This window comes from Clarias gariepinus, chromosome 23 (assembly GCF_024256425.1).
Source record: "Clarias gariepinus isolate MV-2021 ecotype Netherlands chromosome 23, CGAR_prim_01v2, whole genome shotgun sequence".
Classification (NCBI taxonomy): Eukaryota; Metazoa; Chordata; class Actinopteri; order Siluriformes; family Clariidae; genus Clarias; species Clarias gariepinus.
The window spans coordinates 15,298,468-15,567,561 of record NC_071122.1 but is presented as its reverse complement, the minus strand read 5'-3'; the positions used below and the strand labels follow the sequence as shown (position 1 = coordinate 15,567,561).

Genomic DNA, 269,094 nt, shown 5'->3' with positions numbered 1-269,094 from the left:
TGTCACAAGGTTTATTTCCTCCAGAGTAGCATTAATTTCTCTCCCAGATCTTGTGTTGATGATGAGAGTCAGACCACCCTGTAAAGCCTTCTCAATCACATCCCAAAGATTCTAAATGAGGTTAAAGTCTGGAGTCTGTGGTGGCCAATCCACGTGTGAAAATGATGTTTTATGCCTTCTGAACCATTTTTTTCACAATCTGGCATTGTCATCTTGGAAAATGCCACTGCCATGAGGGGGAAAAAAAAATTGGATGAAAAAACCTGGTCTTTCAGTATATTCAGATACTGCAGCTGACACTTGATGTTGCTGAACCTAGACAAGAAGCAACTCCAGAACTCAGATCATAACACTGTGCCATCAGGAAAGAAAAAAAAATCCATTGATGAAAAAAACTGATGGTTCATTATATTCGGATACTCAGTTGACTTATTTTTGGGGCGCATAGTGTTGCTGAACCTACACTTGATCTAGGATCTGCTCACACGTACGGTAGGCATGATGGGTGCATCACTTCATTCGCCTCGCTTCTTACCTGGTGCACCCATCACTCTGGAACAGGATAACTCTGAATCACATGACCCTTTTCCAATGCTCCACAGTCCATTCTTTGTGCTCCCCAGCAAACTGAGGTCTTGTTTCCCATTAGCCTCACCGAGAAGTAGTTTTCTTAAGGCTACACAGCAGTTTAGTCCCAATCCCCTGAGTTCTTTTCGTTTTGTGCATGTGATAAAGCTTTTATTTTTACAAATAAATAGCCATGAGTTCTGCTTTTTTTTTTTTTTTTTTACAATTTGATTTCACCAAAAGTTAGGTTAAGTGATTTCCAATCATGGTAGTTCAAAATATTTTCTCCACTACTTTTTCTCCTTGAAGATGATAGTTCACCATAGTTCGCATCAGATAGATTTAGGTAACTTGTTGCCAGCTGAACTATATGAGTTTCTGCATGTTCTTACCTGTTTGCTTAGATAAATCCAGGTGGTGGCTTTTTTGGCTGGGCTGTTTAATTTAATCAAGGGGAATGCATTTTCCCAGGAAAAACTGTTCCCCATTCCCTGTGTTTCTAAATTTACAATTGGGAATGGATTTTCCTGATCCTTATGAAAATATAAACAAATATGTGTGTGAGGTGGCTGAAAGTCATTGCTCTGTGGATTTGATACTTACAAATGTACGTAGATTAATTACAACATAATGTTTTAATCATTATCAGGAAGTATGCAGCGTACAGTTGAGTTACTTTATAATTTATTATAAAGTATAACTTAAATATAATTATAATAAATCAATATCAAATCTATAATCACATATAGCTAATATATGTGACGTCTAAAAAAATATACAGAAAATCAATAAGACAATTGGTTATTTAGTACAAATTATTTGTTTAATTTAAGAAAACAATAAAATTAAAGAAAAACAACTAAAATTCTTGTTTGTGCACACAGCATTAGGTAGTGGGTGATATCATGATTTTAATTGGCGCGTGATTGGGGTAACATTGGGAAGACTGAATTTCATTAAAACACCTGTATGTAAACACCTGTAAGGGCATTGCCACATACACAATGCAAAAAGAACTCAAGGGATAGGGACTAAACAGCTGTGTAGCGTTAAAGAAAACCACCTATTAGTGAGGCAAATTGAGAAAAATGGCTTCAACTTGCTACGGAGCATAAAGAATAGACTGTGAAGCATTGGAGAAATTTCATGTGGACATTTCCAGATTTACCCTGTTCCAGACGGATGGACGCATCAGGGTAAGTAGGAAGGCGAATAAAGGGATCCACCCATCATTCCTAGTGCATATCATACACGCCTGAGCGTGTTACTAAGCGTGCTAGAAAATGAGTTCTTCTGCCAACTGCCAACTGTCCACTGCATCTGTACTGAATGTGTTACTGTATATTACCCAAATTACATTCCAGGTAAAGACAGGTAAACGTATCAGACATTTATTCAGGGCGTTTTTTTTTGTTTGTGATTAAAAAATAATAATGATAAGATGCTTGTAAGGTTTAAAATGACGTGCTGGCGACAACACCCGGCGTTTCACTTAGTAGGTTGCTGCAAAGACGTGTGACGTCGCCAAAACCTCTTCAGAAGTATTTGAAACATTGTGACAACATGCGGACAACGTTTAAATGCTGGTCACTCCTTTTGTGTGTTTCTATCTACAAAGTTACAAAAGTTCCGAGAAAAAAAACGTCTTGTAACGAACCTGTGTTTGGAGGGTGTGCGTGCGCGCGCGCGAGCCTGGTTGCCTAGGCGACACAACGCTTTCTCTTTAAGGCGTTTTTTTTTTTTTTTTTTACCGCGAGCTCTTCGCACGGCTGCTTAACCGAGCGGTGTATAAAATCCTCTCCAAGTTCTGGAAAGTTCTGGAAAGGTTTCATCACAACCTGAACAACAGTAAGACCGTGGCTCATTACAGTCAGGCGTGCAGGTAAACCCTTTTGTTCTTTCTTTTAAATATCCCAACAAAGGTGTAGGAGTTGGTGTAGGAGTCCACTTTTTACGTCCTGCTGTTTATTTCTGGATTTAGTTTCTGACAAATCAACATAAAAAAAAGAAAAACCGTAAAACCCAGAAAATCAAGGAATTGGTATTTTTTTGTGCAGGTTGCAGATGTGGTGTCTTTGAATTAATCAATCAATCAATCAATCAACCAATCTATCTATCTATCTATCTATCTATCTATCTATCTATCTATCTATCTATCTATCTATCCAGACAATTTTTAAAAATATATAGGCTACACATCAATTATATACAGTACACACACACACACACACACACACACACACACATATGTGTGTGTATACTGTATATAATTCATGTGTATATATTTTTTTTAATTGCATCGGGTATTTAAATTCATATTCATAATTGTTTAATGGTTCAGCATTTTATTATAAGCTAACCAGACAGGACACACGAGAAGATAAACTTTACAGGATATGTGAGAAAATTTGACAGTTGAATACATGCGACTACTCAGGCGGACCACTTGAGCATTGGTTACTGCCTGCCATGCAGAAGGCAGTTCACTTGCCACCTAATGCCCAAAATCCAGCCACTGGAAGCAGAAAATGTTTCCCAAGCCCGGATAAAATTTGAGGGTTTGCAAGTTTGCGAGTTGTTGTGGCAACCCCTCAACAGCAGCAGCCGAAAAACTAACAACAACAACAATGTCTGATAAAAATGTCACATTGTCATGGCTTTGGTTTCAGCACTTGTGATGTTGTGTGAAAGTTATTCCTTATGCTCCCGGTAAAACTTGAATATGTCTGTGCCATCAGGGAAGAAAAATATAAATGGTCATTCAGTACTTTCAGGTCATAACATAGTGTTGCTGAGCATAGACCTGACCATCTGGAGCGACCTCAGATCATAACACTGCTATAATTATCCAATGAAAGGCTCTCAACTGTTAGCTTAGTAAAATCCAGGTTGTGACTTTTTCTCAGCCGGACAGTGTATGAGTCTTGTTATATGTTTCATAAATGTAAATGATTTATGTCATCCATCTTTTGTACATTGCCTTTCTTTGCTTAGCAAAATATTGGGCCTAACTGTTTAAGTGCTTCACTTAATAGGAAAATATTCTGGGAACAAGATGGAACCTGGTGCCTCTGACATCTCACTGGATTGGATGAGAAGCAATAATGGTGTCCACAACTCTGAAGGCAAAGAAACACAACCTGAGCTAACTGGCCTATGCGCAAAGCCTATTCACACCGACTCATGCAATGCTGACTCCAGTTACACGGTCACCTGCACAGTTAGCATGGTGCTGGCTGTGCCGAGAGGTACAGGCAGTTTTTAAAATTCCGTTTATGATTCCCACCTCTGTATCATCCAGCACTAAAGCCTACTAATTTAGACATTATCGGATACATTTGTATTGGCTATTGCACCCAGTTGTGTTTAAAAAAAAAAGGTATTTTCTGGCATCTAGGTCAAGAAGATGTTCCAGTTATGGCTCCAGAGGCAGAGAGGCAACCCAAGAAAGTCCAGCCTAAATATACTGTAGAGCTACCCAAAGTGCAGACCTATTACCACATAGAGTACAATCTCCTGCCTGATGAAAGTGAGCCAATTAAAGTAGACCTGGTCATGTGTGGTTCGATGGCCAAGGTGTATATGGATAATGAGACAAAGGTAATTAACCAGATTTCGTTTCATTTTGATTTTGAACACTTACTTCATACACAGATTTACAAAGAAAAAAAAAAAGGTTTTGGATTGCCTTTAACGGATTGACAGGTTACATAAATGCTAATGGTTACTAACCTTAAAGTATGCTTGGAGAAACAGAGCAAATATTCATAGCAAAGCCATTCCTAGTTAGAAATAACAAAATTACAACTTATTTGACTGGCAGCACAGTGGCTTAGTGGTTAGCACTGTCACCTTGATGTGAGTGTGTGTGCCTTGCAATGGATTGACACCCTACCCCGGGTATACCCCGCCTCGTGCCCCAAGTTTCCTGGGATAGGCTCCAGGCCCCCTGCGTCGTGTATATAGAATGACGTGGTATAGATGAGTGAGTGAATGATTGAGTATACATAGGACAGTAAAAGCTGCACCCAAATTAATGCTTCTTAAAGGATAGCATTTTGTGCAAAGTTGAATTCAGACTTGACTGCTTCTAACACACCTTATACGTTATATATTTTGTGTCTCTGTAGGTGCTGAAGGCCTGGCAGGAGGGTGATCACCTTTGGCTGGGCTGGTCTCAGTCTGTGAAGCTCAATGTGACCAAGGAGCTGCTTATAAAGATGTCATCACATAACATAACCTTCCGAGTCTGGGACACCAAGGACAGAGTGTCTCCCAAAGCAAAATATGACAGACCCAAAGCCTTCAGATTGCCACAGGGAAGGAGAGTGGAGGATACAGACCAAAGAGGTGTGCTCACACTTCCAACAGATGTTTACTAAAGAGTCTCAAGTATGATTTACAACCCGTCTGTTTTTCTAAACAGGATATCCTGAATGTGTTACAAACTCCTCCAATGTTAATAAGCAACCTCTTACCAGAGGACCACTACACATAGATGATAAATCAATGCACTATGTACACTGCAGTTTAAACAGTTTAAAAGCATTTGTAGTGTAATGTAGCTTATCAACAGGCATAATAAACTAGAATATGGTTGTGATTACTGAGTGCTATTTAAGTGGTAATATATTTAAGAAAAATCTTCAGTTTTTTTTATTTCAATTGTTTACATGAGAAACTGACTGCATTGTGTAAATTGTGTGATTTTAGGTCCTAGTCTGGATGGTGAACCGGAAAGTGCAGGTAATTATCCCTCAATTCAGTGACTTCAGCTCTAAACCTATTGTTAATTTTGGGTGCTCTTTAATTAAAACTGTTTGATTATATGAAACCTCAGGAAATGGTAGGTTAATGTTTCTCTCCAAATGTTTCTGAGGTGGCGTAAAGGGTATGGTGTATAAGTTGCGAGCTCTTTATGAGAAGCAGAACCCAAAAACTTCAACTTCCAAGAAATACCAAGAGGACGTTACATTAAAAGACTTCAAAGGACCTTCAAGCCTCAAGTGTGGCACAGGTAAAAACATTTAGTATTATATTAAGTTGCACATTGCACATTTATAGACATTGCATCTACACATTCATGCATATTTGCACCCTGCCCGGACACTTCTATTTAAATTCTATATTTTATTCCTCATTCTATTCCATAATTTATTTCTTATTGATAAACCTTTTTTTAAGGTCATTGGCGATCATACAGGCATTTCACTGCATATTGCACTGTGTATGATTGTGTATGTGACAAATAAAATTTAAATTTGATAAGTGGCTAAAAACTAGCCTACAGTGGCAGGCCATGATTTTTTTTAATAAACTTTATAGACGATCCCAAACGGTCCACTATGGAGGCAAGTGAAGTCCGTGAGAGACCTCTATCATCTGCTGTTCCAATTACTGATGGATTACAGGCACAAGAGGCAGCATTTTCAACACAAAGGTTTAACAATGCACTTACTTTTTACCTGTTTATGACTTAGCACAGTTAATTAATTTTGAACATAATAATCTGCATAACTCTCCCGTCTTAAAACAAATGTGCAGAATATTGGGTCAGCTACATAATGCGCAAGTTAAAGAGTCCAAATGTGCACTTAACTCAGCTGTGCTTAATCTTCAGCCAAAACATTTTATTGGTGCTAAAAAGTGTCTTGCCTGGGTAAAAAAAAGTGAATTTTCAGATAGGATCATATAACACTAGCCTATTTTTCATAATGGTTCTTATCTCCCGATCCATGCCTCATCTTTTGTAAACATGCATACACATTTATATTTTTATTAGATAAAAAGAAATGCATTTGCTAAATACAATTTCATGTTTTTTATGTAGTGTCCATAACTTTAAACAAATCTTTCAATGATCTCAATTGTCATTTAGATGAAAATTGGCCAATTTAGATTTCACATGAAAAAACTAACTCTAAAAAAAGCATATTATTCTAAAATGCAAAATTGTTAGGATATTGCACCTTTGACACTAAACAATTATTATTGTTTGAAGCGAGACAGTATAATGCTGAAAATGGCACATATAAATTAATCTTTTTTTTTTCCACAATATATTTATTTGCATTTGTTTTAAATACAAAAGCATACATTTAAATAAAGAAGAATAATAAAAAATTTAAAATAAAATAAAAAAAAAAAAAAGGAAGAGAGAAAAAAAAAACATACATAACAGAACCTTACAGATCAGCAAAACATGGAAAGGAAAAAAAAAAAAGAAAAAAAAAAAAAAAGAGAAAAAAAACCCCCCACATCTCAACTACTTTCCATACACCAGCATACACAGCATAAATTAATCTCTTAAAAACGGCTGAAGTTTGAAATTTTTAGGGAAGAAAGATTGGTCACCATGTTGCATAAACTTCAGAAGTAGCTTCTTTGGCACACATTTTCTGTATTTTATATACAAAAAAAAATTAAATCAGCATCAATACTGTGTTTTGGCCATTGGTATGTTGACCTTAAACATTGCTTTGTAAATCTGTATGTTGTGGTATTATACTGTTATTAGGAATCCTGAAGAAAAATCTTCCAGTCACAAAACATTTAAAGAAACATGCTTTATAACTTATATATTTTAGTTATAGAGGAAAGCAGAATCCCGAAACTTCTGATACAAGAAGCATCAGGTCTGAAGCCACTGTGGATCAAGAAAAGGACACAATATTATCGAAGTTAGCACAAAAACGATCATTAGATCACCATCTGAAAAGCCTCAGGGACACCACAACAATCTGTATGTACATCTATTTAAAAAATAAGTTATAAACAACATGATAATTACTCTGGTTACATTTAAATGTGTAACTATTTATAAGGTTTAAACTATGGAATTTAAAACATTTGAACATCATTTACCTCTAAAACGCTTCAAATGCTGTTCTCCAATTGGACAGCTATAAACATTCAATTTTTGCATCCTTTTTTCAGCTTCTACAAAAAGTGGCACACTGAGGGAGAGCAGCTTGGTGCTGTCCAAGAAGAAACATGCTCCTAAAACTGTTCAGGAGAGAGCAGCGGAGGAGGACTTGCGCAAAAATGGAATCGCCTCAGCTGAACTCAAGGCTATATATTTTCTTGCAGGTACTCAGTAAAGTCAAGTTTGTGAGGTATAGGCAATAAACACTCAGAGACTGGCCATATAGCGCAAGTTAGGCTTTTCTTCAGCCAGAGGTTTGATGAGCTGCATTCGTCACTGCTGTGTACTTCAGCCATGTGTTTCCCGTCAGCAAGCGGGATGTTTATGTAACGCGGTGCGAGAGCATTTGGGGGTTTCTCTTCTGCTCTTCATGTGCACTGTAGGGGTGGATCTGGGAGAATGGCCGTCCTGCAGAGCCCAAGTTTCTGAAGCCTCTAATTGGCTATGGAACGGCACCAGTTTAAGCCAGCCAACTCCTTTCCTCTGCTTTTGATGTGTCCCATTCTGAGCCACAGCAGGAGCCTCTGATGAAAGCTTTAACTTGGGAAACAGTTCAGCTTTACTCCTATAAAGTGAAGCCAGACAAATCCCATGGAGATACTTTCACTGTTGGGCTGAGAAGGATAGAGGCTATTAGAAAACACTTTATTATTTTGACATTGTACAATTTGCTAAGTAAAATTACTTAAAAAGTAATTAAAATAGGACAAATCATAAGATTTAATGAGGTTTGGGAAACGCAATGTATAGTGTGTATATTAATGCTCAGAAAACTTTAGCAAATTTATTTAATCAAATCAACAAAGGCTGATTTTTTTATCCAATTTTATGAATAATGCCAGTAATAAATAGTGGCAAAATTTTGCAAACAATTTTAAGGTGACTTAGTCAGCTTCTGCATATTACCTTCAATGCCATTTCTTGCCCATCCTTAACTAATTTTTACTGATCCAGGTGAAATGTCACTGGTAGATTGCTTGATGATCCGCTGTGCAAGAGTGATTAAGAGCTTGTGCAGCATCACGCTAGATAAGCCAATTCTGTCTGAAGAACTTAAGTCAGAGCTCAACCCACTGATCATCACAATCTTGTCAGTATCTTCTCTCCCATCTACTCCTGTTCCCTTTTATGAGCTTGAGGTACGAGACTTTCTCTTTAATTACTTATGTTTCTGTGTTTTGCTCTCCCAAAATCTGGCATAGATTTAAAGTTCAAATCAGTAGGTAATATCTTGGAAAGTTTTTTTCTTATTTTGGCGGGTCAATAAAGTTCTTGCTTAGAAGCTTCTATAGAGGGCATATAGCAGGGATTGTGTTTAAAATATTTAATATATATTTATTTTTAATTATGTTTGCATTTACAGCAAAAATGCGTGCCTGTTTACTGCCAATACAAGTTCCTCAACATGCCTACCCACAGGACCAAAGGACTGAGTCATGGACCCAACATATTCTTTAAAGACATTAATGTGATCTTCACTGGACTTCTTAACTCTGAAGAGCTGCTTGAGTTCTTTAGTGGCCCACCATTAGAGATTGAGGTTCATGACCGTGATAGAAAAGCAAAAGAACCGCATTCTAGTCCATCAATTTTTGGCACAGAGGCCACTGATGACAAATTAAGCAGCACAGATTTAGTCCCCACCAAACAAACAACCTACAGCCCATTTAGGGAAACGGGAAAACTCTGTGACCCATATGGTATTGCCAAGCTAAATTTTTCTGATCTTCTTAGAGGGCAGGGTTGTTTGAAATTCAACCTACCTATAAGAGGTTCCCATCCAGTGCAGTTGCTGGTCACTGACAAGTATAAACAAGGGGAAAATGAACCAGAGACAGCAGGTGCTCTGGATGTCCAGGACAAGGTTATGCCAAATGGTCATTATCTCAAGGCGAACTCCGAGCTCAAGGTGCAGGTCGAAATAGCACACCCCCCCAACGCTGACCCCGACAAATGTGAACGGCATTGTCCATTTGGCCGCATTATTTACATCTTCAAATACAACAATATTGCTTTTCTGGAAAAACTGAAGTCTGAAATTTTAAGAATCAATACAGCTGCGTTTCAAAAGCATCACTATGATAAGGAAACGGACCAAATGTTCTTACAGGATCATGTGATGGATGCTACAGAAAGAGACAACAAAGATTTGAATGCTTTAACAGGGTTTTACTTACTGGATCAAGCTCTACACATTTTTATTCTGGAAGGACTGAAGGATGAAGCCATCAAAACGCTCTGGGAAACAGCCCCTGTAGAGTAAGATACTGCAAAGTTACAGTGCTTGAAGTGGAAAAATGTGCTAGGCATGTAATGGGTACCAAAGTCACCAGTTTTAGCAAATTTGTTTTTGTAATCTTTGCTTTTTTCTTACATAAAAAAGACACGAATGATTTGGCATAAATTTTTTTTACTTATAATAATATTCAAAGACCTAGAATGTTTAGCTCATTTAAAACGGGTGCATTGGTGACTTGTGCAATGCAAACCCTTGTGTCACTACTACAACAAAACTTTCACAAATGCACTTTCTATACATATTTTGTAGTGGTTAGCACTGTGGACTTGCACCTCTATGGTCCAGGTTCGAGTACCGCCTCTGGGTGTGTCTCCCTGGAGTTTGCATGTTCTCCCTGTGCTTGGTGGGTTTCCTCCGGGTACTCCGGTTTACTCCCATAGCCCAAAGACCTGCAGATTAGGCTAACTGGTATTCCCAGATTGCTCGTAGTGTGTGTATGTATGTGGCTTAAGTCGCCTTGTGCCTTAAGTCTCTTGGGATAGCAGTATTATCTTTCTGTCACTCAGAGTCTATACCTGGTTATCCTGTATACAATCTGGAGCCAGTGATCAGACAGCCATTCTGATTTTGTGGCTAGTTGTATACAAGGAACAAATAAAAAATATATATAAATATGGTACCCCAAAATACTGAAGTGTAAATACTGGCCCACTTCAAGCAATGCTAGGATCAAATAAATCTTCTTAGATGCTGTTCTTTTGTACAGTTGCTAGAATCATTAATTGTTTTTTTACAGGTTGGCTGAAGATGTAGAGAAGCATGTCACAGTTCTTTATAACTCAGGTTTACGCTTCTCAAAAAGGCTTTATGACACTCTGGATGTTGGGTTGAGTCCAATTCATCTCCACAAACCACTAGAGACCATCATGAAACAACCCCTGGTGTACATCAGAGACTCAGTTCCTGACTCATGCCTACAAGCCATGTTACGGTACTGTTCAAAACACATACACTAGCTATATTTTTTAGTCATCTGAGTCATTTTGAAATGGACAATGTGGAGTGCACAGTTGGACTTAGATTGAGGATGTTTGGAATATGACATCTACAGTATATATACTTATTAGTCATGACATTAACACAGGTTATGTGAATAGCACTGATAATCTTGTAACAAATGGCAAAAGGCAATGCATACATTATACATGAATGTAGAGATTTAAATATAGCCAACAACATACATTTGAAAGGAATGCTTACAAAGTAGCACTTAAATATAAATGAAAAACATAATTGTAAATCATTTTTACACACTCATGAAAATAATTCCAATATGGGAAACATTTACAGATTAATTATCTATATAATTTTGTTTCATTTTATCTTCTTGGTTTAGAATAAACCACCTCTGCCAAGTAAGTAAACTTGAAGAAGTGGTAAAAAGCAGCCTGTTCCCATCGGCTGAAATGGTTCGTAGTTTGAGGAATGAGTTTGGAATTATTCCTAGCAGAGGAGTGGAGAAATTAATGCCAGACAGCGGTGAGGCAAAGGTTGTTGTGCATTCTCATCTGTCGCATAAAAGAAAATACACACCCCTCGACAGCTTCAATAAAAATTATCTGGCTTGGAAACACAGTCAAGCAAATCAAGAGCTTTACACAAAACACTTTATACAGGTATGACCAATTAGGCATAACATTATAATGCAGAAGAGGTGTTAAATAAAGGATGAATGCATGCAATTTATTGCCTAAAATTTCAGGCCAACATTGAGGACATCCAAAGAGCAACAAGTGATTTACAGACGCTAAAGCCAAAAGTGTTTGTAGCTGAAGTTGATGATGGTCAGTTGGCCCACAACTACAGTATTCAGACATTTAACTCCACCAGTCTGGCTAAGGAGCTCCTGCGTAAGGAAATGGCAAAGGTCAGAAAGGGATAGTGAACATAAAAAAGATGCTTGATAGTTTTGGGTATCTTTTCTGGTTTTGGAGGTTTAAAATAAAGGTCCAAAATAACTTTTTAATTACAGTACAACTGGGAATACTAGAAATATGCTATGAAACGGTCAGATGGTCAGATCTTACTGCATCTGTTCTAGGTTCCATCTCGCAGGTTCACCTATAGCCAGCATTACCACTCCCTCTCAGTCGACCCTGTTGATATAGAGGATGAGCGCAAGGCCTTGGAGGCCAGGTCCAGAGCTGCATGGCGTACCTGGAAAGGCTTCATCTGCCACGATGTCAGGAACAGCATGGAATCCAACCAACACCCCCAACAGCCAGATGAGGCTCGGGTGGACGAGCTCAGAAAGGTGCTGTCACAGTCATGCATGTTCACTGTTAGCCCTCATGAGTTTCAGGTTCCATCCTCATCATGTTCCATCTCTGAAAAGCAGTTGTGTTTTATGGGCATTCCAGAGTGCTTGTGCAAGAATAGAGAGGTTGTAATACTGCTTTGGTACCACTCTGCCTCTGTTCTTAAGTGGTATTTGGTTGCCTATAATGTGACATGGCTAATGCAGATTGATGGATAGCTGCAAAGGATTTAACCAGATGACATGGCGGACGCTTATCTTCTACCTTCAGCTTTATCTGATCCACTGAATGTGTGATTTATTGACCCCAAATTAACATACACCAACTGCACAAATATGTTTCAGAGAATTAATGTCAGAGGAAAGTCTTACAATATTCTTGAGTGCGGGAGTATTTAAAATGTTTCCTTCAGCCGCAAAAATTCCTTACAAATGTCTGGAGAAATAACTGCCATGACTAAATGATGACATTTACCTTTAACTGACTAGTCGAGATATCATAACAGATTGTGAAAAGTCTGTAAAACCCATCTGTGTCATTTTCTAGACACCTCACGTTACTGCCCCAGTATCCACTATTGAGTAAGTTTTTTAAATACCGTCTGCCCTACAGGACAATCTTATTTATTGATTCCTCTTAAAGTCTTTTTGCCTATTTTCATCTCAGAGTTTTTAATTGCCTCCGCTGCTTGCTCTTTTTGAAATCATACACATTTCCATATTTTTTTTATTCGGTAAAGCAGCTTTGCGACAATGACCACTGTTAAAAGCGCTATACAAATAAAATAAAATTGACAAAACTTCATGTACTTCAATACAAATCCACTTTGTAATATGTAAAGCTTTTGCACTTTGTGAATATTTGCCCTCCATGAACAGCCCTGGAAAGAGAACATTCTTCATGAGAACATACTTAAGCCAGTTTTGAACAGAACCACATGGCCTTGGAGCAAACGGCACGAGGACTTCGAGCTTTACAGGAAACCACCTGCTGTTTTTAGTCCAGCTCCCCCAATTACTATTCACCTCGCAGGTACAAATCTCACCACACTTATAAAAATTAGAAAATTGATTTTTAATACATTAGATACCTGATGTTTCGTCCTCCTCTAGGAGAAGTACTTCGTCAGGAACAGCTTCAAGCGGCACATGCGCAGTATGTCAGATGGCGGAATAAAATCTTGCCTGAAAAAGAGTCTGCAAGTTGCGGTCGAGTCCCAGAATTCAAGTGCCATACGCGAAGAGTAGGCCTAGACAAACTACATGACATTTTGAAAGACAAGCCTATGAAGCTATCTCTGAGAGCATGGACAGGATCATTGGTACAGGCTTATGTCGTCAATATATGATGTTTAATCTTGTTTATTTTTGTATAAAGGTTTTAGAGAAGCTTGAAAAAGGCAAATACATGTATACAAAAATATAATTAATATACAATACAATATAATTTACTGTATATTTATATAGTTTGCTTTATTACACCAATAACGGGCTTCCCGGAACTTGTACATCAGAAACAGACTTATAAAACCACTGTGTCTTTTCAGCCTGTGCCATACACTGACCCCCACAAGGAGGAAAAACTGGAGCTCAGTCATTTGCCAGACAAACGCACAAAAGCAAAACGCGACAGTGAACATAGCAAGCCACAGTTTAGGTGAGTAAAGACTGACTTGGGACTTCTAGTTTAAATCACTCCCTTCCAGATGACGTGACGAAAAACTCAGTTATAAATAAATAAGTTTGATCTGCTCAAACGGGAAAAAACTCGCAATTAACATTTTTTTTTTAAAAACAGACGTTACTGGAGGTCACACTCCTTTCAGCACAAGAGAACTGCATCGCCTTTTACAGACGAAGAAAAAAGTTTGTACGTCTTTCAAAGACCCCTGAATCCCACCATGAAGTACACAGATTTGGCTGACATCCAGCACATGCACAATGTCGTAGAAACAAGGACCATTAACGGTCTTGATGTTCACATTAAGTAAAAAAGCTGGTACTGTACGGTGTATTATAAAGCTTGATGGTTTCTGACATTATATAATGTAGATCCCTGTCAAATGAAAAGAAAAAAAAAAACAAAAAAAAAAACCCAACAATGTTGTCAGAGTGATTTTTTATTACTAGTTACGAAGTTATGTATTGTAAAATAAGATCAGTATTTACAATGATACATTTTAATACGATCGAAGCCATAGATTGGATGTACACTTCAATTACCACTCAATCTTTTAGTGGTAAACTGAGTAAAGGCTGTGAGTAGGACAATCGTACAGTACAGACTAGTACAGATCAGTCTAAAGATGTACCACATCAGTATGTTCTTTCGAGAGGGTGGGAGCAGATATACGACCGCTTCTCCAGGACTTCCTGAGCAATCTTCTTAATGTTGGCGTCATTGTTCTCAGGGGAATCTGGAATGGATGCACCTTAATCACTTACAAAAATCAATCCATTCTGCAAAAGTAACTGAAGGTGTCTGAGGCAGCTGCAACAATTCATTTAGATCCAACTGGAAGACTTGCAATGATATAACACGCATCATGCCTGGTCTCAGGCTGTACTCACTTTTTTGTAGCTGAGTCATCCAGTAGTTGTTTTTGAAGAAAGCGTCCTTACAGAAGGTGTTTGCGAGCAGGACCTATATCAGTAAAAAATAAATAAATAAATAAAAAAATTTCCTGTGTAAACTAACATTAGCACAAGTTTGCTTGTGCATGTTTAATCATAATGACCAAAAAATAAATATGTAGATTATATCTGTTTTAATAACGTTTATTATTAATGTAACTGCAATTGTATTCGTTTTTTTTTTAACTCTTTGCCTCCTTTCATTTCATTTTTGGCTTGAGGTGTACATAACACACTTCACACAAGTGGCCACTTTTAGCACAAGCGAATGAGGGCGTGGTGGGAACCGATTTTTCCAGAGTGGAATGCCTTTGCTTTTGGCAGGGTAACATTAGTGATTTCATCTTGAACTCTGTACAGAGTCATACCGGCTTGTTAACTAGCTGGCTGGCTGACTTCAAATGATGGTTGAGCTATGCCAGCTGTCACTTACAGACATCGCAGTTAGGTTTCATGAAACCTAACAGCTTATATTTCTCAGTATATTTCTGGCGGTTTTAAAAAGGATTTCTCCTCTTACAAAGCGTATATGATGGGCCCTTTGACTCTCTGACCCTCTAAACCAGCCTCACTATCATAACCACTAAATCTGGGTTCATGTTTTTTAAACTCAAAAATGTCAAAATGTACAGACTTAATGTTCATACATGATGTGACCTGTGTATTTGTTGTCCACTTACTGAACATAAAAATACAAATAAAAATTTAACCAGTTTAGTTCCTTCCTGCTTGTATGCTTTTTAGCTTTAGTTGCTACAGAGCTGCTGTCGGTCTTTCCACTTTGTGCTGCACTGACAAACCATCTGACAGAAAGACTCACACAACAGAGAGAAACATGAATGACAAGACTTGTTCTTGGTTTGTAGAGAATTGAGAAATCATTGTTTTCTGCTGTTCCCTGATTACACTTGTTTGAATGACAAAATAAAGAGAATTACTAAAAATCCTTAGCCTGGACTGCAGCACACATATTCACAAAGTTTCTTAAGCTTAAATGTTGCTCCTAGCGATGAAATTCTAAATAGTTTTTTTTTTTTAACTTAGAATTTCTCCTTAAATTTAGGACCAAATCTTAGTAAAGATAAAAATGATTCACGAAACATCTCAGTCCTAAAAACAGCTCCTAAGTTAAAAGTTAATTGTTAAAAGTAGAAAGGGTCACTTTTAAGAGGCTTAAGAGTTTCTATAGCAGAAGACAAAATGGCGGAAAGAAATATTCTTCAAACACTGCACGTAAAGCTAAAAGTAAAAAAACGTAAAGCTAAAACACTGCTATTCTGTCCAGTCTGGTTTTCTTGTTCTTTTACTTCCTTCCATCTCTCTTGGATTGTTGACTACACACAGTACTATCTCAAAGTGCAACTTAAATAAACTGTCCTGTCAATTGGTAAAAGCTGAGCCATTTTGCTCCCATCAATCTAAATGGATTACAAGTAAGAACTTAAGTACATTAACTACTGTGTGAAAATTGGTTGCTTCAAAAAGTAGACACATTAACATTTGGCTGTTAAATTACCTTTTTTTTTTCTTCTTCCTAATTTTTAGTAGTATCCAATTCCTTCACTAGGGGGCTCCCACATTTAGGCTTCTACTACCACTTAGTCGGGAGGGCTGAAGACCATCACGTGTTTCCTCCAAACCACACCTCCTCACTAAGATAAAGGTTTTTGTACTTTCCTTCCTTAATGTTGCGCTGAGAAGTTTCCTAAATCACTTTTAGTCTAGGACTCCCAGCTAGGACTGTTTAAGCTAAGATAGGAGCTCTCTGAGAGAATTCTAAGAAGCTTTCTAAATACTGTTGAATACTGTAGTGAATCTGTTTTTAAGCTGGGGTTTTTGGTCTTTGTCTCAGAGGCTGTTGGAGAAATGATTGAAACGCTGTTCAGTTTAAATGCAATCAGTTTTGTGGTCGAGAGGCCGATGGTTTATAGTGAATTATTTACCTCATGTTGGTGGTTGCGAAGGCCGATGCTGATGGAGCGGCTGGCACGGGACAGCACTGCCGTCATCGCGTATAAGTTAATCAGTGTGTCAGCGACTCTTTTCAGCACCAGTTGCTCATCTACTATAGTCTAAAACACAGAATGGTACGGTATAAAAAAAAACGACTTGAGAAATGTTCACTGTGTAAGGAAAAAGTAATTTGTTGCTATAGGATTATCAGCATGGGACTGTTAAATTAAAGGAGTGAGTCAGTTCCCACGTCCATAGCACATGCATTGCAGAGCTCTTTGAACTTGACATAGTCCATGCACAGTGCAGATGTGAGTTTTGGAGTAAGATTTATTACGTAAAATGTTTCCTTCGCATGTAAAGAAAGAGAAACAGTGTTTAAATCAACAAGAGGAACAGCATCCGGAAACCTCATGTCTCTTTGTGACTGGAGTCCTACAGTAATTACAATAGCATGGACTAAATAAGAATTGAAAAGGAGAGCTTGGGACAGCTGTCTCACACATGAGGCCACACATTACCTCAGTGCAGCAGGAAATAGGGGAATAACAAGGCAGTCCCAACAGTACTCAACAGGCCCATACTAATTATACTGCACATCCTTATGGCAACCAGCAACACTAGGAAATTTTAAACCAATAAATTATTTTCTCTGGGGTAGTATTTGAAAAATCTGCAGAGGAAATGATCACATAGTAATACTACAAAAGGGAAGGAGAAAGTGAGGCTAGGAAGAAGGAATTCATTTGCAGTGAATTTTCTGGAGCTGCAACGTTAGCATGATCCAATAAATCCGTATGAACTTTTCTTGATCTTTTAATAGATGGAATTTACCTTTCCGTATCTGTAGAGCAGGCTTTCGACAGTGGTGCCGAACAAGGCTACGTTCTGCTCAAACATCTTGGCACTCTCCTGTGGGAGACAGAAGCACATCATCTTTTACTCTAATGTGAAACAAACTATAAATAAAATAGATAACTCACAGTGTGTCACATCTAATCGGTTTCACTCACGAATCGAGGAATAGTTGATGAGGTGTTGATAAATTTTGGGTAACATTACAGCTCTGACACTCAGCAATTTTTTTTACCCTCTACAATTTTCATGTACAAAAAAAATGCTTATTGTGACTAAATTCTTACCAAATAAAAACAATGCAGACATATTTATGTCTAATTTTATCTTCAACATGGGCTGCATGACTACCTTGACTTTAGGTTTATTCAAATGTATGTAAAGTGCAAAAAAATAAAATAATGATTAAACTGCTGTCCTTCATGAGTACTACTCTGATTAAAACATGTGAGGTGTCTATTCTTTGCAGAATTTATTCCTGTTTGTTCTCAACAAACCTCAACAAAGTCGTTCTGCACGTTAACTAAAATGCCTCACCTGTTTTACAATTGCACTTTTGACCTTATAGAACACATTTATAGATCACTGATTTTTTTATGGTCATGCTATCCAGTGTTTTATGATCATGTAAGGTTTAAGGAAGCCAAACATCAATATTGTCCAGTGGCATTAAAACAACTTTGGGCTCTGTCTCATCTGAGATGGACAGTTAGACACTGGAAACATGTTTTGTGATGCGACGAGTCAATATTTCAAACAGCTTTTGGAAAAAACAGCTTTCATGTTCTTCTGGCTCAAAAGGACCAACCAAGCTGTTATCAGCATCAGGTCCAAAAGGCAGCATCAATCATGGTATAGGGTGTGCCAGCTATATACACCATATCTGTGAGGACACCATCAATGCTTGGTCATTTTGGAGCAAAATATACAGCCATTCAAGCACCATTTTACCAGAGATATCCCTGTATTTTCTAGCGTGACAACACCTGTTTGGATTATTCATGCATGGCTGATAATGTGTTAGATCAGCCTGCCTGCTCCTATTGAGAATGTTTGGTGTAAAATATGGCAACAATTGCAAAGCTGAAGACCTGCATAAGGGAAGAATGGTGCGGTGAAACTCTTGCTAGCTAAACTTGACAAACTGGTGACCAAATGCTTAAAAGTATTATTAACAGAAATGGTGGCGTTACACATTGCTTTATGAGTCTCTTAAAACAGGTTTACATGTATGCAAGGTCACATGACACTTTAGTTTTCTCCAAAAATAGATTTAATTTTACCCTATTTCTAAATTATTCGTAAACGACTAGTGTGAAGCAGTTCGAAGATTCAGTCTGTCCAAGCCCCTCCTTTCCGTGAGCCCTCACTGCTGTTATTGGTCAGATGGCGCAGTCCTTTATGATTGGTCTACCGCTACAGCATGTGCTGGAAAACGAAATGCCCATTACCATAACTGAATAACAGCTCTGGAGACCCAGCAATACATAGAGAAAATGGCCTCGATTTTACCCTATTAATTAGAGCCTGAGTCTGACGATGAAACAGTTAAATTTTAGCCACTCAGTCTTCGTAAATTCTTCCTTCGGAAGGGCATATAAAACAAATTTACTTTCACAGCGCAGGATACAGTGTCTTCTTGATATGATGTAACGTTAATCCACGTGGGAATTGTATTGTTTGTGGGCGGGCAAATTGTTCGCGACGTAGAACGTGGGCAGACATTATGCAAATATATTACTTAGTGACATGGATCCGTAATAGAAACAAATTTGAATTGCTAACGACTCGTTTAGGCGAATGTGTGCCGACTTTTTTTTTATAGACAAAAACTTCATTTATCGTGCACTGTCTGCGTCACAACTTTGCAAATAGTTTATGTTCACATACAGCTACATGACGCACTGGATGAAAGATCATATTTAAAAAATGCATAATAGGGGCAAATTCATATTTAATACTTAATTTACTACCGAAGATTTATTATTATGGACCTTTGCGTAAAGCACTAAATTTACATACCGTCAAACTGGGGTGAACTACTCCGTCCTTTCCGGTAAGGCCAAAGTCAGCGGGCCTACCCAAAGAATCCTTCAGCTTTTTTCCCAAAATCTCAAACACCACACCAACATTTCCTTTTTTCATCTCCCTATAACACAGTCACACAAGCAGTTTACCTTTCTGCATTCTTTAACTGTGACAAGGCACCAGAAATATTTAGTTTATTCATACTTGATTTTTCCTGTTAGGATTTTGCCTGCATACTGCATTCCAGTTAGAGCAATGTACATCCTTAGAATCTCATTGGTTCCCTACAAGAAAAAGGAGAGAGGGAAAAAAAAAAAAAAAAAAAGAGAAGGCAGTGTGTTGATATCAGGCTTCATGTGCCCTCTAGTGGTCAAGACATAAAAACAGTTGTCAAAGACCTCAAATATGGGCAGGAAATAGTGTGTAGAACATGGAAAAGGTGGTTTCATTGTGATGTGGTTAAAAAATGGCTGACACATTAGAGATTACAGAAAAACAAGGATGTCATTGGTAACAATACCCAGACAAATTATTTCAAATTATGTCAATAATGCTTGTTAAACCACAATATATGCAAAAAAATTGGGACAGGACCAATTGGTAGAACATGACTTTGTTCAAAAATACCTCAAAGATCTGCAAAATGCGACAGTCCCTGAGGTAGCGCTCAAATGAGTAGTTTTTGGTATATCCCACTCCTCCCAAAACTTGCAATGCCTCGCTCACACACACCCAGCAACCCTCAGAGCTGAACACCTGGAGAGAGAGAGAGAGAGAGACAGAGAAGAGAGAGAGAGAGAGAGAGAGAGAGAGACAGAGAAGAGAGAGAGACAGAGAAAGAAGCACACAAATAAGAAATGACATGCTCTATTATTCATTCTGGAGAACTTAAATTCTTAATTTCCTAACTCATATTAATAGGGCTGTCCCCGAATAGTCGAAGATTCGATGCATCGATTTGCGGAGCCTGATTCGACCACCGATCTCACAGTCGAATCTTCGCGGGTGAAACGAGCATCATACCATTTCGGCAATGTGGGGGTGCTCAATGTCTAATTGCACAGAGAACTACTGGTTTTGTATGGTTATATTAAGTTATATACAGCCTTTAATTATGATAATGCAGTAAAAACAAAAGTGAAAAGAAGCGTTCAATAAATATTTTTAGCGTGTTTGTGAATAAATCCAACCACCCCTGTGACAGATTTAATTTTCACTTTCCCTGATCCATGATGAGATGAGGACCATCTTGACGGCAGGGATTAGGCTACATAATGTCTGGATTAAGAAAATCTAAAGTGTGGATGCACTTTGAAATCGTAAAAGGTGATCCAAAAAAAGTAAAATGTAAGTTGTGCCAACAGCTCATGTCGTACCACTCATCGACAACAAACATGGCTTTCCACTTAAAACGGGTAAGTTTCTTACTAATAAAGACGGTTCACTCTTTCATATATAATGGCGCTTTTCATTTACGAATAGTAATATCATACGTTGGGATTTAAAATATGTTCGTAATTTTTTAGATCCACCCACAGTATCAGACTGACGACGGCTGTTCATCCAGCAGCAGTACCGGAGCTGCGCCAAAACTAATTAAAAGAAAGCTAGATTTGAGGCCGCCATTGTCCGAGAAAAGGAAAAGAGATATCACGGACAAAATTGCAGAGTTTATTGCGCTTGACATGAGGCCAGTGAATGTTGTGGATGGTGACGGTTTTAAAGAATTAATGCGCACACTTGAGCCAGGATACACAGTTCCCAAAAGAGAGACGGTTATGCATTCGGTGGATGCGAAATACGCGTCCATACGTGCGGAGGTTTACATGTTAATAAACAATTGCAAAGCAGTCAGCCTCACCACAGATATTTGGACCTCGCTGCAAATGGAGGCATATCTTACAGTTACAGCCCACTTTATAACTGAAGCCTGGCGACTGGAAAATTTTGTGTTAGCAACAAAAAAAATTGAGGAAAGTCATACAGCAGAACATATTTCACAAACACTGAAAGAAGTCATTTCTGATTGGGACATTCCAGGTACTAAGATCGTTTCTGTTGTCCATGACAATGCAACGAATTTGGTTGCATGCACCAATCAAATGGCCCAAGACCCATCGTGGGGAACTGTACAGGGAGTCCGTTGTGCGGGGCATACACTGCAATTGTGCATTAACAGTGCATTAAAGAAAGACCCCGTGTGTCGCACTGTTGCTGCTGCAAGGCGCCTTGTTTCACACTTCAAAAAAAGTGCAAAGGCCATCACAGCACTTGCAGAAAAACAAAGAGAACTGAATGTTGCAGAGCATAAACTTATACAAGATGTTGCCACTCGATGGAATTCTGTCTATTTTATGCTCGATCGCTTGTTAGAACAAAGGGGTGCAGTTTCAGCTGTGCTGAAGGATTCAACTGTCAGCAAACGGTCCGACCGCGATCTAGAGCTCACAACATCCCAGTGGAGAATGGCAGAGGACATAGTCAATGTTCTCAAGCCAATGATCAAACTGACAGAGCTTTTGTCACAAGATATGAACACATCTCTGTCTGCCACTGTTCCGATGCTTATGAACATTAAGAAACGACACTTGGTGGTACATGAAGACGACAGCGCTGTTACTAAGACCCTCAAGATTACCCTGACCGAGGAGATTGACAGACGATGGGAGCTTAAAGGCCGTCTTTTGGAGAGCAGTATTTATATCAGCGCTGCAATTCTTGACCCACGTTTTAAGAAGCTTTCTTTTTTCACTGATGATGAGCAAAGGAATGAGGCATATACTGCGGTGGAAAATCTGGCTGAGAGTTTATCTGCCAGGCCTGTACAGGAGGTAGGTGATGACAGTGAATTGGTGGAGGAGCCTGATACTGCAGCAGGCCCTTCAAGACAAGAAAAAGAGAAAGACCAAGTGATGTCGATGCTGTTGTCCAGTGATGAAGAGGAGCAACAGCCAGAGGACAGTGAGATGAAGGCTTATTTAAAGGACACTACAAAAAGCAGTACAGGACCACTGGAATGGTGGCTTAAGAACGAGGAGAGATACCCAAAGCTGTCCATGGCCGCAAAGAGATTCCACAGCATCCCATCTACTTCCACACCATCAGAAAGAATTTTCTCCAAGGCTAGATTTATTATCAGTAAAACCAGGAGCGCACTGCTGCCGGCCAACGTTGACAAGTTGGTTTTCCTCGCACACAATTTGAAAAGACTCAAACGCACACAAGCAGAGTGAAAGACTGGATTTTTTTCGATCGGGTAGGGTACAATTGTTTTCAAACATTTCAGCCGTTTACTAATTTTAATTGGCTGTGAACATGTTTAGCTAAATAGCTGCCAGTTTGCGTTTATTGTTGTTTCGGCAGTTAAAAAGAAAGCGTTCACAATTCTGGCTAAACTTCCGTTGTTCTAATAATTTATTTCGTTTTATTTTATTTATTGATCATTCAGGGTTACCTAATTTAACTGTGGTTTGTGTTTTTATTTTATATATATATATATATGTGTTCCCCTGCACTTTGGCATTTTGCACACATTTGTTATGCTCCCTGTGACTTGATTCTGAGTTTATTTTTTTTATTATTAGAAATGTATAATCTGTTCTAATTTAATTCTTTAAATTAATGTTTTTTTGTGTCAATGTTGCGCTGCACTGAAAGCATGTTGGCACAGGCAATTTTGCCGATTTAATTTAATTTCGCAAAATGTGAAATGCAAATCCTTTTTTTAAAGGTTTATTTATCAAAATGTTCTTTTATTATTTGTCTGATGTTCTGTATTTCGATCGCGGCTTTAGAATATTTTGAGAAAACCTAAATGAGTTCGTTGTTGCTGTGTGCAGTGCAAAAAATAAAAATAGTTTTACCCTCCTGCTGACTATAGTGTCGTGCCCTCCCAACCCATTCACACAAACACATAGGCCTAGATGATTCGACTATCGGTCGACTATAGAAAGATTCGAAAATTCTGATTCGACTATGAAAATTCATAGTTGGGGACAGCCCTACATATTAATCACTGTGCAGACAATCTCACCATAGCTCTTCTTAAATTTTATCTTCTTTATGCCACCTGTTTTTTGGCATGGTTTCTACTTCTGGTGCTTTTGACATAATAAAACTGCTCCTTCTCAGGAGTGTGTGCATGTCTACAAATATTTGTAAAACCTCTTGTCTCTGTCATATTTGGGCTATAAAAGGAGTTCCTGGGAGACCAGCGTTTCAGATGTAAAGCGGGCAGTCCAAAAATGTCTCCGGCGTACTAAGAAAACTTTCTACCTAAATGGTATACAAGCACTAGTGAAATGCTGTGCATCAGTGTAGTTGAAGATTATATAGAGAAATAAAGGTCATTTTTATTCTGCACAACCAAAATTCCTGGTTTCATTTGATCACCAATTGTAATAACCCACAGATAGGAAAAAAACCTAAAAGGCACCCATCTGGGTGGTTAAAAAATATGCCCAAACAAACCTTACCTTCACCATTGCTGCCTCTACAGAGCAGTCAGGAACTCCAGGCCGGTCCATCAATCCAGCTGTCAGATACGCCATGCTCTCCATGACAAATACATTCTGGGCCATGATGGCAAACTTCTCCTGTAGCAAAAAAAAATAAATAAATAAAGTAAAAAAAAAGTTTAATACTAACTAATTAACTAGAGGACATTAGCCTACAGAGACTATGACCAACATACCTGAATCATTCCAAACTCAGCAAGTTTCTTGGTGAACTGTTTTCGGGTGCCTGCATACTCTGCAGCCATCTCTGAAAGACAAAGTGAAGCTTATTTTTTATGAACCAGTCTGTTTGATGAGAAAACATTTAGGCCTTTTTCTCTGACATCCTTATACCGATCAGCTTCTTGATCACTCCTGCACATGCACCTCCCATGCTGAACCTCCCACTATTCAGGATGTTCATAGCAATCTGCAGAGACACAAAGACATGATACTGTAGCATGCTAAACACAACAATGCAACATTAAAAGATTACAGCTAAACATTACGACCCAATTTGGTTTAAATACTGCTAAAATCTTTTCTGTATGGTGTTCTGTAATCACCTTAAATCCACCACCAACCTCACCAATCACATTCTCTATGGGTACTTTCGTATTTTCAAATGCCACCTCACATGCTAAAAAAAAGACAAAAAAAACCAACAACATTAGTCTTATAATAGTATGAGACTAATAATATAATATTTTATATAAGATGAATCAAAATTGTGTGTTAAAGGCCATATGTATTTTTAGTTAAAAAATACATATGTTGTATGTAGTAGTACAATTTTGTGCTGGCAGATAATAAAATGCGAACTAACTGTTAGAGCCTCTGATTCCCAGCTTGTCCTCCGGTTTTCCGCTTGTCACCCCATCAAACGCTTTCTCCACAATGAAGGCTGTTATCTTGTCTTTCTTTTGCCCATCCTTATCTAACACCTCTGTTCTTGCAAATACAGTCATGATGTCTGCAATACCGCCATTGGAAATCCAGATCTTAAGAAATGGCACATTTTACAATTCACAAATAGAATTTTATTAGCAAAGGCATGCTTATCTGGTTAAATTCTTCATAAAACTAAGAAAACATGATAAAAAGTAATGAAAGTCTCTCTCAGCTAAAATGTTTTTCATAAAAACTGCAGGTAACAATTCATTCACAACATAATAAATATTACTACAATCTAAAAATAAAATAAAAAAAAAGTAGAGCTCACAGCTACATTGTGATGACATTAAAATAGTCATAATAGTTAAAAGCAGAACATTTCATACAGACATAATGAGATAAGAACTTATAGGATTGGAAATAAAAACTGTGTGGCCATAAGAAAAACAATGATAAAAAAAAAAAATCATTTTGCTAAGGACCATTAAGAGTAGAATTTGGAGGGATGGAAAATAGGGCATTCGTGGCACAGTGGCAGGTTTCTTGCCGGCCATGCAGAAGGCACGGGTTCAATTCCCAGCTTAACCCCTAAATCCCAGCCACTCGATGTAGTGCGCATCACAAAGGTCGTCCGGCGCAAAAAAAAAAAACTTTTTCCTTCAAGTATGGAGACATTTGGGACACCCTGTACTACTGCTTGCAGACATCTTGAAAATAGCTAGGAACAATTTAGTATTAAAAGGTACCTTAGAGCCATTAAGCAGAAAATGTTTTCCATCTTCTGACAGAGTAGCACGAGTCTGAATAGAAGCAGCATCACTTCCGCTGAAACAAAGAAGGCATTATAACACATCGCTTTTTTTTGGTTTAGACAGTGTAAAATGAGTTTGCATGTCCAATAAATGTACAATCTAGTGGTAATGGCATCAGACCTGCCTGGCTCAGTCAGACAGAAAGCTGCTATGTGCTCTCCTGAGGCTAATCGAGGCAAGTATTTGGCCTTCTGCTCCTCAGTTCCAGCCAGCAGTATTCCCTAAAACAACAGGTTTCATTTTGAATTGTCAACAGTTTCACCCCACCAAAACCCAGGTGACCCCAGATATCCTCCATTCTTATTCATTATCATGTGCCGGCCAAAGGTTTCACTGTAAACAAATCAATTTGGAACATCTTATGGAGATGTGTCCCTTGCATAGGGCTAGTACCACACTACAGTACATATATCAGCCCAAACACTGACGACCTCCTTTATGTGACGAGTGATTTACATGCTATTGCTGTTGCTATTTGACAGATACAAGCTAATAATACTCAGAGTTGCTCACCTTGCATGATGCACATTTCTAAAATTGTGCAATCTTTGGGCAGTGTGCTCATTCCCATAACCATGAGCATTTTCAGTTTCCCTGCTATCAATCAAGATGCTGCTTTACTGCAAATAAGCGAATTTATTATTTTATTTTGAATTTTAAAAATTCTACAGTTACTGTGTACATGTGGAAAAGGTGTGTCTATAATGTATAGAAACTTTTCTACTAAGGGATATATTGCAAAGATTATAATTTGATAATGTCTGTACATAATTTACGTGCTGAGAAAAAGAAGAACATTTTCTCTCCCATTTACAATAGAAGTGTTTATTAAAATTCACTAGGTAGGAGCCTATATTATAACATCACATGGTATCACCCTAGAGGTGTGATGTTCTCTTGCCTACATTTTTGAGGCCATATGTCATCCCATCCTGCCATAACCTATATATATATATATATATATATATATATATATATATATATATAGTAAAATATATAATAATTATAATAATATAATAAATACACATACACCAGAAAAACTTCATGTACCTTTAAGCCAATGGCCTGATGTGCTGCAAGTGTGACAGCAATAGCTCCATCAAGGGATGTGATCTCTCCTAACCGAGCGTACATGGTGTTGGAGAGACCGAGGCCACCTGTAAAGAAGCACACAATATTTAGACAGCACTCAAAACCATAAACAGCATTTCTGTGTCATAGCACCATGCACAAGAAGTATTTTATTAAGTCTTTAAATGTCAGGTTGGTCACACCATACTCCTCTGGCACCTGGATTCCAAAGAGCCCCAGCGATTTCAGTCCATCCAGAGTTTCAGGAGGGATTTTTGCTTCCTCATCAATTCTCTTAGAATCAACTTAAAAGAGATTTTTATATATTAAGCAGTGCTTCACTTATTTGGTTTACAAGAACAGCCATTTATTCAGCACTGTTCCTCACTCACCATCCTCCCTGAAAAACTTCTCCACTGGAGCGACAAACTGTTTAATCTCTTCTAATTCTTCATTGCTGATTTCTGGGTAAGGAAAGACTTCATTCTAAAAAAAAAAAAAAAAAAAAACACAGATTGGCAAAACATTTGTACCCCAAATAAGTTGCACAAAAAAACTGTCACTGTAACTTGTCACAATATAGAATGTTTATAGGGAGGCCACCATTGACAAGAGCAGTGTACACAGATGGATGAACCTTAAAGAAGAAGAAACCAGCATTAAAGACAAACTATGCAGTGGGAGACCATCAGTGACATTTTTCAAAAGGGAGATTTTCAAAGATGATTTGAGTTCAACCATGATGTAAATGCATGGCTTGTGATGAACACTGTTGAGTAGTAAATCTGTATGGAGAATTTTCCCCACTTTTGCATTACCTTTGGTCCTCTCCTTGCCTTTTAAAGCGTTTGAGTGACACTGCTGCTGCAGAACAGCCATATAATAAAAGTGAAAAAACAAACAAACAAACAAACAAAGAAAAACAAACAATGCTAAAACTACTTTGGTATTTAACTTCCTCAGTGTAAATGTTGGACACCACACTTGCAAAATGGCAGTGAAAAGATTTTTTAAAGTCTAATATTGCAAAAATGATCTTAAATAACTTAAATACATGTTAACAGGGAGAATTAAAGCAAAGCTGACTGCATGTCATTATTACTGTATCACTGCATGTGTGTTAGTTTTGAGGTTTCTAACTCTCCACTCCCTCTATATGTTCATCATTACTGTATAAAATAATCCATGTAATAACAGCACATTATTCTCAGTGGCCAAACATTAAGCTCAGTTACTTGCACCTACACGTGTGGAATTATATTCTCTCTCTCTCTCTCTCACACACACACATACACACACACCTTGTTGACTTTCCCTAGGAACAGATCCTTGGCGTACGCTAAACTCCGCGAGCTCGCCTGCACGCAGCGGTGAGGTGGGTAGAATCGCGTGCACAGCTCTTCGCCGGCTCGTGCTGAGAGTAACGTCCTTCCGAGTTTAGCTGTTTTAGACAAAGCGAGAACTCTGTTAAGGTTCATTGTTGCGTACAAATCTTTCTGTCTCTCTCTCTCTTGCTCTCTCTCTCTAAAAAAGGCACCTCCAAAACGCAGCTGTAACTAGTCGAACCTTTGCCCTATATTTTGTCGCACAGAGATGACATCATATATTTTCGCGGAACGTGCAATTCTTGTCGCTAGAGGGCAGTATTTGTTAAGTGGAGAAATAGACGGTTTAAACGATGAGTGAGTGAAATACAGTGCTACCTCGGTATAGTAATGTGTAATAAAATTTTTGCATATAAAAACGATTAAAACATTTAGAGAAGACATGTAAATAAATGAAAATATGAATTAAATAGACATTAAACTTCACTTAACCTTCTACCATCTGCTTTTTTTGTGAAACTGAAAGTGGCTCCTTTTTCTTCTTGCTAATGTCCTTGATAAAATTTTTAATACCAATGTTGCTATGTCTTCACTAAATCACAAAAAAAATCCACAAAAAAGTAAACTTGCCCCGCTTGGTTTTCCACCCCTCAACCCCATCGAGCGCCTTTGGGATGAACTGGAACGGAGATTGCGAGCCAGGCCTTCTCATCCAACATCAGGCCTTCTCATCCAACCTCATAAATGCTCTACAGAATCAATGGCCACAAATTCCCACAGAAACATTACAGCAATTTGTGGACAGGCCTCCAAGAAAAGTGGAAGCTGTTATAGCTGCAATAAGGGGGACCAACTCTATATTGAATATATGTATTTGGATACAATGTCACTGTAGGTCTGGCCAAATACTTTTGTCCATATGGTGTACATTCATTCATTCATGATCTATACCGCCCTATTCCGTGTACAGGGTCACAGGGTCCTGGAGCTTATCCCAGGAGACTTAGGGCACAAGGTGGAGTACAACCTGGACAGGGTGCCAATTCATCACAGAGCACACACACATTATGGTCAATTTTGGAACACCAATTAATCTAATTTGTCTTTGGATGCACACAAACAGACCCGAGGCGGAAATCAAACCATCGGCCCTGAAGGTGCAAGGCGGCAGTGCTAACCACTAAGCCAAGAGAAATACAATAGAATTATAAACCTTTGCAATATACAAAAAACATCTATGCTGTACAACTTAGAAAAAGTAAACAAGATGCCATTAGAACCAAGTACAGTATATTTCATTACAATATCAGCATTGTTGTTATTCCTTTGCTTATCTCACAAACCGCTTATTTAGTGTTTACACAGGATTATAAACAATTTCCTAAACAACAGGCTTAAAGGGATTTTTTGGAAAGACAGTATGTGACAATTGTTAAAAGCGCTATACAAATAAAATTGAATTGATTTGAATTATAGAGGACCTGGAGCTTACTCTAGAGAACTCAAGGTATGAAGAAAAACCTGGAAGTAGTGCCAACATATTGCCAGGCATAAGCACACACTCACAAACCCAATCAGCCTATCCCACATGTTATTAGACTGTGGGGAATCTGTAGTACCCAGAGGAAACACAAGCACAGGGGGATCAAGCATCCTCTACGCACACAGAACAGAATCAGGGAGTTGAGGTCATAGTCCCACAGGGTCTAAGCAAATTAACAGTCAAAAATGAGGTTTTCTGTGGAAAGAACAAAAGTTGTAGTGAAGTAGGTAATGCCATCACAGGTGCACATATATTGAGGCATTTTAACAATCAGGTAATCAGATTTTCATTTTTTAGTTCATATATACTGTACCTTTTTTTCTGAGAATGAACCAGAGAGAAAATTCAGACACCATTATGTATGTGCATGTGTGTGTTTCTCTCCCTGCAGACCGGTAAGCATATTAAGGTGTGATAGACACATCAAGCTAATTTCCCCTCCATTTTAAACATTCACATTTGTTTTTCTCTTTTTTTAGTATAGGGTATCCAAAAATAATACCCTATACAAACTCTCCTTTACCCACTGTAGCTTATCGGTCATTTGCCTTGCTCACACCGGTCTGCTTTCAAGATGTTGCATCACCATATAACTGTATAGTCTATTACAAAAGTTACATAACATTACAAGTTTATTACAACAGTTATATTATATGTCTATTATAACAGTATCTGGGTGGTAGAGCTGCATTGACATTACATAGAACATTCAGTACAGTGGAAAATACCATCTATATGCATACAGTTTGGAATGTAACATAAAAAGATTCATAGTATGTAATTAACATTTTCATGTGGACCTTGCTTATACTGTAGATGGCCTTTCCATATAATTGTACTTGTAGTTGTACAGTTAATGTCTGTAATTTTATCATGCCCAGTCAGCAGTTAACAGAAAGGGACCACTGCTTTTAAGATGTTGTTTTATTCATTATTGGACCATGGCATGCTATGAGACAGCAGTATCTGTTGTGCTGAGTAAATGAGCCGCATCTGCATTACTAGTGGTGTACACTCTCTGAAGAAAAACTTGCACAGGGAGAACATGCAAACTCTGTGTGGCAACACTGGTAACCACTAAGCCACGCACTGCCTGACTGTGAAACCAATACCACAATTTACAGAACGTCAAGCTGAAGTTGATTTAGTTATGGCCAAAATCCAGACAGTTTACACAGAAGGTGACATTTCCCTCCCACTTAGTAAATTTAGTTTTCTGCTCTCTAAGGTCACACCAAAATAAGATGTTAAAACGCTGTTTCCTGCCGTAGTCTGTAGCTTTCAATCAATACTGTTTGTTTCTCTATTTTTCTGCATTACTGAGATAATGCCTGAGATAATCAGTCAGAATATAACTGTTTTGATGGGCTCTTTAACAGATCCCTCTCTTGCTCTGACCATTTGAGTGTTTAGACAGACAGGAACTGTGGAAATATTCACTGTCTGACTATTTGTTATAAATGAGACAGCCATAACATGACCACTATAACTACAGCAAACTGGTGACATGATCATGGGCATCTAAGGCTCTAATGTTATGGCTGATTAGTGTATGAGAAAGAGAAACAATCATGTTCAAGCATGTAATATAATGATTTTCTGTATTGCTCCCAACTGTAGCGGAAATTGACTTTTGTGAATTATTCAATGAATTAATTTAATAAAAGAACACCAGCAGCCCAAAGAACAATTTTCACAGGTTTTACAAAGAATTGAGATGGGGTGAATGGTATGGGTATTAGGGCACTTTATGTATATGCTTCCTTAGCTCTCCCCCTTTTTATGAGACTTGATGTAAATGGACTAACAATCACAAATTAAAATGATAAAATATAATTTGCTGTCCATTACACGCCTAAAGTCTGGAGCCCACAGACCACCTCAAGAAATGCAGAACTTCTTTTCTGTGCATGCCATCCCAGGCCATTCCTGCAGCTGTCTACAGTTCCTGGATGTCATGGAGTGTTTTCCCTTTAGCAGTTAAAGAAGTATGTCCAACTGGATTCAGGTTAAGTGATTGACTTGCCTATTGCAGAACACTCCACTTATAGGCCTCAAAAAATATTGGGTTGCTTTTGAAGTACATTACATCATCAATAAATAAATGGGAACCACTTCTATTGGCATTAAATGAGGCGGTATATTTCTGATTATGAGCAGTTATTGTCTTGTATTCCCATCATTTTGATGCATGTTGATATTTAAGTTCTTTGAACCATTGAAGGTTATCAGTAAGTTGCATTGGTAAACCTCCTGGATTATTATATTATATTTTGATTTGACTAACTGTTGTGAAGTGTTTATTTTCACAAGGGAAAAAAGATTTCTGTAATATATTACAGTTATTTTCTGTTCCTGAGCTGAAAACAGCGCATTGTTTCTTTTAAGCTTTCTCCCTAATAGGCTTGTCTGATTTTGGAGCCCGATGATGCTTAACTGGGATGTATGAGATTGTAAGCTCTTTTTTCTGCCTTGCAACCTCAGCTCCCTGGGATAGGCACCCCCCAACACCACCCCACACACACACACAGGATATGCGATAAAAAAATTAATAAATGGATGTTTTAAATGTAAATGCCACACTCTAGACCTTTTATCTGTTTTCTTGTATGTAAAACAATAAGGGAATAAAACACAAAGGAACATGGAACATGAAAGCAGCAAATCGTTAAGTTGTTTTTGGTCCTTTAAAATAGAAGTGTACCATATAAAAAGATTCTGTAATTTGCACATTGTTTACTGTTGCATCCGGTTATGTATGAAGTCATTGGGATGGAAAGGCCAATTATTTCTTGCGACTAGATGACAAGTCAAAATATTTGCATTTGAAAAAAATAGTGTTTATTAATGTGTTAAACCAAACATATTTCAAATAATCAAACATATTGCAATATATATTTGTGTGCCCTGTTAGACTGACTAAAAAAAAACAGTAATGTAATTATGAGTGCCTCTTGGAGTCCCTGCTCAAGCAGTTTGTCACATCTCATATTCATCATGCATTCAGTATATTGCTGGATGTTATTATGTTGATTAGTGTTAGTGCAGACACAATTAAACATGTAATAATACAGGACAAAAATGCTGTTGGTGACACACTGACACAGCAGATACGTAGCACTGACAACTTACAGTATTATGGACCCTGGTTTGATCCTGTGATCATAATACTGTCTTGTGGATTTTTTTATGCCTGTTCTTTTGGGTTTCCTCTCACCCCCCCAAGGGCATTCTGGGGGGTAGACTAGCTACAATACATTAAATTGTTCCTAGCTGAATGTGTGTGTACAAAGTATAATCCTGCCGAACACCCAGTGTTCTCAGACAGTGGATACACTGGATATGCCGTGACCTTTACCAGAATAATGCACTGGAATTAATGCAGATGAATTAATTAATTTAGCAGTGAATAATGTTGCTGGTGTACAGATGAAAAATTAAACAACAGGGAAATCACATATTACATATATACATAACATTCTTTTGGATTGCTATGAATATTTCATAATTAACACTTGCTTTGTGGTTATTATACAGTAAATAACATTCCTCTTCGGAGAATTGCTAATAAGGCTTTTTTAAAGGCGGACATTGTGAGTGAGGCATGATAAGGTAATGTATAGGATATATAATGTATAATGTATAATGTATACTCACCTATTTATAAATCTTCGAATCAATTCAGTGGGGGGAATCTTAGAATTTAGAAGTAGTTTGGCATGATTGACAGCCTGTGTGTTGTTTGAAATGCTTGAATTTAAAACATTTTAAATGCTTAAATGCTGCTGAATTTGTCATTTGTCACTCAGGAACTACACCGTAAAATGTAATTTAAGCTTTGCAGCTATTTAAAATACTTTAAATTATTTCTAAGACCTCATTACGTCACAAATACCGAGCAATTGAGTAAACGTCAGTTTTACTTGAGTGAGCAGAGATGGACTCTTACTTAACGATGGTGTAAAGTATTTAGAGCAGCCAACTGAGCAAAAAACAAAGCTCATTTTCCAAAAGTCATTTAGCTGAGGCTGTTGTGAAACCCTGATGCAATACAAAGGCAACGTTCTTTTATGCCCTTACAACTAAAACTTGTGAAAATGCTTAGATGCTGCAAACAGCACCAGTCTAACAGAACTATGCAATTTATAACAACTGTTTTCATATAAACCACATACAGTTGAGGGTTTACATAACCTACAGTAGGTGTATGGAAATGTTTGTCTTTAATTATATGCTTCAAACATGATCAATGGTGTTGTACATACCATATATATATTTTTTATATTCATAGTTTTTCTTTACATGTGTAGTAGCTTATAATGAAATGACAATAAAACCATCAAACCATTGTAAAATGTCATGTTTTTGTGCTGAAGTCAGCCTAAATGGTCAAATCTAATGGGTTTCTATTGTCATAGCTTTATATACCTAGTATAATAATGTACAGTGGAAAGAGATTTTCCAGCACCATGGTGCAAAACATAATAGTACACAGAACTGCAGGTGCAAATACGGTATAAAACAATGAAACAGATGCAGGACAATAAATACTTGTAAAAGAACAATAATTCACATGCGTCATTTTGTCTTTGTTTTTGTATTTAAACTTGTCCCAGACTTCAGTTCTCATCATCCACATCATCACAGCCATGTTGTCCTAATTATATTCACATGCACCTTGTTAAGTTGATTAGCTTGTTTATATTTAGCGTAGGTTTCAGTAGGTTCTTTGTCTTCGCTGGCCAGTTTACTTTTGTTTTCCAAGTTAGTTGCACCGCTAATGTTACCTTGTTTTCTTTGCCATAGTTGTGATTAGCATTGGTATTAGACTTCCTAGACAGAGTTCCTAGCCATAGTCTTTTCAGTCGTTTTCAGGTTCCTGTTTGTATTCAGCATTTGTGTTTTTTTTATTTTATTTTTTTTTTATTTTAGATTCCCACTTCACTATAATAAGTCACTGTCTGCATTTTCATCCTGCCTCTCCTTCACGAGTGACAAGAGGACAACAAATAGACAGGACAGTAGATACACAGAACAATACACATAACTTGGGGAGTAAGTTTTAAACTGTTGGTACGAGGATAGAAGCAAATAGGTTCCCATAATGTGTCTAATGCTTTAAAGCTTTGTAAAGTGGGGTATGCAGTGGTGGGTTTACTGTTGCACTAGCCCAGGAGAGCATTAGGAGACAACAGAGTGGTGAGTAGTCAGACTGACTCAGGGAAGAAGCTGTTTGGAGTCTGTTGGTAGTGGTGACACAAATGCTCCTGTACCTCTGCCAGATGGTAAGAGGGTGAATCCACAATTCACTGTTTTTATATGAGCTTTTCAATTATAATTTTTTTTCTATTCATACAATCTGCTGCAGAGACCTGCATTTGATGATATCACAGTTCCTGTACCACACAACGAGATAGCTGGGTCAGGATGCAATCTGGCTTAGTAGGAAGCTCAGAAGGATCTGCTGGACCTACTTGGCTAGACAAGTCATGTAAAGGGTATGTTGTGTCTAGGAGTAGTCCTCAGACATGTGCACATTAAAGAACTTGGAGCTTTTTACTTTTTCCACAGTTTTTCAATTTATGTGCAGTCAAGAGTGGTCTACTCAGGTCCTTCTGAAGTCAACAGTCATCTCTTCAGTAGTATCAACATTAGGAGATGGATATTTGTCCCATTCTGCAAACTGGTTTATCTCGTCTCTGTCTGCAACTTATTACTGTTTCTGACGTTCCATGGCTGTAGTGTCATCAGCAAACTTGATCACATGATTGGAACTGTGCGTACTACACTCCTTGGACATGTGGAGTTGCTCATCCTAATAGATTGGGATATCCAGTTTTTCAAATTAAGCAGGCTAAGTGCAATCAGTTGTACTCCTTCTAAATGATGATTCTAGTGTAGGTTTTACTGAACTACAATTTTTTTTTTTACATGATGTAGTAAGGTTAGAACTTTCAACAGCCAGAACAAATAAAGCCATAGCCTTAACCATTGAGGCATGGAAAGCTGTTGCAGATGGCTTAACAGAAAAACATCAAGATGGTAGATGGTAATTTGGAGGGACCACTGGGGGGTGGGGGCGTGTGGACGTTTGGAGGGGTTCGGAGGATCAGATTGTATACAAGCAATAAAAAAAATTATCCCCCCCAAAAAATTAAGCAGGCTAAGCATTCCAATTACCATTTGTCCAGGGGTGGAGAAAGAGAAGGATGTAGCAGATATTGTGTCATCTGTATGGTAGTTCCACATTGGTGGTAGGACTGCTCTTTATATGTTTCATGACTAGCCACTTGAAGCACTTCATGATGAAAGATGTGGATACAGGCCAGTAGCCATTCTTGAAGAACACAGATGATTTCTTTAGAACGTGTATGGTGGTGGCTGCACACATGGACAACTGCTTCCCTCAGATAAATGTCAAAATGTTTGTGAGGATATCTGCAAGTCGAGCAGCAGATTCCCTGAGCACCCAGGGCAATATGTTGTCTAACTTTAAGTTACTGATAGCCTTGTAGAATTTGCTTATTGACTCCCTTGCATCATATGGAATGTAAACTGTGAAAATGTCCTCAGTGGTAAACTCTTTGGGTAGGTAGAATAACTGGAACTTCACAGTCATGAACTTAACCAGAGACGAACTTTAGACCACAACAAACATTTCTGCACCATTTGTTATTTGTGTAAACCATTAGAATTTTCACACTCTAGCTGAATGGCTGCATCCACAGTAGAATGCTGAAAACATGGCTGTCCCTCACTTCATGCATCGTAGTTAGCTGTGGTCTACGGAAGTTTAGTTCACTGTCAAGGGATTTTCAATAGTTTATGGGCCTATGCCTCAACACCACCTACTTCACTTACGGTGAAGACTTCTACAAACAAAAATGTGGCTGTACCACAAGTTCTCCATTGTCACCTATTGTGGCTAACCCATACATGTAGGAAGTGGAGAAGAAAGCATTCTTCCCAGGGACTACTCCGACCCATCAGTTCAGATATGTAGATGACATCTGGGTTTCACAAATATACAGGTATACTGTATATATAACAGGTCGGCACAAATATAATTGACACGAATATCAGGTTCACCAGAGAAGACACCAAGGACAACAGGCTGGCCTTCCTGGACTGTGCAGTTTTCATAGTAAAGGATGGAAAACACACAGACAAAAAATAGGTGTCATCAGGACACTGTACCACAAGGCAGAGGAACATCCACACCAATTAAGCTAAAAACAAGGAATAAAAGCATCTGAAGTCTCAAGGCCTGCAGATATCCTAAGTTGGCCTTCAACAAAATAGCTTCCAGGTTAAACAGAAGGATAACAGGGCTTAGTCACAACTGGTCTCCTAGTTTTCATGCAGTCCTTTCATCCAACCCCAGGAAGATCAAGACCTCTTGACAGGTCCACCAGAAAAGCCACACTTAACGACTCCCCTTACTCTCTCTGGTTGTAACACCTTAACAACTTTCCCTAATCTCTCTCTATTGCTGTTTTCTTCTTAACAGCGTTCTCCCTCCTACTTTGGACATCTTTTTTTTTAGTTTATGGTAGCATCCAAATGTCATATTTCAGTAAGTGTCCATTTCTTATGTTACAGTTGACCAGTTTAATACTATATCCAGAAAAAAATATTAATGAAGCAAAAAAATAATAATAATACAAACACTCCATATACATGGTCCTGAAGAGGTGGCGGCATTTTACTCTGCTGTCATCTAGGACCATCTGGTAGTGTTTATGTTCTATATAAAAAAAGAGATGCTTTCTCAGTAAAATACATTCCAGCCTTTGAATTGGTAATATTATTCCTATAACATATCTTAAATAAACAACTGAATCCTAATTGTAATAAACAATTTCCTGAACTACAGGCTTAAATGGATTTTTTTGAAAGATCGTGTGTTTAGCAAAACCATTTGTGACGTGTTTAGGTTAGATTTACCTTAGGAAAATATGCAGATCTGGGAGACTTATGGATAAGTATTATGGTAAACTGGTATGTTTAGATGCTGTCCTCCCCACTCTCATTGATCACTCAGGTTTGTTTACGGTAAGGTGATTGGTTGCTTAACATCTCAGGGAGCCCTCATGTCTGTGTTTCCTTCTGTTCTCTCTTTTACGTATGCCTTTATAGTTAGTCCTGCTGGAGTCCCTGCTTGCACTCTGCACTAAATATACATTCACATTTTATATTGTTTGACTGTGACCATACCTAACTGTTCTCTCTCCTTCTCTTCTGCTCTCTCCACTTCTCTCTCTCTCTCTCCATCACTCTTTCCCTCTCCCCATCTCTCTGTTGAGCTATACATGTCGCTCCTGAACTGCCAGTGATCCAGACCCCCTGTCTGAAGCTGTCTGACTCGTCCTGGTGTCCTGCTTCTGGTTGGAGATCTCGTCGCATGGATGCCCCGTGTGGTCTGCCTGGGATGAGTGTGGTGACTGGGGACGGTTCCACTTTTCCATGAAGACGGTCCTGATTCTCTGAGGACTTGTGACTTCAGTCACTCGATAGTTGAAGACTGGAGTTTCCTATAGTCTAGCTGAGCCTCCAGTAACGAAATGGACTCCATTTTAACTTAAACACATATCCTGTTATACTGAACTTCCAGTCTCACACAGTATGATCCAGAACACCCCTGCTATCCATTTTCACCCAGATGAGGATGGGTTCCCTGTTGAGTCTGGTTCCTCTCAAGGTTTCTTCCTATTACCACCTCAGGGAGTTTTTCCTTGACACTGTCGCCGTCGTCCTCGGCTTGCTCATCAGTGACAATCTTATAATTTTGATTCATACACATTCACATTTCATACAAACTTAAATAATTCTTTTGATTGTGTAAAAAGTGTGTGCTTTGCGACAATGTCAATTGTTAAAAACGCTATACAAATAAAATGGAATTAAATTGAATTTAGTTTCTTGTATAACCTGAAAAGTACCATAGGCCTGAATTTCTTAATTTTGCAAAGTCTCTATCATGACATCATCAATGCTTTGTACAGCGTAGTTGAACACTGAGGTAGCAGCTGTGGAAGAAAGAAGCTATAAATAGAGCTGCAGTCAATTTGCCACATCATCCATCTAGCCTGTGGTTTTAAACATCAGAGCAGACTGGAAGCACACAAAAGACCTGCAACCGATCTTATTTCTTGGCAGATAAAAAACTTTGACTGTTGTCATGGTGGTAGTGCATGTTAATTAGCAGGACTGGAATGGTAAATATAGCCATGCGTGCACGTCTGAGGTTCACCTCTTTGTGTCCAGGGTCCAGCACACATTCTTATCATATTGCTGTCTATTTAGGAGCACATTTGTGCAACATTTGTACATAGAAACTATTATTAAATGAGCAATCTATTATTAAATGAGCAATCTTTAAAGTTGTTTACAGCCTGTCTGTGAGGCGTGTTGTAATTGAAACAACCCAGGATCATAACACTGCCTCCAGAGGCTGGAACAATGGGTGCTATATCTTGCAATCCAACCCTGACACGCCCATTGCAAGGGTATAATATCAATCTGGACTTATCAGACATGACTCTTTTCCATTGCTCTAAAGTCCAATTTTTTTGCTCTCTAACAAGTTTTTTTTCTAATTAGCCCCACTACCAAGTAACTTTATTATGGCCACACAGATGTTTAGACCCAATTCTGAGAGTTCTCATCACATGGTCTGTTTATGGGAATGCTCTTACTTTCAATATTAAACATAGCTATGGTTTTTCTGTTAAATTCTTGCCATGCAACTTCACCAAAACTTTGTGATCTCCATTCATGATTTTGTTCTGACCACATTACTTCCATAAAGTGGGAGTTGGGTTAGCACTATCCTTCCAGGTTTTAGAATGTGTTGAAGGGTTCTTTACCCAGTTACAGTCATTTTAATTCTCCTTAGTTGTTGTCCTTGCTTTATGTAGCTCAGTAATTTGACACTTTTGAAATGGTGACTTTTTTGGGCCAGGCAGTGTATATTAAGTAGGACGGCAGGAGCATAAACAAGATGTATTTAAAGTAAGAGTGATTTAAAATTAGTGATTATTTTAACCCTTATGTTTAGAGTCCCTGTGACCTTCGATGCTCTGCATTGTTGTACTTTCATGCAAACTGTGCATTGTTTGTACTCTGGCTTTGTAATTTGCTCTGGGTAATACTATAGTGATGTGTTAAAAAATATGACGGCGTTATTTAACTATATTATAATCTACTTTGTTATCGGTGCTCTGCGATATACATTGTAGTGATACTGTATATTTTACTCTATTTTTTTGGAACATAACTGAATCAGGAGTAAGGTTCTGGACTTTAAATCTATTTATCTGCAAAATTAAAATGTAACCCATTTCATTTTAATTCCACTGTGTGGGTAAATGCGTCACTCTGTTAAGATGATGTGACGTTGCAGGAGCATCAAAGACAATTCACTTGGGATTGAGTTACAGACTGAATTGGTTATACCATTCTCCTATGACATGTAATTTTCCAAAAACTAGAGTTAATCATTACACTCACTGTGTGTAAAGAAAACAAAAACAAAGATTTTACCGCTGTTTTTGTGAGGTAAACATGCTTCTTACATCGTGTGATTTTTTACACTAGATAAGGTAAGAAACTTGTGTAAAACTTTCAATGGCAAAAATGTATTTATAAAGCACTGGAAAATAGTGTTCCAAGTACTGGAAATGGTGTTTGGTCTGTTTTCCAAAATTCATCTGCTGTGAAATTGTTGCAACACACAAAGACCTTCTACACAGTTGTGTGTGGGGATAATTTTGGGAAGAACCACATAATACAGGTGTGTGTCTCAGGGTCAGGTGTCTACATACATATGGGTTAGAAGTGCATTTAAAAGTAGAGACATTTCATAAACTTCATCTATGCTTAAAAGCATCTTCGTACATATGTGACAAACAAATCAACAAGTTATCAATCTGATAGTATATTTTTATTTTGTGATATCACATGGTCACAGTTATAGACTTACATCTATAAGGTCTCATAATCTACTTAGAAACAGAATACATATCAACATGAATATTGTCCTGTCTTGATCTGATAACTAGGCCTGAATGAGCTACATTGTACGTGTGTGTGTGATTTGTGATGGAATGCAGTGTGCGTCAGACTAAATGTAAATTCAACTCGTAAGACCTACAGAGGATCCAATGCCAAATCAATTATGTTTGGTAGTATACAGTAAGTGGGTAAATAACTCTCTTTGCAGAGATAAAATGTACCCCAGAAATGATGGTAGACAAATTAAAAGTAATAATAATACACACACTCCGTACAAACATTAGCCCTATAGCCTTAACCCTTCAATTTTTGAGATGCTCATAAGCCTTTTTTCAAAATATGCAGTGACATTTTTTGTCAGACACACGCATACACAAGTGCAATGTCTTTTTTTTTTTTTTTTTTTTAACAATGAGTAAAACTAACATGCTAATGTGCAGCAAATTGGTGTAAAATGTGAGAGCAAGCCAAAAAGAAAAAAAATCATTAACAGAACATAAGAGAATAAGCAGAATAAAACAAGTAAATTTCCTACATTTATGGAAGATGACAGTTCAATAGTGAAAATGCATGCAGTGGGATGTGTAAATGTCCTGTACTGCACACGATTAAAGCACAGTAGATATTTCTTGCATTTAAATAAAAAAAGACCAATTAAAAGAGGAAAAAAGGATTTGAGAAAACAAACAAAAATATAGACATTTGCTTTTTTAAATTTTTTTTTATCTTACTTTGTCCCAGAAATCAATTTATTTCAGGATGCTCTAATTTCCTGTAGAGGTATAATCTGTTTATATATATATATATATATATATATATATATATATATATATATATATATTAGTGTATATATATATATATATATATATATATATATATATATATAATTGGTACATGGCTTGATAAACATCATCTATGCAAAAACAGAAAAGGTCCATCTGAGATTTAATTGTTACTCTTCTACATGAATCACAAACCCGAACCTGGATGTGACAGCAGCATTCAAGGAAAATTAACATCATAATCATTAATAATAATAATAATAATAATAATAATAATAATAATATAGAAAGTGATTAGTGATTTGCTTTAACCACTTCTCACATTGATAAACCACCTTTAATGATACAGTATATGATAAATATATTTAAATTGTATTAGGATTATAGAACATCTTTACAGTAGCTAAGAAACTTAATCTGCTTTTAAAGCCTCGATACACAGTGTGTACTTTATAGCTGGAATACAGCTCGTTCGATTCATTGCGTCTATAGTTGAATATCTTCTGGTACAAAATATGACAAAATGACTTCCATAGGAACACAGTCGCGTGAAGAGAAGTTTACGTACTTTTAATGTCACTTAAATTTCAACAACAGTCAAAGGTAACACTGATATTTCTGGGAATATACAATATTTAGAGAATATCCTTACAGTATAATGTTACATGCAAGAGTACTTCAGTTGACATTCCTCACTGCAAGTCGCTAGAACAGAGAAAGGAGGGAGAGCAGCAATGCAGAATTAAAGATAAGGAGAAGGTTAAAGGAAAAAAAAAATCTGTCACTAGATTGTTCATTTACAAAACTAAAACATACATATTGCACATATGATTAAAAAACGAAAAAAAAAACAAACAACAACAACAACAAGACAAACTAAAGAAAAAAAAGGATGGGACAAACAGAAAAACGTGCTAAGCGAATCTCTTCACTGCTGATACTCGTCTCGGATAGAACTTCTATCATAGCTGCTGTACATAAGTGAACACTTACAAAAAAGGAGACAAGTGCAATTTAGAGCTTTCATATCTGAACAAAGATCACGTTAGTCAGATCATAACTTTACCATCTTTCTATACACAGCAAATTCAGCAGAAAGAAGTAAAAAAAAGAAAAAAAGAAAAAGTAAAAAAAAAAAATATTTGAAGACGTGTGTGGAAAAATATGATTTCAACCTCATTTCTTAATCTACTGATAAGGTTATACTCTCATCTCCTGGCATAGACTACTTCATACAATACTTAGCTGGATTCGTGAGCAAATGAAAGGCATTCATCAAAAAGCATAGAGGGAAAAAAACAAAAAACAAAAACAAAAGCCTGTTTCGGGTTACGCTGCATGCAGAACCACAGACAGCAGAAGGGGCACACACTCACTCAGCCCGCTGAGAACACAAATAGCACAGCAAGAACCCAGGAGAGCGCTCTCGAAATATGTGGAAAGAGTTAAGTCTCTTTGAAATGTAGCCTCCCTCCTTAAAATCAGTCTCCTAGAGCAAAGCATGTTTTTTTTATTTGTTTGTTTTGTTTTTTACCCCAAAATACCCCGTTGGTCAAATCTGATTGATCATTATCATCTTTAAATGTACAGGTACATCATATCTTTTCTTTTTTTATTCATCCCTAAAAAAATAGCTAAAAAAATAAAACCATGGTGCACTAAGTGGCCAAGACCGATGAGTCTCGGCCTAAGGAGGATTCCTGCATTAACTAGCTCCTTCCTCCTGCTCTTCTGCCTCCTGAGTGTTCAGGGATGAGCAGATGAGTGCGGTAAACACAGTTCTGCCGGAACAGAAGATTCTCTTCAGTGTTTGTTCGGGAATCTTCCAGAGTTTTGCTTCGAAGGCAACCAGAGGAGTTTCAGGTCACTCGCCTAATCGAAAGTGTTGGACCGAGTTGTATAACAGTGAAACTAGATCTTCTACTTCAAGAGTGTAATACGTACTGAGATTCTTTTTATATCTCACACCTCGGACGAGTTTTGCTCTTTAACAGTAATATTGATCGGCGATATTATTTTACAAAATAGTATATGCACGACATACACAAAGCATTTCTTACTAACTCAGTAACTGCTTTTTGAATAATTGGCACATTAAAGACTGCTATACTATATCACAGAGAACTGTGGTCTACAGCTACATTTAAATACTGGAACACGTACGTCGTTGTGAGTGACTTTATACATGGCTAGACTGTTGACCGTTGGTATTTAAACTCTCCACTTCTAGGCATTATCATTCTACTGAAAACTGGTTCTGCTAACTTGCAAGCAGGGTATTTTATAGTGCTCCGTAAGCAATTAATTACACGATAAAACAGTAGCTATGGTCTTTGTGCATGCTCGGCATTGCCATATATCATGAAAGCCGGACAGACGTCCAGATGGGAAGTTAAAAAATGAAGAAGAATGATTTAACCATAATGAGAAGAAGAAAAAAAAAAAGCAGTTGAAAGGTGATGTGCAGGAAATGTGGAAATGAAGGTGGGAAACCCACAGGGTCTAGCAGCCCTCTGAAAGCCTGGAAGAGAAAGCCAGTGCTACACAGTGTGCGTCCCCTTTCGCTTCCGAGAAGAAGGGGATCTAAATGAAATGAAAATGAGTCACAATGCCTTTTTTTTCTTTCTTTTTTTCATTTTTTTTTCTTCTCTTTTTATTCCCCATGGTTCCTGGGCCACAGTCGTCCACATGCCAGCTTTAGAGCAAATCTGCCAAGGTGCCTCTGGAAAGTCAGTCCCAGTCCCAGTCTCAGTCCCTCACACCACAGTGCTGATGCCGCTGTGTTTGGGCTTCGCGCTGCCTGGGCCGGCTGCTGGGGGCGGGCCCTGGCTGTGGTGGTGCTGTAGGTGGGAAGGGTGGGACGGATGCTGAGCGTGTGGCCCGTGGGTGTGCGGTGCATGTGAATGGCCATGGGAGGAAGAAGCGGCTGCGGAAGAGGGGTGGTACTGGATGTGTGCGGGTGGGTGGTAGTGGTGATGGTGGTGGTACGGAGGAGGGTTCTGTTGAACGTGGCAGTACTGAGCGTGGTGTGGCGGATGCGTTTCGCTTAGGTTTGTTACCTCGCGAGCTGTGTGGTGCAGGTTGGACGGATGCGGCGTGTGAGAGATCAGTGTGGGGTGGGATGGATGAGGGGGCTGCGGGGGCAGGGTTGGTGACTTGGCGCCCCGCTTGGTGCCGAACAATGAGCCAAGCAGTGAGGATGAGCTGGGCATTGAGTGCTGGCGTGAGGGGCAGTCACGACTGGAGGCAGCACGGCGCCTCATGTGCGGGCTGCTAATGATGGAGCCCTGTAGACAAAACCCACCCACACACACAAACACACACATACACACACATACACACACCATGTAAGAGAAGACAAAGCAGCTCTACCACAAAACACTGTACATCACTAATAAATATACAGCAGGGGGACAGACTGCTGTGCTGAAAGGCTGCAACAGCGCGGGACTGATTCATCGAACTTACTAACCAATACTAATTAGTTATTTGCGTCTATTTTGTGGTTCCCTGGATATGAGAAAGATAAGAGATTAATCATCTGATTGTTCAATTTTCCTTTCATTTATACCGATACTGATATTTATACTGGTACCAACATGATCTGGGTATGACTATGTAATTGTAAATAACAGGACAATTCTTACAAGTTAAACATGTTTCATGTCCCAATGCATGCGATATTCTGAGACTGGTCATGGGAACTCAAACAGCTTTCCAGTTCTAGGTGTAATATAGATGAAATAATTTAAACTAAAGAATCAATTCATAAATGCATTTCCATGATCACTTTGTTTGTTAGTGTGTCATATTGTGCAGCACAACAGACAGAACATTCAGAGAACACAGCACTGGACATAAAAAGACCTCATCTGTCATTGTCACATAGTAGAAAAGAGAAGATACTGAATGGTCATGCATGCCATGCAAAAGCTGAGACAGGCAGTGAATCCTAAAAACGATCAAGAGTTAACGATATTATATTATCTTTGTGCGTCTCGGGCAAATAGAATGTATTTTTTAGAATGTTTTCATCTTATTAATCAATCATTCTCGGGCATGAATAATCCTAGTTATATTTCAACTCTGGCAGGACGTTGGCTTGTTTCCATGTTCTCCCCATGCTTGGTGGGTTCCTCCTTGCTCTAGTCCAAAGACATTTGGTGAAGGCTGATTTATGTTTCCGGTGGTGTATAATTGGGCATGTGCTAGTGTGTGCTTGTGCCCAGGAAATGTTTCGGCCCCACATCCAGGGTATACTCGGCTTGTGCCTCTAGTTCTCAGGGATAGACTCCAAGGCCCATGGCCCTACACAGGATAAGAGTTATAAACAACATTGTTGTTGTTGTTGGTCTTTTAGCTGCTCCCAGCAAGGGGTTGCTACAGCGGACCATCTGATCCGCATACGAGCTTAGCACAGGTTTTTACACCGGGTACCACTTTCTGACACAACCCTCCCATTTTATCCGGGTTTGGGACCGGCACTGGGATAAGCGTTATAGATAATAGATGGACGTATATTCTTACTCTTAAGGAGTTAATAGGACTGAATAGGAAAAGATGTACACAGTCAAGGCTGGAATGGAAGTGGGAGAGCCAAGTTCAGTAAACATAACGGCCACACGTAATCTACAGTATATGGCAAACCATTTAATAGAAGACGCAAACAGGACTGCTGAGACACACATTGGAACTACCATGCTGACTGTATAACACTGCCAGGCCAAAACTATTTTGTACACTACAATATTTTGTTTAACTGTTTTAAGTTTGTTTACATCTTGGTGGCTTGGTGTGAAAATGATTCCACATGGTCCAATTTAACGATTTAAGTTCTGGACTATGCTCTCGCTCTAATGCATTTATGTAATTTAGTTTGTTCAGGTCATCAGCTGACTTCATTTTATTGCCACATAATGTTGCTAAGGCTAGACCTGACCAACTGAAGCAACCCCCAACCCCAACACTGCGTCCAGAGGCTTGTGCATTGGGCACTGGGCATGATTCATGCATTTGACTAATGTTTATGTGTTTTTGTCAAAGCTAAAGATAAATCTTTAGACTTTTTTTTTTTGGCCAGGCAGAGTAGTTGACAGCAGTAAAATAAATTCAAACCTTACTAAAAACAGCATACACATCATAATGGGAATTGGCCTATTGGTATCCAGTAATCATAAAAATCTATAAAAACATAGATTATTGGAGACCATTATTAAAATTCCCATTATGATTTTTATTTCAGCTGGAAAAGTAAAGGAGAAACTTTGAATGGAACATCTACATTCGTGGCAAATAGCTCATGCAGTGTGAGTGAGGTTGAACACAGTCATCACGAACACACACACAACTGAAAGAACCAATAAATGGGTATAAAGAAAACTAAAAGTGAGAACAAAGTTGAAGTTTCAGAGACAAAGTGTCACTAAGGAGGAGCTCTTGCTCACGGCAGGCGGGAGGGGTGAGGCCTTACATTGTGGTACTTACATCCATATTGCTGTCTAGAGATCCTGCACTGCTGCGGCGGCCTCGTTTGCCTGAGCAGGACATGCCATAGATCAGAGCACGCTTCACACATCACAACACAGCACAGCACAGCACAATGGGGAGGAAACCGAGCAGCATCTAGCCTGCTTAACTGCAGGGGCACTAATGGGTACATGGCAAGACACGAGTTGCCTCAGGTGTACTCATTTTGGGGGAATGGGATTGGTGTCATTGGGCAGAAGTGTTCTGGGAATGAGCAGAAGCAAAGGATGGAAGATTTTTTGTTTTGTTTTGTTTTAGGAGGGTTGAGCACTTTTCTAAGTTAGCATAACTAGATCTGGCATGTTTTAGTTCGCATAATATATATGGCAACCAATTCTAACCATCAAACATTATAACGAGACCAACTTACCTAGCAGTACTATAGGATAAAGGGCTACAAAGTAACAGTGGGAAAAAAATATACATGTATGTAAGAATGATCTCACTTGATCCATTTTTGTTATATAAAAAGTGGTCCAAACACAGCTGAAAGTGTTATAATTGAATTGTAGCTTAACATTAATCTTAGTATTTGATACAAAAAAAGGTTTCTTGTAATAAAACCTACAGTAGTGCTGTCAATCGATTAAAAATTTGAATCTAGTTAATCACAGTCATAGGATGTGATTAATCACTAATAATCACGATGTTAAAATACTCAGATTTACTTGACTCATAAACATGCAATGTTGGAAATAAGTATAAAGAATAAATGTATGGAAAAACTGATTAAAGGAAACAGATTATGCAGTTTTCTATTATCTCAAACATTAACATTTTACAAAATCTCTCAAACTATAAAGCAATCATATTGTTAGCCCTGTCTGCTTCCATAGCGGTGACCATGTACGTTATCTCCTTTTTAACTCGGCTAGCACATGCTTCGGCAAGATGTCTTTCTTATCTTTTTAAAATGCCCAGAGTGAATGAGTGCAGTTGCCATTTGTCATTGATTAGACGTGCTGGTACACCGAGGACGTTATGGGTATTTCTGATGTTCAGTGGTCTTCAATAAGTGCCAACTGCCTCATTGTCTTACATTCAATATATTCTTGTAAAAATAGTTCCCCTTGAAGGTAACGCAAACTTTTTTTTCTCCCCCATTTAGACACCTGGTAAAATGTCCCCACGGGTTTAAAATTACACACGGGTATCCGCACTGCAAATTGGGAAGCCATTAGGGTCAAACTTTGTTATACGAGTGATTAAATTGCATAAAAAAAGTAATGTGTTAAAATTTCTATGCATGCGTAACACGTTAATATTGACAGCCCTAATAGGAACACAATGTTATCACAAACACACTAACGGTGTTATGCATCCTTGTCTCTGGCGCACTAGATACTGTTTAAAGATGTCTACTGTAACACACACACACACACACACACACACACACACACACACACACACACACACACAGACACAGGTACCTGGTTATATTGTCTCAGTTCATTTCTCACTCACAGTGTGGCCATATTATCACCTGGCTGTGCTAATAGAAAAGCCCTGGGTAGCTGTTTACAGCTTCCTAGTTTCTCCTGTGCAGTCACTATATTGCAATCATGCAGCTTAAAACCAAGCACAGAGAATATCAGTTACTTAGTTTGCTTTATTTACCTTTTTATTGAACCCTTTAAGCTCTATTGATCTTCTGTGTTGATTAAAATGTCAGTATGCTCAGCCAGCAACTGCCCACCTTGGGCATAAAGTTCATTCAACTAAATTAAAAACTGGCTTGATAGTTTCTTAATAAAGGCAGTTCATCATGAGGAGTGCAACATTGTGGAAACAAATGTTTTTCGATGAAAGACGATTTTAACGATTTTTAAGTCCCGGATTTGCAGAACTCAGGAACTGAGAATGCATTTCCAGCAGAGAAAGCATGATTTAACAGGGAAACCTTAGATTGTGGCCCGTTTTAGGTCTCATTTCCAAGCTTATGATTTTAATTAAAGTAATGGCAATGTAAACGCCAAGCAGTGAAGGTTTTGCTTTTTCAGTGTTGCTTCACACAGTCCTCATGTATCCACCACGGTCACTGCCTGGAATATCGGCAGCACCTCTCTGGCGTGGAATTCTCTATATACAACCATCAGCCATAATGTTAAAAACCTATCATTAATACCATCTAAGTTTTGGGTTCACTTTGTGGGGTGCCGCTTGCTCCTTGTGGCATGGTTCCACAAGACCTCTGAGGGGATGCTGTGGCACCAGGACACTGGTAGCGAATCCTTTGGGTGCGGTGGGTCACAGCGTGTGGCCTTTACGTATCGCACCTGTTTCTGGAGCATCCCATGTGTGCCTGAGCGGAGTGGGATCTGGGGAGTTTGGGGCCTGTATTGGTGGCCTTGGGGTCTTTGCATGTTGGGCCCTAGGCTCTGCAGGCTGTGGTACACTGGGTGTTCTGGTGCCTTTCTGTCATGACCTCCATTAGTAATATGTGGCCTTTTTGTGGGATCAGAGCAGATAGGCTGGCCTTTACTTCCAACAGGCTAGGGTGAGCCTTTGGTTTCCATGAGTCTGTCTCCGGTTTACTGGTATATAGTTGATAACCAATGTTAATGCGCTAATGTTATGTAGTATTAATGTCATGGCTAATCTGTGTGTGCTCACATAACAAGGCAAAATAAACACCAATTTGAACTACTTATTTCACAGTTGCTGATAACCACTTCTGTTAATGGCAAAGTTTCCTAAATTGGAAACCCAAACTCATTTAGAAACTGTGAAGTTCTTATTTAGACTTGTTCCGAAACTTTTTGTTCCTCAAAGCTCATAGGTTCTGCTCGCTAAAATGGTGGTGACCTTAAATTATTACCTGCATCTGAAAGGTCCCGTAAGGAGCTGCTGAGGGCGCTTCTCTTCAGACCCTCCCCAATGGTGTAGCTGTCATCCAGACTGGCTCGGCTCAGGTTGCCGTTACCGGTCTCCTTTTTCAGACCAGGGGTCTGCGAGATACTAGGCCGCACCACACCTTTCTGCTTTTCCAGCTCAGCTGCAGAGAACACGCATACACAGACATCAAATGTTTTGTTTATTTTATTTTTTAAACTACCTAAAATCCTTCAGTACTACCAGAAAACCTCTGCATCCAAGTAATGACTATCTAGTAAAAAAATCAAACAGACCAAAATAAACCCTGAGCAGCAGGATATAGTGTAATTCTGAAGCCATTACATTGGCACACAGACATTAAAAGATAACAGCTATAAAGTTACAGAAAAAAAGAAAGATAGTTCAGATGTCTTGCTGGGGTTAATCTAATGAGACGACTTAGTAATGAGGTTTTAAAAGAAGGCTGCTCACACTCGATCCTGTATTTCTCCATCTCCTGCACCTCGGCGATGGACTCCCGCAGGTCGTCTGTAAACTTCTTGCGGTCCTGCGGGTTGGGTGCGTTAAAGTTGATCAGCACTTTGATATCGGCGCCGGGGATGGCTGATGTGAGCCGCACACCGTTGGGATAAACTGGTAAAGAAAAGGGCGAGATCAATTACCGAGCCCTGATGATTACACAGACTTATTCCACACGTTTCCTAATGCTGCAAAAACTTCAGCTTAAAATTGTTTTTTTTAAACAAGCCTTTTCTTAAACAGGAACATTATTATGAAAAAGGTAATAAAATTAACTGCCATTGATGAATGGTTGAAACATTTTCCACATTTCCACACTAATTATTCACACCAAAATACTAGGATTTGTTTTTCTATGGAATATCATGCAACACCTGCAAGACTCATTAATGCAAATGTAGCAGGGTCTACATTCACCTCTGACAGTCCTTTAGAATTTAATTAGTGATAAAACCCTTCCCATACCGATCACCTTTCATTGCACTGCAGGGAAGGTTTTGCTTTTCAGTGCAACACATTGTCCAAAGGTCACTAATGAAAAACAATACCATTTGTGTATTGCATTTCACATTTAGGCTCTGCCGTCACTGCTTTTCAATTAGAAGTTCATAAAATAGTGATCCCTTTATAGCTACAGTACCAGCTATAAGCCATTAAGTCAAGTATCTAAATATGTGTATTAATGTTAGTTCTGTCAATCGATTAAATTTTTTATCTAGTTAATTAATAATAGTAATAGTCTGGGATTAATCACAATTTCATAATACCGAGATTTACTTGTACTGTATTATGACAACATTGTAACATGCAATGTTATAACAAAGAAATGTATACCAAATAGGTAGAGGAAACAGATTATGCAGTTTTATTATATCTCAAACAAATATAACAAATGTTAAAAAGTTTAAATCTCTCGAATAGGGGCGTGGCAACCCACTTATGGCGGGGCTTGAACCCAGATCCTCAGATGCAAAAAGCAATAGCCTAGAGCCTTAGCTGCCTGAGCCCCCACTCCCACATTTAATATCTAATGTATTCTTGTAAAAATAGCTCCCCTATAGTTTTATGCAAACTTCTATCATCTTTAAGCTTTTTATAATGACACTTGATGTTCAGCACATGTAGTGATGTTTCTTCATTCATCTTATTATCCACATTTTAAAATTGCATTACCACACAGCCGGATAACTGCGTTGCGATTGTGGGAAGCCATTGGGGTCAAATTTGGTCATGCCTTAACGCATATTGACAGCCCTAAATAATATACTGTACATACCAATTATAACTTTTATTTAATACTGCTATAAAAATAAAAAATTGAAAGTGGCATCTGCTACAGTAGCAACTTGAGGAAAAACACTTTTTTTTTTAAGCCAATGCTGTATGTTTTTTATATATGTAGTTATATACATCATCGTTTTTTATATATGTAGTTATATACAGCATACATCTCTCAAATAAAGAGACCAACATCAAATGTCAAGTAACATAATAAGCAAAAAATGTATATACTTTTTAAAATATTTCGTATAATTATGTGCTATAAGCTTCTTGGATTAGAAAATATTGACGCAAATGAATTTCTTTTAGGCTGGTAATGACAGATCCTCAGGTGAAGGGTAAAGAAAAAGCAAGGAGGAGAAAAGACACTTACACTGGTTTTCGAAGAGAAGCACCTGCATGCCATACAGAGAGAAGGACTGCCTGAAACTGTATGTGACAGAGTTTTTCTTCTTCTGGAAAATCTTGGTGACCTGAAGAAAAAGTGTACAAAATACTTTAGGACCAAATCTGCTACAATCTCAGAGTTCATACCAGTCCGTCAACGACACATTAAACCAGTACATCCATTTGATTGGGTGGCTAGAAACGTGACTGGAAGAACAGAATCTAATACATGAGCGAACATGAGCCAGCCTGCGTACGGCTAGAGTTATTCTGATCAGTAGTGGAGAGAAGAAGTCTGGCCTTCCCATCCAGAGGCAGAAGCAAACGTTCTTAGATCTGTCCCAATTAAAAGCTGCAGGACATTGTACTTTCGCTTGTGCCATTGTGACAGCTTGTTCAGGCTGTTCTTACCACCAGAAGGTCATTAAAGAGGAAGATCTCTCTCTGGTGAAGGCCGAGTTTCTGTGGCTTGTTGGGATCTGGAACCTCAAACAGCCGGCAGTAACACACTAGTCTGCGATGTGGTAAGGACAGCACCTATAAAAGAGAAATACACAGCCCATGTTTACCACTATGTCAAAGGAATATATTTAACCATAGTCAATATTTATGACATCATGCTCAGGGTGGGCAAAGGGCAAATAGTTGATTAGCAGATGTGGAAATTCGAACTTGTGCTTTAGATGTTAATTCCAAAACTCAACCTCAAAGGATAAAAAGATACAATAGTAGCAGGCTTGAAGCTTTGATCTATGATGTGAAAGATAAACCCCCAGGGTACCTAAAATGAGTCATTTTTAAAAAAATATTTGGCTGCTTCATACTATATTCTTTGCCCGAGACATGAGGAAATCTATATTTTCTCATTCCACAGAAGTCAGAGAACTACTACAAAATTTGATATTTTAAATATACTCATCAAGTTGAATTACTTAAGTAAGTGATGTTAATTATTTTAGGTTACATTAGAGAAAATACTATTTAAAGCAAAAATGTATTTCATTTTTAAACAATTGCCTGAAAAGTGCACTAAGTGGAATAATTATGATACATTTTCTATTACTTCGGCTAAAAAGAACAAAGTAGTGAAATCAGCAATTTTCTTTACTACAGTATAAGCGATACAGGTGTAGTCTTCTTTTAGACAACACTTGTGGTTTGAAACTTATAAAAGTGTTTACTTTATGTACAATACTTTGTGATTCTAAAACATTACTTCACAGCAAAATCCGGAAGAGTGAACTGATCTGGATCTGATCTGGTTTTAAGTATAATTGAAAAAACTAGAGTGTAAAAACAATGTGGAGGTAATATTTCGCAACTGCTGCTATTTTTTTTTTTACATTACATGCATTGAAATGTCATTGCAAAGGATTATGCCCTTTTCTTAATGTTTATAAAAATATTTTTTCACAGTGAAGCAAAGTCAAATCTTTTACCTATGATGTCTCATTACAGTAATAAAACAGCACTGGTTAAAGTAGCAAATGACCTTGTACAGGCCTCTAGATCACAGTAATAAATGACTTGTTCATGCCCCAAAACCAAATTATAGATACCAACTTAACAACGTGAATCTAGTAGGCAATGTAGCTTGCAAAACAAAACATCGAGAAGTCAGAAGCAATTCAGAATGACTTGGAAGCAGTTACTAAGGAGACTAAGTGTTGTTTAAAATGATGTCATCAGATGTGTTTTCTTGCTAAAAGTGTTTCTGTGAATGTGAGTTTTGGCACTGGCATCCAGTAAGTAATTTCCCCATTGCAGTCTGGGAGTAGGGTGGGACCACGGCAGACAGAGGTTCTGATGTCACATGCAAAAGGTCAATAGGATCCAATGTAAAAACTTTTTTCCTTGCTACTGTAAATTTCAACACATAGATGACAAAAATTGGTTTAACCACCATTTAACAACAACAACAAGTCAAAAATACATACACATCCAAGGCCATGGTGGAGTGAGCCAATCTGAAAAACAAACAGAACTTAGAGTTAGATTATTAAGACATAAAGCAAAGGTTAGGGAGTAAATAGATAAATAGATTTTTATTCCTATGTCTCGGGATTTTAACAAATCGTTCTGCTGTCTACCTGGTGTGTGTAAGCTCTCTGTATGGCTGAGATCACCGCTGGAGGTGATGAAGAGCAATCCTGCCGAGTATGGCCTAATTAAGCAACAAGGGCTAGGGACATCCCCATGTTTTGCTCCACATACGCTCTACACTTTCGGTAAGGCTGATGGGACTCATGGTGGTAAGCAGACATACAGTAAGGGATGGCATTGCAGGTCGGGTTACTGTATGTGTGCAATTCTCATTAGAATACTGTTTTAAAGCAGTTGTGGCAGAAGCTGAACTGTGTTTGGATTCCTAGGTGCAGCTTAGTTCCCAAGAGATAAAAATCTAAATAAATGAAAATTTACCCTAGACTGGGCAAGGATTCAATCTTGAAGCTCTCTCATTTATTTTATTTTTCTTTGCTACTTATGCCATCCATTACGCAAAATAATTTGTCTCAGACCCGAATAAAGAGGAAACTTTATGAGAATAAGCTTGCAGTACACAGAACTGACATACTAATACAACAAATAAAAAAGTTAATTTTCTTTCATAATTTAATTTAAGAAGTGAAACTCTTATATATTCAAGACTCATTAAACATAAAGTGAAATATTTCAAGCCTATTTTATTTTGATGATTACAGATTAAAGCAACAGGATTTTGAAATTTTCCTTCTCCAGCTGAACTTTCCCACAGTACCAAAACTACCACTAACTAGTTAGCTGAGCTTGATATTACTGTGCTTGATTTGCCAGTCAACTCGACTTACCTGAACCCCATAGAAAATCTATGGGATGATGTTAAGAGGAACATGAGAAACCCCAAACTTAACAATGAAAACAAGCTGAAGGCTGCTATCAAAGCAACCTGGCCCTCAATAAGACTGATCGCCTCCACGCCATGCCGCATTGATGCAGTAATTCATGGAGCCTCAACGTTATGATATTTCTTTTTTTTTTTTAAAGATAAATCTGTAGACAGTCCTCTGTTATGACCACCTTAAGTATAAATGATGTGACTTTATAGAGACTGTACTGCACTGCCCACTCTGCCTCCACAAATATGAAGTAAAATGAGAAAAAAGCTTTTACGTTCTAAAGTGCTGCTTTTACTGTAAGGCCTGACCTGCCTTAGAATCTATAATGAACAGTGACGAGCAGCTCCAGATAGAAGGAAAGGATAGCAGATGTGGTGATAACGTGACTCACTGGCTTCTTCCCAACGATGAGCTTCTCCACTTTTTGCACTTGGGACACATGGTCTTCATTCGTTTTCAGCTCCCGTTTCCTGATCCGCTCGTAAATACCGATCAGCATCTCACGAGGGATGTCTTCACCATCATCAACCCCTGCCACATAAGTTGAATTTTACAACATTTATCTTGTAGTCCGGTACAACTTAAAATAAATATTCAGTACTTTTATTTAAATTTGTTTTTTAAAACTCAAATGCTTTCCTTTTCCTATGCTCTCCTCTAATATAATCAACTTTGTCTGTGCATTTTGAATTTAAACTCAAATCAAAGTGAGTGCTTAATTTTCTCTTAATTTATTTCTCTTCAATTTATTTGTGATGATCTCTCGATCTCATAAAAAAACATTTTATGAAAAAAAATGATTGAGGACAAAATTATTAGTTTTCATATGCCTCAACCCTAACCTTCAAGGTGTGTGAATATTTGTAATTTAAAATGTAATATAGTAAGTCCCCTACATATGAACATTTGAGTTACAAACTTTCAAAGATATGAACTTGCGTTCATGCATTGTAATTGTAATTTTGGTTAATACAAGAGACTTTCTTTTGGAATTTCTAAACGAAGGTCTGCATACATACTGTAAAAGCTCCATCACAAAAACAGAAAGAGATTCACGTAATGTAGCACTAGCCACTAGTGCACCATGGGGAGGAATCAAAGGCTTGTACGGATTCACTTAATACAGAGATAAAATTCATACCTCGTAGATTTTTCACAAAGTCCTCCAGCTTCATCTTCCTTTCTGGTTTTACATTAGGGCTGTACATGTCTGTGTTGAGTAGGATGATGGCAAACGCCAGGATGAAGATCGTGTCTGGGTTGCGGAACTGTCTCACGACGCTGGGGTTGCAGATGCAGTAACGCTGGCTAAACAGACATAAGCAGTTTCCAAAATGAAAAACTCAAAACAAGACACACCAGAAGCCGGAATGCTGTGTTGTATTAAAGGTAATATCTTGTAACGTCGTCTGATTACCGGGGGGTTGGGGGGGTCGATTGTACTGATGGCTCAGTGGTTAGCACTGTCGCCTAGCACCTCAAGAGTCCGGGTACGATTCAGAGGTCAGGGTCTGTGTGCATGGAGTTTGCATGTTCACGCTTGGTGGGTTTCTTACGGATACTCCAGTTTCCTCCCCCAGTTTCCTCCCACATACAGATTAGACTACTTGCCGATGGATTGGTACCCTATCCAGGGTGTACCCTGCCTCATGATAAGGATGATAAGCCTATGATTTCCCACAGCAGCATTACTCCAAACAATGACAAGACCAAAAGTGCTTCTCTGTTCAGTAAGCGGGTGCTCTGATTTTGTAGCTCTTGATCACTCAGTTAAAACCCCTTTCTCAGGAATAGTCGTATATAATTAGTGTGAAATGTATTGCACTTTGGTTCTGGCAAAGTTTGTCTAGGACTGCAGACTATAATTCAGAGCAATCTCATTGATTCTCACCAGGCAGAAAATTTTCCAGCCAGAGATTATTATTTGTTCTCTTAAAGTCAGAAAAATCCTTTATGCTTCAATGTGAGAAAAAATTTAATAAGGGCAAGGCAACAACAACAACAACAAAATATCAATCAATATCAATATAAAAATAAGACAGCTCTTTGACCACATTTCTGAAAGGGATGTTTGACAGCAAAGGGATTATAAACAAGCCTCTTCTAAATCTGTCGCAACTACTCGACAGCTTGTATTAAGCTGATTTCGTGCAAGTTGAGGGGATGGAGGGGTTTTCACCTGTAAGCTTCGATAAGCCGCTCCACTTTCTGTGCTTCCCCTTGAACCCGGATATGAGCCTGGAACTTTCTCAGGGCTTCATCCAGCTCCATGCTAGAGAAGTCCATCTCGTCCACCACACAGCTGCACGAAGAAAAATACACAGACGCATCACAGATCAGTGTAAGAAACCACCAAAAACATACCACTCCCTTACACCTGGCACTGGAACACACTTAAACCTGTTATTATGTGAATTGTAATATGACCTATTTATCAACAGTCAGTGAACTGTTATAAAATTAACTGACGGTGGAGCCCATGGCACCTACTGTATTTGGTCGCATTTTTACAACCGTGGTAAAACCTTAGGTCAATATTCACACACACACATTCACACACTACGGGCAATTTGGGAATCCCAATGAGTCTAATCTGCATGTCTTTGAACTGTAAAAGAAACTATAATAAGATTATACGATTGATAAGATATTATGAGATAGGATAAGATAATATAAAATTCACTCCATACTTTTAGATATTTATTTATAAGAAATTTTGAAAATTATTTATTATTGCGGTTCCGCTTCACAATTCTGTGCCACTTTGTGTTAGTGAAATCCCAATAAAATACATGGTGGTGGTTGTAACATGACAAAATATGGAAATGTTCAAGGGGTATAAATACTTTTGCAAGGGTCCTTTTGGGAAATCCTATTTTTATTTTATTTTCATCTGGACATATCTTTTTGCTCAAAGCAGTATGAACTTTTGGGGTTTGTTACAGGTTGCTGCACTGAGCTCTTCACCCGAGACAACTTCCATTTTCCTGAGAAATTTCCCTTGGGTCCTGGGAATCACTGTCAAGCGCTTCACCTTCACCATGGGTTAAAAAAATCCATCTTCTACCACTATCAATAAACTCCTGAAAATATTCTGGTTATTTTGGACAGACTTTAATCCATCAATCTTTAAAAAAAAAAAAAAAAAAAACCTCCATTACCAGCATAAAAATAGAGATCCTAACATACAGTAGGAGTTCCTTAAAAAGACTTCTACGTACATAATGAAATTTTATTTTCACAAACGGGACAATGATTTATTCTGTCTTCATATACTGTATACATCATTTCAGCAGATTCTAGTGAGATGGGGAAACTCCTTCTGTCTTTGGCTATATCTACAAATAAAAAAAACAAAAAAAACAATAATACAAAACAGTAATTGTGGCACACACAGTGAAAAATGAGCATGGTGAATTTCTCATTAGGGACCATCTGGAGAATTGATTTATTTGTACCGAACAGAGAAGTTGTACTTGGACGTTTGGTATATTAAAAATAAATCATGTCTGCCTCATGTGCACCGCCCACAGCAGTCACATAACAGTAATATTTTGATAGACACATTATGAGGCAAAGCATATTTCATTTAAACAGATTGAAGTTTTTATTTTGTTTTATGAATAAGAACTGCAAGAGCTGTACAGCAGTGGGAACAGATGTCTAGGAATAAAATGAGTTAAACGTCTCAAAAAAAAAAAAAAGGCAAATAAATAATACTTAAAATGTACAAGGCAAAAATAAAAGACCTGTGTGTTCCTTTAGTGGGTCAGAAGACGCATACGTAATGCGAGTGTTGGGATGGAACATGTACAGTAGGGATCGGGGACAGAGAAAGAGTTAAATTTGCTTTTGTCTGCACAAAGTGAACTCACTCCAGGACATCTCGGTTGAACTGCTTCTGTCTGTTGCCCAGGAACTCTCCGATCATCTGCCGACTTAACCCCTTCCTTTGTAACAAGAAGTGAGCCACACCCACGGGGGTGTCCGGAACAAACCCTCGCTCGATCAGATACTGGATACCTTTTTCCGGCTTTCTGTAAACAATAAAGGGAGGGGAAGATGTGAGAGATCAGACAGTGTACGTGTGGATTAAAAGACATTGGGCTTTCAGAGAACGACAAAGACCAATGAGTATGGGTTGTGTGCTCAGAAACCCTGATTAAAAAGGACTTCATAGAGAGCAATCAAATCCACAATAAGCTACAATTAAAGACTTTAAAGGTAGCTTTTAAGTAATCCAGCGCGCATGATTCAGACAAATCAGCAATCTAGACAGTATACATTTTCATCTTGTGTCGAACACTTTAAGAAACCTGTTAATTTGAGGTTTAGCTTTGATCTTCTCTTCATCAGAGAAGCAGATGGACAGCTGCAGTGTCTTCAGATAGTGTCTGGGTTGACTGCTTGCTATGTCACTTACTAATCCGAACAGGTCCAACCATCTACGGATATAAACTGCACTTGTCTTTGCCACGCTCCTCACATGGCGTTAATTAAACAGAGGCCTCAGTGACAATCACAGTGCACACATACGTGAAAAAAAGAAAAAAAAAGAAAAAAAGAAAAACCTACCCTACTGCTGAATTAATACACGAGCTGTGAACCTTTATAATTGGTTCTCAGAAATCTCATGGCACTGTGGGTTAAAGATCAAGATGATAATTTAAAAAAAATCACCACTTTATACCAAAGCATGAGAGTATTCATTCACAGCTATCACTCTGGTGTGATACCTGCTAATGAAGAGAAAAAATTCTCACATACATTACATTCATTCCCAGCATGCATTAGTTGAGGTAAGAGTGCAGGGTCAGCCATGATACGACACCTCTGGAGAAGATCGGATTAAGGGCCTTGCTTAAGGGCCTGCTCCAACCTGGTGGAGCTGGGGCTTGAGCCGCCAACCTTCAGATCAGTAACTCAGTGCTTTAACCCTCTTAAGCTACCACCTCTGAAAGACCGGCTATTTCTATAATCTCTCTTTTTTGTCGTTGCTCAGTCTCAAAAGATGATAAACTCTTTAACGGATTCAGCACGTACTTGTTAAAGAGGTTGAGGCCAATGCGGTAGTGACGCTTGCGGATGACGTCATTGCTGAAGGCTGGTGAGTCCCAGCTGTTACGCGTCTCCTTGTGGTACGTCTGCTTGCTGAGAGTCTGTTCACGTAGACTGTCCCGTGATGACGACTCTGAACTGCAGTTGATTGTGTCATTAGAGTTCGAAGTGCTGTTTACGCTGTCGTTGTCACCGTCTGAGAAATCAGACTCCGATTTGCTCTGCCTGTTGGCTGTGCCATTGATGGCCAGGTGGCTCTCTATCTGCCTTGATCGATGCCGGGGAACATCATCATCTCTTCGAGAGATGGAAGGATGGGAGGGATGGGAGGAATGAGAGGGGTGTCGCTTGGGGCTGCCCTGCTGGCTAGGCCCCCCCCTTTCATAGGCATTCTGCCGTTTTAGGGAACTGCGCTCAGAACGATCACTCAGCTCCACCGAACTGTCGCTGGGGGGTTCAATGGTGAGCAAAGGGAGGTGGTCCATTCTAAGCCTCTGCTCCTGGCGCTCCAGAGAGGGTGTGCTGTGACAGCTAGTGTCTGTATCACCCTTGTCTTCTTTGTGGACCCAATAGTCCTGCGAGGAGTTTAGTGCACGCAGCTGCAGTTCTGGATCCAAGGACGTTCTGTCCACTACAGACTGCGAGAGTGGCAACGGGGGGGACAATTCCTCCTCATCAATATAGAGGGTTACGTCACTATATGACGCTGTCATTTCATCAAGCTTTCGCCGGTCGCCACTGTGTGAGGGTATGACCTGATACGCGATATCCCGATCCAGGTCACTATGACCGCGTTGCCCTTCATCTTGCCCATCATCCCCATGCAAGCTGCGACAGTTCAATGCATCGTCAATCGATTCAGCCAGCGACTTCACCTGCCTCGAGAAGGCATCTTCCAGCTCGGTGATGGCATCCGTGAAGTCGCTTTGTCCCGCCTGTGACTTAACGCTGACGGGTACCATGTCGCCATGCTCCGATTGTGCCAGCTTAGAGCCATCGTCGCTCAAGGAGAGCTGCTTGCCCTCGAAGTAGGAGCTGTGGACTTTCTCAGGTCCTTCGAAGGAAAATTGCATCCTCATATTGGAAAGGACGATGCGCCTGGACATGCGGTTCTCAGACATAGAACTCCTGAGGCGCTCGAAATTCTTGTTCATCTGATACTGACGGAAAGCTGTCTGGATGGTCCGGGCCGCATGTCGAGTTATGAAACGTCCCCCGTACTTCCGCTCCAGCATCTCCACCTGCCAACATAAACCACATAGAGCAGGATTAGAACATGCTGCGTTGTCAGCTTCTTCTGAAAGCTCTTATTGTAACTACTACACATATTATATCCTACTGACTTAACTAAAGCAACTAAAACATGGTTCAAGTCTACAGTCCTGCTAAGGCTTAGGAGAAAATCCACTCCCTCAGGGTGAACCACAGGCAGGAATAACCTAATTTTTTCATCCATTGTAACCTCATACACTTCTGTAGTATGCATCCTGTCTTTTGAATTGATCAAATTCTAAATGATTTCCATAGCAGGTGCTGAGTTATGTGTGTTATATAGACGTATGTCCCTCAGCAGGACCCCTTCCTGCTCTTATGATTGCCTAAGGGTATATCGCACCAAACGTAACACGGTGCCCTTAGACTGTATGGAAACTCTACCTCTGGGCCATTTGTACTAAATGACTAAAGTGATATCTTTTTTCCCTGTCGAATGGCATTATGGTTATAGTGATTCAGCCCATTAAAAGAAATCTGGACTCTATAGTGGGATAAGAAATAGTTTGCCCTTCAAACAACAGGGAAATCCTTCTCGGATTCATATGATATTTGATATATAAATTGCTTTTAATGGGCGGAGCAGGAATAAGGAATTTCTATTAAAATAATGACATGCTCTATGCAAAACACATAAAGGGAATTCGTCTCATGGTCAACAATTTTGGTGGATTTCAGTACAGATGATTGCATCACATCTGCTTGACAGGTGACAATACCCAACACAGTGAACAGTTTAACAAGGGAGAAGAATACTGTTTTTCCAGGCTGTTTAGTTACTGTTTCAAAGTTTTATATATAATTATAAAGAGACAAGCTTATTATATGAAAAAGCATGATTGAAATAGATTAACTTCACATTCCAACGATTTAGATTCAATTTTCATCTGTGCATTTACATTTAAAATACATGCACTATTTATAAATCTCTGTACATTTTTTTTTTTAATTAGGAGGAACGTTCGAGTCAGAACTGGACTTTTGATTTTGCAGTAAAAACGTCCTTTATTCCTCTATATAATCCCCTGAAACACTATCCTAGTGTTTTCCGAGCACTTAAATTCCATCATGGTAGAAAGTGTTCTCAGGATGCCACAGCTTCACATCTGGAATACTGACCTCCCAGAGACTTCTTTAATGGCCCAAACATGAGGACGAGGCTCAAAGCAAGTTTAGGACTATATGTAGGATGTGGCAATAATTCCAAACCGACTGTGTAATGTGCAAGTGGCGTTCATGAACGATTATGTGAACAGTTCCCACAGACAGATGTGTTTCTTCTGCAAGTTGGCAATAAATTATTCGCCTATCATCACCGTCATCATCATCATCGGTTTTTACGCCTTCATTCACAGGAAATTTCATTACAAATCCAAGTTTTACATGTACGCCTCTTGTAGTTTAAGCTCATTCATCCATGTAATTTTAGTAACCACTTTATCCTGGTGAGGGTCACAGTGACTCCAGAGCAATTAGCTAATCTCGTTTGTGTCCTACTGACTGATCGCCGTTCATTCAGTATTAACACACTCTGGGGAAACTATTCCTCAATCATTCTCGCCTGAAATCCTTTAAAAATCAATAAACGCAAGTAATTCATCCAACCATACTCATGTAAAGGCTCACCATGTCATACAGTACTACATGAGCAATCAAGAGCAAGAATAAACCATTAAGACTCAAAACAGGAGAAGGAGAAAACCTGTTTGTCCTGGAGATCGGTGGAGAGCTCATAGCTCTCGGACAGCGAGCGCGAGCGTTTGATGGCCTCCTCCTCAGCCTGTTTGCGGAGGATAGATTGTGAGTGTTGGAGTTTGGAGCGACGTGGGCGCTGTCGGACCTCGTGTGCATAAAGCGCCGGTGCCTCGAAGTGCTCGGTGCTGATGATGGAGCTGCGCGTCACCGGCCCACGAGAGTATCCGCTTTCCAGAGACGCACCTGCGTCACAGCCTGCACCATCACCCTCCACACTGCAGAGACAAAAAGAGTATTTTCGTCAATTACCCAGATAAACATCTCTGTATCTGATGTATATGAACCAACTATTTCTGCTCAATATCCTGCTTTTAGAGGCAACGTACAGTATTTTATAATACTAAACAGACAGCTTAAGCTTTCATAGAGAAAAAGTTTTGATTTTACAAGGCTAAATTTGCCTTGATTTTTTTTCCTATCCTATTTAAAATAGGCTCAATCTGGAACCATCAGGTCACATGACATGTTCCATTGCAACAAAACTCGATCGTTATGGTCCTAACAAACTGAAGCCGTTTTTTTCTGATTCGTCTCATTGCCATGTGGTTTTCTTATGGCCACATAGTTGTTGGTTCTTACTGTTGATTTTTTAAACATGCCACTTTACCAAGTGACCTCCGTTTATGATTTTTTTTCCGACCACAATTCTTCCACAAAGTTGATGGTTCAATACTATCCCTCCAGGCATTTATAATGTGTTGAAGGGTTCTTAACCCAGGGAGGTTTTTTGTTTTTGGCCAGGTGGTGTACTGTATATACACATATCTTACATATGTTATTATAATTACATCTCCTCTTGTTTACCTTTCTCTAATAAATCTATCTTAATGAAGCAATTTTTTGTAAGTGAAATCTTTCTTGTCCACCAAAATTCTTATAAATCTTAAGAATCTTAAGAAGGTCAGTAAAATGGTTGGGCCAGACAAAGCAAGGCAAAATGACAAAGTGCCACTTGATTAAAACCTCACTTAGATGATTACAGTTCAGGAAATTATAGTTTAATAAAATTATAATCACACAACATCTCTCACTCTCTCACTTTCTCTCTCTCTCTCTCTCTCTCTCTCTCTCTCTCTCTCTCACTCACGTACACACACACGTGACAGATCTGCCAAATAAAGAGTGCTTACACAGCAGTGACACAGCTTTTAGAAAACCAGCTCATAATTGTCATTAAAAAAGTGCAATAAAAGCTGTTTGAGGCGACTATTAGACAAAACTCTTGATTTAGAAACAGTGCAGCTCTCTCATATAAACACACACTTCCACTTGCACATTTACTCCACCACTGAGATTCAGCTGAGAGTCAAAGTACATCTGAAATCTGTTACAAAATGGCTTTTAATGCTTAAATCGTTTAATTTTAAAGAGATGAAACATTCAAAAAGTGAAAAATTAAGTGAAAAACTCCTTTTTTTGTTGTTGCATAGAATCTGTAACAACTGGAAAAACCGACACTATTTCACACTAACTGAGTTCTCCGTATCCACTCAGTGGCAGTAGATTAAATTCAGATTAACAGAGCCTCCTTCAATTAAATGAATTAGCGGGCAGCCAAGTGTACAAGGCTGTCCAGATAAACACAATGATTACAAAGAGCACACACAAGACATTAAGTTCAACTTTACTCACCTTAACTAACTTTGCTTAACTTAATATTATTAAATATTAAACTGTAGTTTACTGAGACCATCCATCCATCTATATACCTCTGTAGTCCAGCTAGGGACCGTAGACCAAAGGGACCAATGGTGACCATTGTATTTGTTCCTAGTTAACGATAATGGTGGGCCCTCCGGTTAACAATCACACACTCATTGACACACTATGGTTAATTTGAGAAGGCCAGTTATCCTAATCTGCATGTTTTTGGATTGTGGGAGGAAACCGGTGTACCTGGGAGAAACCCACCAAGCATGGGACAACATGCAAACTTCATGCACAAAGAACCAGGGGGGGAATCGAACCCAGACTCACTCACTGTGTCGCCAGTTTATTGAATTTTATATTACTATGCCTTGGAAATGTTTTCTGTGTCATGATTTTTTTTTTTAAAGCTAAGGACACGTAGAAAGTACAGATGATCATGTGGTTTAAAATACAAGCCTGTATCATTGTTAACTTAAATTTCATGCGACAAAAAAAAACCCCACACCTTCCATGCATTCATGATGTAACCCAGGTCTACTTTGGAAACACGGGTCACAAGGGGGTATCAAAATGTTTTAAAATAGAATTCGCTATTGACGGTCTGGCATCTGGGGACGAATTCCCAACGCACAATGCCGTTAATGTTGAAAAAGAAGAAGAGCATGCAATTGATCAAGCTGCGGACCTGCTCCACATTTTTCGGCGATAGGGATGATGGGCTCTTCCGCTGTGAAGACTGCTGCTTTGTCTCAGGGTTATACCCATACACCCAAGTTTTATCACCTGTAATGTTCCACGACATGAAGGACGGGTCATCCACGTCGTGCTGGCGGAGTTCTTGGCAGACTTTAACGCAACGTTCCACTTGCTCCTGGGTCAGCAGCCTGGGGACAAACTTGGCAGCTAAACGGAGCATGCTCAAATCACACGTGATGATTGGCTGGATGACACACCAACAATGGCGGAAGTTGCAGAAGTTGCCGAATGGTTTAGGGGTTGAGCTGGTTAAAGGTATTTCTGATCTCTTGTCGTCTTCCATTGAAGTTCTACTGCTCTTGAAGAGTGCGTACCATCCAAACTTGCTGTAAACCTGCTGGATCATGTCAAATGTCTCCGTGGCAGATTTGCCCAGTTTGCACAGAATTTCACGCTCTTTGTTCTAACTTTCTGTCCATGATGAAGTAGCAGACGTGGTACCGCACATGGTCAGAAAAGCACCAGATGCCCAACTCCCGATATACACAGGATGATGTCTTTTGGCACCCTGACTTCTGAAGGTCGGTGCTCCCTGTGACTGTTCTTTCAGCCTTGTGCTGCCATCTTTTGGCGTGTAACAAAACTAGTATAAGAACCTTTTGATACCAGCTCGTATACCCTGAATAAGATTTGTAGGAGTCCATAATACACAATTACGCACACACATTAACATGCTCATTAACACCTTGGATAAAATCCACACATACACAGATTATGCACATTTTTCCAACAGTTTCCCGAGCTTGAGCTGCTAAGGCAAAATGGAAAGATCCCCACGATTATTTTGTTAACACATAACTAGTAGACATCGTTTGTAAAAACACACTTTTTTTTTTTTTTAAATTAACATCACTGGTCTCAAGCTGAGGCAGCATGATTACACATTAGCAATTGTGACCATGTAATGCCCAAATTCTTTGCTTTTACAGCTCGACATGATCACGAGAAGCTTCTGCTTTTCACACCCATGCAGAGTGATCCTGGCCTCTGATTATTCACACCAGACAGATGTTTTCAGAAGTGACTCAGCTAAATCATAACCTCAACAGCTCAGTTGTTCATGGTGACTTCACTGTTCACTGGCTGATCAGGCTGCATCATAAAGCTCGATTACACACGGGTTAATTTGTGATGATCGTGACGACACATAATCATTCACTGAATTACATCCTATAAGAACATAAAAACATAGAGATCAGACACATCCATCTCTGTTCAGGGCTCCATGGAACCGGAATGACTCAAGAGCTTCCAACTGATGTTTGATGCGTTCAGAATGCACCGGATGCACATTTTGAAATGAGGAGTAAAATGAGATTTTCATTTAGTTTTGAGGTCTCCTGTCTTTCCGAGGACAGATCTTTTATTCAGAGCAAGAGTAACACTGTCTTCAAAGCCAGCGTCCTGAACCATGATGAATGACTGAGTTAAGAGGTTCTGTAAGACAGATGCTTCGGCGGAAAAAGAATCACTGAAGGCCAAACGTACCACTAGGTTTCAACGAGCTGTCCTGTGATTTTATAATGTTGAGCTACTGTTTTCATTTTACACACCAACGAGCAACACAGCTCTCATTTTAATTTTAGGCTCTATATTAGTTTACGTGCTCATGAACATAGCAGCAAATTGAACATAATGAATCAGAGGCTCTTTTTTTTGCTGGGCAAAGGAATGCGTTCACAATTCTGTGCACAATCGTTCATCATAAATTATTGGAAAAGCAATATTACCCAGCAAGAGCAACTACACGGTCATATTTTACCCACTAAATGGCATGCTGGTAACACTCACCAATTTGTGCTACTTTCCCGTGATGTTGCAGTGCCCCTCAGAAATAAACATGATTTTAATCATGACCACAATTAACACTAGAATAGTATTTAAGTGTTCTCACTATCCCACACTTATAACAACCACCTCTGCAACCAAGTATGAAGCATAAGTGAGACAAGACATATACTGTATTACTTACTTGCACTAGCAAGAATGCAAGCACTGGTATCTCTAATGCATCTCAGATCACTTAAAAGTGTACAGCTTTGGCCAAAAGTCTGCTGCGACAGTGTTTCTGGTGATTTGGTTTCGGCAGGTGTTACTATGGTTTACTAAAGTATAATCACAAGCATTTCATAAGTGATACAGGCTTCAATGAAGTTCAATCCCTGTACCTTTTGCAGACCTGCCCATGATGTTTTTTTCCTGGAGAAAAGCGTCCTTTTTGCTGCCCCTCTTGAGATGTACTGTATGAAGGTGAGCGTTACTGCTAGTAGTACAGTACCTCGGGCCACGGCTGTATTATTCTCTCTTTCCTTGCCTCTGCCTTTTATATAATGCAAAGTGTGTAGATGATTTGCCATTTTACAAGATCTAGTAGTTAACGCAAAGCCTTTCTTCCCCTATATCAACCCTCAATGTCAAGTTGAGCAAACGTCTGTCAAAGTGATGCATGCAAAAAGAAAACTGTCGGTCACATTAATTAATGCTACTTGCGGAGAATTCAAGAGGGCATTCAAACGTCTGCTCTGAATCTCAGCGGTGCTTTTCAGCACAGCAGCGCTATAAAGCAGCGGTCAGACCAAAAATCTAATCATAAATTGCTTTGTGAAAATGTCAGTGCTCTCACAACACGCAAGAGGAATTTGCTTCCAATAGAGATTCATTTAACTTCATGCAAAGTTCATCTAGGTGACCTTAAACCTATAAATATTGGAAATGTTAGCTGGTACTCCAAAAGTGGACAGTACATTTTACTCCTTTCTTCTGTAAAAAATAAAGTAAAATCGAAAGGTAATAAACACCAGGCTTTAAAAGCAAAAAGCATTACTCGCCTTTACTGTACTGTATGTAGCGAATGTTGTCTCTTCTGTAAAATGCAGTTTTATAGTTGTAACTTTTCTGATGCATTTTGATGATCTGTTTCGCTGAGTTTACAGGATTTTCCTTCCAAAAGAGGTTTATGTGCTTTGCACTGAAACATACAGTATTACAACACACCAGATCTAATCCTGCTTTTAAACTGGACAATTCAATCCTTTATACACCCAAAACTACAATGAAATGCTTACTATACAGTATATAATAAAAAATAAAACAAATGCTCATGTATTAGGAAACACGCTGATGCAGTGATACATTTAGTAAGTTTTTAGCAAAGTGTTTTATAGGCTGATCTAAGTTTAGCTCGTAATTAACTGTCTGACGCAGGTACAGATGGCAAGCCTAACAAGTCTGGATAATGAAAGCTCATTTACATTTCGGTCCCTAAATCACACCACGCATTAACACTCCAGACCTTCACATGTTGTCCAGATATTTCCTTGGGCTTGAAAGCTTGACCCTTGCTATCTGAAATACAGCTTCTTTATCTGTATGAAATATACAGCCTGACAGTATCCGTTACCATTAAAATTCCTGGGTCAGCATCTGCAGCTAGGGGAGCAGATCAGAAGTGGCCTCATCTAATCTAGCTCATCAGACATTAAGTCAGAAAGAGAGACTGCAAGGTTTACATAAATAGTGTTAACATTCTGGCTGGAAGATTGTGATTTCAGATTCCATAAAGTCTGGGCCCTTGAGCAAAGACATAGAGACTGCACCTTCTTTTACATGTATTTACTTGACTGATGCTTTCATCCATAGCAAATTAAGCAGAATAGTCTAAGTTGAAGGGCTTTGATTAGTGGTGCACAGATTTGTCCCTCAACATTCACATATGACTAGATTGTGCAAGTCTAAACTCTTGTTTTTATCTTTATCTTAAAAAATAAAGAATATGATGGTGGAAAATAATTAATGTCAAAAAGTATTTCTCTACCAGCATCACCATTAGCTTTAAAAACATACAGTATGTTGGGACAGTCAACAATGGTACGTATACCACGGTTATAATGTTGATCTGCCCGTTTAACAAATACACTTTATTTACTAGTTTAAATTGATATCAAAGTCACTAGAGCTATGACATCTAGCATGCATCTAGCAGACGCTACACTTGCTTTAGAGAGGCCCAAGTGGGATGTTAACAACATCTACTGAACGAAGAAATGGAAAAAGGTAAGTGGTATGTTACTCTAGGACAACCTGTATATGTACTGTAGTGTCCACTATGAAATAGACTGCGGCAAAGAGATACCCTCCCCTGTGGCTGAAATGCGTCTTGAAGTAAAGAACAAAAACATTTTTTGAAACAAACCGCAGTGTCAAACATATTCCCTAAGCCTCCAGCAACATAAAGGCAACTGACACTGAATGTTACAAAGGAGATACCAGTACAAGCTTATGATATGTGTTTAAAAAGAGGGAAAGGGTTTGTGTAAGATTACATCACAGCTCACATAAATATACTGTACATTTCATAGAAGAGATAATATATATATATATACTAATATGACATGTCTTAGGGTGAATATACTAGCAGCTGTAATGTATCTGAGAAAACTCTACCCCTTACCCTCATCCCTAGATGAAAGTCTAGTTGTCGAGTTTATAATAACTCAAGATACTTAAACTTCAACAGAAACAGTTACAACAATCAATCACATACCAATCCGATCATGGACAGAGTAAAAAAGAATCATCATAATAGTGACAACTGTTCTGTTTGGTTTGGGGAATACAGCGAAAAAAAAATAGATGATCGAGCCATCCAGTCAATTAGAAAAGAAGCAATTCCAACATCTCCTGGCCATCAGCCTTAACGTCTTCATCGGAATAAGAAATCACCTGAAGTCAAGGACCTAGATTTGAAAAATCCCTGTAGGACCGGTCAATAAGGAGGTCAAATGTTACTGTATGTTTGCGACAGGTTTTGTCCTGATGCCACTGACCAGAGTGTATTTCTGTGGATATCAATGGGGTGAAGAGGGTTATAGGGACAAAGTTCCACTGAAAATAAACTGTAATTCATGCAGTCATGTGCATGGCACTGCCAGCCTCACCCTGGAAGTCCACCTGCAGGGACTACTTTGATAAAGAACTTTTAGGTTTGTAGATATGGTACATCATGGAAAACCCTTTTCAGACATTAAAGAAGCATCCAAATTCAAATTGTTCAGATATTTTAAAACAAACATGCAAGCTCGCTTAAATTCAATCTTAAGATCAACCTTTGGTCTTAGGAGATGATGGCCATGCGGGCAGTCGAGGCCATTGGGTCGAATCTGGTTCGTACTGTACAGTACATTAGAGCTGACGTCCATCATGGTCACTGATATTCAGTTGATGCAAAGCAATGAAGGTGAGGGAGCCATCACATGAAGAAAACTGAATTAAAAAGATCTTCTCATTTCTTCCAAAAGAAAATCTTTAACAATTGGCTTTGATGAATGACAGGCATTGGCAATTGAGAAAAGGCTTTATGACATCTATTCTAATGCTGGCTATCTTTTTGACACCTGGCGTGTTTTAAAGAACTTTTCAAAGAAACTTCTGTGTCAGTGCAGTGAGCTGCAGTCATTTATAAAAAGTGGGAACAAATTATAAGCACCGTCAACCCTGGTTGGCGGGAACCTATGGTGGTGGTGGTCTATTTTGAATCCTGTTTAAAATTTACACCAAGGACATTGAGACCTAGTTCTAGATTGTGCCCACTGATTGCTCGAAGGAAATAGTTGAAACCATCTTTTCCAGCAACATTTAAATTTGAAAGCCTTATATGCAACCCAGGTCTCTGGCGTCACATTCTGAGATGATCTGGAGAAAATCAAACACTGGCTGTAGAAGGTTTTCACAGTCTTTTTTCACAGTCTGACCCAAAAATGTTTGTCTTTGTCCAAACTGGGATGCGTATAAACTGGGATTTTCCATTGAAGCTTTGCATTTCAATAAAAATGTAAACAGACTACAAAGTTTCAATAGGAAAGGAGAGGCTTAATATGGAGTAAGGCATACAAAAAGTCGAAAAGGGGATGTTACTCATAGTTTTCTGATAGCCTGACCTATGGGTATGTCCAGAACTTGTCTAAAGAAGCCATAAAATATTGGGGCGACCGATATTTAAGATGAATTCACTGTGGAGACTCTTGTTGTTCCACCATCGCTGTCAAACGGTGTCAAAATATTCACCCAACACTAATAGCACTACCATAAACAAGCCTTCAAAATTACCTTCTAGTGGCTTCTTATAACTGTTTAGTCTCGTGTATTCAGTCTGCTTTAATAAAAATGCAAAGTAGTATACAGTTGAACCTCGGATTGCGAGTAACACAGTTTGTGAGTGTTCCGCAGGACGGTAAATTTTTTTTAAAACATTTTGACGAATAAGTCTTGGTACAGAGTACCGAGTATCATGTATCACGCATGCACTTCTAGTTTTGATGACGTGCATCACGTGATCACAACTGAGCCAACGTTTTTTTTTCTCTCTTGCGCTGCGGAATTGTGGGTAATCGTCTCCCCTGCTGCGTCTTAGTGCACGTCTCTTACTGATATAATCAACATCCGTGCACGCGTGTACTGTTTACTATAACACTCTGATTATAACATATATAACACACGTGCGCGCATGTAAAGCCAAAGAAAGTCTCGTTAGAGAGGTTAAAGATCAATTTTCTCTCTCCCTCTCTGTGTCAGCCTGCACTTATTTTTTTGATAAAACAGTCTTTCCGTTAATGTGTGTGTGTGTGTGTATGTATATTTATATATATGTAGTTTAAATATGTATATATGTGTTTTATATATATAAAACCAATCAAAACATTTCAATAAGACACATAAATGAAGTAAAATACAAAACAAATAGACTTTAAACCTCACTTAATTTATGATTCCTCTTGGCACCGGCTACTTTTAAAACGAAACTGAAAGTGGCTCCGTTTTTTTCTGCTTGCTGTGCTCCTTGCTAACTTTCTTGGGACCCATGGTGCTATTTCTTTCTAAATCTTGCGCACACACACACACACACACACACACACACACACACACACACACACACACACACAAAAGTAAATTCGCTTTGTTTAGCTTTCCATAGTTGGAAAAACTTTCACAGTGCCGGAAGTATGCACGGGCGTAAGTACAGTATGCGCGAGTGGCCAGGTCGCTCTTACGCTGAAAATGCTTCGTATTCTGAGGCAAATTAATTTCAAAATTTTAGTCACTCACTCACTCTCACTCATCATCTATACACCTTTATCCTGTATTCAGGGTCGCGATCGGCCTGGAGACTTAGGACAGGGATACACCCTGGCTGGAGTGCCAATCCATCACAGTGCGCACATACACACACTCACACACTCATGCACAACAGGTAATCTGGGGACGCCAATTAGCCTAATCTGCATTTAATTTCTTAAAAAAAAAATTAAACGTTATCTTGAATCTTAACAGTCTGTAATAACAGAATTATTACCAGAAGAAGGTTCTCTGAGGCTGGTTGGTCTTCTGATTCCGAAACATATGTAATTGGTTTCTTGATGGTTTTTCTTTGTTTATCTGAATTTTCACACATTTGTGTGAGCTTTTAGAAAATGACAAAAAATAACTTGTGCTTTTGCCCAATGAACTGGCTGACATCTCATTTTTGTCTTTAAACAGGCTATCTGGTCACACTATCATGCAGGATGTGGCTGGCCTGCCAGATCTAATGTTACAGAGTGTGAATTCATCAGCCTACATCAGACACCTAGCTACTGTAGTGAAATAAGGCGGACCCTTACTCTATGTTCTCTATGCAAAAATCGGTACTCAAGGATTTAATTCTTTTGGCAAATGACTGTTTTTACCATGTCAAAACATGTATCAGCAGCTCTTTAATGGAGGAATAAATAAGCGTGGGGTGTGTATGTGTGGGCATGCACAACAATAGTAATTCTACCATGCTGGAGATTAGAGGTCAAAACAGTAGGCAGACTTTGTTGGTGCAAGACGTGGTGGAGGGAAATTAAAGTGTCCACATCCCACAAGTCCCATATGAGAAAATTCCATGACACTCCTTCTCATTAGCTGTTGTGCATGGTGTATTCTTACTAGTCAGCGTGAGGGTATGACAGGAAGAGCTGCAGCCCAGTGAAAAGCATAGCATGCAGGCTGAATGCCTCTGAAATCCTCTGCCACAGTCTGAAAGCTAACAGAGTTCAAATAAAGCCTTTCAGCAGCATGGCCAAGCTTAACCTGCATTTAGCTCCAAGTGCATTTTGCTGAGAACTAAACAAAGCGCTAGTCACGACTATGAACCCCAAACACGGTGTCTTACGATAATTACTAACCAACTCTCCCCAACCCCCCACCCCATAAAGGTTACACACGACAGGTCCAATGTGATAAACTCTGAATCTGTGGGATTTTCCTGTAATTTGCGATAATGACAGAGAAGCAGTTTAAATACGATTAAAGAGTAAGCAACTCCAGGAAAGATGAAATTGTAGTGTTACGTAAACACCAATATGGTCTTATGCAAATTTGAGAATTCGCACGGAAAAACTATTACATATCGATGCTTTTCATGACTTCATTAAATTCATAAGACGCCAACGACTGCAATGCAACCAACGACTACAATATAACTTTTCTTGTTTGTCTCAACATTCATTGGAATTTTACATGGGATGGAGGTTGTTAATACTAAAATACTCCACCAAAACCTATTTGGCATGCCAGTAAAGCATATGTTTACAGGGCACAGAGGTTAAAACTACCTTATAATTAAACATAAAATGGGTATCAAGGAGAAGCAAACTGTCAAGCATCCAACCTTTCAAAGAAAACAACTTTCCTATCGCACTTTCTGTTTTTTTAATACATGCACATTAGGTACTGTACTGTACATTATATACGAGCCCCCTTACCCAGAGTAACGTACACCCCCCCCCGAACATACACGCTAAAAGCTTACCAGCTGTTCGGCTCCAGTTCCAGCTCCAGCAGAGACTGGCTTCTGTCAGACGCACACTGCAAACACCACATGTTGCTTTCCGATCCCTACAAATAGCAGCATCGCTTCGACCCATGGCTGTCCATCTCCTTGACAAGCAAATCCTATTTGTCATAAGCAAAGTCTTACACTCTTCATCCAGCTTCTGTGAACTCCATGGTCACTAAATCCCTGGTTTTCTTCTCTTGCTCTGTGGACAGCGAGGAGGGGGTAGAACCGTGTGCGTGCCAGTGAATGTGGCTAAAAGGGGAGGGAATTCTTTCGTCCAGCAGTCTAATTAGATGGCAGGAATATAAATGAGTCTAGCCCAAGAGGAGTGTTTAGCTTGGTCCTGTACAGCCCAGTCTGTATACAAGAGTGATGGTACAGTAGTTTGTCATCTGCAGACTAGTACAAGCAGAGTGCAAAAACTTAAAAGAGATGATGGCTTAAAGAGTGGGAAGCCCCTTTGGACCAGAAGAGGAAGTGGGGCTAATAATAGCCAGATTGCAGGATGGATTCAGGCTGTTAGAGAAGTTAAGAAGTGGAGGAAGCCTTTATCCCTCCCTCTCTATCTTTCAATCTTCTCTGTATCTCTCTTGAAGGCTTCAGCTGCTGTTCCTAGGGGCCAGAGCGAGTCTTGGCAGTAATTTGAGCCCTGCATGTGTGACAGACGTGCTCCAGACGGCAGGGCCCGCTGGAGAGATGCAGCCAAACATGGCCGTCACTATTCACCCCTCACGCCACAGTTTACATGAATGGGTTCTCTTAAAGGGCCATACTGTATGTCACACTCGAGAGCAATCGTTGCACTATAGAACCGACGCAAAACCGTGCTCTACCTGACTCCGGACTTCTGAGACCTTACAATTGGACCTTCTTTTAAATAAACAGTCAATTACAATAGTGTATACATATTAAAGAAAACTTTTAAATGCTCACTGTGACTTTGAAGCTTCAGGAAGGCAGGGCTAAGTTGGTTCGCGGAGCAAAAAAGCTAAAAACACACCCGCCATATTTATAACCAAGACCTTGAATAACATCGCTATAATCTGCGGCCCTACAGTACGTCTTCCCTCCTCCCATTTCCTTACATAAAGCGGGTTTACACGTTTCCTCCTGCTGACATCATCTAAACAATGGGTGTTGCAGGAGGGGAGTCCAGATGCTATCACCCACCACGCGGTGAGAAACGCATAGTTCTGGGATGAAACAAAGAATCAATCTTTAATGGGGAAATTAGAACAATGTACCCCTCAGGAGGTCTACTGAGACTCGACCGATCAAAGTTAGAAAAAGGCATAATGGCAGCCGAGGCTCCGGCAGCATCCAGCTGTATGTGGAGGCAGTAACTGGGAGAGGTGATGTGTGGCTGTAATTACTGGACTTTTTCAGTCACTCCCAAGGGCGAAGCCTTTTGTCCAGATCTCATACTCCCTGAAGTCTAAGATGAGAAAACACATCGGAGTGACAAGATGGTCAACTGAGACGGTTACATTTGTGGGTTCGGTCTATTTTGTACACATCCGCTCATTCTGGACATGAGGAAAGGGTTGGGAACGGAAGGAATCTACCTATTATCTTTCCGATTTATTAGCTAAAAAACAGAAGAAATTAAATCAACCTGAGCGGTCAAAGAAAATCAGATTAATTGTTGCGATTCTTTTACAGAATCAATAAAACTCCGGCAATTCCAAACAGATGCATTCAGACTAAACGTTACAGGGTGTGTGGGTTAATAATGAGGGTATGTTGAACACATTTATGTGTTTTGCCAAACCAAGACTGAATGTGTGGGCAGGCAGGAGAGAAGATTCCTCTGTATGTGAATTCTTTTACTCGATGCGAGTCATCATCTCAATCTTTTAATGCTGAAGGTTTTGCATAAGCGCTCCATAACATGTCGCTCTGTTTAAAGCTGTGTATATCATATTCTTGAGTCATTCATAGATCTTGAGTAATTTACTTAGTCTATATTAACAGAAAGTTCTTTGTTCTTCCTTTTACAAAACTTTACATCCCTCCTCACTAAGATATGGAAATGCTCCAAAGTTGATTAAAATCTGTCTCTCTCCAAGGTTTCTAAAATCTCCATCTGTCAGACACTCATCTGTTCCCCAGTGAAGGACAAAGTAGGACAGAGTTCCTATCCCTCTCGTTCTACTGATATCTTCCGGACACCTGTTTTTTTTAGTTTTTTTTTGAGAGAGAGAGAGGGCAACGCCTCTTACTTTCAACCTTGCAATCGCAGCAGCTGTCATTTACTACATCTTTCGATCTGACAGTGTTGCCTGGACAGAGAGACAGAACGCGGCATGCCATAGACCCGGGGGAGATGTTGGTGCCAATGTGTCTGCTGTCATTTCAGTACCAATCTCTCGGCATTCTGCTTTCCAATCTCGACTGGAGCTCTCAAGAGTAAGAGCAAGTTCAGCACATGTTTCAGCTTATGTTGAAAATTTTCAAATGGCTAGGAAGCTTCAACATAAGCTAAAACATTGAGCACCCCGAAACCCCCCCCCCCCCACACACACACACACAAACACACACCCCACCCTCGCCCCCCGAAATGCTCTTGAGATCATGCCAAGTCTTAATCTCTAATTTTAGTAGCGATGATAAAATAGCAGCACTGAACTACAGCAAAGGAATAAATCTTATGATGATTGAAACAATAACCCATTTGCTTTCATTTTATTCCTAAGGTTGAAGCCAATAATGCAGATGGTAACGAAAGTGCAATCTGAAGGACTACAAAACAATAACAGCTACGAAGAGCAGAAATTATGGTAATTACCATTCTCAGGCACTAAAGTGCGTTTATAGTAAACCTGATTTTTTTTGGGGTGATCACACAGGCTTCCACATCACTCATGTTGGCATATTTAGGCCTGCTGCATACAGTCTAATTAATAAAGAGGCTCTCAGTTTAATATTACAGCATGCAACTGATTACTTAACTCTTTCTTGTTGTTGGGCAGAATATGATATTTCCAACTGCTTATGGAAAAAGCCTGTTTTTCTATTCAAACCTTGCTTTTGTGGCCTGGGTACGGAAAAATTTTGCCCTGAAAGTGGGCGTGGCCATACATGTTATTCACCAGAGCCAGTCAATGCGATTGTTTACAGAGTATGCGGAAGACACAGAAACGACCGTAATGCACTTCCAAGCCGCCAATGGATGGATAGTGTTATGTGCCAGATGCTGATCAGTTTAGTTCTAGCCGCCTAAGTGAACACTCAGACACCTCTGAATTTACCAGAGATGGCATCAAGAAGCTGCAAGCATTCTCCAGATACATTCTGCTTCGCATGTGGCCAGTTCATCACGACAAGAGTGTAACAGTACTCTGTGACAGCATCTGCTAAAATGTGTGAAACCTACAAGGCACATCTCAGCATACCGGACGCTGCTACCAAGCAATGTACCGTATAATTAAAACATGATGGAAGGCCATGTTGTTTTATTTAGAACGGATGTACGTAGATTAAAGTACAAAGATTAATTTCTTAATGTCACTATCCAGATCACAAAAGCTTTTAAAGGGGATAATGGCCATTTTCTATACTTTTACATCAAAAGCAATTAGGAAATAACACGTACTACCCAGTAATGTAATGAGTGTTAGATAGTGCTATCGTTCACTAAGTGCACCCCGCTCTTCCAGGTTTTGTGCATTTAACAGTCAGTGCTGAAATAATTAAAAGTCTAATTAATCCTAGCAATACTCTCCGCAAACACAATTTTCATTCAGAAACGCAAAACATCATAAACAGTGCATAAAAAAAGCCGCTGCCAGTTTTATGAAGTCATAAAGGGTGTTTCTTAATACGCAAGATCTTGCCCCAAAGACTCTCATTCACATGCAAAATGAGATGTTAAATGTTAAGCACCTGTTACATGCAAGCTCTACTGTTGTGCACTGTAGCACAATAATCTAGATACAAGTGGCAGCACGGTGGCGTAGTGGTTAGAACTGTCACCCTTGCACCTCCAGTGTCCGGGTTCGATTCCCACCTCTGGTTCTGTGTGCATAGAGTTTGCATGTTGCTTGGAGGGTTTCCTCCAGGTACTCTGATTCCCTCCCACAATCCAAAGACATGTGTTCCCAAATTGCCTGTAGTGTGTGAATGTTAACTGGAGATTCTACCAGGTGGTAAATGGGAATACAATGGTCACCATTGGCCTCCATGGCCCCAATTTGAACTACAGAGGTTCCTAGATGGATGAATGGTAGATACCACTTATTAAGTTGTGGTATCTTGACTTGACACTAGTGTTCCCTGGTTCCTCAATGACTTTATACTTAGAATACGTATAAAGTACCCAAGCTTGTGTTTCAGGCCTGAACCAACAGGTCTTTTTTGTAAAGCTACTGTGTTTTGTCACTCATCTGGGGGTCTGATAAGCCGACGAAAGCTCTTAGAAGAGTGCCAATATTTCTCAAAATGACATTGATAGACAGATGGTTTTTACATATTTTAAACAACCTGCTGCCTTCTCCATTGCTTAGCAAGGGCGCAGATACAATAATGTAATGATCATCTGAAATGGGTTTAAAAAACGTTTGTCATGCTCTGTTAAGAAAGCCATTAGACAGGGTCTATTAACTATATACCAACCATCAGACAATCAAAAAGAGAATTAAGAATTATTCAGTGTTAGTACCCTTCCTCTTCGGTCAATAGGCTTGTAGAATAATTTATAGAAAGCAGAAGAAGCAGTACTTTGTAAACATGTCAGATAAGAGGCCAACTCATTCTTGCTCAGCTCAGGCTGTAAATCTCCAAAGCTCCTGTTTAGCAGCTCAGCAGCAAGTACTGACAGTGGCTGTGTCTGAAACAGGGCATTGACGACCAAGAGCATAAACACCACCACAGGGGCTCATCAGATACCGACAGTCAAACCAACATACTGGATTAGCTCAAAGCGGGAGGGCAGGGAACGACTTGGCCAATTACTGTACTCCAGTCCAGTTCATGTCAATCCAGTCCAACAAGGAACCCGACACTCATCTTTGTTCAGATACGAGATATTTCAGTGTCTCCTTCCAGTTTGCTTCCATCATCTGACAGCCTGGAACTGCATGTGCTGTATCTCATTACTGAAAAAGACAGGAAGTCTGGAAACTTATCTTCCGAGCCCCTCGGAGACGTCAAAGCCGTTGCTGAATGCTACTCAGCATTTTAACTTGACCATGACGTGTTAACTTTCCAAGAGCTACTGCAGAAGCCTTGGCCTTGTTGGGTCTTCGGGGAACATTCAAGAAACCACAAAGCCAAAGAACTTTTTCTAGTGAAGGAAACATATGTCGGGCAACAACAGAGGCAAATAACGAGTGTGGAAGCATTTATGTTCTATAACCTGCTCTGATTAATTCAGTAATTTGTTAAGAACACGAGTGGAAATGAGGCTTGTTTATCTACACCTCCTTTATATTTATCTCACAGGTCTTGGCCGCAAGCACTTGAAAGGAGCGCAGCAGCGATGTGACAGCTCCAGCATGGATGAGTTAGTGCTAGTGAACACACACTGTCGTTTATAGTCCCCACATGGTCTCCCCTGCACAAAGTGACCCCTGACATCCAGTCTAAACAGAAAGACATGGATGTGCCCAAGTTTCTTCCAAGCCGACAGGGACTGTGCACGCTGCAGCCATTCACCGTTTAGCTGTCTCAACAGAGTTTTGCAGCAGGGTGGAAGAGGCAAAAGGTTGCCACGTTTTAAAGACAGATGGACGGAGAAAAAGGATTGGAAGCCGAGAAGAGAGAGAAGGATGTGCAGAATCCTGGTGAGAAACATTAGTCTCAAACCAGGTGCTTTGAAAACGTGAGATTTGGGCAAATGGCACAGAAAATCTCTTTCGTACAGGCGGATCAAGAACCTAATTAAAACAGATGGGTAGTTCTATAGATATGAATGAATATATTTAGTGTACGCTGCTTATTTGCCACTCACGGGTTTGCGTTCATCTGTTGATTTAAGCATTCGTATTTAAATAAATAAATTTAAAAAATCTTGATGCTAAATGTGTATCTCTAATATAATCTTAATAAACGCTACAAATTGTTATATTTTGTACCTGCTTAAACAGATATGGGAAAACTAGTAGGCAGGTTTAAGCCCCAGAAACACCCGGTTGCCACTGCTGGGCCCTTATCCCTATGCAAAATCACTTCACTGTCCCAAAAAACCAATGAGAAATGAAGAAGGTTGGGTGTCGGGTTGGCAACCTTACCCAGAGAAAAATACCCCTGCTATAGGAATCTCAAAATACGCCACCTGATGTGCACAGGAGGAACAAACAAAAAAAATATACAGAGATGACGAACCAAACCTTTTCTCAAACTATCTTTGTATTAAGGGCAATGAGTCAAAAACAAACAAACAAACAAACAAACAAACCAAAAAAAGTATTTCTCACGTGCTAGTATTGACAACACATGATTCGACAAAGACGAAAAAAGAAAATGTCAATATCTTCTTGTAAACCATCCACAATGCAAAAAAACTGAAATTTGTGCTCTGTTAATGGGGTCCAATTAACGAATTGGGGCAAAAATTACTATTGGATCATTTTTGACAGTCAAATCGGGGTCTATTGTATTGTATACAATATACGTGTAGAAATAAATTAAAAAACGCATCGTCCCCGTCCTTTATATCAGTAGCGGGACCTGGTAACAGGGTGTGGTTTCGGCAGTGTCTCATTCGCAGCTGGCAGCTTTCTGACATGCAGAGGGAATTCGAGATACAAAAAGACCCATTATGTAATGTGTATTTCAGCTGCATAGCATTAATGAAGTGCATGGTTTTGCTCTAAAAATGATGCTACCACTGTGTAGTTCCATTTAAGTTCACTCATGGGGAAGAGACAGGAAAAAATATCACTTTAGTTGCCGTAGCTGAAGTTAGTCATTGATGTTATATTGCTGCTTCTGATTCATAACTGGGACTACCCGACATAACACAAATCAACACACGGAAAAAGGCAGCTGAGCTGAAACGAGCAAAGTCAAACGTAAACTAATCACAGAAGCTATAACTCAAGAGATCCCACATCCTCTCTCAGGGCTCTCTGAGGCAGCAGCAAATTGAATAGGTAGGAAAATCTTTGAAATAAGCAATACAATTCAGAATAGACAAGCTATATAAACAGATGAGAGTATAAAATGAGCCGGGAACCTACCACTGAAATGATGAAATCTTATGAAGTCCAAAAGCAGCGTTTATACAGCGGTGTATACTGGCACCTAAAGCGAGTGTGCATGATGCTCAGGTCTCTCCCTGGATACTGTTTTGCCCCTGCCCCTCCTCTCCTCAGCCCCTTGCCCTATGGCAAGGCTCACACTGAGCACACATAATATGGCTGTTGTATGAAGCCAAGCCCATGTACACCTTGCCAATTGAGGGCACAGTTTGTCTTGGCACGCTGTATAACAGCTACCTTTCTGCTGCCCGGACTGCTCTGGGGATTTTTTTTTTTTTTAAAGCAATGCCAAAGACAGAATGCCCTGTGCAAGTGTGTGTGTGTGTGTGTGTGTGTGTGTGTTACAGGAAGGGAGTGGAGACTGTACCTCAGCTAACTTCCTTTGGTGATTTTGGGCTAATTGTAGAAAGCAGATAGAATCTAAAAATCGGTTGTGGTTTTATAATGACGCATGGAAATAGGCTGTCGCTGCATCATTATGACCTATGACTTGGAAAATACCACTGCACTGACTGGCTCTCTGCAATCACAGTAATATTTAAACCTCCAAAAAAAAAAAAAAAAAAAAACCCCAGACAATTAGATTTCCATATATAGTGGTAATAAATTACATCGCCCTCTTGATCACATAAGTCCTTGAAAATTGATGAGATATCAGTTTGACTTTTCATAAGCAAGGAAGGGAGTCCAAACTTCCTCCTGCTTGATTAATCATTCTCTGTTGTGTACAGTATAATTATAATCATTTTCATTGGACCACTGGCTCAGAGACCAGACAACAGCGTTTCATAATCATGTCTTAGGTTTTCAAGTTATAAGTTCATTCACTCTGGAACAATTCCAGACAGAAGATCAGTTGTTATAGTTTACACGCACATGTGGTTTTCAATATGAAAAAGTTCTCCAGTAAAACTTTGGCAAGATCTCATAAAAGTTTCAAAACCCTGAGGGACTCATACTTTGGTGTCTTGAAAACTGTGCTGAAAAACATGAATTAAATTCTTCTTCCATGTTCCTAGGATTCAAACCAATAGTAGACAATGTAACCAATCCTAACTCAGAAGGAGAGATTTCTTATTCGCACACACACTTACTAACAGTTTTTCAGTTGCTTTTTATTATTTCGAAAATCATAATTATTTATAAATTATTTAATTGTCCATCCATCCATCTATCTAATATAGGAACCTCTGTTGCCTGTACACAACAACAAGCAATTTGGGAATACCAATCAATCTAATTTGCATGTCTTTGGCCTGTGGGAGGAAACCCGACAGGCACAGGGATGAGAATCAGCTAAATACTGTGCTAAAAGTGGGATGAAAGCACAACAAATTGAGTCATATTCTAGTCTAACCAATCATACTGTAGATGAGACTAAATTCTTCTAGTCAATCATACCGTAAGAGCCAGGACTTCTTAACCTTACACAGAGGCTTGCTAATAGCTTTGTATTTTTTATTTACATTAACATTTAGGCATTTGGCAGATGCTCTTATCCAGAGCGACTTACTTTTTTTTTTTTTTTTTTTTCCATTACACATCTGAGCAGTTGAGGGTTAAGGGCCTTGCTTAAGGGCCCAACAGTGGCAACTTGGTGGTTGTGGGGTTTGAACCTGGGATCTTTCGAACCGTAGGCCAATGCCTTAACCACTGAGCTACCCCTGACCCATTTTATGGTTTTAATTTTTCTGTACTTTACTTTACTAAGAAATAGAAAAAAAAAGAGGGACTAGATACTTCTTAAATTGGCCAGAATATACCTTGACTCATTTAAAGCCATTGGGGGCTCAGTGGTAGATTTCTCGCCCGGGTTCAATTCCCATCCAAAGCCCATCCGTCAGGAAGGCCATCCGCCGTAAAACCTGTGGCCAGTAGTATACAGACCTTATATATGGAAAGTATGTTTAAACATCCTTTATTAATTGAAGGACTGATTTTATTACAAGTTTTTTTTTTTATATCCCCAAACAAAACAGGCTGTACTGTATACGTTTGTCCATTCTTTTAAATCCTGCCAATAAATCTGTTGTTGACTTGAGATTATAATAGAGTAGATCGAGAGACAAACAATGCCAAGTACAAGCTGCCAGGAGACAAATGCTGAACATTAAATCTTATTCCTCCCAAGTTTGACTGACAGGAGGAATTGGAATTCCAAGGTCAGTGCAATGGAGAGTAATGACTATTTGTATCTAAGGTTCAGCTCATGAATTTCAATTGGAATCATTGCATTGTTGTTTCACCGCTGCTGCATGTATAAAAATAATGCATTATGGAAATCCAATGTCAAACTCACCATTGTTATGCAAGATCGTGTTCCAGAAACATTGGAAATAATTGTGTGGAGATAGAAAATGAAGTATAAATTGGGGTTCTATAATGTCAAGATGCTTCAATCTTTTTTTTTTTAATGAAAAATGTACTTCCCATAAACAACTGATTGGTTTCACTGCAAAACGAGATTGAGTGCCTTTCGCTCAATTTGCCAAATTATTGTTCCTTGTGCATGCAAAATTTTCTACAACAATTTTTTGGGGGAGGTCACTATACCCTTCCTTGGCAAGCTTTAATCCTACAGTTTATGGAAAAAAAAAAGACAAAGGACGACCAGGTTTTAATAGCAAAATGCGCTTCTGCGTTGACTTTGGTTACATATTCAGTAAAGCATAAATATTGGCTGACTTTTGGATGACAGTTACCCAGCAGGCATGGACTACTTTGGCACGGTGATGATGTAAGCTTCCAAAGTAAATTTAAAACTGGTACATAAAAGCAAAAATAAAAATAAAAATAAAAATGTCTTTGGGGGAAAAAAATCTTCCTTGATAGTGTCTAGGGACTTTATTGTGGTCAATTACCTTTTCCTGTTTTACTGGGGTATAAAAATGAGGGAAAATACTTTTGTCTATCCTTTAAAATGGATAAAACCAAAAAGCACTCAACTCAAATTAGAAAAAAAGCCTGTTGCTACAAGAAAAGTCCTTTTCAGGACCTAATAAAGAAGATTGCAAAGCATGGTATTATATTAAAACTGGAAAGTTTAGTTGAATATTTATTGGTTCAAACTGAACAATGAACCATAAACATAAGGTTTTTAAACAAGTTTAACAAAAGACACCCGACTTTTGACCAAGATAGTGTACAAATCCCAGTGTCCGAACTTTCCTAAGCAACATTAGACTTACAACTGAAATCCAGTGTTTTGGTCAGATAAGACAAAAAAAAAAAAAGACCATTTATCTATATAAAAATAATAAAAGCCACAGCTGACACCAGATAACAGAGTAAATTACAGTGGTGGATCTTTGATGCTTTGGGGTTGTTTTAGTACCAGTGGTCCAGGGCCTCTCAATAAGGATCTCAATAAGATGAAAATGTTCTGCATGGAAGAGCGGTCCAAGATCTCTTTTCAAACAGTCTTTAACATTTTAAATAATACTAAAACAATCCAAGTGCCGTCTTTCTCATTAGTGGAGACTCAACTACAGTAAGTACTGAAATTTGGATTGGTGTGCGCTTTATTATGGACATTTTTGTTACTGAAGATTTTAATTTATTTAGTTCCAAAGATCAGTTTGACAATAAAAGCATTAGACTTGCACATTTGGTTAAGCGCTTCATTTTCCTGAAGGGTGCCAATCATGCTGGGGTTGACTCTACAGTACCTAACATCTCTGTCTGCATCGCCATTAATCAGTATAAACAAAGTGATGCTATGCAACATCCAATGAAAATCTCTAACAAGCACCACCCATGTTTTTTCCACAAATGTTAAAGCAATTTGCTCATAAGAACCAGCCATAATGGTATTTGTAAACATTATTTGAGCGGCACATAAGGGAGTCATCAGCTTTAACATTTACAAGGGGCAGTGAGTGGAGCCGACGTGTAATCTGAGCATTCCAGCACACACACATGTAACACATAACAGTTTAGTTGAAGCAGACGTTTAATGTGTTGTTTTAATGTCAAGAACCCTTCTACTAAAGTGCATCAACACAACAACTGCATAAACACTGTCTCTTTATTTGCGCAGAAGCATTTAAAGGTCTGGATACTCTACGAGGGATCGCTTTAGAGAATGTGTCATTGTTCACTTCTGTCTCCTCTAGAAATGGATTATAGAAAATTAGACAATCTTTCTACAGTAGGTAGAAAAGAAAGAATAAATCTAGTTGTTAGACTTTTGGGCAGGGGTTGCCACAGCGGACCATCCCATCCGCACACACAGCTTGGCACAGGTTATGCCCTTCCTGGTGCAACACTCCCATTTTATCTGGGCTTGAGACCAGCACTGCATCCATTGGCTGGGGTTTGGGCATTGGATGAGAATTGAACCAGGGCCTTCTTCATGGCAGGCGAGAAACCTACCACTGAGCCACCAATCCCCACAAAGAATTCATCTAATAGTTGCGGAAAGGTAAACTAAGGGTTAACCCTGGGAGTAATTTCTCTTTATTCTGATTTATTTTTGTAGCAAAGTCAGCCGGGGAAAACACCCGCAGAAAGCTGAATACATTTCAGATTTTGTAAGAAATGCAGAGTTAAGAGATTTTGGTGAGATTAGGAAAACCATGTGACTCACAAAACTGAACCAAGATAAAAACATAGGCACAGATCAGTTAAACAAAACACTGTAATTTCCTTGTGTTTAAAGATCAGTGTTTTAATCCCTGAGAAAAATACGCATTGCCTTGAGGATTCCCAGGTAAATCGTACATTTGGGCATTTGGGAGACGCTCTTATTCCGTGCCATTTACAAAAGTGCCAACATATGTAGGTCAAGTACCATACGCTACAAAGACGTGGTAACCAAAGAAGTTCATTTCCTGACCATCCGCGTGTAAAACGTTGATAATAAAACGCAGTTTGAACGCTTTCCGGGAGTAAAAAAATAACAAATTAAAAACGTGAACACCACCTGGTACTATTAAAAAGCAAGTCATGCTAAAAGAACAAGCTAATTACAGACTGTAAGATGAGAATAGCAATATTTTGATTAGGCACGTTACTGGCTTAGCAGTACTCGAGTCTGAAAAAAAGACACTACATGGTCATTTATGTACAGTAGTTTCAAATAAATGTATTTGTTTTTATACAGGATTATAAAAGAAAAGACAGGAATGTACTGTAATGCTGGTTGGAACGTGCTTGCAATTTCAACATGCACAGGAGATTTAAAAGGGAAAAAAATAAAAAAAATGTAAAAAAATCAGCCCTGTTTGAAGACTGTGACATTTAAAGTGTGACGCGCTGAAGGTCATCCATCTCATTCTGTAATGCTCTTTGCCATTGCGTGAACTGGAGTACTGTCAGCTTGTCAGTGTAGATTAGATGAACACGATTTGGTAGTGGTTGGAAAATACAGACTGTGTGTGTGTGTGTGTGTGAGATTAGGAATTTTTACAAGCTGGTAATGATTTCCAGCATGTTTCTGTCACGTTGAGTACATTCAAGCACACACAAGCCACAGTGAACCTTTATCAAGCATGGGATTACACTTGTTCCATGCACATACTGGAATTTTAACCAATACTGATACTAAGTTATCAAGTGGGCCTGGTACGGGATAGGCGGTATAGAGAATAAATGAATGAGTGTGATACCAAGTGAAAACATTAATTAATCAATTGTTTCCCTAATTTAGTTGTATCCAATTACTCCCCGTCACTAGGGGGCATCCCACATTGTTTCCTTCGAACCGAATCTTTTCAGACAGATTGCTCACGCACCCTTTGAGGGTGGTATAACACACTCGGAGGACGCTATCCGCTCCTTTCGCTTGCGTGAGACGCCCCTGACTGGCTGTAGAGCCGTGATTAATGTGGGAGCACTAAGTACCTCTCATCCCTCCCCTCTAGCAGAGCTCGGCCAATCAGCTCTCTCTAGACCTCCGGCTGCGAGAGGTTACAGCATCACCCGGGAATCGAACTCGCGATCTCCGGATGATAGGGCGAGCACTTTACCACTGCGCCACTTGGAGCCAAGTGAAACATAACAAAATTAATCAAACCACACACACCTTTTGTCTATCCACACGTATATACATGAACTTTATCAGCTATAAATATTAGTTGCAAGCAATGATGAGCAGGGCCAAGCTCCCTATGCCATCGCCTCCCGGGTGAACCACACAACCTTTTAAAGGAGACATACTAATAACATTATGACATGCTGATTTTCGTTTTTTCTTTGAGCATGATAAAAAAAAAATAAAAAAAAATGTCCCAGATGCGGAAAAAAAAGAAAAGGCCCTTGACACACAATGACACTGGCACTTTCAGACACCAGCACTATCATAGCAATGACGATGATGCAATAGCTATGACATCATCGTGCGATATCATCGTGCTTGGGTCCTAATAAATCATATGGAATACCTGTACAGGTATATTGGGATTAAAAGTCGAGATGTAACTTTTATGTTATTGTTGTGAGTCAATACGCTGCAAACTGCAGTAAATAGATGGGACCCATAGATCACCGCCTTTATCCGATAACCAATCCCAATCCCAAACCAAGCTATTTAGGCAATATACAGTAGGGGCTGATATCCAATATCAACATTGGATTGTTGCACCCCTTTAGATCAGATAGTGATGTTTGGAAAATAATCTGTTTCAAAGTATGAAAGATACCCAAATAGGTGAATTAATTAAATAGACAGATAAATAACTAATTCGATAAACAAATGAGTGAATGAATGAATGAATATATCTGGAATTTGGTTTTATGAAGCTGTTTTTGTAACCTTTAAATGAGGCACAGGCACATTAAACTACAGTCTTTCTTCATATCATTACATCAGTACAGTTCCAGGAAGATGTGCAACAGTGGCCAAGGACACACACACACACACACACACACACACACACACACACACACACGACTTCACTCAGCATTCTGCTGAAAGACGACAGGGTGGTGACTGCTGCTCTGCGGATCAAACCCAAACAAGCACCAATCATCCTTGTTTTTATCACAAACGCATCAAATTTTAACATTACGAACTTTTGAGGAATGTTGGTATTCTTTGCATTATTATTGACCAATTCTGCAATCGCTGCTCTGTTCCAAATGCTAGAACACGTGTATAGTTACTTTATTTGCCAAAAGGGTACGATACACAGATTTTAACCCAATTTAAAGCTTTCTATGTATAATGTTGTATGTAAAGTCCTGAATAATCTGCCTACTGTTTTCATACTGTATCCATATCTGTTAAGCCGGATTATCTGTCCAATCCAAATACCATATTTAGTTACATCCCTAGTGCAACGGCATCAATTCTACAACACAATCCATTAGCTCAGTTCAGTTATATTTAAGCGTTCGTATTGTCTAGTCTTCCCGGCCAAGTATCTGTGTACTCCGTTACAAGCATAGCTCACTCTAATGCTTTATGTATAGAGAGAGCTTTTGGACCTGTCTCACTACTTTAGGTCTGTGTTACACTGTCAAGTTTAGTTTACTCTAACAAATAGTACAGGCTAAAACAATAGATTGTTTAAATCGTCCTGTCTGACTCATGTTGGCGTCACGCTTCTGGTTTAAAATCTCATTGCATGGAGGCCCCTCCCCCATATGGTCTGCTTGGGATGCATGTGGACGGTTCCACTTGAACATCAAGATGGTCTCGGACTCTGATAAATTGTGACTGCAGTCGCTCAATAGTTCAGGACTGAATTTTTTACAAACCGTTTTGTACCTGAGCCTTCAATAGTGAAACTGGACTCCATATCAACTTAAATACCTCTGCTGTTATATTGAACTTCCAGCCACCTAACACACAGTATGACTGCTGATCACTCCCTGCGATCACCGTTATCATCCAAATGTCTCAGGCTTGCAGGGGCCAGAAAGAGCAGATAGTTTGCCATTCCGGCTTGGATAGAGTATGATTGGGTTGATGAGTGGGTTTATGGCATAAATAAAGAGGCTTCACTGAAGACATCATAACGATAAAAGCATGGGACAAAAATAGCTCACACCAACAAAAAAACACCATTAAACCATAGTAATCTAGTCATACAGGTGGTACCTCGGCAAAGAGTCGCCATGCCTTAAGAATCTTCGTGCAACCGAACCGAACCGAACCGAGGGCCGGCTAAGTTGCATGTACGTCCGGAGGCTGTTTAAAACTTGTTTGCGTCAGTGGAAAACTAAGCAAGTTTACATTACTTATTTTTTTCTTTGCATTTTGTGCAAGATTTAGTGAAGACATAGCACCATGGGTCCCAAGTATATAAGCAAGGACGGTAGCAAGAAGAAAAGGGAAGAAAAGTTTAACATCTATTTATTTATACGTACCTTATTGACATATCTTTTTTAAATGCCTTGATTGTTTTTGTATTTCAAATATATAATCTTAGTGTTAATAGTGAAATTGTTAATACTTTTGTTTGGCTGCATTTACATTATTTCCTATGAGAAAATGCGTTTCGCAATACAAAATTACGTCTTAAGAACTCGCCTCCATGATGGCTTAAATTAATATGCAGAGGAACCGCTGTACTGTATATCACAAAAACATGCATTTCCTATGTCCTTCTTACTTTCTGTCCCTAACTCTGAGATTGAGCTGAAGGTCTGACCGAGTTCTGTCCTTCTCTGGATATTTCCTTGTCCGAATGACTCAGCAGATTTAAGAAGACAACCCTGTCTTTCTGAATCCTAATGCTACGTTTCCAAACCACTGACTCAGACCACTGACCAGAATACTAACTACGGGACAGTGCTGCAGTGTCTCCTTATCTCAGCTCAAGCAAGCACAAGCTCATTTAAATTCACCAAAAGTCTCCTGAAGTCATCTCTACGAGTAAAAACACTCAGTATCTGTTTTCTGCCTTGAGAAGCCAAATGAATTGGCAATGGATACGATCTTCTTACAGACTGGCTCTGTTAGGTTCTGAACTGCCTTTGTTAGGGACACTGCATTACACCAAGCGCGACATCATTTTAATTAGCTTCACATTATAACATTACCTGCCTATTAACCAATTACACAAACACAACAGCAGCTTATGCCATATACATACAGTAGGTTTTTTTTTCTTGTGCTGTATATGTATATACAGATACATAAAGATCTCTTGATGCTTCAAATGTGTGACTGGAGAATTAAATGTGTTCATATATCAGAAAGATTTTGTATACACACAGAACATTATTTAAAATGCTGCTAAAACCAATGCTATTTGCAGTGCTTATAAATGTAATTTAACGTTAAATACCACTGAGCTGATTCGACATTTATTATACTGCAAAAAACTACATATGGTGTTTTCTCTACTGAACTCTAGCTCTACCTTACAGTTTAATAATATAAGACTCAATATAAGACTCCATGAGTTTAAATTGCCATTTGCTGAGCGTGTTTGTAGAAAATTAATAGTCAAACTGGTCTCAATATCCACCAGCATTATTACCTCCAATCCAGCACCAATCCCCAATTTAATAAAGAATACTTAAGCAACATCACACTCAAGGTCGTGCTGTTTTACTGCCATAGGCACGAGGGCCCAGGCTGAGTACCGAAGATATCGCAGCATATATTCAGCACAGCAGTACAAACTCGACTGTGATACTGCTTTTGTTCGACAAGGATCATTTAATATCAAGAGACTAATGCCAACCGTGACCGGTGGAGCTGGCGACTCACAGTTAGTGTAAATAATAAAGGTGGAAGTAATTCCGAACTATGCAACAAAAGGTCAGGAGAATAAACCATCCGGAGATCGCGAGTTCGATTCCCGGGTGATGCTGTAACCTCTCGCAGCCGGATGTCTAGAAAGAGCTGATTGGCCGAGCTCTCTAAGAGGAGAGAGGTGCTTAGTGCTTCCAAATTAATCACGGCTCTACAGCCAATCAGGGGCGTCTGTGAGCTCATGCAACCAGAAGGAGCGGACAGCGCTGTCCTCCGAGTGTGTTACGCCGCCCCCAACGCAGTGTCTGAGCGAGTAGTTCGAAAGTTGTCTGAAGGTTGAAGTTTGTTTGGCGTCACGTCGTTCGGAGGAGACATGTGATACATGTAGTCTTCGGCCATCCTGACTGAGAGGTAGTAGTAGCCTTAATGTGGAGCGCCCTAGTGACATGGAGGAATTATTGTTACCTGCTGTTTTTTCTTGCTGAAGGTGCTTCCCTGACTAGGTTTGAATGTAGGTTTTGGCAGGCAGCTGCTCTCCCCTCTTTCCAGTACTCTGGATCGTACCAACCTACTTATACCCATGCTGGCATACGACAGAAAGGTTCTTAGATCACCTTGTCAGTGATGCATATATTAAGGAATCTGTTATGTTCTATATCACCCCTCGTGGAATCCCTTTAGTCCCATCAGGTTAACCAAGTTAGCTAATCTAACGTCAATATCTGTGTATTATATGATATCAGATAGAATTCTATCCCAGACAATAAATATTGATATTCAGATCATCATGTATAATGACTGCTATCACATTGTGTATGTTCCTTAACTTTAAGCATAATTTCTAATAATCCTAAGCAGCACTGTGGAAAGCTTTTGCGCACAGTCTGGTATATTGACAAACACATACAGTACAGCGATCTGCATCATAAGCTTTGGCTAACCACAAATTTGCCCTCAAACCAGCCACCCTGTCTCAACCCCTGAGTCTCATTCGTTTTTGCATTAACAGAGCCACTTTATTTTTTCCTTTACATAGCAAAAAAATAAATAAAAAATTAAGTGAGAGACTGGTAAGGCTGGACAATGTGGTCCTATGGGTGAGTAAACTAAGACTGCCCTAAAATATCTGTGATGAGTCATGCCAGGTCAGATGACTTGGGGAATGTGTGCCTGAGACTGCCCCTCGACCGAACACACACACACACACACACACACACACACACACACAGTGTGCATGGAATAAGAATAAGCAAGAAATGACTTAAAAGTATGTGGTGGAAGGAATGATAAGTTCCTCATTATCCAAAATAGAAACCTGTAATATGCAGGGCGGATTGGGTCATATTAAATTCCCGGTCATGCAACATGAGCTTCTGAGGAACACAAGCACAGAAAGTGGGTACCACCTTGGAGCAACGCGTACTCACATATTAGCAGAACACCAAGTAGACCGCACACCATAAAACTTTGACGGTAATGTTGAGCCATCCCCAGCAGGAGCGAGGCTGCTGAAAACAGTAACACAAGTGGCTCTCGAGATGCATAAACACTGAGGATTTGATTACTCCTGCATTAACCACTAGCAAGCAGCTTACTGCCGTATAATCGTCCACTGACCGAAAATCCCACCACACAAGGACACACCAAGGAAGCCAAATCAGCAGCACTGACCCACCAGAGGAGCCCTTCTCATCAGCCAGAATGCAAAACACATTATACAAGGACACAAGGACGCTCTAGAAACTGACCCGAAAGACAAGTTAGGCAGAGATATTAATGGAAAGAAAAATGTGGTTCAAAAATACTCCACTGCTATAAACTGCATTCAGCGTGCAGGGGAATTTCGCCCCAAGACAGTACTCTTAAGAGAGGAGAAAGGATAATGATACACAGACTGGTTCAGCTGCATATCCTCAGAAAGTTCTTTAGCTTAGTAAGCAGACTGCTGTCTACCTGCTCTGCATCAGGATGACATCAGACAGTAACAGAGAGGAAGCGAGAGAGACGGTAAGCGCTGGATGCCTGCTGCAGTACTCGCGATCCGCTAGTTGCCTGCTTGCTGCAGAGTCACAACACATACACATGCACAAACAAACACACACTTTAAATACCTACCTCACATGTCATGCTCACACCGGCTTCTATGAACACCATGTGAGGTGTAGGAACCACGAGATAAACCGTTCTGCGCAGAATATCCTTCTTCAGCAGGAGACAGACAGACAGACAGACAGAGATGGGAGGGGGGAATGGGGGGCAGGACAGACAGGCTTAGCTGTGACCATAACCAAAAACAGAGGAGCTGCTTGCAATCCAACCGGCAGCTCTGTAAGCTTCACCTAGAGTGACGTAGGTGCTGTGTTAAGTCCGCTCCTCCTTCCCTTCCTCCCTCTATTCTCATGACTCGGAGACTTCAGCCCCTCCCCTTGTCTCGCTTCCCCTCCTCGATGTTTCCCTCTAAATCTCTTTTAAATACTTTCAGAGAGTGTGTCCGTGTGTTCGAATGCCCTCTGTCTAAAATGCAGTATTACAATTAAGACGAAAAGGGAAATTAAATGAAAAGGTGAGACAGCAGAAAGGGGAAAGTCAGAGTAGACAGGTCATGTCGACTTTCAGGTAAGTGTGATGGAGGGAAATTAATGATCTATGACTGGATGGCTTTCATGAGTTAAGACTAATCGAAAATGGTGACAGAACACTTCTACTGTTTAAACCAACGTCTATGTATGAGGTATTGAACTGCTGACCAGGAGGTGCCTGGATCGAGCCCTGACGCATCCAATAATGAACCCCTGAGCGAGGTCCTTCACCCCCAAAATAAAGTATTATCTGGAGGCCTCCAGGTGGCGCAGTGGTAAAGTGCTCGCCCTATCATCCGGAGATCATAAGGTCTAGAGAGCTGATTGGCCGAGCTCTCTCAGAGAAAAGGGGTGAGAGGTATATCAGCCAATCAGGGGCGTCTGGCAACCCTACCGCGTAAGTAACAGAAACGACGGATATATCCAGTGTGGGGTGGCAGATGTGCCAGAAGGCATGTAGATGGACCCATTCACCCATCTTTCAGGTTTACACACTGTATTGCTGTGCCCATTTTCTCATTTCAGGACCGAAAGGTTTGGGAGCAAATATGGACAAACGTAAGTAGTTATTTGAGAATCAGGGACACAGGAATAAATTACCTGTTTCTAACCCAATCATTATTCCAATTACTGTGACAAGTTTGGTCGAGCCGTGGTAGGCATGTCACGGGTGAGGGAATTATGGCAGACATTTCATGAATAAAATATTTAACAAAGCCTGGGAAGATTGAGTGTATGACTACCCTGATTTTCCAGCTAAACCAAATTACATTTATACAGCATCCGCTTTTCTGTACATGGGATTCAGGAGATTCAAATACCAGTACGAATGAAACAAGACTTCCAAAGCCATGCACTCATTGTTTGGGAGGTTTTCTCAAGGGCCCTTTTAGGGGTTAATGCTTCCAGTTTGCCCAACACGTATCATCTTAGAATGGCGTGGTTGTAAGGTTTTTGCACACAGTACGAACGTTACAGACAGAACTCTCCCTGATTCAATTATTAACATCACAGAAACAGTGCCAGAACATCATTTTAGACTGGCTCCCGGGGGTGATGCAGTATCCCTGACGCAGTTATTATGGTCGCTGGTCATTATTGCTGTGACAGGAATATAGATCCGGACAGCCTTATTCCAATAGCAGCAATGAGCCAACCTGTGCAACTCTTACACACATCATGGGTATGAGGCAACCCTTGGACAACACTGTGACTATAAATAGAGAATGTGATGTTAAATGCACCAGCAGTTCATACTGGTCAAGACAGGTTTTATTTCGAATGCCCACACAGACTAAATATTAGAAGACTCATTATAAATTATATAAATAAAGACTACTTAGATACATAATAGTGTGTATACACTGATTTAAAGGTCCACATTACCATACACATTGTACAGGTATAGGAAACCAAACTTTGACCTGGCAGGAGAGATATGTGCCAATGCTTCAGCTGAGGAGCAAGATGGCAGAGTAAATCCATACTAATACTACAGTGGTGGTTCTTCGTGTTATTGAGGGTGTGACCGCATCTGGCAGTTTACTGGAATTGTTTAGTAGCTGCACAGCATCTGGTGACCCGCTGAATCTAGCTTTCTCTGTAGCTCTCGACTTACTGTCTGCCGGAACCTTAAGCAGCGTGTGTGTGTTAAATGTTTTATTGCAGAACATTTGTATGTATTTTAATTAATAAATTGTTGTCCTCCTGTTGTCCTATGTGAGGGTCATATTCAGGTCATCATAGTGACCTTGGTACTAGGCTTGAAGCATTACAATCCCCATTAAATCGGATAACGAACCATGCAGTTCAAACGATTAAAACATTCATTCAGATGTCTCCAAAACCAGAAGCTGTATTACCGTCACATCATTCAGCAGCCATGATCAGATGGCCTCGACCTCTCGGTGTACAGAGAACAGTGATTTTGTAACTTAGCAGAAGTGAGAACCTACACTACAGTATGTTTACTGTCCTAAATAAATGTATTTATTAGTGCTAACAATATTCATGTATTAACACATGTGATTAATCTAGAAACGTTAATTCATTACTATTTTTTGATATGACCAAGTTTGACCCCTATGGCTTCCCATAATCTGAAAGCCGTTACCTGGCTGTGTGTGATAACGGCTCGTTTAATGCAGATACTATGATGATTGAGGAAACATTACCAGGTGTACTGAAACACAAGTTTCATGATAAAAAGCTTCTAAATCGATGTTTCAATGGAAACTATATTTACAAGCATACATTAAATGTAATACATGGGAGTGGTGGCTCAGGTGGCTAAGGCTCTATGTTATTGATTTTCAGATCTGAGGATCTGGGCTCAAGCCCCGCATTCAGTGGGTTGCTACACCTCATACTATCCAGCCAATGCATGCAGTGGCGTTGCCATTTGAGAGATTTTTATTTATCATTTTGTTAAGTGTTAACCGGTTTGTCATGCATTTCTTTATTCCAACATAGCACGTTTATAATACAAATACAGTGAAACCTTGGATTACGAGTAACTCGGTTTACGAGTGTTCCGCAAGACGAGCAAAGATTTTTAATCGATTTTGACGAGCATTGTCTTGATTTACGAGCACCGAGTATCTTGTATCACGCACGTGCGTCTTGATTTGATGACAAGTGACGTGATCACAACTGAGCCAACGGTTTTTCTCTCTCTTGCGCTGCGGGTATTTATCTCCCCTGCTGGGTCTTAGTGCTCGTCTCTTACTGGTATAATTAACATCCGTGTGTGTGTGAAACAGAGAGGGGGTGCTTCATTCACACACAACTGGCACGTCAAATGACCCGCACGCACACACATAACACACACTCAGCAGCGCAGGAGAGAGAAAAACACACACAGCGCCTGCGCGCATAAATGGAAACACTTATCTGTCGAGATTTATTTTTACTTTTTTTTTAAGGTAACGTGCAGGTTAATTTGTTTTATTTTTACTTTATATTTTGTGTTAATCATTTTTATGTATTTATTTTTTTGGGCTGTGGAACGAATTATATTAATTTCCATTATTTCTTATGGGAAAATGTTTTGATTTACGAGTGTTTTGGAATACGAGCCTGCTTCCGGAACGAATTATGCTCGTAATCCGAGGTTCCACTGTATGAGCATATAAAAATAAAAAATAAAAAAACTTAAAAATAAAAAAAATACTCAATTTTTTTGTGAAAAATGTAATTAGACTGCCCCTGACTGTGATTTATAAAAAAAAAACAATCATCTATTGACAGCACTAACAGATATGCAACTTAGACACGGCAATATCAGGAGGGATGCTGCAAAAAAAAAAAAAAGTCTAAAAAAAATAGCTTTATTCTTGTACACGAGAATTCAAAAATCACAAATATCTGGACATCACTTTAGATAGCATGCAATCAAACTCTAAATCACTAGTCATACATATGTTTTATAGCTAAGAGCTTCTGGTTCCCTAATCAGAATCCAAGACAGCTGAGTTTTTTTGGATTATGTAGTTTAAATTCAGGAGGTAAACCAGGCTATTCTTATATGCTGCTCCCAAATGCCCAATTCGTGAGTCATGTACTGAGCCATTCGTAATAAGTGAGGTCATCTAAAATATCACCTAATTAAGATGTGGGGTATGTAGAAGCCAGCAGAAATGCAGTCACATCTGTTTCACAGACGTTTCATTATAGAACAACAGATCATTAAGAGAATGTTATTGATTTTGTGGTTGTTTATGTTCTCCGATTCTTAGTCAATCAGATTCATCCAGTACTCACTGAACCACAGAAAGGGAAGTGGAAAATGTTGGTCCTCTGTGGGAATGCACACACACACAGCACACACACACAGGTTTTTACTATACTGTACTATTCTATAACTGTAGACAAATAATGCTACCCCTACACATACTAACTAAAGGGAAAATTTTCATTTATCTAGTATTTTCTGGTAAGGGAAATGGGATTTATTTTGTAAGCACCAGCCTGGGATGGCTGTGTATATTAACACACACACATTCACACGCACACATACAGTATTACAAGTTACCAGTCCCTCCTAACAAATAATAAAACAAGGACAGTGTGAAAGCTGTTGTGTCAATACATTGCAAAAAGAGCAACATACTGTAAGAAGTGTTCCTTGAAAGATACGTTATAATGTATAAGGGGCATTCAAGTCAAACCGGGACAGAACAGAACCCAGTTATGCAAGTAAAACTATACAGTATAATCCACACACTAATGTACTTATCCGAGTTTCACTAGCACTTGTATACCATCAAGGTACAAAGTTTTCTCAGTATTCCAGAGCCTTCAAACTGTCCATGGGGACGAGTGCAGTGGGCCCTGAGCCACCTCAGCCAGAATGGCCTTTACTGAAGTATGGCCTTTTTAAAACACTCGGAGCGTTTAAACGTTTCACTGCAGCTAAGAGTCTCATCACCATACTGTGCTTGAAGTCTTCTTTAAATGTCGATCTGTTTTATGTCTTCATGCACAAGGTATTTCATCACAAGTCCCTGTTTGAACACCCCCCATACTGTGGATCTGTAATTTCTATTTGTTATTTATTCTGTTTTTACAGATACTAACTTAAAGTTTTTAGAGATACAGATTGAGCATTTCTGGATCTCATAAAAGAAAAATAAATGGAAATATACATTAATACTATTTTTAAAACAAAGAAACTGTTTTGCCATTGCACAATGATGCATACAATTATTATAGGGCAAAAGTGTTGTTGAAATAGAGGCGGCACTAGAAAGAGTACAGTATGTAGAATCGTGTTAAATTAATGGTTATCTGGAAAAAAATAAGATAAGCAATGCTTTTCTCCCCTTTTCTTTTCTTCAAGAGGAAAATTGACATTATCTACAATAGTTTCTACACAAGACTTTTTTTATTGGATAAACTCGCCTAGTTGTCCAGAGTTGTCCCAGTTGCAATAATAAAGTCTGTGCCAACATACTCATACAGTACCAAAGATTCACAACGTACAATACTTAGTCATCCATCCTTCCAAGAACCTCTGTAGTCCAGCTGGGAACTGTGGAAGCCAACGGTGATCACTGTATTCCATTTTTTTTTATGACTGTGGTAAGACCTCCGGTCAACATTTACACAAAACGGGCAATAAGGAACGGCAATTAGCCCAATTTGCATGTCCTTGGACTGTGGGAGGAAACTGAAGAACTTGGAGGAAATCTACCAAACACTGAGAGAACGTGCAAACTCTATGCACACCGACCCAGAGGTGGGAATCGAACCCGGAACCTGAAGATTTCAAGTGACAGTGTTAACCACTACCGCACGGTGCCACCACAGTACTTACAGTAGTACTGTTACTCTGTCTTTCCTATTATACATCTGTCTACTGTGGTGATTCATAACCATAAGAAGTCATGCTCTTTTGAGTCATGTCTCTCTCAAGGTTTCATGTCATCTTACAGAATTATTCTGAATCTGAGTCACCTCCCTATCAGATCTCAGTACGGATCAAAATCAAAATCTGCATTTTTGTTTCTGTTCCAGTATTGATATGTTCATATAAATGTTAAATGCCATGCATTGTTATCTGAGCTTCAGCTAAAGAAATTTCCAAAAGAACTGTTTTCCACCGTAATCTGTAGAGGTTTTATCCCAAGAATATGTATTATCCGGGAAAGCGTGGCTGCTGGGAAGTCTGTACTCTCTCTATCTTGGCATGTTTATGATAAAAGAGAGGACTCGGCTCTCGGAGGGGTTGCTCTTCCACGCCAACATGAAATTCACTCTCGCTCGCAAATACCTCTCCTCTTCCGGGTGACTGGCTAAGCTGTGTGAAGTGTCTGAGACACTCTTGGGCACCTCGGATAAAAATGACACTCGCACACACTCCAGATAGGAATACGCGAGTGTGCAGTAGGACGGATTGAAGATTCATAGTGGAGGCTCTTGGCCATGGCTGTCAAACCAATAACCCACTACAAAGCAATTACCAGTTCTGTCATGATGCATTTTCCAGTGATCAGACAATGAGGCCTAATTTCACGCTCTTCTTTATACATCAGTCCTCAGTGATTCTCCGCTGTGTGATATTGTGCTACTTTACTGTCTTTTTTATGATCCACTTACTTGTAAAAAAAAATAATAATAATAAAATGCTGATTTAGTCAAATACTGTATCAACCTTACCAAAGGTGGTTTATCCTGTTAGAGGATGTGATGCATGTGCAAAGTGAGAAAGAGCAGTCTTTCATTGAGCAGCTAAATACTCACAATAAGACATTCCATGATCCTGATCATTTCCACACTTAGTGCTTTAGTGAGATGGGATGTCATATGCAGCATTCAGCCAGTAGGGGGCATCATTACACAACCAACACAACAAAGGAAGAGAAAATTCAGAAACATTTCAGTGAAACACCCTTATTTCTTTAGTCAAACAAAGAGAACCATTAATAATTACTGATAAATCAATTATTCTTCCTGTGCACTGAAATTCATATCTGGGGGAAAAATATAAAAATCAGACTTGCTTGTGCTTACAGCATATAAGCTTACTTATTGTATGCTGATGTTATACTGGCAAAGTCAACTTCACTTTTCCAACCATGTCATGCAGAGTGGGGAGCTCAGGGGAACTCATTAGAGTGAGTTGGCACGATTTGTGATGCGGGGTTATGCTTTTCAACATGAACTGGAAAAGCTGCAAAAAAATTAAGTAATCATAAAAAAAGAAAAAAATGACAACATATGAATCATAAGGCTAGAAGTTCATTTAGGCGACCCATGGAAGACAACCGTCCAATGAAATAGTTGATAGAATAGAAGGCGAAATGCATAAAAAAAAAAAAAATCATTTTAACTGAACGAATGATTTATTGCAAATATTTAATGAAAACAAGCTCTGAATACAAAGGTCTGGCTGGACTCCATCAATCCAAATCATACTAAGGCTGCATGTGAGTCTGTTTACTCTGTGCCATGCAGTGCAGGCAGGGTTTAATGACTGTTTACGAGTTGCAGTGATCCATGTTGCACCCACAGCTGTCAAAGCACTGCCTGCTACTTCCTCGAGTGTTCATGAGATAGCTATTGTGGGGGGGATGGTGGGGTTGGATGATGGGCGGTGGGGGGGGCGGATGGGGGGCAAGCCTGGTGGGGAGCTTCTCCGCTAGGAAAAATCAAAGCAAGCAGCCTTAGGCTGATTTAATCTTATATGGGCTCAAAGTGCGAGGGCTGTCTGTTCATAACTTTAAATAACAAAAAGGTCTTTGTGTTTCATCGGGTAAGCAAAAGGCAGTCACCGGAGCAGCCACGACTGCCAAAATGTCAACGCTTAGAGAATGACTTCCGTTTCGAATCGTGATGAGCAAAACATTTCCAAGAGGGAGACCTGCACAGTCAGCAGTGATGAAGCAGTTTATCAGGTGCTCTCCGGCACCGCCAGCTAGCTATTTGACATGATGTATTTCAAGGCCTCTTTTAACTCTCTGACACACTGCAGCATATCAAAGCTTTCCAGACTCTTCGGTTTTTCAATTTTGCTTTCATGACAAACTGAAGACCGGCGATTTCAAAGAGAAATCCGTCACATACAGTATTTATTTTCATTTTTCATGCATTCCTTTCAGGGGTATGAAATAAACGCCATTTGAACAATTGTCACTTAAAGGAAGAGAAAAAAAAAAGAAAAGAAAAAAAAATCTTTTTCATCTGAACCACTCAGGTTTGACATTAAAGAATATTTTCCTCCTTTTTATGCAGTGTTCTTTAAAAAAAAATTAGATGTTATACCTACTGAAACTTGTCTGTTATTACCTGCTTTGTTCATTAGCTTCTTGACAGACGTTATTGCCAAACATTAAATGAATAACTTGCCAAGCATATCTAATGGCCTGAAACTGTCCTATGGCATGATGTGTTTCATCATTCATCCGCGGCATAGATGCAGGACTTGGAAGGGTACCTCGACTCGACGTTCAGACATGTACACGGACAACATGCAATTACATTAAAACGCATCTAACATAGGAAATGCACACTTCCTTGTCACCGTTAAGTCATTAAATGCTAATCAGATGCTGTTCTTCATGAAGGTCACAGGAACGAAGATTGGTGTTTGGGGACCAATGAGAGCGATAGTCAAGCTGTCACTTCACCAGATACTGGAGGAGGACCACCACCAGCATATCCAGGAACACCACCTCACCAACCCCCATCCAGACTCACCCATCATAAAGAGGGCCAGTCTCCATATTCTCAGCATGAATTCACTTTCACTACCTGCCCCACCCTGGCTTCTTCAACAACCACTATACAATTGATTACTTTGGAGCTGAAGGATCATTTCTGAATAATGTGCATCAGCAAAAAACGCAGCTACTTTAGTGTTCTTAAAAACAATTAATAAAACTGCATTTGTTAAATTAATTATCAGTCAAATGCTTTGACTTTATTTGAAACTGTAGCAAACAAAGCAACTAATTGCTAATTTACATAACCGATTACGCTTTACATTTACATTAACACAGTAATGTTTTGATATCCATAATATTTAGTATTTAGATTCAATAAGCTACATTTGATCTGTATTCATTTTGAACCTGGAAATCATAATGCATTTGTTTTTGCCTTCCTTTTTACGTACAGTACTTGTGTTCTAAAACCTGCCTCAGAGAACAACATCCATTTAAACAGATTATCATAGTGCATTCAGATCATGCTGCGATTTCCGTCACATTATTTTTCAATATGTTTAAAAAAGCTACTTATTACATTTACTTTCTTTACTGACACACAAACATTTAATTTTTGGTTAAAAAAAACAAACATTTGGATTCAATAATGAAAACATCATAAAAAAAAAATGTGGGCGACAAAGTCTGGAGTGACTCAAATCTGAATGTTACACAGATCTGATTTTTAGGGCTGTCTCAGAAGTACACTATTCTGCCAAAAGTATTTGCTCACCTGCCTTCAAATGCATACTGTAGGACTTCTCGTCCAACATCAGAGATGCATTGATGTGCGCACATAAGGGTTGCTTCAGTTGGTCAGCTCTAGGCTCAGCAGCGTTATGTGGCAATAAAATAAAGTCAGCTGATGCCCTGTATGTACTGAATGACCAGGTTATCACATCAATGGAGGTATAGACTCATTTCAGAAGTTAAAATGTGAGTTCAACTTGAGTTAAAAGTCAAGTTGGCTTTTATTGCCATTTAAACCATATACAGTTCAATACACTGTAGACTCCAATGTATTGAGTTGGATAGTTTGTGGGAATAAACTGTACGTGAGGGCCCCATTGCTTTCCAGATGGCTAAAGGATTATCAGTGTGTATGAGGGGTATGTATGATCAGATACAATGCTGGTGGCTTGTGACATGTGGCGTACAGTAGATGTCACAGATGATGCTCACACATGAACTTGCCACCACATTCTGTGCTGTAATCAAAACTAAAGTTGATCTTAGAGAATATGCCTTTTTTGGTTATGTAGTTAAATATGCACGTAAAAGTATGCATTTAATATTATTTAATGATATCCCTATAAGTACAATATATTGCATTTTTTATTATACCACTGACCACTTAATGTACGCTATAAACATCAGAGATCTGCAAAAACGAAGTCTAGTATCAAGTAAATGGGGAAGTGATGTTTTTTTTTTCTTTTTCCATAAACACATCATGCGGAATTTAGGGCCATTTTGTTGTATGGAGAAATAGACTGTTACTTTTTCCAAATGCCAAATGTCCTGTTTACAGAGGTGGTGTGTTTGATGGGCAACTGATGCCAGTGTTCATTGTGCTTTTTCAAAGGTTATTGCTTTTCTCTGTACCCGATCTGTTTAAATATTTTAGTATAAAAAAATCCATTGCAAATAGAACACAAAAAGTATGCACTTACTGTAAAAGTGTTACTGATAGCCCTAGTTGGCCAGGTACTGTAGTGTACTTAATATGCATATTAAAAGTTTGTATCATTTATTATACTACTACAGGACTTAGGGCTACTCGATTATGGAAAAAATCATAATAACGATTATTTTGGTCATGATTGAAATCACGATTATTTTACTTGATTACTCACTGACTTTAGAAATATGTTGCATTTATTGAACAGAACAGTGATTTCTCCTTAAAACAGATTAAGGCAAACAAGATCAACAATGTAGTGCACTTCCACAATCTTTTGGAAACAAGTAATAAATAAAATATAAATATTAAAAATAAATAAATGAATAAATTATAAATAATAAATTATTATTATTGGTGTCGAGATGGCAAAGCATAACGCTTGTCCAGAGTATTTATCATTTTCCTCAATCCTTCGTTCTCAACCGTACTAATAGGGCACATGTCTTTGGCTAAAAAGTATGCAACGGCATCCGTTATTTTTTTGGAGGCTTCCTCGAATCTAAACTGTTCCAGAACAACAGAATTGCTTCTACCTCTTTTGTTGACCAAAGACTTCTATGGCTGCTCTTTTTCAGCCATCTTCACTCACGCTGATTTTTAAATGCGATCAGATACCACAACTTCTTCTCTGACAGTATAGAGTGAGAGAGTTCGGGCTTCTGGAAGGGCGAAAGTGTGAATACGCGCGTCAGAACGCAGGACAAAATAACTGAATAATCGTTATTTTTTTTGATTACACCCTTTTTCTGATCGTTGAGACCCGAAATCGAAATCCGATTAATTGCACAGCCCTACTACTTCTGTAGGTGGCACGGTCGCTTAGTGGTTGGCACTGTCTTTGTGCACCTCCAGGTTCTGGGTTCGATTCCAGCGTCAGGTCTGTGTGCATGGAGTTTGCATGTTCTCCCCGTGCTTGGTGGGTTTCTTCTGGGTTCTCTGGTTAGGCTAATTAGGCTAATTGCCGTTCCCAAATTGCCCATAGCTCTCTGAATGAGTGTGTGAGTGTGTTGATCCGAGGTCCTACCACTGTCGTATAAAATGGAAATAAATACATTGGCCTCCAACAGTCACCACTGGCCTCCATGATCCCTACAGTAGCTGGACAACAGAGGTTCCTACAGTAGAGGGATGAAGATGGAGCACAAAAATATGCACTATAGTTCTTTCTATCTGAAAGATGTTAAAGCATTGTACAGTTTTTTATGGAATTGACTAACCCAGAACATCTAGACCCTTTTAATAAAAACATAACTGTAGAAAGTGCATTGAAAAGATTTGCAACATTAAAACAGATAAAGCCACCCTGGGTTTGTTATACAACTCATAGAAAAGAATACATACTAAAGTATACAGAGCAGCGCGTTATGTCAGTATCATGGAGATTACAATTCAGCTTCTCCAACATCTTAAAATGTGTTGGGTGCAATGGCTAACATGAGGCATGAGGAATTCTTTATCCTCTTCCTAACATTCCCATCATAGCCAAAGCGGTCAGAAATAACACGCAAATCCGGGCTGTATCGTTACACATGCCTCCCCTGGAGAAGGGAGTCTTAATCATTATCAAGTCCTGAATATAAATATCCCTCTCCACTGTTTTTCGTCCTCATTTTCTAGTTAAATTATGCGTGTCACTCTTAAAGACAGGCCTTTTTAAAAAAAAAAAAAAAAAAAAAAAAGGAAATGCAAATTAGGGAAGATTGATTGGGCTGGTGCACAGAGTAATTGATCTCTGGCTCTTGTGTTATTCCCGTGGCTCCTTGTGCCTAACATGCATATTAAAAAAATAACAGGAAGATGAGAGCTGAGCAGATAATGAAGACGGTGAAAAAACAGGGAGTGTTTCAAATAAAAAGCACTCTAGCTTAAGAAGAGAGTCAAAAATTAATTAGTACAGTACTTTTCAGAAAAAAAAGGAAAGCGGATTATAACCGGACATGACCTTATACTTTTTAAACAGACATCCCAAAAATGATAACAGCATCAGGTTGATTAGGTGTGATCGGCCTCGTACATATGCTCCCGTCGAGGGGGAAATAAGTTTCATAAGGCTTTCAGATCTTTCATCTTGAAACCAGCATTGTTCCTGAAGATTCGTCCATGACTACATTGTGCTCTCCTCGTTCTAAATCTGTCAGGCTTAGGGCAGCACAATAAAAAGCCAATTTAAAAGCCTTCACCGAAGTCAAGAGGATATAGAAAGAGGGCAGCGGAGGAAGAATAGGGTTTGTGTTGGGTTCGGAAAGAGGTTGCTACTGGAGAACTGAATGAAGGTATGCGACCCTTCCCAAAAAAGAGAGACACGTTCTGAGCTCCAAAATGCAACCAATGGTATTTCGTAATTATTCCTCGAGGTGTGGCAAGAAAGTATAGCTGTGAAAATACCACGGCCTTAGTATACAGAAGAGATGTGAAATTGCTGAACTCTTGTGAATACATCTCACACAGGGACATACCGTACGCTTATAACACTGTTTGAATAACACAAGGGGAAAAGGCTACAGTTATCAAACTCCACTTTCTTTCTTCTTCTTTTTCCTGGGAGTGTTCGAATTCCTCTCTTGTTTTTGGAATCAGAATCAAAAACAACCAGCGTCGCCGCTCCGATACAGATATGCAGAACCCTGCGGCTGTAACGAGCCTGTCCGCGGTGGGAGGCGATTACTCGTGTGCCAGAATCGGTGAAAACAAACCTTGTTAAAATAAGCATCCCTATGGACATCTATCTTATGAAGAAACACAGCTATAAACTTCTACACAGCAGAGATCTGCATAAACTGGACTCTAGTCTGAAGTAAAAGTGGAAGTGATGTGTTTATTGAAAAAGAAAAGAAAAAAAAAACATCATGAGGTATTTAGGGCCATTTTGTTGTATGGAGAAATGGACTGTTACCGTTTCCAAATGCCAAATGTCCTGTTTACGGAGGTAGTGTGTTTTATGGGCAATTGATGCCAGTGTTCATTGTGCTTTTTCAAAGTTTATTGCTTTTCCTTGTCCCGAATCAGTGTAGATATTTAAGCACAAACAGAAGCAGTTGTAAATAGAACACAAAAAAGAATGCACCTAATATTATTTACTTATAGCCCTAGATCTGTTTTCTAGAAAATCATTTGCTCTAGAATTGAACCACGAACCACGCCGCCATCAGGCTGAACGACTGGATGGGAAGAATATAATATTCTTTATAATAAGTTGGTCTGGATTTACTGATCCTTAAACAAATGTGGCGAATAATATGACTCATACTAGCCACAAAGACGAACAGGAAATGGGAAGCCTCACAGAAATCCATCTTTATTACTGCATTATTACTTAGACTGTGGCAGGGTGGCCAAAGGAGTCCGGCCTCAATCTAAGAGTTCACTTCCATCTTTCTATAAACCTAACCCATCAGATCACAAGACTGGGCTTAAATTCATTAGGCTATTTCATATGTTCATTATGGCACTAGGTAATTAAGTAACAAGAGTGGCAACAGTTGTTATTTGAAGACACCGAGGTCAGCTGTTCTGGAATAGTTAGTGCAAGAATAGTATTGTCAAGTGCAAAACCCATCAAGAACCATGATGAAATACATGGTACACACAGACACACACACACACAGACACACACACACACGGTATACATACACACAAACACATATAGTACACACACGCACACGCACGCACACACGCACACACACAGTACATACGTCCACACATTACAAAAACAAACTCCTTATATGTTAAAACCTACTTGGCGATAAACCTGACCCTGATACCCCTACTTTTTCTTTTAAACTGCTAATCATGTAGAATGACCTTCTGTGGAGTTTTGTTTTAACGTTTATATAACTGATCATTATAATACCAGTAAATAGATTGTATTGGGCAGGAAATCGCCTCATAAACTATTTTATATCATAACATTTTTTACAGGGAAAAGAATTCTTATGATATACAGTATATATATATATTTTAAATCCACAAACCTATAAAGAAGAAGAGTAGCACTGTTTCTGTCGCTTTGTGGCACCACATAGGCTTAAACATGAGGGGGAGCAGGGGTGATTTGTTTATTCAATCTTCAGTACATTTACTGTATAATGAGATGTGCCTGTTATCAGTTTCCTAGCAATACCATCAACATCTAAACAGCAGACAGACACACTTCTGCCCTTTTCTCTTCACGTTCTGCATAAGTAGGTGTTAATTGAGTCTCACTTCCGAAATGACAAAAAGGTTTGTGGGATTAACCTCTCTTATTAAACCATGAACCTGTTTTCCATAACGAGAACTGACAATTACAACTGACTACAAATATGATATATAATTTTATATCAATGCATCATACAGTACCAGGCCAGAGAAAAGGACTACTAGTCCCACGCCACCCCTCCTAAATGTGCCAATGTTTTGTCATCAATATTAGATGGGTGCTGACCAGTAAAGGGTACAATGAATAAAACATGGAGACCCAGATAGAGAAGTGCACACTGTGCAGGTGAATCAAGCTTTGACCTTAAACTTGTACACTAAGGAATGATAGAGTGTACTCAAGCCACTGTATTTTATCTATATAGCAATAGAGCTGTCTATTCCAACATTACGGGCAATCCTAATGATGACGAACTCATTGCATTATACTGTATGATAAATTTATGACTCAGTTTAATACAATACAGAGACAATAATATGCTGTGTTCTGTGACAAGACAGCTTAAATAGATTGGAAACATTGTATAGATGAAAAAGATGAATGGGGATAAAATGCTTATGTAATCACTGGCACTATATGTTAGTCAGAAATTATGACATAGTACTGTGCAAAAGTCTTGAACCACTCCTCTGTTCTTCATATTAAAGAAATGGGAATGAATGTTATACTGTGACAAGCTGCACAAAGGGCCTAAAGACAAAATCGGTTGTTTATGTAACAACATCAGAAGCAACCTCATTTCCCCTCTCCTCTGTTCCAACCACTCAGTATTCAGCATCACCAGTATACTAATCACCAGCCGGATCATCTCGCATCATCTGCACCTGTTTCTCACTGGTTTATGCCTTAAGTTAGGGCCTGGACTGAAAATGCACAGTACTGTGAATCCAACAACAGGTACATGTTTTCGCTATTCTAATTAAGAAATTAGATGAAAACACAGAATCTAAATTCGTTATCAGAAACTCAACTGGACTGATACAGGGACTGGACTAGAAATAGGAGCCCAAACCTTGCCCAAAAATGAGGGCCAAGAAAGTTCTTCAGGAAGAACTTCAGGAGAACTATTCTTCTAGACAATACTTTAAAAAAATATACAAAAAGGTTCAGCTCTAAAATTTTGAATAAACGAGGGCTGTCTTAAACCCTTTTGACCTTCATCTTTGGATCCCATTTTCAGTTAAGTTCACTAATTTGGTCATGAAAACATTTTCGGATATTCCGATTAAGATATTTGATAAAAACTATTCATTAGCAGAAACTGGACTGTAACATTTAACTTGTATCCTTGTTTATACAACAAACCACCGCACAATGGAACATACCACGAAATAAGATCTCGCTAAACCCTGTAAATGGAGACGCTGCTCTGAAATATTAATACTGGCTAATTACAATACTGGCACTGTGGAAAAAACTAAAACACCAAAGAACTGGACATATGGGACACGCTATTATTCTTCCTTATAAGGCAAGGCCGATACATAAAAACAAATAACTAATGTTAGGAACTTTGAAAAACTGAGAGACAACACAAATTGGACAACTTTAAAAAAGGTCTGTAATGGACACCATTTAAAAAGACCTGCAAGTCTAAAGGACAGCCAGAAGAAAGCAACCAAGCAAATCTTTCCATACACAATAAATTATTCATTCACTTATCGTCTATATGGTTTAATCCTGTATGAAGGGTCGCAGGGGGCCTGAAGCCTGTCCTAGGAGACTTAGGGCACGAGGCGGGGGTACACTCTGGACAGGGTGCCAATCCATCACAGGCATACACTGTATGTAAAAAACTATATTATATATTATACTATAATATAACTGGATGCAAATGATTCGAAATGAAACCCTCCTTGTTGTAACCTCTCCCAAAATGACATCGTCATCGGTGACTTACCCAGAATGAGTTACTCCTTTTCCATGGAATCACTTCTTCATCAGAATGATTCTTTAATTCCACACAGGCACATTTCCATGTGATCAGCCAGGTCTGTCAGAAAATCCAGTATCCTCTCAGAACAATGTTTAAATTTGTAACAGAGTCTGCACACCAGGCAGTTTACAAACCCAAGATAACCACAACCTCTTCTCCAAATTAATTCTCCTTGCTACTACTTCACAAGCGATCGTGACTTTCCTGTAAAATACAGCGTACTACACAAAAGTTACCCCTAAAAGTCCACGCCAAGATCCCCACCAGGTTGTTTAGTGACAAACAAGAGGTCCGAAATTGGTGCCAGACGGACAGCGGAAACTCTGTATATCTGGAAGATTTGTGAAATCCCCTAAGAAAAAGGCAGCTCCCTGTCCAAGAGGTGGGAAGGGAAAGAAAGAAAGAGGCAAGCTGAACCAGAAGATACAGGGTATGTCCAGCCTAAAGTGAAGTCTCTACACAATAAATTAATCATAATGTGCGCTCAAACAGCCTGTACCTTTCAGAGGCTGGATCAGGTTGCCTGGCCTCTATTCTTACAAGGCGGCTTATTTTCAACAAGTCAGAGCGTTCAGAGTGCAACGGTTTTGAAACCCTGTTTCGTTTAGAAATCTTCAATGGCTGCCTTTCGCCAAACGACAGCAGCCTTTTTAAAGTGTACATTTAATACAAATACCCCTAGTGGAGCAAGAATGGTGTTTGCAGCGGTGAGTGTGCTTTTATCCGGCCCCATAAAGTCAAAAAAAAAAAAAAAAAAAAACTCTCACCAAAGTCAAGGACAAGGAAATGGAGGAAATTGAGCTATACCTAGATAAAGGCACAGAAATGACATTAGAGATATCTCAAACAATTAAAAATTGTCTGACGTACAGGAGTGCCATGCTGCTGAAAGCTGAGAAATATCCTTTACCATCAGCCAGTCCAAATAAACATTTGCTAGGCTATAACTGTGGATTTCACAAACACATGTGTCCATGTACTAAACCACAGACTTGTATATTTTACCCCAGGTATTTAAACCACCATTTAAATGCATTGTTGCGGTTCCTCTGAGTATGTGTTTCCATTAAACGCTGCTTAAGGAAAATGTGGAACACCAAATTTAAGATCAGGGGAATAAAAGCATAAGGAGGCTTGGGTGTCTGGGGATTGAATGGGAATGGAAATTTTCCAAGTTTTTATATATATATATATATATATATATATATATATATATATATATATATATATATATATATACACACAGTACAGTATATGCATGCAATGCAAGAGACATAGATGCAATGTAATTAGTCCAGAACAAACAGAAAGCAGAAAAGCTGAAATCCAGAGTTCAGCCTGTGGTTGTTCGAATTCTAGGCAGAAAATTATACAGTTAAGAATTTGTGAGTGATTACTGACTACTTTGTTGAGTCTAGTGGCTTGACTCAAAGCCCCTTGCCACTAATTTTAGCCTTGTAGACTGGAAGTGGTCAGAAGAACTCTACTAGTGATGTCATAACTCGACTCAGTCAAGCATATGGAAATGTGTTTTTGGATTACTGAATCTATTAAACAAAACAGTTTTCTTACAAATCAAGTAGTCACATGACATTTTGTTCATCAGAATGACTGACTAAACTGTGCATCTCTTTGAACATAATATTCGAGTTGTATCCGCCAAGAACAGACCAACATAGAACACTGTACATTTGTTATAGCCAAGACACTATACACAATAAATACACAACACTCAATAAATGTACAGATTTAATATAGATTAAGGGGGGAATAAAAAATTCTGAGCATTTCCATTTCGCTCTTTAGAACGGAAATGCTGTGTGTCTAACATGATGTGATGCAAATCTTCCCAACATCACAAACATAATATATGCCGGTTTCAAGTTTCAAACCACAGGCTCAAACACCAAGTTAAAAAAAAATGCATCATGAAATAAAACTACAGATGGCACAAATTACTGCCTGGGCCACCGGGAAAGAACCAAAGTGAAAGAACCTAACCTAACGATTAGTTAAACCTTTACGCTGCCTTAGAAGTCATAGATCACTCTGAAACAAAACTTTTTATATGGTCTGACTAAGAGAAAGTGTCACTGTTGTCGACGTGTGGTGTTGAAAAGATGTCAATGTACCTCCAAAACATCTCCATAATAGTGACGATACAGTCGCTTACCTTATTGTTCGGACAGAAAGGCAGTACTTCCACATCAGATTCAACATGGCCAGGTCATCATTCGCCTGGTTGCTCCAAAAAACCTTCCATTTGATTTGTTTAATCCGAAACAGGGACAGTAAAGCTAGATTACTGTATGAGGTAACGAACTTGCATTGTGTAAACTAGTCGTCAACACCTCTAGGGGTCTGGAAAATCCGTTTTTTCTTTTTGTTTTTAACGTCTTTCTCCGCTTGACCACAGGCAGCCTCAGGGAGAGAGAGAAAGGCTGAACTCAAACTAGTTCCAGTTACTGCTGCTGTTGTTACTGGGGTGTTTGATTCGCTTTCATTTTGTCGCCACACCAAGCTGTTCCCTTCTGAGAGGTTGTAAGGCAGGACTTGGAGATTACCAAGTAAGGCTCGCAGCTAAGCAGAACTCAGATGCGCACTGCCTCACTTCCCTAAAGTCAGATACATGATATGGAAATGTTGGAGCTCCTAATTTAAAGCCTCTCCTCTGGACGGTCATCACTTTTTCCAGCTCCACACACACACACACACACACACACATACATACTACGGCTCCTCTCATCTGCTGTTTGGAGAAACTCTGTTCCCGTCGTGTTTTAATTTATGTGACGCCGACTGAAGTCACATGTGACACATCTTCTTAAGGAAGATCAAACGATCCTGTTCCGACCAGTGTTCACACTCCGGGATGACATAACCTAATCAATCCTAATAAAGTAAACTGTCTCGTAATGGAATACAGATTAGAGTGCGAGTTGTGGTCGGGAGTCGTTCTGAAAACCGTCTTAAAAAAAAACAGTCCTGTTATGGAGGGAATGAGATCATCATTAAAGGCTGTGAGTGTAAAAATAAATAAATAAATAAAAAAATAAAAAATAGAGAATGGGATTATTTTCGAACTTTAAATTAAAACCATGAGCGATGATGACGGAACAGAGGGAAACACCGAGTCAGAGCACAGAAGTGGAAAACAACAACAATAATAAAAAAAAGAAGTACTGCAAAGAATATTAAAGCACAGGAATGCCTAAAAGAAATAAAGCAATTGTACGAGGATGAGAGTAATATTACAGAGAATATCTGACCAAGGCAAAGCAATATCTGACATTGCTTTAGGGTGATTTTTTTTTTTTGCGCAATTGGTTTTTTACTACTGGAACCATGTTACCCACAGCACCCCTACCCCCCTACCCCCCTACACCCCACCCCCCTGTGATGCCTTTATCTGATAATCATGTTACTTGCGTAGAAGAATAGGCAGCTTGAGGCTAGATTCTAAAAAAACTGTTCACCCAGAAGAAACAGGACAAGCAGAGTGTGGTGTTTCATGACACACACACATTTCTGAACACAAACCCAGTTCCCAGAAGTCCACCCTGGTGCTGTATGATCTTTCTGTGTGAATCTGAGTCTATACCCTACACCCAGAAAGAAGGTTTATGACCACCAAGACTCTGCCAATGTACTTCCCTGATCTCTCTCTCACACAGACACACACACACACACACGACTGCATATTTCTGTTAGGAATAGTGGCCCAACAGTGATTATTAAAAAAAATGTTGGACATGACCTGGGTTTGATCTTGGACATGTTTACTGGCTGCTTGGAATTTTACTGGGTTGTCTGGTTTCCTTCCACTTTCCCAAAACATGCCAGTAGATACTAAACTGTATATATGTAATATTAGTGTGCACGATGCTCTGCAATGAACCGGCATCTCACATAAGACTCCTGGGATTTGTTCTGAAATATACTGTGACCCTGACCAGGATAAAGCAGTTCCTAGAAAGAAAACACAAATGCATGTTATTGTGTATAAAATCCCCAGATTTTCTAGTGTACAAGAATTTTATACATATACTCACTGGTTACTTTATTAGAAACACCCCTACACCTGCTCGAATAATGTGGCAGCTTAACAATGCATGAAAGCAGATACAGGGTCAGGAGCTTTAATTAAAAGCGTCTCAAACCAGAGAAAATATTAAACCTTGAGGCAGATGGACTACAACGGCAGAAGCCCACATTATCTTCTACTCCTGTGAGCCGAGAACAAGGATCTGATGCTGGAGGGGGCGAAGGCTTACTAACACCGCACAGAAGAAGATAGGAAAAAAACCTAGTCACCTTGTCTGCTGCTACTCGCAGAGGGTAAGATCAGTATTTAGTTTCCGTTTGCCTTGTGTCAACAGTTCAGGCTGTTGGTGGTGGTGTAATGGTGTGGAGAATATTTGCTTGGCACACATTAGGCTTTTTATGAGCACTGAGCACCGCCTGATTGCCACAGTTTATCTGAGTATTGTTGCTTCCACAGTAGTCAAGTCCACGACTTCTTTTTAGGTTCAGACACACATTGTCTTAACAATTTGTTCGAGTTTTTCTAATTAAAAAGAAATAAAGACATACATTTTTTTGGACTTTTATTTTAATAAGTGTACTCATTCGTGTAGACAGTAAAGGAATGAAGGGAAAAGAAGCTGGGTTTCTCAGCAATCACTGAACTGACGTGCTCTCAAATTCCGCAGTTTCTCTACATGCTTTTTCTTCACTGCTTCACAAAAGACGTGTCTTGTATTATATTTCACTGGACATGCACATAGCAAGAAATAACATTTTTGTGGCATCAATATGTTTGCATAGCTTAAAACAATGTAAATCGAATCATCATTCCTGAGCTTCTCTCTTTTTCTATACACACACACACACACACACACACCAGTTTACACTATATATCTAACTATACTGGTATAAATTCAAAAGGAGAGTTTGTCTTTAATGGAAATTAGGTCACACCATCAGTTTTGTCACCATAAGTACAAAGTAAGTAATCAGGGTAAAACTCAACAACCCTCGTTCCATTCAAAAACGTATTTCAAAGTTTAGCTGATACTCATACAGGTAGTCCCTGACTTACGAATGAGTTCCTTTCCAGGAGAACGTTCGTACGTCAGATTTGTTCATAAGTCAGAAAAAGTGAGTCTTATACGCCTTTGACACAAATACACAATGTAAAACGTACCAATCCACTTGACTAAATCTCTGACCCCTTTTCCCACACTGTCAGTACTGTATGTGGCGAAAAATTGTAATTGTAAAAGGAATTTAATCTCAAATGCAACAGTGTTTCTGTTTCATTGTCTCTATGTCTTCCTAGAACCCTAGATGCAATTTTGTCTTGGAGCTATTTTCCCCTGTACTGTTCACCATAGTGACAGCTTTACAAAACAGCCATTTTTTATCATCGTGCACCTGGACTGAATCATTGAAACCGGTGAGGCCGACCCCCACACTCACACAAATACAATATACCAGATTTAAATTCTCAACTCAACTAAACTCATCTTTATTTGTATAGCACTTTAACAACAAGAATATAGTAATCTTAATAAAATTTTTTTTAATAAAAACAAGATAATAATGAAAATAAAAATAAAACATTTATAAAATAATAAAAAAGAGGAACATAATTAAAATCACATCACACACATATCTAAGCAAAACAATATGTGAAATCAACATCTCATGTTGGTTTAAATGCCAGAGAAAACATGTGAGTTTTAAGATTGGACTTAAACACCCTCAATGATGTGGCCTCACGGATGGTCAATGGTCATTCCATAATTTGGGGGCTGCCACAGAGAAGGTCCGATCACCCCTGAGCTTGCATTTGGTCTTGGGTACCATCAGCAAACGTTTATCGGATAATCTGAGAGACCGGGGTGGGGCATAGGGCTGGAGCAGTTCTGAGAGGTAGGGAGGGGCAAGGCCATGTGAACATTTAAACGTGACCAAGAGAATTTTAAAATGAATTCGGTACTGTACCGGGAGCCAATGAAGAGAAGCCAGAACTGGAGAGATATGTTCTCTTTTACACGTAGATGTTAATAGTCGAGCAGCAGTGTTTTGGAGTAGCTGTAGCCGATGTAATGCTGTCTAAGAAATCCCAAAACACAGAGCATTACAGTAATCAATGCGAGCGGTGATAAAGGCGTGGATGGCTATTACGAACAGCCTAAAGGACAAAACAGGTTTAAGTTTTGTCAATTGCCTTAACTGAAAGAAACTGAACCGAACCACAGCACTAATCTGTTTGTCAAATTTAAGGCCATGATAAATGTTTTATACATTCACTTACACACTAAAAACATTGTATATAATTGTAACTATAAGTATCTGGTTTATTTTTTGTACAATACGAGTGAGCTAATTGCTTGGTTTGTTCGCATCTACGAATGTCCGTCCAGCACGGTCCGTTTGTATCTGCGGAATCTCGTAACTCAAATGTGCATAAGTCACGGACTACCCATATAAAGTTTCTGCAGTCCCTCTGAGCTAAATGAACTTAAATTCAAATTCAACTCTTTTCTTCCTGTTTTTACTGTATGGCTGACCAGCTAGGTCTATTGAAAAAAAGTACAATTTGTACTAAATACACCATAAATTTAAAAGAAACCAAGTCGGTTTAGCTCAGTGAGACAGCAGAAGATTTATATGAATTAAAGCTGCACTTGCAATGCATTCTTTGAATGGGACGAGGGTTGTGGAATTTGGCCCCGATTACTTACACTATACTCATGTTTTAAGTGACAACTCCACTATAGAGCAGGAAAGCGCTGAATTAAGACAGACTTGGGGTAAAAACAAAAACAACTATGCCTTTAAGAGTGAAACAGCGCCAGTGAAAGTCCAAGGCAAATCAGATCCAAGCAGATTCATTGCATATAGAGTATTAATTACACTGCAGTCAATTTAAAAGGACAATGAGAAACTATTAAAGGCCTGAAGTGATTAGCTACAGACTACCGGTTTGTGTTTATGCTTGATCAGTCAGGAGTTTCACACATCCCACATGGTGCTAGGCTTCGAAATCAAAGTAATTAACACTTTCACAAATTTAGTTTCTATTTATCCTCAGCAACAGCTGCCTATGGTATCGTACCATGCTACATAAAACAGTGTGAAGGCTACAAAAAGCTTGTAGCTAGGTTGGTCTAGGACAACTTGACTAGCTGGGAAGAATATCAATGACCTGCTCTATACATTTGTATCCGCTGTGCTTGTGTTTGTCTCAGACTCTCTGTGAAACTCGCATTAATTGTTAAATGGATCAGTCCTCTTGGCTGGATGATATCACCTCAATGCTTAACAGTCAATATATAGGTATACATTTTATTCTTAGTCACTTAATGCATAAATAAACATGAAAACTGCATGCAATCATCTGAAAGCCAGTAAAATGCATTGAGTTGCCAGCGTGGAATAAAAGAAGCTGTTCAAGGGCTCATGTGCTTAGAATGGCATCAAGTGATTCAGCCATCCAAGCACATGTCAGTTTCTCAGATAGAGCAATGACTCAGTGACCTGTTAAAGTGGGTCTTTCCCAGACTGTTCCTCACCATGGCTACTGCAGTCAGTCCCACTGATGCATTTGTTAAACTATTGCACAATGCTGTTTAACACAAAACAACACATTACACACCTTAATCCTGCCTAATACACGGAATAGATTCGGGCCTTTTAGCTTGAGTCTGACCAGGTAGGAGCTGGATCGAGTCAGACGAGAGCCTGTGCACCTTTTGTTCTTCAGGTAGGGATAGATGGATGTTAATGTTGATAACATAATACTGCCTGGCAACAGATCTTGTACTCTCCTTAAACCAGAAACTGTGGAAACGTTGTGGCCAATACTAAATACCCCCATAATTCTTGTAATGCTTGTAGATTCGCATTAACTTAAAGCAATTGTTTTTCTTATGACTTTTAGGTTTTTCGTCCATTTTTCTTCGGTTTAACATTGCTTAAGTTCATTATCGTTTTTGGGTATATGTTTATGCACAACTCTCTTAAGGTCCTGCCACAGCATTTAAATTGGGCTGGGGATCAGGCCTTTCCGAAACCTTGATTCTTTTCTTTTTCAGTCGTTCTGTTCTAGAGTGTGCGCTTTGGATTACTGCCCAGTTGCATGACCCATTTTCGCACAAGCTTTAGCTGTCGAACAGACAACTTTACATTTAAATCTAGAATGGGTTGCACAATTAGTCGAAAAATAAATCTTGATTCATTCATCTAATTTCTGAATGACGGCGATTTGTATGTCCCTGCGTTCTGATTAAACTGTATTCACATGTTATACATAACAAGCCACCATTAATTCACTAATCAGGCATTCTGATGAGCTGGTTCTGATTGGGTCCTTTTGATGCTCTTGATACAACTCAGTATGTATCAAACCATTACATTTTTTTCTGTTGTTGTGTTTAGCGGTTAGTATACACTCTATCATCAGATGTGATGTGTTAGTTTATATTGTATTCATCAGCATAAGGTAAATGTCTCACACATACAGTACACCCTGGCACATGGTTCTGGGCATTTAGTCCAAATAATTATACACGGGTCTCATCCATCCATAGGATACTGTTCCAGAATTTTTGTGGCTTGTTTAAATGCAGAGGATTTTCCTGGCAATCCCTCCATACAAACTGTACTTGTTCAGTTTTTCTTCTAATTGTGTTTAAGATGTACCATGCTCAGTCAGGCCTGTAGGGTCTAAGATGTATCTTTTAGGTTCCTTTTGTATTCCTCCGACTCTAACTTTTGAACATGATTGTACACCACAATGGCCAAATTCAAACTTGAATTTAGGCGAGGTCCCACATTTGCACACATGCCATAAGGATGGGGGGAATAGAAAACTCTCCAGTTGCATTGCCTGCAGGCTTTACACAGATCCATAGCTGAGATGGATGTCATCACCTTCAGTGGAAGATCTCATCTGTTCTATATACCTTAGCTGATGGAATCCCCCTGGGACTTTCTATGCTATAATGAGAAACAAAGCATAGACTACCCCAGGGCAGAGATCAGTATGTAAATCAAACCAGTCCAAATGAGCAATGTTTAATGTAATAAATCATAGCTATCCAAAGTTGATTTAGTTCCTGTGAAGTACGCAAAAGTAGTATTAAAACCGTGATTGTGTACTGTCTTCAACGATACCCATACACCTTCATTAACTCTTCACATAATTCCTAAGCACATAATGAACTAAATAAGCGGTCCTGTGAAACAATACTGTGTAATAGACTATATAATAATACTGAAGGATAATTTGGTGATTTTTCTGCTGTAAAGACAGAATAAACCTAATTGTGCGATTAGAGGATTTGATACGTTTCTGGAAAGGACAGGCAGGGTACACCGTGGACAGGGTGCAAATTTATTCCTAACCCTAGCAGTGAGATCAACGCTCTCTCCCTTCCACTGGGTCTCTGGGTATAAAGGGGCACTTACTGGTTCACCAACTCATATGTAGTAAAACATTTAACCCATCATAGATCTGACCATCACAATGCGGAAGGCTGGATTTATAGGAAAACATGGAAATCCTGACCCAACATTAAGGCTGGAGGGGAAAAAAAACTTTGTGTTCTTTTATGTTCCCAATATTCTATACCCTGGATATTCTATATGGATATTCCAGTATTCTATATGCTGGATTCTATACGCTTCCACAATCTATACGCTTCACAGCAGGCAGATTTAAATAGCCCACAACCTCTTTGCATGTGTCAAAAAGTTATAATTTGATTAATTGCTTTGAGCATGTAAACGCACATCTTGGCAGACTAGTTCTCATGTAAACAGTTGAGCTCGAGTCTTGAGTCAATTGGCTTGGAGAAATATTCTCCATGTAAACATAGCTATTAAAACCTAACTTCACTTCTTCTCAACATTTTGATTTTATTTATGGTGCAGGTTTAACTACAAGGGAAAACATGAGTACTCCCAAAGTATCATGAAATTTTGTTCAGTCAGTTTAGCGTGATGCTGTGACAAAATCTGGCTGGACAGACAGACAGACAGAAAACTTTGACCAATCAGAAACCTCATCAGCCTTCCGTTTAGTATTTCGGCGTCAGGATTCCGTTGCCTGGCAACCAGCATCAGCATTTTTGAGGGAGGCCTTCCGGTCCTCCGATGTATGAAACATAAAGGTATCAATGTATGAGCGAGTACTGACCAACATACAGACAAAATCTTTCTCTTATTTATATACAGTAGATGAGCAATTTATTTTTTAATTTCATACGCCACCTATTGGTAGTATGGCAGAAAATTTTTTTCGCTTTGTTTGGAAAATGATAACACATAATTTCAGTGTTTAGAAACTTTCAATTTCAGTTTCAAAACTTTCAATTCTTTATGAAATATAGTTGCTTGAAATAAATCATTGAATTCAATTAAAAATCACAATCAATCAGATCAAATCAACGATCTACCCATGATTCACAGCTCTAATGGACATATCTATCTATCTTTTCATCTGTACACACCCACAACCAGACCACACACACATCCAGCCAGGGCAGTGACAGAAGCACAGAACAGCGGTACAGTAAGTGAGGGTGTAAATGCTCGTCAGGTCAGTGGAGCACAAAGGATTCCTCGCATTAACTCATCCTAACCTGCTGTCACCTCAGCTGCTAACCCTCCTCACTGCTCCCTTTCACTGCCTCAGCTTAATGTTTTTTCGGATCAATTCCTGGGTTATGATTGCTATAGCTGTAAAAAGTTAAAAGCAGGTAAGCAATAATTTACACATTGAAACTGGAAGTGATTTTAACATGAAATTCATAACAACATGTCTTCTTACCCTTTGTAGAAGCCACTGAGGGGGTGCAGGCACAAGAACTGCCAGTAATCCAAACACAATGCCTTAAACTTTAACATGGTCTTTATAGAAGACAGCAGAAAAATTAGCACTTAATCGACTTCACAGATCCCAGAGTCCAGTGCTGAACTAGCCACATGGTTCAACAGTGCTGAATCTCTCATCTCAGCACCTGACCAAAAGGCATAGTGGTGGAGAATCATCTGCTGAAACTCCCAGCGATCAATCCGGAGACTTAACAGCGCCAGGATATGGCATAAACACCATCCCTCTCCATGTCTCTTACACTATGCATTAAAGATATCTCATTTGTTAAGAGACATACACAAAGGCCATCCTCCATGGGACAGCATGTTGGTGTGCATGTCTGTGTAAATGAGTGAATCTAAAAAAAAAAGGTAAAAAAAAAATCCTCCCATCACAGACCTCATCTAGTAAGTATCTGGCTTCTTCTCACTTTCTGTTCGAAGGACAAACAGAAGAAAAATCATCCTTCTCCCAGGCTTTTCCTCTCCTTCCTTCCCAGAGATCTTTGGGATTCACTTATCATCCCCCAAAGCCGACAAGAGCAGCTAGGCTCGCAAGCCACCCCCCCCCACTGACTTGGCCCGGATTAATTATCCCGTATCTGATGGTGCACACCCTTCAGCAGCCATGTGGACAGTGAGTGCAGATAATCAGCAGAAGCACATGGTGCTCACTGAGGACATGCTACCACCCCAGCCAAGGCCTCCCTCAAAAATGCTGATGCTGGTTGCCAGGCAACGGAATCCTGACGCCGAAATACTAAACGGAAGGCCGATGAGGTTTCTGATTGGTCAAAGACTAGGAGGGAGGGGCATCCCACTGAGGACCAGATTTTTGTCTAGAATCCACAATGTGCTGCGTGACTTATGTACTGTATTAGAGACTTTTATAATTCTGTACACACACACACACACACACACATATATTATATAGTATATTGATATACAGTAGAAAGATATATCTGTATTGTATAACATATTTTGAAATACAACTTTTAAGCCATTATCTTCAAATCGCTACATTTTTGTTATTGTTTTTTTTTTTAAACTAAAAACAAAATCAAAAAACATTTACATGTAACAATTTTTACCCTTTGTTACAGTACATAAAGCCAAAAAATGATAATTTTTATATAATTTTGGTGTACGTGTGTGTGTGTGTGTATGGAAATTGGTGACTATTCTAAAATAAAATTACTCTAGACAAGTAAAAATCCTCTGCTCCCTCTCACACTCTTATATCCACCACTTTAAGGAGCAAACACATTTAATCTCTCCCTCTGTCTCAAAACACACACATGCATAAAGACAGTGTCAGAGCGCTGGCTGTTGGAATAGCAAAGAGTGTTTTTGTGCAAGTGGACAGTGAGAAATGTGTTCACTCCCACTGCCAAGTAAAAAGATACAATCGGGATGCTTCAGTTCCCACAGACTCAACAAAGACACTAGAAAAAAAGACAACCACCCAAATAATTACACAAACCCTTGATTAATTATCAATGTTCAAAACCCTGAAATGTTTAAAGTATCGAATGTCTGTATTTTCTCTAACCACAGCATTCTATTCAGTTAGTCAGGATTTATATCTGCACGTGATCTATAGGCAGAAGGGCACTTTCACGCTAATGCTGCTCCATAACAAGCACTTAATTCACTCAAACAATAAAGCTGAATTCATTCCACGAACAGAAGGCAGGCAAGTTAGTTCAGTTTAATCCACCCGTAACTCAGTCTTTCTGCAATTTAGACATGAAGTGTTTCTGTTTCCTGGTCACTTAACATGTTTAGTGGCCATAAATGTGTAAGCACACGGAGTGGCCACACATGTTCGTTAATGAGGCCTTGAAAACAACTCCTTTGTCTGTGGGGCAGTTAAGGGGGGGAATCTTGGCAAGAGGGGGCAGGGGAGTGACGCAGGGAACACACGCTGCTGCTAAACTGGGACACATCCATCATCCAGCTGGCTGAGGCGGGTCAGAATGGAGATGTTTAGAATACGGAATAACGAGGTTTGATCCAGATAAATGTGTTAAATTTTATGTATTCTTTAAAGAACTGAACATATTGAGAAGGAATAGGAAAGAAGAGAAAACTGAAGATTAGACAACTAAACGTCTTTGCGTATTTGTGCCCTGAATATAAAGGCAGGACAGTGAAGGATAAAACAAGGATAACTATTATTTACTTAAAATCTAAGCCTCATTTATCTTCTGACCGACAAATCCAAGCCAAAGTTAAAGAACAAAGCTAAGGAGATCCACTAAAGGCCTTCCAAGTGTGCAGCTACTTGTACACCAGGTGTTAAGTCTTAGGGCCCAGCTGGGTTATGGTTCCCAGTGAATGAGCTCCAAGGCCAATAAGCGTTAATGGCCTCATTCAGCACCTGGGGAAGGACACGCACACATACACACAACTACAGGCTTCTCCTCCATCATTCACTGCCTCCTGAATCGACTCCCCCAAGTCATGACTGGCACTTCAGGATACCAGCGCATCGTAACTTGAATGTCCCTTAGGGGAAATCGGATGCGATTTAAATTCCATAGAGCCCGATATTCATCAAAGGGCACATATTAAATGCACGAGTTAATTGGGAGATGTTATCACCATTTAGTCAACCCTTGAAGATGGAAAGCAAAAGAACAAAACCTTAAATGTAAAACCTGATTAGTTTTTGATCCTCGCTTCCTACACTGGAATAACAGTTTTACTGTTGGATTAAAAGCTTCCTAACCTACGAAAAACAGGGAATCGAAATTTAGGAATGTATTTAGAAATTTGTATGAGGTATAAATGAACACCCTTTTTTATTTTTCCTCCCTTCAGTAATTTGCATCCTGCGCTATTGAGGTTTATAAATCACAAGAGCAGTTTATGAGTAAGCAAAAGATTGTAATTGAACAAATATCCCAAGCCGCACCCCTGGAGGAGAGAAGGTCAACTTGGTAGAGCTGGGGCTTGAACCACCAACCTTCTGATGAGTAACCCCGAGCCATAACCCACTGAAATACCACTAGCAGATGTGTCGGTGTCAAAGCCAACGATTATGTAGTAAGGAGGAGCAGCATAGAACCCAGAGGATGGGAGGGGAAATAAAGATAATGTGAGTTACAACATTTAAGGGGCATATATGCCCTGTTATGAAATATATTCATAATTCTTGGCCAGCTGTTTCTACGGTATTTTCTTCTACGAGAAGTAAAACTGGGACATCTAAATGATCCAATTGACATTTACAGAAAACCTCAAGCACGGTGCGGTGATGAGATTCTTAGCTGCAGTAAAACACTGGTGCAAACATATTAAAGAAGGCTTTACGTCCATGAATGACGATCCCGGCTGAGGTGGCTCACAGCCTATTGCAGTTGCTCCTGTGAACAGCCAGTGAGTGGAATTCCTGATCTTTAAAAATCGATGGACAGCTCGTGACCGACTTGCAGAGAAGATACATCAGTCTGTGGGAACTGTACACACAATCATTCTCAAACCAACACCACTTGCATATTAAAGGAGCTTATGCGGGATTTATTGCCACAACCCACGTACAGTCCACATGTTTTGGGCCATTAAGGTAATCCTGGGAGGCCAGGATTTCATAGGTGAAGCAAGCAGTCTGCTCATGGCTCTGGCATACTGAAAACCTTGATGTTATCCGGCAGATAGAAACAAGACACACAAAGACTAGAAATACTGATTAGACAAACCAAACTTTGTTTTAACATCTGGTACAGTATAACATCTGCAACGTGAAATACAGAATACAGTACATAAAACATATAAGAGTCTGGAACAAAGGCTTGGGTAGAAATATGACTCCACTGAGATTTACTCTCACATGCCTTTTCCATGTCCTTTCTTTTGTTCTATGAACAAAGACATGGTGGTGTAAATGGCTCTGTCTCATGGTGGTGAGACAGAGGAGAAATCTTTCATCATCTTGGAAATGCACCATATTCTCTGTGATGCACCTTTTTTCGTGTTGTCGGAAATGCCGAGTACTACAGTAGTAAATGAGGCACAGCTTGGAGGACATTTATGTCCAGTTCCTTTGTCCAGATATGACCTTGTGATAAAAGGTCGTGGTGGCGTTATCATCACCGTTTCTTTGGCAATACCTGGGCAGGGAGCAATAAAAGCTAAATGGAGACGGACATTATTCCAGCCATGGTGGCAGAGTTTAAAGGCCCTCACAGGGCTCCTGATGGTTCAGTCAGGACAGATGGGCGTGTAATTGGGAGTTATTGTTGGGGCACGTGGGGCCAGATGGGGTCAGAGCTGGAATGATGAGCACAGGCTGTGTGTTCATGGTCGCCATTTGGAAGCTGAGCAAAGGTTTTTACTGTAGGTGTGAGGATACAGTATACAGTATATCTGGTCCCTTGAGCTCACTCCTAATTAATTTTTATTAGCCGTTAATATTTTGATCACATGCTTTGAAAAGATATTGGGCAGGATATCCAAAGAAAAGCAATTTTTAAAAATAAATAATAAAAATAAGATATTCATGTTTTATAAACGATACTCTAGAGTTTGCATGTTTATTAATGGTACTATGACCTTTAGCAGTTAAAAGATCAGAAGACAACGTTAAAGATCGGGATATTTTTAGACCATTCATTTGAGCAGGACAAACCCATGTTCTTCCCACTCTGACCAAAAGCTGTCAGTCCCTCGGAGGTTTAGATCTAAACAAAGAGATGGGTGTGAATCTCACTCCCATTCCTGAATTATGTCAAAAATAAAGCTATTTTAAATCCCAAAATATATACAAAGTACATAAACCATGTCCTCTCATTCCATTTATTATGATTTAACCTAATCAATATTGTTAAATTCTACAGTATCTGACTAGTAGCACTGTCGACACATCGCAGCATGCCATATGATATCTAAAATCTGTACCAACTGTCTTGTGTGTTACTATAATAAAAGTAAAAGAGATGCTAATCATAAAAATATGACCTCTACGTTAGATATGCAGTACTACAGACTATAAGATATAAATACTCATATCCGGTATATATTCAGCTTCTCTGTACATGTCCAGTCTGTAAATAGTCCCAGTGCCTTAGAGGTGTGCTCCCTCTAGTGGATTTGAATGATCACCCCTTTTTACTCCAACTGCTTTCAGTAATTTGTATCCTGCTCTCCGGCACCCGCAGACATCCAGCTTGGTATCCAAAAGTGTCCATGTAAAGCATTGCGTCTCATGTCTCATCGTGTAGTGTGATTAATGTTGACAAAACCCAGTTTGTAAAGAGTGCTAATACTTTAATCCTGCTGGACAATTAAAGAAAGAGACAAAAATACCATACATTAATGATTTTCTGTAAATAAACAAAGAAGGCATTTTACTGGGCATATGGTGCACTACATGGGTTATCCTTCATTCCTTCTGTAATAAGATATATTTATTGCGTTAGTTAACATTAACAACATGAACTTAATACAGTACACCACAAGTAATATTAACAAAGTCGGAAAAAATATATATTTTTTTATTAACTGAGGTTTTTTGTTGTTGTTGGTCTTTTGGCTGCTCCCGGCAAGGGGTCGCCACAGAGGACCATCTGATCCACCCACGAGCTTGACACAGGTTTTACGCAGGATGCCCTTCCTGACACAACCTTCCCATTTTATCCAGGCTTGTGACGGCCACTGCATCCAGTGGCTGGGGTTTGGGCATTGGCTGGGAATCGAACCCAAGCGAAAAACTTACCACTGAGCCACCAATGCACAACCAAAGATTTTTTTTTTTTTGTAAATGTAAATAAATACATCTACATTGCACTAATTATCAAAAGAGACAGATTAATTAGCCAAAAGACGATATTACTTTGTGTTTCTACATATAATTCCATTCTAAACTCAAATGATGAGTTTACAATCATTAACAAATCAACAAATGTTGTATTATAAGTGTGCAGTGTTGATATAAAGAAATGCATGACACACTGGTTGAGGGAAACAGGTTATGCAGTTTTATAACATCTCAAACATTAACATTTAACAAATTTTAAAATCTTTCAAACCGGCACATCCGGCACTGCATGCAATGGCTGGGTGGTATGGGGTGTGGTCACCTACTGACGGCGGGGCTTGAACCCGGATCCTCAGATCCAAAAGTCAACAACTTAGAGCCTTAGCTGCCTAAGGACCACTTACACTTAATGTACTGTATTCTATTTGTGGCTTTATGTCTAAATATCCCACTTGACCATTCAATAGTCTAACGAAACACATGTGTACAGTATTCTAATTCATGTTTTATTCCAATACAGAGGCACCGAATTAGTTGGTTTCAACAACTGGAACAAAAGTTTGTCAAGCATAATTAACAATGACGTGCTAAAACACACCTGTTCTTGGAAGGCCGCAGACGGTGAGAGAGACACGACTTAAACAACCAGCATCGTGAAGACCACGGAGCAATCAGAACATGCCTGGGAATAAAATTCTGAAATAGTACCAACTAGGGATACAAGTATCAACCAAGGGACATAAATATCCCACATAGCACTGGGCACTATTAAATCTAACCAATATGGCTCAACTACTGTACAACCGTGTCTAGAGGAGGCCATCCATCAAAAGTGAGTGACTAGTTAAAGAAGATATAAACCAAAGACACAACCAATAGGCCAAGGCTAACTCTGAAGGACCTTTAGAGAGCCGCTCAATGTTAGGCATTTGGAAAGATTCACGTATATATATATATATATATATATATATATATATATATATATATATATTTTTTTTTTTTTTTTTTTTTGTGTGTAATGAACAAAAATAAAAAGTAGTTTTAAGTGTGTGAAAGTAGTTTTAAATTCTTCCCAGTACTATCTATATCATACAGTATATATATGGGGGAAAAAACAGTATGTCTGTGTTGATGACAATTACTTATCACCCTGAGAATATTATTATACCCAAAATACTAACACAATTCACACTGTGAAGCAGATCGGTGCCAGCCGAATGGTCACTTGGTTGCTTCCATGACTAATCCCCTCCTTATCTGCTCATGGACGTCTCTTCTAGGAGCCTCGGATGTGCTACATTCCATCTATACAGTAGTAGTGACACTTATGGGGCCTGTCTTTCAGCCTCAATTGGCTGCACGCTCTGTCTTATAGAGCTCTAATCTGCACTGATCTCGTCATTACCTGAACTCAATTGTGCACTACTCACGTCACATCCAGAACTCAATGCCGCCCTGCTGCTGTCACTTTTTCATTGCTCAGTTGCACATTTCCTTACAACATACATTCCTTTTTCATTTTCTACTTTTTTATGTTTTTATATGTTTTCTACTTGCGTTTTCATATATTTTACTTTTATTAACCCTATGTTAGACCTGCTAGTGGTAGTGGTGTTACCAGGAGTTGTGTTGATCATTTGTCACATACTGTACGTTATGCTTTTTTAAAAATTTTTTGCATCTGTCACATACACGTTTATTGAGTTACGGTCTTTTTGTTGCTGTTTAAATTAACTTTAGGATCAATAAATCTGGCTTCCCACCATGAAACCAATAGTAGAAACCTATAAACATTAGGAGTTCAAGACAATCACAGAAATACGAGGTTTGCTGATTTAAAAATAATAATAATAAAAAATGGTCCACCAGGGTTTGGGTTTGATTCCCGCGTCAGAGACTGTGTGCATGGAGTTTGCCTTTTCTCCACGTGGTTGGTGGGATTCCTCCTGGTACTCTGGTTTCCTCCCACAGTCCAAAGACATGTAAACTAGGCTAATAGGTGTTCCCAAATTGCCCATAGTGTGTGAATGAGTGTGTGAGTAGGCGTATGAGTGTGTGAGTGTGTGTATGCACTGTGATGGATTGGCACCATGTCCAGGTCGTACCCCGCCTTGTGCACTAATAGGCTCCAGGCCCCCCGTGACCCTGTATACATAAAGTGGTACAGATAATGAGTGAGTGAGTTTCCTTTTATTTCTCCAGATGTACCTAAACACCCTTGGCAGGATAAACTAAAGTCAATAGTTAACAAAAGTATATATCTATAAGAGCTTTCATGAAAGTTGTTGGTTGAACTTTTGCTTTGTACCTGCCTTCTGTCGCAGATGAACAGAACAAATTCAGGAGAAAAAAAAATGGAAAGGTGAGTAAAATGTCACCTGTCTCCAGCTGTTTTGACTGTTGCTCTATTTACAGAGAAGCGTTGTGAGCATGCAATCAGAGCTGTTCAGAGGCAAAATCAGCCATCATGAATTCATTTGGGCTTTTGTGAAGAAGCGTAAGCTGCCTCGTCCGTTGTGAGTGAAGTGCTGCTCGGGAGTTTTATATAACTCTGAGATTAGACCTCTTACGCTACAGTGTATCTTTTGCATCAGTGCTCGCATATTGACTCGTCTGAGTCAGCAAGTACATTCCAGACATACCAGGTGTTTGGATAAATGAAGGATGCCCAAGATGTCCTGTGGCCAAACCGCTCGAAGTGAGTGAGGTAATGGAAAGGTTTTTTTTTCTTTTTTTTATTTTAAAAAGGGAATTCTGTCTTAAAGATACAGTGGTGTGAAAAACTATTTGCCCCCTTCCTGATTTCTTATTCTTTTGCATGTTTGTCACACTTAAATGTTTCTGCTCATCAAAAACCGTTAACTATTAGTCAAAGATAACATAATTGAACACAAAATGCAGTTTTTAAATGAAGGTTTACGTTATTAAGGGAGAAAAAAAACCTCCAAATCTACAAGGCCCTGTGTGAAAAAGTGATTGCCCCCCTTGTTAAAAAATACCTTAACTGTGGTTTATTACACCTGAGTTCAATTTCTGTAGTCACCCCCAGGCCTGATTATTGCCACACCTGTTTCAATCAAGAAATCACTTAAATAGGAGCTACCTGACACAGAGAAGTAGACCAAAAGCACCTCAAAAGCTAGACATCATGCCAAGATCCAAAGAAATTCAGGAACAAATAAGAACAAAAGTAACCGAGATCTATCAGTCTGGTAAAGGTTATAAAGCCATTTCTAAAGCTTTGCGACTCCAGCGTACCACAGTGAGAGCCATTATCCACAAATGGCAAAAGCATGGAACAGTGGTGAACTGGGCAAAAACAACCTGCATGGCAGATTTCCAAGGCGCAAACCACTGTTAAGCAACAACATTAAGGCTCGTCTCAATTTTGCTAAAAAACATCCCAATGATTGCCAAGACTTTTGGGAAAATACCTTGTGGACCGACGAGACAAAAGTTGAACTTTTGGAAGGTGCGTGTCCCGTTACATCTGGCGTAAAAGTAACACAGCATTTCAGAAAAAGAACATCATACCAACAGTAAAATATGGTGGTGGTAGTGTGTTGGTCTGGGGTTGTTTTGCTGCTTCAGGACCTGGAAGGCTTGCTGTGATGGATGGAACCATGAATTCTACTGTCTACCAAAAAATCCTGAAGGAGAATGTCCGGCCATCTGTTCGTCAACTCAAGCTGAAGCGATCTTGGGTGCTGCAGCAGGACAATGACCCAAAACACACCAGCAAATCCACCTCTGAATGGCTGAAGAAAAACAAAATGAAGACTTTGTAGTGGCCTAGTCAGAGTCCTGACCTGAATCCTATTGAGATGTTGTGGCATGACCTTAAAAAGGTGGTTTATGCTAGAAAACCTTTAAATGAAGCTGAATTACAACAATTCTGCAAAGATGAGTGGGCCAAAATTTCTCCAGAGCGCCGTAAAAGACTCGTTGCAAGTTATCGCAAACGCTTGATTGCAGTTATTGCTGCTAAGGGTGGCCCAACCAGTTATTAGGTTCAGGGGGCAATTACTTTTTCACACAGGGCCATGTAGGTTTGGAGTTTTTTTTCCCCTAAATAATAAAAACCATCATTTAAAAACTGCATTTGTGTTTACTTTAAATGTAGTTAAATGTGTTTGATGATCAGAAACATTTTGTGTGACAAACATGCAAAAGAATAAGAAATCAGGAAGGGGGCAAATAGTTTTTCACACCACTGTATTTGTAACTGCCTTACCTTAAAAGGCCTTGCTGCCAATAGGCATCTGTTTCTGAAATCCATTTCTTTATGCTACTGACTGAATTCCTCTAATAGTTATTTTAACGGTTCTTTAAAGCCTAATTAATAAACAATAATACAAAAAAAAAAAAAAAAACACATTGTTGCAGAGCGAATTTCGACTTAACCAGCGCTGTGTGAAATAAAGCTTTTTGGGCTGCAGGTTGCGTTCCATTCCTTATCCAATTCCACTCAGCTAGTTTAAAGTCAGATCAGCAGTCCATGGCAGCATGGCTAAAACTGGAGCTGAACATGGTAGGAAAAAAAAAAACTTCCAAATGCTGTTGTAGACGTTGGATCTTCCATCCAGATTTAAGCTTTAAGGAGTTTCTGTATAGCACTGTACACTATCACATTCAAAAACAACAAGTTCAGCACAGGCATCAGCTACACATGAGATTTACTACTGTACGTAAAAAAGTGCTGAAGCTGGAAATGTCCTGAGTACAGCTGTGAAATGAAGTGTGATTGTTTTCTCAAAGTAAAAGTAAAAAAAAAAAAAGAATGGAGAAAAAAAAACAACAAAAAAAGATGGGAAGATGTGCAGCCTTGTACTATAGAACTAACTTTTTAAATGCATTTTCTGTAAATAAAATCAAGACAAAAAGTTGTTGTTGGTCTGTCGAGGGGTCGCCATAGCGGACCATCCGATCCACACAACTTGGCACGTTTTACGCCGGATGCTCTTCCTGACACAACCCTCCCATTTAATCCAGGCTTGGGACCGGCACTACATCCAGTGGATGGGATTTGATCAATGGCTGGGAATTGAACCCAGCCCGTCTGGGTGGCGAGCGAGAGACCTACTGTACCACTGAGCCACCAATGCCCGAAATTAAATTGTACATTTACAATTTTACATTCAGCCACAGCATTCCCGTAACAGTTCTTTCGGGCTTCCAAGAACACAACTGTGTCATACCTTACACTATTATGTAAAGAGCGTGAAGAAAAAGGAAAAGAGGAAGCCATTTGGAATTCAGTCTATACGTGTGTTGCAGGGGTTTAAAAACAAGTGAACATGCTAGTTTATTGTACGTGTAAAAAAAAAAAAAAAAAAACACACAAACCTGAAATAGAAAACACTTACACTTCTACCTATGTCCTTCTTATCCGTGTCAATATAACCCACAGGCTAATTAATATTTAAATGCATTGTGAAGTGCATGTTTTTATAGATGAGAGGCCTGGCTTTGCAATAACGTACTACTTCATATTACAAGAGCTATTAAATACTTTTACCTCGGTTTGTTCATACCGAAGTTTTGAAAATTGCTTGCATTTACCCCAAGCTTGCATCAGGTCTCCGCTTAGCGTCATGCCCAAGAACACCCTAACCTGTGATAAAATCATTATATTACATGCCCTCTTACAGTTTACTGCTTTAATCCCAACCGTGATTACATTGAGAAACTGTGAATAAGACACCATAAGACAGCCAATTTATAATATCGAATACTAATTATTAATTAATTTGCATGACCGAAATCATCCGCTTTGTTTGCCAACCTTATCCTATCATATCCACAGATATTGCAGTGCAACCAAGTGTTCAACGCATCAAATATTAAATACCAGCGTTTAAATATTTAATCACCACTCAGTTATAATTATTTGATATGATCAAGAATGTTTCAACAAACCAGACTTCAGAATGATTTGCCACCGATTTTGATGCATGATTTCAGCACCTCCATGATCCCATCCTGTTATGGATGTTTGTACTGTACATACTATATAAATGTATCTTATTTGAATACAAATATGTGTTTGCTTTCCAGACATCCATTCATTCTGACTATAGATTTAATGCATAATCAACCAACCAACAGGGACGGACACATTATGTGACTCATGGGTTCCTGATTGTTACCAGCTGAAACGTAACGATGACGAAACGACCCCGGCTGAATCGTGCTCTGACGGCCTGTTCTTTCGGATGTGTGCGTCACTGATAGTGATCCCAGCATTTTCACCCTCGACCATGAGCTACAACATGAATGTGAGAGGGAAAAAGACTCTGTTTAGAGAGGGAGGGGACTGATTAGTCATGGGTGGCTTTGGAGGAATAATGGGTGATCAGCTTGACCTTGAAGATCACATGATGTACCCAAGGCAGCCTCAATCCTCACCTCCCCCAAGATAAAACTCTGCAGGTAGACCTACAGTACATCGAACCCAGACCTCGGGACTTTGTGCTTAAGAACAGAAGACATGAGGCAGCTGTGGCTTAACGTACAAATGTATTAAAAGATCCAGAGATTTTTGGTCTTATAATATCCAGATACAAAACTTTAAAATGTTAGAAAGTAGAAATGAATACGATCATGATCTAATTATTGCCATTTATTTTCCCGGTGAACTAGAGTCACCTTTCTCCCTATTAATACAGGGGTGAACACAAGCCTTCCAGATTAATAAGCTTATGCAAAGTGATCGGGACGTTATCTGTGTCTGAACTCAAACGGCGCTCTGGCGGAATCAGACTCGTTCCTGCAGTGAGGCTTTCGAACCGCACAGGCTTATATGCTTTCCAAAAATAGCACGTGACATCATCAGTGCTACGCAAAAGCCTGTCCACAAAAAGTCTTCGGTTTGAATGTGTGAGGCATCTCAATGCCCAGACTTATCCCTCTGCATTCAGCGCGAAGCAGCTCAGCACAGGCGAGGTGAACATTCGAGATATGCGGGGCACGTCCTCTCACACTGCTCCTGAATTGCTTCTGTACCGCGACACCCGGTGAGAAATAAACGAACATCATAATAGACACCATGAGGAATGAAACATGCCTAATTAATACGTTTCAGCCCTCTAATCATGACAACGGCATGCAGTTCAATCTCTGTTACGGTGTGTACATTTCCAGCAACTGAACCATACAACCAGGATGAGATCAGGAAGAAATCAAGTCGCTGTGAAGACAAACAGCATTTCTACAAGACCACACATTACAGGTTGTTTAGATCGCATTCATAATAAGTTGAATTATTTAATGTGATGTGCATGACTTCCTTAAACTCAACACATACACTCTAAAACTACAGTACTCACAGGTAGTAGAATCTGTTAGCCATGACGACGCCGTGCCGTTTGTGGGGAAAACACAGTGGCTGAGTGTAGGGCACGCTGCTTGTTCACACACACACACGCGCATGCAAACAGCTTTTCTCACACACTCGCCAGCTCGGGTGGCTCATTCAAGCTTCACCATGGAGGGGCGGGGATTTATGCGCGTGTCTGTCTGTGTGTGTGTGACAGGCAAGTCATCACCAGAAATCAGAAAAGCCTCTGTATGAGGTGTAACATCAGCATCCTGGCATAAAACAAAACAAAACCACATTTTAAATGTTCTAATTCATCCTCACACCATTCAGAATAAGGCACACGCCACTCTTCAGCCATGATGGTGAAGGTTTTTTGTTTATGGCTTAGGATGTCAACTTTATTATGGCCCAAGGATGCAGAAACCTGCCAGGTCTGCTGGTAACCATGGCAACAGAGGCTGTTTGCAAGGCAGGGCCCATCATCAGTAAAGTGCCGTGGTGTCAGAAGACCCCACCTATTCCTCTGTTACTGAGTGATGAACCATTAAGAGCTAATGAAGTATTGTGTAAATAGACAAGCAGGTAGAGAGTATAATTATATTTGGGTTCTTGGCAGATGGTGCTTGACTCAAGTGAGCGATTTTGGCAAGTGCATGGTAATAAGGCTTTCCAGAACAGGCACAATTCATTAAAAGATTTATCTGATGGGAATAAATACAATTTATTAAGAGATTTACTGTATGTGCTCGGGCGGAATGTAACAGAGATTTAATGGCCACCAGTCAAAAATATACATGTGATATTACAGGGGAAATCACAACCAGGTCATAGTTGTAGAAGAATTTAATGTAATGTAAATGCTTTGGTAATAAACCGAAAATGCAGACATTATGTGCAATTATTTTGAAAGAATGATTTGTTTTATAACTAGATGTTTCAGTGGTCCATCCTCATCTGTAAAAAATATATTTATATAACATTGTCAATATCACGGTCAAGCAAATTTGGAAAAGGAACATCGACCAATGATTTAAGCACCATAGAAGCGTTAAATAATGATGACCACCATCATCTTAACCCCCCAAAAAAGGATGTACAGAGATCCATGTGTGATATACAGTCTGTACCAGGTTTTAAAAAAAAAAAGCTTTTTACTTTGTATCCAAAAAAAAAGGTTAAAAAAACTTAAAAATTCACCAGCCATGCAAACTTATACACATCAAACATAAACTTTCTTTTTATCTCTAAGGAGCGACGCTGGACAAAAGCGAAAATCCTTGTCATATTCATAACTACAGACCTTGAATTCGTCAATCATCCGTCTTGAGCTGGCAGCTGTTACTGTATCTGGGTGTTAATGCTATGCTTAATTTACTTCCTCACCACTAAATTAAGGGGTACTCATTTTTTAAAACAGACACGATCCAGTCTGAAATACCTCCAACTCGATTAAATTGAACAGAATTTTCTTTGTGTAGAGCCTTTAATAATGGCTGTCACAAAATAGCTTTACAGAAATAAAAGTTTAGGATGAAAAATATTATGCCTAATATTGCGTATATTCCCTTTGCTTTACTGGGACATTGAAAGCAGGTCATTTCGGTGCTGGGCGTTGCAAGGTGGGGTCTCCATGGATTGGACTTGCTCGTCTGGGGCCTCCATGGATTGGACTTGCTCGTCTGGGGCCTCCATGGATTGGACTTGCTCGTCTGGGGCCTCCATGGATTGGACTTGCTCGTCTGGGGCCTCCATGGATTGGTCTTGCTTGTCTGGGGCCTCCATGGATTGGACTTGCTCGTCTAGGGCCTCCATGGATTGGTCTTGCTCGTCTGGGACATCCCATGGATGCTTGATTGGATTGGAATCTGGGGAGATTGGAGGCTGGCTTAGTGGCCTTTGGCTCTGTGCCTGCTAAGCCCTAATCACAGGGGACCTTAGTGCACTTGGCATTCTGCTGTCTTTCTATTACAGCGACCACTGACTTTTTTCCAGCGAGTTGTGCCTCAATAGCTTTTCTGTGGGGTTAGACCATACAGACTAGCCTTTACTAGTATACATACAATTTGCTAGGGAGAATAAAGATTGTACTTCTGGAGCCAAGAAAAAGGATCATGTGGTCTAAGGGGTCCAAACTAAACCTATTTCATGGTGATGGGTGGTAGAGGCAGTGTAAAGATCTGGGGTCGCTCCAGTTACCCAGGTCTTGGCTCAGCAACAAAATGATGTCAGCTAATGACCTAAATGTACTGAACAACCAGGTTATTACATCTATTGAGTTTCTCTTTCCTAATGGGCACAAGCATTTTCCAGGACTACCTCATTTCCCCCACACTGGTGCTGGTTCCAGGTTCTGGACTGGGAACCACCGAGAACCGGCCGGCATTTACACAAGACAGGAGCTCAGTGGGAGCTGCATGATAATACGTCACAGGCCACGCCCACTAAACAGAAACGAACATGGCCGAAGTCAGTTTACTGGCTATTCTCCAAACTATGAAAATGTATTTCAGTATCCAAAGACAGCTAAATCTTTTGCACCTCCACCGCTGCCACTTTTACACAGCCCCTTCTTTTTGTCCCTGTAGTCTTTCTTTAGTTTTTTTTTTAGCTTATTCACTATTTGGTTGGTTGTTCGTGTGAAGCCTGCGACTATTAGTTCTTCTCTTATTTCCTCATACACTTTTTTTTTTTCTTGAAGCCCTTTCCAATTTTTGCTGAATCTCGGCGAATGTCCAAATTGCTAAAAGCGCTTATGTTTCGTCCGCGCTCCACACGGACTTTGGGTCACGGGTTCTCGCGACTAGACCAGCAGAATCTGAATCTGTGCGAGAGTGGCCCCGGAAGCATGAGGAAACATTTTCACACATGAGCAGACTACCACAGTATGCAGTAATCAAAGCTATACAGTAGATGACTAAAAGAAATGATAGTGTCTGCGATTTCTTTGGGCACGTAGTGTACGTTGTGGTACTTCAGGACTGGAGAAAGAATTATGCCAGCCTTACAAATTTGCATTTTGTCAGTTTCTTCTGACAGTGTTGGCGAACGGTGTACTTATAGTCTCCTTTGATTTCTCAATATACTGTAATACTTTAGGTGGCATTTTACTGTGACTGGAGAGGAGTTTTCAGATAAATGTTTAGTACATAGGCGGCACGGTGGTGTACTGGTTACAGTAGTCGCCGTGCAGCTCAAGGGTCTGGGTTCGGTTCCCGTCTCTCTGTGCGTGGAGTTTGCATGTTTTTCCTGTGCTTGGTGGGTTTTCTCCTGGGCTTCCTCCCACAGTCCAAAGGCCTGAAGACTAGGCTAAATGGCGTTCTCAAATTGCCCGTAGTGTATGAGTGTGTATGTGTGTGCCTTGCAAGGGATTGGCACCCTGTCCAGGGCGTACCCTGCCTCGTGCCCCAAGTCTCCTAGGATACGCTCCAGGCCCCACGCAACACTTAGTTTAGATCAGAGCTGTTATGAAAGCTTTACAGATCATGAGTAGCAGATACATCTTAACATTAACTGTTTAAAGGACATTAATGCATACTTTGGATGCCTTCAGCATTGCATTACAATGTAGAAAGAAATATAAATCAGGAATGACCATGGAGTTAAAAAGTGATCCCAAACTTTTGAGCGGTAGTGCAGGTGGCAGAACAAACACAAGAGTCTAGATGCATACCTTCTATGTACAATGAGAGACGATGGTACCAGTCGAGCAGCGCTAGAGGATTGGGGGGAGCATGATGCAGTGCCGGGCGGGATATGTGCTTTGAGGTAAGTGGGGACTGGCCCATGTTTGGCTTTGCAGGTAAGCATCAAAGTGTTAAATAAGATTTGGGCATTAGTTGTACAACTTCTAGTCTGCACGCAAGCCCTTTACCTTCCGATGGCATTGTCAGGTATGTGATTTCCCAGTAGAACTCGGCTATGGAAAGGATTTTGGACTCACTGTTTTGCAAGACAAACAGGTAAGTCGTAACATTTGTAATGATGAAGGTTTTAATGCGCTATAACTGCATTCCACCTGTGCTGTGGTTCTTAATAAAATCAAGTGAATTCCAAACTGAAATCGTGCAACAGCATTGTCTAAATGTTTATTTAATAAACATTGGTAATATTAATTAAATGCCTATTATTAGGGCTGTCATGTGTTAACGCATGTGATTAATCTAAAAATTTTAACACATTACTATTTTTTTTCAACACTAATTAATCAGATGAACAAGTTTAAGGGTACTGTTGGCTCAGTGGTGGGTGTTTTACCTGCCATGCAGTAGGCCTGGGTTCGATTCCCAGCCAGTGTTTAAAGCCCAGATACTGAATGCAGTGCCCGGATAAAATGGGCGGGCTGCGTTGAGAAAGGCATCCAAGTTTGACCCTAAGGGCTTCCCATAATCGCAGCGCAGTTACCCGGCCGTGTGTGATACTGCCATGTTTAACGCAGATAATAAGTTGACTAAAGAAACATCACTAGGTGTGCTGAACTTCATGTGTTTAAGCTACGTCTAAAAGGAACTATTTTTACAATTATTATAACATTATTATTATACCATTATTATCATAACATTATTATTATACCATTATTATTATACCATTCGAGAGATTTAAATGTTTGTGATTATAAAAATGCATAACCTGTGTCCAAAAAAACAGTTAGCTTAATTTCTTAATACAAGTATACAAGTAAATCGGGGTTGTTGTTTTTTAATTATTTTAAAGAGCCTCTAAGTGGCACAGTGATAAGTGCTTGTCCTAGCATACAAAGATCGCAGGTTCGATTCTCTGGTGATGCTGTACCCTTCTGCATTGTTACAGGATCACTGAGTGATGACGGGGTAGAAACTGGATGCACCTGAATTAGGGAGATAAATATATATATATATATATATATATATATATATATATATATATATATATATATACACACATATATAATAAAATACAGTGAAAGGAATACTAACTGGTTTAAATATGTCAAACTGTCAATATATTCAAATGCATTTTGAAAAGTGACAAGCTGCTTTGAAATTGATGTACGTTTATGACATTTAGTGTTGTGAGAGCAATTGCCCTTAGTCAAGCCGTCATTCCTGTTGACACTCTAACAATCACCATTAAGTATTATTACACATCCTTATTTAAAAACTGGTGTTTAAATCAGGTGTGAAACATCAGACATGTCCACTAAATTGACACTGAGATTGTGCCATTTTGACTCCACAGATCCATCAAGCATAAATTATTCATCATTGCACAGCTTCTATTCAGTAACACAAAGCAGCTGCGGGCCTCCTAAATCCACATGACAAATAAAACAAGGACAAAGAAGTGGGTAGGAAATGAGCAGAGTGGGGTGAATTACACTGCTTTAACAAGAATGGGAGATTAAAAACATTCAGCTATATTTGCACTTGTAGCATTTTTATCTCTTTTTTTTTCCCCTGTTCATTTCACACACACACACACACACACACACACACATATATATATATATATATATATATATATATATATATATATATATATATATATATATATAAGTAATGCCTTGGACGTTATACCCAACAGCATATATCAGTTCGTATAAGATGTATATGCTTACATTTACACAACTAACCACTAGAATTTTCCAAACCTTTTGGCTTCATCACCTACCGCACGCAACAGGCTGTACACCGCTGTGCAAACACTCTCATTAGTAAACCTGTGTGAAGCCATGGGAGTTGTTAGAACTTCCCGTACTCTGTGTGAGTGTTTGAAGGAATGGCAGATGGAGCAACGTGCAGGTAGATCCTCCTCAATCACACCTTGGGAAAGGGCTGTTAGAAAGAATTACTGCATCACAAAGTAACTTTGCTTTTAAGTCGAACAGATCCCAAACACATTCAGACATACACACACAACATTTACCATGCGTCAGCACTATTTCCACGCTGAAGCCTCTTTCTATCCGATGCCCAACTCTGAGAGAAAGAAGGAGAGGGAGCATCTCCAAGTTTGTCGCAGCTGGAGCCACTCATCAGAACTCAGCATGCTTTCAAGCCTGGCGGTTTTGACAAATGGCTTGGTAATATTTCTCTCTCTCTCTCTCTCTCTCTCTCTTTTTCTACAGACTCATTGAGAAAGAAAGGCAGCAGACGGAAGCATCTCTCTGATCCGGTTCAGGCTCAATTAGACCTCCACTTCTTCACTATCTGCGAATACGAGCCCGGTGGCTGATTTGCACACGATTTGCAGGTATGTGCCAAGACTTTCCTGAAAAGTGTCAGGCAGTCCTCCATCTCTTCCTTCACGTCCCCGTTTAGAAACTACGCTGAACTGAGGATCTAGATAAGCGACATGCCTCATTGGAGTCTCTCCAACACTTCTCCACACAACTACACACATGCACTTGTGCTGGAGTGGTCCTTTCACGAACATACATTCTCAGTGGAAGAGTCTCTTGACAACATGCATGGCGTATTAGAGGAACCCTGCAATCAGTCACAGTTCTGTCCTCTGTGTCCTCCGACACAACAGTGGCAGATGACGATCACTGCAATGCTACTAATCTTAGTGAAGAACTTTCCTAGTAAACGCTGAATTAAATGCCTTAAAAAAAAAAAGATAACAGCATAAAATCTACACAATTTAAAATGTAATGAAGTTAAGAATCGTGTCAACTGTTGGCCGCTACTATCTATTGGAAAACTATAAAATGACAGTTGGTTAGCAGACTTTCTTGCATTCCTGAATTACATCCTAAGCGTGTGCAATCTAGAGACTGGAAAGGCCTTGATTAGAAAGTTTGTTAGTGTTCAGAACAGTGTGTCCTGTTGCCAAAGCAACTGTACTGTAGCTGTCACACAACCTTGAATTGTAGTTGGCAAGATAAAACATTGTTAGCATTCATAAGTTATTCAAGGGTTCATTGTTGGGGGTTTGTAGCTGGTTCACTGACTTCATAAGTGATTCGTGCCTCTTCATAATGGCTTGTAAAGTTCAAAAATACGCCGAATTCCTCTTTTAGTCTTGACGTGAACAGTTTTGAGCTGTCACTACTGCTGCGCTCCTGAAAACCTCTCATACAAAATCTAATAAAATGGATAAGTTCGAGGTGGACCAAACCTTATAAAGAGCATGCATCAAAGCTGTCGTACTTTACTCCTTTTTAAACGAGTTAACATAGCTCAGAGCTCACCCAAAGTGTGTGTGTGTGTATTCATCCTCCAGCTATTTTCTCTATACCTTAAACTCCCTCTGTTCCATTCCCATTTCATTTAAGCTCAAGCCCATAGACAAATTGATAATGAATATAAAAGAAGGGAATGTATTTTTTTTCTTCTTTGTTGTTGTTGTGTGTACAGTACACACAAAATGACTACAAAGTGAATTTTGCATAATAGGTGCGCTTTAATGCATACTGTACTACACTGTAAAGTTCATGTTTATTATGGAGGTGTGCGGCAGGTTGATTGTGATCATAATCACAGATATCCACATCATGAGGTGTAGTACAGTAGGTGCTTTATAGGTAAAACATAGTCCATAGACATCATGACTTTGGTCTGGTTTGTACTGTACAGTAGTGATGGTGTGGGTTCCTCAGAAAGTGTGTAGCGAACTTGTACAGTAGGAATGAGTTAAATTCCAGAAATGTCTGATAATGACACAGTTTAGAAATACTGAACATGCCTGTGTGTTCCGTCGGTCACACCCGTATCACAAACGGGTCGAGCCGTCTATACGATACAGCAGTGTGCGACAGAAGCAGCCTGTATAGAAGAATGCTGAAACGTTGCAGCGCCCTCATCATCATCCTCAGGTTCTGCGCATGCTATCTGCTCCATTCGGTCCTTTAACCGACATCATGACTTTGCATACAGACAATATCGAGCCAAACACCCTGAACGATACCTTCTGTTATACTCTAAACCTGAACCTTGTCCTTCCCTCAACAAAAAAAACAACAAAACACATTGTTAAAGACCACCAGTAGGGGGCAATCTCTTCACACATCATCACACATTTGGCCAACACCTCAAAATTACTCTGCTGAAAAGTTGTGGACCATATCGGCAAATACGATCAGATCAACTGTTTCGTGTATAAATACTGTAGATAAGCATTTTTTTTTTCTGGCTACAGTGAGGTGGCAAAGCAGTCTGACATCCATTAAAAGGAGGCAGGCTGAAATAAAGCACCTTTCACATTAAAACACCCCTGTGATGTATTTTACTGTACTGTACTATACACAGCATCAGTCTCCTCTTGACAGAGCAATGCAAAAACAATGCTGATGTTAAACAAAAAAAGTGAATCTCTAATAGACACATTACATGTACATCACTGTGCATTGTTTAGATTTTTATACATAGGGCGGCACCACTTACTTATCTATAGGACAATGCTGCTGAATATCTGTTCCATAACTCAACCAGTCACACTATGGTGCAGAACTAATACACAGCTGCTCTGTCGTTCCTGCGACCCAAAGGAATTGGTCAAAATGTCAAAAAAAAAAAAATCTACAAATACAAATGTCACACTATTATTGTCACCTCCAGGGCAGCTAACATAAAGGATCCTCTCTCGTCTCTTGTACTGTATGCTCGTCTTTTTCCTCCCCCGGTACACGGTCCTCCTTTGTGTTGTCCTTGCAGACGATAGCTCTAACCTCTCAAATCAAGATCACAAGGAAGAGGCTCTCCGTCAACAAGCAAGAAAAATATGAGTGGAATATCAAGTTGTCGTGTGCAGAACGTCACTTTTAATTCCCATCCGGATCACCCTTTGTAAGAATTACAGCTGTTTTTCCTCACAGCTTCTTTTTCATTTCATTTGTTTGGTTTCACATTGCGACAATTTCCGAGCACATCGCGGCTTGTTTGGAGACGTGGGTGTTTTTTGATAGACGAGTGCATCAGCACTCGGTTACTTTCATGTTTAGCCCATTAGTGCCTTAATGTATTCTCAAATATATTTTGTCACTATTCTTTTAGTGCATGAAAATTTGAAAATCACTGGATATGTTACTGCTGGAGGAACAGTGCCTGTCATGAATCCTGTGTTTGAACGGGAATATCGAGCACTTCAGATCGGATCTGATAATGTCTGCATGAGTCTTTCAAGTAATGAACACAGTCATAAAACCGCTTGTAAAATAGTTATGCAAATGACTACTGGGGTAGAAAAGTAAAAGCCTCAATTGGATTGGATGTGTTTTACAGGTAAAGGTGGGATGACGTATTTTGTCTTCTTTTCTCCAGAATCGAGACACTCCCGGAAACGCCCTTTTCTTTTATCTCCACATAAAGACAACAATAAAATCCGGAAACATTTTTAAGAATTTAGGGATGTTCTTGGATTACAGGCGTGTCATCCGAGTAGCCATGATCCCTACAACACACCCTAGATAGTGCATATTTAGTATAAACTACAATCCAACACTAAAGACACGCTCATCCTCCGGCAAACCAAATTTATTTATTCATCGAACCACTTCTGCATCCGGGGTCAGAGTCTCGGCAGATCTGGGATCTTTAACAGTTAGTGTGATACCGTTAATGACATGCTAGTTCATTGAATGAGCTTGATATGCCTTTAATCACACCTAAAGGCAATGCACAGTGGTATAGCCAATCCGTCAGTCCACCTACAGTACTGGCATATTTTGGGAGGAGGAATCCAGCTAAACACCATACAAACTAATCATCTGAGCATACAGCAGGATTGATGAACATCATTACACAGACTTCTTACAATATACAGTATTTTGGACATACTGTCCTTTTCAAATAGTATGCTACAAATTACCTGGTGGAACATTTTAACTCATTACGCAGCTGTGATTTCTGAAAAACCTCTGGATCTTTACATGTGCTACCTGCATAGGCTATACTGTATGTACTGTAATGCCATTCTGTTACCTGGAACCAGGCACAACAAACAATGCAGTTATGAGAGCGGGAAAAAAAAAAAAACGTCACTGTTATAATGAAAACCTAAATTTAACTAATTTCAAAAACTATAAATAGCTTTTTATTTACACCATAAGAAAAGTACCAACATTTAACTCTCATAATGCAAATTAATAAGCAGAGAAAACACATGCTGGACATGTCTGTTTACTATCAGCTGAGATGGGAGAGCGTGCGTGAGAGCGCGTGAGAGCGTGTGAGAGAGAGAGAGAAAGAGAGAGAGAGAGAGAGAGAGAGAGAGAGAGAGAGAGAGAGCCCTCACATGCAGCCTTCATCAGAGAATCTGCACACTGTACTGAACCGTTATACCCGTGTCTCCTTGGAAACAGAGGTTTGGCTGAGAGAGAAAGACAGAAGGACAGATGTGTACACACACACACACACACACACACACACACACAATTATTCACTTGCCTGACTTGTTTTCATACATTGTTTTTTTTTCTCTAACAGAATGAACTAAACATGTGAAGTCAGCCGGGTGAGTTGTAGAACAACATGTCACAGCATGTGTGTGTGTTTGCGTGCGCATTTGTGTTGGCCGGGCTTGGTGGAACTGTGCACGTATCATATGTCAGACTGTAGAGTTGGTTAGGATTTTAATACCATTCCGACACGCCGTGGTCCTCTAGCTACGACACTCTGGCTCTTTTGCTGGATGCTGCGTTTGGCACTTCCTTCCTCCTGGCCTGTAAGAAGATCTTTGAAGGAACGAATTCGCATTTCTGTTTGATGGAAAAGGTCGGTCTGAGCAAATGCAAACCTTTTCCTCAATGTGCCGGCTCTTTCCACCCTTTTTTTTTTTTTTATCCCCCAGCATGACATTTCTGCACTCACTCTTGGGAACTGACTTAAACAATATGACATTTTTTAAACGGTTTATTCCAGCACTAAGGTCTATTTCCTGTTGATTAAAATGTGTGAATAGCAGAAAGTGTTAATAAAACTGAGGCAAACACAAACCTATCCATTTTCAGTTGCTTTGCACACTTGTGTGACTATGTATGACACTATGTATGACATGACCATGTGTTCCCTACATGTGTAATATAAACTTACCACTAGAGCAGGATTGGGACGATAAATTACCCAAGAGCTTTACAGCGCCCTGCTTTTGGATAATGTGTTATAAACCATACCAAGATGTTCGGTTTTGGAATATTCTTCAGCATTAGTTTAGTTTAGCAGCTCAACATAATACTGTTTGCCCACAAATCTTTATTACATAGATTTGCAAACACTGACTGTAATATACCGTATGATTCTATACGATAGCCACAAGTAAAGCAATGCATATTTATTTACTTAAGATATTAATAAATACTATTTATTCATTCAACTTCACTCCGGGTCAGGGACATGCATGGTCCATGTAAAGCAGGAAGGTATGAATCCAGCCTGCTAGTCCATCACATCATCTACACACCCGTTCACACATGAAGACAATTTGGAATCACCAATGTACCTGCTGTCGTGTTCGGAAGGTGAAAATAAACTAAGGAACCTGGGAGGAAACACACTGTCGCGCAGAGATAATAGAAAATTGCACACAGACGGCAGCCTGAGCTCACAGTCGAGCAAGGCTGATTCACCTAGAGTAAGCTCTTTATCCTGGTCAAAGTGGATCCATGTTAGCCCCTGACACTATTGCAGGAACCTAGGGGGTGAGTGAGACTGGGACACAAAACACACTCACTTCTGAAGAGTGATTTAGCCTCGCCAATCCACCCAGATGAAGGAAACCTGAAGAATGCAGAGGAAACACCTTCAGAAGTGGGCAGAACATGTGAAATTACTCACAGCCAGTAACTCCAGCTTAGGATCAAACCAGGAACCATCACGCTGTTAAGAGACAACACTGTGCCACTCTGATAAGAGTTACATCTCCACATGCGTTCACATCTTCGCACATGTGAGGCTGAAAGCTGAAGAATTAAAAGCAAGGAATATCCACAGCAAGGCTGCCGGGATCCAAGATATTATTCCTCGGTCATTTAAACTCAAACTGACTTCAGAGGAAGCCTGCACACTCTTCTAGGCTACTGTAAAAAACTGTGATGAAAACAGTAGCAAGATGACGAATTTAGATAACGTTACTGTAGGTGACACCTCAGAGGGTGTCTCAGATATTTTAGAGTTTGCCTTAAATGATCAGCATGGTAGAGTTTTATATGCAACTTATTATTATAATTAGGTAAATGCTTTCGCATAGCGGATATCATTACATGCTATATACTGTAACTGCAGCAACAGCTCACATACTCTTATTTTGTATAATATTTTACACCATTATCCTGCCATACTGTCCCATCCACATGAGAGGACTGAAATGTAGAGATTTTTAACTCGAACATTTAAAGTTAATTTATGGACTAATTGAAGCAGAAGACAATAGATTTGCTGTGAATAGAATCTGGGTGTCATGTATAAAGGTTTAAAATAGGGTAATAAAATGTGCCAAGGTGCATTAATGTTTTCTATCCTGTTTAATTCTCTATAGCCGTTAACAAGATCTTAAAATTCAGTCACCTCCATTTTCTTGTTAAAAGGGATCCATAAAATAAACTTTACTGTTTAGTTTAAAACTCAAAAATACATTTGAAGCAGCAATCTATTTATTCAACATTTGGCTAACCCATTGGGAATCAATCTGAAAGCCTGTATTTGTGTTATATGTATACAGGCTCTACTGTAAGTTACGGATCGGAAGATCGGCGGTTCGAGCCCCAGCTCCGCCAGGTTGCCTCTGTTGGGCCCTTGAGCAAGGCCCTTAGCCCTGTCTGCTCCAGGGGCACCGTAAAATGGCTGGCCCTGCACTCTGACCCCCTAATAACAAGAAGCTGGGATATGCGAAATATAAAGAATTTCACTGTGCAGTAATGTATGTGTGACGAATAAAGCCTGAACTGAACTATTTACAGTATAACTTTTGTATAACTTTAAGCATTATTGAAATAATAACACATAGGAAATACTACTTTAAGCTCACCAGTATACTAATCACCGGCCTGATCATCTGTCATCATCTGCATCTTTTTATCACTGATTCGTGCCTTAAATTCATGCCTGTGTGGATTAACAAACAAATGTCAAGTAACATGGACTGAAAATCAAAAGCAAAGAACTTGTTAAAAATGGGAGGCTTCAGGAAGCCTGGAAACCTATTGCTTAAGACAACATTAAAAATACAAGTCGTCTGCATCTTTGGGAGCAATACTGTATATAAAGAAATAAAGGGTGCTTCAAGGTTTTTACACAGTACTGCACTGTATAACTGAAGAAGTTTACAAGGCTATTATTTACCAACTGGACGTATCAAAAGTTTACACCCCACATTTAGTCCGACTGAAAATTGAAATGGTTACAGATTATACTGTAAATGTATTTTTATTTAGATTTTAACTGAAATAGGAGGATCGATGTAAACGCACCTACTAATGGCTAACACCATTATCTAAAGAGCTAACATTAAGGAGAGAAAGTATGAAGAAATGTATGTTGGCGGATAAGACGACTCCATTCTAACAGCATAATAAATAAAACATTTTATAGCTAACTGCAATCTCCAGAAATGTTTGGATTTAAAAGCAACCAGAAGAGATTAGCGCATTAGCTTAGCTATACAACAACATTAACAGTCTGAAATCTGATCCATGTCCTTATTATTTGCAGGTAAGAATAAACTGTGTAAAACACTAAAGAATAGGGGGGTACAGATATCTGGAAGCTGAACAAAGTGTCCTGTTGACACGACCCAACTTAGATATCTATATAAATAAAAGAAAGGTTTTGTCTGTACGTCGGTTAGAATTCACTCTTTCAATGATATCTTTACGTTTCCTACATTGAAGGCCCAAAAACCAGTTTCAGTAAAATTTCTGTCTGTATATCCGTATGTCTGTCTAATAAAGAGACTTTGCCAGTCCTTCGGTAACTGCCTGAAGGTAACCATGTGGAAAGCAAGTTGTGATCAGTTTTGTGCCAGATTACATCACAGCATCTATCACAGCGTCTTCTTAAAACTAATATAGCGCCTTTTCCCCTTGAGACACGCGTATATTGTTTAAAGTGTATACACAGAGTATACGGAAGACACAGAAACAACAGCAATGCGCCTACAAGCCGCTACAATCCTCACAAAACACAAACGAGCGACAGCATGGCTTACTCTAAAAAAAAAAAGAAAAAAGAAAGGTACATAAATGTACACTATGAAAACTGAGCCTTACATTTAATCAAAATGTTGAGTAGAAAGGGAAGTTATGAGCAGTTATGTGCCGGGCGCTGATCAGCTTCTCTTTTGCTATAACCTTGATTAACTAATCCTACAAATTTTTTACCCGTTAACAACGGGTACTAACGCCTGTACACAATATACACAAAAATATAAATCTTCCCCGTCCTCCAAACCCTGCTCATCCCACAAACAATAGTGATTATACTTTTTCACTAATCTATTCTGCTAAATAATCTGATAGGCGCTAACGCCAGTTACTGTAAGTTGTACATGTGAAATGACAGTTGCCTCAGTAACACACCGCAGTTCTAATTATATGTCACTTCTGATACACACTGGCTGGCCACTAGGAGAGAAAAAAAAGAAGAAAAAAAAACAGATCCATACATCAGCACTGCCTAATTTATGTCTTTCATTAGATGTTAAGAGACCAAGTAACCTCTAATTTAACATGTGGCCTTGTTCTGCCGGCTAGGCCTAGCAATTGGGCATTTGAGACTGCTGGAGAAAAGCTCAAAGCTCATTATCCAAAACCCTCATCATTACTGAGATATAAAGATAAACTGGTTAGAAAAAAACAAAGCCAATGTAAGAGAAACAACTAAATGTAAGAGAAACAACTGTAAGGTTTCATGTTGAACTGATGAATTTTTAACATGAAGTCTGAGTTTTGTCCCAAATGAATGTGCTTGAGGCTCTATCAATGGCTGAATGTATTCAGACTAAATGATATGCTCGATTAACATGTTTATCTGTACTGCGAACAAAAGTTTTGTTGAACTGGTGCGTACACACGACAGGAAATGTTGCAATAAATCTCCTTTGTGATCTATGAAACTGACATCATGAAACTGAAACACATTTTTAGGCCATCAGTAAGCCAAAATTATCTTCAATCTCTGTATAAAAAGATATGTTGGATGCATACCTGCCATAAAATACGATGGGTTAAATAGACTGCGCTGTGGGTAAAAGTAACAGCCATCCTGCTCTTAGCAGTAAAGCAAGTTCCACTTCTACTAATTGATGTCCTTTTTCTGTCCTAATAGCTGGTCCATCCATCAGGTCAAGCATCACCCAAAAGGTTTTACAGGTCTCTGAGGCTCCCTTTCTGCATCTCATGGCCTGTTCATTTCTTTAAAATGTCTTAGGCCCAATCCTGACCAGCATAAGTAGCATCTACACCAGGCATCACTAAATGGGGGCCGTGGTCCAGATCTGGACCGAGTATCAGTTCTATCTGGACCCTGATGCTTTTATGATAAATGAAAATAATTACTGCCAGAGACAGAAGAGAAAGTTGCAGCAGAGGTTGGAGCATTTATTTTATTTTTTACTTTAGTAACTGAATATGTTATCAACCAAAATGTGGCATAGTGTCTCCATGTTTTACTCCCTTTTGCAAAAAATAAGGAGCAAATGCAGTTATACCATGACTAATGCTACATCACATACTATAAAAGTGAAAACTGTAGTCACACAGCCCAAATCTCCCATATGGCTCAAATTCATAACAGGATTCCAAGGAGGTGTGGAGATAAGATATCGTGGTCAACAACACTGGATGCGTGCAACAACATTTGCTACAGGTGGCCACCCATGGCTGCTCACCTAGTACTTAAGCCTTCCTCCGAATACCCACTGGCAAAAGGAGGAGAGGAAAAAAGACTGCATGCCCGAGCTCTCTAATTTACCTGTGGACACACCAGCGGCATCTTGCTGAGGGCGGCACAGCGCGCGGGAAAAGAGAAAATAAAAAACTGTTTTCTCTTGCTTGTTTGCACATTGAATTTTCTTATGCCGCTGTGTGTGTCAATTAACATTGTGTGTCAATTAACCCTGCTTCTATTTTGTGAGCGAGGTGGCGGACTGACATGTACTAGATGGGGAGGTAGGCTATATATATATATATATATATATATATATATATATATATATATATATATATATATATATCCAGTCTATACATTCCCAAAGTGAAATGGTTAAGTCTCGACACTTAATTGCGGGTAGGTAATGTCGCTTGTCAAATTCATAAATTAATAAATAAATAAAATATGGTAAAATCCATCTTAGCTTAGAAAAAGGGGGAAGAAAAAGATAAAAGACAGAAGGTATGCAGCAATGTCATTCCTTTATGTGCATAAAATTGTTTATGTAATAAAACATCAGATTTTGTTTTATAGGCTATAGTTGTAAATGTTAGGGTTTTTTTTGTGTGTGTTGTTCCTAATGTCTCGAAGAAATGAAAGAGCAAAAGTTACAACAAAATGTGTGTATTGTGGGGAATTCAACCAGGGCACCATACTAGAACTGCCACTGGGACAATAAAAGCTAATGGTTATTGTTTCCTTCTAAGGCTCCGGTGGACACCTGAGAGTTTAAATGATTATCGTAGTGATCAAGCCATAGCACTGGGGCAGATGAATTGTCTCCATCAAAATGTGCAAAATGTTAACTAAAACACATTTTCTGTTATACATTTGCTCTTTGATCAGTTATTCAATGGTGAAATGTTATTTAACGCATCTTCGGAAGACTCATACATTTTTGTTTTGTAACATTTTATTGAACCGAATAAATGCTAATAGATTCAACCCATAAGTTGAGGAAGTTTACTCTTTTTTATTCTTCTTTAGCATTTAGTGAAAAGGGATTCATTTCTTTTACGTGAGCTAAATAACATTCTGCACCTGAAGTATCTGTAGATTTAGAGCTAAGGGCTAATATTGGCATTTGCCACTTAATAGAAATAAAATAAACTAGTCATTCCAAACGTTTAACATGCACTTTTATGCATGATATTAATGATTTTTATTTTTTTATTTTTACCAGTTTCCAGGGGCAAGATTTTTTGAAGATGATTTTAAATTAACCTTCTCAGGTAAGAAGTGTGTGCGAGTGTGTGTCTAAGGCAGCAACGGCAAAACATTCCCATTTTTTGTCATGCATTTAACAGCCATCAACTTCAGGAAGCAGGTCACTGAGGCAGAAGTTCACCTCCTGTTCCACTGCCCTACACTCGCCCTCTGTGTTTGTGTGTTTGCACGTGTTACATACTGCCTACTATCTGGATGACACGCTCAGTAAATGTACGTGTATGCTTTTACAAGCATGTGGATTTAAATTTTTTATTGTGCATCCTTCTACCAAGCACTTTAAGAAAGTGTTAATCGATCCGTCAACTTCCGTCCCTTCCATTACCTTTACCCTTGAGGAAAAATAAGACACTTATTTTGATGAACACACAGATTCTTTTCAAGGTTTTGAAGGTAAGCTGTAGCTGTACCACTGGGGGGCATTTTTGGTAATCCTGAAATATCTCTAGAGAGGAGAAAGACACTAACTCCAATTACAGAGAAATCCAGTCAATAGCAAACACATACACAAACTCTCCTCTTCTCTCAGCCTAAAAAAAGCACAGAACAGTCAATAAGCTGTGTCTCAATTTGGGGCTGCATCCTTTGAAGGCCGTGTTAGAAGGCAGATTACGTTACAGAGTCCCGACTTAGGCCGTCACATTTTAAGGGCTCCTTCAAACATGACTGACATATGTGGCCTTTTTCTTAACAATAAAGAATCCAACTGTAGATCCTTTATGATTTAATCTATAACAAGGTTCTTTTTGAGCCAGGGAGGAGATGATGGCCGATGTAGTATCCACTTCTGATTTTGACACCTACTGTACATTATTGAGCATTTTGTGGAGAGCAGTATGCAGATAATTAGGTACAAGTCAGCAGATGGCAATATTAATTTTTTAAATGCCACACACCACTGTGGGTATGTCACTCAATTACATTCACAAGTATAGTGAAGCAGAAAGTACAGATATTTGTTGTGGGATGTAGTGGAGTAACAGAGGAGTGGAGGACAGATAAATACTGTACAATACATGATCTAGAGGTATTTAAGCTGGAGCATTAACAGACACACATTGGGGATCTCTGAGAACCAGGTTACAATGTTAAAATGTTGAGGAAACAGTAAATTTAAGGTCCAGTATTTTACTGTTGTTATAACATTATATATACACACACACACATTCTTTTAACAGTGAGGCAATGTTCATTTTTTTGGTTCAATACATTATATACTGTATATTATATATCAAATACTGCTTACTTTTTTACTATGGAATTCATGTGATGTTTCCCCTTTTAAACAAACTTGATCACTTTTCATTCTAGTAGGAAGAAGATTAGTACAGGTGTGTGTGTGTGTGTGTGTGTGTGGGTAAGAGAGAGAATCCTAAACTGCCAAAAGCTCAGTGTTTAAAAGTAGTCACAGTTCTTGGTAATTAATTAATCTTGTGCAGTTTATTACAGACACCTGCTGTGAATTACTCTCTTAATGCTGGAAGTTGCAGAGGTGAATTTATTACCTGGTTTCTAAGCAGTGGAAAAAAATTATATATTTAAGTAATTAAAAATGCTGTAATCTCTAAATAGGTAACCCTTTAAATTAAAGCTAAAATCTAAACTTCAATCACACCCTGATCACTTTGTTTAAAACCCATTGTGCTATTGTATTGAGCAATTTTTTTTCTCATTGCCTCACTGTCCAAATACTTATGGATCTAACACTAAATATTTAAAGAATGTACAATGCATATGCAAAATACTGAAATGTTGAACACTGAAATCTATTATCTCATTTTTTTAATCTTAAATCCATGTCTTTAGTGTATAGCAAGAGCTGGCCTTGCTGTTCCAATACTTGGAACCAATACAATTAAATTGTGATTTTGCTTTTGTAAGCAGTATTTGATTTGCTTTTTGTGCTTGAGAGGTAATCAGTGTTTCTACTTGTGTGTGTACCTGTCTCTGAGAATAACGAAATATCTGATAAAAAAAATAAATTGGCTTTCTGCATGGTCTTACTTGGGGCAGCCAAACCATTCCCAAGGCTGCACTGAATAAACTCTACACTGAGCAATAATACCCTGTGCTAACGGCATGGACATGGACATTTTCATTAGTCCTATGCAATCAGCTCACCTATGGGAATTTGTTAGTGCTAAACAACTGAAGCATGTCATGATGTCCAAACACACATACACACACCATTGTGTGCAAGAAAAGAAAATACAATGGGTGTTTAAGTCAAAACTGGGACTTTTAATTGAGCAAAATAACAAACACAAAGTTATGAGAGTAAAAACGTACTTTATTTCTGTATATAATCCGCTGCTACACTAATGCACTTTTCCCAGCGTTTCACCAGTGCTTGGATACTATTCAAGGTAGAACGTTTTCCCAGTACTGTACGTCAGAGCTTTGTCAGACTGCATGTTTGATGTCTGAAACCCCTGTGTCCCAGGAACATGCCGAATGGCTTAGAGCAAGGTCGCGGTTGTAAGAGAAATGTGGCAACAACTCCCAGCCGAGCTCCGGTAATGTGCAAGCAATGTTCATGAATGAATGATTGAATAGTTCCAACAGACTGAATCGTCTCTTCCCCAAGTTGGTAACAAGTTATCCTTAGACTTTCAACGATCACGTGTTCCACACGCTGAATGTTCATAGAAAGGAGTGCAGTGGACTCTGAGCAACCTCAGCCAGAATAATGATTCATGGACGTATAGTCTTCTTTAAACTGTTTGCAGCTTTACGTGTTTTACTACAACAAGAGATTCATCACAGGGCGAGAAATTTCATCATAAGTCGGGGTGTGACTTGAACAACCCCTCGTATTATAATAAACAAAATTTTTCAACATTAAATCAAATCAACATGAAATGTTCTAACCCATCTCAGACATCATTATGTCACTGTACAAGATTACAGCTGAATGGGGCTGTAGTTTGTTCTGTAAGAGGGATGAAAATAATATAAATGATCAACAGGGATGAAAATAAAGGCCAAACAAAGACAATATAAGGACATGGTAATAATTTTATGAGAAAAATGACTAAGAAATGCATATTTTCTTTATATGACCTTTGGTAATATGGATGAGGATCTGTCGAATATGTGGAATATTTCAAGTAGGGATCAATATGTCTAAGTAACAATTAAGTGTATAAAGAACAAATATATATTTTTAAAGCGCATAACTGTTGACTCACTGTAAAGGACTGAGATGTTAAAATGTAAAATTGCCTGTTTTAGGGTAAAGTGTAGTTTTAGCTGGCTGGAACAACCAAGATGGTGTTTTATAAATGCTGTAATTAGATTAAATTAGGTTTAAACCTAATGTGGTTTGTGAGTTTGTGTGTGTTACAGTTAGGCCCAAAAATAATTGGACAGTGACACAATCGTCATGATTTGGGCTCTGCATGCCACCACATTGGATTTAAAATGAAACAACTACAACAGAATTGAAGTGCAGACTTTAAGGTTTAATTCGAGGGGTTGAACAAAAATATACAATTAAACATGTAGGAATTGTAGCTATTTTTATACAAACACTCCTTATTTCAGGGGCTCAAAAGTAATTGGACAAATAAACATAACCCTAAGTAAAATGTTACTTTTCAATATTTGGTTGAGAATCCTTTGCAGGCAATGACTGCCTGAAGTCTGGAACCCATGGACATCACCAAACGCTGGGTTCCCTCCTTTGTGATGCTTTTCCAGGCCTTTTCTGCAGCAGTCTTCAGTTGTTGCTTACTTGTGGGTCTTTCGCCATTAGGTCTTGTCTTAAGCAAGTAAAATGCCTGCTCGATTGGGTTGAGATCTGGTGATTGACTCGGCCGTTGCAGAATATTTCCCTTCTTTGCTTTACAAAACGCCTGGGTTGTTTTTTATAGTATGTTTTAGATCTTTTTTCATCTGTACTGTGAAACGCCGTCCAATCAACTTTGCTGCATTTGGCTGAATCTGAGCAGAAAGTATATCCTTTTACACTTCAGAATTCATCTGGCTGCTTCTGTCTTTTGTCACATCATTAATAAACACAAGTGACCCAGTGCCATTGGAAGCCATGCATGCCCATGCCATCACTCAGCCTCCACCATGCTTTACAGAAGATGTGGTGTGCTTTAGATCTTGAGCTGTTCCAAGTCTTCTCCAAACTTTCTTCCTCCCATCATTTTGGTACAGGTTGATCTTAGTCTCATCTGTCCAAAGAATGCTGTTCCAGAACTGGGCTGGCTTCTTCAGGTGTTTCGTGGCAAAGTCAATTCTGGCCTTTCTATTTTTGAGGCTGATCAATGGTTTGCACATCGTGGTAAATCCTTTGTATTTACTTTCATGGAGTCTCCTCTTTATGGTAGACTTAGATACTGATACACCTACTTCCTGGAGAGTGTTCTTCACTTGAGTGGATGTTATGAAGATCCCTTTCTTCACCATGGAAAGGATTCTGCGATCATCCACCACTGTTGTCTTCCGTGGACGTCCAGGCCTTTTTGAGTTCCCAAGCTCACCAGTGCACTCTATTTTTCTCAGAATGTACCAAAGTGTTGATTTGGCCACTCCTAACATCTCTGCTATCTCTCTGATGGATTTTTTATTTTATTTTCAGCCTCAGGATAGTCTGTTTCAACTCCTTTGTGAGCTCCTTTGACTACATGTTCCGTGTTCACAGCAACAGCTTCCAAATGCAAACGCTAAACCTGAAATCAACTTCAGACCTTTTAATTGCTTAATTGATGACAGGTTAAAGAGGGAACATATATGTATATATAGCTAAAAAAATTAATGAATTAAATATTCTTATTAAATACTTTGTTCTTTACATAGTTAAATGTGCTGACAACAAAATCACACAAAAATTATCAATGGAAATCAAATTTATTAACACATGGAGGTCTGGATTTGTAAAAACAAGGCTCAGTGGTCTGTGTGGCCTCCACGTGTCTGTATGACCTCTTTACAATGCCTGAGCATGCTCCTGATGAGGTGGCAGATGGTCTTCTTAGGGATCTCCTCCCAGACCTGGACTAAAGCATCCAGTCAGTGGTGCAAGGTGGCGTTGGTGGTTGGAGACATGATGTCTCAGATGTGCACAATTGAATTTAAGTCTGGGGAACGGGCGGGCCAGTCCATAGCATTAATGCCTTTGTCTTTCAGGAACTGCTGACACTCTCCATCCACATGAGGTCTATCACTGTCTTGCATTAGGAGAAACCCAGGGCCAACTGCACCGGCATATGGTCTCACAAGGGGTCTGAGGATCTCATATTGGTACCTAATGGCAGTCGGGCTACCTCTGGCGAGCACATGGAGGGCTGTGCGGCCATTCAAAGTAATGCCACCCCACACCATTACTGACCCACTGTCAGACCGGTCATGTTGGAGGATATTGCAGGCAGCAAAATGTTTTTCACAGTGTCTTCAGACTCTGTCACGTCTGTCACATGTGCTTAGAGTGAACCTGCTTTCATCTGTGAAGAGCACAGGCTGCCAGTGGCGAACTTGCCAATTTCGGTGTTCTCTGGTAAATGCCAAACGTCCTGCACGGTGTTGGGCTGTAAGCACAACCCCCACCTGTGAATTTCGGGCTCTCATACCACCCTCATGGAGTTTGTTTCTGACCGTTTACGCAGACACATGCACACTTGTGGCCTGCTGGAGGTCATTTTGCAGGGCTCTGGCAATGCTCCTCCTGTTCCTCCTTGCACAAAGGCGGAGGAAGCGGTCCTGCTGCTGGGTTGTTGCCCTCCTACGGCCTCCTCCACATCTTCTGACCTACTAACCTGTCTCCTGGTAGCGTCTTCATGCTCTGGACACTATGCTGAGACACAGCAAACCTTCTTGCCGCAGCTCGCATTTATGTGCCGTCCTGGTTGAGCTACACTAACTAAGCCACTTGTGTGGGTTGTAGACTCCATCACATGCTACCACTAGAGTGAAAGCACCGCCAACATACAAAAAATTGACTAAAACAGCCAGAAAGCATAGGAACTAAGAAGTGGTCTGTGGTCACCATATCATACATATACAGTGGACCCTTAGATTACAAGTAATGTGGTTTACGAGTGGTCCGCAAGACGAGCAAAGATTTTTAATAAATTTTGACTTGAAAAACGAGCATTGTCTTGGGTTACGAGCACCGAGTATCATGAATCACGCATGCGCTTCTTGTTTTGACGCTGAGCGTCACGTGATCACAACTGAGCCAACAGTTTTTCTCTCTCTTGCACTGCGGAATGGTAGGTAATCATCTCCCCTGCTGGGTCTTAGTGCTCGTCTCTTACTGGTATAATCAACATCCGTGCACGCGTGTACTGTTTACTATAACAGCGTACTGTTTACTATAACAGCGTACAGTTTACAGTGCCCGTGTGCACGTGTATAAAGCAAGAGCAAGTCTCAGAGGGTAAAGATACACTTTTTCTCTCCACAGCCTGTCGTGTTTCACTTTACCTTTAAAAAGAATTGTGACAGAGCAGAGTTTCTGTGTCAGGCAGTGTGTGTGTGTGTGTGTGTTTGGGAAGCCAAAAGGAGGAGGGGGTGGTAGGGGGTCTGTAAAGGAATCATAATTTGACACCGTGCTCACACACACACTCTCTTTCTCGCCTTTACAGCACCCCTCCCAACCCCTTCTCCTCTTGGCTTCCCAAACATATACAGACGCACACTCTCTGCTCTACACAGAAACTACGCTCTGTCGCGATTCTTTTCAAAGGTAAAGTGCAGGTAATTTTTTTTTTACTTTACAGCAGTGATTCCGTTTGTAGGCGCTCACATTAGCGATGTTCTTTGCTAATTTTTCCGATCTCTCTGTTAGTGTGCGTGTGTGTGCATGCACATTACACACACACACAGCGCCTGTGTGCACAAACGGAAAAACTTATCTGTCGAGATTTATTTTTCACTTCTGGAACGAATTATGCTCGTAATCCAAGGTTCCACTGTGTATACACTACCGTTCAAAAGTTTGGGGTCACTTGCAAATTTCTTTGTTTTTGTTTAGTGATTCATTTTCTACATTCTACAACAATAACTGGGGACTTTAAAACTATAAAATAACACATATGGAATTAGGTAATTAACATTTTTTGTTACAGGTAGTTGTTATTTTAAGACACAGAGGTCAGCCTTTTTGTAATACTTCTTGCAAGAACAGTATTGTCAGGTGCTTTTGCAAAATCCGTCAAGCACCATAATGAAACTGGCTCTCATGAAGGCCATCCCAGGAGGGAGACCAAAACCTACCTCTGCTGCAGACGAGAAGTTCATTTAGAGTTATCAGCCTGAAAAATGACCAATTAACAGCACCTCAGATTAGAGGCGTTATGAAGTCTTTACAGAGCATAAGTAGCAGAAACATCTCACCATTAACTGTTCAAAGGAGATTAATGCATTTTTTGGACGCCTTTAGCATTCCTTTACAATGTAGAAAGAAATAAAAATCAGGAACCATCATGAAGTTAGAAAGTGACCCCAAACTTGTGTGTGTGTGTATATATATATATATATATATATAGATAGATATATAGATAGATAGATAGATAGATAGATAGATAGATAGATAGATGCTATACTGTAGGTGTAATTTTTAGTTTTTTTACCTTATAGTCAGGTGTAAATGTAGTAGCAGTGGGACACACCATACTGTACGATGCTAATAAATGCCCCTTAATGTTTTTTTCTTATTCTCTATATCTTTAGCTTAGGTCCATCTTTATGTCTGAAATATATCATTCTATTCATGCTACTCCACATATTCTCCAAGAACAGGTTAGGGTCAGCTTATAAAATTGTGATGGACAGCACTGAGGAGAACTCTGGCTGACCCTCATGATAAAGGCTTTGCCTGCTACAAACAACAAATGACTATATCATGGTTTTCTGTTGTATTAATGTGATGTATGAAAAAAAAACAACTAATGGTCTGAGAGACAGACAGAGCATAGAAAAACCAAGGGAAGAGAAAATGCATCATCCAGTTTGGTTTTACTGCTGCCGGCATGACCAGTTACATAAGGGCTGAATAAACAGAGTTTCCCAATGCTAGTGTTTGCCCATGCGCAGGGTAATAGGGCAGGTTCTAACGAGGGTGCAGGGAGCAGAGTTGTGGAGGAGGAAATTCATTATTCATTCGTCGATCCGTTCGTGAACAGCCAAGAGGGGCATCGGAAAGGTCCGTATTATAATTACTTTACTGTTCCAGCTGCCAATAAGATGGATTTATATGTTGTGCTTTATGGTAATTGCAAAAGTAAAAAAAGGATTGTGTGAGCTGGCAAATAAGGAGAAGAGGTGCACAGAGAGAATCAGGAAGCATCTATACCGCTTTATCATGTATACAGGAAAGCCGGAAGCCTATCCCAATAGACCTAGGCCATGAGGCACATTACACCCTGGATGGGGGGCCAATCCATTGCAGGACACACAGACACATACAGTATACACACACTCAAGTTCATTCACACACTATTTTGGAAATTAGATGTTTTTGGGACGATGGGAGGAAACCGGAGTACCCGGAGGAAACCAACCAAGCACACAGACCTCAGGTGGGAATCAAACCCTCGACCCTGGAGGTGCAAGGTGACAGTTGAAACGGTAGAGAAATCCAGAAGTATATTTAGATCCTTAACCTAGTGGCATCAGTGGCAAGGCAAACTCCTTAAGATAACATGAGGAAGTAACCTTGACTTAAAATGGAACACTGGATATTGGGATGATACATGATTGTAATACACAGAAAGTCAAGCAGAACTAAACACATACTGAAAGGGTGTTTTGACCATAATCATATTGTGAGTCCTGGGATGATCACAAAACTGCCCTGTATGATTACAGCAGCAGTTTTGGGTACAAGTCTATAGTACTCGAGAGTACCCAAGAGAAACAAACAAAAAATAATCAGAGAGTGAGTTCAGACTCTGCACTTTCTTTACAGTAATAATTCAGTTAGCAAAACAATTTACAGTATAACAGGATTTGTACTGATATGAGGACACTGATATGAACTGTCAGACAAGTGAAACAGCTACTGTAGCAGCCAGCATTTTTGGCAACCTGTCGTATTGGAAATTCACAAATAATGCTGTTCGTATGTTTAATAAATTCTGTAATAACCTTCTGCATCATTCATTCAATTACTAATAGGTTATTTGCTGTAGCTGTAATACAATTTGTAACAATCAATGGTAAGAGGGGGGGGGAGGAGGGAGAAGGAGGAGAGAATTTATACAGTAGATGCAGGTTCTTCTATACTTTAAAGGATCACTCTTCCCTGGAAAGGTCATGAAGCTGAGAAAAGTGAGCTGTCATACATCCACAGTCTCCCTCCAATAAATTCATGATATGCTCTGACCTGTTAAACTGCTCCGGTGTCAGAATACATGAGTAATCCAGTAGTACATGTTGCCATTACGGGTGGCTCATGGTTCACCCCTTGCTGTAAGAGTGTACATGCTTTGCTTTTACAGTAATGATGAGCAATTTACTCTGCAGCAATACAACAAACAATGGCACCGCAGTCACATTAGTCACGCAGGATCAGCCATGACCCAAAAAAAAAAAAAAAAAGAAAGAAATCTGTTTGGGGGGACTAACTGGTGTGCTGCGGTCTTAATACTAATCAAAGAGACTTGAGAGCGATAAAAGAGAGAGGAGAAGAGCTGCAGTACAGAGGAGTGCAGTGCATAAACACACTTGGGTGAGTAATGGGGTGCTGACATACAGTATGTTTAAACCATGTTAGCTTGGCTTTCTGACAGATCGTGATAATGCCCCATGTGAGCTTTTAAACCTCTGGATCCATTTGAACTCGGCAAATTTCTCAGCATACACCGAGACAGCAGATGGTGAATGATACCAGCTTGGTGTGAGACTGTAAACAAAGCACAGTACTAAATCATAGTGAACTTTAAAAGTAGGCCCAAACATGAGAAAAAGTCCAGATATCCTGTCGTGTCCACACCGATTCGCAGGACATGGAGAGCCACAGGTGGGTGATCCTACACTCACTCACCTCTTTCTCTCTCTTTCTCTCTCTCTCTCTCAAGTCATGAGTCCTGCAAGTTTTCATGTTTTCCCAGATTCAGTTCATTAAGGCACATTTTGCGACTAGGTAGGGAAATGTTTGAAATTTGAGTTCCCAGGAATGGAGATGCACAGTTCTCGATGAGAATGGCACTTTATACCAGAGCAGCTTTATAGAGCTGGAATTGAGTTCATTAATCTACAGGGCCCGGAGTGGCTTTTAATAAGCCCTTGCCATAGACTCTACACATGGAGCATTCTAAATGGATTATGTGACGTAACCCTACCTTACCCTACTACATATCTACTTGTGGTGACGATGCATGGCCGAGTGCTGGTCTTGAATGGGGCAAAGCTGCTGAAGTTCAGTGGTAAGGACCTCCAGCTGTGCAAGGACAAGGGCAGAGCCATGCACAAAATTACACACATACTGTCCCCAGCAACTAAATATGAACATTCTTTTGAACGTACAGGATTTACTGAAATACCAGATACACTATATTGACAAAATTATTTTGCCAAATTTTTATCGTTCAGCAAACCAAGACGTCATGGACAATGCTATGCTTCTAACTTTGTTTGTCTAACAATGTTTGAAGGCCCTTTTCATGACTGTGCACAAAGCAAGGACTATAAAGACATGGTTTGATGAGTTTGGTGTGGTAGGACGTGACTGGCCCATACAGAGCCCTGTGACCTTATCACACTGTGTCCAACATCAGTGCCTGACCTCATAAATGCTCCACAGAAACACTCCAAAATCTTGTGGACAGCTCTCCAAGAGAGTGGAAGCTGTTATAGCTGTAAAAGGGGGGCCAACTTCATATTGCAGTATATGTACTGTATTTGGATACAATGTCATTGCAGGTTTGGCCAAATCCTTTTGTCCATATAGTGTAAACTCAGGTTTCTCTTCAATCACGCTTAAATCTTGGGTCAGTGGTGGCTCAGAGGGCTAAGGCACTGAGTTACTGATTGGAAGATCGGTGGCTCGATCCCCAGCTCCACCAGGTTGCCACTGTTGGGCCCTTGAGCAAGGCATCCAGAATTCGTGAAAACATTTGCTAATGCCTCCTGCAGAATGCCAAAATGAATGTATATGGTGGTGCACATTGCCTTAGGACTATCAGGAGTGTGTAAACTTTTTTTTTTTTATACCTACTGCACATTTTGTCCATATCAGATATTAAAGAGGTACTGTATACTTCCACTGAAACTTCAGACAAAACAAAACCATAGATTCCCTACACACACCTTAATACAACATTTTATGAGCATGAATGGCAGTCATTAAAATGCATTTCCTAGGACATATTCATCTTTGCATTAGTGGGTCCCAGTGGCAAAAAATCCCCAGTAATCCCCAGTGAGAAGTTATAGAATAATGACAGCAGCAATGGCACTACTGCCAAATGATGCCTTTTCCACAACACATGGGCAACGTGGAAAGCACTTAACCAGGAAATCCAGACTATATACATCCCATAATGCCCATCAACACAGCCCCTGAAGGAAAGCCCTGATATTTGGTTACCCAACATTCAATGGGTCGCCTTTACACAATGGCGTAGTAAACAAGCGGCCTTTTCCACATCATATTTGTATGCAAGAAAAATGATGCTTGGAAAAGTCCATTAAGTCAATCAATAGTCATTCTGCTTAAAGCATAAAAGAAGACGGATACCAAACAAGCCAATGAGAGACATTAATAAAAGGTTCAGATTGATGAAATGCACTTTTACTTCTTTTTTTGTATCTAGCACTTTTTAGCCTATTGAAAAAAAAAAATTATAATGAAAGAGAAGAAATCCAGATGGGAAAATTCAAGCAAAAAGCACTCCATTAATAACTAAATGCAAGTAACAAAACTAATTAAAAGTACACAAATATTAAATATGTAACCAAGACAGTTTTTTTTCTTTTAAAGACCTTAAGCATACTGTACTATATAAATATGTGAATGTATATCAGACCACTGAGATATGTTTTGATATTATTTTGAGCTTGGGGGAGGAAAGCCTGTTGAACAGTTTAGTAAGGAAAAAATAGAATAAGCCATAAAAACAAACAGTATTTGCATTTCTAATAGCACAGTACAAATGAATGCTAATGTATTCCATATGCCACTTACACAAACAAGGAAAAGCAAATCCAATGTTTATTGCAAATCAGACCAAGGATGCATTTTTTGCATGCATTAATGACAATTGCTTCTGGAGTCACACTTTTAGGATTAGCAACACATGTTTAGTGACTGTAGTGTAGTGCAAAAGACCTAAATCACATCAGTTAACTGCCCTTCATGGGGTAATAATTCGTGACGTAAGTCATTGTATAAGATTTACTGCTAAAATATGACAGCTGGTCAGTGCAATGTGTTTACTGTCTGTTAACATTTTTACCGATCGAATATTAAAACTGATCAGTTCTGGAAACCATGTGCAAGTTAGTGTGTCAACATCTGTGTGCAGCAAATACATTATTATTTTTTTGTTTTCAAATCTGGTTTGAGCCTAAGTATACTCTTGTGACTTTGAGAAAGGAGATTTAAAAAATTATTCACCCTCCAACTGAGCTGGAATCCAAATCAATTATGTTCTTTTTTTCCCTCAATACATTGATTTTACATTTCTTTACCAGTCACTGCAAAGACTGAATACAGGGATTAACAGCCTAGGAGGGAGATTTCACAAGAATTAACCTGGAGTTATTAGATAGCTGACTGGATGAATGAACGCTTAGGCATGCGTACAGTACAGTGTCTCGTCTATTAGATGGTAATTGATCATTTTTGTCTATAAGCAGTAAAAAAACAAAATAAAAAGAAACAAAAAAACTGCAGCCATTTAACAACATTTAGAGCGCATTAGGGCTTTATTTAGTGTTTCTCATATCCCTCCTTTACAGTACAGTATGTGTTATCTGCTTTCCCCTGATGACTAATGTGCTTGTAAATTAATGCTTCCAAACCACAGTTTCAACACAAAAGAAATAATCTCACATAAATAACTGGCATTCATTAAATCTTCAACAAAGCTCTATTTTTACTTTCATCTCTAAAGTTCTGGTTAAATAATGTCAAATTAGATCAAACTGTGCATTTAAAATAGAACATTATGATCACAATTGTATTTAAGAATTTTCAAACAATTTCTGTAACCTATTATATCTACAGTATGTCAAATATACAGTACTTTCTTGCTTTCTTTTATTTTACAGTACTTCTATAGAGCCAGACTGCCTTGTATTTAAATGTAGTCATGAGAAAGAATTCTCCAGGCTTCCTGAAGGACTAGGCTTTCCTTTTTGACTCTCTTTTTGCCAAGTTTTTGACTCTTATTTTTCTTCTTGTTGGTCTTTCAGCTGATCCCGTTGAGGGGTCGCCACAGTGGACCATCCGATTCGCACACAACTTGGCTTTGCCAGTTTTTTCACGCGGATGCCCTTGCTGCCATAACCCTCTCGTTCTGAATATCCAACCCTGTTTGACTCTGTAAAGCTGCTTCGCGACAAAGACCATTGGGACCGGCACTACATCCAGTGGCTGGTGTTTATGCACTGAGTGGGACCTGAACCAGGGCCTTCCGCATGGCAGGCAAGAACCCCACCACTCAGCCAACAATGCTATCATATTACAAACCCCCCAATATTATATCATATAAGGATGAATCAAAGTTACTAACCATTATAAAACACTAAGTGTTTTCTCAATTCAATGTAATTGGCATGCAAAGAATAACATCCCCTCCTGCCCGAGTGAGACTTGGTTGTGTCCAACCAGTCCCCCGCACGCAGCAGTAACTGTATGGGTGAGAAGCATCAAGCAAATACACCAAGACAAGAGGAAGAGTAAAAGACCAACCAACAATTTTAAGTTGTTGGTTGATTAACAGGAAATGAGACATGTCCGATATGTCATGACCTGGAGTGAAATGGGACAAATCATTCAAACAACATACAGGAAGAAAGTCTGCAAGGCATTAATATACTGTATGTGTCTCTAGCACAATCAGAAAAGTGCAAACTGCCCTCGACTGCATACATGAGTTCGCAAGATTGCCTGGTGTCACCTTGATTGACAACGGGAAAAGTAAGACATCCCTCTCACCCAGAGATCCGTCTTGTGTTCCCTGGCTGCGGCACTGTCAAAATTTAAACTTGCAATATCCCCCTGACAGGGTGAACACTTTTCTGCTGCAAGACTCCAGCAGAAAACACACAGCTCTGATCCAAGAAAACACTTGTCTGTCTTATAATCAGCTTGTGCTGCTCACTCAAGTCTACAGAATGAGATTAAAAGCTGTTAGCAGGGCTCTGTGTGCCCTAGCTGGCTAAGGTGAGCTAACTGGCATGAAGCCAGGGCCTCGTTGTGGCGATGTGTTTAACCGCACTGAAAATTTGAAGGCAGGTCTTTGGTGTGATGATGTCGGACATACCCGAGCTGGAGTACGAGACGCACACGGCTGAACAAAAAAACCTAACGAAACTGGCTGTCTGACTTTTGATGGTTTTTTTTTCTTCCCATATTTTTAAACAACAAAATAAATCTACATGCAGCAGCAATAATTATGGCGAACGTACAGTATTATAACACCAGCATGCTGTCAGCATACCAACAAAACAGCAAAGCTGGAAACATATTGCTATTCAAGTATGAATAATGTGTTGGATTTGCATCAAAAGCTCCAGGCGTCGAGTCAGTGTTATTGTAAATCATTTTATTTGCAAGCCTCACAGTTCAGGGAGAAAACAACTCCCACTGAAATGGTACCCCATTGTCAGCACATGAAGGATCTCTTCTCTATTCTCTCTTCTCTCTCTAAAATATCTTATTGCTCGATGGAAGAAAAAAAAAAATTACCTCCCGTCTTGTGTTTAGTGAGTCACTGGGTATCAATAAATTGCATGTTTCTGGGGAAAGTCTAAATCCTATGCTATACCTTTGATGTCTCCAGCAAATACTCAGTAATGTCCGTATACAGCATATTACTAGCGGGGAAAGGGCCTGGCATAGCGGCCATATAAAATATTGATTAGTCTCTGGAATGAAAGTGCACAACACATACACTTGTGTGCACACCCCGGCATTTATTTTTCACAAAATGATTACTGTATGTAATTAATGCTATGCCTATCTTTACCCTACCATACTAGACTTTTTTATTTTTATTTTATAAATAAATGCTGATTTAAACAACAACAACAAAAAAATCGTTTTTAGGACATTCGGACTCCCTCGCCACCTTCTCTCTTGCTGTCTCACACATGGTTGTTTTTACTGCCTGCCTCCCTCTTGCTTTCCATCAACGCAGAGGCGGAAAGTTAATTAACTGCCTGTAGGAGTGGCGTGGTCCAGTGACAGGCACATGGGTGAGAGAGTCCTATTGCACACAGTGTAAGTGATGAAGTAGTGCTGCTTTTCCTCACCCAGCCGCTCATCACCGGGCCGCCGAACGCAAACCGCCCACCCGTACTCACCCGCTCATATATCAAACCGCACCGATGCTTGCCAAGAGCCGGGCAACAAGCCAAACATGATATGAAACTTGCACCAAGTCATTAAAAAGATCTGGGAGGGAAAGATGGGGACTTTTCTGAATTAACTTTTCCAATTGAATCCAATTGAATGTGGGTGAGCTTTTGGGAATGAGTGTACCGAGGAAGGCTTCGATTGCAACGATACACTTTACGCACGTTAACGCCTGGTCTGCTCATTTTAGAGCAATTTCAAATAGTACAGGCATCTGAACTTCTTTTCTTTAAGCCCTAGCAATGTTGAAAATGATTTATTCTTGGTTTCATGGATGCTGGAATGGTTCCATGAGATGTTGGAACTATTCCCTTGAGATTTAGGTCCATGTTGGCACGATTGCATCATGCAGTTCCTGCAGTTTTTTCATGTGCACTTTTATTCTGAAAATCTCCCGTTGTACCACATCCTAAAATTGTTCTACTGGATTCAAATGCACTGCCTAGGAAGAACAATGAAAAACGCTGAACTCACTGCTCTGGCTCATGAAACCAGTTTGAGATGAGCCAGAGGGAGTTTGAGGGACTTGGTGCATTTGCATGCTGTAAGAAGGTATTGGAAGATGAATAGAAGGTAGATTGTGGCAAATTGTGGAAGTGATGCACATTATGAGCAAAGAAATTAAACAGATAAAGTGTTGCCATGCAACAGATGTTGTATCAAGAAAACCTCATGGGAAGGGGGATCCTCACACCGCCTTTTTCTTTTTTTGTTTTAATATATATATATTTTTTTCCCAGATTTTTTTCTGATTTTGGTTGTGTCCAATTCCTGCCCGTCACTAGGGGCTCCCACATTAAGCTGCTACTGCCATTCAGTCAGAAGGGCTGCAGACCATCACGTTTCCTCTGAACTACGTGACGTCACCGATCGCATCCTTCTGCTTCGGTGAGCTCACAACGCCCTTGATTGGCTGTAGATTAATGTGAGAGCACAAAGAACCTCTCATCCCTCCCCTCTGAGAGAGCTTGGCCAATTAGCTTTCTCTAGGCCTCCGGCTGCTGAACTCGCGATCTCCGGATGAAAGGGCGAGCACTTTACCACTGCGCCACTCAAAAACACCACCTTCACCAGCTTGGCATATTAAGACAAACCATGTTTCATCCATGAATTCATGCTGTGGCAGATTGTGCCTCGGCTAAAATTGATATTTATCAGACTAGATTTCCCAGTCTGTCTAGTTTTGGTGCCCCTTTGCCCACTGTAGCCTCAGCTTTCTGTTCTTTGCAGAACCCAACATGGTCTTCTGCCCTAAGAGCTGATGTGTTGTGCATTTCAAGTTGTTTTTCTGCTCACCACAATTGTAGGAGCGGGCAACCCGAGTAGTACTGGAGGCCTTTCTGCTTGAAAGAGTCTGGCTATTCTTTATGAACCTCTCTCCTCAACAAGAGGTTTCCTTCTACAGAACAGCTGCTCACTTGATGTTTTTTTCTTTATTGTATCATTGAGTAAAGTTTAGAGCCTGCTGATCATCTGGGAATTTCATGCACAACAATCACTGAAATACTCAGACCTGCCTGTCTGGTACCAATAATTATACAGTATCACAGTCAAAATCACCCAGATCACATTTACACCTACTGTATGCTGATGGTTAATGTGACCAATACTTGAAGATATTCCCGTAATGAACTGCCTTATAATCAGATAACAGATAATTGCACAAATGAACAGATGTGTTGGGGTTTCTAATAAAGTGCTCAGTGAGTCTATGTGAAATGTGAAGAATTATTTTATGTAATTTGTCAAAATCAGAATGCAAATCAATGGTTTCTTTCATCTCCTGCTATGTAGATCCCAAAAAAGAATGAGATGATCGAATCAAAACATTATCAGCTACATACAGTGCTATGAAACAGTATTCACTCCCTCCTAAATTGCTATAATTTTGCAAATTTCTCATATTAAATAGCTTCAGATCCTCATACAAATTGTAATAGACAAGGAGAGCATGAGGAAACATGAAGCACAGTTTTTAAGTTATTGTTCCATTTATTGAAGGAAAAAAATAATTGCCTGATCCGTTTATATCACCGATTAATATAAAAATAAAGTAACAACTGAAAAGATTATTACTTTCTTAACTTAATGACTGGTTGCGCCAGCTTTAGCAGCCACTTATGGAACCAAACAGTTTCAGTAATTGAAGCAGGGTCATTCATGTTATTGTCCAAAAGTCATATAGACAAAGTCTGGCCTCTTATTTTTTTGCAGAATTGCTGTAACTAAGCCACAAGAAAGTTTGTAGAAAGTTTTTTACCAACTGCCCTTTTAAGATCCTATCTCAACTTAGGACTATGACTAGCCCAATCTAAAACCTTAAGGCCTTGTTCACACGGGCATTAAAATCGAGCGGTTTTTTGTTTCCGTTCGTAGCGTCCGGTGAGCGCGGATCAAGCGCAGAGTGTTTTTTACACATAGGAGTCAATGAGAGTGTTCACACGGGCTTTGGTGACATGCGTTTGTCCGGCTGCGCGTTTACACGGCATTAAAAAAACGTTGCAGGCAGCTTTTTCTTGGCGTTTAAAATCCAACGAACGCAAGGAAACCGCTTCTAGTTCGTTTTCTGCGCGTTCATTTTACGCTTCGGAGGACCGGATATATCCCATGATCCTACATACTATACATAGGGAAATGCGGAAAAGGGCAAAATAAAATAAAATAATTGTTAAAAAACTTACTCGGAAATTTTCGCATGTTTTTTAAACCACAAAAAAACCTTCCTTTAATCCGACGTTGTGCAGTCAAAGAGTGAACCCGGTAGCGGCGGGCTTTCATATCCAGTTCCTGACACACTGCCCCCACAGGTTAACACACAAACTACAGTTGGGGCTGCAGGCTGACGTTAGACAGAGACAAACCAACGCCGGTGTAGAAGTCAATCAAGCGCCACTACAAAATGCAACGTAAACGTCTAGGACGTTCAGAGCACGTTCGTTTATCCAAAAACTTAACGCCCGTGTAAACAAGGCCTAAGACTTGATTTTCTCCTTGGATAGTTCAACAGCAGCATTGCCAATTAAACTTAAGCTTAAGATCACAGACTGATGACCAGACAGTTCCCTTTATTATATTCTTGTAGATGGTAAATTTCTGTAAATTATGACAAGTCATCCAAGCCCCAATCCCACTAGCCTACCAACACCACCATATGTTTGACTGCTGGCATGGTGTTTTTGTTGTAAAATCCCGTTAGCTTTATACCAGCCTAGCGGAGATACCCATTTGTATTTGTAGAAATAATTAAAAGGTTAAAACTAAAATTAAGCTGATCCGCTTTAATGTAATCAGTGATATCATTTCAGGTTGACGCCCACGTAAAGGTCTACCTGTCTTTCTGTATGGCAGAACTCTTTGCCTAACTTCTTATGCCTTATCTTACGCCTTGTTTACGCTGTATACACTCCCTGTTCGGTAATCGTAGAAGAAAATTGAAAAAGTAGATTGAATAAATATTAAGTTTTGTCTTAAAATTACACTAGCACGTTAAAATTCACTTACAGTATACCACTTAAGTGCTGTTCTTTTAACGATAAAAATATGAAGCAATCGCAGTAAAAATATTCAGTTTACCTTTTCTAATTATTATCTATTGGTGCAAATGTTTGTTTACATTGAGCAAGTAGCTTACTAGTAGATAATTTTAAAGTAGATTATTAAATCTGGCACAGATTGTTCAGTACATCACTTTTACTTAACATTTTTATTTCATTTTAACGTGCAAAGTTGACTTCAGATTTGTTAAATTGTGTCCAGCCAGTTTTGCGTGATGCTGTGACAAAATCCGGCTAACCAGACATATGGACAGGTCCCCAAATGTAAAAAAGAAATGTAATGATATCAGTAAAATATGTCATTTCTTGTATTTAAATAGATGTACTTAGACCCATGTCTTCCAAAAAAAACATTTCCCCCTGTCTTCACCTAATGGTGGAATCTGAGGTCTGTCTTTTGGTACACCATTTATGAGTCATCAATGCATTCTTCAAGGAGCTTCGGTAGGCTGGCTACTATGGAGAACAGACATCTCCAGTCCAAGTTTTCTTCATTTGGAGATAATGGCTCTTACTGTGGTGTGATGGATTCACAAATCCATTAGAAATTGCCTTAAGAATAGTAACATTTTCCCGACTGATATTATTCAATAACCTCTTCTGCTGTTTCTTAGTGTTCTCAGGAGGGATGGCGTGCTGCTTGTTGAGACCTTTATGTCTATTTAGGTTCATGTTAAGGTTTAACAGACTGCTACTGCAGTAATCAAACCCAGTTATGTCCAATCTATTTTAACCTAATTAGCAATTCAATTTGTTTAATTGGATGACTATGTACTGTAAATAAGGGACGAAATAGTTTTTCACACAAAACCAGATGGTGTTAAATAATATTTTATCTGTTTTAACAAAAATAATTTTAAAAATGTGCTTTGAGTTTACTCAGGTTGTGTTAGTCTTATATTAAATTTAGTTTGAACATCTGAAACAACCAAGTGTGACAAATATGTAATGTAAGCAATAAGGAAGAAGGGCTTTTTTTTTTTTTACTAACCAAGTCATCACTTATTCCTTATTTATTCTGCTTTGATTAGACTATCATGTTTTCCTTTTTATCAATATTTCCATTTCGGCCAAGAAGCTTTTCATTCATTTTCTGTGAGGCAGGAAATGAGAAACAACATCTGGAATACAGATTACATGTAAATGTACAGCAAGGAAATATAGAGGGGTAACAATCCATAATACAGTATGTACAGTTGTACCTTGGTATACGATGCCCCGCCTCACAAATTTTGACCATAAGAACTGAAAGGTTGCATTAAGTCTGAATCATTTTCGGCATACGAGTGACTGAACTCGTCCGAACCGAGCTGTTTTTTGGTTGCATTTTGTGCAAGATTTATTGAAGACAAAGGACCATGTACACTGTTATTAGAGACGGTAGCAAGAAGAAAAAAAGAAGCCACATTCAGTTTAGATTTTTTTTTTTTAAGCAGCCAGTGCCAAGAGGAATCATAAATTAAGGTTAAGAAAGGTTTAATGTTTATGTTTATTTCATATTTCACTTAATTTACATGTTTAATGTTTATGTTTATTTCATATTTCACTTAATTTACATGTCTTTTCTAAATGTTTGAACAGGTGATTGTGTTTATATACAAAAATATGATTATAATGTTGAAAATTGGTAATATTTTTTGTGTGGTTGAAACGGATGATCTGTATTTATATTATTTCCTATGGGAAAATGTGTTTTGCAATACAAACTTTCATTTAAGAACTTTAAAATGGATTCAATTTGTATGCTGAGGTATGACTGTAGTTAGATTTAAGAGAGCAAATATTATCAGTTTCTGAAGAAATCTTAGTGGCTTTCATTTAGTACATACTCTACCTTAAGAATGAGGTCTCTGAAATCCTTAAAAGTGCATACTTGCTAATGATCTGCAAGAATTAAGACCAAATGCTGCTATTGACTGTGCGGTCTGTGAGCAGAATACCGATAAGCTAATAAGTAGTTGCTCTAATTAAGATGTGTGCATTAAAGTCGGCGTGTTGCAAAGTTTATGCAAATGCAACACAAGGTTGGGCACCTATGCTAGCAGCACCCTTTACTTTAAATACATGGACTGCTTAATTCTTGATGACAGTCATTGACTTATATTACACTTTTTATTAAAAAAAGACTATCTTGAGTAGTTTAGCTGACTTCTAAAGCAGTAATTGTGTCCATCTGGTCAACTGCTATTCTCTTTTATTGTCTGTAACAGTCTACATTTTATTAATAACAGCCGCTATCATGGTCCAATGGGGAGTCACAGCATTCATGCTTGTTTTCAATCACTGCCTGGATTCCTCTAGATTCTTATCTGTTTATACATTGTACCCTCAGTAATGAAGGTACTATTAAACATGTTGATATGATCAACTTACGGATAGCATTCAATCACCTGTCTACTAGCTTCTCCTATAAGCATTCTTCTTTCTTTCATCCCTTACTTTATCCCCTCACAGCTCAATCAAATCCCTTCAGTGAGAAACAGGGATTGCAATCTCTAAAGCCTCTGAAGATTAAGTCCACAGCCCCAGGGACCCACGACCACCGTTTGGACTCATGCTCAAAGCCTGCCATAACTGCTACTAGATGTGGTCAGTGGTAGTTAGCATGCAGGGAAAGCCTAAAGCATTACTGTCTTCAGTAGAAGTAGCAAATAGATAGATGTTGGAAGTAAGAAAGAAAACAACAGACTATGCCATTATATGGTTATACTACAGTTACATTTAATTTTATGAAATGTGTGTTGGTTCCTTTTATCCCCTAAATTATAGCAGTTCCCCAGCAGTCTCTCCTATAGCTTTTGGTTTTCATGTAACAAAAATATTGTCATTTAATTACTTAAGCAATATCACACAAGAGTGCTATTGCGATGCGGTCGTAGGCGCGAGGGTGCAGCCCGAGTATCAAAGGCATTACAGCCGGCATTACATGAAGAGTGATACTGCTTTTATCCAACAATTCCACAACAAAGCAACATTTATTTGTTTCACTTTAATCAGTTATTTTGCTCTGGCAAAGCATATTCTTCTGTAACGAGCTGGAGACTGACATGTGACCGATAATTAACTGGGGTGGAAATTCTTATTGCTACTACTGTATCTAGCCTAAAGGTGAGGGGAGTAAACCATGGAGGTGGTGGACTGTCCTGACAAACTTTAAAGATTTACTTTAAATTATGAAACAACGCCAGGGCAAATGAAGGCTGTAATCAAATCTGAACTGTCCAAAGAAATTTAGGTGTGCGCAATTTTTTTGGCCAAGCAGTATATTTTTCTACTCATACAACAATTAGTTCTGACCGAGTAATCTGATTGGATGAGAGACATTCCACAAGTGGTGGTAATAGAGCATAGGGCAACAGCATTGGGTAATTGAACTATATGTATAGTTCTGGGTCACAGGAGTTCTCACAGTTGTTAACGCACTAACTGCCACCAGCATGAGGGAAAGTACGTTGGCACAGTCCACAGTACTGGAAAGAGAAGAGAGCAGCTGCTTGCCAAAACCCACATTCACAACCGGTCATAGAAGCACTTTCAGCAAGAAAACACATCTGATAGTGTGAGGTCATCTAAATTATCTTACTTCATCTCGACTAACACTTGTATCTAAATAATCTGTGTTTTAAGGCAAGGTACAAAAGCTAACTGGCTTCTAACACAAGGTACAATTTAGGTTATGGACTTAAGGATTGTACACCCTAGCTTTCCATTTAACGTTATTTGGGATTCAACCCCAGAAATCATAATAAATTAAGGAAAATATCAATTAATATCAATGGAAATATAAATGAAATCTTAGAAGTTACTACTGTAGGTGCTCAGTTATTTTCATCTTTTGTAGAGGTAACGTTACTCACACATTCCTATCCATGGCCTAGACCTTTACAAATAATCAATACCACAGCAGCATACGTTCCAATCTAACTTACAGAATGTCATACTTTGACTGAATGTTGTAGTAAAGTTATCAGTGTCATTTACAAGTTATCAAAAAAATTATATTTACCTCTTGGGTTAGCTTGTGAAATGTGGCCAATGAAAAGCAAAGTTAATAAACATTTTACATTTTTGTATTGGCCATGTATAATTAGCCATGATCCATTTTTTAAAGAAAACTTTGATGGCCATTCCAGCGCTGCACTGCCTCAGGTTGGTGAAGCAGTCGGACATAAAGTCCATGCAGCCCAAGTTAATCCATGCATCATGTCCTCTGAGCCAGGCAGCTGATGTAATGTTTTGTACTGGTTTGTGGAGTCCACAATAGAGCAGCTCCTGTGTCTACCTCCAGCCTTCCTCATGACTGTGGCACTTTGGCTGTGCTTCTAGTGAGAAAAAGAAAATGGCGGTTCTTCTAAAAAGCTTGGTACTGTTCGGCAGCCCACGGGTGGGGAAGTGCTAAGGTAGATTCCAGGTTATACAAATGAAAGTCAGGTCTTACAGACAGTAAAAGGTGGCTCAAAATCTGAACGGGCGGTTTTCTCACAGTAACTTTATAGTAGGCTGCCTCAGTCAGAAATCATAAGTTGTTTAATTTCACAGTTTGTGGCTTGGTAGGTGCTCCGGATACCCAAATTTTATATTTTATACAGCAAGCCCTCCAAATTTTTTATTTAGACACACTTCAGGAAAAGAAGAACTGTATCAATACTGCATTTATTGCTATACATTATATATATATATATATATATATATATATATATATATATATATATATATATATATATATAATGATATATAGATATATGTGATATCATGATAAATCATAGTACTTTTCTTTTAATAGAATGTCTATAAATTTTTTTTAACTCTGTGTACTGTATATAGATATATACAGATACAGTATCTGTCAAAACACAGTATTAGTGCTGATTTTATTATTATTTTTTAAAACATGTTATACATATAAAGAGGCTACTTCTAAAGTTTCCCTAAAAATGTTGTTAACAGCCGTTTTGGAGAGATGATTTTATATGTGCTTAAAAAACTGCCCATTTCAGTGTTATACTGTCTTGCTTCAAACAATAATAATTTCAATGCAAATTACAAAAAAAGTTTTTTAAAGGTATTGATACTAAAATTTGTGTAAGCTTCTAGAAGCATATGGCCTGTAAAAATTATTGCTTAAATTGTTTTTTTTGTTGTTGTTGTAAAGCTTAAAAAGCTTAAGGCCTTGTTTATACGGGCGTTAAGTTTTTGTATAAACGAACGTGCTCTGAAAGTCCTAGATGTTTATGTTGCGTTTTGTAGTGGCGCTTGATTGACTTCTACACCGGCGTTCGTTTGTCTATTGTCAAAATTTTGCATTTTAAGATAATACATTTTTTCAGGTTTATGGTTTTTCATTTGAAATCTAAATTGGGCAAGTTTCATCTTAATGACAGTAAAGATCTTTGAAAGATTTGAATACAAGAAAGTTATAGACACGACATAAAATCACATACATTGTATTCAATAAATGTGTTTCTTTTTATCTGATATGCATTTATTTTTTGTGAATATATGCATATTTACAAAAAAAAGAATAAGCATGGTATTATATGATCATATCTGAAAATTCACTTATTCACCTACAGTAGGTAAGTCATTATTTAGCACAAGTTCCATGTTTTGGTTGATATACAGTACGTTGATGTACAGCATATATACAGTACAGAAGCACTGAAAAGCAATTGTGTTCCATAATGGGACTTTAAATGCATTAGTGTTAAGAGATTTGTTTCCAGCTGCAATGTACAAATCAGTAAGTATTAAGAAACTTATTTTATTTCAAACTGTGACCTTTTTGTGTCCAGGTAGTGTATTACTGATATCTGAGGCTCCACAACGTAAAGGTTATTGATCATATTGATAATAGGATATATATATATATATATATACTGTATTTAGACATAGGACATTTACAGTAACTGCCGTTATGTACTTTCAAAAACATTAACAAACACTTGTACTTCCCTATAAACATAATATACTACCCTAATTCTAATACCCTAACTGTACCGTACACACACTGTTGATAATCCAACTGCTGAAATGGCAAAGCAGAGGGTAATGTTAACAGGTCACGTTTGAAAAAATCATAAATGAAGACTACATTAAAGAAAAGATGAATATACAACCCTAAGTAAAGCTTTCTGTAAAAATATCTTTAGTACGACATGGTCATTATAAAATGGCATGTTGTTAGCCTAAAATAACCAAATAGATGCCTGCAGCTATTACGTTACATCGTGTTAAACTGTCTACTTCACAAACCAAGTCAAAAATCCCTCGATTACAAGTCCAAACGTGCATTCTATTAAAAATAATATGATATCACATGCACCAATCATTTAGAACATTAACTTAAAACTGTTTCATATATTATGCTCCATATTCATGGAGCATCTACTGTATATACCATCTGTATGTCCTTGTCTAAAGAGAAAGTCACTGTAATCAGTTAAGAATTGCAGTATTTCAAAGGACAAAAGATCTTTATCCAATTAAAGTAAAAAAAAAAAAAGACTGAGAACACCACGCACAGTTTAGAAAATGCACACACAACACAATACATCCTCCATATTGTACTTCATAGCACTTAATGAACAAGATTTTCAGCATTAATTTGAGGAGTTTATCTGGAAAACTGGAGAATTAGTGCATTTGAGTTTGAGATCAAAAGATGAATATGAGACAATAGATCAGACATTTAGCTGCATTTCCTGACTTTTACATCTGGTAAAGAAAATCACACGTTTTTCAAATGCTAAACAAAATTGTGAGGTTGCGTGGTGTTCCAAATGGAAGGATCTTCTAGGGAATATTGTATAAAGTGCACTGTGGAACAAAAAACACAGCACACAAAGGACCAGTATAGTTACTGGCTTTCATTCCAACCATATAGGAGGCATACTTAATAGTTGATTTGAGACCTAGAAGACCTGACAAGTGAAAAGTGGAATTGCATGTGACTCCTGCCTGTTTGGAATGAAAGCCTCTAGCCAAATCCATCCTTTGGGGAGAAGATTTGTTTAAAAGTCAAAACGTCATGAAGATCAGAGAGCCATCTATGGAGAAAACTTGGAACATGGATCAGAGCAACTGACCAAGCGTTGGGCCTTCTGATTATGTGAGAGATGTGAAAAAAAATCCACAAAACAACAATCAGTGACACACCACCAACCTCCACAGGACAGGCATAAAGTCCAAAAATACACTGTTCAAAGAGACACTAAGGGCATAAAAAATTAACGCCAAAGCACAAGATGCGAACCACTTATCAACTGGAAGAATCAGAAGGCCAGACAGGAATTGCTATACATGGCTTACTGAGATTACAAGAAAGTTACAAGACTCTCAGCTCTCCTTGTGCTAGCAGACCCTCGGTGTGCTTCATTAAAGTAGAAAACATGGGCTACCTCGCAATCCCAATTCCACAGCAACATATCAGCAGCAGTCAATTTACAATCTGACTGTCCTTGCACGGTACCTATGGTTGAAAAAACATATTTTGATTCCAGAGACTGCACATCAAATCGACTTTCGTGTGTGACGCAATTACCGACTGTGGTGCAAAATGGACATTACTGGCACCAAATTACTGGCAGTGCCAGTGTTAGCAGTCATTATATTATCAGCCCAATAGAAATACCATAATGTTTATTCCCGTTTTAGCTTCTACACCTTGTCCTCATTCCAGCACATAACTCTGGAAATCCACTGTCCACATTCCGATGCAGCTCTCTAGAGTAGAGCATCAATAGCTCCCCCTTGTGGAAAGCTTTACCCCGCGTAAAGTTAATAAGTTAACAGGAAACACTTCTCCATCAGCAGGGCCGCATAGCAGAAAGCATAGAGCCCAGATCAGTTAATGCCTTTAGATTCAGACACAGCTGTCTCAAGAAAAACAAGAAATCTTTAGGGATCACTGCAGTGCCTAATAAAATAAGACGCACCGGAGACAGAAAATCTGTATCGTCTGTAGAACAGTTTACACATGCAGGATCTTCGCGTCAACAACCAACTGAAGTGAATAGTAAACCTTTTCATTTACCCGAAAGAAGCTGACTTCCATTTGCGGCAGGGGTAACTTCTTCGACAAAGAGGAGTAATATAGGTTCCTTGGTTTTCTGTGACTTCAGGGGGCAAAGAAGTGTGTCGTCTTTGGAAAAAAAAGAAAGAAAGAAAGAGAAGACATTTTCAGATTTTTTATGCATGCTCACATTTCATACTATTTGACTGATTTAAAGAATAGATAGCAGAAACGAAAAGCATTGAACATGATGATGGCAACATGGATTTCAGAGCCTGCTGGGAGATTTCATCTCTGGTCTGAGACAATGCACAATGGACATAACTTGCCTTTGAGCTTCAAATCATATTCGAATTGCAAAGGCACACTTCTTTAACTTGAGCGAATATGCATTAGAACAAGTGCTGACTGTCGCATTACTGAGCTTAGAAGCAATCATTATTTTCAGCTTGCGGACTTGGCATCTTGAGGACTGCAAATCAAGGGTGGTGGGTACCTTCGGAATATGCATAATCATAATTGGCTGGAAAAGCTCTCATCTTCTTGCCTGCTTAAAGGGTAGGAGATAAAAGAAAGGGGAGGAAGAGCAAATATAGGTGGATGGAAGCAGTACATGCAGAAATAAGTGTGGATTTTGATGTGCAGACATGTGGAAGTGTGGGGTGGAAAAGAACAGGGTGACAGATGGAAGTGGGTCAAGCAGTCACTGAGAGTCCCAAGGGAAACGGGAAGATGACTAGAACTAGACAACTCCCCTGTGCTGCTCAGACACGACAACCCTGGTTTACATGCAAATGTGAACAAATTAATCGTCTGAGCTATAGTGGCATCCTCCTCAGAGCGGTAAACATTGTTTACAATCGATAGTTTCTGGATCATAATCCAGTGCACACAGTTATGAAATAATCTCACATAACTACAACTGGATTGTTTTATCCTACTATCATCAACTTATGACTGTAAGTTACAGTATTTTGGGGTTTTGCTTTTATAGTGAAGGCAGAGTTTTATCCTTGCACTGAGAGCAAAATGTATATGAAAAAAAATATTGGTCTACAAATCAGATGTACAAACATGAACACTGCTATTGCACACCAGTGAGGTCCTCTAACGCTTTTGCTTTTCAATATCACACGATTTATTATGGACTGAAAGCCCCTACTATTATTATTGCCCTTTTTTAAGTTCACAGTCTTTGGACAAATATGTGGGTCGTACCATGAAATATGTGATTCATCATCTTTCATCACTTCTGCAAAAGCGGTTCTACTAGTTTTCTATCGAAATACTGTAGACCGAGGCTTTTTCCCCACAATTCCTGTTCAGTTCCTGATTCAGACTAGACAGTTGTATCTCCCTCAATTTTAGATGCACCAACATGAAATTTATATAAAAATGTTCAGCTGCGTCTCCTGAGTGCTATGAAAAAAAGTTGACCTTGGTGGAAAATGCACCGTTTTTTAAGTTAAGACAATTTGCTCGTGACCCGCACTGAACCCCCTCTGCTCCCACGGCCCCAGCTCACACGGTTGCGTTCCAATAAGGAAACGACACACACTGCATCAAATGGTCGGAAATCTCTACCACGTCAATCAAAAATAAATATAAATGGCCCAAACTCGCTCCCATGAAAACAGAACAGAGTTTAAAGGTATAAAAACCGTGAGTCAGCACAAATCTTATTTCTAACGTTTAGCTGGGTCTCCTCTCCCAATCCAAAAAGCAAAGCTCTAGCACAAAAGGTTCCTGAGCCATGCATAGACGCCTAATGTTATAGCAATTAGGCTAAGCCACACCCTTTTACTCACACATGCTTACTGGACTCAAAGCCAGTATAGGGCTTATATCTTGAAAACCATGTGGGGAACAAATGAACCATTGTCACAAGTGGTGCACCATCCTTCAGCCCCTTCACAATTTCTCCAGGAATTGTTTCTTTAGCAAACCTTCCGATTTAAAGGTGAATGTTCTGAGTTGACTCACCCGGAGTTGTTTAAAAAGACATAACTAATAAAACTAATAAAATTAGCTTTGTGTGTACTTGAGATGAAAAGTGACCACAGTCAGTGGTCTGTTTTCTTTATATAAATGTCTATAACATTATTCTGTATATTAATCATAAGAAATTAAAATGCATAAAAAAATATATATTTTGAATTTTTAGAATCAGAAGGTGGTTTTATTCGGCAAGTATGCTGACACACAAGGAATTTAATTCCGGCTGTTTTTTGCACAGTAAGTACGCACCATTTAATAACGGTACAGACGTAATAAAGACGGATGTTTTTTTAAACATATCTTCGTAATATAGTAGTGTGCATCACATATAATAAATATAATAAAGTGAGCAAATAGCTGGAACATGCAGCAGGGTGTAAGAACGGATGAAAGAAGCCTGTTGGTGCTTTTACACAGTATAAAGTACAAGATGTTTGAGTAGTGCAGATATATTTAAAAACAATTTAAAATGACGGGTGTAATAGATTATGACTGATCTTTACAACCTGGTCTGTCAGTATGACAGACAACAAGAAAGTTTCACATTACCTCTGAGACAAACTACTAAAGTGAATTTTTTTTTTATATATTTATACATTTTTTCAGTTTATATCCAGAACAATTTCTGTAAAGCTGCTTTATGACGATATCAATTAAATTCTAATAAATACATTTAAATTGTATTGAAGATATCTTAAAACCAACAATGAGAATGAACTCTCATTTATTACCATAAAACACTGCTTATAGCAAACAAAGGGAAAGTCTAAGTACAAACAGTAAGTCCATGGCTTACAGGACAATTTCTGTTTGAGGATACTGTATACTGTAAAGATTGGGAGAGAAAAGGGGGGTTATAAGGCGGACAATGGCCATACCAGGCAATAATATAAAGGTCTAATGCAGCTACTGAAAACCAGACGCCCTCTCACTGTGGTGAACTTTTTTAAACAAGTTGATAAAAAATAAGACAAATGCATCTCTCTTTTCCAATATCCCAACTTTCTATTCTACAGTATGTTTTGGTGTTGTTTTTGAAGATGAAGCGGGAAGATTTAAGATGCGAGCTGGAAATTTTGCTGAGACCTGGCAACACTGCACACATTATACCAGCACAGTAGTGCACTTTGTTTTAAATCAAGAAAACTACTGTACAGCTGTGTCAGTTAAACATAATGGATAGACAGACAACGTTTTGCCAGCTGTTATTACATGGGCTCACTCACTCTTCGCTATACCGCTTTTTTCTGTATTCGGGGTCTTGGGAACCTGGAGCCTATCTCAGGAGGCTTAGGGCATGAGGCAGAGGTACACCCTGAACAGGGTGCCAATCTATTGCAGGGCACACACACATGCACACACACATACGCTACGGGCAATTTGGGAATGCCAGTTAACCAAACCTACATTTACATTTAGGTATTTGGCAGACACTCTTATCCAGAGCGACTTACAAAAAGTGCTTTAAAGTTTACATTACTGGATACATACTTACACTGGGTTAACTAGGTTAATAAAACGGAGGTGGGGGGTTAGTCCAAGTACTGCGGAAACAGATGCGTCTTGAGTCGACATTTAAAGATAGTCAAAGTCTCTAGAGGAAGTTCATTAATGAATACTTACATGCCCATGATGGGTAAGGCAACTTTCAATCACAACCAGTAAAAACGTATTCAGCAAAGTGTACTACGGTAGCTCTTTGGTGGTAATAGACCAGATGTAATAACCTTTGCTTCCCATGCCATCAGTGACCCTAACGCACCTGTTGGATCACTTTTGGTAGGTAACCACTATATACTGGGAACACTCTACAAGATCTGACCAGTCATCTCACATCTCACACTCAGATGCCTATTTTTTCTGCTATATCCCACTCCTTGACAGGTGCCAGTTTAGTTGTTTTAATGTTGTTATGACTGGTTGCTGTATGGAGTACAAGTATAAAATCAGCACAAGGTGACATTAATTCATGTTTTACACAACTGATACTGCCAGTGGACATCAAATCAATTGTTATAATAGCTGCCTTGCATGACTTGAGTTTAAAAAAATGTTTTGCGGACACAGCACTGTTACTTATTAGACTGATATATACAGCACTGTTTTTAACACACAGCAGCATGTCTGAAAGGCCATGCTGAAGAGAAATAATGCACAGTCCTGGTGCCATAACTTAAACAAGATGTAAACTGTAATGTTATCTTAAGTGTAAGGTCAAAAGTCAACCACACTGTTTAAGCCCAGCTATTGCAGGATATTTAATCTCATTTGAATTATTATTAATTTTAAAATGATCTGTAATGTGTTAGATTTGACCGTTTTTTTTCTTCCCTCAGTTGGGACTGTCTAGAGGACGGACGGGGGGTGGGGGGGTGGGGTGGTGATTACTGATGTGAGAAAGAGTAAAAGGGAGTGGGTTTCCAGGCTGTCAGTCAATATCAGATTAATTATAAAGACCTGTGAGACTCCCAGTTATTCCAGATTCACAAGCCAAATAGATGTAAAATTATCATGAAATTGTATAATAACAATTTCTAAATTATTATTATTATTATTATTATTATTGTAATTTATTAATAAAAGCTTTGCCCATGGGCTCAAGAGTGGAACACAATTGGTGTTGGAGATAAACCCATGAAAGCCTCGATCACCTGAGTCACCATTGCCCCAGTAGGATCATTACTAATTTCTAATTAAATTAGAGGCTAGTAAGAAGATAAAACAGTTTTAAGTTTGACAATAACTGCTTTAACAGAAATGTACAAATATAGCTGTCAATGGGGGACTCTGGGAATCGGTGGTCATGGGACACAACTTAAAGTGGAACCTTTCAAACTAAGGCATATTCCATTATTTTTTAAATATTAAACATTAAATATTTATTTAAAAACAAACAAAAAAAATATGAAATAGTGTAAACGCATCCATTCAAAACCTCTACTTGAATCCTGGCATTGCCCAAATGGAATAAAATCAAAGTCTTCTCCTGCTCCTTCTCTTGCCAGTATTGCACACAAAAAAGGCAGAAGTCAGATCAGGGCTGCCTGAGGGCTTGACGCAAGGCATGGTGCAATGCTTACATGATGTGTCTGGTGTGAATTAAAAAAATTACATTGCATATACTTAGCATAAAATTAATGTTACTGACTTTGATGTAGAGTCATCGTGTACATTAGTTTAAGGTAGTCAGGGCAAACCTACACTACAAAAAAAAACCAGACTCTTCTAAGGAGATTCAACTAATAAATAAACATTTCACAATAAAATAACATTACTGTAATAAACATAGGATTGCAAATAAACTGCAAGGTTGACGGCAGCTTTCTCCAGTCACGAAGCTGTAATATTAACACAGACCTTCTTTTAACAGATTATTTTTCAATGGAAATATGAACCACCTTGTTGTATTTACCTTTAATTAATTAAACTTTTATAACAAACCAGATACAAAGTATGACATCATATTGTTAATTGATGTTAGATTAATATAGGTAAAAGTCAACATCTTTGAACTTGGCTGTTAAAGGTGAGCTCAGACAATTTCTCTGACTCTACAGTATGTACTGAGCCAGAATTCCCATCATTGGGATGTGAAGTCAAATCTCATGTTATTAGCCTTCCTTTCTGGTCAAAAGCAGAGAGTTTTAAAAATGTATAAAAGACCATCTATGTGGCATCTGTATCCTAAAATGCACTGATAGTACAGGGTAGGTGAAAAGTAACTAGACATTAAAATTTTGAAATAAAAGCTATATTTCTAATACAAATTCAAACTGTTTATGTACAGTACATTATTCCATAGGAAAATGAAAGCAAATCCTTAAATTTCAACATAGGCATCAGTGGCATCAACCAGTTTCCTCGAACGGCCGGGGATGGAATGGAGGCAGTGATTTGGGATATTGCAGAGAACCTCCTGAATCCTTTGTGTAGACCCATAAGAAAAAAAAAATCACATGGAGTGATACCTGGACTGCTCGGTGGCTATTCATGAGGTCCGTGTCGTCCCAGCCAACATCCTGAAAAATGCTGGTCTAAACACGCACATGGGTGGTAAAAGCAAAATGGGGTGGTGAACCATGGGTTGGTTCATTTTCTCCCACCCTGTAGATGATGAACTTAACACTACAACACTACAAGGATACCGTTAGCTTACAAAATTCCATCATGTACTCTTCATTGTATTTGGTTTTTATTCCATATTTATTTAAGGCAACCCTGTTGAACTCAGTAACGTTCTAACTAGCTTTAGCATTTGCTAATCAGTCTATTGCGGCAGCAATGATTCATTAATAGCATTCCTTAAAATGAGAAGACTGTATTTTAATTTTTAACTTTAAAACTGCCTTTAATGCTTTAACATCACATTCTAAGACCAAATGATCAAAACCCAATGCACAGTCCTGCTTTCTATTCCTTCTTATTGAATTATTCATAAGCAAATGCTAATGCAAATGCTATTCCTATTCTCTAGCAAGGTATCCAGCACCTTGTGGTATGAATTATTAAAAATTTTGCAGTTTAAATCTATCTGAAGCCTTGCAGTTTAAATCTATCTGAAGTTGTGGAGACATTGCACATAAATACCTAATACACCCTACTTTGTTAATTAGCATTAGGCTAACTTGCAAAACCAAAAGTACCTCAGGCAAGGACACCCGTAAGCACCATACAATGAGGTATAGCCTTTCTGAGCATGGTCTCTGGCTGCCATAAACCTCCTGTCATCATCCCAAAGCCACATTACACTTCCATGCCAACTGTACCCAAACAATCTCACGCAACACTTGCACCCATACACTAAACTACACACGGCATATCGTGCAACAGGATGATTACTCTTTCTCTCGTCTTTTAAACGTCCAGTCTGCCACAGGTGATGTAAGTCCACCGTAGAAGGCAGTTCAGCATGGGTGAATGACCTGGAGAGCAGCAGCTAAATTCTCATTACTTGTGGGCCTCTGCTTCCACCACCCTGCACTGATTTATAGAACCTTTGTAGCAATAGTATCACATAGCTCAGGAAGAAAAAGTGGTCTCTAAATAATAACTATAACACCTGAAAGAAAAACAAAAACAAAAAACAAAAAACTGTCATTATTTTCTGCAGTGGCATTCAATCTTATTGATCTGGCTCGCGCACACGCCTCAATAAAAATCCCCTCTGGAGAAACTTTCACACTTAGCAAAATTTCTTACAGACTTCAATCCATTAAAATCAGAGATGTGTTCCATCTTCCACTTCTTCCAAACTATGTTCTGGGTATAGAGCGTCAATGTATCGAGAGCGTGAGACGCCGGTGAGGATGCATTATTCAGCTTCCATGTGGACTCAGGGAGTTGAGATGCTCCTTTCAGCTGTTTATCACTGCACTAGGAGTGGTTTTTGTACAGCAAAAAAGAATCACCGCACACAAAAAGCTTGGTGCCCTTCAGGTTATAACAATAAATGAATAAAAAAATAAGTAAAAAAAAATAAACACCAAACACCAAAGGGCTGGTTGCAAGGGAGATGATGAAAAAGGAGATATACATAGCAAGTAGAACAATCTCTACAAATCCCCCCCAAAAAGTCAGTAAAAAGCTTTCTATCCAATCACTTACTTACACAACAACCCTTAGATTACACAGGGAATGCATCCACAGGGAGGCTTAATCCAGTGTTATCTTGTGCCTGTCCCAAGTCTGGATAAATGCAGAGGGTTGTGGCAGGAAGGGCATCCGATGTAAAACATTTGCCAAATCAAATGATGTGAATCACTAAGAGGACTTTCTTAGATTATATAGGAGTTGTTTAGCGAACAAAACAAATGCAGAAATGTGATATGTGGACATGTGTGTCCATATTAGGCTTGTCACCTTTCCTTATAAAATATGGAATTGTCCTGTATTTGGAAACTAAAAGACCTGTTCCATATTAAACTGATAATTGTTTCGTGTTTGTTTAGTTTTCCCATCAGTTCAGTGAAATCTGTGGGAGAGAAATATTATGGGTTACACTACTAAGACAGGGTGATTTGTATGAGACGCAGTCAGTCAGTGGATAGAAGGAAACCCCGCCTCTCCCTCAGTCTGTCTGTCATGTTCTCTACCGAAACACTACAGCACTACTACACCTTCCATTGCACTACTCATTACAAAGAACAGTGACTGTACTACTCATTCATTGGGACTCCCGACCCAGAACAGCATCTTGCCAGGGAACGGCAAGGAAAATAAAATAGTTTAGAATGATGACGTTTGTGCGATCGGGTTTACGTCACTCATTTGCACGTCATACTTTTCATTAAAAAAAATTTTTTAAAGAATTGTAAAAAAAAAAAAAAAAATGAAAGTTTTACATTGGTGCCCTGATTCAATCTTTTAACCGAGGCACCGGAATCAAAGCCATTAGGTGGCCGTTTTAGAAAATGACACGGACACATGTATTTACCCTATAGGCTCTCGCCATTCAGACGCCATTCAGGCGTGAGCCTATAGGATAAATACATGTGCTACAGCACCAGAGCAAAAGTTCCTGCAAAAGCCAAACACAGAACAGAACTTAAAGCTGTGCAATCTGGTGACTCGGACTACAATAACTGATACAATGTACATATTTTTAACCACAAAACTTTAAATAATCCAAATGAGTACAGTAGCAAATAATATTTACTATATTATTAATAATAGAGAAATTATATATATATATATATATTTTTTACAAATATTTAAACAGCTCATTTCTCAGATGAAAACTTGAAATAAAGGAATAAAACCAATGTAATTACATGAATAGGTATATATATATAAAGTGGAACCTTGGATTGCGCGCATAATTAGTTCCAGAAGTGTGCTCATATTTCAAAACACTCTTAAATCAAGGTAAATTTTTCTCATAAGAAATAATGAAAACTCAGATTATTCGTTCCTCAGCCCCTAAAAAATACATAAAAATAATTAATACAAAATATAAAGTAAAAATAACAAATTAAGCTGCACTTTACCACTTTGCACTTTAAAAAAGTAAAAATAAATCCTGACATATGAATGTTTTTATTAGTGTTTGTGCTGTGTATATACAGTGCATGCGTGCATTTGTGCGAGTATGTGCTGTGTATGTGTTTCTGTGCGACACCATCTCCCTCTTTTCGTCCTACACAGTAACGGAACACTGCCTCAACGGGAAAATTAACAAGAAACATCTCAGGCACTCAAGTGACCGCACACATTAACGGAGTCACTGCTGTAAAGTAAAAATTAAACAAATAAACCTGCACTTTACTTTTGAAAAAAATCACTGAATATAAATATACTGGATGCAAGTGCTGGTCCCAAGCCTGAAAAAAAATTGGGAGGGTTGCTTCAGGAAGGGCATCTGACGTAAAACCTGTTATATTTACACACACACACACACACACACACACACACACACACACACACACACACACACACACACACACACACATATACGGCATAAAAATTTGCCAATTTTTTTTAACCAGATGCTTCCAAGAAAATTTGTACTGGATGTAGATTTTAGCTGGCTTTTTCCTCAGTGAGGATGAGGAGAACCATCCGTGAGAAAGAGTAGAACCACTGCTCCTTTGCATTAAAAGCAATCAGTTGATGTGTTTAGTTTGGGCATCTAGAAAGGATGCCACCAATACGCCTCCCTGGAGGCCACAGGGCAGACAGAAATTATATCTTCACACTGGCAAAAGGCTCGAGATCCCCCAGTCAGAGTTGGTTGAGGTGACCAGGAAAAGGGAAGTTTAAGGTTTCCTAATGGAACTGCTACCCTGAGGATAAGCAGTTGAAAGTAGATGGATGGATAAAACACCAGCATAGTGTGTACTAATAATGTCCTACCTACAGAGCAAGACTTAATCTATAACTGCACTAAAAAGTGCATGGAGATGACGATTACCACTGGAAGAGGTTATATTAATCTTAGAAAGTCTAGAGAATGTAGTAGCAGATCAGACTATATGGAGTGTATATTTATAATTAAGCCCCATGATTCTTAGACATCTCTGTTGCTTAGTCGCCGATTCCCCTACAGGGATGTTGTTTTCTGGTCTGTTTTTGCTAAAATTCTGAGCCAGACTTTAAATCTCCCAGGCAAGCATATGATGTTTATATTGGCTTCGCCAAGCAGTCAAGGCTGGAGATGTACGGATCACACGCTGCTTTTTTAAGATGGTAAAAGGCAGTGAGCACTTAACGCCCCTCCTGACCTTCTGAAAAAAATCAGACACTGCCTGCATGAAGCTGCAGTGTGATTATTAGTAGCTACCCAAGAGCTCCTAATAACAAATTAGCCAGAGCTGTGAATTAGTAGAAATTATATGTAAAAAGTACATGGTGTATCAAGGTAGTACCACTGCCGTTGAAGCTAGCCATCTAGCTGGCATGGAATGTGGAACACCTAAAGAAGTCACCAAGCAGGGAAATAAAATGCTGTATGTTCCACTAGCCATACAGAAAATGGAAACTTTTTAGTGCATGCAAAGACATGACACAACTGAGCAAGGACATCCAAGAAGTGATGTGATAAATGCAGAATAGCAATGCTATTAATGAAAATTACTTGAGTCTAATGATCCTATTCGATTTTTATATGACATATACTGTAGCTCAATTTAGTGTTTGCCATTTAACATGCACAAAGGCAAAGACACAAATGACCTACACTAAAGCAGTGCTCTACAGAGTTTTGGTTTTCCCTCTAACTTTTAAATTACCAAAGCAAACCTCTAACCTGTACATAATTTCAGTGCATTCACTGCTTTAAATATTGCTGTATGTGGATTTTGTCATTATTTCATTGACTCCATATGGACACAGGGTATACAGTAGGGAAAAAGTATTTAGTCAGCCACCAACTGTGCAAGTTCTCCTACTTAAAAAGCTGAGAGAGGCCTGTAATTTTCATCACAGGTATACTTCAACTATGAGACACAAAAAAAGAAAAGAAAAAAAAATCCAGAAAATCACATTGTAGGATTTTTAATGAATTAATTGGTAAATTCCTCAGTAAAAATATGTATTTGGTCACCTACAAACAAGCAAGATTTCGGGCTCTCACAGACCTGTAACTTCTTATTTAAGAGGCTCCTCTGTCCTCCACGCGTTACCTGTATTAATGGCATCTGTTATCAGTATAAAAGACACCTGTCCACTACCTCAAACAGTCACACCCCAAACTCCACTATGGCCAAGACCAAAGAGCTGTCAAAGGACACCAGACACAAAATTCTAGACCTGCACCAGGCTGGGAAGACTGAATCTGCAATAGGTAAGCAGCTCGGTGTGAAGAAATCAACTGTGGGAGCAATTATTAGAAAAAATGAAGACATACAAGACCACTGAATCTCCCTCGGTCTGGGGCTCCACACAAGATCTCACACCAATCGTCAGAATAACAACAAGAACTGTGAGCAAAATCCCAGAACCACATGGAGGACCTAGTGAATGACCCGCAGAGAGCTGGGACCAAAGTAACAAAGGCTACCATCAGTAACACACTGCGCTCAGTCCTGGACTCAAATCCTGCAGTACCAGACGTGTCCCCCTGCTTAAGCCAGTACATGTCCAGGCCTGTCTGAAGTTTGCTAGAGAGCATTTAGATGATCCAGAAGAGGACTGGGAGAATGTCATATGGTCAGATGAAACCGAAATAGAACTTTTTGATAAAAACTCAACTTGTCGTGTTTGGAAGAGGAAAGAATGTTGAGTTGCATCCAAAAAACACCATACCTACTGTGAAGCATGGTGGTGGAAACATCATGCTTTGGGACTGTTTTTCTGCAAAGGGACCAGGACGACTGATCCGTGTAAAAGAAAAGAATAAATGGGGCCGTGTATCGTGAGATTTTTAGTGAAAACCTCCTTAAATCAGCAAGCGCATTAAAGATGAAACGTGGCTGGGATCATTGTCATGCTGAAAGACCCAAACACACCGCCCGGGCAACGAAGGAGTGGCTTCGTAAAAAGCATTTCAAGGTCCTGGAGTGGCCTAGCCAGTCTTCAGATCTTAACCCCATAGAAAATCTTTGGAGGGAGTTGAAAGTCCGTGTTGCCCAGCGACAGCCAAAACATCACTGCTCTAGAGGAGATCTGCATGGAGGAATGGGCCAAAATACCAGCAACAGTGTGTAAAAACCTTGTGAAGACTTGGAGAAAACGTTTGACCTCCGTCATTGCCAGCAAGCGGTATATAACAAAGTATTGAGGTGAAATACTGTAAATACCCAAATTTTGATTTTGGTATTTGAATATAGTCACCTCAAATGACAAACCAGGTATTCAGATATTTATGCAGACTTCTCCTTGGCATGTGTTCACATGGACACGGAGCAGTTAGCACAGATGAAACAAAACAACATATAAAAATAATAATAAATAGAGAACTGTGCAAAGGTTTGATCCATCACTCACTTCTTCATATTTTGCTTTAAAGGAACCAGACTTTCTTGTATATTTTATATACAGTACTCTTGAGGAATAGTTCTCTAGGCATACTGAAGGACTTTTTCAGCTCTCATTTTCAGTCCAGCCCTGTAGCTGACCAGTTCAGAGGAATGTAGTTTGTTAGGCAACATGTTTTTAAATGTATTTATTTATTTTTAAATTTAAGCATTAATTACTTAAGGCACAAATCAGTGAGGAACAGGTGCAGATGATGGATGATTAGGCCAGTGATTAGTATACTGGTGATGCCGAGTGCTGAGTGGTTAGGACGGCTGAGAGGGGAAATGAGGTAGTATCTTGAATTAATTAATTAATACCTAATAATTAATAATTAATACAAATACTGGTGTGTGGTTAAAGTTTTTTTTTGGCATCCCGGCAAAACCTTGAGATGCATATTCAGTTCCTTTAAAATGCATTTTTTTAACATTATCAATATCACTATTAATGAAAAAACACAGCTTGTGGTTTGCCTTCATCACTTAACCTTGAACACAGAATGCCATGTCACCATAGTGAAAACACTAAACACACACCCGTAGCAATAGAGAGCTCAAGCCTAGTTGAAAGACACACACACACACATACACACACACAACCATACACACACACAACCATACACACAACCATACACACACACACACAACCATACAAACACACACGATCCAGATCAATGCTCTCACACAGAGTGCAGTGAATAAAAGAAGAGAGAGAGATAAACTCCTGGGAGACCAGAGTGACAGATTTCCCCTTGACCTACACATGCCTTCTTGTGCACTAGGACAGGAGATTTATGGTGGAGAAAATCACAAACAGTGCAGTTTCTGTGAAAATCGAGACTGGCCTACAGAATTATTCTTATTCTGACCTCCCTTAGCTACATTTCCTGATAACATGTACACTCTTATTCACATACAGAACTGTAAATAGCATTGGATGATTACTGTAGCTTTATTCATCAAACACACACTAGTTAAATAACGTAGTTGTTAGTCCTTCGCCTTCTCCCGTCGAGGAGTAGCTACAAATGACTATCCGATCAGCTCACAATTTGGCCAAGGTTTTACGCTGGATGACCTTCCTGACGCAACCCTGGGGCACTGCATCCAGTGGCTGGGGTTTGGCCATTAGGGTGGGAATAGAACCTGGGCCTTCTGCATGGCAGGCAAGAACCATACCACTGAGTCACCAGTGCCCACTCTACAGTAGTTAGATAATAGCCTGAAAAATTCATGTTTTTAATTCTGTAAAGTTGCTTTGTGACAATGACTATTGTTAAGTGCTATACAGATAAAAGGTAACGGAGATGAAAATAATGAGTGCTAACAGGCCAAGCAAAGAAATAAACCCGAAGAGTGAATATTTGTTAGCGTTTAAACAGTAAATGATGATTTTAAAGGCATTACTATAAAGTTTTGTCAGCTCAGATCACTTCAGCGCAGTCATTTCTTCATTAGGTTGTATTTCCCCTAAGCTTAGACACTTAGATTTAAAATGTTTTACAACCTACCACAAAAGAAGAATTTCTTTCTCAAAGACGAATAACACTATAGTGCGATTTTAATTGTGGTGCATTGATCTTTTTACATTGTAACCCTGACAAATAAATATACAAAGAAGGAAAGTCATGTAAAATACACACGTTCAAGGGCTATGTAATATGCCCTTGAAAATTAAACAGGACGCACAGATATGCATTGTTTGAACACTGTGTTCTCATATCTCCCTCACACACAAACACTCTTGAGCAAGGCACTGCCAGTGTAAAGGCCTCAACAACAGCTGCAACAGCCACAACAGTGCTTTTGTCCTTCGAACGGTCGACTTGTCGCCTGATGCTTTTGTCCAAACTCAGACTATGGAATGCACAATAAATGAAAACACTGATCTCTCACTTCCTTCCCCTTCTCTACTTCATTCAGCCGAACTCTCGATTCTAAATGGTGGAGTTGCTGATTTACAGTATGGCACTGACTTTCACTATGCACAGACATTACTTGACATCAGCTGCAATTTGTTAATCCAATCCAAGATCAATGGTCTCATAAGTATGAACTGGTGAAATTGCAGTGAGTTTTTAATGCTCCTCGAACCCGTTCAGTTTCCTGTCTAGAATGAAAGAAGCAAAAAGTGTCTAGAGAGAGGTCAGTTCCTATTTCCACTCATCTCTGTGTGAGATACTGTATTAGAGTCAGTGAAGTTCACACACGCACATACACACACGCAAGTCACCCTTTCCCCCTCATTAACCATCTCACACATTATGGCCCTGCCCTCTCTGACTAATAAAAACCCATCACTCAGGGCTCAGGCAATTACACTGGCACAAGGCTGACAATTGTCATCAGTTGTTGAATTTAATGTTATGCATTAGAATAATTTCCATCTAATTGAAGCCCTCTTTATTGCACCTTCCTACTTCGACACCTTAGTCGATCTATCTTCCGTCATTTCACAGTTTCCTCTTAAATACCTCATGCTGATTTGAACACAAGGTATTGCGTTTAAACCAGACAGCCTCTCTTGTAATGAGGTGGCCACAGGAATTCCCTTTTTTTTAAATTAATATTTCTTGCATCTACCAGAAGAGTCATCTCAGATCCCAAATTCTAAGATTTTTTTATTTTTATTTCTACAACTAAGCAAAAAGTAGCAAAAAATGTTACATCCTTTAGTTTGTTCACATAAGAGTACTTTTAAAGCAAATAATTAGAATTATTTAAACATAAATTAACAATATCGGGACTCCAATGAACCAAAAGTCTACTTACACCAAGCTCAAGTCTGTGTCAATTCAAAGGAATCTGAAAACACTGGTTGCATCAAAGTCTTTTTAGCAAGCACTTTAAACGTATTCTAAGACAAGACTAATATTTAAAATTGAGAATTACCTAGTACTGCTCATCAGACATTGATACTTCATGTTTTTTTTTATTTTGTAGCGATATTGGATATCCTGAACAAATGTTAATTTCTTCACTTTTTTAAAAAATGTTTTAGTCAGACCTACAAAGCTTTCCAGAGATAACAGATAATGGTGAAACTGTCTTTTGATCTTAAGTGTGGGCCCTTCAAAAGGATGAAATATACACAGTTAAAATTCATTTAGGCTTTACATGTGCACAAAGAAAAGTCAGGATCCTAAATACAGACTTAAAGATTGATGGAGATTTATAAAAGTTGTTTTAGATATCAATCATAACTAAATTGCTAAAAACAAACAAACAAAAAAATGCATGGATGGAATAAAATCCAAAGGTGAAAATCAGGATTATCCTAGTTACACACATGTGCTTAATGTAATACATATATAACTTAGTTTTCTAGGAGAGTTAGAAAATGTGTATACTGTACACTTGAGTCCATAAGTAATTTAATATGTATTTATTTTTTTGTAATTTTGCACAAAAAAAAGAGATAGAATGGTTTAACTGTAATATACTATCAGTTTTTTGATAGTCAATTACTGCCTGAAGTCTGGTACCCTTGAACATGACCAAATGATGATGTTCTGGCTTTGGGATGCTTAGCCAGGGTAAGCTTTATATCAAAGTCTTAACATTCGTGTCCTTGAGCACTACCAGTGGTTTACATTTGGAGGTAAAACTTCAATTTTTATTTTAAGCTGCTGTTTAATTTGTAGACATTGACAAAGTTAGGCTTACCTCCTTGAGATTTTTTTTGACATTGCTGTCTGTTTTACTTCACCAAGGAAAGAATTTTGCAGTCATTCAATTTACTTGGCTACCATGGTCTTCCAGGCCTCTTGGTGTTGCTGAGCTCATCAGTGCATTCCCTCTTGTGATGAAACCGACTGGTCCCTGCCCGGTCCTCACTTTGAATGTGCCCGCAATGTGGTCCCTCAATGACACAGGTAATGCAGTGTTATTTTGCTAACACCCTTAAGCTTCATAGCGGGAAGCCATGAACAATGATGTTTTCATCTGCCAGTAGATTCCATGATTGGTTTAGTTTACGGCAGGGACCAAATAAAAATTTGAACCTTCAGTCAAAGTCCAGAATAGTCAGCAAAGCTGAATATCATAAGGGCTCCTGGAGAATATCATGTCATAAGTCATATATACTTTATTATGATAGCTTCTTTTCAAATTCACTGTGATCGAGGGAAAAAGTCCAAGTCGAGTGTCTTTGTCCAACTTTGTAAGGACCTGACTGTACAGTATACTAACAAATACAAAGCATTCAAAGTTCTTTGCTCCAGGGAAAATTTTGCTGACCTCATCATCTTCATAATACACAATGATAGTTTGGTTGAGTTCATCTCCTAATGGTTTTCTTCCTAATAACTGTGTCTCTGTTAATATAATCTTTAAGGAGGAAAGTGACGAAGTTATGTTTTCTCTAAAGTCTAGATTTGGGGTAAGATTAGCAGTTTCAGTGGTTGTTTCTATTCACATCAATTACAATTACATCCTCATAGTCCTTCCACTGGACACATTCTCAACATTGTGGCTGGCTAGGTCTTTTTTTCTGCACCAATGGCTAATGAAACTTTTTTTTTTTTTTGCACATGACTGTTTTAAGCTATTATATAGTCAGCTATTTATATGAGTAGTTTACATCAAACACCAGAATAAAAAAGTCTGGTTTCTGTGACTTTAACTATTACATGGTTGTTGGTGCATTTTCATACACAACAGTCATATGGAATTTTTATGGTATGATGTGGAAAGATAAAAATAATCATTATGTAAGCAGAGGGTCTGCAGCATGAGAGACCTTGTCAATGAAAGGCGTGAGAAGAGAGCGACCAGATTTGTTGGTCACACTACGGTTTCGGAAGGACACAGGTTCAATACCAATCGCTACCAAGCCCTTAAGCAAGGTCCTTAACTCTCAACTGCTCAGACTTTTAATGAAACAAAAATAAATAAATAAATAAATAAATAATATGTGCATCGCTCTTGATAAAGGCACCTGCCAAATGCCATAAATATAAAATCATACAGTGTGAGAACACACATTTCATCAATCTTTGTAGTGAATAGGCAATAACAGCAGAAGACCACACCTGCTCCACTCCTGACAGGAATCTGAGACCATCATGGGGACAGCCTTACCCAAACGGGACCTTGATAGCCCTTAGATTGTTTTTGGCTGACAACAATGGAACCAAATGTGGTTTTGAAATCTGGCCATTTTCCTCGGACCCCTCTTATTATGAAGCTGTGTTAAAAAATTTTTCTATTTTCTTTTTCATATTTATTTCCTATTAGTAGTCTTTTATTTTTTTTAAGGTCACGGGCGGTCGTCTAAGCCTTTCACTGCATATCGGACTGTGTATGACTGTGCATGTGACAAATAAAATTCAAATTAGATTTTAAAATTTTGATTTGTTTACCCAGAAAAGTATTTCTAACTCAATATTTTCTTCCAAAATTATTCTGTGTAAACTCTACAGCCTGGTTTGTATAAAAATCAGAGAAGATCATTTCTTAATATTCCACCAAGTTTGCAGAGACCGTCTACAATACCGATCTTTTTATAAGCATATTCATAATGCTTCATAATATTTTTTGGCATAAATATTGCATTTGTGCGATTTTGAAGGTTAGATTTAAAGAAACTAAAATAAAATAATTATGAATAATAGATTTTAAAAATAAAAATAATAAAAATCAGACAGACTTGCTACTCTCTGGGATGTTCTCGACCCTGGCCAGGGAAAGAAAAAAAAACTGTTAGTCAAAAGTTTGGACCCACCTTCTCCTTTAGTATTTTTTCCTTATTTTTATTATTTTCAACATTGTACGAACATTAATACTAAAGACTAACTATGAAAGACCACACATGGAATTATGTTGTAAAGAAAATATTCTGGGTTGTTTATTTTAGCTCGTCCAAAGTAGCTACTGTACATTTAGCTTTGATGACAGCTTGGCACACTTATGGCATTCTCTCATCAGATTCACGAGAAAGTCACCTGGAATGGTTTTCAATGCACATGTGTGCCTTGTTGATTTGTGACATGTCTTGCCTTCTTAACCTGCTTTAGACCATCAATCAGCAAAAAATACTCAGTTACAGTATGTAAAGAGAAAATACATTATTTTAAGAAATGAAGGTCAGTCGATATGAAAAATATCAAGAACTTTAAATGTATCCCAAAGTCCAGTCATAATTTAAATGTTTTCAGTATTAATATAAAATCTTGAAAACAATATAAATAAAGAAAATACAATGAATAACGAGGTATATCCAAAACTTTTGACTAATTTTTGATATTCCACACACACACGCACACAAAGAGCCATGGCTTTGTGATATCAAAACTGAAGCATAATTTGTTTAAATAAAAAACATACTGTAGGTTACATCGATATTTTCCAATGCATTTTTTAAAGCTGATAGTCTGAGTATTTTTTTACAATATTTTAAATTTGTTAGTCTTTTGATCCAAACTTCCTGGTGCAATCGCCTCTGGTTGACTTAACATGGATTTGGCTGATTAGCCAAATGTCAAAATTAGAAGATAATTGGGGAGGATAATTGGTTGTAAAACCTTTAGAGACTGCATTTCTGCTTTGGATACCATGAGAAACTCAACTGCAAAAACAAACTGCAACTTAAGTTACCATGAGCATCTGTGGTTGATAGAAAATAGAAACCCAATACAACAGTTTTGTCCACTCACACTGGTTCTTTTTGTTAATTTGCTGATTGGGAGACTGTAATGACTGAGACTCGAACCGCAAAGAAAAAAAAATCTGCATCATACTGTAAACTGTAATTGCTGTAAAACCACAATTGTCTCCAAGGATGGGGCTCGCTGGAGGATAAGAAACTCTCCAAACAGATATCAGACAGAAAACATATGGACATTGAGTTATGAAAACTGACTTTTGGAAACTTTTGGAAAGATATGCCTCAGAGCTTGAAATGGCCATGGTTTATAATGTCTGAAACTGATAAGCATGGCGACAAGCAGAAAGTAGAATATATTTCTTCCATACCTGATATTTGAGACACACAAGGCTTCACTCTCAGTCCTGAAAGTCAAAGAGAAAAAATAACACTGAATCAATCAAAAATGATATACAGTAAATGTGTGAGACGATACAGATAAATCCACTAAAATGAGTGGCATGAGAGACTAATAAAAGAAATAATTAGAGCACAGTTATTACAGTTGGGTGGATCCAGAGCCAATCCCACATTGGACACAAGTCCATCCCAGGGCACTGTTCACACTCTCTATGGTGGCATTTAGGTTTAGCCATTACTCCTATCATTTTTATTGCACAGTCATAGGCAAATACAGACAGTAATGAGCTCAGAATTGAACCCGGGACCTGTGAGGAAGTGATGCTCTACAGTTATACCTAAATGTCATTTTGTATAATTTTTTATTTTATTCCATTTAAGCAACCAATGGTGGTCCAAGGGTCACTCGACCTGGCCAACATGAGCCAAAGTACTTCTCTCAGACTTGGATTTGATTTGAAATACACCACTTCCATGTGACATTTCAATTTCATGGTCTGAAGCAGATTTTTTTTTTTTTTTTTTTTTTAACTCAAGAGTCCAATAATAAAAGCATTTTGGGTAACACGCTTGTCATTTTCCTACTGTCACAGCAGCCAGAATCCAGTCCTGCATCTTCATGGTGGCATCTGTGGCAGTGCGGCAGACTCTTGTTGATTGTGCAGTTCAATGAGAAAAATGATTGTGCACCACGTGTGTGAAATTAGATCTGGTAAAATCAACGGTGAGATACATATTTACAAAGCAGGGCGTAAAACCTCGCTACTGAACACAGACGTGGAATCCTACAAAAGGAAGGCAGGAGTAATAATGTTCGCATTTCTGATTATGACCCAGAGCATGTAAAGTCTATAATTGACCAGTTAATATTACACCATGTCCCATTGGCCTTTCTGGGTATGAGGAGCTATGTAATGATGAAAGATACTAATATTCACACCCAGAGCTGCCTGAACATCTCAGCTTTCCTTGCTTTGCCGGCCCCATTTCAATAATTCACAAGCTATATTTGTCTTTGAAATCAGGTTCTGTCAAAATGCAGTCGTTCTCAGGCAAAGCTTTTGAGGACTGAAACCTTTTTTTGTTGGGAAAAAAAAAAAAAAAAAAAACACACACACACACACACACACACACCATTCTACATCGTCCATACTGCAGCGCCTTGGCTACTATATTCCTTCAAATGCCAGTCTGTAGGCACATTACAGTATATAACTTGCTGTAATGTCAATATATTGTATGTAATCTAAAACTGATTTCCTTAGAACTGTACTACATGCATCTGTATCAAACTATATATCACACATAGGGTTGGTGCTCAGGGTTGGTGCTCATTGTCTCTAAACAATGCACTTTTGTTACCTCTGCAACATGCTTGCATTTATATTGTTTCTCTGCCTAAAGGAATGTCTGCAGCCAGATTGTTGTCAAGCTCAAGCCAGAGGTTTCTAACTGAAATTGTGCCAAGGTCACATTAGCATTTTTGTCAGCCTTTGAAGCGGATTAATAATATAACCCTTTTTGTGTAACATATTTCCTACTATTCCGAGTAACACCAGTAACTGAAGCTTTTGACTGTGCAGAATAACAGAAGACATGTATAAGAGTCACGGCATGGTGGTGTAGTGGTTAGCACTGTGACCCTGCACCTTCAGGGTTTAAATACTGCCTTAGGTCTGTGTGCATGGAGTTCACATGTTCTCCCCATACTTTGTAGGTTTCCGCCCACAGTCGAAAGACATGCATACTGAGCGAATTGACATTTTCAAAATGTCCGACGTTGTTTGTGTTTCCCCTAGATGGATTGGCACCCAGTCCAGAATGTACTCCTCCACTGGGACAGGCTCCAGGTGACCCTGTACACTACAAAATGTATAGAGAACGAGCGAGAGAGTCCATTATGAGAGTAAAAACTGCATTTATTTCTCTAAATAATCTTCTGCTACACTAATGCACTCATCCCAGCTGGGATACCACCAAGTTAGAAAGTTTTCTCAGTACACTGAAGCCAAGATACCTGCTTTAATTCTAAAACGCTGGCCTCCCAGGAACTCCTTTGATGTCCCAATCATGTCCCTGCATCAGGGATATGCCAATAACTCCCTATCAAGTCCCTGCAATGTGCAAGTGGTGTATTTATTGCCCGATTGAAAAGACAGCAGGCCATTTCTGACCATGTTGTTTGTTACTGCTTTTACTCTGTTCCAAAATCAGCTCAGCTTGAATGCATTTTTCTTTCTCTTCAGACTGCTGCTCACCACTTTTAATAATCTGCAACATACTGAAATAATCATTTTTGTTTCTTGATGAGCATCCTTGCATATTGCATGTCTTTCCTAATCTCCTGAACTAATTTTAAAAAGTGTACAATAGTCTTAAAGCTATGCTTATACAATCGCACACAACCATGCATAAATTATAATAAATGACTATAAGTACCAGTAACAAGGAAGAAAGTGTTTTTCATTTATTGATTAATCTTCAGTAACTGCTTTATCCTGGTCATGAATACATTGGGCCTAGAGCCTGTCCCAGGAACTCTCCTTAAGTGCAATAATAAGAGTAGACAGAGTTTAAAGAACCGTGAGTTTCGTTTTAATAGCAACTATGTTCTACTTGTCCAACGTTATTCTAGTTATAGATGAGTGAAAATTCTCTCCCACATCCAACACCAAACTATAAAAATGTTCTCTGGCATTCGGAATAAACTGGATGTTTTATTGCCAAATACCATCATTACATGAAACAACAAATTACGGCTGTCTAAATGTCAGACATTTAACATATGTTCTGACATATAACACAAACTTAAGCGCTGAGCAACCACTAACATAAATCAAGACATGCAAAAGAACTGGGAATTGACTGGTAAAGGATTCCTTTAAAACTTAAGCCTAGTTTATAGGCTATTATGCTATAATCCATTATGTTTTAAAAAGTGAGGCTTTTTGTGGTTGACATGTTCTGACAACAAAGAACTAAATGCAAAATTAAGGTGAAATATAGTGGTATTATCTAAAACCAACAGTTTTACATCAAGTACATCAAGGCTGTGAATAATTATGTAAAAACAGGTCTGTGATGTGGCATGAGGGTCTATGGATGCCTACAGAGAGACCTGCAATAACAAATAACATATTTATACGTGTGTGTGTGTGTGTGTGTAACCTGTACACGCGAGTTCCATATCTCATGTGTATCTATGGGCACTTGTGACTCAACGAGTTAAGGCTGATTGGGTTACTGATTGGAAGGTCTGGGTTTCGAGCCCCAGCACCGTCAAGTTGACAATTTTAAACCCTCATGGCCCTTAACCTTATCTGCTCCAGGGGTGCTGTAACCTGTCTGACCCTGGCCACAGCTTCCTAACTGGGATATGAGGGGCGAAAAAAAATCACTTTGCTGTAAGGTACACAAACAGCCCAGATTTGGCACCCTGCAACTTTCCCACAACTAAAATCAGAGATTGCAGAATGTCGATGAGGTTCGGGAAAATATGAAGAGGCAGCTGATGCCAATTCCAACAAAGAATTTTTTGGTGAGTGTTTTGGACAAAGCAAGAGATGCTCAAAGAAATGTGTGAGGCCCAAGGTGCCTACTTTGTAGGGGACTGAGGAATCATTGCCCTATGAACAATGTTTTTTGTGCCTTCTTTAATAAATATATCTCTATTTTTCATATTACACTGCAGGATACTTTCCAGACAGAAATGCTAAATTGCATATACATCACTTGAAATGTCTTCATTAAAGAGTAGCAGAACAAACCAAGAAAGGGAAAAAGGTTAGTACCAGTTAGTAACAAGCATTTCCCAAAAAGGTCTGAGGTTTACACTTTAAAATTGCTCCAAGTTTGTGATTTCTGCCTACAAAGCTGAAGACAAGTGCAAATCTAACGTCACTTCTCACACACCATAGCAGTGCCAAAGCAATCTCATTTCACTGAAGTGGCCTGGGAACAGATGTCCTGGACAAGACTCACTCTGACATAATTTTGTATCCCTCTATTATTGGGGGGTGGGAATAGAAGCTGAGACAGCTTCAGACAATGTGTTATGTCTTATGGTGCATATAGGGACATTGAGCTTTTAGCAGTGCCCTAGACAACTTGATAAATGCTGTATATTAAATATAGATGTGACTGCTGTTTGAATAGCATAACATACTCCAAGGAAAGCGACATTCACCGCTTCCAAGTTTGTAAGCTTACACACACCCATGATTGTCTATTGTCGCAATGATTGATGTGAGAATTCGGGTATGACACCCCTCACCCCCGAGTGAGCACAGCCAATCCGCTCTAAAGACGCTCGGCTACAAATAGCTATAGCATCATCTGGGAACTGATCTCCACTGCTGGGGAAAACACTTTAGCATTGCACCACTCAGGAGCAACGTGCTGTACACTTACAGTATGCCTGCGTAGGCAACACTACCTCTACCATTACATTTGCTGACAACACTGCCATGGTGGCCTGATCTCTGATAAGGATGAGAGAGCCTACCAGAAGGAGATTAAAAACTTGGCATAGTGGTTCTAGGAGAACAACCTTCTCCCAAATGTTAGATAGTGTCTGATAGATAAACCGTCCACCAAGGTGCTTAGAACCTTTTATACCTGAACATCACAGCCAGGTTTGGAACAGCCCCAAACAGAACAAACACCTTCTCCAGAGAATGGTGTGATCAGCTGAGTGAAGCATCTGCACTGAGTTCCCTGACCTGCAATCCATCTACAACACACATTGCTGGACCAAGCCCAGGAAGATAGTAAAGGACCTTAGCCATCCAAACAATGGACTCTTTTCTCTGTTGTAGTCAAGGAAGTGCTTCTGCTTCCTGAAAACCAGACAGAGAGAATGAGAAAGAGTTTCTTCCCACAGGACATTTAGGCTGAGGACAATACCAATGGCTAGATCAAATGGCCTTGCTCACACAATATATACACATCCCACATTCGCTGTTAACACACCATGATGGAGCACATTCTATGTACAGTATGTTGCACATAAGAAGAAAAATTATCTTGTACAATAGGCCATTTACCAACACTGCTGCCGACACATGCCTCTTTTAGTATTATTTCTACTCCTTGAATAAATTATACTTCTGCCCTTATATTTCACACTACAGTGAAACCTCAGATTGCGAGTAACGCGGTTTGCGAGTGTTCTACCAGACGAGCAAAAATTTTTAATAAATTTTGACTTATTGAAAACGAACAAGTCTACGAGTACCGAGTATCATGTATCCTGCATGCGCTGCTTGTTTTGACACCAAGCTTCACATTATCACAACTAAGTTAATGCTCAGTGACACACGCACACACGCACGCGCATCCCTCCTACTTTCGCCTGCACAGAGACACAGACACTCTTTCCTTCTGCTCTACACAGCAACACTGCTCTGTCGCGCTTTTTTTTAAAGGTAAAGTGCAGGTTAATTTGTTTTATTCTTATTTTACAGCAGTGATTCAGTTAGTGTGTCGCTCAATCGAGTCTCATTAGGGAGATTTTTTGTTTATTTTTTTAAATAAAACAGTGTTTCCGTTGTGTGCGCATGTGTGTGAAAAGAGTGGAGGAATGGTAACTGTGTAAGACGAGAAAGGGGGGGTCCTTACTTTAGATTCACAGACAGACAGACAGACACACACACACACAGCACCTGTGCGCACAAATGCAAACACATATCTATCGGGATAATGTGATAATGTGCAGGTTAATTTGTTTTATTTGTACTTTATATTTTGTGTTAATTATTTTTATATATTTTTTTGGGGGGGTGGGGGGGGCGTTTCTAATATTTCTTATGGAAAAATTTGATTTGGTTTACGGGTGTTTTGAAATACAAGCCTGCTTTCGGAATGAGTTATGCTCGTAATCCAAGGTTCCACGGTATAAACATACTTTTATACCTTTATACTTATTTGTATTTTTTTTTTTTACAGTGTACAATTAAAAATTCTATTTTGCTAACTTAATATCATATACATGTAATATGCTATTCCTATTCAAATTCTAGCGGTATCTTAGTTGCATTTTAGCGCAAAATTCTATTTTGTATTATAATTCTATTCCCAGAGTACTTTTTGGCTGAAATTGCAAAAATAAAAATTTCCAATTTAGCAAATAGATAGGTGTCAAATAGAGTACCGTAAGTACCTAAATACATATAAATTACATGAATGTATAATAATCCTAATTATAATTAAATCGCTTTAACAAGGTCCTACTGTACCAGGATCAGTATTTATTTTTTAAACTTGTTTACCCAGGCAGCGACATGGTGGCTCCAGGGTCCGGGGTTGATTCCTGCCTTAGCGTGCAGGGCATTTACATGTTCTCTTCGTGCTTGGTGGGTTACCTCTCAAGGTCCAAAGACATGCATGTTTGGCTAACTGCCGTTCTGGAATTGTCTGTAAAAGGTGTGGATCAGTGTGTGAGCGTGTCTACAGTATGTGTGTTCCCTGATATTGGTGTTAAAAGGCTTCAGGCCCTGTGACCCTGCACACGGGATAAAGTGATACAGTATAGACGATGAGTGAGTATGTGAGTTTCCCCAAGCTTGAGTACATAATCAAGTCATATTACTTTCTAAAATTTCGTTTAATAGCAGTATTTATCTTACTGAATGAGGAGATCTGCTAAACTTTCATCTGTCCTCATCCTCCTGGACCTGTCAGCTGCATTTGACACCGTGAACCACAAGATTCTATTATCTATTCTTACAAGCCTTGGAATTTGTGGAACAGCGTGGCAATGGTTTGCTTCTTACCTAAAAGATAGGTCATATGAGGTAACATGGAGGGGATCTACATCTGCCCCACGTAGACTCTCTACTGGTGTCCCGCAGGGCTCAGTACTTGGTCCTCTTCTATTCTCCCTCTATACCCGGTCTCTTGGTAAGGTCATATTATCGCATGGATTCTCATACCACTGTTATGCAGATGACACCCAACTTGTTCTCTCCTTTCCTCCCTCTGACACTCAGGTTTCCACCCGGATCTCAGCATGTCTGGCAGACATCTCATTTTGGATGGCTGCTCATCAGCTGAAGCTTAATCTCAGTAAAACCGAACTGTTGTTTATCCCTTGTGACTCATCTCCAGGTCAAGACCTTGTGATATCCATGAACAACAACCAAATCACTCCCTCAACCACTGCCCGCAATCTTGGGGTAACCGTGGACAATCATCTGTCATTTTCCCCACACATCGCTAACCTTACTCGCTCTTGTCGATTTCTTCTTTACAATATCAGAAGAATTCGCCCATTTCTTTCTTCACAGGCTACTCAGGTGCTTGTTCAGTCCCTCGTTATTTCAAGACTGGACTACTGCAACTCGCTCCTGGCAGGCCTGCCTTTGTCCACGATTCGTCCTCTGCAACTGATCCAGAATGCAGCAGCACGACTCGTTTTTAACCTTCCCAAGTTTTCCCACACCACCCCACTCCTCCGCTCCCTGCACTGGCTTCCTGTAGCTGCCCGCATCAAATTCAAAACACTGATGCTTGCCTACAAAGCTAAAAATGGCCCAGCACCCACTTACCTCTCTGCGCTAATTACACCACGAACTGCACCACGTTCCCTCCGATCCTCCAGCACTGCTCGCCTCATCCCACCATCTCTCAGGGATCGAGGGCGGCATTCATCCAGACTCTTTTCTGTTCTGGCACCTAGGTGGTGGAATGAACTTCCTCTAGATGTCCGTACATCAGAGACTTTGACTATCTTTAAACGACGACTCAAGACGCATCTGTTTCTCCAGTATTTGGACTAAACCCCCCCCGAAAAAAAAAAAAAAAAAAAAAAAAAAAAACTCGTTGTGTTGGACTAATGGTACTTAGTTATTAACCTAGTTAACCCAGTGTAAGTATGTATCCAATGTTGTAAACATTAAAGCACTTTTTGTAAGTCGCTCTGGATAAGAGCGTCTGCCAAATGCCTAAATGTAAATGTAAATGTAGGAGAAAAAGCACATCAGTGCATGGCTGTTAAAAGGACAATTAGACTTTTACTGTATTTAACTAATAAAATAAGATACAAAACTTTACATAACAGAGGGAATAACAGGGAATCCTAAGGAAGCTGCTATAAACATTTATGATGGTATGAAATGAATCCTGTAAATGTAGCAAAAATGTGTGATATATTGCAGAAAAAGACACTTGTGGTTACTGACAGAATTAAGCCACAAAAGATGCAATTACATCTCCCACTAGCATACTAGCACTTTCAGCTGGCATACAAACGAATTAGCAGGATTAAGCTAATTACTGTTTCCTCAACCGGGCCATTTTTTTTTTTTTTTTTTTAGCACACAAAAAAGCTGTATTTTGTATTGCCATGCTACTTTGGGATCATGTGCCAAGTGTTTAGCATTTTAATTGAAAAAAGCCCTTTTAAAACAATTTTATATTGGTTTCTTAGTTTTCTTCCGGTTCCGGCACAGTGTGAGTGAGTACTTTCTTCAGAGGGAAACTTTCTCAGTGTGCATGTTGCTTTGACAGCGAAGTTTGAATTTTCAAGCTGTTACCACCTCAGGGATCTGAAGTCGACATATGTTAACACCTCAAAAGACAAAAACCAAAATATTTTTCCTTCTGGGGGAAAAATGTCCGGATTCCGTCGGGAGTGATGTCACGAGGCGATCCGTCTATAAATTATTACTCTGAACATTCTTCCTCTGTTGGTGCCTATAAATACACCATGCCCATGTCTAATTCGCAGTGACTCACTGTCATTTATCAAGTGTGTGTGACCGTAAAGAGAGGCTGAATTGGGATTTAACACCATGAGAAAATTCCACAATCTGTTCATACAATTCACCTAGGGTTGCCAACTTCAAGAATTCAAAGTAAAGGATGCTGAGAAAAAGGTGGTGTGGCTTGAAATACGATAATTCTTAGCTATTACTATAAGGGGCTACACTTTTTTTTTACGCCTGCATTCATTAGAAACTTTACTGCAAGTCCCGGTTTGACTTGAACACCCCTCAGATATTATTTTTGAATTCTATAGCATATCTACAGTATATAAGATGTTTAAACTTATAAGCTGTTTGATCATGTATTTAAGCCAATATTATTCGCTACTCATTTTTTTTTTTGTAGAAGAGAGAAGAGCTACACTCTAGTGTAGAAGAGATAACTACATACCTTAATTTGTTTTAACCTTCCTTTAAAAAAAAAAAAAAAAAAAGACCATAATTTTTTTTACCTTTTTTAAAACTTATTTTATTTTAAATTCGACAAGCGTCAGGACATTACACACTTCCAATTAAGAGCCAATACTACCTTAAACCATTTCCCCATGGTGTTGAGGTATTCCCCATGGAATTATTTTTGAAAATCATCAAAAAGTAATGGAAAAAAAAATCCCCTTTCGAACAAAGCTGTTTTTCTACTGTAGCAACAACATCCACAGATTTTCGACAGATTTTGGAGACCAGTTCATGTGTGAAAATAAGTCCTCATGCTCTCAGAACCACTCTCTCACAATTCATGTACTGGAATATGGCTTCACCATGAGAAAAGAAAAACACAATGTTGCCAAGTCTAGACCTGACCAACTGAAGCGACTCCAGTTCATAACACTGACTCCAGAGGCTTGTACCGTGGGAACTATGCATGATCGCTTTATGCGCTCCCATTCTTAACCTGATGTTCCTGTTGCTCAATCACAGAGAGAATCTGGACTCAGCAGACAACATGACCCATTTTCCAAGCAGACAACATGACCCATTTTGCATTGCTCTGAAGTCCAATCCTTAAGGACTCTAGCAAACTGAAATCTTTTTTTTCCTATTAGTCTTACCACCAAGTGGTTTTCTTTTGGCCACAAAGGTTTTCAGTTCCAATGCAGTGAATTATTGTCATTTTATGCATGTGGCAATGCTCTTACATTCTAACATTAAATTCATTCCAAACAGTTGGTTTCGGATGACGCAACTTTAAATGTTTCTGTAAGCTCTGATCAATGTTGTTCATAATTTTTTTCCTAACCCAAATTTTTCCACAAGGTTGATGACTCAGCATTATTGCTCCAGGTTTTAATACATTATTCTACGCGAACTAATTGAATGTAAGGGTACATGCTGTAACGTGCGGAATATGTTGCAGTCATATGGGGGTTTCTACCCTCTGTTCAGGTGACATCAGGGTTTAAACAAGCAAACAAGGAAATGAGTTAACCAACAGAAGCAAAGTCACTGAATTAATTAGCTATTATTTCCTGAGAGACTGAGAGAAAGAGAGAGCGCTGTGAAGCAAAGAGACGATGGTGAGGTTTGTTCTTAAATGCAATGAGTGGATTTGCCTCGGCTGACAAGACAGACAGATTGTTATGATAATGATCAGTCTGAAACCTCAGGTCGCGCTGTAAACACAATATTACAATCCTAGAACTTTCTTTTACGATTTTGCAGCATCTTTTGTTTGTGTATTTAGTAATTTCTCCTACTCTTGCATTGTATTCTACGGTTTAATGGTAATCAACTTACAGGAGATTTTCAATCTGTATAAATGAATGAATTATTTGCTGTCACAAGTCTGTTATAAGAGTAAATCAGGACTAGAATTAGAATTAGAACTTTTCAAACAAGTAGGTAAGATATAAAAAATTATTAAAAAAAGCTTTCATATGACCCCCCTTAACCACTACTGAGAAGGGTGACATTACAAACAAATTGAATTCTAAAAACAAGCATTAGAAAACCCCGGCAGAACTTCCATTAGGTGTTTTGTTATTAGTGTTGGTAAAGCCTTGGTGTTTTATACCTTGTGTGCAGCTCCACTATTCTGTCAAAATTCAACACAAAGAAAAATAAGAAATATGTCTAGGCTGTGTATACCTGTAACAGTTATACAGAATTTACAGCCACCTCGAGTAAAGTGAAATGGAAGGCAAAGAAGGAGGCAGAAGATTTTCGAATCAGACGATCAGAAGAAAGCAGAGGGGTAAAACTACATCTGTTTCTTTGCAGAGATTGTTTTTCTTCGCCTACTGTACAGTATGTCAGTTTTCCTTCAGATTTATAGTTAGATGATACAGAATATACAGGTTTGCATACAGGACATTAGGTCTACGGCAACAATTTGGGGAGAATAACTCCCTGTAGGTGACGGATTTATTGACCTTTCAGCATGTTCTGTAGATATCACTTATTTCACAAAGAAAGTAAGAAACATTGATGTCTCTTATACAACAGTTAGTTTTATACAATAGTTAGAGCTTATTGGGTAGCTCAGTGGTTAAGCACTGGACTACGGTTCGGAAGATTCCAGGTTCAAACCCAACAACCACCAAGTTGCCACTGTTGGGCCCTCGAGCAAGGCCCTTAACCCTCAACTGCTCTGATGTGTAATGAGATAAATGTAAGTCGCTTTGGATGAGAGCATCTGCTAAATGCCTAAATGTAAATGTAGTACACTTCTCAAGTGTTAATTCAATGAACAAGGCTACTACTGGTACTACCGTGCTTTATCGACGCTTAATATCTGGTTACATAAATAAACACATCTTAATTTGCTGATAATAAATGCCGCTTGTACACCTGTTGTATAAAGCAACATTACTTCAGCACTTTACAACTGCATTACAGCCACGCTGATATTCAGTACAAAAACACTCCCTTTCATGTAATATTGCTTAATTAATTATATTGCATGTACAGTAACAGCAATGACATAATGGTCAAGTACATGGATTGTATCCATATGGAATATTGTGAACATTGAATTTTGGCCTTGATAACATCATAAAGTAACTGAAGTCCAGCTTCACTACTTTGTGATGACTTATTCAGCTCAGCTTGCACATGAAAAGAAATCTCATGGTACCCATCAGCATTTTTTTTGCAAGGCAAGAGGAAACCAGAGAACCTGGTAGAAAGCCACACAGATAAATAGAGAACATGCAAAATTCCACACAAACAGTAACTGAAGCTAAGGATCAAGCTGGGGATCAGGAGCTGCGATCAATGGCAGCACCATTACAGACTAATAGAGAGACACTTGTGGTGTCATGTAATAGTTTAATATTATGAAACTTTTAAAAGGAAATATATGGATTCTGGTTGTTATATAAAGGACTTCAATCACTGAACTCATGAATATTTAAAACCTCCCATTTTTATCTTCTTTTTTGGTTGGGAGTAGAATAGAATGGAATTTATGTAAGAAATGTCAAACTGGGGAACTCCATTAGTAAATAAATCTGATTAAAATAAGGAAGCGTGATTGGCTGCATTTAAACAACAAAGGAACCAACAGATGATTATGATATCTTTAAACTAACAACTATACAGTATACTCACTCAGTCAGTCACTGTCTATACCACTTAATCCTATATACAGTGTCGCGGGGGGCCGGGAGCTTATCCTAGGGAACTTGGGGCATGAGGTGGGGTACACCCTGGACAGGGTGCCAATCCATCGCAAGGCACACACACACACTCATACATGGGGGAGGAAACGGGAGTACCAGTAGGAAATCTGCCAAGCACGGGGAAAACATGCAAACTCCATGCACACAGAGATGGGATCCGAACTGGAGGTGCAAAGCCACCGTGCCACCACAAGAACCAGATAGTAAATTTATACTACAACTATCTTGTCTACAGCCTCAGATTAAATCATTTTACACTAAACTGAATCTAACATTATAACATCATAAACACAATAAACAACTAAAGACTAACTAAAGAATACTTTATGGTATGGTTTGTTCTTGCTTCAGAGTGAACCCAGGGCATCCTCCTGGCCTAGAGGCAGCCATGTCATGCACAATTCATCCGTCCCCTTTCCCCCATTTCTCCCTATTAAATTTGCAATTGTTTAATCTAGCAGGATAATGAAATTAACCTTTTTACCCGCCAGCTTGTGGTAAGGCAGCCGCAAGGCAAATCACATTTTTGGAGTGCATAACAGGCCCTGACTCTGGGCCTGCATCTGCATGCAACCTCACACTTTAAGTGGTCTGAAAGCATTTACTCAGGGAATATCAACTCGCAATATTAAATACTCGCAATACTAAAATCAAAATTTTCTGGAGCATATTAAGGTGATAAAACCTCTTTATTATACATACTATGGTAAAATGTATAAAATGGATATGCCTCAAATTTTGTCTGCACCCTGTAATAGCACTTAGAGTTCATGGTGTCTAATGTATCAGCATTCAGTTCTGCTAAAGCAACTGAAAGGATGACTCTAAAAGAATGCAGATAGCAATGAGGAGAAAAGAAACAATGAGAAACAACCGCAGTTAGCTCAGTAAGCTGCTGAATAAAAATGAACTCTGTCTTATAGGAAGATAACATCAGCTTCCCAGGGATATGATTAGCAATGCTGGTGGTGCCAGCTCAGGCCAAAACAGGCTTGTATACAGCATCAGATTCACCTAAAGACCACTGGAAAATAGGGCTGTATTAAATAATTACAATAAGCACCAAAATATAAAGTACTGAAATTTGCACAACTCAAACGCGCATTTGCATTTGTCAAAAAGGGCAAAGACTCAGACACGAGTGTTCCCAATAGTGAAAAGGAAGTTTTGTGCATTTGTTGTTGGAAATAGGTCTCTCGACAGAGGAAAAAGTGTTCATAGTTTCAAAGTTGGCAAAACAATTTTCTTCCATACAGGTCCCACTCCCACGAACTTGTTGTTGGAGAATGTTAAAGGAGAGTGCGTTAATTAGGGATCCGCCAAAAACCGCCTGCATTACGCGAGCAAATCGTCTCCTTTTGCAGGAACCCGCAGCAACCTTCGTTCTGAATCTGTGCGAACGATATGAACAGCGAGGCGGTGCACACACACTTCAAACATCACGCATACCGTGGTAAATTAACATGCTAATATCGTGTATGTCAGTTTCTTTAAGGAGAAATACTCTCACAACTGACAAGGTAATATTCTTTGTCTTTTAGTACGGTATTTTTTGGTGCATATTGTATTGTATTTTTTTAATTGACTTATTCTACTAATAAAAATTTCCCCACAAAAAAAAAAATCAATCATTCTTAAGTCCACTGGCCATGTAGAGCGCACATACAGTGACGATTTATATAATAATAAATTTTTATTAACAAATAAAAAAAGATATCACCATATAAATTTCTGTATAATTAATCAGAAATTATCAGGTATTAATCGCTTATTTTAACATGAAATTATTATTATTTTTTTAAAGTCAACCAATTTTTAGGTGTCTAAAGTCTCATATTCCAAACAAAAGTAAACATTGCAAAGTATCGACACATTGCACAGAAGTTGTCGTTTATTGTATGGAATTGACATAATCGATTATATCGACACATCTTTCAGGCCTTCCTAAAAACTAAAAAAAAAAAAAAAGCCTGCAAATTATTAATACTATAAATAAATAAATTTTTGATTAAATCTTTTTGTTGCCTACTTTAAAACTCTGGTAGATATTGATTGGAGGGCTTGGCAGTGTTTGCTATGAAATGAACATAGGACTTTCTACAACTTTTCTAAATATCATACATTAACCTAAAATTAATCACTCGACATGATGTGAGTCAATTTTGTGCACATTTTCAATTCCCTTAAAAAAACATAATAATAAAATAAATAAATCACTTGAACATTGTCATAAAGCAGTTTTACAGAAATGTGAATATAAATTTAGAGTTATGAACAAGAAACCAGCCGGAGGCAATAGCTGCAATGTGGAACTCCTCGAAATGACAGAAAACCTTGAGAGGAACTCGTTTCAAAAGGAAACCATCCTCTTTTTGGTTAACACACAGTGTAATTATGAAACTATTACTTTTTCACAGCTGTATGTAAAAAAAAAGTCAAATAGTACTGGAGTGTTTTTAGTATAAAGCTTCAAGTTATGTTATCCACTGAATAATGAACTAGACTTGAGTATAAAATGTTTTCAGCAAGTTCAACTTTTAAACCTAGTAACCCAGTTTCCGATGACGGGAACTTAAAAGCACATTTTGTAAGCTGCTCTGGATAAGAGTGTCTGCCAAATCCCTAAATGTAAATGTAATCTATCCAGGTGAAACTGACCACAACTATCTTTAGAATATTCATGTTGAGCAGCAGCTAGTTATTCTCAGGTGAAGTAAAAGAAGCAAAAGAAGAGCATCAGGATAGATCAGGCATCCAGATTTAAATGCGAAAGTTTATATCTACATAGAGGATATCTCTGACAAAGTAGCCACCATGGATAGATGCAGAGACCAAGGTGCTACAGAAGAGAAGAAGAAAAAAAAATCAATCAATCACATGTTCCTTGGGGCTTTTGAGAGTCTTGCGATTCTCTTCCCCACTCTGGTGATATAAATAATAACAATAATAATAATTATAATAATTATGACTCTACGGCACGTCCTCAAGGGTTGGCTTTTAAAAAATTAGACATCCACTGAAAAAAAAGCAACACAGCTTAAAAAGATGAATAAGATGCTATTTGAATCACAAGTCTGCATCTTGTATTAGAAACAACTTGCACTGTGTGTACAGGTCAAAGCTAAAACGTGTTTGTTGTAAAAATATTAACATACAAAAATACAACTTCAATTTTATTTCTGGGTTTTTATAGAAGTAGATTAAAGAAAAATATAAATGCATATCAGGGGGAATTGAAGTTTAAAATGCCATCCAAAATAATCCACATTACAGGTTAAAAAAAAAAATCAATCCTAATCATATGTAGCATTTTAATTTTTATCATATTACCTAATCAGCATGTACTGTTAATGAAGTATACCTACATACAGTATACTGTATACACATGGGGCCGTTTTCAAAAACGTGGTAAACATTTACTACTCAAATGGCACAACAGATATTTAGACCTCAGATGTAACGATGGACTTGAGTATTCTCTGAAGTCAACCAGAGTGGAGAACAGAAGCATGTCCTATAGTTTAAAATTTCAGGTTTAATTTAAAGGGGTTTGGATTCAAATTAGATGAATGTTGCAATAATTACTGCACTTGTTATATGTGGTCCCCATGTGTACTTTATGAGAAATCCGAAGTCCCAAAAGGAAAACCACCAATCATGGAGAGAACATACAAACTTCACACTTGCAGATCCCAAGATGGTCTTGAACCCTCGACCATGGATACATGAGGCCATGTGGGGCAAACCACAATGCCACTGGGCCGCCCCACTTACCACTAAGCAGATAAAAGTTTTAGAGTTTGTCATTTGCCTAAGGAATCTGTTACTAAATCGGTGCACCTTGGACTTTCAAGATGAAGTCCAAAAAGCTGTCACTAGCAGTAAAGCAAGTCATTGTTAGGCTGAAAAATTTTAACATTAGAGAGACCGCAAGATCAAACACAGCATTCAGGGGTGGGTGTATCTGTGTCAAAATCAATAATCAAAAGAAGTCCCAATCAGAGAAAGTACAGAGATTATACCATAAAGATGTAACCCACTAGTAAGCAGGACAAAACCCAGGAGGACAAATCAGGGTTTACAATAAATAAATAAGTAAAATAGACCCACACTCGTACACAATTTTAAGAAGTTCTGGAACAACATCCTAAGGCCAATGAGATAGATCAACTTTCAGCAGAATGATAAAGATTAGGCAAGAAGAAAAATTTACTGCTCATGATCTGATGCTGAGAGCACGTATGGCTGCTAATGAAACTGGTTCCCTTGTATTTTAATGACCTGACAAAAGCCAAAGCATAAATCCTGAACTGTACAGTATATGGCTATATTACCTGTTCAGATTTGCTTTAAAACCAAATGCTTTAAAACTCAAATTGGATGGTGCTCCACGGGGGACTGGTAGACAACGACCCAAAGTATTCTTTGAAATGTACCGGATACATTTTTTAAAGCTCTCTTACAGTATATTCCATTTGACAACTATTTTTTTTAGGCTTAACCATGTCAAGCTCTGGACCCCCCCAAAAAATCTAAGTGGTGTCTTACCACTCAAACAACACCATTTGTTAAGGAGCAGTGCCGTTTATTTATCAAGCTTAACATTAGAACAGAACCCCAAGAAGTGGAAGAGACCAACGGTAGTGAGCACAGACATCAGTAAATAGACGCTGCATTGGCGGCTGAAAGGCATGTCGGCGTGTCCACCATAAAAAGCACTCATATAACAATGACACTTTGTAATTGATAACCATCAGATTTTGTACTATTAGTGTACTGTTCACTGTTTACTCATTCACTTACTCATCTATACCGCTTTGTCCTGTATTCAGGGTCACAGGAGGCCTGGAGCCCATCCCAGGGGGCTTAGGGTACGAGGCGGGGTACACCCTGGACAGGGTGCGAATTCATCACAGGGCACACACTTGTTCACACACTACACGCAATTTGTGAACACCAGTTAGCCTTCGGATTTGTTAATTTGGTTTTGAATTAGTTATTTTGTTTTCCATTTTGATAATTTGTATTGCACTTCTCAGCCAGCCAGATACGAACCGGAAAAGGTAGGTATTGCTTGAAAATGATGTCTCGTCCAATCAGTGGTAAGAATTAAATCCGCAATTATACCCAACTTTTTCTAGCAATTCCAAAAACAATATAACGAAAACAAAAACAAAACAACAAAACCCAAAACAAAATAAATTTGTTTTGATATTTGTTTTTTAATTAGTTATTTTGTTTTTGGTTTCGTTATTTTGTTTTTGATTTCGTTATTTTGTTTTTGTTTTTTTTACATTTAACATTGTTTTTGTTTTTGTTTTCAGTTTTGTTAATTTGTTTTGCACTTCACGGTCACCGTACTTATGACATAAAAACTACAATAATCTAATGCCTGACTAATGGTATTATTGTAAATTGTACCTTCCAACGATTGCACATACTTGTTCTTTTTTTATCCTGCCTTAAGTATATATGCAGTAACAGCGCAGGGAGATGATTGCTGGCAATCCGTACTCTGAATAAATGTGCTTTTTTTTTTTATATTGAGAAAAAATACTGGTCATCCTGGTAATTATAAAATCTTTAGCAATTTTAATTTTGATTCTAAATCTTGATATTTTAACACTCATCCAATGAGGTTTCATCAGTTCACCATTTGCGATGTATTATTGCGTTGAAACGGTGTGTAAAATCCACCATCACAACCTTCATTTCAACTTGAACTTCACCACTTCAATTTAAGAAAAGATGTATAAAGAAGGAACCAGAAATAATAACAGTATATGACAAGACAATATTGCATATTTAGTAATGAATAGATACAATCTGTTTATCTCGCCATCCCAGGATGTCTTTCACTCACACATACAGTGCTTGATCCAGACCATGCAGTGTCAACAGCACTTATCCTTCTCAAAGGAATGACATGGACACCCAAGGCCCCATTTAATGGCAATCGGATTTCTATCGATTCTTGTGTCAGTCCCCGGCATAAGCTAGGATGCCCTAACCAAGTACACTTGATTGAACCAAAATACCAATTTTACTACCATGTTAAATCCCGGCATGCATGACACAGAGGAAGGAAGACATGGTGTCTGAAAGGTTAGTCACGTCAGAACTAAATTAACTCCCTGCATCTCTACTGCAAAAAAGGAAATAGAAAAAAAAAAACGAGTGAGCAATGCTTTGGAGGTCACGACACATCTGCTGGCCTAGCAGTTTGGATCTTAATCAGACATTCTGCTGTTGTACAGTACCTTTTCCGTTGTGCTCGGAAAGGCGCACCAAGCTGTAATGCTACACTTTAATCGGCCCTGGAATGAACTGGAAAATTTGCAATACTGGGCAAAAATCATAACTATGCAGAGATATGAAGCTGCTGCTGAGATATCCTCATAAACGGCTACCATCTGACAGATGTTTTGTGTCTACTCCTTTCTTATGGTAATTGATTGCCCAAATAGGCAACTATTGGGCCAACTATTGGTAAGCTAAAGACCCAGAGGCACCTGGAACTTTCAGCAAACTTAATGGCCCCTTTTAAGAGGTGGCTTTAATGAGAGAAAGGAGAGGAAGGCCAGGCAGAGGGCCAAAGCTGTATAGAAAAAGTACTATACATTCAATATGTTTCCACTCAGGGAGAGACTACTTTACAGCTATCCAAGCAGGTGTACTAAAAGGCAAGGTCACTAACATCTCTGGCAATTTATTATGCTTGTCTTGTTGTGAGAAAGTTGATCTGTTGTTTCAACTCCCCATGTTTTATCTGTACTCATACTGTAGGTGAAGCTGAATTCAAACACAACATGGGGTTAACTGGCGCCTACTTCTCAATTAAAAAATTCTAAGACAAAAAAAAAAATGACTGGACAATATACTTTTCGGGATGGTGGAATAAAATAAAGGAATGCAAACACCTTCCTTTATTATTTTCAACATTGTACATTAATCCTGAAAACATTCAATCCATGAACGAACACAGAATACATGGAATTATGTAGTAAACAAAACTAAAGAGTGTTAAACAACTCCGAATATGCTTAAGATTTTAGATTGTTTAAAAGACTGTCCATTCAATCCGAAAAATCTCAAGAATTTTGAAAGTACCTCCAAGTTCAGTCGCCAAAGCCATCAAACGACATCATGAAACTGGAAGAGAGCTACCATGAGCTACCTTTGGTGCAAAGTATAAGTTTATTAGAATTACCAGCATTAGGAACCGCGGATTTGTAGCACCTTAGATAAGAGCATGACATCAACTGTTCAAAGGAGACTTCAAAAGAGACTTGGGCCATAAAACACAAGAAAAAATATGGAAACATTGTGTGTTATTTGACACATTTTTGTTGACTTCATAATTCTTTATCTGTTCTGTCGTCATTACAATGCCTTTAGTATTACTATACAAATGTTGAAAACAATAAAAAATGAATGAAAATCACTGAACAAAAAAGGGTGTCCAAACTTTTGGTACTATATATGTTTCTGGCCAACACCACAATATGGTTGTACTCTGCTGCATGAGAGAATGTTTATGAAAAAGCATATTCACTGATCTTAATAAAAAAAATTATAATAATTTATACTCATAGCTATACAGTACGTGTGGCTCTAAAATATCTTTGGAATAAAAAGTCCTTTTTTCTTAACAGTAAAAGAAAATAGCTAGATGAAGAAGCATTTTTAATAGACATTTTAAAGCTTTTTTCAGTCTCTACATTAGACCTCCGCGAAGTTGCAGAATTTTTTCTGAGAACCCCCACAATTTTGTGAAAACCGCAAATATCCTTTGCAATTTTGGCTTTTTGTGCCAATATATAATTTTCATGCATTTTTACACTAAACTATTAAAAACAATATAATTTACTAATTTGGTAACAAATTTTGCACAGTAAAAACATACATTTTTAGTACTGTAGAGAGAACACAAAGCAACTGTAGAGGAAAACGCAGCTTGGGATGGTAAATTATTACTGCATTTACCCTACTTATACCTAAGAAAATGACAACACATACCACAGAAAACACGCTTGCATGAATAACAGTACACACTGTATACAGTAGGAGTCAGTATTATACATTCAGCACTGCAGGAGTCAGTACAGTGCTATACAGTTTCCGGGTTTACTTTACATTGTTTTTTTTTAAAGGGTGATGTATTAAGCCGAGATTGAAATGAAGGTAAAATGTTTTAGGAGCATTTTGGGGGCATGTTTAGGGTTCAAATTATAAAAATAGGCATTTGTAGGCAGTTTTTGGCACAATTAAACATTTGCGCTTTTTTACAAAACGCAACGTAATTTTGGGTGTCGACTATAGTTTACAAATCACTCTATATGCTATGATCTCATGGTTGTAGTGACCTGACTTCTCATTATTATTTAAATAATCGTCTCATATGTCTCCTTTCTTCACAACATGTCAAAACCATCCGTAAGGGATCGCACAATACCTGGGTGTCACTCAAAAGTTCTTTTCATATGAATGTATTCAATTAAAGCTACAGTACAACCTGCTATTCCTGTAATGAACTGTGGAAACTGGTGCGATCACACTAATGCTAATCCAGAGGAGCTGCCAGGCCACTTCTCACTAAAGCGAGACCAAATTCATTGTTGTCCACTTAGACCAGTATTTGAAAACGGATTAAAATGTAGCTTTAGAAGTCAAGCAAGCACAACACCTTTCCCTTAAGGTGGATCTTACTGTACCCACCATTAGTTTTTCCCTTCACATTTGTGTTTTTAATTTCTCATCGACTTTGGAATAGTGACTTCCCTAGAAGGACCTTCAAATGTTTGTTTACGAACATCATGCTTTTAACAATAATGAACATAATTGAAAACACTATTCATATGTCCAGTCTTATGCTCCGTACAGAGAAGATACATTTCTTAGGGTGATGTTTGTAATAAAATGTCCCTGTCCATTTCATGATGAAACATCGTGATGGCTATAAAAGATGGAGAATGTATTACTTGAAAAGTCAGATGTTGCCTTGGTGACAAAGCTAAACCCAATCTGTATGAAAGCACTGAAGAGTGTGAATGACTGATATTATATAGGTAATCAAATAGATGCATTTTTTCATCAAAGCCAGGTAGTGCATTGCTTTGGCCAAAAAAATATATATAAATGCATGTAATGCTCGTTAAACTCATGTGAAGTTAACCACTGGTCACTATGGTCAGCTAAAAATCCCATGGGAGCTCATTACAAAAACTATGTCAGGCAAGCCCGCCTTTACCACCAGAATGAGCCAATGACCACAGTGTTATAACAATACTATCAAACAGTTGAATGGATTCGGGGATGAAGCTACAGATCGGGCTATGATGTAAATAACTCCTTGAGTTGGGTTAACAGCGAACCAAAAATTGTCACAGTGTTGTACCATAGCTACCTCACCACCAACCTTGAATATTCTAAACTAATTCTTTCTTACAGCATGTAACTTGACCAGTAACACAAAATAGGCAATTAAGACAATTATTTTTTTTTAACTCCTCTGAATTGAAAAGGGTAAAACTAAAATTTAGATACAAATATGGTAATTATCGATAGTTAATTAAATCTTACAGAACAAGATAACGGCAAATCCACAAAAAGTACAGATAGTTCAGGTAAAATATTACTTAAGTAAAAGTAGAAGCCCTTGATTATCATTTCTGCATGAAATAAAAATTAGAAGAAGTACAAACGTGTTTACTTTTAAATTTCCTTAACTATAAAAATTTTAGCTTTAAGTAATAGTAAAAAGTCTCTCTCTCTGCATTACTGTTTCGTCACTGTTTTAAACCATGTCTGCTATAAACATTACACATGTCCCGCAACACCATACACATGAGTACTGAAGTAAAAAGCACACATTTATTGTAGGGGGTAGTGAAGTAAAGGCAAAGAACAGCCACCAATAAAACACACAAAATTCAGGTATGTGAAAATAGTATGTACAGTAACAAAGTAAATGTTAAACCCTTCCATCTTTAATAGAAAGCACGGACGTATACTGTATATCGTCTGAAGTGCATTGAGTGTGAATTGGCCGTTAAGGTTCTGATCCAATCATAAAGCAGTGCTACCCAGGTTAAATCTGTGCTTTTCTGATTAACCTCGTGTTCTTCAACACTTTCCCACAAAGCAGTAGTTGGTTTAAATAGGAACGATATACCGTCCAACCGTTTCCATTGTGGACTTACAGTAGGTTTACCAAGCTGTGGCTAATATGCAAAAAGCACTGAAGATCTCTTACAGCACAAGAACCAATGGCAGGCATATTTAGTTGAGGCATATGATGAGATGGGCTTGTGTTCAAAATGACATGATATGCACAGCCAGAGAATATCCCACTCACAAGATGGATGGCAGCGATGAAGTATGTTTGCTTGTCTGTCTGACAGAGCTATTTACACTGTGTTTAAGCTGCTGTTGGTTATTTTACAGAATCAGAAATACTAGTATCCATGCCAAAACACATCAGATGGAGATACAGTAGAGGACGATTTTAAAGTATTGCAGCATAAATGTACAGTAGTTTGCGATTGACTTGAGCTACCCCTCATTTCTTCAAAAGGCAATCCAGACTTCCTGCATGGCTTTTTGCATCTCATTTTCTGCTCTAGTTGCTGTACCTCACCATTTTCTGAGAGAATGTTTTTTGTTTGGTTGTGATCTATGAATCATTCAAGTACTAAAAAAAAAAAAAAAAAAAAAAAAAAAACATCAAACTGATCAAATTGAGGCGTGAACCAGTGAGAAACAGGTGCAGATGATGACAGGTGATCAGGCTGGTGATTAGTATACTAATGATGCTGAATGGTTGGAACAGACTAAAGTGGGGAAATGAGGATGTTTCTAAGGCTGTTACAGTAATAACCTATTATAATTGGTCTTTAGGCACTTTTCACCCTGTCACAGAAAAAAAAAACTCAATCGTTTCCATTTCTTTAAGTTAATGTTTAAGTCCATACATGGTATTATTTAGGTTATTTTAATATGAAGAAATGAAAGGTAGCTCAAGACTTTTGCATAGTACTATCAGTATTTCTTGACTAAGGTGAAGCTACAGGAGAACTATATTTAGTTACAACATCAGTACATCTACAGAATAATATTTTTTATGTAATGCAGCTTATCCATGGATCCATACTACACTTTAACATTTTATTAAAGAAAAAGCATTTATGCACAGAATTAAATGAATATTACCTTTTTTAATTCTTAATTCGAACTCACTTACAGATACAATATCTCTTAAGATTTATGCCAAATGGATATTTTATAGAGCACATCCATGAGGTCCCCAGGTAGAAGCATAAATTCCAACAAACTCACATAGTAATGCCTGATGCAATATTTGCAGTTATGAACCCTTTCACCTTCCTTATGTGGAGCATTTTTTTTATAGATCTCTGTTGACAAAGACTCCAAATGGCAAGAAAACTTGTGGGTTTATCCACAACTCATAGAACTATAGTAAAAAAAATGCATAACTGTGTGCCAGGCGCAATAAAGTAACATTCTTCTTCACCCGTCATTACTGTCAAGGGCACAAAAAATCACCTGGACAACATGGATCACAATGTCATGAACTGAATCACCAATCCATGTTAGGAATCCCAAGAAAAGTGTTCTTCGACAGTGCTGCCCTGGTGGGGATGGTGGTAACGGGTGGTCGGGGTGGAAGAGGGATGGGGCTATTGGGACATGGTGTATGTAACAGCTAGATGTATAACAAAAAAAAAAAAAAAAAAAAAAAAAAAAAAGAATAGCATGCGCCCTTTACGTTATAACCATGAGGCAGATAATCCTAGTACAGTCACATTAGTTTAGACAAGAGAGCCTTTTGCAACTTTCCTACAGTGAGAGGATTGTATACCTGCCATCTGGTCTAAACAGCACCATAGGGAGTATACTTGAGACCAGAGAAAGCAATCTACAGACTGATGCCGAGTCAGCTTACAAGTTTACGTAAAATGACTGCTGGATCCTAGTTCCAACACAAGGTCACCCTACAGAATTCTATGGACCAACATATGAAAGGTGAGCTTTTGGCCAGAGCATGTATTTGTCCCATTGTTTTTGCTGAAGTAATTACCAGCAATCAGGTCTCCAGCATAAAGGTGGTATAAGGGGGCATTTCAAGGTCAGTATCAGAGGTAAAGCCTACACAGGGGTCTTGGGAAATAGTAGTAGACACCTCACCCTTTAAAGAAAGGTTGTAACAAATTTATGAGATATGCCATACGTGGTGCTGTGACACAGTGGCCAACCCACTACATACAATTAAGTGCAGATGTGGGCTCGCCAATGTATAAACAGTATTTGGGAATGAAGCAATACGCTGGACCTGGCACCGGATCCATGAAGGTCTGGCACTGTAGCATTGTAGGCACTGTCAATTTAAGGATGGTTTTCTACCAGGCAAATGATCTAGACTTACTGAACATGGCAGTTTATTATACTATATTATCATTCAAGAAGCAGTTCTCAAAACATAGGTGTACCATCCTTACACTTCTCTAATGAGGGTTTTTAATCAATAAAATACAGTATAAGGAGGGCTCTTTTATTGGGCATTAATTTCAGTTCCTGAAACTGGTAGTGAGACCAGCGATGTTGACTGATTTAGAGACGTTGCCTTTGACAAAACCACAGGAAGCAGAGCTGAAGATGCTGCATTTTGCTTGAAGAGTGAGAAAAATGGGGAAGATTAGGAATGAAAATATTAAGACTGCGCAAAATAGGACAGTTTAGGGACAGAGTTGGAGAGGCCAGATTAAGTTGGCTTGGGCATGTGCAGAAGCGGGATTAAGGGTATATTGCGAGGAGAATGTTAGAGATGCAGCTGCCAGGCAGGAGGAGAAGAGGAAGGCTTAAGAGGAGGTTTATGGACGTGGTGAGGAAGAACATGTAGAAGTTGGAGTGACTAAGGGGGATATGGTAGACAGAGACAGGTGTAGGCAAATGGTCCGCTGTGGCGATCTGAAACATTAATGTTAAGTGTCTATAAGTGACTTAATCCTTTCTGGGATTCTTATCTATTCAGTCTTTCCCTGATGTGGGAACAGGAAGCTGTTTAAGCTGTAGTGTGTGCATCAGATTTAACTGCAAATCAGAGTCAAAGTCAAACCAGCCAAGTGCTCAGTGTAGATATCAGCACGCAGCACATACTGTATCTGGTCCTTGTTTTCGGCTTCCAGAGAATTCACTGGCTACACAAGTGCGAGTCTTCCATCATGGTTTGGTTAACTGCTTTATGCATCAGAATAAAAAAAACAAATGGTCTGTTATATTTAGGGAAGGCCAACTCTAGCCCCAAAGCTCTGCATTAACGGTAATCTAGCAAACATGGATGACTAAACCAAGCCTGATGTAGCCACAAGTACACTGACAGAGAGATGGATTGCTGAACAAAGTGAAACCTGTCGCCAACCGCAGTGCCGTGTAGTCAATGAGCTGGCTAACGTATCAGGGCCTGCAGTGAACAGTGTATGGGAATTTTTATTTTATTTTATTTTTTTTTTAAATCATACAACCAGAAACAGAAAACAAATCAACCTGTACCTTGTATTTCCTGTCCTCCAACCAGGAAAAAAACCCTTAATGTGGAAATCCTACTTGAGATCAACTCTGCAACATCAACTAAACATGGCCACATACAGCAACACCGTGAACAAGTTATACAGTTTAGATATATTTTATGTGTGTGTGTGTATATATATGTATACACACTGTGGATAGATAGACCTCAAAAGATCACAGAAGACCTTTTATATGTTAACGGGACAGTGTTAAATGCAATAGACAATGTGAGAGAGACACAGCATGAGAGAGACTCCCACTGTTTCCTGTCACCTTATCTCTAGCGCCTCTCTGTTCCTGTCATTCTGCTGCTTCCCAATGGCACGCAGCAGCAACGACCTCACTTTCTGTGCGGTTTTCCCTGACAATGCCGGTGAAACCTTATGGGACGCTGCCGTAACCAAGCCACACCATCTCCACAATGGCTTGAAGGGTAAAACATTATCAAAAATAAATTAAATAATCCTAAAGTGCAAGAAAAGCTAATGCTAATTTTAATCAGTTGTGGTTGTGTTAAGGACACTCTGCTGACATTTACATTAACCTACAAGTTTATTACTGATGTGGAGGCAGTATAAACAAACAGTAACCTGGCATTGGAATATTTTTATATATGTGTGTGTGTGTGTGTGTGTGTGTGTGTGTGTGAGAGAGTGTGTGTGTGTGTGTGTGTGTGTGTGTGTGTACACTCATTAGTTCACAAAGCAGAGCACATCCCTGCATGGGGCCTCCTGCAGGAGGCCAGAGATTAAATGGCACAAATAATGAGCAGTATTATCAATCACAAGCAATCCATATGCTTACAAATCACGACCACATAAGTGTCTTAAAGTGGACATGCTCAGAAAGCACAGACTGTAAAACATGTGGTTGTCCGAATCATATGAGGAAAGACATCCCTCTTATCCAGGCACTCTCGCCTCCAGGGTCTGGGTTCGATTCCAGACTCGGGTCTGTTTGCAAGGATTTTGCATGTTCTCACTGTGCTTGGTGGATTTCTCAGGGTACTCTAGTTTCCTCCCACAGTCCAAAGACTTAAGACATTAGCAGAATAAGCTAACTGGCGTTCCCAAATTGCCCGTAGTGTCTGAATAAGCGTGTGTGTGTGTGTGTGCATTTAAGTGGATTGGCACCCTATCCAGGATGTACCCAAGTCTCCTGGGATAGGCTCACCCCCACCCCCACCCCCACCTGCGACCCTGCATACAGGATAAAGCGGTAAAGACCATGAGTGAGAGTGTGAGTGAGAAATAAAGCTTATGTATCTCAGTGCTAACTGCTTGACAAGTGTTCAAGCGAAAGCATTCGTGCATGCTTGCTTCGCAGCTCCACACTCATGAATACCTTTTTGTGCATGCAATTCACAGCAACACACTGATACTGTCCTTGCACTCTCTATTAAAGGCACGATTCCAATACCATGAACGGCTCAGAACTCCAGGTAATTATTTGTTTAACACATATGCGCCGAACTGCAGACAGCCAGAAGAAATCAAGAGAAACTGAAGAAATACTTTCTTTTTCCGAGGGTTATGACCAAAAACGTGTACACGCTATCAGATACCCCACATGCCATGAGACTACAGCCGTCATAACTCATTCATCAAATCGAGTATAGTCAGGGTTGTGGATCATTCCTATCAGAGACCTTGCACAACATCAGCCTCTTTCCATCTCCAGAAAAACACATTCGGAATACAAAACCAAAGCGATGATAGAAGATTATTTTAGGAGGAACAGTCAGAGGTGCTTGAGCTGCCCTGAAAGCAATTAAAGCACAAGTGTGCATTAATTAATGAACAAATCTGTTTTGTTTTATTTTTTTTAATTAACAACAGTAGTGGTCCTCGGTACTTGATATTTAAAATATTCCACAATCAAATCGAACTCCACAGTCGTTGCTGCTATTTACAAAAATAAACAGTGACTGAGGGTCTCTTATGAAAATTTCCTGCAAAACGTGAAAAAAAGCTGCAAGGAAGAATTCGCCTACCTAACCATAAACATTTAACTACATTTACACTCTGTATAAGCTGTTTAAGACATGGACGTGTTACACCGCATGATGGTGTGGGATCACCTCTGTTTGTACAGCTGGTTATCAGACGCAAGAGGAGTAAACGTGTCTCCATGGATACACACAAGCAGTGGTTTATCTGTATACATCGGTGAGCTCTTAATGTTAAATTCATGATCAGTGAGCATTAGTGCCACAATACCATCAATACCATGCTGCAGGATCAACTACTACACCATGAAGCTTCTGAATTCCCGTATCAGAAGTTGTGCACTCACTCACTCTCTCTCTCTTTAATTTTTTCGTTGCATATTTTTCCCTGAAGTACAGTACATTCTTATCCATGTACTTTCTATCTCAATGTCATTAGATAGTAGTAAAGATAGAGCCAAACGGTAGCATGGTACAGTATGCTCTCACTCACTCATTGTCTGTACCACTTTATCCTGTATATAGGATCGTTAAAGAAACCCACAAAGCAAGGGGAGAACATGCAAACACCGTGCACGCAGACCAGAGGCAGGAATCGAACCCGGAACCTGGAAGTGCAAGGCAACAGTACTAGCCACTAAGCCACTCTGCCGCCAGCATGGTATGCATAACAAGAAAATTGACTGACAGGAGAGAGAGAGAGAGAGAGAGAGAGAGAGTATGCCATCAGTTCCACCCAAAGAGCATGACATACTGTAACTTTCCTCTCTTAACCCTCATCACGAATGCTTGTAGCATTGTCAGGATTCAGGCTTACAATCTCCAAACGATGGGTTGAAAGCTTTTCAGATGGGCAACTCAGGAACCCCATTGACAAATTACTGTAGTCTAACTGGAATAACACTCTTCAGGTCATCCCATTATAGGAAAAATCAACCTCCGCTTTACTCTGGGCAACATCACACAACCCAGATGGGAATACTTTTTGCATAACAGCACGGCCCATCACGTGTTATTTCGTACATTTTACACAAGTCGTACACAAAGCTCCAAGAAGCGAGAGTCATGCGCATGGCGGAACAGAACAGGTGCTGAAATGTAAAGAACGTGGCACTGCTTAAGAGTTCATCTCAGTGCAGTCATGGGAACAGCAGGCTGTCTGATAAGCTCTACTGAGGCCAGGAGATTACACACATGCACTTAAACAGATCACGTGCAACAGTATTAACACATGGCCCTCGCACATAGGGGATGGATCACTAATTTTCCCATGCTTAACCTGCTTCCTCCTCATTCCCTATATGGCAATACTACCTATGGGATCCTTTTGATTGCTCGGGTCACCACAGAACATGTGAACGGCTCGTGCCCTTTGATGTAGTAACAGATGGACGTAACATGCCTGGACGTTGTATCCACTCAGGAAATGGCTTAGAACTTAATACCTCTTTGTCCTGCGAATAAATTATAAAATATTCTAACACACGTCCTGTGTGTGTCTGTTTGTGTCTCTCCAGGTCAGCCACAATGTGTTAAGCTGCAAATTGCCTCAGGATTCGCCATGACCCTAACCAGGATAAAGTGGTTACTGAAAAACCATGAACATCTATTAATTTGACGGAAATTTAATTTATTATGTGAAAGTGGCATTCTGGGTCGATGACCGACTGGGCTACTTTTGACCCTGAAAAAAACAATAATAGCAGTGGGAAGATCAGTTGGGCGAGTATATTCCACGAAGTGAAGCTCTAGTCACTAAATATGAAATGTGTAGTTGGATAAAAGCAGCCAAATGTTTCACATATTTCAGAATAATTCTGGTGGTAGGTGTCGGGAATCGTCTTCCTCTGAGCCACTGCCTAGATTTGTGGCACAATATTTTTTCATACTGTTTTTTGAAATAAAAAAAACAAAGTGAATAAGTGAATATAACTTGCAAATAAACTTGAAAATAAAAAATTGTGCCAAACTGGCTTCTTAACAAACGCACATTTATGTATAAAAAAAAAAATAATAAAAAAAAAGAAGAAGAAGAAGAAGAAAAAAAAAGAATATACTGTATCTACATCTAGATGCACCAAGTGGTGCGAGAATAGTTACCGCACCAGTAAAAATGTTATAGTATTTATACATCATATCCATAGCAAATAATGAAAACAATCGGTATTTTAAATAAGGGACATTTAAAGGATTTTTTAAAACATTATTGTCACTGTTGTCGATGTATCTAATCCCATTTTTTGTACAACACAGAGATGCTGTGTCCACCTTAATATCAAGAGAAGGAGACATTAACACAACATGCTCTACATCTACCACCTACCGCAGTTAAGCAGCATACAGTTATTCACTTTGTACACCAGATTAGTAAAATATCTGTTTGATATCTGTTTGTTTTTCCAGTAGTAGTAAATAGCATACCTCCTTATTGAAAAGATATATACATATATACAGTACACACACACGCACACACACACACACACACACACATGCAAGGTTTGGAGAATGAAACTGAAACGCCTGACCACAAAAACTCATTAGTATGGTATAGGGCCTCCTTTCGCGGCCAATACAGCATCAGTTCGTCTTGGGAATGACAGATACAAGTCCTGCACAGTGACCAGAGGGATTTAAGACCCTACGTGATGCTGGTGGAGGAAAACATTTCCTGACTCGTTCATCCAAAACACCCCCAAGTGGCTCAATACTATTTAGATCTGGTGACTGTGCAGGCCATGAGGGGATGTTCAACTTTACTTTCATGTTCATCACACACCACTCAGTCTTGTTGTGTGTATTGGAGCATTATCATCCTGATACACAGCACCGTCTTCAGGATGCAATGTTTGAACTATTGGATGCACATGGTCCTCCAGAAAGGTTCAGTAGTCCTCGTCAGTGACGCGCCCATCCAGCACAGGTATTAAGCCTAGATAAATGTCATGATATTGCAGCCCAAACCATCACTGATCCACACCCATGCTTCACTCTGGGCATGCAACAGTCTGGGTGGTGCGCTTCTTTGAGGGTTATCCAAACCATAACTCTCCCAGATGTGGGTAGGACAGTGAAGATGGACTCATTAGAGAACAAACCTTTTGTTGTTTATTGACTCGCATCTCATCTCGAGATGTTACCCAACCCTATCCCTTATTTGGGGGGGGGGGGGGTTGATCTGCCTGGTTTTGATTATTGAGGAGGTTACAAGACCCCTCTACCCCCTTGTAATATCCACCTACGCTTTAATACTTAAAATACAGTACAAGTGCTTTATACACTTTGCACATACAACACGGTTAAAGCAGTATGTAGTCTTCTGGAACATTTTCAGAACAAAGACACACACAGGTATAGTGTAGAGCATGGTGTGTTTGGATAATGAGCAGATGTCTCATTATTCATGGCTAAAAAAATATGTTCTGGAAGTTCTGGAAGCGAATTGCGTGTACGATGTAGCGTGCTCATTTAGCTTTGAAGCGCAGGACTGCTGAATCAGGCAATGATGAACTCTTTTTAGGCAGCTACAGGATGTATGTACTTATCATTTGTACTTGCTTGCAAGCAAAGTCTATTACGTTCATAATTTAATGGAAGCATGTGAGGTTATTACTTAGGATGGCTTTTCACCTTCTTTATTACAGTGGATTAAAACTTAAGTGATAAGGAATTTTAAATTAAAGCTAATACTTTCAATATTTCTATTAGAAACTGCATAAAACCCTACAAGCACTAAGTAATCCAACAAACCCTTATGCACATTTAAAGTGACTTTAAAGGACATTTTGGAAATTTGTAAAATGATGTAAACTTGTGATGTACTGTACACTAAACTGACATCATGCGGTCAAACCATCACAAATATATTGTCTTGTACTGTAAATGATCTGCGAGGGCACTACTAGTTCTTCTGCAAATGCACATTCAGGAGGTAAAAGAGCCTGTTTTAAAAACAAATAAAATGAGGAGACTTATATTAACTCATTTTGAAAGACGCATGTGAGCTTTAATTCTACAGTATATACAGTAGAGTATCACTTGATGTCCACCATGGTATGTTATGCTGCATGTGATTCTAAACTGGTTGCTACCTCTCTGCAGAACATAAATTGGAAATTTTTAATCCACTGTATGTATTGTAGACTTTTCTCAGTTAACTCTGATGGACATCTGACTTAAATTGACTAACAAATTCAGTCGTTAAAATGGACAGACATTTACATATCCGCTCAAGGAGCCAATCCATCTACTGTCCTATTTTTGGGGAAATGAGAGAAAAACTAATTGCATGGGAGGAAACCAGAGGAAATCCCACAAATACATGGGAAAAGCTCACTTTTATTTGGTCACAATTTATCAACATACAGTACAGTAGTCAGTGGGGTGACGTCAGAAGTAAAATTTATCTGGAGACGGCCCAAAATAATAATTAAAAAAATGTCTCGTCATGAAATCCACACATCAAACTACTGCCTGGCAACTCCTAAAGTTCTGTTCAAACTATTGCTGTCAATCAATTAAAAATTTTAATCACAATTAAATACTAAGATTTATTTGTATTATAAGCATGCAATGTTGGAATAAATAAGTGTATTTTATGTAAAAAATTTAATTTGTTAAATGTATTTAACAAGTGTTTCATTTAAAAACTCTGGGTGGTATGGAGTGTAGCAACCCATTGACGGCAGGGCTCGAACCCGGCCCCTTAGATCTAAATAACAATCTAGAGCCTTTGCCATCTGAGCCACCACTCACACATCTTATAACTGATGTATTCTTGTAAACATATTTCCCCTTGAAGGTAGCTTGAGCACACAACTTTGGTTTTATCCAAACCTACATTTATGCATATACATAATGAAATTTACCATTCAGCACCTGGTGATGTTCCTCGGTCATCCTATTGTATTACCCGTGCTTTACGTGCCATTACGACACAAGGCTGGTAACCGGGCTGTAATTATGGAAAGGCATTAGGATCAAAGTTGGTTATATGATTAATTTCATTTTTAAAAATGTTAATGCTTTAAATTGTTTAGATTAATTACATGTGTTAACATGTTAATATCGACATCCCTAGCTCAAACACAGAAAACCTTGCACTAAGCATAAGGGGTTTTAAAAGAATATCTTATCTTCAGCTCAAATGTGTTGACACAGAAATGGAGAAAATAGGGAGCACTGATGTGATGTGTTGCCCACCAGATTGTAAACAGATTAAAACCTAATTAGATAGTCTGTTAATTAAAAATCAAAAAGGACAAAAACGAATAGAATCATAAGTCAGTGAATTACAAACACTGGCCAAAACAGAAATGAGAAAAAAAGATAAAGAATGGTTTTAATGCAAAGCAAGTTACAGTACACTCACAGAACACTGCTTACAGTATACTGGGTAGAGCCTCCCTTTGCTCTTAAAACAGCCTCATTTTTTTGTGGCATGGATTCTAAAAGATATTGGAAACATTACTTTGATATTCTGGTCCATGTTGACATGATTGCATCAAGCAGTTCCTGCAGAATTTTCAGGTCCGCTTTCATCATGCGAATCTTCCGCTCTGTCGTATCCCAAAGGCGTTTTTAAAGCATTTCCATGTCAAGTCCACTGAAGAACACTGAACTCACCATCATGTTCATGAAACCAGCCCCAGATGACTTAAGTTTTATAAAATGTAGCGATGCACATGGTCCCCAACAGTATTCAAATAGCAAAGAGCTGTAGCATACTATATAGTATACTATCATAGGAAATATACTATTATAGTAAAATGTGGCCCTACACAATCACACCACCTCCACTCATCGACATTCACCACACCAGGCTACGTTTTTCCAGCCTTCAACTGTCAGCTTTCTGTTCTTAGACTGACAGAAGTGAAACCTGAGTTGTTGTGCATCCTGAGATGCTTTTCTGCTCATCACAGTAGTACAAAGTGATTACTTAGTCCACATAATCTGGTCATTATTTGACGATCTCGGTCATCAACAAGGCCTTTCGGTCTGCAAATATGTTTTCCTTATTGCACCATTCGGACTAAACTGTAAAGACTGCTATGTATAAATCCGTGGAGATTAACAGTTACAGAAATACTCAAACCTGCCAGTCTGGCACAACAATCATGCCATGGTCAAAATACCTTAACACACAAACAGACCATTCTTATGTTTGATTTGAATATTGCCATGCATTACATGCATACATGTATGTATTTACAGTATATAATTGTTTTGCATTGCCGATCATATGCCAGGAACATGATTGGCTGAATAAATTGCTGCATTAAAGGGTAGATGTACAGGTCTTCTTGATACAGTGGTCGATGTAGTGAGACGGGACATAGTCTAAGCACACATTTGGGCTGATGAGGGTCAAGGGTGTTGCGCAAGAGAATAAACATCAAATCATCCATTTATGATTTTAGTCACACAACAACAGTATTAAACCTGGACATACACTGGATGTCTTAAAGTACTGACTTCAAATACAGATAACTTTGAGTTTAACAGTGTCTCTAGTCTTTCTCTCTCAAAAGATAAAGGGTAGAACTCAAGCTTTCCTCACATGTTGGCAAAGGATATCCCTTGAAAAAAAAAAGAGAGAGAGAGAGAACAGAGCCGGCTATTTAAACATGTATCAAACATTTTTACTTCGTATTCATCTTTTAGGTTAAAAAGTGGCTGGAAAGGGAAAAAATCGTCCACTAGCTTTTTCTTCATATGCATACATTAGTTATCCAATTACGGCTCTGACATCACTACCAGGCACGTTTGAAAAATTCGCCACTACATAATTAAAACATGGCGTTGGAAGGCTTAAACCTCACGTCATTTTTTAAATCTCTCACACTACCATCATCTGTAATGGATTTCGGATCCTCAGGTTTCTGAAAATACTTTTTCCACTTATAAAGATTCATCTGTTTGAAAGGGAAACTCAGGATGAAACTGAGCTTTGATTAGTGTGTACCTGGTAAGATTTACTGAGTCATCTTTAGTAAGCGCTAAGATCTGCAGCTTATCCTAAGACCATTAGACACGGGGAATACATACTCGTGACATGATTTACACACATTCTCACACTCATTCACACCTGGGTGATAATCATCATCAATCCAGGCACTTGGAAGAAGCACATGTACACACAGGGAGGACATGAACACCACACAGACAACACATGCATGGGTTTCCTCCAGATTCCTCAGCGTCATTCATCTGACCGTCCTAAAACATGCAAGTTGAATAAAAGCAAAGAAAAACAAAGATACATTTTTTTTATAAAATAATATTTTTCTGATTATAAGAAATCTGACAGAGCAAATACTACCAATACTTCTCGACTGTCATTTATAAAATGCAACATTATCTACATATCGGATCTGATTTCGATCATCGGCAGGACTGCCGGACGTTCATACAGTAGGCTTTCCTTGAACTTTCCCATCAAACATTGTGTCTACTTAACCTGTTACAAAAATCTAAATTATCCTCATTAATCGTGTTGTAATTACCGAAGTGGCAGAGCCGAGCGAAAGCAGTCTTGCTTAATTGCCTGCTCATATCAAGAGCACACGCTGAGGCTCTTTCATATCCCAGCTTAATCAGAACCTCTCAGAGGAGTGGTGCTTCATCTCCATGACCTTTGACCTTTTGGCATACAGCAGTTCTCACCAGCAGCCCTCCCTCATGCTCTGAAGTCCTGCGGGAGCTGAGAACTACAGCAGGGAGTCACACAGACCACCTCAATATCAGTTAATGAATGCCAGGGAGTATTGGCGGTTGAGCAGGTACAGTGTAGAGAGGAATATATTTACCACAAAAAAAAAAATCTGAACAATTTGCATGTTTAACAAGAGATCATGTATGGTGTCCAAGATTTATTTTTCTAACGTAATTACGTTTTCTTTACAACTTCCTACATTACCTGTGTAACTGATGTCACTTTAGAAAACAAGAATAAACTGCTCATAAGAACAACAATACAATTTAAATACAATTTAAAAACAATTAATTTTATTATGATTTAGGGTTGAGTCTTCATTTTATGTCAAATCTTTATGGAGGAGAAAAAATAAGTCTTAAGTCAGAATTTCAGTGCCAATCTCAAATCTCAAATCCAGATGTGCATCCAAGACGCTAGGCTACAGGAACAGTCCGAAGTTGAGTTGCGTGGGATCCTTAAAGTTCTCTGGATCCGCACTGCCTGGTATAGATGGCAGGGTGCCACTGTTGGCGTGGCACTGGAATGGTACCACTATAGGCATGGCACTGCAGAGCTACAGTTCCTGTACCAGTCAGTGATGCTCCCAGTAAGGAGGCTCTGTGTACAGTGCTGCAGTAGAAAAAAATTTTTGAATAGGGTAGATGTTGAACTTGTTTAGGTGTCAGAGGTAGTAAAGGCACGGTCTCTCCTTTCATATTGATAATGAAATGTGAAGAGTTCTGTTTCCCCTTTTAGTTGAATATAATAGGTATAAATACTATTGATGGGACGATCATTGATTACAGTCCCATCACTAGTTATTATGCTTATTATATTCCTGTGCATTTCAGGCAATCGATTATAAAAGATGAAAAATTCCGTACACACATTATGTCGTATGTGTTTTTTTTTTTTTTTCCATTCGCTCAATAATGTAAATTTTGTCTGCATCATTATTGCTTGGTGCTTCTTAGCGGTACCAGATTAATCCCTGTTGCTTTGACGCAGCTTTCGAACATTCTGGGCTTGTACTGCACTACTGTGCTCTATACAGTACAATTCTGTACACTACACCACAACCACTTGTAGAGGAGGCACGTTGACATGTGATCTATCTTTCATGATTGAACGTTCGCAAACACCTGTTTGTATCTTCTAAAGTTTGTAACTTGAATGTTTGTATGTCGGGGTCTAACATTACAAGCCACAACACTGTCAGAGCAGAAGTACATCATCAATGTAGGCCAACTTGTATTCACTATTGTATGCATACTCCTTGTGACAGATTTTGCATGCTCGTTATGTTAAGATTTTCCTTTGGTAGTGGTTTACTTGTATAATGCTTATCTAAAACTAAAGTATGCCCATATCTGGAAGCGGCCTTACCTTCGAAAAATTGCATAACAATTCACTGTGAGATGCATTGTCTGCCATTTTACACAATCGTGTTGTGAGCATTGGCAGGTACTAGTCTTACACACATTATACGCATTTCCTCTACACAGTTGTTGCCCCAGTGTGCAACGAGCACACATGGATTCGCAAAAAACAACTAGGGTACTGCAATCCACCACCTATATGTAAACATTATCTATTAGTCTGAGCTTGAGTCACATGTGGGGTCATTGAAGGAAGATGAAAGAGAGATCAATCAGTAGCACACAATCTTAGTTTCTTAGTGTGTGCATGTGTGGTGTGTCTGTTTTTTTTTTGTTTTTTTTAAGTTAAAATGGTTTTATAGCTGGTGTGTCAAAATTGACCTTTATAACAATTTTAGCTGTGTAAAGACTTCATGAAAGTATGAAAACAGAAATAGTCGAAAATCATCATTTAGGTTTCTTTCTGTTGTTAAATTGGTCATGGGTAAGTAGGACAGCAAGTTTACATATCTATTTGGAATGTAAAAAAATTTAACGAAGGACTTCTTAGAGGCAGACATCATCAGACTATAGTAATCGCTCTCTCACACACACACACACACACACACACACACAGGAAAATCTTAACATGACCAGCATGCAAAATCGGTCACAAGAAGAATGCATACAATAGTACTGTTAGTTTTAGTTGGCCTACATTGATAATGTACATTACTTCTGCTCTGACATTGTTGTGCTTGTAATGTTAATACAGTAAGTCCTCAACATACGAACATTCAAGTTACAAACTTTAGAAGATACAAACATGTGTTTGTGCATGTTCAATCGTGAAAGCTGGATCGCATGTCAACATGCATCCTCTACAAGTGGGTGTGGTGTAGTGTACAGTAGTGTGCAGTACAAGCCCAGAATGTACAGAAGGTGCGTAAAAGCAGCGGTGATGAGGCTAGTACTGTTAAGAAGCACCAAGCAATAATGATGGGGACAAAAATTTTAGTTATTAGGATAATGGAACGAGGTAAACAGCTGGCAAACACTGCCGTTCTTTGAACAGGAATCGTTCAACCAGTGGCATGATTGCCTATACACAGTATTACTGTACTGTAATATAATGTGTTAGTATTCTAGTACATAGACAACATTTGTTGAACTTACGAACAAAATTAGACTTACGAACGAGCTTTCGGAACGAACCTCGTTTGTATGTAGGGGACTTACTGTATATTCCGTAATATATGCTTATGTGAGTAATCCTAGTTGTGGTATGTATGTGTAATGTACTTGGTGTTGTTTACTGATTTGTGGTGGGATAGATTTTTAGAAAACACAAGAAGTGCATGAAGCATTTTACTGTGCATTTAAACTGATTATTAATCAATTATTGATTTGCCTTATCCAAAACTGATGATAAATTATAGAATGTTCATCCTTAAGAATAACCTCAAAGGCTGTTTGGTTCTTATTTTTTAACCTGTGCTGGAGTGAGAAAACCAAGCCTTCGGGGCTTAATACATAAAAGGTACGATAAAACAGAGTTCTGGATTGTGTGGATTTTTTTCAGCTGATTTCGGGTCAGTTGGAAAATGCAGGTCCAACACAGGACCCGTAAAATGTCAAAAGAATTTAAGGAGTTCCTTTCATCATGACCTGGAGGGTTGTAAATTTGTGCCAGCTAGGTTATTAAATCGAAACACAGGCCAATTAAAAAGCATCCTCACAGAGTTGCAATGAGAGCTAATAAAAAGCACCAGTTAATGCACCATACAACTGTGATGCTAATTGAAAACGAGGCAGTTTAACTGATCGCAAGAGGGAGGGGATTGACGCGCTGAATGGGTCGAGTGTGTTCGAGCCACCGATCCGTCTTACGTTAATGACATCACATGCTATATTTATCTGAAAGATGCCTGTAAGCCTTCCCACTCGTCAAAAGATCTTGCTCGAAACAGCGTCTTTGAGGGAACAGCCGGTGAAGAGAAACGCGCAGCTGTCTGCAGATAGCATCACTTTGGAAAATGAATAAATTCAAGGCGCTGTGCAGATGTTCGTCTGATAAGTAAACAGATTCCTCATGCCTGCACACGGCGTTCAGAAACAATGGTGCTTCTTTCGGAAGGAAGGCAAACAGATGATCCGCAGATATTTACTGTTTCAACATTTGGCTAAGCGCTACCGCTCTGCATTCCGGAGACGCGATTGGGCTGTCAAGCTGAAGCCCAGCTGAAAGAAAGTTGTGCGAGGCCACAAACATAAATTTAACTAATGACTAAAGTCTTGCTGTATCAGAAGCCACGAAGCCCAATCCTTACCAAAAACACCATGCAGTGCTGAGTTTGGGAATGTGTGAAACTAGTTAGAAGAGTGGATAAATTATAGCAAGGGGAAGCCTTGAGAAAAAGCAAGCCATGTCTGAGCCAAGGCTTAAAGCATACACAAGTCAAATGTTTGCAAATGTTGGTTCGGTAATGCACAAATATTTAAAACACTCCATAATATACATAATGTTCCATGCCTAAGCCGCTCAGTTAATGTTTCCCCTCATTCATATGCATTAACTATAGTGCATACACTGAGGCCTCTACGGCAATCATGAAGAAAATGAGATTTCCCCTAGTCTAGCTTCTGGTGATGAAAGCACAATAGTGCATTAATAAGAACACATTACAATCAAAACAATTGAAATTCTGTGGGCATTTTACACAAAGGAAATTTTATAAGGAATTAACTGTAAAAGATTTGCCAAGAATATAAGCATGTTAGAGAGCAAAGAAAGGATTTGTAGACAGATATTCCAATTTGCTCCCCAATTAATGCAGCACTCTCTCCATCCATCTCTCAGTATTACTGACTGTAGTGCATTAAACCGACCCAGGACAACAGCAAGCTGGAATAAACAAGAAAGCCATCAACAGACTGTTAAAACACAAGCAGCGCCATACTTATGCATGTGTGTGTGTGTGCGCGTGTGTGTGTGTGTTGTTGAAGTCTGATGATGTTTCTGCCTCTAAAAAGTCCTTCATTACATTTTCACATTTCAAATAGCTCTGCATTACATGTAAACTTACTGTCATGTTACTTACTGACCCTCGTGTTGTCTTAAGGGGCAAAAATGACATGTGACTATTTTAACAACAGAAAAAAAAAACTGAACTATATTATGTTTACTATTTTTTCTACTATATTTACTGTTAGTATGTTTACTAATGTTTATTATAATGTTTTTTCATATTATAATGAAATAATAATTTTCATATTTTCATGGAGTCTTTATACAGCTAAATTCGTCTTAGGGGTCAATTTTGACCCGCCAGCTATAAAACAATTTTTACATCAAAAAACAACAGACACATCACAGAAACACACATGCACACACTGAAAAACTAAGATTGTGTGCTACTGATTGATCTCTCTCTCTCTCTCTCATCTACCCTCAGTGACCCCACACATGAATCAAGCTCAGACAAAAAAGGATTTCAGACAAAATCAGCATGTCTTTAAGGTATTATTTACTAATAGGGAATGTTTACATATGGGTGCTGTAGATTGTAGTACCCTAGTTGTTTTTTTGCCGAAGCCACGTGTGCTCATTTCAGTGTCCAGCATCACTTGTTGTAGAAAGATGATATTTTATAAAAATGTGTGTGTGTGTGTATATGTATATTGTTCTGAGGCAATGCGTTCCACTCTTCCACAAGTGCTACACGCAGTTGTGCCAGGTCACATGGGGGTGGGATACGATCATCCAGTCTCTGCTTCAACTGGTCCCAGATGTGCTCTATGGGGTTCAGGTCAGGGAACATTGATGGCCATACCATATGAGCCACTCCAACTTCCTGAATCGAGCTGTGACAATTCTGCCACGATGTGGTGGAGCATTACCATCCATGACCAGAAAGTTGGGGGTGTGCTGGCGGAGTTGGGGGATGATAATGGGTTCTATAATGTCTCTAAGGTTAGAATGTGCAGTGACTAAGCTGTTTTGTAACCAAATCTGTTTTGCGCTGACTGGCGGTGCCTGCCCAGACTGTTGCACCTCCTCCACCAAAGCAAACCCTGGGGACTATGTTGACCTCAGCGTATCGCTCACCTCGCCTTCTCCAGCAACGCTGACGACAATCATTTCTGTGCAAGGTGACCCAAACACTGCTGCATTGTCCAGGTCACAGGGTCTTGTGCCCGACGTTCACGACGGTGTCTTGGTGTCAGTGGAGTCACCTGCAACGGTCATCTGGCATTTAAGCCAAAGCGGGGGAGTCAGTTGTGAATGATTTGTCTGGAAACCCTAGTACCCCTCGTGTCTCGTAAACGGGCCTGCAGGTGTGGCAGTTGCATAACGATGTATGAGAGCATAGGTCTTTAGGTACGGGTCATTGTCGCAGTCTGTCACTCGTGGGGCTCCACTCCTGGGTCGGTCATGAACTCTGCCAGTAGTTCTGTGTCTAGATGCAAGTCTACTGATGACACTTTGAGACACACCAAGTTCACGAGCAACACCCGACTGCCTGCCACCGACCCAAAGGCGCGCCATGGCCAGGTAGCGCTGCTCGTCAATTAAGTGACGTCGTGTGTTCATGGCTGTTTGAATGATAAACTTGGAATGACTTACTGTACTGACAATACAAGCTTCTTAAACCCACAGAATGTTGAAATTGATGACACATTGAAAAAGGTTGTCTTTTGGGATTGGCCCTAATATAAGGCACACCTGTACACAATGAGACCAGTACATGGAAAACACAAAATGAGGTGTGTCTATCACCCCAATACAATTGCCTCCCAAAAAATGACTGAAGTGAAACAAACACCTAAGTCCTCTAAGTATTTATTTACTTTAAATGTTTTGAGTAAAATAAAAAAATCTTGTCCAGTGTAGGTTTACAGGTAATCTAGAGTCTATCGCCAGCAGTTCAGAGTACAAGACAGGGTACATCATGGACGTGGTGCTAGTGCATTGGCAAGCACAAGCACACACTCAGACTCACCCAATCATAAATCAAACCACAGGCAGTTTATAAACTGCAATCAAAACATTAAGCCACTCTGCCATCAAAAACCCTATATTTAATCATCTCATGTTACATAAATGACAACGAGTATTTATTGTTTCCATTTTTTTAATAAAATATTGTGTGGGTATTAAAGTGACAGAAAAAAAATCATGTTACGCTTTTATGTTGACCCATACTGTATATACATTTTAATATAAAGGATATTTCCATTTTTAAATAAAATATTGTGTGGATATAAAATACAATGATGGCATGATCCATCAGAAATGTGTACTTTATAAACTGACCAACTTAATGGGGACAGGACTCCAGTATATTCGAGGTAGACAATGTCATATAATAGGTGACAAGTGACCGTCATAATGCTAAAACAAAAAGAAGATCAGAAATTACAGAGCATTGTCATCATTTTTGCCACATACAGGTATAAGGACTTTCCAAGCCTTGGTTTAACATTGGAGGGAAACGTTTGAACACACTCGATGACACGTAGTGCAAAATTAGACGATGGAAAACAATATACAAGGTAATAAATAGAATCTGGGAAATAGAACAGAATTTGTACAATAGACCCAGAATAGCTGCTACACTTACACACCTCCATCATAAACTGATACACATCAGCTACTGTACCTTACCCGCAGAAAAAAAAAGTCATTTCATTGTTCATTGCTGTGCACTTGGCATCCGGATATGCATATACTGTATCCAAGGGGTTTTACCATCATTCCTAAAATGTGGCAACTGTAAAAATCAAGACCTCTGTTTAACAAGCCTGTAGTGTGATAGCAGGCAGATACATGCAATGACTGTGAAGTTAATTTCAGTCCTAGAGGGGCAACCATGTACTGTAGCTTATGCAATGTTGAAGATGATGCCGTTATCAGTGTTGCATTCAAAATCAGTTAAAATCACCATCAGTGTCATTCCCCAACAATGTGCGACTTGTACAGAAGCAGAAACCTTATGAATATATATATAATTTAAATAAATATATATATATATATATATATATATATATAATTTAAATAAATATATATATATATATATATATATATATAATTTAAATAAATATATATATATATATATATATATATATATATATATAATTTAAATAAATATATATATATATATATATAATTTAAATAAATATATATATATATATATATATATATATATATATAATTTAAATAAATATATATATATATATATATAATTTAAATAAATATATATATATATATATATATATATATATATATATATATATATATTTATTTAAATTATATATATATATATATATATATATATATTATATGAAATATTAATTTTGCACAGTCTATATAACATGATCTACATTATACTTAAGTAGGAGGATATTCTCATTTATTTTCATCTTAATCGTTCTTTCAAACCTAAAACCAAGTCTTATGAATTTAAAAAAAGGTTTAAAATCTCAGCTGTTTCTGGAGCTTGTTACCTGTTTAAAACACCTGAGAGTGTACAAAACTGTGTTTAAGAGAGCAAGAGCATGTGTGCGAAAGAGCCCTGGGATGAGGGACTAATCTCTCCATCCTCAGGCTGTGATTTAGTGAATACACACGAGTGCTGGATTTAATCTCCCCTGCCCCTCTCAGCACACAGCCTGGCTCCCGTCAGCCACTTCCAGCAGTAATGGGGCCAAATTGAATGCAGAGATTGGGAGCGAGCTGCAGCTACCATTTCATGGGATTTTGACGTACTGGTCACAGGAGAGGAAACTGTGCTCAAATCAAAATGTCACTGAGAACTTGGGGCCTGCACTCGGAGATTGTAGTGTGCTAGAGCTTCATTCTGACAGCGAGAACCATTTATTACAGAATGGGGAAGAAAGCTGGAACACAATCAGCGAACGCTCGATTAACAAGCGTGCGACATGTAGCATGTATAAAAGGATGACTTGTTTATACATTTGACAATCTATAAAATTAGGTCATATAAAATTCCAGCCCATTATGACGAGCAGTCAGCATTGTCAGTCTCGCCGCAAAATCGACACATTCGCTGGCAACACGGGCTAAATAGTGAAGACGCGATACAAAACAACAGGACTGCAGAGGTCAAGTTGACTGACAAGGTATAAATAGGGTTTTTTACATAAAAGGAAATATGTCCACTTCCTATTCGCCTTACCACGCTGCTGGTATTTACTAAATGCCTTCCCAACATTATTTATGTACTGGTTGCTGTAAGGCTAGTAAATCCAGTTTAAGAGGGCTAGAACAAATCATTCAGGGTTGGGCCAAAGCCAGGAAAGCATAGCTTAAATATGCGCTAGTGTACAAGGCCAGTAAGCAACGTTAACACAGTCGCTAGTTTACTGTACGCCATACTGTAAGTCCACCATTGCACAAAATATCCTCACAAACGAAGCTGATGTCAAATCAGGGAGATTAACACAAAGAGAATGACATCATCGGCACACGAGGTGACGTAACAGCAAGCCAAAAACACCGTTTCCCCTGTATCACACAATGCCACTGAAAATGGAGTTTGGGAAAATCTTCACTTTGGGAGGAGTTTTCCAAAAGCTCCGATTTCAACGACCAAAACTGTGGATGTAAGGCCAAAACCGCAGATAAAAATCTGTTTTTAAAAATAGCCAGCTACGTGTGGACACGGCCTAAGAAGGAATTACTCTCAATTTGCCAAGAATCTATCTAAATAATTAAAAAATGTGAGTCAATTCTGAATCAATTAAACAAATCGACCAACAAAAGATCGATTGAGTTACATAAAGTTATTAAATTGCACAGCTCTATCGAGTGAGACTCAAAATGATGTATTAAATGAGAATGTTAATATATGCCCCTATTATGGCGCACTCTACGTGAATCTCCCATAGTTCATCATGGAAGATTTTTATGCAGACTGTGTTGCTCACAGAAAACGGTTTTCAGTAAATGAACAACCAGCACAATGTATTACTATGAGAAATTTGATCATTTGCTTCACTAAAATATTGAATTTCAGCATGCATGATTAATAATACAGACACGTTGGTAAATACTTCCTTTCCACTTTTTAATTTAATTTTGGGGAAGTTGCACTTCCCATGTAGTCTTAAAGCAATTGCCTGTGGCTAGGAACATATATTATTTTCTGTCCTCATGTTGAAGCGACTCCGGGGAAAAAGTCAAATTAAAGCATTTAGATTAGATATATTTAAAAATAAATATTTTAAATGATAAAATTACAAATAGTTTAAAACTATATAAAAGTATTTTTCTTTTAGCAATTAAAAGTTGATCTTGTATTTAAGTTTATTTAAGAGCCTACTCTAAATGTGTTTAATACCTGTCTAAATCTGAATGCTTGCACAATAATTATCTTTGAGTCTCAGCTGTCACAGAAGCCCACAGCACCTGGGAACATTTACTATGATTGGTAGGAGATAAAAAGATGTAGAAGGATATTAAAATATTGGCAAAGCTTTAAACCTTCCTAGCAGCACTGTTAAAACAAAGAAAGTGGGAAAATATGGCATAATGTAGATTCTAACAAGGTCAGGGCAAACTGAGTGGCTGGACAAGAAAGGCGATTGTATGAGAAGTGTTTGAGAGTTCAGCTATGACACTGAAGGGGTTAATGAGCTGACTGGTTGAAACAGGAGAAGCTGGACAGACCTCAACAATATAACAATATCATCAGCTCTTCACAGATTCTGTTTCCATGGGAAAGTGGCCGGAAGGAAGTGACTTATAGGGAAGGGAATTAAAAATTTTTTTTTGCATTTTTTGTGAAATGATGAGAGTAAAGGTGGCTCATTTGATTTAAATTGTACATACCAAACATAGACCAATACCAAAGCATGTTAAACATGGTGGCGGTAGCATCAGCAGCTTCCCAGCAATAGGATGTGGAAAACTTTTTGCACTCTCAACACTGATGGACCCTAATAGCATACAGTTGCAAGAAAAAGTATGTGAACCCTCTGGGATAACATGGAGTTTTGCATGAATTAGTCATAAAATGCGCTCTGATCTTCTTCAATCAAGTCACAACAATAGAAATACACAGTAAAATAATATTACACAAGCATTATATGTTTGCAAGTTTTTATTGAACTGAACATTAAAAAATTCACAGTGCAGGGTGAAAAAAGTATGTGAACCCCTAGCTTAATGATTCCCCAAGAGCTAATTGGAGCCAGGAGTGAGCCAGCCCTGAGTCCAATCAGTGTGATGATATTGGAGGTGTTGCTGAAAGCTGTCCTACCCTTTAAAAACACACACCAGTTTTAGGTTTACTGGTTTCAAGAAGCACTGCCTGATGTGAACCATGCCTCGCAGAAAGGAGCTCTCAGAAGATCTACAATAAAGAATTGTTGACTTGCATGAAGCTGGAAAGGGTTACAGGAATTTAATTTTGATGTTGAAAAACACCAATAAGAGAAATAATTGTCTGGGTGTTAATTATTCTGGAGGCACTAATATATATATATATATATATAGTTAAAATGGTCAAAAGATGTCTTTGTTGGTGTTTGGTCAAAAAAAAGGGGGCGGGGCGTGAGGGGGCATAAAATAAGCAAAATTTATACCTTATAATATTAAGTGATTCATAAATCTAAGGCTTGATCGTTAATAAGTGATTCAGTATTGACTTTTAGTAAAAAATTGAGGAGGAAAAATTTTGTTTTGTTTAGTTTTGTTTTATTGCACATTACTGCAGAGTTTGTTTGTTTTTTTCCAGCAAGCAGTTCCCAAAAATATTACACTCTCCCTTACGCTCCTTAAATTTAAAATCCTGGAAAGTGTACTGACATTTTTACGTGTTGATTTTATATAGTTTTTAAATATTTTAGCACAATTTTTAAACAAGTGGAAAAAGAAAGATGGAGAAAAAAAGCATTTCCTGAAACGTGTGTAATTTTAATTTAATAACTTCACTTTCAGCCTGCCAGACTGGATCTGCCCAGTTATAACACACATCTCCAGTAGGAACTAAATTTAAACCATGACTCGAGATCACTAGAGTCAAATCACAGATTAACACACGGATAATTCACATTGTTCCTGCAATAGCTACTGCTATTGCATTTGACAAAGAGAACTACATGATTAAGCTGCAAAGTTTAAAAAAAGAAAGAAAAAAAAAAAGGATGACTCAGAACAAGCAAATAGTGAAAGTGCATAAAACTCTCAAAAGACACCTTTAAAAATGATCCATGATCCACGTCAGCACTCAACCTAGGTCTAAAATTTGAACAAATATGTCTCAACTTAAAAATTATAATTGGTACATCCATTACCTTTAAAAAGGCATCATCATGATACACTGCGTCAGCTCAAGTAATGTCTGGTTGACAGAATAGTATGCATGTATAGTGCCTGTGTCATTAGATTTTCATTTAAAAAAAAAAAATTCACCACTGAAAAATAAATGACGCAGATTTCAGTCTGCGGGGAATAGGTATAAATGCATGGGTTCGGTTCACATTATAACCAGAAAAAGCTTTCTTTTGCCAAAAAAAACCCCCCAAAACACAACAATAACAACAACAACAGTCCAGGTGGAAATATGAATTTATTTTGAGATCCATTTAGACTAAAACAAGTCATACAACAATGATTGTATCTGTGCACACGTTAAAAAAAAAAACATCGTGACAATTAAACTGTATGCTTAATCATCACAATGTAGGCCAACACAAATACAGATGTAGACTTACATCTCTAATGAGCAGGCAGGAGGTGACGGTACTAAAACTCCCTGAAATAACTAAAGAGGAACCAAAATCAAAACGGCGCCCAACATCATCGTGACATTACTGTCTTTTTTTTCGTGACATTACTGTTTTTTTTCTTTTACAACTATAAAAGTATACAGTTGTAAGTGTGAGTATGATACAAGAATTCTGGGATTATTTTTATAATTACAGTAGGAGCTCAGAATGAATCTCCTGTATCCAAGTGAGATCCTTTACCGACATGGGGTAAGACTTGGAGATTATTGGTTCTGGCCCAGAGTTTAATGGGGTCTATATGGGAACATAGACAATGTCCATATGCAAATTTTTAAATCCACATCTGGATTTCTGTATAACTGCTTAGTGATGTTCATTAACAATATTAATCTTTAAAATTGCAATACAACTGGACTGAACTCAATTAACCAACAGAAATTCAGAACAAGTAAAGGAACAGAAAAAACATACTTAAATCAGACTACATCTGAATTTGTTTGCAAATTTTAATAATTATATTTTTTTTATTAAGCTAATTGTTATGCATTTATTGAGCATGTAGTCACAGTTTTCTGTCACCTAAAATCCAAATTCACCAGGACTCGATCACTTTATTCTAGATTAAACCACATCTTGCCATTAAGCTATCTAACCTCTGATTAAGTGCTCAACTTAACCAGATTATTCGATTAAATACACAAACAAAATATAATCTGTTGATAATAAATGCTGTTTGTGCAACCATTGTATAAAGCAATAGCCCACTCGTGGGCATGCTGGTGTGCTGGATACCAGCTGTGCTGAATATCAGTACAACTCTCGTATAATATTGCTTAAATATCATACATGAACAGACAGACACGTACTTTAATTTAAACAAATCCTTTGTAGCATTCGACATTATGGGTTTCATATTGTTCAACGTTTTTTCCAGTAAAGGACAAAGTCAGGGTAAGCAGCTTATTAAATTGTCTACTTCATTCACAGACAGCTCATCGTGAGCTCTCACTAGATTAGACCACACAGATTAAATAACCTTGTGAACAACCTGTAAGAGCTACAGCACAATTTTTAATCCTCTTGGGGGGGAAAAATCCTTAAAAAGTTTAGCTCCATTAAAAATCCACCGAGTGACGAAAAAAGATTCATTAATAAATGAAACTGAAAATCTTTATTCCAAACTAATTCTAATGGCTCTTTGATAGAATGAGCGATATACTGTATGGTACAGTCCACCAAATCCAGTGGGGGTCTCCTCATCTCGTTTTTACTAAAGAGCTTTCAAGACCCTTTCTGACCTGCTTCCCAAATTCCAATAAGAGTTCATTATGACAGAACGTGAAAAGCTCTGCTTTCTACCTGGTCTTTCTATAGACAAAATCCAATAAAAGGTGCTTCGCTGTCAGGTCTAGGGCATGCTACTGGATTTTACTGACCAAATCGAACAAGGAGCACACCGCCTGTAGGATCAGCCAGTCAATTATGTAAAATCACTAGTGTAACACTAGGGGTATTTATTAGTGCAAATCATGAAAGGGCAATTGCATTTTATACTATAGAAGGGAAAATTAGATTTGGGTTGTACTAATATAAAAGAGAGGAATCAGAAAATGAGCACTTCGATGGAGCATTTCCAACCCTTTTAGAAACATAATGTAGTAGGCTGTTGTGATACTTATTTTTCTCTGCTTATGAATTACCACTTTTCAATAAGTTATGTACTTGATCAGAACAGCCTAAAAAGAAGGCAAACAAATAGGCATAGGAAAGCAAAAATTACCATTATGATGACCATGAAATATTTTCACGATAAAATCTTTTTTTTTTTTTTTTGCCTGATTTTTGTCTATTTTTTGCATCGCCACCATGGGTGAGTAATGTTAACTATATACTCATGTCAGCCAAGTCTAAGAAACAGAGTATAAGATATATAAGAACAAATAATTGCCCTTTATCAACTGAAACCATGGCAACCACACTTATACCAAGCAAGATAAAAAAAATAGTAATAGTTATTATAAAAATTTTTTAAAAAGAGCTGTTTAGCACAACTTTTCAAATGCTTCTTTTGACGTGAATGAATCCGAGAGCAGGGAAAGGCAACATAATTCCTGCTCAGACAGGACATACTGAATCAGCAGTGTGATCAAAATTAGTGCAAGCTGTGCATGTCTATGTTCCTGTAGCATTCCTGTTCCTGCAGCATCAACAACTGGCCTTTCCAGTGAGCATTTACAATCACAACCTGATTTACAATGGCACGCAGCCATTACCTCTACTCGAAAATCGGCCAAAACAAGGAACCTAAAAGTGACTAAATAATGCAAATCTCGTGAAGATGTGTTTGGTAATCACAGCATCCTGGTAGTTCCATGGATTAGTCGTATCTTAAGCTTCAGGTTTGTTGCAAAATTTCCTCCATTCAGCAAACAAGCTTAAATGCAGCTTTAGGAATAAACGGTCAGGATGCAGTACATGTGGGTGTTCACATTTCCCTACCTGAAACAACAAAGATAGAGGACATTTAAACTGCCCAGTAAACTCTGAATGGAATTTGATTAGACAAAATTCTATCACTTCTGGGAAAGCACTTTGTAATCGCTGTGCATGTTCACATTTATATGGAAAGGACAAAATAAATACCAATCCTACATACATACATACACACTGCAAGAGTAGCAGCACAATAGTATGCAGATTTCTTAATACAATTATAAAAATGATGACAGTTACCTTCTTACATATGTATTCCGATTGCTGACTTATTTAAGATACTCTTACATCTATTACACTGGCAGTCACGGTGAGTCCACAATTCATCTCCAATTATAGACAGTGTCCTGTTAATAAAGTGTATAGATAATAATTTTATAAGGCGAGTGCTGACGTCTGAATTTGTGAACTAGCTCTTGGCTAACTTTTCTTAGCCACAACACCCAAAGGGAATTCGGTCCTGGGATGATGAATTGCATTATTAGAATGTTAATTATGCTTGGTGCAAAAAATTTAATTCCTGACTCCAAGCCAATAAACAACATCTTGGTCCTGAAACACTGTGGAATGATAAACAGTAGGCACAATGTTAAAAAAGAAAAGTTGAGAGCGCAAAAGAGGCGAGAGACGGAGAAAAAGTTTGGTCTTAATGCAGAAAAGCTACGGCAGTCTGAAAAGAATACAAATTTGTACACACAGATGGGAATCGAACCTGGGCCCTGGAAGAGCAAGGCAACATCGCTAACCACTACACCACTGTGCCGCCTATCTGGGAATAAAAAGAAATCATTCTTAAAACTATTCCTATACTCTGTGTTTGTGATAACAACAACACCACACACTGCAGCATGACCAACTCTTTTTGTATAAAGTATGTTAAAAAGGTCAATTAATTAGCATGATAATTTTTTACACCCCAAAAATATAATGATAATTATACAGTATATACACACTGTATAATAATTCCCAGAATAAATATTCCCAGAGATATCCTACATCTAATAAAGGAAATTCGATTATTGAGTTAAACTGTTTATCTATAAAATTTAATGTGCCATTTTAAAGGTTGCTACTATTGCTTAATGAATCTCTTAAAACAGGTTTACATGTATGCAAGGTCAAAAAACACTTTAGTTTTCTCCAAAAATTACCCCATTTCTAAATGATTCGTAAACGACTCGTGTGAAGCAGTTCGAAGATTCAGTCTGTCTAAACCCCTCCTTTCCGTGAGCCCTCACTGCTGTGATTGGTCTGATGGCGCGGTGATTTATGATTGGTCAACCGCTACAGCGGTTGTCGGAAAACAAAACGCCCATGTCCATAACTGAACGATGGCTCTGGAGACCCAGCAATACATAGAAAAGATGGCGTCGGTTTTACCGTGTAACGACCAGCTAATTTTATATTAACTGTGGCTACAAAAATCGAGAGGTCTTTTATCTTTGTGTTGGTGTTGCGTTAAAAGGCCGGTGAGCAAAAAGAACAAACACAAACAAGTAGATAAAGCAAACGTGTATTATACAAAACTAAATGAAGTAAATGAAAAAGGTGCACAACAACCAAACAAAGATATAAACAATCTTTACAAACTATATATAATAAACGGTATGTGAACGCGAGTGAGTGGAGAATGTCCGGAGTCCGTGTTTATTGTATGTGTGTTAGAGGAGTATAGTTCGGTCTCACCGGGGTTAATGAAGTCCGAGAGGCCGATGACGGAGGGGGAGAAGTCCGGGGAATATGTCTAGTCAAAGATAATCCGGTTAAAAAATCTTCAAAAGAAAATGATCCACAACAATCTCTCCTTCTCTCGTCCAAACAAATAACGGCAGCGCTGGTCCACCATTACTACTTTTCTAAAAATACTTTTTATATTACAAAGTGTTTAAGCGAACCTGGCATGAATGCTCAGTCACATTAACAAAAGTGTGGTAACGTTAATCGTAAGATGGAGGGCACGTTGTTAAGCTGATTTTTTTTTTTTTTTTTAATAGACAAAAACTCCATTTATCGTGCACTGTCAGCATAACAGATAGTGCAGATAGTTTATGTTCACATACAGCTACATGAAACACTGCATGAAAGAAAATATTTTAAAAAGCATAATAGTGGCACTTTAAGCATTTTAAATCAATAAAGAAATAAGATGCTTATGAAGAAATTTAAGCCCAGAAAAAAAAATTTGAATATACCTAAAAAAATTATAATAATGTAAATAATGCATGATGCAATAATATGACACACTAATTTAAATTATATCACACTAAAAATGTACACAATAGTTCACATCTATGTTTTTGGTAAGCAGGGCCTTTGTAACAATTGCAACATCCTCACATAACCTCTGTATGCAGTACAAACAAATAACTTCAGATGATGACAAAACACAAAAAAAAAAATTATATATGTATTCTTATTCATTAAAATTCATAGAGAATTGTGTTTAATAGTAGTGTAACCAGACAAAAACGTTATCCAGGTTGGACTTCTGAAGGACTATATGTCTACATTATTAAAAAAAAAAAAAACATTGGCTATAGCTCAAAGAAATGCTGCTCATCCATCTGTGAAGGGTGTTAAGGCCATTGCCAAACAATGGGAAATTCACCACTGTACAGTGAGAAGGACTGTTCACAATAAAAAGAACATTCAAATCAGCTGCAAATCTTCCAAGCTGGCGTGCCGGCAAATACACCACAGGGTCAGATTCTCAGGGCGCAAAAATTTACAACCAAACAACAAATAAAAAAAAAAATAAAAAAAAAGAGGTCTACATCATGTGACCTACAGACCTCTGTGAGGACATTAAAAGTAGACCGCACAATCATAAAAAGACTGTACAGATATGTCTTATACGGAATAGTGGCTAGGAAAGAGCTCCTTTTGTCCACAAAGTGAATAATGTGATTTAGGTTTGCAAAACGACATCAACCTTGGACTGATGAGACCAATGTGGAGAGATTTATTCATTGTACACAGCACCATGTTTAGTGAAAGCACAGCCACAACCACCTCATACCAACTGCCACACATGGTGATGGAGGGGTGATGACTGAACTCCACTTAACACCAAAATATTCTTCATATTAATAGACATCTATAAAGGCATCTGTCCCACAACTTTGCTGGGTCAAATAAGAAAATGATCCTCGGCACATCAGACCTCAACCCCAGTGATATCCTAGGACAAAATCTTAAGAGACCAGTGCGTAAACTGCCAAAAATCTATGTGCTGAGGAAATGTTGAAATGTCTCCAAAATAATAGGAGAGAACTATTTCCTTTAAGATATTGTGGATGAAGATGGTTCTAGACATTGCTCTGAAACTGGTCAGCTCCAAAGACTGAATTGAAAAGGAGAGCCAATAACAGCCCTTATGGAACCCTGGAGAATTATTTATCAAGACTATATAAAAAAAATATATAATAATACAAAAAGGTCTGACTTTTTCTCTTTCAAAATATGAGAAAATGAGGAGTGGTTCAAGACTTTGTTCCATTGTTTGTGCTTCATAAAAGTAAATTTAGAGCATATCTTATATGCATCAATCTACCATAACATAAAACCACCTGTGTAATATTGTGTTCTTGTATTTCACTTCAATCAGAATGAGATCGGGTGGGAGATCCGTTGCCATCAAGAATTTTACTGGGTCTACAACAATGTTTAGGCAGCTGGTATGTCAAAGTTACATCCACATAAATATCAGGTTGCTGCTTGGCTTCTTTCCAAAGAGCACTCTGGTGCCATCTTTTCCCTGCTGCCAGGTAAGCCACACACACACACACACACACACACACACACACACACACACACACACACACACACACACACACACACACACACACACACACACACACACACACACACACACACACACACACACACACACACACACACACACACACACACACACACACACGGCTATCCCCATGATGTAAAAGATAACGTGATTCATCAGACCAAGACCACCTTCTTTCATTGCTCCAAAGTTCTGATACACATGTGGCTATTGTTGGCATTTTGACAGTGGACATGCGTCACGCTGGACACCCGGACAAGACTAATGGAATACAGTCCCATAGGCAGCAAGCTCTGATGCACAGAGTGTTCTGATAGCTTTCTGTCACAACCAGCATAAATTTTTTTCAGCAATTTGTGCTACAGTAGTAGCTCTTTGCGTTCAATCTAGATAGGCAATCTAGATAATGCAAAATAAATCGGCAGGACCCAAAAGAAATTTTTGGTTTCTTGCTTTGCTAAAATACATAGTGAAATTAAGATTTGTCAGGTTTATCTATATATTAGATAAACATATCAAATAAAATAAAACTCACTACACATGGTTGCTTTATTTGTCTTTCTTGAGGACTTCGACTATTAACTCCAACAGCAACACTACTTCTCCAAGGACACATTTCTGCTGCAATCATACATGCAGTCAACCTGCAGTCAAAATGCTATTTGCACGTAATGATGATTACAGAGATGCAGCAAAACACCATTTGTGGCAGATCTTCTCCAGCACATTCCAAAGATTCAAAATGGGGTTTTCATTTTATATTACATATAAAAATAAAAGAAAAAGGTTTTGTCTATTCATTGGTCAGAACTCACCTTTTTAATTATATCTTTATGTTTTACACATTAAGAACCGAAACCAGTCTCAGAAAAAGTCTATAAGTCTGTCCAGCCAGATTGTGTCACAGCATCACCCAAAACTGGCTGGACAGAATTTAATGAAACTTTGGCAATACTTTAGTATTTGCCTGAACTTAAACCTGCGCCATAAACTCTCGCACACACTCTCGCACACACTCTCGCACACACTCTCGCACACACTCTCGCACACACTCTCGCACACACTCTCGCACACACTCTCGCACACACTCTCGCGTCAGAGCGACTCATCAGAGCATACTTAAAAGAATAAAACGAAATGATGGTTTGTACACTATGAAAACTAAACCTTGCTCCATAAATTAAATCTAGAAATTTATTAAAAGGGAAGCTACAGTATGACCCACAACCATGAAATCCAGAAAAGAAGTGCTGGTGGCAGCCAACTCAACCTGAAAGTAACCTATTAGGCAGCTGAACTGCAGCGCTTCTGAGGAGAATAAGAGTTGCGGAAAACGTTGCCCATAGGACAATTAGATGAGCTGCTGGAGGTCGATGCTGCGCTCTTTAAATGCATAGATGCGCCGCTCTTGTTTAATAAGACCTATTGCTTTTGATCTTTGCACAGCTGGCTTGTATACGCTGAAGAAACATGACAACTGAACTTTAGGGAAGAAAAAGGGGAAAAACACAATTATGAAAAAGAAAAAAAAAATTTTTTAAGTAAAGAGCCTGTTCAAGTCAGTCAAGCTTGGAGTTGGAAGTGTAATTTACTGAAAAGATGAGATGAGATTGTATGGGTTTCCCCTGAGCAGTGGTTTTAACTTAACCTGATATAAACCTGGCTGTGGGACAACATCCTCCTTCATGCACTGCACAAAGGAAACTACAGAAGTGGTGGCTTTTGTTTTCTTTCCTCAGATTTGTAAAAAAAAAAAAAAAAACCATGCTTGACACATGTGACATAAAAGAGAAGGGGAAAAAACATCAAGGTAGTTTAGGGTCACATCCTTCAGCGCAAATACAAGTGGAATACTGTAGCACAGCACAATACACTCACATTTAACAGAACCATCTTGAATAACATGCTAAAGCAATTCATTTAAACAGATCTTTAACACTATTGCGAAAGCCTTTCTTTTTTTGTGTGTAAAGTTTGTAATTTTTGTGAGGTCAGCAAACGGAATAAAATGCAATTAAAATATGTTTCCATCTGGCAACTTGGCTAAAAATAAAATAACTACATGAATATCATCACTGGGGGATAATTTCATCCGGTGTGGTGTCACTTTTCAATATAAAGTACAATTTTGGAAAATTTCTTAATGTAATATTAAAAGGAGAGAAAAAAACCCTTAAAATAAATAAAGTAATAATAATAATCCAGGATGAATATGCGCCATAGATGGCCTTGGACAATCTCTATTTATGAGCTGAAAGATTCAGTGGAAAGCATTTCACTGTAAATGTTTTACATATGCTTAAGTATAATACACTGACACACACAAGATCCGTAACTTAGAGACCACCCGTGGTCCACCTCCCACACTAGTGATGGAACGTTCAAATTATTTTAGTGACTCGATTCTTTGAATCTAGTTAATCGAAATAAACTAATCTTTTTTTTGAGTCATTTAGTTTATTTCGTTCTTTTAATCAGAAAAAGAAATAAAATGTTACATTTTAAATAAACAGACCCCCAACATGTCTACATGTACAAATTTTGGCTATGGTTTCAGTAATGAAAATAATACAATGCAGCTAAGGACATATTATGATAAACAGAATGAGCAGCTCACCTCTCATATCTTCTGGTCCTAATCATTAGTGGTTTTTTGTCACATGATTCCCATAGACGCTATGTAGTTCATTACACAGGAAACAGAATTGGTCGGTTCTTCTCATGAGTCTTCTAGTCTGAGTCATTCGTTTGTTTGAATCTACTGCACTGCATAGCGTCTATGGGAGTCACGTAACAAAAGAACGAAATACTCGGACTAGAAGACTCATGAGTTTCACGCTCATTTCATACATGCCCGGTAGAAAATGAACAAATCACACGTTAAAGGATTTGTTCAAAAGGAACACATCGTTCATGATCGACCCATCACTACAAGACACATGAACTCGTACAGGCTGGTTAAACTCGTACAGGCTTGTATAAACATAATATTAATTTTACTGAAAGTTAAGATGATCAAACTTGAAGACAAGAAGAAGTAAAGTCATAATATATATACAGTGAAATCTCGGTTCACGGACTCCCCAGCACAAACAAAATCGGTTCACGACCAAAGTATTTCCCTCTCGTTATGAACTCCTCGGGACACGACCTAAAAACCAGCTTGTTCAGCTGAACGAAGGCATGGGTGCATCACCCAAAATTGCGAAGAGTGCTACATCTTCTAAACAGTAATGTGATGTCTTACTATAGGACCCTTGTGCAGCACAGAAAAATACTAATCACTCTGGATGGATTTTAGTGAAAACAGCTGCCTGTACTGTATAAACCAGAGACCAAAAAAAAAAAAAAAAAAAAAAAAGGAGAGAAAATCCCTGAAGGAGAATTACTTAGTGTTATTATGAAAGAGGACTCTCCTTCCAAACACTAATCTCCTCCCTACCCATCTTCCTCTCCTCTATCCCTTTATATCAGCGAGTCTCCCTAAGAGAGGTGAACAGTATATGTCCAAGTAAAAATGAAGTGTTCGCTCTCTCCTGTACAGTTTTAAGTGCTGTATTATTTTTGTAGGCTTTTCCATACTTTGTGATATAAACAAGATAAATCAAACGTTAAATACAGTTGATAGTAATCGGGAAAGGATTTATTCTATTTAAAAAGGTATTCATATGGAAAAAACTGAACCAAATCAGATCACAAACAGAATTTGAGAACGAATTACATTTGTGAATCAAACATCTTGCTTTAATGACATTATACTTTGATTATTTTTTAATAATATTAATAAAATAATAGATACATCTATTGGTGCATATAAATATTCACCAACAGCCTTTAATTGTGTGCCTTCAAAAGCTCACTAAAATGCCAATTTGTGCCAGGCCCACTTTAAATCGGACACATTCCGCTTGCAATTCACTGTGAGGTCACTCTCGACAACAGATTTAACTCTGGGTAACCACAGAATCCGACTTGGACGCAGGACTGTGCTGTGTGCTGCACTAATTATCCCCCGATTCACTACTTGACACCGGCACAATCAACGTTGCATTTAACGCCGTGTATAAAGTTTCTTCAGTAGCCCTTATAGACATGGTCTGGATTGGCAGCTTGCTGTGGCTGCTGTGGTCAGCAGAAGGCCGAGAGCTGACGTGGCAAAGCGCATATGGAATGAAGGCCAGTGAGCTGTTCCAGTACAAAGCAGCTCTGGCCATCTCTCTCCTTGCCCTTCACAGAAATCCAGCAGACAGAATCAAATACAAAGTCATTAGCATGACCAAGCAACTAGAAGCTGCAACAATATGAGCTTTGGAAGGCAAATTGAGATGAATAGTTGTTGACAAGTATGACTTTTCCTTCTAAATTGGGGCAAAAAGCTGCTCTCACACTCCCCTATTACAGGGATGATTAGAGGGAAAAAACAGCCAATGTCGAAAATAAATCAAAATGCCCAAGATCAATACAAACATTAAAAACACCTGTGCAAATCATTCCAGATTCACATATCAGTTGCTTTATCTACCATTTTGGGGGTTAAAAAAAAAAGAAAAAAAAAGACTGCCCTTGTGCCATATTTAAGTGTAAACTCTTTCACACTCACTCGTTTTCGAAATCACGTATCCTGTACTTCTGAGTTATTGGATACATATCCAGGGTACAGCATGCACTACACAGGCATTGTAGCCAATCCATCACAGTACACATGCACACACACACCAATTACATCTACTCTGAATTTCTTTGGACTGTTGGAGGAAACCTGAGTACCTGGAGGAAACCCAGCAAGCAAGAGGAGAACATGCAAACTCCATGCAAACAAACACAAATGCAGGACTCAAACCCTCATGTCACAGTGCCACATGATTGAATCATAAAATACATATGCAGTATACATTGACTGGCGAGGGGAAAAAAGTTACAACTACAATGTTTTTAGCTTTAATTACTGTGCAAAACGTGGGGGCCAATTCCCATTTGCCCCAGAACCACTTCTTTCACAATCTGATTGCTGGAATATGCCTGCACCACGAGGAAAGAACAAATCCATAGTTCGAATAAACCTGGTCATTTAGTACATTCAGGTAATCAGCTGACTTTTTATTGCCACATAACGTTGCTGGGCCTAGATCTGAGGCAACCCCAGATTATAACCCCCCTCCAGAGACTTGTACAGTAGCCACTATGCATGTGTGCACTGCCTCATGTAGTTCCCTTCTTACCCAGACATGACCATTGCTCTGGAATAGGGTGAATCTGGACTCATCAAACCACATGACCTTTTTTCATCACTCAAAAATCCAATCTTTATTCTCCCTAGAAACTGAATCATTTTTTTCTAAATTATACACACTAGGAAGTGGTTTCCTTTTGGCCACACAGAAAAGCTCTCTCTTTTACTGTTAAAGTTAATTTCTACTGCCAATTTTATTATTATTTTTTACAATGCACTTTTATCAAAGGCTTATGTGAGCTATTATCACATTCATTCATGATTTTTTCCACCCAAAATACTTTTGCAAGATTAATGGTTTAGAATTCTTCTTAATGTACTTAACAGTTCTCAACCCAATTCCAACCATTTCAAAAATCCCTGGCAGTTTAGCTCTCTTATACAGGACATTACAGGACAGAAACAATCAATAGCACCAATATCCAAAGATACCATTACGGAAAAAAACAATATTAATGTAAACAAAACATGTTGGGTTAATAACGTGTTTGATGTTTCTTGGAAATGCCTGGCACGGAACTAAAAGGCGCCGCACTTTTCTAACATAAGGGCATGATGAAGTTGCTCCCTGCTGGCAGGTGGGGGGTTTCAGGGTTGTCATGTGTGTACACTGTAGGGTTACAGGTCAAAAGAATGAATCCAGAGCTTTGTTCCACATCTGTGGGGTCAGTCTGCTGAATCCTCCTCCCTGGCCAACACCGACACTTAAATCAATGCAACTGCAATGCAAAAAAGATGACTAAAGCAAGATATACCCAACCACTTATCCATAGATTTCAAAAAACAAACTACATCTTATATATTATGCTCATCATTTTAAGTTATTATTTATTAACATTTTCATTGAGAATTTCTTTTTTTCCCCACGATATTGGACAATCAAAAAAGAAACTGTCATATCCCATACAAAACCCATTAAAAATTCCAGCCTTTATGGAAATCATCACAGTTTCCTAACCATACAATACTGGAGGTGTTGGAACTGCTGTTTCACGTAGATATGCAAGTGAAGATGGAAACCGAGGAGGAGGGTATGTTTGGGAATTAAGTATCCCTGTAATTCATCTTTATTTCCAACTCTGTGCTCTACTGCACATATGGAGTGTTTTTAAGATTTATTTAGCATCCCCCCCACCCCCCATTCCACCCTGTAAACCTCAATTGTCTCGTATGCCTTGAATGATAATTGAGCTCCAGAACTGTAAATTTGCTTCAAAGTGCAATTCACAAGCACAATCTTAGATACGGAAGAAATTGAAATCTAACAGAGCATTTTAAAGCAGACTATTTATTCCCGGACTTCCCTATGTAAAAGTGCATTGAAAGCCTTTTCATGAGACTATATAGCGGTTTCACAGCATAAACTCTATTGCTAGTCATTGGAAAAGCAGGCAACTGTAAAATGCAGAACGTTTAAGCCATGTTTCATAATTCCTTAACGGAGAATCCAACGGCCAGAGAGAATTGAAACAATTCATAATAACTGAATTGCAAACCAACGGTCTTTTGTGGATGAAATAACCACATTACTCACTGATTTGACCTACATGTACCATTCAAGGCTGAAACCCCCTCCACACACAGCTAACACTTGGATAGGGTGAAGTCTGGTGGTTCCCCGACTCAATTAATCAAACTGCACTAGACTCTAGACTACAACTGGAGGTGGACATCCTTGGTTAAGCCATTGTTTAATATTCTTATGATGTCCTGGGGCTATAACATGGACAAGACACTTAGAAGCTGATCAGCGTACGCTGAAGATCTTCATTTATAGATTAGTCCTTTCTTTTTGTAAATGACCCACTTAGTAATTCAAAATCGACCCCTAATACCAAACTCCCATGACTGCAGGCAAGAGAAAGGAAATGGTTTAGATTGTACTTTCAAGTTAAAACATTTGGCATAAGGGATATTTTCACTGTGAGGAAATGAAGAAGGTGGACACTGTGTCCTGTTTTGTTATGATGTGATGGCTGATGGATTTGAGAAGAGGAACAAACTTATAGACAGCATTGGGCCAAAGGTGCTGCTGCTCTGCCCAATTTATGTCAGTCATCAAACAGGATGGCAGTACAGGGCAACAAACAAACCTTTACATACACTAAAGGAGTTATAGGTTTCTATAGGTTACAGTATATGAACTTTTACACCATATGTATACTTCAGCAATGTAGGGGTGTGTTTGTGTGTGTATACACATACATATGTAAATACATACTGTATACACACACATAAGCAAGTCACATGTAAAGGTTAGTGCCCCCTCTTTTGATTCTGTGTTTTTCTTTGTGTAAAACAAACCAAAGGGGGAAAAAAACATCTTCATCTTAGCCAAATACAATCTCAGACGAACATCTTTTTTTTCCCCCACAGTGCCATGATTTATTTTACAAAAATTAAGCCAAAAAGAAGAAAAATGTGGGAAATACCAATTACTCCCTACTGCCTCCACAGGATTTAGGAGGACACATTGCAGCCAGGTGCTGTTAAGCATTAGCCCTTGATTAATTGATCACCAGAAGGTGTGCAGATCTCTACAAAAGTAGAAGTTTTGGCAGTTTGCTGCTCTGGAGCATTCAGGTATGTGTTAACACAATAAGTGAAAGACATAAGCATGGTCTTAGAAAAGCAATTGTTGCTGCACACCAATCTGGAAAGGGTCATAAAACCATTTCCAAACAATTTGAAGGCCAACATTTCACAGTGAGAAAGTTCATTCACATGTGGAAAGCATTCAATCTGTTTAGAAGCCGATCTGCTCAGGAGTGGGTGTACATCACCCCGAGATCAGACTGTGCAATGCTTAGAGAGATACAAAAAATTTTTTTAAATAAAAATCGAAAACACAAAACAAGAATTACATCTCATACAATACAGGCCTAACTGGGCATGTTAAAGTTCATGACAGGACAATTGGAAAAATTTGTGAATGAGTACAGTTTGCTTGGAAGGGCTGCCAGGAGAAAAGAACATAGAAGCATGGCTGAACAAACCACAAGGCTTCACAGGAACAATGCCCTATGGTCAGATGCCACCAAGGTGGAGTTGTTCAGACTAAATGCCTAGCGCCATGTTTGGCAAAAACCAAAAAGCATACCCACTGTCAAGCAGGGCAGTGGAGGAGTGATGATTTGGGCTTGTTTTTGCAGCCAAGGTACCTCCGCACCTTGCAGTCATTGAATCAACAATGAACTTCTCTGTGTACAAGAGTATCCTAGAGGCATTTTAGGCATTCTACATCAGAATGGCTAAAAAAGAAATAAATCAAGGTTTGGCATGGTCAAAGTCCAGACCACCAGACCCAATTGAAACGGAAGGACCTTAACAAACCAGCAAATAGCTGAAACCCTTAATGAAATTAAACAATATACACACTGATAGAAAGGCATCAGTACACAAAATCCATTGCCATTTGACGTAGATGGAAATGCATAGCCACAGACTGGACAGGGTGCCTGTAGACATTTTCTTTTACATTGTGTGCATGGCTGGGTGTTTTTATTTTCTTTTGCAATGTTTTGCTGGGAAATCCTTGGCGCTCCCATTTATCTGAATTGTACCTAAACACCGTTGCTGACCACATACACCCCTTCATCAAAATGGTATTCCCTGATGGCAACGGCCTATTTCACCAGTATAACACACAGCACCTGCCTGCAAAAATAATTTAAGAACGGTATGAGAAACACAACAACGAGTTTGAGGTGTTAATTTTGGCCTCCAAATTCTCCACATCTCATTCCAGTCGAGCATCTGTGGGACGTGCTGGAAAAACAAGTGCAATCTATGGAGGCCCTACCTTGCAACATACAGGACTTTAAGTATTAAAGGATCTGATGCTGACAGCTTGGTGCCGGATAACCCAGCACACCTTCAGAGGTGCATGCCCCGAAGGATCAGGGCTGTTTTGAAGGCTACTCAAGGCAGATTGCTGTAATGTTTTACACGCGCACACAAACACACAAAAAAAAAAATAAATAAATAAATAAAGGACCCCACAATGGTAGCCCCTGGATTAAAGTAAATTGATTGAAGAAGTAAAAAAACTTTGACACAGAAATCTTAGTTAATACAAAAAAAAGGGTTTTCCCACAGAACCAAGCCGACAGTCCGTTAAGGTCTTATATGGGGCCTCTTTTAATTTAAGAATGTGGAGGGCTTGGTGGAACCTTCCGCTCCCAGTTATCCGAAGAAGAAAACACAACCCAGTGCATATCAGCGTCAATCCAGGAATGGTCTAGAAAGCCCAAATTTATGAATCAGTATCACATAAAGAAAACCCAAACCTTTACACGCTGCTTTAAGATAAACTTAGTGTTGCACATAAAGCTTAGGTAATAACCCATAAATATCCCAGGATTAATGTTTTTCTCTGCTTCACATCCACATAAAAGACTCAAACATTGCAGCATGTTGGAAAGAGAGAGAAAAAGAGAGAGCTAAAGACAGTGAGACCGAGCAAGAGAGGGCGGGTTGGTCAGAGCATTACCGGGATTATCGACTGTAATAAAAAATTATACGGACAGATCAAGAGCTTGATGGGAGAGTTTAGTGATGCTGTGAGGGTGTGCACAAGTAAATATGCTCATGCAAATAAAAAAAAGCTGCTTTACAGTCCACTCAATTTTCTCCTTTAGTTCGTTGTTGACAGTTCCAGCACTCCTTAGCTTTTACACAACGTGCAGGTCTTGAATACAGGTTGTGATTTTTATTATTATTATTATTATTATTATTATAGGAGGTTTGGATATGCATGTAAATAGAAACCCTTTACAGCACACAGTGAAGGATAAACCCTAAGCGTGCATGCCCCGACAGATAAACAGATCAAAACCCATTAGACTCATGGCTGGACGCACGTTCACAACAGCTGTATTCATATACAAACGGCTTCAAATGAAGTCTGAGATTTCCTGATAGAAGTATACAGTTTAGCTGTGTCGGTCCTTCTCCGTTACGCATTAAAGCGGGTTTTCTATGCTGATACAGCAGCATGCGCTTGCAGATGGAACAGGTTTGCTTGCCACAGTGGAACAATGACATTAATAATAATACATGGCTTTAGACTGTTTGTACCTGTCTAACCAGATTTTACACACGACTTCTGGTTGGTTTGGCTGGGTTTTTCCCGGAACTGTGTGTGCGCTGCGCTTGTGATCACCACTACAGTTTCTTTAGGCTTAATCCCAAACCTGGGCAACACTTTCCCCACCACGCACGCGATGTGTCCAGGGTCAGGTTCGACGCAACAAGCGCCGTTAAATTCTCAAAACAAAAAAATACACACACAGGCGCGCGCGCGCACACGGAGAAAGTCTGAACTTACTTCTCTTGCATGACATTTTCTTTGATGGAGCTGAGCTGCTGCAGTCTGCAGGTAGCCAGGTGCCGCTGGTGCTGCTCTTTCAGGCACGCGTTCTCCTCGCACAGATCGTGCACTTGAGCCTCGAGCTCATCGATGCGACCCTTCTGCTTCTCCAGCAACTCCTGCTGGGTCTCGATGATGTTGTTGAGCTCCTTCAGGTACTCGGCCGCCTTGCTCGGGTTTTCGACCGTCGCGTTTTCCATGTCGCCGTGCGCGAGCCGCGCGTCCATGGGGACGGATCGGTGGACGCCGCAGCGCGTTCGCTCGCTCACGCACGAGCTCCGTGCCGATCCGCGGCGACGCGCTCTCGCCGCTCGGCCATTGTTTCCGCTCTTATCGCTTCTCCGAGTGAAGAAGTTGGCGCTGCAGCAGCGCGCCGTCCGTCCACAGGCTCCGCGCCACAATAACTACCCCCAGAAACCGCGCTGCGCCGGTGGAGGAACTCGTTTAACCCTTTAACGGGAGGAACCTCACCAGCGTCTGTGCGTGTTAACGTCCACAGCTGCATCATCTGGATAATGCGCTACAACCCTGTTAACCTTTTCCGTATTTGCAAAAAAATAATTAGTCATAAATTACACATGCATATATTTAAATCAACAAGTAGCCCGAAGGCCTAAAGGTAAGGGGGAAGTTACGTCACGCGTTGCGTTTTGGCGAGGCATCACCTCCACCATCACCACCCTGTATTGAGGAATCCACTCCTCAGAATTGTACTTGGGACTAAATTAATGGACAATGAGGTTTTACTAAGCATCCCACAGCCTAATTAATGACCAAATCAGCACGTGTTAGTTACAGCAAAGGCAAATGTTAACAGTTTTCTGGGTCCAAGTGTAAGTAGCCACATTAGGATTTTTATGACATTTGGAATCTCAGCCAAAACAGGCCCACTTATCACACACCATATGCAGAATATTAATTCCGGATTGAAAATAAGACGGTTTGAAGCTTAATCCAAGATAGGGCCTAATCAGTGTGAAGTTGTTTTGGCAGCCAGATTTGAAAACGTTCACCAGATCATCATTCATTTGTTATACAGTGAAGAGACAAGCTCAAGACAAGCTCACAACTCATGTGTGAAAACTTAGTAAAATAGAACAGCTCTAACCTGCCATCTGACAAGAGATCTAAAAGATGTGCTTTGGAATCTGACGCCAAGATGTTAGCATCAGATTCACCTGAAGGTGTGTTCTGGTATTCAGTTTACGCCCTGTAAGTTCTGAGGTGTGGCCTTCATGGATAAGATTATTTCTGCCCAACACATCTGATGCTTGTCAGATATGCTGGTTTTGGAACTTAAGTCACTATCTTGAACACGTTGTCATTTTCAGTGTTTTTTGCAGTGTACCATGGTGCGTTATCTTGCTGAAAGGGAGGTCTACTTGTCTGCGACAATTTTTCACATAAATGCAGAGACCCAAGGTTTTCTAGAAGAACATTGCCCTGAGCTTCACACACTACCCCTGCTAGCTTGCCTTCTTTCCACATGCAACCTGGTTCCCTCTCTTTCCTACGCAAGCAACACACACTTACCCAGCCATCCACAAAATATGATTCAACTTGCATTGCTTAATTTTCCAATTCTGCTGCTCATTTGCCCATTTTCTGCTGTGGAAAAGGGGTCAGCATGGGCGCTCTGATCGGTCTGCAGCTACACAGCCCCATCGCAGCATGCTGCGATGACTCCTTTCTACCATAGCCAGGAATAATTCAGTAATTTGTACTACAGAACCTACTCTGTGGGGTCAGACCAAATGGGATAACCACTTTTAGTAGATAGTAAGGACTGCATCCCGGGAACATCCCACAAGACCAGTCGTTTTTTGTGGATGCTCTGACTCAGTCACCTTGTCAAATTTGCTCAGGTATTTACACTTATACATTTTTTTGCTGCCTCCAGCAACTTAAATTCAGGAGCTGACTGTTCAGTTGATGCCTAGTTGCCACCCCCACACCCTTCACCTATCAATAGTTTAAATTTTGTGGCTGATTGTTTTACTCACTTATTGTCTTTTTTTGTGATAAACTTATAAATAGTCGTAATTCAAAACAACATACAGAGAGTGTATTTATTTATGCTTAAACCTGGACTTTTTCAATCTGCCTGAATTTCTGCTTCTACATTATTAATTCTGAGTAACCTTCTATACCACTGACATCATAAGCGGGTAGGTAGATTAGATAGGTAGACTTCACTGTTTAGTCTGTGCAAGTATAATCACTATGAAATATGATGATGAGATTGTGTGTGTGTGTGTGAGAGAGAGAGAGAGAGAGAGAGACCATTTAATTATCTTAATTCATGAATATACAACAAACATCTAATTTTCATGCAATATTAGAGAGCCAATGCTGGTGCAGATTCATTCATCTCCCCCTAGTGGTTATATGTGAGGTTGAGGTTTTGGGGTTGTAAAATGAACAAAAAAAAATCTGTGATTTTGTACGTTTCGTTTCATTCTTATGTTTTAGGGATTTATACTTTGTCAGTGAAGCCATGGGTAATTTCACGACTTTGTAATGAATGATCCAAAACAAACCAATACATCAACCCATTAGGCTGCATTGGGGTTTGTAAAATTATAAATATAAATGCACACCATCAAACTTGTCTTGAATGCTGTACTGCAGGCTGAAGTACACATATTGATGAAGACATAAATATAAAATGTGCACACATACTGAGGTGGTATGCAAACTAGAAGATTCTATGCGCAGACTAATTTCCCCAAGGAGTGAAAATACTTTGGTTCTTCCTCTCTGATGCTTGAAACCTTCACAGCATTGTGCAGCTAATAAGGAAAAGGGAGCAGATAATGAGCATAATTCACACTTTAGTGTGTGTTCTTTAACATCTTGGGATTATCTGAGCCCAGGCACACTGACAGTGATGTCATGTGGTTGAAGCTGGTCGGCAGATAGCCTTGCTTCTCCTGTATTTTTAGAAGCCTTTCTATTCCCCCAATTCATCTTTCATCCATACTTTTTGACTCAAGCACCCGGGACTCGTATTGCTTTAGGCTTTGCTTTTTAATATGAGAGCCGCTTTTTATTCAAAGCTTTCATGTACAGCATTCTATTGACACATTTTTCACAACAGGCTTCAGAGTGATTATGTAATCTAAAATGCTCACATTGTCAAAGCATCCTTAAATGTGTTTTCGGTTAAAACGCTTCATAATCTTAAACCACATAAAGAGAACATCACGAAACATAGATGATATTATGAGCTGCACTGTTGAGAGGACTCTTATCTTTCATTATATTAAATTCTCTGAGGTAGAACTTTAGTTGCATCTCTCATCTATTTAAAACCATATAAAAAAACAAGTGGTAAATCAGTGCTACTTTAAAATGTTTTTAAGGCATTCTTATTATAAGCATTTCTTATATATATATATATATATATATATATATATATATATATATATATATATATATATATATACACACACACACACACACACACACACACACACACAGCATAATGATTGGCTTTTACAAAAAAGATTTTGTCAGTTCAAAGTAATTTAGATATGATTAGCCAAAGTGACATAAACAATCAAATAATTCCAGGAACTAATCCTATGGCATGTGTGCTCTGATATTTCCTCCCTTACAGCTTCAGTTCCTATATGCAGTTAATTCCCTATTACTATTTGAAGCAGAACAATGGTTGAAAAACTTCTTGAAAAATGTTCCCTCATTAACTCTGTTCAGCTCTTTTGCATCTAAAATTACAATGTCTGTCTAGCATGGACACTTATGGATGACAAAAGGGACATTGCTAAGCAGGTGCAAGTGCCAAAACCCACATTCAAAACCCTAAACCAGTCACAGAAGCTTTTTCAGTAAGTAAACACATCTGATAACATTTTGCCATCTTAAACAACACTTTTTTTCCTTAGTAATTGTGTCTAGGTCATTCAGAATTGTGTGTTCCAGGGCTAACGGCAGCTACAACTCTAACTAGCCTTCAACACAATGCTGAATCCCAAATCCCTTTCTAACCCCTAAACAAGGGCACTATTTGGTGTGTGGAACGAGGAATTTTAAGATACTTTTACTTTTATTTCAGATTTAAGCCCAGAACAGTTATTTAGCACTGTACAAATATGTGATTTGGTGGTATTTGCTAGCGATAGCCCAAGCTCATTCAGTGCTTCACATCTGCAACAGAAGCACTAAATGAGCTAATGCTTGCACCAGTAAATGTCACCAAATCACATATTTGTACACCGTCTCAGGTTATCAACTTATGATAACAAATCAAAATTAATTAAAATCCTTATTACCATCTTCATCCATTTTCACATGCTTGTTTCTCTTTTGAATAAGTCCATCACAACATACTACATATGAAAATACTTAGCAGACCAGAATCTACCAATTGCTACATTATCTGGTAATCCAGAAGGTAATCTTTTAATCATAAGTTAGTCTTTCTGGTATTTTTTTATTTTTGAATGTCACAGTAGTCACATGTTTGCAAAAAGAGGACCCATAAATTACAGTCAAGCCTAGAAGGAAGTTTAGGACATTGTTGGCGTCAATGGCGATTAGTACAGTTACTGTAGCAAGATATGACAAAGATATTATTAAGTTTAGCATATACATATAGGACAGGCCACACCCAGACGTGATGAAATTAACAGCCACCACATGCCCACAAGAGAGAAACTGCCTGTGACATGAGCAGCTCACTAGTGTAAACATAAGGTAAAAAGTAGCTGCTGGTACAAAAGATATTTCTGGTAACTCAGTGCTTTTCAGTATTACAGAGATTGTGTAAAGCTGGTCTTGGATCCCCTGCTGTCTGACTAGTTTTAATCCGTGATTGATACAGCATGCCTCCCAGTCATTTTATATCTGATGTTCTGAGTTCTTTATCTAATTTTACACAGACCTTATTCTAGAGAGGCAGTGTACTCAGTCTTTCTCTCTTTCACTTTTGTCTCTGCCTCACCCAGAGGCATAGCTACAGGACAGGCAATGCAGACAACTGCTTGGGGCCCTAAGTTCTAAGGGGGCCCACTGAAGGCTGACACCAAGTCAGTAAAAATGTCAAATTGCAAAGTGCAGAACTCCACAAGCCATCTAATGGGTAATGTACTGTACAATGTATACCCCCCTCCTTAAAGTGGGCCCTGTCTCACTAGTGTGTGTGAGTTGTGCAAGTTTATTTGGAATAGTCGTGATTTTCAGAATGAAAAGAACTTACCTGTCTGGAAGCCAGAAATCAAAAGAAAACAAGAAAAAAAGGAAAAGGAGCAAGCAGTTAAAAAAATAATTATGGATGATACTAGTGAAATGTCATTATGCCAAACAATGAGCTAGGAATTGGCTCTCTAATGTATGAAATGTTAATATTATTATGCTATATTTCTTTATAGAATTTGTAATGTTACTAAACGTTTTTATACAGTAGATTGGATTTTAAACTATCCTGCTTAATGAAAAACAAACAGCCATCATCTCAGATGTGTCAAATTATTGGCCTAGATTAAGCAAAGAAAACCTTACTGCTGTTGGAATTGGTTGAAAAAACATCTAACAGATTAATAAAATTAATGACTGTGATCCAACATCACTTAAATGCATAATCAAGTTGCATCGTAAAATAAGAGCAACAATACAAATCACAGCTATGTTTAATAGGGAAAGTACACTGTGAGTATGCACAGTGTGACACAACCTCACAGCATTCATAGCCATGTGGCCATGTGTTCATTAGTGATTGGAAAAAACCCTCCAGTTTTTGAGTGTGACAGGACAACTCTTTTTAATAAAGCATTAGATGTGAGTAAATTTTATAACTGCTTTTTTTGCCATGTTTTGCACATACACACTGTTACTGTTGGTAATGTACTCTTTCTTAAAGTTTTTTTCTCCCAACACAAAAAGACACTAATAAATAATTTTAAAACGATCCACAGGTGGAAAGCATTGTGTTATCTAATATCTTCACCCTCCTCTCTTTGACTTGAATTAGGCTGTAGAGAAATCTAGTCTGCACCTGACTTGCTGCAAAATCTGCCCCATCCGTCTGTGCACCTAAACTACAGTATAGACCACCTCAAACTTGAATGGCTGAACCGGATATCAACAAGCGATTTGTGTGTTGGCATCCTGTATGTGGTGGAGCCACTGGAGTGACATGTGTTCTGAAGAGAAGGTGAAAGGGTGCCCCAGTAGATAATATTAAAGGCCGTTCAATTATCTATTTCTCAATTGTGCTACGTTTTGTCCCTCTTACAGACAGTTTGTGGCTAATGTACAGCACTGGGCATTTCTCCCCCTCCACCATCTGGGACAAAATCTTTTGACTACCACAATGGAAAGCTCATTTGCGCAGCTCTCTTGACCGGGCTAGATCTGGTGAGCTCCTTTTAGAGAGGTCAGCCAGTAGACTGGTGACCTATAAATAATTAATAGACAGTCAGCCCCAGAAACTGGTGCTCACTTCCTTTTTGGTCCTATGTCTCAAGACCACGATTGCTATAGTCATGTCAGTTTGGAGACGCACCTGCCCATGTGTGTGATTAAGGGCCTTTTTTCATGGGTTATTGGAGTCATTTGGTTTTGCCAATGTCATTTAGTTAAATGATCCACATCCAAGCAATCACGTAGCTCACAAATGCAGGACATTAGTTAGATGTCAAACTTAGACACTGGATAAACTTTTCTACAGTCCACACAGAACCTGGCCACCAAGACCACACGGCTTCCTCAGTTGCTGTGAGACTCCTTGGTTAGTGTGGACTACTCTTCTTTTACTGGGCCACCTGTGTTCTCTGTAATGGCAAAAGGTGATCTACACAGGGGACAGGGGATGAATTGGGCTGTACTTTTTGGGATTACATCTGGAACCAACTCAGGAACTCTCAGGAACTACCTTTGCCTGAGACAAAGGCACTTCTTCACTCCATGATATGAGGAGATTACAGTGGTTAATCTAAAGTGCATCACCTCTGTCTGATCATTTATCCTCATAATCACCTTCCTGACTCGATGTGCGACCTAGGAGGGTCCTTGCCGCTTGGTGTGTAATTTAGAGCTCGACTTGGGCAGCGATATGAGCACTTCATCTCTCCAGTGTTTAGAGTTTCTCTCGGCTCAAGAACATATTGAGTTTTGTTTAGGCTGTTAGAAGGTACGTTTTTTTAATTTATTTTTTATTCAGATTTGG

The 269,094-nt window shown here is 38.9% G+C and overlaps 3 protein-coding genes across 6 annotated transcripts; 1 reads left to right on the top strand and 2 right to left on the bottom strand.

The window, feature by feature from the left end:
* The first annotated feature begins 2,368 nt into the window (after positions 1 to 2,368).
* On the top strand, positions 2,369 to 14,052 carry cfap92 (cilia and flagella associated protein 92 (putative)). The gene is made up of 19 exons (XM_053483472.1): positions 2,369 to 2,449; positions 3,603 to 3,815; positions 3,965 to 4,167; positions 4,698 to 4,917; positions 5,281 to 5,313; positions 5,447 to 5,584; positions 5,893 to 6,007; positions 6,112 to 6,119; positions 7,504 to 7,656; positions 8,447 to 8,631; positions 8,856 to 9,751; positions 10,528 to 10,722; positions 11,128 to 11,407; positions 11,494 to 11,658; positions 11,833 to 12,045; positions 12,928 to 13,081; positions 13,162 to 13,370; positions 13,596 to 13,705; positions 13,847 to 14,052. Exons 2-19 carry the CDS (start codon positions 3,623 to 3,625, stop codon positions 14,037 to 14,039), a joined length of 3,663 nt encoding a protein of 1,220 aa, XP_053339447.1. The 5' UTR covers positions 2,369 to 2,449; positions 3,603 to 3,622; the 3' UTR covers positions 14,040 to 14,052.
* A 117-nt stretch (positions 14,053 to 14,169) lies between these two features.
* Positions 14,170 to 27,096, bottom strand: acad9 (acyl-CoA dehydrogenase family, member 9). Its single transcript, XM_053484507.1, has 16 exons — positions 27,011 to 27,096; positions 26,771 to 26,877; positions 25,841 to 25,941; positions 25,655 to 25,733; positions 24,841 to 25,015; positions 24,581 to 24,654; positions 24,369 to 24,444; positions 24,212 to 24,282; positions 23,994 to 24,113; positions 20,146 to 20,274; positions 19,723 to 19,802; positions 19,513 to 19,639; positions 17,470 to 17,547; positions 16,626 to 16,754; positions 14,620 to 14,692; positions 14,170 to 14,465 (listed from the first exon to the last, which is right to left on the bottom strand). The coding sequence occupies exons 2-16, from the start codon at positions 26,852 to 26,854 to the stop codon at positions 14,365 to 14,367; spliced, it is 1,497 nt and encodes a 498-aa protein (XP_053340482.1). The 5' UTR covers positions 26,855 to 26,877; positions 27,011 to 27,096; the 3' UTR covers positions 14,170 to 14,364.
* Positions 27,097 to 42,771: 15,675 nt separating this feature from the next.
* On the bottom strand, positions 42,772 to 262,344 carry iqsec1b (IQ motif and Sec7 domain ArfGEF 1b). Of its 4 annotated transcripts, XM_053483870.1 has the most exons (16): positions 261,864 to 262,342; positions 197,250 to 197,285; positions 177,844 to 177,951; positions 62,914 to 63,181; positions 59,925 to 61,180; positions 58,757 to 58,918; positions 57,061 to 57,183; positions 56,023 to 56,189; positions 55,273 to 55,412; positions 53,943 to 53,972; positions 52,417 to 52,542; positions 51,992 to 52,091; positions 50,290 to 50,451; positions 49,802 to 49,978; positions 46,942 to 46,991; positions 42,772 to 44,744 (listed from the first exon to the last, which is right to left on the bottom strand). In XM_053483870.1, exons 1-16 carry the CDS (start codon positions 262,130 to 262,132, stop codon positions 44,214 to 44,216), a joined length of 3,705 nt encoding a protein of 1,234 aa, XP_053339845.1. In that variant the 5' UTR covers positions 262,133 to 262,342; the 3' UTR covers positions 42,772 to 44,213. The 4 variants fall into 4 exon arrangements, with proteins under 4 accessions (XP_053339845.1, XP_053339846.1, XP_053339847.1 ...); XM_053483871.1 differs by lacking the exon at positions 177,844 to 177,951; XM_053483874.1 differs by lacking the exon at positions 46,942 to 46,991 and having other exon boundaries at positions 44,590 to 44,744; positions 261,864 to 262,344.
* Between the last annotated feature and the right edge of the window lie 6,750 nt (positions 262,345 to 269,094).

Coding starts and splice junctions, on each gene's coding strand:
- cfap92 (XM_053483472.1), top strand. CDS start 3,623: ATGGAACCTGGTGCCTCTGACATCTCACTGGATTGGATGAGAAGCAAT. Junction 4,168..4,697: donor ATATGGATAATGAGACAAAG/GTAATTAACCAG, acceptor GTGTCTCTGTAG/GTGCTGAAGGCCTGGCAGGA. Junction 5,314..5,446: donor TGGTGAACCGGAAAGTGCAG/GTAATTATCCCT, acceptor AATGTTTCTGAG/GTGGCGTAAAGGGTATGGTG.
- iqsec1b (XM_053483870.1), bottom strand. CDS start 262,132: ATGGACGCGCGGCTCGCGCACGGCGACATGGAAAACGCGACGGTCGAA. Junction 55,413..56,022: donor CTTTGTGAAAAATCTACGAG/GTATGAATTTTA, acceptor CTTATGTGGCAG/GGGTTGATGATGGTGAAGAC. Junction 50,452..51,991: donor GCTTCTCTTCGAAAACCAGT/GTAAGTGTCTTT, acceptor TTTCTTTACCAG/TTTATCCCAACGGTGTGCGG.
- acad9 (XM_053484507.1), bottom strand. CDS start 26,854: ATGTACGCTCGGTTAGGAGAGATCACATCCCTTGATGGAGCTATTGCT. Junction 19,803..20,145: donor GCATTTTGCAGATCTTTGAG/GTATTTTTGAAC, acceptor TTTTTCTTGTAG/GGAACCAATGAGATTCTAAG. Junction 14,693..16,625: donor TTCGCAACCACCAACATGAG/GTAAATAATTCA, acceptor TTACTGATATAG/GTCCTGCTCGCAAACACCTT.